This window comes from Geotrypetes seraphini, chromosome 15 (assembly GCF_902459505.1).
Source record: "Geotrypetes seraphini chromosome 15, aGeoSer1.1, whole genome shotgun sequence".
Taxonomy (NCBI): domain Eukaryota; kingdom Metazoa; phylum Chordata; class Amphibia; order Gymnophiona; family Dermophiidae; genus Geotrypetes; species Geotrypetes seraphini.
Window position 1 is genome coordinate 10,065,246 of NC_047098.1, and position 261,225 is coordinate 10,326,470.

General features: G+C 44.0%; 5 protein-coding genes across 19 annotated transcripts; 2 read left to right on the forward strand and 3 right to left on the reverse strand.

Moving 5' to 3' along the window:
* Nucleotides 1-3,603: 3,603 nt before the first annotated feature.
* TNFRSF9 (TNF receptor superfamily member 9) lies at nt 3,604-28,623 on the forward strand. 2 transcript variants are annotated; one of them, XM_033921267.1, is made up of 8 exons: nt 3,604-4,479; nt 11,091-11,350; nt 13,301-13,411; nt 16,156-16,293; nt 20,396-20,462; nt 22,442-22,545; nt 24,647-24,781; nt 26,435-28,623. In XM_033921267.1, the coding sequence occupies exons 2-8, from the start codon at nt 11,233-11,235 to the stop codon at nt 26,551-26,553; spliced, it is 792 nt and encodes a 263-aa protein (XP_033777158.1). In that variant the 5' UTR covers nt 3,604-4,479; nt 11,091-11,232; the 3' UTR covers nt 26,554-28,623. The 2 variants fall into 2 exon arrangements, with proteins under 2 accessions (XP_033777158.1, XP_033777159.1); XM_033921268.1 differs by lacking the exon at nt 3,604-4,479 and adding an exon at nt 4,679-4,813.
* A 13,147-nt stretch (nt 28,624-41,770) lies between these two features.
* Nucleotides 41,771-129,906, reverse strand: LOC117349364 (coiled-coil domain-containing protein 50-like). Of its 12 annotated transcripts, none has more exons than XM_033922745.1 (14): nt 129,774-129,906; nt 127,160-127,256; nt 122,153-122,275; nt 101,703-101,765; nt 91,684-91,813; nt 88,767-88,857; nt 71,879-71,957; nt 64,507-65,115; nt 62,511-62,647; nt 61,266-61,328; nt 60,196-60,321; nt 55,691-55,812; nt 50,380-50,477; nt 41,771-42,263 (listed from the first exon to the last, which is right to left on the reverse strand). In XM_033922745.1, exons 3-14 carry the CDS (start codon nt 122,199-122,201, stop codon nt 42,100-42,102), a joined length of 1,731 nt encoding a protein of 576 aa, XP_033778636.1. In that variant the 5' UTR covers nt 122,202-122,275; nt 127,160-127,256; nt 129,774-129,906; the 3' UTR covers nt 41,771-42,099. The 12 variants fall into 12 exon arrangements, with proteins under 12 accessions (XP_033778636.1, XP_033778634.1, XP_033778637.1 ...); XM_033922743.1 differs by having other exon boundaries at nt 127,160-127,259; nt 129,774-129,897; XM_033922739.1 differs by having other exon boundaries at nt 41,772-42,263; nt 127,164-127,256.
* Nucleotides 129,907-131,623: 1,717 nt separating this feature from the next.
* On the forward strand, nt 131,624-160,893 carry UTS2 (urotensin 2). Of its 3 annotated transcripts, none has more exons than XM_033922897.1 (5): nt 131,624-131,659; nt 146,805-146,869; nt 152,773-152,895; nt 154,515-154,558; nt 160,647-160,893. In XM_033922897.1, exons 1-5 carry the CDS (start codon nt 131,640-131,642, stop codon nt 160,764-160,766), a joined length of 372 nt encoding a protein of 123 aa, XP_033778788.1. In that variant the 5' UTR covers nt 131,624-131,639; the 3' UTR covers nt 160,767-160,893. The 3 variants fall into 3 exon arrangements, with proteins under 3 accessions (XP_033778788.1, XP_033778789.1, XP_033778787.1); XM_033922898.1 differs by having other exon boundaries at nt 131,626-131,659; nt 146,847-146,869; XM_033922896.1 differs by lacking the exon at nt 131,624-131,659 and having other exon boundaries at nt 146,689-146,869.
* Nucleotides 160,894-168,443: 7,550 nt separating this feature from the next.
* Nucleotides 168,444-222,044, reverse strand: PER3 (period circadian regulator 3). The gene is made up of 22 exons (XM_033922531.1): nt 221,828-222,044; nt 210,993-211,539; nt 208,618-208,769; nt 207,978-208,093; nt 203,743-203,944; nt 203,417-203,462; nt 202,490-202,632; nt 202,328-202,406; nt 202,101-202,207; nt 201,289-201,445; nt 198,236-198,341; nt 196,071-196,199; nt 194,264-194,390; nt 193,311-193,452; nt 191,510-191,631; nt 189,425-189,613; nt 186,488-186,736; nt 184,389-185,137; nt 183,018-183,210; nt 173,257-173,437; nt 170,301-170,451; nt 168,444-169,130 (listed from the first exon to the last, which is right to left on the reverse strand). The coding sequence occupies exons 2-22, from the start codon at nt 211,259-211,261 to the stop codon at nt 169,002-169,004; spliced, it is 3,738 nt and encodes a 1,245-aa protein (XP_033778422.1). The 5' UTR covers nt 211,262-211,539; nt 221,828-222,044; the 3' UTR covers nt 168,444-169,001.
* A 4,802-nt stretch (nt 222,045-226,846) lies between these two features.
* On the reverse strand, nt 226,847-249,256 carry VAMP3 (vesicle associated membrane protein 3). The gene is made up of 5 exons (XM_033922086.1): nt 249,102-249,256; nt 233,177-233,258; nt 231,817-231,975; nt 230,525-230,576; nt 226,847-228,893 (listed from the first exon to the last, which is right to left on the reverse strand). Coding segments are annotated over exons 1-5 (312 nt in total). The 5' UTR covers nt 249,104-249,256; the 3' UTR covers nt 226,847-228,876.
* Nucleotides 249,257-261,225: the final 11,969 nt, after the last annotated feature.

Genomic DNA, 261,225 nt, shown 5'->3' on the forward strand with positions numbered 1-261,225 from the left:
TAGCAGGCGTGGTATATATATATTTTTTCTTATTCCATATAAACCTGTAAAGAAAACTTATTTCACATCTTTATCAGATTTATTCAAAAGATAATGATACTATCTTTTCCGTTCCTAAAAGGAACAAAATACAAGCGACCACATTGCAACTCATTCAACTATCAAACCACAAACATGGAACTCACTTCCCATTGAGATCCGTACCATCACCACTTAAGCCCTGTTTCATAAATGCCTGCAAACAGGGCTCTTAAAAAAAAAAAAATCATGTTCAGGAGCCTCGCCCAATCCCCAAATATTAATCTACACCTCAAGACTCACAATATACATACACTACCCACGAATTATATTGAAAACCCACTAGAAACAAAACCAGACTATTTTCCACAATGTTTAATAATGCTTGGACCAATTCCATTGTAATGTATAAATGGTTTCTTGATGCAACTCGCCTCAAATTCCATCTTAGAGGATTTGGCAGGTTATAAGACCACAGAGGGTTCAGAGGAGAGCGACACGTCTGATAAAAGGGATGGAAAAACTTTCATACGCTGAGAGATTGGAGAAACTGGGTCTCTTTTCCCTGGAGAAGAGGAGACTTAGAGGGGATATGATAAAGACTTACAAGATCATGAAGGGCATAGAGAGAGTGGAGAGGGACAGAAAGAGAGAGAGAAAGGGAGACAGAGAGAAATAGAGAGAGAGAGAGAGAAAGAGAAAGGGAGAGAAACAGAAATAGAGAGAGAAAGGGAGAGAGAGAGAGATAGAGAAAGATTGGAGAAACTGGGACTCTTTTCCCTGGAGAAGAGGAGATTTAGAGGGTATATGATAGAGACTTACAAGATCATGAAGGGCATAGAGAGAGTGGAGAGGGACAGATTCTTCAAACTTTCAAAAAATAAGAGAACAAGAGGGCATTCAGAAAAGTTGAAAGGGGACAGATTCAAAACGAATGCTAGGAAGTTCTTCTTTACCCAACGTGTGGTGGACACCTGGAATGCGCTTCCAGAGGACGTAATAGGGCAGAGTACGGTACTGGGGTTTAAGAAAGGATTGGACAATTTCCTGCTGGAAAGGGAGATAGAGGGGTATAAATAGAGAATCACTGCACAGGTCCTGGACCTGTTGGGGCCGCCGCGTGAGCGGACTGCCGGGCACGATGGACCTCAGGTCTGACCCAGCAGAGTGAGATAGAACCAGTTAGCATAGTTGGGTTTTAAAAAGATTTACATGCATTCCTGTAGGTAAAGTCCCTAAATTGTTATTAAAATAGATCCAGAAAAATCCACTACACTACTTATCCCAGGGGCTGGTAGCATGGGATTCTGCTGGATACTTGTGGCCTGGGTTGATCACCATTGTGATCCTAAAACATCTTGACAACCGATCCACTTATCTCTTTCCTCTCAATAGCGACCTACTGTCCTTTTGATCACTTTTCTCCTCAACAATGAATTTCCTGTCTAATTACTTCTCTTTCTTCTTCCCCTCTTGAAGTCAGTCAATTTGTACCTTTGCTTAATCTTTTTGTAAACCGCATAGAACTTCACGGTATTGCGGTATATAAGCTGTTATTATTATTATTATTATTGTAAGCAGGATTCTGGGCTAAATATGAGGGAGGGGGGTAGGTTGGGGTTTGGGTTAGGAAGGGTGGGATGGGTAGATAATGGTAAGTTTCTATTAAGAATTTTCTTCTGTATGTTTAATCGCGGACGTCATTAGCTATCTCTGCCGTGAAGCACGAAGCAACGACTAGTGACACACATGCACGTGACAATCTAGCTGGGGGAGGGATAGCTGGCCATTAAAAGTTATATTTGATTTAGGATTTTTTTTTGTTATTTGGCATTGATATTTGAAGAGAGCACGGGGGTTAATCTGTGATTTTCTCGCCATGCATATTAAAAAGCCGAGATTCACTCCCACGCTTGCTATGCGCATTCCCAAAAAAATTAAAAAAAACTATTTCTAACGCTTATGTACATGAAAGTTTACATATATTTAAAAGTTTAGATATATTTTGGATTTTTGGAGGGGTAGATATATATTTTTAATGGCGTTCTTAACACGCACGCGTCAGTTGCTAGGCAGAAATAGCTGGCGAGGATGTAAAGCGACTGGTCTCGGCAGTCGTAACTTTTTGGACGGGAAAGGCCAGTCGGTTTGGACGAAATGGTTTTCATGAATCGACGCATTAAGAAATGTGCACGCCTTTTTACTCATTTGCATGCGCAGATCGGATGGGGTGCGGACGGGGTCTGGAGGAAGGTTAGTGAATCGAGCCCAAAGTCTGGAATTGGCAGTGGAGGAGAAGGGTAAAGCTAAGAGCGGCTGATCTGAGGAACCGAGTTCTCTGGGAGGTGTATGAGGAGAAATATTGAGGGGCAGCAGAATGAACCCACTTGTAGGTCAGCAATCGGAGCTTGAACTGTATGCGAAGGGGGAGTCAGTGAAGTGATTTAAGGAGAGGGGTGACATGAGTCGAGAGGTTGGTAGAAGATGAGTCGTGCAGGGGGGGAGAGGCTGCACTGCGGGAGACCAGTTAGAAGTAGATTATAGTAGAGATAGCTGGAACTGGCCATGGTTTTTATTTCGGGGGAGGGGGGAGAACGAGGGCTGCTAAAAGCCATGTTTTATAAGAGGAAGGGGATGTTCTGGTGGGACCTTCCCCCCCCCCAGACAAAATTGCTACCAAAATTGTTTTACTTGTTGTTACAGTGTCTGTTGGTGATGGGACAAAAGCGCGCCGGACAGAGCCGCGCCCACATTTCGGCCCAGACAATTGCGCGCAAGACTCCAGCGCACCGCTGTAAGAGTTAATTTTAAAGAGCTCCGATGGGGGTGTGGAGGGGAACCCCCCACTTTACTTAAAACTGTTCGCGCTGCTATTGGCTGCCATTGGGGGGGTGCAACCCTCTATAATGGGGGTTCCAACCCCCCCCATGGCAGCGTGAACACTATTAAGTAAACTGGGGGGGGGGTTCCCCGTCAGACCCCCATCAGAGCTCTTTAAAATTAACTTTTCCAGTGCCGTGCTGGAGTCTTGCGCCCAATTGTCTGGGCTCAAATGTCTGCACGGCTTTGTCCTGTGCGCGAAGGACTGTGAACCTCTTTCTCTCTCTCTCTGTATTGTTACCAGCATCAGTGGAAGAGAACAAAAAGTTAATAAAATGATGTCAGGGAAGGGGTAAAACGCGGACCTCACGGATCTAAAACCGCACGGCCTTAAAAATCTGAGGTCCATGTCCGTGCCACTCGTAGTTTCTGTCTCTGACAGACCTCGATGAGATTTTAGCGCTGACGGGTCCGTCTCAGCATAGGGAGGGAAAAGTATTAGGACCCGTCAGCGCTAAAATCTCATCGAGGTCTGTCAGAGACAGAAACTACGAGTGGCACGGACACGGACCTCAGATTTTTAAGGCCGTGCGGGTTTAGATCTGCGAGGTCCATCCGGTCCGCGTTTTACCCCTTCCCCTTTTCCCTCCCTATGCTGAGACTCGCTAAGGGCTTCTTTTATGAAGGTGCGCTAGCGTTTTTAGCGCATGCACCGGATTAGCACATGCTATAGCGCGCGCTAACCGAAAAACTACCACCTACTCGAGAGGCACGCGGCATTTTAGCGTGCACTATTCCGTGCGTTAAGCCCTAACGCACCTTCGTAAAAGGAGTTCTAAAAGTGGCCCGGACCTCAGATTTTGAAGGACGTGCAGTTCAGATCCATGAGGTCAGATGCACCGCAGACCTTTGCACATTTTTTAACCCCCCCCCCCAACCCAGCCACCCAGTGTCATATCGTGGGAGCTCTCGGAATCAGCGCGGAGGGAGAGATCTGGGGGAAGGGACGATCGGGCTAATTAGCAAAAAGCCACAGTGGCCTCCTCCCTCCTTAACCAGAGCTGGGGGGGGGGGGCCTGAGCTGAGAGTGCAGGGAACGCGGTGGAATAAGCTGAAAGGCGGACTTGGTTTAGAGCCGCGCTTTACTAGACTGAGCTTGGAGGACCAGAGCCAAATATTTTTTTTTGGTACTTTCATTTCATAATCCGGGGAGCGGAGCTGAGGAGTCGATCCGATGCCCCCCCCCCTGCCTTTGACGCTTTGACACCGCCCCCTCCCCCTCCCCCGCTCACCGGTATTAAACTAATATGACCTTTGCCTGGGGAAGTCCCTTCTCCTCCTACCCAAGGGCTCAGCCCGGGCCAGCTCAATAGAGAGACAGCAGAGCATCGGACATGTGTCCCCAGCAGGACTGAGACCTCAGTATTGAGCAAATTCCATGCGTGTCTCCAATCGGGGGTTCAGTGCCCTCCAGTCACCTTGAAAAAAACACCCCCCCCCCCCAAAAGTTGGCTCCTATGACCTCCCTCAATCCCTACCAAAAGCTGCTTTCGGTGCAGGAGGAGTTGCGAGACTGGAGACACCCCCAGAGCCGGATTCGGGGCTGATTTGCTCCCCTCCTCCCCCAACTTGACAGCTGCTGTGAGTATGATCTCTTCCTGGTCGCATCTTGGGGGCTTCTCACTTGCTCAGCTGAGTTAGCCTATAATTGTCAGCCTGTTATTATCTCGGCCACACTAAACTGCGCTTAAAGTCAGGGTTAACTTTTCAAGGCTCGGGACGGGTGGGGGGATGGGTGCTGGAGCCCGGTCCCGGGGCAAGAAATGACCGGGGGAGGGGACAAGCGCAGGAGATGTTGGGGCGTTTGTTGGGGATCTTACGAAGAGGAACTCCCAGGGCTCAGGGGCTCTTCTTTCGCCTAAACACAGCAGCTAAATCCCATGGCTAATCTCTGCACATTAAGCCAGTCCAGAAGGTACGTTATCATTTCAGTTTGTTGCATGTGTATAATATAGTTACTAGCAAAAAGGGTGGTGGTGGTAAGGTCCCCCTTTCCATTATCCAGGTTCTGGCTCTCGGGTTGAAGGACCTGAGGGAGGTGACCGTCCTTACTGTGAGCCAGACCTTAAGAAAAGAGGCAGATTACATTACCCTCTTTAAAGAAACACAGCTCAAGGAGATGGCTTCATAAAGGGTAGTTACTTACCTGTAATGTGTGGCTGACTATCCTGCTGTCCACGGAGAACCTACGTTACAGGTAAGTAACTACACTATGTGGAGAAACCATGCAGAGATGTTGTGTCACTAACAGTTCTCCTCATCAGCTCCTGCTTTCTTCCACTCTTCGAGGACTTTAAAACAAGGCAGAGGAGTAAAAAGACTAAGAGCTCCTTTTACGAAGGTGCGCTAGGACTTTAACGCACGGAATAGTGCTTTAAATTGCCTTGCGCGCTACCGCCTCCTTAAGAGCAGGCGGTAGATTTTCAGCTAGCGCACCTTCGTAAAAAGAGCCCTAAAAATACTGCATACACTTCTCCCTCCGTATTCGCTGCGATAAGGGATTAGCAGAACCGCACATATAGAAAAGCCACAAATAACTTTTTCATATGTTATTTGCCGTTTTCTATTAAAAACCATCATGGCTATGGCGAAACCGCGGATAACACGGTGGGAGACCTGAAGGAGAGGCAAAACGCGGTGAAGAAAGTGCCGGGAATTGACGATTTTCTCCGTAAACGCTTGGAGTTAGCGATGTCTCTATGCAAGCTGATGTCATTTGGGGGGGGGGGGGGGATCCAGCAAGCTAAAAACTGCGAATAATCAAAACCGTGAATCCTGAAACCACAAATACGGAGGGAGAAGTGTATATATTGCACAGAGCCCGAGGAAATCCCAGGCAGGTCAGGAAAAGGAGCGGATTTTGCATTCATTACCTGGGTCTCAGCTGCTTTTATTTGGTTTCATATCCCGTCCTCCCAGGAGAGCTCAGAACGGGTTACAAGTGTACAAAGAGTATTTATACACGGTGATGGCAAATGTGGCATGACAGGCCATCGTCTGACAGGGATGGCAAAACCTTTTGATCATGTGGCTTGCTTCTTCATTTGCCTGCTGTAAATTGAATTCTGTGCATGGATTTGGGTCTAGGGGAGGAATTCCAAAGGGATCTGGCCTTGCACAGAAGCGTGGTCGTAGCATTGAAAAGAATTCAGCTAATTCCCCCCTCCCTTGTTCTTTCCCCAAGACATCACAGACAGTGTGAATGGTACTTTATCTAGTTATAAATTTAACCTGAACTGAATTGATAAGCGCCTGGTGCATTTGTCGTGAACAGCTCAGAAGGAGGCTTACGAGAGGCCGCTGAAAAGTTCTCAGTCTAACCAAGAAGAGAATGATGTGGAGCCAGGACACTTGCAAGTTATTCCATACTTTTCTTGATATGATATGAAATGAAACGAAAAGTGTGGAATAACTTGTAAGTGTCATGGCTCCACATCGTTCGCTTCTTGGTTGGGCTGAGAACTTATCAGCGGCCCCTCCTATTGTGATGTCATAATGCCTCATTCCACCAGTGCCTAAGAGCCAGCCTCATCGGTGATGTCACAAAGGCTTGGTTTCCCGATACTTGTGCCCATTTGCTAGATGCATTTGCCTTATTGTAAGGAAAAGTGTGGAATAAACTCGTGAGTTTCGTGGCTCCACGCCATTCTCTTCTTGGTTGGGCTGAGAACTTTTCAGCGGCCCCTCCTATTGTGATGTCATAATGCCTCATTCCACCAATGCCTAAGAGGCAACCTCATCGGTGATGTCACAATGGCTTGGTTTCTCTAGATCTGTGCCCATTTACTAGACGCATTTGCCTCAAGAAAAGGGTGGACTAACCTGTACATTTCATGGCTCCGCATCATTCTGTTCTTGGCTGGGCTGAAAATTTTTCAGTGGGCCTTCGTAGAACATCCCAAGTGGTGTGTGGTGAGCTGCTCTGCCAGCGTAGACTTCACGCTGGTGGGTTGGTTTTAAAAGGTCATTATCATTGTGGTCTCCCTGTGGGTGGCTACAGGGGGCCTGATATGTAGTCATTTGTATAAGGATTGCATCAGACTGTTTTTACTGAAAATGTTACGTTAGTCATAGCATGCAGATGCGTATTAACACACCATGTTCTATGCTGTTTATCATGTAACGAGAGTGTACCTAACATCTATTTTCACTTCTGGGCAGAGGATTCTCCGGGGACTTAAAAGATTAAGGCCACTGGTCCTGCTTCCCCTCCCCCACACGTTTTGATCATGATTACCGCCCAACCTTCCAAGCACAATCCTGTAAAAATACATTAGACATCATACTTTAAACCCCCTCCCCACCACCACCAAAGTAATAACAGTCTTTCAGAAGCCCCACAGTGTTGGCCGGGCTTGGGAGGGGGAGGGGAGGCTCTAACATAACACCCTCTTCCTCTTACAAAATCAACACTTCCCCTGCAACCCCCCCCCCAAAAAAAAAAAACAAAAAACCCCCCCCGAGGTCCTCAGTGTAACATCTCCTGACCCTTACTTTGTCATTCTGCGGTAAGTAACTTTGACTCCCCACCTCTGCCCACTGCCCTCCACCCAGCAGCAGCATCTCCCCAATCCTCATTCTCCCCCTCTCTGCCAAGCAGTTCTCCCCCTCTCTGTCCCTCAACAACAGCCCTTTTCTCCTCCCTTCCTACTGCTGCCCCTTTGTCCCGTCGCTGCCTCGACTCTCTGCCCTGCCATAAAGTACCAGAGTAACCCCAATAATCCTCTTTTCTCTCCCTGTAGCTTTCCCATGCACCACTCGCTTCTTCCCCCCCACTACTCATTACAGTTTGTGGCCCACGCTCTTGCCCTTTCCATCCTAGCCCTCATTCCCTCTACCCAGCGCCTGTACTCACCACTTTTCTTGGCTGCCATATACAGGCTGCAAATGTCAGGTTTGCTCTGCAACCGGCCACCCCCTCCTCCCCCACCATTCTTCCTTCACTAAGCCGCTGACTGCAAGACGGAGGGGTTTTGGTTTTTTTTTTGTGTTGTGTTATGTTAAGTTAACCAGCCCCCTCCTTTGCAAAGCCTGCGCTAGCGTTTTTAGCGCTGGCCGTGGTGGAAACGGCTCCGACGCTCGTAGAATTCCTAGGAGTGTCCGAGCGGTTACCGTCGCTGCCGTCACTGCAATGGCTAGCGCAGCTTTGCAAAGGAGGAGGGGGCAGGTTTTCTATTCCGCCTTTACCTATTCAGTTCAAGGTCGGATTACGAGAGGTTGGGTCAGTTACCCAGGAAATGACCTACAATGGACAGTGTGACAGAGACATTCAGTAGAGTTGCTAGGTAGATCAATACAATTAGGTCATAGTTACAAATACATCGTTGACTCCTTGTTATGTCCCTTAGACCGGTGTCTCTCAAACTTTCTAGAGCCGGGGTACACTTAAGGTTGGGGCCACAGCTTGAGGCACCCAGAAGTGCGCGGACGTCGCTGTGATGACATCATGCATATATATGACATCATCACGTCTATGTCCGCGCAGGTGCAGAGGCCCTCCAGATGGGCCCTGGGACGCCAGTAGAGGGTGCCAGCAGGGAAGAGGGCCGGAGAGAAGGAGAGGCACTGGCGCCAGCGGATTGCCTACAGCAGTGTTTCTCAACTACTTCAAGCTAAGTACCCCCTAAATATCAACTGAGTACCCCAACAGACCTCCCTAGGCCCAGATCCCATCCCCTTTACTAATTGTAAGGCAATTTTTACCATTCGTTTTTCATATACACACAATACACTTTTCCCTCCGTATTTGTTGTGATAGGGGATTAACAGATTCGCGAATAACTTTTTCATATGTTATTCACTGTTTTCTATTAAAAACCACTGTGAATATGGTAAAACCGTGAATAACATGGTGGGAGACCTGGCCTGTTCCTGAAGGAAAGGCAAAACAGTGAATAAAGTGCCGGGAATCGGCGATTTTCTCTGTAAACGCTTGGAATCAGCGATTTCTCTATGCAAGCTGATGTCATTTGGGGGGAGGAGCCAGCAAGCCAAAAACCATGAATCATCGAAACCGCGAATGCTGAAACCGCAAATACGGAGGGTGAAGTGTATACGCAGCTGATATAAATTCTCAAAACTGACACATTTCAATCACTATATTGAAAATAAAATCATTTTACCAACCGGCGATCCTCTGCAGGCTGCTGTAATTAGCTTTAAAGGTGAGACTGAGAGGCCAGGGGGGAAGCCGGAGGACACTAGAGAGAAGGGGGAAACATGCAGGCCTTCTGCGAATCGGGCAGCGCTGGCGCTGTACCATCGTAGGGAAGTCAGCTGGCAGGCGCCTCTCTTCCTCCTCAGTGTGCCACGGCACGCTTGCAATCTCAGGAGGCACACAGTTTGAGATACACTGCCTTAGACCAGTGATTCCCAACCCTGTCCTGGAGGAACACCAGGCCAATCGGGTTTTCAGGCTAGCCCTAATGAATATGCATGAGAGAGATTTGCATATGAAGGAAGTGATAGGCATGCAAATTTGCTTCATGCATATTCATTAGGGCTAGCCTGAAAACCCAATTGGCCTGGTGTTCCTCCAGGACAGGGTTGGGAACCACTGCCTTAGACAGTTCAGAAATGGGCTTTTACAATTCCCATTTCAGTTACTTCCGGGTGGGCTCCCTGTCTTGGTACAGAAATGCTTTAAAAAGTTTTCTGAAGCTGAGATAGTCGTCGCAAGATTGTAGCGTCAGAGCAGAAGCTTCCGCCCACACACACGCGACTGCAGGCCCAGGCAGACAGTATCCACCGGCTTCAGTAAGTTTCTTTACTAACGCGCCGCAAAGGTAAGGGGGAGGGAGGGAGATTCTCGGGCTGCTGAAGGGCAGTGAGGTGGCGAGAGGGAAGGATAGATGCTGCGGGGACGGGGCGGTAAAGGGGAGGGCGAGGACAGGGACGGGGCGGTGAAGGGGATGGGGCGGTGAAGGGGACGGTGGTCCGGACAGATTTTTTTTCCCCGTGTCATTCTCTACTTCTAATATTGCCAGTGGCTAAAACTTAGATTTCGAAAATATCCTTATAGAGAAAATGTTTCAGGTAGCCTTTAAATCTGTCCAGTACTGTTTCCTCCCTAAGATGGATAGGTAAGGAGATCCAGAGTTGGGGGGCTGTAACTGAAAATATATTGGTACGCCGTGTATCGATCACCTTCAAAGATGGGATAGCGATAGATAGAAGGTGTTGGTTCTAGCATTTTGCTAATTGATATTGGATGGATGAGGTAATTTGCATAGTAGATTTTATATTGTTGCATGCTTATATAAAACACACTTCTTACATAAGAATAGCCAAATCGGGTCAGACCAATAGTCTATCCAGCTCAGTATTCCACCTCCACATTGACCAATCCAGGTCACAAGCACCTGGCAGAATCCCAAATAGTAGCAACATTCCATGCTATCAATCCAGGGCAAGCAATGGCAGCAAAGATTCAGGCCATTGGTAAGAAAACTCAGACATGATGGACCTGGTGTGCTCAGTCCCAACAATTCCTCAGAAAAATAATCTAGTTTTGCTATCTTTTATTGTAATACTAGTCTTTAAGCCCGTTACATTAACGGGTGCTAGAATAGATGTGTGTGTCTGTCTTTCTTTCTCTCTCTCTCCTTGGCCGCTTTCTGTCTGTCTGTATTTCTTTCTTTCTGTCTCTCTTTCCTCGGCTGTCCACCACCATATGCTCTCCCTGTCCAGCAGTAGTCCTTCTCCCTTCCTTTTACCTCCCCCTGTCCAGCAGCACCTCTTAACTGATCCCCCCTGTCCAGCAGTAGCCCTTCTCCCTTCCTTTTACCTCCCCCTGTCCAGCAGCACCTCTTAACTGATCCCCCCTGTCCAGCAGTAGGCCTTCTCCTTTCCCTGCTCCCCTTGTCCAGTATCCGCTAGCCAGGGCAGCCTCAGGGCCTAGCAAATGGCCTGCGGCTTCTGCGTTTGCTGGTCCGGGGGTGAGAAGAGGCGTCCCAGCAACGGCAGCACAGAAGTCATATCGCCACCACCGCTCAAATCGCTGTATCCGCCGCAAGCCACCCCACGCGCCTGAAATTGAATTTGGCACGCTGTCAGGGAACACGGTATTGTAAGTGCGCATGCGCGCTTAGGGTTTTATTAAAGAGGATTCTATGTGCTCAAAATGCGTTTTAAACTTTGCTTCTTGTTGCCCTTTTTTGAAAATAACTTTGTATTTGATCATTTGTTTGCAGGCCAAAATGATAGCAGACCAGCCCCCGAAAACAGCACAAGTCACCATCCGCAGCTGAAAATCTGTGTCTTTGGGGTGGGATCCAGAGCTGAAGCTCCAGGGCATAGGCTGTCTGCTAGTGAAGGATCTCTCAGCAGCTCATCATGGAACAACACACGTCCCTGGGCCTCCTGTTTGTCACCCTGCTAATCCTGAACCTCACAAATATCTACAGTGCTAGGATCCCCTGTGAAGGGGCAAAACCTCAGGTCTGCTTTCCAGGTGAGACTTTTCAGAGGTCTACAAGCACCTTCTGCTGTCTTTGAAAGTAAAACCAGCGAACATCCTTTCCATCCATGGTTCTCCTTTGCCGACTACGGATGCTAATTACGTTTTTATACTGTTGCTAAAGTAGAATCGTCTCAAATCTCTCTACGGGAGAGTCTTTTTAATTTCTTATTGCTGCATGATTTAACATTAGCTGCAAGCGCACCAGCATGTATAAAATACTGGTGGGTGAGAGGGGGGTTCCTATGAGCGTCAGGAGTGGCACAGAGCCAGTCTGCGCTAAAAACCGCTATTGCAGTTTTGTAAAAGGGGGGATTAATTAAGGCAAAAATGTACTATATATATATATTTATAGATTAATGTGGTATGGAATCTGTTGCCAGTGACAGACTCAAGAAAACTTATGTAGATATACAGACAAACCTTGGTTTGCGAGCATAATTCGTTCCAGAAGCATTCTTGTAATCCAAAGCACTTGAATATCAAAGCGAATGTCCCCATAGGAAATAATGGAAACTCAGACGATTTGTTCCACAACCCAAAAACTTTCACACAAAATACTATATGTACTCGTATTGCAAGACCTCACTCGTATAGAACAGTTACTACACTCCCGCAGCGTCAGAGAGAGAAGACCCATCGGCTCAGTTGCGATGTGTGTATACTGGTCGCCGTACATGAACAAGGACACGGTAGTACTCGAAAGGGACCAGAGAAGAGCAACTAAAATGGTTAAGGGGTCTGGAGGAGTTGCCGTACAGTGAAAGATTAGAGGAACTGGGCCTCTTCTCCCTCGAACAGAGGAGATTGAGAGGGGACATGATCGAAACATTCATGGTAGATAAGGACAGGTTGTTCACCCTCTCCAAGGCAGAGAGAACGAGAGGGCACTCTCTAAAGTTAAAAGGGGATAGATTCCGTACGAACGTAAGGAAGTTCTTCTTCACCCAGAGAGTGGTAGAGAACTGGAACACTCTTTCGGAGTCTGTCGTAGGGGAAAACACCCTCCAGAGATTTAAGACAAAGTTAGACAAGTTCCTGCTGAACCAGAACGTATGCAAGTAAGGCTAGACTAAAATAGGGTCGCCGTACATGAGGAAGGACACAGTACTACTCGAAAGGGACCAGAGAAAAGCAACTAAAATGGTTAAGGGGTCTGGAAGAGTTGCCGTACAGCGAAAGATTAGAGGAACTGGGCCTCTTCTACCTCGAACAGAGGAGTTTGAGAGGGGACATGATCGAAACATTCATGGTACTGAAGGGGATAGACTTAGTAGATAAGGACAGGTTGTTCACCTTCTCCAAGGTAGGGAGAATGAGAGGTCACTTTCTAAAGTTGAAAGGGGACAGATTCCGTACGAACGTAAGGAAGTTCTTCTTCACCCAGAGAGTGGTAGAAAACTGGAACGCTCTTCCGGAGGCTGTTATAGGGGAAAACACCCTCCAGGGACTCAAGACAAAGTTAGACAAGTTCCTGCTGAACCAGAACGAACGCAGGTAAGGCTGGTCTCAGTTAGGGCGCTGGTCTTTGAGCGGACTGCTGGGCACGATGGACCACTGGCCTGACCCAGCAGCGGCAATTCTGATGTTCTTATGACCTTGCTTGAATATCAAGTTAAATAAAATTTAATCAAATGTTTTGCATGTCTTGCAAAACACTCACAAACCAAGTTACTTGCAATCCAAGGTTTTACTGTATATTATTTGCCTGTAATGAAGAGGAATCAAAAATAAAAACAAAAGTAAAAAAGATAAAACACTTCAGTGAGCAAGACATAAAAAGGGAAACCGATAACAGGTACTGACCCGTAGAGTGGTGTCATAGTGCATCATCCAAACACTGGATCACTGCCTTTCCCCTGAGAGCAAAGCCGTCAAATGACTTGCGAGTAAAAACAAAAATGGAGGGAGTAACGGAAAATACGTCTTTCTGCTTTGTTTCAGGCACTTTCTACGACTCCACAAACTGCGTTGGCTGCACCAGATGCCCCGCTGGCAGTTATTCCGATCAATGGAGCACGCACAGCTATTGCAAGAAATGCAGGATTTGTCAAGGTAGCCTGGACGCCGAAACGAGCCCTTTAAAAACGATAGTTAGACACATGGAGGGGCGTTTTCAGAAAGGACTTCCGCGTCAGAATTGGGATGGCCTGATCATATAAACGGCACCTAGGTTAGGCTCCGCTAGGCACATAGATCGATGGCGCCTAGCCGATTGATGCACGGAACACAGAATGTTCTAATTGGCATGATAATTGAAAACGGCAATAAAAGCCAATTAAAATTTTTTTTTTAACGATTTAAATTCTGCATGGAAATCGGCAAGGTGCCTACCAGTGCCTACAGAAAAAGTAGGTGTGTTTAAGGGCGGAGTTTGGGCACCAGTATTTTAGGCCCTGCAGCTCCTGGCGAGCAAAACAATGAAGAGAAAGGGTGGAGGAACCAAGGGCTCCTTTTACAAAGGTGCGCTAGCGTTTTTAACGCATGCACCGGATTAGCGCACGCTAATTGAAAATCTACCGCCTGCTCAAAAGGAAGCGGTAGCGGCTAGCGTGCGCTTTGTAAAAGGAGCCCCGAGTTTTTCTGGTTCTAGGTCCTCGACCTCAACATCAGCTGCTCGGGTTTCCAAAACGTGGAACTGGCGCCTAAGTTGTAGGCGCCTACTGGCGCTTAACTCGATTTAAGCGCTAGCAGGTGCAGTTCTACAGAGACAACGGAATTTGAACGACGTGTGGCAGGCACCGTTTCCCCAGGTGCCGTCTGATTTAGTCGTCATCTATAGAATCGGGCCCAAAATGTCCCCCCAAAAACCCCATCCATCTTGCAGCTATTTTTGAACAGGAAATACTTCAGGGTTTCCTGTTCAAAAACACATGAGAACGACCAAACTGAACAGTTATTTTATAAACTGAAATGTCCAAATTATGAAATGAATGCCAAAAATCCAGGGATAAGGATGTCAAACTGTCAGCATTTTTTTTTTTTTTTTACAAAAAATGGCCACAAAGACATCATTTCGGAGCAGAGGGACAGTCTAGTGGTCAATGTGGTCAATACAGCACCCAGGTTCATATTTCCCTGCAACTCTTATTTTAAATGCTGAGCTATCCATTGACAGGGAAATACCTACTCTACCTGAAAGTACACTACCTTAAAAGCCTTCAGACTTCCAGGTGTCATAAATACTCGTATATATCTGTTTCTGGAGAGCTAACAATTTAGAGCAGTGGTCTCAAACTCGCGGCCCGGGGGCCACATGCAGCCTGCCAGGTACTCTTTTGAGGCCCTTGGTATGTTTATCATAATCACAAAAGTAAAATAAAAGTTTCTTGATCATATGTCTCTTTAGCTATAAATTACAATATTATTATTAATACTTCGCCAAAAGGAAAGATTGATAAGCTATAAAGCGTTTTACCTCATGCAAAATTGTCATTTCTTTAATAAGACATTAACTATTTTTTCTGAGGCCCTCCAAGTACCTACAAATCCCAAAATGTGGCCCTGCTAAGGGTTTGAGTTTGAGACCACTGATTTAGAGGAAAAGAAAAAAAAGCACTGAAGTGGAAATTGAACCTAGGTTCCTTAATTTATTGTCCACTAGGCTACTCCTCAGAGCCTGGTATTCTTTCCTGGTTTCTGTTTCGGGGGAGAGGAAGAGGGACCGCATATTTTTCTCGGGGAAATCCCAGATGCCTGGCCCTGCCCTATTCTGCCCCTCCTCCCCCCCTGAAAGCCTCATCTCATTATTCCTGACCTCCGGGCCGTGTTTGGGGACCTCCGAGCATGTGCGACGTCATCCACACATGCTTAGAGGCTCTCCACACCCGGCCAGAGCTTTCCGAATCCCAGACAACTACTGGATTTTGAAAAGTCCACCCGGGCACCTGAACAGTCCTCTGAAAAGGGGACATGTCCGGTTTTTCCCAGACATCTGGTAACCCTATTCATAAGAGGTCATGCTTTAATCCCGCCAGTGATCAGCTGCTCAATCAGAGCACTTTAAGTTCCTTTAGTGTGACTGGAACAGGCCTACATAAAAACGTCCTTCTTTTTAGACTTAGCTATTTCTTCCCATTCGATTAGATGTTGAATGTCCTAATTCTGAGCCCCATAAATGCCCCCTTTCTATTTGGATAACGGTATTTAAATATTTACCTGTGTGTTTCTTTTTTTTTTTTTTTAGTTCAATATTTTTTATTGATTTTTTGAAAAAATATAAGAAACAGTTCAAGTACATGGTATCAAAATATAAAACAAAACATTTAGTATAACAAATATTCAGTTACATTATGCAATGTAGAATTGAATCGTTTTAAAAGATCTAAAGTACTAGGACTGTTCATGAAAAAATAGTAAAAGAAAAGATAAGAGGAAAGAGAAATTGAAGGAAGAAAAAAAAAGGGACAAAAGATGAGGGTAAAGAAAAAGAAGAGGAAGAAGAAGAAGAGAGGAGTGTCTATGAAATAGATTGAACATATGAGTCCAGGAATTTCCAGGGTGATTTACATTGTATCAAATTTTTGGAAAGTCGAATTATATTTTTCTTTTCATAAGCATATGATTCAAATTTATGATACATGCTCAAAGAATTCCTGTGTGTTTCTAAATGAAAAGATTATTCCAATGATATTCATCCACAACATAGACAGGGGTTTGGGGTTAAGTTTCGTTAAAGGGGGAGGGGAGTGCTAGGTGGCTGAAAGTGGAATTGAGGAGGGGAGGGAGTTCAAGGCTGAAGTTCACCTAGGACGCTTAACCAGCCCCGCCCTTCACATCTGCTCTTTCTCATTATGAAGGTGTATTCACCTATCAAACAAACTGTTCCTCCATCCGGAATGCAGTATGTCAATGCGCAGCTGGTTTCAGGTGTCGAGGAGAAAACTGTGTCAGCTGTGTACGAAACTGTGATGCGGGGCAAGAACCAGCGGAAGACGGTAAGCTATACATTTATTTTTCTTGTACATCCAAAGTATGGTCCGGAGTGGAGTGGAGGAGTGGATTAGTGGTTAGCGCAGGGCAGTGTCTCTCAAACCTTTATAGCTCTGGCACACTAAACGGGACAAATATTTTTTTTCGCGGCACATTATAATTGAAATGATAAAAATTGCAAAACTTAACGAAAAAATTAAATTTGAAAGTTTTTTTATTTAAAGTTCTTTAAACGATGTAAGGGCATCAACGGTGAAACCAAAGTAGATAGAATAGAATTGCTAATCAATGCTTGTTTTTGAGTGCAAATGAAAACAAAACGTAGCTCGATAGTCGACAAGCAAACACGCATTTCATCATCCACCATCTGCAGTCGTTCTCGTATTTTCGATTGAATTTCTGTCAGAGCTGAAAATTCAGGTTCACAAAGATAAGAAGATCCAAACGGTAGCAAATCCTTGTTTGCTTTGTTGCTCAAGTTAAGAGAACCACTGCATAAAAACAATCACGTCAAAGAATACTTATCTGGTCAGTTGTATCCTTCTACACACAGATGGTCATAACATTGACAGACTCTTGCATATGTGACATACATGTCATCTATTCTAGTGTATACTTATAAAGTAAAATTCTGGAATCTCTCGTGGCACACCCGGAATCTCTTCGGGGTACACCACTGTGCCGTGGCACACAGTTTGAGAGACATTGATGTAGGGTCCTACATCCCCCCCCCAGCACCGCAAAGACAACTCTTACCCGATTGGGCACCGGCACCAGCACCAATGCACAGGATGTGCCAGTGCCAGTGCCCGAAGATCCTCCCTCGTTGGGCTGGGCTGGGCTGGGATGGGCTGGGCAGTGCGAGAGAGATCCTCCTTCCTGTGCCGGGCTGGACTGGGCTTTGAGCATTTGCGCATGCTCAAAGCCTTTTGGTCTCGAGAGCGAATGCTCAAAGGCTAGTCCAGCCCGGCACAGGAAGAAGGAGGATCTCTCTCGCACCGCCCAGCCCAGTCCAGCCCAGCCCAACCCAATGAGGGAGGATCTTCGGGCACTGGCACTGGCACTGGCACATCCTGTGCATTGATGCTGGTGCCTGTGCCGGTGCCCAATCGGGTAAGAGTTGTCTTTGCGGTGCTGGGGGGGGATGTAGGATCGCGGGGGAGGGGGAGTGACGCGAGCGGGGGGAGAGGATGCCGGTTTGCAGGGGGAATGCCGGATCAGAATGAAAAAATAAATTTGTACAATGTGCTCACACGTATAACACACATGGTTATGCACGGTTTGTAAAATCGTGTATAATGCGCGCGTTATATGCGTGAAAATACGGTACTAGCTTAGCGCACATCATCGGGCGACCTTTACTGAATCACCTCCATGAGGTGCACATGACCAATATTGGATACAAATGGCGAAATATTTTGAACAGGTTCAGTTATAAAATTAGCCCCCCACCTAAATAGACAAGTGTGGGGGGGGGGCTCTGAAGGATCTGCCGCAGTTCAGGGAGTTGCAGCATTCTGCTGAGGTGGAAAGCAGCATTTTCAGAGCCTTAAGTGTTGGGGGGGGTCCAGCTCAGGCATTTTTTAAAAAGTTGAGTGGGGGGAGGGGCGGATAGCAGGTGGAAGGGCGGAGGGAGCGAACACTTGGGAGAAATTTTGCAAATGGTTTCTAAAAAGATAGGCACTTATCCCACATAGGCGCCTATTGCAGGATTGCGCCCACCTGAAATTTAGGCGCCTGTAATGCCGGCCAGGGATTTAAAGGCCGGCATTATAGGCGCCTAAGTCCTCCTCCTCCCCTAAACACGCCTGCTTTGGAGGTAGATGCCCATCTTATGCAGAATCGCGCCTAAGAAGATAGGTGCCTGTAGCTAAATTAATTTTTTTTGTTTGTTTGTTTATGGGCTCGTTAAAGCTCATAATTGAAGCTCACAATTTATTATTAAGATAGGCACCTAATCTAATCTAATCCTTAGGTTTGTATACCGCATCATCTCCACGTTCGTAGAGCTCGACGCGGTTTACAGTAGGAGAAATAGGAAGGAACTACAACAGAGGGTTAGAGGTAGAAGTGTGAAGAAAATTTAGAGGACTTGGGATGCCAAGATATAAGAGTTTCCTTGATTCCTAAGTTGGAGGGAGACTTACATTTTTTGAGAAAAGCCAGGTTTTCAGATGTTTGCGGAAAACTTGGAGAGAGCTCAAGTTCTGAAGAGGGGAGGTAAGGTTGTTCCAGAACTCAGTGATTTTGAAGTGGAGGGAGGTCCCTAGCTTTCCTGTGTGGGAAATGCCTTTTAGCGAGGGGAAGGATAGTTTTAATTTGTGGGAGGATCTGGTGGTATTAGGGTTTGAGGAATTCCAAGAAAGAGGGATAAAGGGAGGGAGGACACCATATAGGATTTTGAAAGCTCCTTTTATGGACTTTGCCCCTTGCTGTCCACCCACCACTTGCCTAGGCCCACCCAAAATCTTCTGTCTGGCTACACCCCTGGTTGGATTACAGCAGGGATCTCAAAGTCCCTCCTTGAGGGCCGCAATCCAGTCGGGTTTTCAGGATTTCCCCAATGAATATGCATTGAAAGCAGTGCAGGCACATAGATCTCATGCATATTCATTGGGGAAACCCTGAAAACCCGACTGGATTGCGGCCCTCAAGGAGGGACTTTGAGACCCCTGGATTACAGGGTAGTAATCCCCAGGAAATGTCCTGTTTTCATTTGATTTCACTTCCAAAAATGTATTCACAATGGCCAATTCTAATTTAAAAATATCTGCCTATATCGATCATGAAAAACTCCCTATTAAAACCCAGACACTAATTGGTTTATAAGAGCAATAATCCCCTAAAATAAGGCGTGGACTGCCAGTAAACACATCGTCCAGCAGGAATTAGTCATGAAATTTCCACTGGTCCTCTTTCATTGTAAAGCTGAAAGTTGAAGTTTCCAAGTTTATTTATAATTTGATATACCGGCCATCAACTTGTATCTGGTCGGTTTTACAAAGCTGAAAAAATATAAAATTTAAAAATAGAAGAGGGAGGTGAGGCAGGGTTATGGCGAAGACATTGACATAAACAGGTACGAGAAGAGCTTGGGTGGGGAAGAATAATAATTACATTGTAAAATAAAGGGATGTACACGGGGAAGGGAAAATACATCCCTAGCCTGATTTTTAAAGATGCTCCTAATATAAGCCCTACCCCGAAATTAGCCCTAGTTAAGAAGACACCCTCCCCAAATGTCCCCGACACTCCCCGACTCCATCCTTGACACTAGTGCTGCCCGATTTGCCAAAAAAATCAGCCTCATCAATTCAGCGACCCCCCCCCCAGTGAGACCTTACATACCTCTTCTCCGCGGCAGCACTCTGAACAGGCAGCTTCGCGGCCTTCTCCGCCAGGGCCTTCCCTCTGCCACGTCACTAATGACATCATCAGTGATGCGGCAGAGGGAATGCCCCGGCGGGGAAGGCCGCAAAGCGACCCGTTCAGAGCGCTGCCACCGCCGCTGTTTTTGGAGGCCTCGGAGATATGTCAGTCTCACGGTGGGAGGGTCGGTAGGAGGGATGGAAAGATGCTGCTCGGGGGGGAGGGGGAGAAAGGAAAGAGGAGGAATTGGGGTGAAGGAGAAAAAGGGAGAGATAATTGTTGTACATGGAAAAAATAAGACATCCCCCGAAAATAAGTCTAATGCGTTTTTTGGACCCCCAAATTAATATAAGACACTATCTTATTTTCGTGGAAACACGGTAGTAGCAGAAACTTTTTGAAGATCCCTCATATGTAGGCCATTGTTAGGATACATGGATTTGTGTAAATAACATGCACATACCCCTGTTTTAATATTTGGGTACTGCATTTAAGGATCGTTTATTGGAGTCAGAACAGTGTGAGAATTCCAGCATGCGTAGGACAGAAAAATGAAGTTTCTTTCTAAAATGTACTGAAATTTCATTATCATGGATGTATTGAAGTGATTGTAAATTTGAAATATTAGAAAAATAAAATTAAAAAAGAAGAAGAAATGACATTTCCAGAAGAGAACCTGAGACTGATAGGGTGAGACTTGTTACAGGCTCTGCTTTTTTTTTGCTTCTCCCCCTGTAGGCTGCAGAAGCTGCCCGCCTGGAACATTTTCCAATCTGACAGAACTTCACTGCATACCCTGGTTAAAGTAAGTAAGCGGATACAATGAAAGTTGAAAATTCTAGGGGTCTGGCTGGACTCAACGTTTAGCATGAAAGGCCAGATTTTGTCTGTACACTTCTCCCTCTGTATTCGCTGTGATAGGGGATTAACAGAACCGTGAATAACTTTTTCATATGTTATTCGCTGTTTTCTATTAAAAACCATCGTGAATATGGTGAAACTGCGAATGACACGGTGGGAGACGTGGCCTGTTCCTGAAGGAGAGGCAAAACGCGGTGAAGAAAGTGCCGGGAATTGGCGATTTTCTCCGTAAACGCGTGGAATCAGCGATTTCTCTATGCAAGCTGATGTAATTTGGGGGGGGGAGCCAGCAAGCTAAAAACCGCAAATAATCGAACTGCGATTGTGAAAACACGAATACGGAGGGAGAAGGGTAGTTAAATTTACCTTTTTCCAGTTACGACTGTTACTTCGCTTAAAATCGATGATGTCGATACATGATTTCCAGATTGTTGTTCAGACGATAGTCTTATCAAAGTTGGACTATTGTAACGCCCTTTATTTTAGGGGTTCCAACAATACAGTGTAAAGCATTACAAATGATCCAAGATGCGGCTGCAAGGTTAATTTGTGTGGTCAAGAAATTCGACCACTTAACACCCACCGTGATTAAAGAAATTGCACTGGTTACATTACATTACATTACATTACATTAGTGATTTATATTCCGCTTGTGCCTTGCGGTTCTAAGCGGATTACAATTTATGAGACTGGACATTTCCAGTAGCGGTGCAGTACATAGATTCAAGAATGTGTCAAGATACAATTGTTAATCTGGGTTTTTCGGAAGATCTTGAAAGCTAATAGTAGATTGTGATAAGTAGTTGTGATGAGTAGATATAATAAAGTCAGGATTCTGGTAGGTTTTTCCATATTCGCGGGCCGGCTCTGTCCCTAACCCCCGCGAATACAGAGGGGGAAGTGTATTGCATTTGTAATTCAAGATAGCTGTATAAAACCTGTTTGTTTAATTTTATGCATGTTACTTTTGTAATGCCGCTTAGGAATAAGCGGTCGATAATTTTTTTTTAAATAAATAAATAAAATTTACCAGCATTCAACATAGTAGCGGAAAAAGACAACAGATAACGAGTATGGGCCAGATTTTTGCGAGTTATGCTCATGTATTGAAATATAGAGAACTATATATAAGTCTAGCCAAGTTGCCAAACAAGTTGACTGATGCGATGATCAGGGGATATTTGCTAAATTTGCAAAAATTTGAATAGTTGAGAAAATACTCGTACTCTTGAAAAGAAAATTCGAAAACACGTAAAAAGAAACAGAGGGGTTTTTTTTTTGACCAATGATGATACCCTGGAACCCAAAAATAAGGTTTCTAGTCTGGGGTGTTTTGTAATTAAAAAAAAATAATATTGAATTTATTTAGGGCTCCTTTCACTAAGCTACGCTAGCGTTTTTAGCGTGCACTCACCCCGCGCTACACAAAAAATACTAACGCAAGCTCTATGGAGGCGTTAGCGTGTAGCGCGCGCGGCAGCCGCTAGCGCAGCTTAGTAAAAGGAGCCCTTAGGGGTCCTTTTATCGAGCCACGCTAGCAGGGTTAGCGCGTCGGACATTTCATCACGCGATAACCTCCGCTCAATGCAGGCGTTAGCGGCTAGCGAGGCAGGCAGTTTAATGCGCGGTATTACGCGCATTAAACCCCTACCACAGCTTGATAAAAGGACCCCTTAGAGTGTTTGTATATTCTGGCACCTTTTGGTGTTTTTGAATACATATATTGGGTCTCATATTATTTAGATTAGCATCGCTTAATAAACCAGCCTTAGTAAAACAGGTAAACTGTTCAGTCCAAGTTTAAGTTTATCCAAGTTTTATTTAAAATTTGATTGAACGCCTATCCGAAATTCTAGGCCATTGTTATGCTCTGATTATAATTACAAGGCCTAACATTGTTGTTTCGACGTTTTCCTATTCAAGTTGCACAGCTCAAGGACGTGTTGTCCTGAAGAATGGAACCAATAAGATGGATGTGGTTTGTGGCCCTTCTCCAACTGCAGATGTCCCTGTGGAAGAGACACCATGTAAGTTACTGCTCGTTCTCAATCTAGAATCAAGCCGGCAGCTCTGTCTTCCTGGAATGATTCAAGTGCAGGAATCGCCTGCGGAACCCAGTGGGAAAGCATCGAACCCTCGCCCATCTGACAGGATGCTCTGACATCACCTGCACTAGTATTGCTACCTGTGTGGAATATTAAGGTGGTGTTTTCTAGATTCCTGGATGCAGAGGACCCTGGATGCTGAAGCCACGGGGTAACTTCTCTGTTTGCAATCCATTGGATAGCCAGTCAGCAGTATTTTAGGCATTAGTCACTTTGCTTTGCGTCCGCCATTTTGGAGATGCTGCTTGCAAGGCACTTTTTTTTATAGGGTAGGTAAGAGAACGGAGGCCGAAACAGTCTGGTGGGAAATTAGGTAGGTTCTGCCCCAGTTCCTTGATGAAAGAGGGTACAGTGCGCTTGCTTAAGATTGGCATAACCTCTATCGTTTGTGACCATGCATTAGTTTTGCCCCTGCCTGACACCCTAGGCCCTCATTTGAACATTTGCAACTGAGTATCATCCTTAAGTGAAGCCCACAAATCTTTCTCCCTTCTCCCTCCTTCCCTGTTGCCTCCCCACCAGTGGAAACTGTGAATGCTGTCTCTGCAGCACCTTCTAGTTGACTTGGGAGTAAATCCATACACTCTTTGCATGGCTATGAATAGTATCGCCCCTGAGTAACCAGGCCAAGGCTGAGCTAAAGATTTTGCTGTTCTTTCTGAGCTCAGAGCCGGCCCAACCACTAGGCAGATTAGATATCCACCTAGGGCAGTACAATTTGGGAAGTAGCACCAGCAGCTGGCATAGGGCTTTGAGCATTGGGGCATGCTCAAGGCCTCATGCCAGCTGACATGCCTTCTAGAGGAATAGTAACAGTCACTGGTGCTTCCCCGACATGAACAAGGAAGGGAAGGAAGGCGAGATACTAAACACTGGGGCAGGGGGAAATAGGGAACGAGAAAGATACTGGGAGGATGGGGGGGCAGAGGGCCTTGAGTGTTTCACCCAGGGCTGGGATTCTCAAGCCAGTCATTAGGGCGTACCCAATCAGTCAGGTTTACAGAATATCCACTATGAATAAGCATGAAAGAAATTTGCATGCGCCGCTTTCATTGCATACACATCTGTCCAGTGGCGTAGTAAGGGGGGATGGGGGGGACAGTCCACCCCGGGCGCTGTCCTCTTCGCCTCCCCCCCCACTCCTTCCCCTCCTGCCCACTGCCACGTGTGCGTGCCGCTTCCCTTCCTCCCCCCGTACCTTTGTAACGTTCCTGTCACGAGCAGCAACCCCCAATCTGCTGTCGTGCCAGCATCGGCTCTTCCTCTGACGTCACTTCCTGGACCTGCACCTAGGAAGTGACATTGGAGGCGGAGCCAACGCTGGCGTGACAGCAGGTTGGGGGTTTCTGTTTTCACCAGGAACATTAAAGATATGGGGGTAAAAGGAAGCAGCACGTGCATGGCGGGAGGGGCGCGATCATCCCCGGCGTCTCTTACCCTCACTACGCCATTGCATCAATCCCATGCATATTCATTGTGGGTATCCTGAAAACCTAACTGGCTTAGGGGTGTCCTGAGGACTAAAACCACTGGCCTAGGGTGTCAGATATCCTTAAGTCATTGTTTATCCCTGTACCTCTTGTTGCTCTCAAAACATGTAAGAGAGAATAGCGTAGCTGGTTTTAAGAAAGGTTTGGACATGTTCCTGGAGGAAAAGTCCATAATCTGTTCTTGAGAAAGACATGGGGGAAGCCACTGCTTGCCCTGAGATCGGTAGCATGGAATGTTGCTACTCTTTGGGGGTTCCGGAATTTTTTGTTATTCTTTGAGATTCCGGAATCTTGCTATTCTTTAGGATTCTGAATGGAATGTTACTACTCTTTGGGTTTTGGCCAGGTACGAGGGACCTGGATTGGCCACCTTGAGAACGGGCTACTGGGCCTAATGGACCATTAGTCTGACCCAGTGAGGCTATTTTTATGTTCTTATGTAATGGAATTCTACCTTGTCACACCATCTACATATTCCCTCTCTCTTTTGTTCTCTCCCTCCTAAATGCTCTGAAATTCTTCTGCTTTCTTAGATAATCCTGAGGGAAACACCATGGTACACGTTGTCCTCATCGTTATTTCAGTCCTCTTTGTGATGTCTGTAGTGGTATTTACACTGCATCTAATGGTTTGGAGCAAGAAGAAAGTGAAAAACATATTCAAACCAGGTATGATTTCCATCACCTCTGCTCCATGAGCTCTGCCACATTCTGTCTTGTTTGTTTTGTGACATATTTCACCCTATGTATGTGCTACTATTGCTTCTATTAATTATTTCTAGAGCGCTGCCAGACGTACGCAGCGCTATACAGAGTCACAAAAGAAACAGTCCCTGCTCGAAAGAACTTACAATCTAAACAGAGAAAAGGGACGCCTGGATGGGGGATACAGTTAGGGGGGGTTGGTTAATCTGCTGGCTAGGGTGGTGAGCTGTGGGCAGAAAGGAGTAGGGTTATGGGTTGAAGGCAAGGTGGGTTTTCAGTCTGCTTTTAAAGGAGGGAAGGGGCGTGACGGACGAACTCAGGTAATTTATTCCAGGCATAGGGGGAACCCAGATGAAAGGAACAAAGTCTGGAATTGGCATTCTCAGGGAGGCGTACCCTTCCCCCTCCGTAGTCCCCTTCCTTTTCCCTCGCGTGAGCAGCATTACAAGCTTGCTGCCCGCGGTCGGTGTCGCCTCCCTCTGATGTCACTTCCGGGCCCCGCGCCTATGAAGTGACGTCGGAGGGAGAGCCGACACGACGCGGGCAGCAAGTATGTGAGTTTGCTCGCTCCTAAAAATGAAGGGGGGGGGCGCACGCACGGCAGGGGGGGTTCGGAAAGGAGTGGGATGGGGGGCAGAGAAGAGGGCAGGGGAGGGGCACCATTCACCCTTACGACGCCATTGACAGAGGCTACGGGACTTCACTTCTTTTGTATTTGCGAAATCGCTGACTAAATCTGACGTTTTGATGGAAGTTGGCCATTGTTGGGGAACTGGTTAATGTATCCTGTCCTTATTGTACTTTAGCTGATCCAATGTGTGAAGAGAGCTCAATGATTTTGAAAGCTCATCTTCCCTACCCCTTTTGGAGAGTCTTATGGGCTAAGCTCTGATTTTGCCAATTTGTGGCTTTTTGGATCTAGTGTGTCAATGAATGAATTTTGCATATTTTTGTATATGATTGACCAGGCAATCCCCACCCAATGGCCACTTGGGCCAACCACCTCGGGTGTAAAAAAATGGGTTAGCCCCATGTCCATAAGACAGTGTTTTGTTCAATGTAAGGTATCCACACTTGCAAAGAATCCTCATAGAACAGGGGTCTCAAAGTCCCTCCTCGAGGGCCGCAATCCAGTTGGGTTTTCAGGATTTCCCCAATGAATATGCATGAGATCTATGTGCATGCGCTGCTTTCAATGCATATTCATTGGGGAAATCCTGAAAACCCGACTGGATTGTGGCCCTCAAGGAGGGACTTTGAGACCCCTGATCTAGCCCAGAGATGGGCAACTCCGGTCCTCAAGGGCCGCAATCCAGTCGGGTTTTCAGGATTTCCCCAATGACTATGCATGAGATCTAGGTGCATGCACTGCTTTCAATGCATATTCATTGGGGAAATCCTGAAAACCCGACTGGATTGCGGCCCTCAAGGAGGGACTTTGAGATCCCTGTCATAGAACAAGGTGTGGTAATTTAATGGTAGAGATGGAAGTTTGTCCAGCTCCCCCCACAAAGCTCCACCTCAACAAGTATGTTCTGGTTTATTGCAAGTAGCATTCGCAGCGGACTGAAAAAGGTGAAAATAAAATAAGGTCAATATTGTTCTGTTTCTGTCCAGTTCCACATTTTCAGCTCATACAGACAGCCCAGCAAGAGGATGCCTGCAGCTGCCGTTTCCCGGAGGAAGAAGAAGGTGAGGCGGCAACAGCCACCTTTCAAACTGCGCTGTCGGCTTGATTATGCTTTCGATAAGCATGCGATGCCAATAAAATCATCACTTCTAGGACAAAGCCTGTGACCTAATTTGCCTCAAGGGAGGAGGGGGAGGAAAGGGGAAAGGATTCAAGTAGAAGCTGCCCCAGGAGAGAGAGGATTTTCAGTTTAGAGGTTGACGTCAATGATTAACCTCATCCTCTGGGAACAATCAGAAGGAACTTTCCCAGGGCCTGCACATGCAGTAGAGTTCGAAGGTCAACGCATTTGTGTTACCCTACCATTGCTTTTATGTTTTGTGCTTATTTGTGCTGTTTCCCCCCCGAAAGCAAACATTTTGGCAAGATGAGAATGCGTGCGACTAAACCTAGCTATCGACAGCAAGAGCATCTAGAAATCGGGCCAGCAATGTTTTTTCTCTTAGGATTCTTGTTGCCAGCTGCTAACCTTATTGAACAGAACGCAACTTTCTTTTGGTCTGGTTTTCATACCAGGCGCATTAAATGCAACAGTGATATTTGGGCGTAACAGTCTGAGGACAACGTGTCTACGACATGTCATTTCATCCTGGAGCTACTGCTGCAGCTCGCTCAGTTGCGATCGGCTTACAGAATGGACTCGGGACTTGAAAGAAGCCCTTCTCAATAGGCTGCATTCTCCTTGTGTGCCATATAGAATGGACTGTTGTTGTCTTGGCATTGTTTTAATTTATTAGCTTTCAAGGTGTTGGAATGTATAAGGTACAGTATAGGTCTTTAAGAATAGATGGGATATCCACGTGGGATCCCTACGAGGGTCGAGCTAAGGAACTAAGTCATCAGCACTCAGACTTAATGGGGTGGGTCAGTAGAGTGGGCAGACTTGATGGGCTGTGGCCCTTTTCTGCCGTCACCTTTCTATGTTTCTATGTTTCTATGTTTAGGTCAGTGCTTATCAAACTTTCTGTAGCTCCCAAACCCCATTATTACAGTCAAAGAAAGCACGTGACCCCCCCAGAAGCACAGGCTGATCATGGTATATGGACAGCCTGCTCATTTGGGGACACGAACCACAGTTTGGGAAGTCCTGGCCTAGGCTATGCATGTCACCTTAGAAGCATTTATATGTGAAGACAGTAAGTTTGCATGATGCAGTGATTTTAAATGGGTGTGTTTTGGGTATACTTTGGGCAGGATGAAAAGAATGGGGGTCTCGTCTTATATTCAGACTTGTTGCAGGTCTCCACCGGCCTGCCATATGACCTGGTGGGCCGGGACAGGAGAATCCTCCCATCTCCAATCCCAGCCGACTCTGACAATTTATTTTAACCTCCCTCCTGCCTCCCCCCGTGTACCGGGCAGGAGAGATCTTTCCGTGCTCCTGCCTAATGCTGAGCCCCTCTGAATGGCTGCTGCGAGTTCTTGTGGTCCAGTGACGTTGAGCCACTCGCTGAATGGTTGCCACCAGTTCTCGTGGGACTCGTCAGAACTGGCGGCAGCCATTCAGGGAGCGGCTCAGGGCCGGGCAGGAGAGCAAAAAAGCTCACGCATGCCCGGTGCACCGCTGGACCATGAGAACTCACAGCAGCCATTCAGGAAAGTTTGCTCCTGCCTGGTACACCGCTGGACCACCAGGATTCAAAAAGGTACGCGAGGAGAGGTGAGAGGGAGGTAAAAAAATTGTCAGAGTCAGCCGGGACAGTAGACGGGAGAGATACCTCCTTTCCCGGCCTACCACTGGACCACCAGGTCATAAGGCAGGCTCGATGGAGGCCTGCAGGATATTATTTAGTCATTTCAATTATACATGCCAAGTATAGATATACAAGAAAAGAATAACATTCGTGGAACATAATTTACAAGAAATAGTACAAAAAAAAAAGAAACTATTTCTAAAGTCCACTTCAAGGAGAGATTTGCAAGGATAAACTAAAAGTAAATATGTTTTGACAGTGCCTTTTATTAACTTGGTGCAAGTGGGAATATAGTCGACTATATTTTACTGTAAACTTTCATATTTGTTTTATTGTATCTTGATGTATTTTTATTTTGTTATTTCTATTGACTGTATTTTTTTGCTTTGTTTTCTAAATTTTGATAAAGGTGTTACAACATACTAAAACTAGTGAGAAAGCATTTTCTACCTACAGCAGCTATTTGAATCATAAGAACATAAGAATTGCCGCTGCTGGGTCAGACCAGTGGTCCATCGTGCCCGGCAGCCCTTAGGTCAAAGACCAGCGCCCTATTTGAGTCTAGCCTTACTTGCGTACGTTCTGGTTCAGTAGGAACTTGTCTAACTTTGTCTTGAATCCCTGGAGGGCGTTTTCCCCTATAACAGCCTCTGGAAGAGCGTTCCAGTTTTTTAGCATTCTGGAACGCTCTTGCAGGCTGACTGAACCTGGACAGACTCCCCCATTTAAAAAAAAGCCAAAAACATCCAAACACCAGGATAGTCATCCAGGTTTTCCCAGACATACGGTAACCCCAGTTTCAAGTTTTTATTAAAAATTTGATACAGTTGCTTATCCAACTTCTAAGCGAGATACAAATATGAGGGGGGAACAAAATTAATAAAAATAAAAATGCCAACAACAACACCATTAAAAAGCAATAAACAACTAAATCAAGATGGCGTGACTATTGTTGGACAAATAGACTAGGCCAACACAAGACAAAACGAAGGTGGGGGAAGAAATACAATTCGTATAGGATAGAAAATAAAAGGATGGGGGATCGCTGTAATTTTGCTTCTTTTGAAGGATTGACTGAAGAAAGTTTAGAGGAGACTTTTAAAGGTTAAAGGCCTCTTTCAATACATGAGTCTTGAGTAGGCCTTTGAAGTGGTTTAAGTTGGTTTCCTCTCTTATTTGAGCTGGGAGAGCATTCCAAAGTTGTAGGGCAACTACTGAGACTATGTCATGTTGTTCTCCTTCTCCTCCACATTTGGATCTGGCCTCTGCTCCCTTCTTGTAGCCTAGTAACACCTTCTCTTTCACGCTCTCTCAAACTGCCCCCTTCCCTACTGTACCTCAGAACCAACACTGAGGGCAGCGGGAATTCATTTCTGCTGCCTGCACTAGTCTCACCAGTTTCCCTCGGCCATATCCTGCCCTCACTGATATCACTTCCTGTTTCCTCACTGTTCTCATATAGTCACTTGCAGATCCTGTTGGGCAGTGAGAGGACACTCACCATAGTACCAGCCCTTGCCATATCTGTGGATGGATTTTCAATGTCTTCAGCCTGGTCTCTCCTTCATGCTGTGCTCTCATGGGGACTTTCCTCAAGGAAGGGGGTCCCGATGGATTTTTGCACCAGTTCTGCCCTCTTCCCTCTGCGCATTCCTCTTTCACTGACATCACTTCCTGTTTCCACGGGTGGGATGCAGCAGAGGGAAGCTGACAGAGCCATTGCAGACAGCAGATACAAATTACTGCTACCACCAGTAATGGTTCTGAGGTAGAGCGGAGAAGGGAGAGGTGTTCAGAGAAAGGGGGAGTTGCCGGACTGTGGGCAGGAGGCAGATACCGAATCTAGGGCTGAAGGAGAGGGAGACAGCTTCAGGCCCATCTAAGTTAACTCTGGGCCCACCCAAAATGGCAGGTCTGATTATACCACTAACTACAGTTCAGAAATAAGGCACACAAAGCTGTGGAAAGTAAGAAGAAAAAAAAAACAACAACCCACCACTGGGACAAGTTGTAGGGAGCTCAGAGAGAGGAAAGGGGGCAGTAGAGTCCAGCGGTTGATGCGGAGTGGCAAGCTGGACAGAAATAGGGTCAATCTCTGCCATCAATTTCCATGTGTGGGGAGAAAGGGTGTCTAAACGTAGTAACATAGTAGATGACGGCAGATAAAGACCCGAATGGTCCATCCAGTCTGCCCAACCTGATTCAATTTAAATTTTTAAATTTTTTCTTCTTAGCTATTTCTGGGCAAGAATCCAAAGCTTTACCCGGTACTGTGCTTGGGTTCCAACTGCCGAAATCTCTGTTAAGACTTACTCCAGCCCATCTACACCCTCCCAGCCATTGAAGCCCTCTCCAGCCCATCCTCCACCAAACGGCCATATACAGACACAGACCGTGCAAGTCTGCCCAGTACTGGCCTTAGTTCAATATTTAATCTTATTTTCTGATTCTAAATCTTCTGTGTTCATCTCACACTTCTTTGAACTCAGTCACCGTTTTCCTCTCCACCACCTCTCTCGGGAGCGCATTCCAGACATCCACCACCCTCTCCGTAAAGTAGAATTTCCTAACATTGCCCCTGAATCTACCACCCCTTAACCTCAAATTATGTCCTCTGGTTTTACCATTTTCCTTTCTCTGGAAAAGATTTTGTTCTACGTTAATACCCTTCAAGTATTTGAACGTCTGAATCATATCTCCCCTGTCTCTCCTTTCCTCTAGGGTCGACATATTCAGGGCTTTTTCCATCATTGAAAGAATGCCTGTATTTATTGCGTATGATAATTACACAGACATTTTTTCTCAGAATTTATAGGTCACACCTGCTTTTCTACTCTGTAATAGTTTCAGAGCCTTTCTTCTCCCACCCTTCCCCCTCAAAAAAATGAATGTACAGTAGAAATATTCTTCACTCCTCCTCCCCCAATCTAAGAATCTAATCTTGTAATATTTGACCCTGGTTTTAAAAATGTGCATCGCTTCGAAGTATTATAAGCGATATCAAATTTTAAATAAACCTGAAACCTAAGAACCATTGACAAAAGCACCGAGGATGTTAAATTTCGCTCAAGCCTGGTGCTTTCCTTTCTGTGACATGAACATTATATTTGAGTCACCAGCACAGCACCCAAAGCTGTACTTTTTGAGTTACGTAAAACCCTGTGGTTGTGGTTGGAAATAAAGTCACTCAGTCGACTCTTGTCTTGTTTCTTCCATCCTTTTCTTAAACTCTTACAGCGTGACGTGGGTGTCGCTGGCAATTCACAAGTTTGCAAGAATTGATAGTTATTCACTGCAAATGAACCATTGATTTTAATAACCCTGGGAGGGAGGGAATGTACAGTCCCTCCCCCAGAGTCCAGATCTGAGACCACACGGCACCATCTCACATGCAGTTCCCGTCAGCGATGTGGTGGGGTTTAAGAGCTGGTGACAGTTTAATCTTTTCAGACTAGAGTTTGAATTACCTTTGGCAATTTCGGAGGTGACGCGTCAAAAGCGCACCTGCCAAAGGTGCGCCGCCAATCCCACGGTGACATCTGCACCGCCGTTTTCTTGTCTTTCAGGGCTTACCGTTTGCGCTGTGAAGGGGGTGGGGGTGGAACACCCCCACTTAACTTAGAAGTACTCGTGCTCCCGATGGGAGAGTGGGGGAAACCCTCCCTCACTACAATGAAAACTCTCAAAGAGCAAAAAAATAAGAATTTTTAGTGTACCCAACCCCCCCAATGGGAGCGCGAGTACTTGTAAGTTTCCTGGGGGGGGGGGGGGGTTCCCCAAGCGCAAACAGGAAGCCCAGGAAGCCAAGAAAATGGCGGTGCACATTTATCCTGTGTGCAGATGTCGCCGCGGAATTGTCGGCACGCCATTGTCCGGTGCGCTTTTGACAGTGTACCATTTCAGACGCCTGAGGCAGGCCTATTGGCTGAAGCAGGATTCATGTTGCAGTTGCTCATCTGAAATACCTTCTGTGCCTATCGACCTTCTGTCTACACCTTTGTTGCTCTTTCTGGCTCTATCCATTGGGAAGACCAGCTGTTGCTTTTTTCCAGCAGATAGCTTTTTGGGGTTCTTATATGGAACTCCTCGAGGTAAATTCTTGGAGAACAGCTCAGCAAGTGTCAAGGAACTCTATACATAAAATGCAGTTTAATCTTTATATATACAGTGATGATACCTTGGAATCCGAAATTAATCCGTTCCAGAACCCTGTTCGAGTGCCAAAGCGTTCAAGTTCCAAGACAACTTGATTAATCCGTTCCTGGGTCCCACAAACTCAAAATTTAACAATAAATACACTGGATTTTAAGGTAAAATATTAAGTAATATTCCAAAGCAGCATTCAGAGTCTGGGGCAGAAACACACACATACAATGTGCAGGGCGTTCGGATTCTGGGGCAAAATTTACTACAAAAAAAAAAAGTTTGGATTCCAAAGCGTTCGAGTTCTGGGGCGTTCGGATTCCGAGGAACCACTGTACTATACAAATATCACACTTAACTAGCTGTTTTCCCCAACTCCAGCATTGAATTTCCGGTTATGTCATTGGTGGCAGTCAGCAAAACATGGGGTTACCAGATTTTACTATTGTAAAATCCGAACTCATGGCCCCGCTCCCAGGCCCACCCTACTCACGCCCCATTCGGCCCCAGCCTCGCCTCACCTTTCCTGACCTGGGCCCAAGCTGGAAGCTTTTCAAAACCCGGATAACCTGCCAGGTTTTGAAAAGCTGTCCGGACGCACGGACAAGTCCTCTAAAAAAAAAAAAATGACTTATCCTGGTAAATCCGGATGTCTGGGAACCCTAGCAAAACACTAATTGCTGCAGGCTGAATATTGAGCCCATAGAGCAGGGGTAGGGAACTCTGGTCCTCGAAAGCCATATTCCAGTCGGATTTTCAGGATTTCCCCAATGAATATGCATTGAAAGCAGTGCATGCAAATAGATCTCATGCATATTCATAGGGGAAATCCTGAAACCCCGACTGGAATATGTCTCTCGAGGACCGGAGTTCCCTACCCCTGCCATAGAGTAATTCCTCTCAACGGAAAGCATAAATGATCTTCAGAATTTTATTGAGGAGAGTGTGGTGTAGTGCAGTGATTCCCAACCCTGTCCTGGAGGAACACCAGGCCAATCGGGTTTTCAGGCTAGCCCTAATGAATATGCATGAGAGAGATTTGCATATGATGGAAGTGATAGGCATGCAAATTTGCTTCATGCATATTCATTAGGGCTAGCCTGAAAACCCAATTGGCCTAGTGTTCCTCCAGGACAGGGTTGGGAACCACTGGTGTAGTGGTTAGAGCTACAGCCTCAGCAACCCTGGCTGTGTGTTCAAATTCTGTGCTGCTCCCTGTGACCTTGGGCATGTCGCTTAACCCTCCACTACCCCAGATATATTAGCTAGATTGTGAGCCCACCAGGACAGAGAGGGAAAATGCTTGAAGTACCTTTATGTAAACCATTTTTAGTGTGGTATACAGGTCCTAATCCCTTATGCCCTTTTTTTTAAATAGGCGCAAGGGGAAAGGTAACCACAGAGTGGCAGCTACAAGAAGTTTCAAGTTTAATTGAGATTTGAAAAAATCACTTTTTTCATAGATTACAAAGTGATGAATATAAAAAAAAAAAAAATTAAATGGGGGAGACAAACAATTTTGGGGGAATCACAGATGCACTTTTGACGAGAGAGACATGGAGGAACTACAACTTGGTATAGGGATGAGGACAGAGAAGGGATAAAGCAGAGGGGCATTTATTTGATCAATGTTTGCAGGCTTCAAGTGGGAATGTTGAAAGGGCTCCAAAGGCAAATTAATTAAAGGTGTCCCTATAAAGGTAGCTTTTTAATTTTGATTTAAACTTTTCAAGGGTTCTTTCTTCCCTTACCAGGGCTGGTAGTAGGTTCCAGGTTTGGGGGGCAGTGACGGAGAAAAGTGTGTTTCGCCTAGTATTTACAATTCGTAAGGATGGAATAGTGAGCAGGTTTTTCTGTACAAGTTCATTTGACATAATATTGAAATCAATAAAAATACTTAAATATAAGAATAGTTGCGAAACCCATTTTATTTTAACTTATAAAACGAGGAATTTCCACACACAAAATACAGGTGTAGCTTATATAGTTTTTTTTTTTATTATTAATACATGGAATGATAAACAACTCTGAATATATAAAAGTGCAAAAAGTAGAAAAGGTACCGTGCATAAAATGCCTTAGGTTTTGTTTTTTTTTTCTATCACACGATTCATGCTCTCGGTCAAAAGCAAATAAACAGGGACCGAGAGACAGCTCAGCAAGTGCCAGGGTGAAGCTGCTGCAATGTGACCGGTGTAGAAATTTTCCCCATGCAGTAAAGCATCACAGGTGGGCGGACAAATAGCAGCTTCCTTGCTAGTCACCAGGACGTAGTCTTGGAATTAACACTGCTTCAATAAAAAATTTTAAAAAATACAAATTCCTAAGAGAAGCCTTTACGTTATCTTCTTTAGGGATGTTTGAACACCACAACAGAAAGGTTTTTCTTTCAAAATTCATTGAGGAAAAAATATATATAATGCAGTAGATGACGGCAGAAAAAGATGACCTGATCCATCCAGTCTGCCCAAAGTATGTGCAAGCATGGATGCGAGGTTCCCAGGATATGGGTCTCCCATAGGATGTTATCCTTTACAAGTGAAAAAAAACAACAAGCAAGACAAGGGGGAGGTCTTAAACAACCGAGATAAGTCTTTATTCAAAAACAATGGGATTCCCCCTCGTCTTTCCTCGTCATTTTTTGACAATATACCAAGAAAAGGGGCTCTTCTGTTTGGCTTGCTTATTCTTTACAAGTGTTCAGGTCAGATTTTGTTTCAACTCTCACTAGTTATCTACCGCCCTGCAGTGGAGTAGCTAGACAGCTAATTTAGAGTAGGCCTGAGCCCAAAGTGGGAGACATGAAATTTTCTGTCCACATCCGCCCTCCCATCACACTCCCCCTAGTGCTCCTCCAAAATTAAAATGAGCTGGCAGGGGATCCTCAAACCCTGTCAGCTGACAACTTCCTCCTCTGGCTGCCAGATTTTTTTTCCCCCCAAGTTTGGCAGCCAGTAGCGGGGTCCCAAACCCCTTACCCCCCATTCATGCAAGCGTGCTGGCTGCTGAGCTTGGAGAGCATTCTAGTCACCAAAAGGGGAGATCTTCAGCTGGTGAGGCTTGGGGATCCCCACTAGCAAAAGCAAAGGTATTGTAATTTTGGGTGGGCCTCTGCCTACCTGAACCCACCCTCAACTACAGCACTACCACCCTGGATAGACAACTAAGATCCCCATAACTTAAGCCACTAAAATGGGGTATTATTGAAATACCTAACCTCTTATTGTCCCAAGACCCTGCAAATGGTATAAGAACCGTCACTGACCTAACAGTATCAAGCTGGTTGGTTCCAAGGCAGTTGGAACTTTCTGATACTAATCGGACTATTCCATGCCATGTAGAATTCTTTCTTGTCATCTTTTTGCATCTGTGACATGGAGTGAAAGGTGGGTTTTCTGCAGCCTCTTCATTTTGATGGTAACTAATATCCAAGTCTACCCACTTTCTCTCCTGGTACAGGAAGTGAAACAAAGCAACACACTGTCCCAAACCATCTGTGGTTCAGTTCTGTGGCACGTGTGCTACCAGGAACTTGTAGGATTATAAGAAGCAGTTCAAAGTCCGAAACAACCTCATTTCTAAGCCTACTCAGAGTCTGGCTAGCACATGTATTTGGAAAATTAGAAAGCATGTGTATGTTTTCTCGTGGGAATGAATGTGCCATATGACTGTCAGTTATCATGATGCGGGAACGTTCCTTGGATCAAGGAGGGTAACTTTATATAATAATGTCACATCTAAAATACTATTTCGGGAATATAAAGGTCTCCTAGAAAGTTAAGTGACACTTGTAAAAACGCGAGGTCCAAGCATTTACAGTATACATTCACAACTGGTGTGCTCAGGGGAGGAGTTAAGACAGGGTGTGGGCGGAGTCATGATTTAAATGCACATTTTATCAGATACGTGTGTATATTTCCACCTGTTCTTGAACAGGCGAAATGTCGGCTCCTTCAGTCTATTTGCCAGGATTTACACTAGGTTTCAGTTGGCGTTAGGCCCTGGCACCCAAAACAGGGCATGAGAATCCCAGCTGGGCCCTGATCTCTACGGAGCAATCGTTTTGTTTTGTTTTTTTATTGATTTGATTTTTTAGCCCATCCTTCCTAAAGAGCTCACGTGCCTTCACTCCCCCCCCACCCCCTCACTGTACCTCTAGCTTTTTGCCGGTGCGAGCAGCAGCTCCAACCTGCGCCAGGTCCCATGACTAGGAAGTGATGTCAGAGGGAGAACTTGGGCAGAAATTTGGAGATGCTGCTTGTGCTGGGGAAGCTAAACAGGGAGAAGGAAGGGGAGGGATGGGGAAGGAGTGTTACCCTTCTCCGCTGCCAATGCCAGACTTTGTTCCCTTCATCTAGCTGCCCCCATGCCTGGAATAAATTACCCAAGTTTGTCCATCAAGCCCTTTCCCTTCCTTAAAAGCAGACTGAAAACCCACCTTTTTAATATAGCCTTCAATGCTTAGCCCTATTCTTCTGATGTCATAATGCCTCATTCCACCAATAAGAGCCAACCTCAGTGATGTCACAATGGCTCGATTGTCCTGTACTCCCCTCTGCCCTCCAACCCAGCCAGCTGATTAACCCTTCCCCTTAACTGTATCCATGACATCCTGTTTGTCTGTCTTGGCTGTTTAGATTGTAAGCTCCTTGGAGCAGGGACTGTTTCCTTACTATTTGTGACTTGTGAAGGCAGTGAAGGATTAAGTGACTTGTCCAGGATCACAAGGAACTTGAACCCACAACCTCAGGGTGCCGAGGCTATAGCTCTAACCACTGCGCCAAACTTTCCTCCAATCATCCCAGAGCATCCTTTATAGAATAATGCCGAGTGCTGATTTTTCTGGCGCTTTTTTTTTTTTTTTTTGTCAGTGCGATTTATTGAATCTAGCCCCAAACGTCCATGAACACAGAAATAAAAATGATATTCCCACATTATATCAGAATATTACGAGCTAATCTGTAAATGCTAAAATCTCCCTATAGAATAATCTGTAATGACTGTGTTCCAGTCTGACCTTTTCGGGTGATTCCCATGAATGGCAATCAAATGCACCCAGGCAAACAGAAGCGCACCTCGCCTTAAAGTATAAACAGTCAAGCAAAAAGGGCAAGGGAGGAGTCTTCTTTCCAACCAGAAATGAAGACTGTTCCTAATAAAGGCCTAGATTCGCTAAGCTTACCGATCGTGTCCCGACCCGATTCACTAACCTTCCTGCCGATCCGCACATGCAAATGAGGGGAAATAGCATGCAAACTAGGAAGGCAGCGATTCGCTAAAGAGAAGAAGGAACACTGACTGGGCTGGCCGAGCCAAAAAGAAGCGTCTGCTGAGGACCAGTCGCTCACGTCCTTTCCGACTATCCTGCTCTCTGCCGCCCCGAAATAAAACATCTCCCTTGTGGAAAAAAGTGCCCTGCTCTCTGCCGCCCTTCAAGCCCGTGGTTCTAACCCACAGGTTAAAAGCGTGTTCTAATCTGGCTGCAGCGTGAATATAGTTTATTGTATTGTATTGTATATTTGATTAATCGCTTACTCAAATTTCTAAGCGATGAACATATCATTAAGATTACATAAAATTACGGGGACAACAAACCAGCAAAAACTAAACTTACGTAACATGTTAAAGACTAACATTACAAACATGTAAAAATGAGGAAAGGATGGGATTGGCAGCGGAGAAGGGTAACACTCCTTAACCATCCCTCCCCTTCCTTCTCCCTGTTTAGCTTCCCCAGCACAAGCAGCATCTCCTAATTCCTGCCCAAGCTGGCATCAGTTCTCCCTCTGACATCACTTCCTAGTCATGGGACCTGGAGCTGCTGCTCGCACCGGCAAAAAGCTAGAGGTACAGTGAGTGGAGGGGGGAGTGAAGGCACGTGAGCTCTTTAGGAAGGATGAGCTAAAAAATCAAATCAATTAAAAAAAACAAAAAAACATTTTGCCGTCCTCGTCCAATTCATCATCCTCTCCAAACTTGACTACTGCAATGCCATTTACTTATGCCTAACAAAAAAAAGTCTTCAAAGACTCCAGCTTATCCAGAATACTGCAGCCAAGTTGATCTTTGCAAAACGCAAATCTGACCATGTCTCCCCACTCCTGTCCAATCTTCACTGGCTCCCAGTGATTTCCAGAATCCATTTCAAATGCTCCTGCCTGGCTTTTAAGATCATTCACGGCATCCTTCCTCCCCTAATCCCACTATCCTTTAACTCCTCGAGTCCTGACTCCACCAGACCCGCTCAAAGATATAACTATCCTTCCCCTCTCTACGCGGTATTCTCTATGCAGGTAAACTGGGAAAATCTCTTCTCTTCAAAATCACAGGTCTCTGGAATGACCTTACCATCCTGCTGCGGAACCTGGGCTCTCACCAACTATTCCGCAAGCAACTGAAAACTTGGCTCTTCTCTAACATGTAATTCTATTTTCACCCTTACTCTTCCTTTCTATATATAAGCTCATGTAAACCTTTTCCTTTCTCTTCTTATATTTTAAGTTCTTGTAAACCGTGCCGAGCTCCACTTCCGTGGAGAGGATGCGGTACATAAACTTAAGGTTTAGTTTAGTTTAGAGAAATACAAATTGCTGATAGAAAAGAAGACAATTATGGTAAAAATAATAGGGAGGGGATAAACAATGAACCTTAAAGAGGTTATGGAGATGAAATGAAACTCCTAGTCAAGCTTTTTAAGTATCAAAAGCATCCTTGAAAAGAAAGCTTTTTAGTTTTCTCCTCTTAAGTAAATGGGGAGGGAGTTCCCTGTTTGAGGAGCTGTAACAGAAAAAATAAAGTGTCGCCGTGTATTAATAATTTTAAGTGAGGGAATAACTAATAAATGTTGGATCATTAGACCTCAGTGATCTGGTTGGGATACAGGGAATCAATGATTTGTAAATGAAAGGCGGAGTTTTATATAACAGAGATTTGAAGGTAAGCAGACTTAATTTATACCGTAGACAAAACTATTCATGGATTTCATGAGGCATCTTCTTTCCCACAGTTATGTTATGTTTTTTTGTTTCATGTAGTCATCGACTGCTTGAAATCTTTTTAAAAACTCATCTTATTGAATGTAAAGGTTTGGCAAATAGCAATCCAAATACAACTGAATTGTTGCCTTTTCTTAGCTGCCAATCCATCCCCCCCCCCCTTTCTTTGTTTTGACCTCGCTTGTGCGGTCTGTTCATGCCTCAGGATCGCTCTGCAAGCGATCTGTAGGGTCACTGTGGGGTGTGCCTCCGAACGCCTTGATTTGCATGACGACGCGTTGTGAATCGGTCGCCCGGGAAGACTCGGCCACGGACCGCCCAACAAGGTGAGGTTCGGCGAATCTAGCCCAAAGTCTTCCATTCCTGGTTGGAAAGACTCCTCCCTTGCCTTTTCGCTCGACTGTTTATACTTTTAAGGCGAGGTGCTCTTCTGTTTGCCTGTCTGCCAATTCAATGCACCCGTTTCCAACACAAAACAGGGACAATGTATCCTATAAAAGGAGACAGTAAAGTGGTTTGGCTGCAATCGAAAACTGCTGGTGAGAATTTCTTATGAGAGCGGGCCAACTTGCGTCGTTTCAGCTGGATGTAAACACAGTCAGGACATCTTAGTCTGACGGGTGCATTGAATTCACTGCAGCTGCAATCGAAAAACTGACAAAAAAACTACAACTTCAGAGAGTAAGACCCACTTTTTAATTATTTCGCTCAGAGAAATGAAAATCTGAAGAGGGGGAGGTAACCCCCTCTTGAGGTAAGAGTTTACCGTCCAGTCATTGCGCTATAAATCTTAAAGACAAGTCACTCTCTGAGGTATAAGACCTTATAGCTTTGTGTACATTATAATTGAGTTGATGACATTTCTTTTTTTTTTTTTTCCAATTCTTTATTCATTTTCATATCTCATAACAAGTATACAATAATCATTCAATATTCATACAATTCACTTGTATAATTCATATAATATTAAATCTTATATTATCCCCCCTCCCCCCTTCCCTTCCACACGTATCAACATTTTATTTGAATCTCACACATTATACCCTCCCAATCCCATATCATATTATTCTTCTATTAAAAAAAAAGTGTCTAATCATTCGAATATTCAATCAATGGCCCCCAAATTTTTTTAAACTTGTTATAATTTCCTTTTTGCATAACAAGAATTCGTTCCATTTTATAAATATAACATATAGAATTCCACCAAAAAGTATAGTTAAGTCTTGTATAATCTTTCCAATTTCTAGTTATATTCTGAATGTAGTTGATGACATTTCAAAAAGTAAAAAATTTTTGCATTGAGGTTGTCACCAATATTCCCAGTGACAACCTGAATGCAAAAATTTTTTACTTTTTGAAGTGTCATCAACTCAATTATAATGTACACAAAGCTATAAGGTCTTATACCTCAGAGAGTGACTTGTCTTTAAGATTTATAGCGCAATGACTGGATGGTAAACTCTTACCTCAAGAGGGGGCTACCTCCCCCTCTTCAGATTTTCATTTCTCTGAGCGAAATAATTAAAAAGTGGGTCTTACTCTCTGAAGTTGTAGTTTTTTTGTCAGTTTTTCGATTGCAGCTGCAGTGAATTCAATGCACCCGTCAGACTAAGATGTTCTGACTGTGTTTACACCCAGCTGAAACGATGCAAGTTGGCCCGCTCTCATAAGAAATTCTCACCAGCAGCTTGGAAGCCACCTGTAGATTCCCTGCGGTTACTCTCATGCGTCAAGGTTCAGCAAGAGGTTGGGGGATGCAAAAACATTCACAGGCTCCAGTACACGGCAATCAGATAGGCGGAAACTCAAGGAGGAAGAGCATGCGCAAATTCAGAATCAGACTCAATGCATAATTTAAAGGAGCCTTACTGCAAGTTCCCTGGGGACTTTTCTAAGGGGAAACGGGGCGTTTTCAATCTTCTGAAGAGACAGCAGCCACTTTAACTGCTGTTGTCTGAAATTAGACTGGTTCTAACTTTGGTGTCAGGTCAAAAGCGCGCCTGGACAAAGGCGCGCGCAGACAAATGAGCGCAACGCGGAGGTGCGCACCAAAGAAAATGACTGCTTTAAAGGGCTCCGACGGGGTGTGTGGAGGGGGAACCCCCCACTTTACTTAATACAGATCGCGCCGCGTTGTGGGGGCGTTGGGGGGTTGTAACCCCCCATTTTACTGAAAACTTCACTTTTTCCCTAAAAAACAAGGAAACAGTTAAGTTTCCAGTATAATGAGGGCGGTTACAACCCTCCAAACCCCCCACAACGCCGCCGCGATCTGTATTAAGTAAAGGGGGGGGTTCCCCAGCAAAACCCCCCGTCGGAGCCCCTAAAAACACTCTTTTTCTTTGGCACGCGCTTCCATCTTGTGCTCAGTTGTCGGCGCGCGCCTTTGTCTTCGGCGGTTTTGTCTATGAACCCTAACTTCAACTTAAATATTATTTAAAAAAAAAAAAAAAATCCAGAGCGAGCGAGCCACTTACCTAGAGAAATGCCAGCTTACCTCTAAAGCACATTATAATAACCAAATAAATACTATCACAGAGCTGGCATCCTGACTCAGTGCAGTTCATGTTTCCCAGGGCAAGCTCCCTTGCCTTTTTTTTTTTTTACTGTTTATACAATGGCCGTAGTGACTGACCATGCTGATGCCTTCTATGGCCAGAAATATCTAGATGAAGCCCCTGTGTGATCCCCATGACTGAAGAGCCTGTTGGCAGAAAGCAGAGAAACAGGAGGTCTAGGGGAAGGCGACACAGTCACAATTCACTGCTGTTTGCAACTCTCCTTCTTGTCTCGAGACTTCTGCTGTCCTATTTTGTCCGGCTGGCGTTTGGTGGGTGAAACAAAAACCGGTTCGTTGCCGTCATCCAGAAAGTCATAGAAGCCTTCAACCGGGACCGCATATGGCTGGGATGAAACGGGGCAATCTAAATGGAGGGGAAAGATCTCATTAGACCATTGTATAAATTGTCTCATTACATTTAACACTAGCAGAAGGCAGTTTGGAAAGGAAAATTTTGCAGGAAAGTTTGATTTTAAGTTTGAGTGTTGGAACTACAGTCTCAGCACCCTGAGGTTGTGGGTTCAAATCCCATGCTGCTCCTTCTGACCCTGAGCAAGTCACTTAATCCCCCACTGCCCCGGGTACATTAGATAGAGTGTGAGCCCGCCGGGACAGACAGGGAAAAATGCTTGAGTACCTGAATAAAATCATGTAAACTGTTCTAAGTTCCCCTGGGAGAACGGTATAGAAAATTGAATGAATAAACAGTGTGAAAAGTTTCAGCCTCTGATAACCAGAGCTGGGATTGTGACATCATAATGCCTCATTCCACCAATAAGAGCCAACTTCCTCAGTGATGTCACAATGGCTTCATTGTCCTATACTCAGCTCACTGTAACTACATTTTGATTTCTAGAGTGGTGCAGTGGCTAAAGCTACAGCCTCAGCACCCTGAGGATGTGGGTTCAAATCCCATGCTGCTCCTTCTGACCCTAGGCAAGTCACTTAATTCTCCATTGCCCCGGGTACATTAGATAGAGTGTGAGCCCACCGGGACAGACAGGGAAAAATGCTTGAGTACCTGAATAAATTAATGTAAACCATTCTGAGTTCCTCTAGGAGAATGGAATCGAAAATTAAATAAATAAATACAAATAAGAAGTGCCATACTGGGACATACAAAGGTCCATCAAGCCCAGCATCCTGTTTCCAACAGTGGTCAGCCCAGGTCCCAAGTACCTGACAGAAGCCCAACTAGTAGCAACATTCCAGAGCTGAGATTGTGATGTCACCAATGCCTAAGAACCAAAGTGATGTCACAATGGCTTGATTGTCCTATATTTGGAGAGTGTGGCACAGTGGCTAGAGTTACAGCTTCAGCACCCTGAGGTTGTGGGTTCAAATTCCATGCTGCTCCTTGTGACCTAGGCAAGCTACTTAATCTCCCCTAGGAAGAGTGTGAGCCCACCGGGACAGATAGGGAAATATGCGGTGATCACGTTGTTCGTAGTGACTATTCAGAAATTTAGTTTTCAATTACCACTAATTTGGCTAGTTGTGGTTTTTTTGTTTTTTACCAATTTCACTAGTTTTTTCACCTCATTGTCTTCTATCAGCGAAAGTTTTTTTTTTTTGCACGGGTGGCAGAGCGTGGGTTCACCTTTCCAGTTATCTGAGACTTTTCTTTCGCTTAAAAGATGTTTTTGGTGCAAGGCTGGTTTGGTGTAATTTCAATGGAGAGTTTTTTTTATCATTGTATGGTCATTTTCCCTCCGTTCCCCATTTTTCAAATTGAGTAACATAAGACTATAGACTATAAGTGGTATATAAATACTGAAATAAATAAATAAAAGTACCACATTAAAAAAATTTTTGGCTTTGACGGCAATGATTAAACCTGCCAAGACGGTAAGTCTTTGATTCATTTTATTAAGACGGCGTCTTGTGATACACGATCAGAAGGTTTTTAAAATAGGGCTAGATTCACTAAGCTTACCGATCGTGTCCCAGCCAGTTTGCGATCTCGACCCGATTCACTAACCTTCTGCCCGATCCGATCCGCACATGCAAATGAGGGGAAATGGTAAGCAAAGTAGGAAGGCAGCGATTCACTAAACACACCGATTGGACTGGCCAATGCAAAAAGAAACGACTGCTGAGGACCACGTCCTTGCCGACTGTCCTGCTCTCTGCCGCCCTGAAATCCCATCTCCCTTGTGCAAAAAGCCCAAGAAGGCAAGCTCTTTGGGAAAAGAGGAGAGGATCATAGGGCTGCTGCAGAAGAGGCCGAGGGTTGTGTACGTGTGCATGTGTTTAAAAAAGGCTTGGGGGGAAAGCAAAACGCACATGGATTTGTAAAAAACGGATTGCATAAGGCAGTGGTTCCCAACCCTGTCCTGGAGGAACACCAGGCCAATCGGGTTTTCAGGCTAGCCCTAATGAATATGCATGAAGCAAATTTGCATGCCTATCACTTCCATCATATGCAAATCTCTCTCATGCATATTCATTAGGGCTAGCCTGAAAACCCGATTGGCCTGGTGTTCCTCCAGGACAGGGTTGGGAATCACTGGCATAAGGAATCGCGAGCAGTGGCAGTCCAATGATTCTTAACCAAACCAACGCAGAGACTCTCTTGCTCTCTGCCGCCCTGTCCCTGCCGACTCTCCTGCCCTTCCCTGCAGTGTGAGCCCATGGTTTTAACCCGCGGGTTCTGTTCCTGGCTGTAGCGTGTTCTGTTCCCCCCCCTTGTTTTGACCTCATTTGTGCGGAGAAGATGGTCTGAACATGCGTCATGATCGCTCTGCGGCGATCCGTGGGATCGCTGCGGGGCGTGCCTCCGATTGAATTCATTTGCATGATGACTCGTAGCGAATCGGTCGCCCGGGGAAAACTCGGCCACGGATCGCCCATGGATCGGATCGGTGAGTTTAGTGAATCTAAGCCATAGAGGGGTTACTGTGCAGCTAATGCTTTATTTCGCTTCAGTATATATGAACGGTTCATAGACAAAATCACGCGAGACAACAGCACGCAGACAACTGAGCGCAAGGTTGACGGCGCGCCGAACAAAAGCACTATTTTAAAGGGTTCCGACGGGGGGTGTTGGTGGGGAACCCCCCTACTTTACTTAACAGACTTCGCGCTGGCGTTGTGGGGGGTTTGGGGGGTTGTAACCCCCCTCATTATACTTGAAACCAAACTTTTTGCCTGTTTTTTAGGGAACAAGTTCAGTTTTAAGTATAATGTGGGGGGTTACAACCCCCCAAATCCCCCACAACGGCAGCGCGATGTCTGTTAAGTAAAGTGGGGGGTTCCCCCCCACAACCCCCATCGGAGCCCTTTAAAATAGTGCTTTTCTTCGGCGTGCCGTCAACCTTGCGCTCAGTTGTCGGCGTGCCGTTGTCTCGCGCAATTTAGTCCCGTCACCTATATGAACACACTTTTATTTATGTTGAGAAACTTTCCTTATCTATTTAAGATGAAGCGAGAAGGAATTCCCACAAAAGACAAGCTGGTTATCCCCTCAACACACTTCTTTTGCTGATGGCTCATGGACTTTAATAAATACCGATTCGTTTTGCATATGTTATCGTAAAACCTTTACAGAGCTGCTTGTAAAGTAAAAAATACAATTTTGCCAAATCCCCAGGTGACTCAGTCTCACACACATCGAACTGGCATTTCCTCTTCATTTGCAAGTGCTCTGAAACAGAACATCCCTTATCAGCACCAGCCTTTCCTCTGGTCCTATGTCTGAACCCCATTTGTGGGTGGCTTGCAGACCCATCACTAGAAATAAGGATGGGGGGGAGGGGAAGAACGGGGCCGGCCGGGGACTGTGTTCTAAGAACCCCATCAGCTAGACCCATTATGGCATGTAGCGGAGTTGAAGAATTCCCAACTGCACAGACGAGACTCGAGTCTGGAGGACACCCTGCTCCATGAGTCACACGAGTCGAGTTCCCTGGGGAGTTTTCTGAAGGGAAATGAGGTGTTTTCACGATACCGGCTGTTGTATGACTTAACCTTGGTGACCTTCATCTGTGGCTAAATGGCAGACTGGGAAGGGCATCTGACCTTTATCTGCCGCAGTGGCGTCATCTTTACAAGGGGTGCCGGTGCCTCTCCTCCTCCCAGCGTACCTCTTTAAATGCTCCCCGATGCAAATATTATCTTCCACGCTGCTCGCGCCAGCGCTGGCTCCCTAACGTCCCTTCGCCTCACTTTTCCAAAATCAAAGTTTTCTCTCTCAGAGAGGCCACGAGGCAGCAACTATTCTCACAAGTCGCACACGGCTGCCACGAAGCTTCTCCTCTGATGCAACAGAGAAGCCCTGTTTATTCGAATTTGTGTCTTAATACAATACACAATTTTATATCCTACTCCTGGGTCCAAGATCTGGTTTCACTTTGTGTGCTTTGTGGGATTTTGGTCCTTTGCCTTTGGAATACGGGCCCGCCGCCATTGCTGGGTGCCTTTCCAGGGGATTTGAGGATTGGAATTGATCCCACAACCTCAGGGTTCTACCACTACGCCACTCATCACCTAACTAAAAAAAAAAAAAAAGTTGTTGGGGGTTTTTTTTTTGGTAAATCTTTATTGACATTTCAAACTTTTAAAATGTATACAATTGAAGAATCAGAAAAACTGCATGAAAATAAATTGTTATCATCATAATTATTACATTAAACAATTCTTTTATCCCCTTCTTATCCTAATTATAAACAATAATATTATATATTACGATATCAATATAATAAAGAATTAATTTTACTCTTCCAATTAAATATTCCACCCCCCACCCTCCCTGAATGTGTAAGGAATCTAACGAAAAAAGGAGAAACATAATTTTAATTATAATGTAATAAAATTAGTCAATGGTTTTTAAATAGTTTAAAAAAACCAAAAAAAATCCTGAGCAATCCACCACACACCTACGTTTACTATAACCCAGAAAAAAGAAAACCTGCTTTCTGGATGAGATGTATGTTCCAAATTGGGACAACAGACTAATCTGAACAAATTGCGAAACTACAACCCTTAGCCACTGTCAGAGAAGCAAGCAAGGAGCGTGCTCGCTGTGGTTATAGCAAGAGGAAGAATTTGTACAGTGAGATTTCCTGCATGCCTCTGTATATGACTGGGTGTTGCATCGGAAGCGCTGGAAGCTTACATACTGCCTTATAAACATATGAAGGGCATTTGCATTTACAAGCCAATTATGCGCTCCTTTTATCAAGCCGAGCAGGCGGTGGTTTTTAGGCCAGCGCGGGAGTTAACGTGTGATGAAACGTTGCGCACATTAACCTCGCTAGCAAGGCTTGATAAAAGGAACCCTATGTGTCTATGAAGGAAATTCATCAACGCGCGCTAATAGCATTAGTGCACGCCTAATGCTAAAGACACCCATTATATAACAGCGCGCGCCCGTTGATGAATACCCTCTCCAAATGTACAGAATACTGGCCTTTAGACATCTAGGTGTTCACGTACCCGTGAAAATGTCATTTTAGCACCTAATAGGCAGTCAAAACGCCCAAATTTAAGCAAGAGAAAGATCTGCGCTAAACTTATTTATTCTGTAAAGAGTGCTCTGCGCCAAGCACCTTTTATGGGGCAGCGTTAACATGATTCCGCCTACGCCTGCTGAAACCTGGTGTAAATTCTGGCATTCAACTTGGGTGCGCAAGCCAGGAATTCTTAGGGCTGCCAGAGGTCCGGATTTCCTCGGACGTGTCCTTCTTTTGAGGGCACGTCCAGGGATCCAGACGGCTTTTCAAAACTCGGCACTTTGTTCAGGTTTTTGAAAAGCTTGGAGCAAATCACTGTCGGGCAGGAGTGCCTCCGCGCATGACATCATCGCACTGCATACAAGAGCGGGCAGAGGGGGCGGGGCTGGAGGCATAAAAGGGCGATCCTGGTGGGGGGGCAGGTCTAGGAGTCCAGATTTTCTAAATGGAAAATCTGTTAACCCTAGGAATTCTATTACATGGCAGCTAAAGTTTGGGAATGCCTCTGACCCTTCCATGGGCACGCCCCCCTTCGGGTTATGCGCAGGACACTGTGCAGTGTTTTAGAACAGCATGTAGACCAGGGGTGTCAAAGTCCCTCCTCGAGGGCCACAATCCAGTCGGGTTTTCAGGATTTCCCCATGAATATGCATGAGATCTATTTGCATGCACTGCTTTCATTGTATGCTAATAGATCTCATGCATATTCATGGGGGAAATCCTGAAAACCCGACTGGATTGCAGCCCTCAAGGAGGGACTTTGAGACCCCTGGATTAGAGAGTCTATGTCAGGGATGAGCAACTCCGGTCCTCAAGGGCCGGAATCCAGTTGGGTTTTCAGGATTTCCCCCATGAATATGCATGAGATCTATTAGAATACAATGAAAGCAGTGCATGCAAATAGATCTCATGCATATTCATGGGGGAAATCCTGAAAACTCGACTGGATTGCGGCCCTCAAGGAGGGACTTTGAGACCCCTGGATTAGAGAGTCTATGTCAGGGATGGGCAACTTCAGTCCTCGAGGGCCGCAATCCAGTCGGGTTTTCAGGATTTCCCCAATGAATATGCATGAGATCTATTAGCATACAATGAAAGCAGTGCATGCAAATAGATCTCATGCATATTCACTGGGGAAATCCTGAAAACCCGACTGGATTGCGGCCCTTAAGGAGGGACTTTGAGACCCCTGGATTAGAGTGTCTGTCAGGGATGGGCAACTCCGGTCCTCGAGGGCCGCAATCCAGTTGGGTTTTCAGGATTTGCCCAATGAATATGCATTGAAAGCAGTGCATGCAAATAGATCTCATGCATATTCATTGGGGAAATCCTGAAAACCCGACTGGATTGCGGCCCTTGAGGAGTGACTTTGACACCCCTGATGTAGACGGATGTGCACATATCCAAATGAGTGCCAATTCACCCCAATCACTGATTGTGAACCGCACATTAACAAAGCAATTTGCACGGGCACCTATGTAGTGCACACAAATTTGGGCGACCTTTATAGAAATCAGAGGAAAGTGCATATTTGTTACGGGAAGCAGATGTTTAGGTAAACTACTTACAGCAGGGGTGTCTAATGTCGGTCCTCGAGGGCCGCAATCCAGTCGGGTTTTCAGGATTTCCCCAATGAATATGCATGAGATCTATGTGCATGCACTGCTTTCAATGCATATTCATTGGGGAAATCCTGAAAACCCGACTGGATTGCGGCCCTCGAGGACCGACATTGGACACCCCTGACTTACAGAATACCTACTTACAGAATACCTTACGAGTTGCCTGTGTGGCTGCTCCATTTAAATACCCCCCTATTTACAGTCCACGGAGGGTGTCAACACGAGAACCCAAATGTACGCATAGATTAGGTTTTCATCCTGCGTTAAATACTGGGACTCCTAAATGAAGGAGCTCTGTCGTGGAATTATTCCCAGAATGCCTTAAATCCTGACACCAGAATGCCGAATCCTGGGACACCTTTCCTTAGACTTCAGCATCAGTGGCACAGTATAGTGAGGTGGTCAAGTGCCCTGGGCATTATCTTGGCAGGAGTGACACTCAGCAGCGGCCCAGCATCTCTCCTCCCTACCAACCCAGTGATGAGGGGGGGTTTCCTTTAACAGCACTCCCTCCCCACCTCCCATGTACCTCTTAAACCCTAATATTTTTCCAGCAGTGAGCGTGCGCTGGCCATGAGCCCTCCCTCTGACGTAACTTCATGTTCGCGGGACCAGGAAGTTACATCAGAAGGCATGCGTGAGCTGGCACAAACAGCAGGTAAGACAAACTCTGCTTGCTGCCAGTGAAGAACAGAAGCATTTAAGAGGTACTTGGCCCTGAGCCCTCCCTCTGATGTAACTTCCTGTTCGCGGGACCAGGAAGTTACATCAGAAGGCATGCGTGAGCTGGCACAAACAGCAGGTAAGACAAACTCTGCTTGCTGCCAGTGAAGAACAGAAGCATTTAAGAGGTACTTGGCCCTGAGCCCTCCCTATGATGTAACTTCCTGTTCGCGGGACCAGGAAGTTACATCAGAAGGCATGCGTGAGCTGGCACAAACAGCAGGTAAGACAAACTCTGCTTGCTGCCAGTGAAGAACAGAAGCATTTAAGAGGTACTTGGCCCTGAGCCCTCCCTCTGATGTAACTTCCTGTTCGCGGGACCAGGAAGTTACATCAGAAGGCATGCGTGAGCTGGCACAAACAGCAGGTAAGACAAACTCTGCTTGCTGCCAGTGAAGAACAGAAGCATTTAAGAGGTACTTGGCCCTGAGCCCTCCCTCTGATGTAACTTCCTGTTCACGGGACCAGGAAGTTACATCAGAAGGCATGAGTTAGCTGGCACAAACAGCAGGTAAGACAAACTCTGCTTGCTGCCAGTGAAGAACAGAAGCATTTAAGAGGTACTGGGGCTGGGGGGAAGAGTGTATTTAAGAGACCCCCTGCTACACTGCTGCTCAGCATCCCAGTGGCATGCAGGATTTGCTTGAGGATCTTTAGCAAAATAGGTTGCTGAAGAATTTACCTTGCGAGCGAACTCCCACCACGCTGGCAGACGGCTCCTTTTGGCTGGATTGAAAGGTTGGATCCAGAGCTTCAGCAATGTTTCTGGGTAACGGTTGCCTGAAACGGTTTTTACAAGACATTAACATTCATGCTGCTGCCGTGTTAATTCTACATTTTTAAAACTGGCATTGCCGTGAACTCAGAGCAGAAGGTATGGAAGAACAGGAGAAGGGAACAGTTGACGCTTTCGTTCATTGACGTGAAGCTTCTCTGCGGGGGAAGGGAGAAAGAGATGCCAGGAGTCTTCAGCCGGCTTTTCCAACCACATCATTTATTTTATTTATTAAAAACATTTATATCTCGAATATTAAAAATTCTACGCGGATTACAGAAGCAAAATACATAAATCAAATTATACAAACACATATATACGTATCTTATATAATCAATAAAGTATAAATTTAAAAATTAAAATAACAAATACCCATCACAGATCATAAAAAGCCTTTCTAAAAAACAAAACAAACTAGGGACCTGTTTTGCAAAGCCATGCTAGCGGCTGCTGCGCGGTAACGGCCCCGAAGCCCATAGAGATTTGGGCTTTGGGGCTGTTGTTGCTTTAGAAATTCAAAAATAAGGTCATCTTTTTATTGGACTAATTTTAATACATTTTTTAAAATAACTTTCGGAGACCAAAATCCCCTTCCATAGGTCAGGATAGGACACCAAAACAGCAGGATACTGTACAGTCCTGAGGAAGGAGGTTTTGGCCTCTGAAAATGAATTGATCTTTTCTTATTTTCTATCTTTTGTTTTAATTCTATTTGTTACTTTGTAAAGTGGTGATTGTTATTTGTTGGGGTGTTTTGTTTTTTTGTTTTTTCAAATTTACATCTGCTATCTTTATATTTTGCACAGCATTAGGGGACATGCGTCACTGTTTCTGATTCTGCGGTGTTGCACTGTATGCAGTCTGGCTTCTTGGCGGTTCGGTTTAACTTTTGTCTACATAGTGTGTATCTGTGTTTTGTGGGTATGAAAAAGACACGGTTTCCTGTTAGCACTGACTGTGCAGGATCGATCTGTACTAATCTGGCTGGTTTAGTTTTACAATGGCTATATTGAGGCTCTCCTGCTCACTGCAGGGTTTAAAATGCTGCCTTTTCCTAGTGGCACCCTTCTTGTGTGACTTGTGGGTAAAATGATCGGCCCCCAGGTGCCAAGTACGCTAAGTGCCCCCAATGCCCCACAACACTGCCCTTGAAGAACAAGATTCAGGGCTCCTTTTACTAAGCTGCGATATCGGTTTTAGCGCGCGTTCAGCTGGCGTTAGTTCTAGCCGCGTAGCGCGGGTTTAGCGTGTCCTCAAATCCTGCACGCGCTAAAAACGCTACCACAGCTTAGTAAAAGGAGCCCTCAGAGTTTTACAGGAAATGGCTACAAATATCGGACCAAACCCGACAGCGCCCAACAATTTCAACAGAGCTAATAGAGGAAAAAGACATCTCGGTTGTCAATTGTAGAGACAGATGTTGAAGAAAAAGCTATTCATAGGGTCGATTGGCGGCTTCGATCCAGGTACGGCTTTTCATATGTGGGCGAATTTAATTTATATTCCTTTTGCCTCTCAGACATGACTAACCACAAAACACATTTACTTATGTTAAGAAACTAGATCAACTTAATTTAATGTAATAAGGAGAATTACATCATATAAGATCGTAACTAACAAAGTTATCAAAGCACATATGACCTCATGGCAGCCGATTTTTTTTACGATAGGCAGGAGGGGTGCTTAGAAGTTGGGAAGTTAGGCCAGTACAGAGCAAATCCAGTCACTCTTGTGACCGCAAAAGAGCAAAAGTCACATCAGGATCAAGTCTATACGTAATTTATTCCACCTTGTTGGAAGCGACGACATAATCAACATCCCTTATGCATATTTCCCCTCTTTCTTTCTCTCGTCTTACTCGTCATTTCTCTAATGAAGTGTCTCTCAAACTTGGGACACTAAACGGAGCAAATAAAAATTGCAAAACCAACAAAAATTTTAATTTGAGAGTTATTTATTTAAAGGTCTTTAAGCTATTTAAGGGTAACAACGGCGAAACTAAAGTAGATAGACTAGAATTGCTAATCAATGCGAGCAGATAGCGTAGCTGGTTTTAAGAAAGGTTTGAACAAGTTCCTGGAGGAAAAGTCCATAGTCTGTTATTGAGAAAGACATGGGGGAAGCCACTGCTTGCCCTGGATCGGTAGCATGGACTGTTGCTACTCTTAGGAATTCTGGAATCTTTAGTTACTCTTTGGGATTCCGGAATCTTGCTATTCTTTAGGATTCTGAATGGAATGTTGCTACTCCTTGAGTTTTGGCCAGGTACTAGTGACCTGGATTGGCCACTGTGAGAACGGGTTCCTAGGAGCTTCGGGAGCAGCGCGGAGCATTCAGCGTGGCTCCCTGCACTAATAACCGCTATCGCGGTTTAGTAAAGGGGGGGGAGGGGGTTCGTGAGAAATCCAGGCCCTGAAATCCTTAACAAACCATCACGAATTGTCACCAAACTACTTCTAAAAGGCTATAAACCAAACGGGGACTAGAAATCTTAAGAATTGCAGAACAAGGGCAACATTAGTTCCTGTTTCAGTGTCAATGTTTCCACTTTCCTTCAATGTGAAATAACGCAGTAGGTGTCCCCTCTATGTGGGTTTCTAGGTCACAGGTCTATTTTTAGAACATGAATAACCAGATACTACCAAGGCGCTTGCTGACTTAGTTTTTTGCTGCTGCTGAGCCATTCAGAAATAAGAAGGGGGGGGAAAAAATCCACTGCACACATTGATTACTACAATTAGAACTAGGGGTTATGGCACATCCATTTGGGTACTCTTTAAGTTTTTCAATTTTTATGCGGGGTCTCAAATGTCCTGGGTCTATGACCTTAAGACATGACTTAGGTCCTCTTCTCTTCTCTCGCTACACCTCTTCCCTCGGTGCCCTGATCTCCTCCCACGGCTTCCAGTAACCCCTATATGCTGATGACTCCCAGATCTATCTCTCTTGCATCTGATGTTTCACCTAAAGTCCAAGAAAAAGTCTCTGCTTGTTTGGCCGACATTGCTGTCTGGATGTCCTGCCGTCATCTGAAACGAAATATGTCCAAGACTGAGCTGTTCCTCTTTCCTCCTAAACTCTCTGCTCCTCCTCCTTTCTTCATCTCTGTAAATCAGGGGTGTCAAAGTCGGTCCTCGAGGGCCGTAATCCAGTCGGGTTTTCAGGATTTCCCCAATGAATATGCATTGAAAGCAGTGCATGCACATAGATCTCATGCATATTCATTGAGGAAATCCTGAAAACCCGACTGGATTCCGGCCCTCGAGGACCGACTTTGACACCTGTGCTGTAAATAATACTGGCATTGTTCCAGTCTCCTCTGCTCACAACCTTGGAGTGGTCTTCGATTCCGACCTCTCATTGTCTACGCTTATCCAACAAGCTGCTAAGATCTGTTGCTTCTATCTCTTCTATATCACCAGAATTTGCCCCTTCCTCTCTGAGCACACTACCCGGACCCTTGCCCAAGCTCTCTTAATCTCACACTTAGATTACTGCAATTTACTCCTAACTGGTCTCCCGCAGTGTCGCCTCTCCCTCTTGCAATCTGTGCAAAACTCTGCCGCGCGGCTCACCTTCTACCAACCTCGTTACGCTCATGTCACCCCTCTCCTTAAGTCACTTCACTGGCTCCCTATCGTCTACTAGGTTAAGTGGGCCTCGGCTATTACACTTTCCACAATTCAGAGAAATCTAATTTAAATGTCAATTTAATTCCTCTTTTGTAAATGCTGCAATTGCTATTTGGAATATTTTACCAGTACAAGTAAGAATTGACATTAGTTATTTGAGGGTTCTTAAGATGTTAAGAACCTTTTTTATATGACACTGTTTAAATTTTTATTTTGGATGTAGAGATTGGATTCTGGATTTTCCCATAGAGTGTGTATGGCTTCTTGTGATGTAAATTGCCTCCAACTATTTGGTATTAGTGCACTGTGGTAGAGTGAAGTTCTTCTCCCAGGCCAGTGGAGGGAGCCTTAGCAGTTGAAAAAAAGAGCAAATCTGCATAACATCCTGCAAGGGCTGCTGGGAGCTATCTACTCATCCTGAGGGAACAGTGGTGCTGAAAAGGACGGATCTAAAGCAGAGAAAAATAGAAGCTCCTTCAAGAGCCAGGCAACCCTTGGGAGGAAGAATGCTGGCTTCAGCCTATCACCCAGTAAGCCTAGTACTGGCTGGTGCTGACAGGGGGACCAGTGCAGTAAAGATACCATCCAGTGCTGACATAGGGCACAGTGCGAGAGAGACAAACAGACAGAGCACCATCTACCTGGTAGAACTTGGAGGGACTGGAGAGCCCACAAGCTTGAGAACCAGGAGAGTCTAAAAAGAGTGCCTGAGAGACCTGGAGAGTCCTCAGAGAGAAGGGCACTGAAAGGCCAGCAACCAGAGAGACCAGTAGTAGCCCAGAGTGAAAGCCTGGAGGGACTGGGGAGCCCTCAAGCTTGACAACCAGGGGAGGACCAGTGAGAGGGCATCTGAGTGACCTGGAAAGAGTGTCTGAGGGACCAGGGAGAGTCCTCAGGGAGTGACCACTGACCAAAGGGCCTATGTTGACACCAGTGTACTGGGGAATTCAGGCTGACAGTGGCTGGTGGAGAGACCAGTGGTGACCAGTAGAAGAATCTGAGGGACTGACTGGAGCCAAGAGGCCAGCAACCAGAGGGACTGGTGATATCCAGGACCAGTGGAGACCCAAGAGGCTGGCAAACAGAGTGACCAGTAGGGCCCATAGTGAGTGACAAGTGGTGACCAGAGGGACTGGCTATCAGAAGGTCTGTAGATGATCAGCGTGAGTGACTGATGGCAACCAGAGGGATCAGCAAAAGCAGGAACAGTCTTTGGTGGCCAAAGCGACCAGGAAAGTCTTGTGAAAAAACAGATGTGGAAGACCAGAAGCACCTGAGATTGGAGTGGTAAAGGGCAATGACCACTCAGCCCATTCTCATGAGCTCCATAAATCTTGCATTAGATTAGATATATAGGTTTGACAATGCCAATTACATGCGTTGATTCCAGTCATGCTCTAAGCCTGCCTACATTTTGCCATTGATCCCTGCACATACTTTTCTCTTGGAGGAAGAATAGGCAATTTATGGTCAGCAAATTACTCAGGTAAATAGGTTTCGGAACCCACAGCCTTGTACATCGCCTTAAACACACGATAGGTTACTCTGTTAATCTGGTGTTGATGGCTGTGGGCCGTTGCTCTTACTTTGTCCTCTCTGCACCTGCTCCCTCTGTGGCAAAGTCTGGCCCTTCAGGGATGTGGTCTTCTGTAGGAGACACCAGGCCCTCAGAGTTCAGCCTTTCTGAATGCAAAGTAGCTAGTTCAGCCTAGAGCAAACAAAGAAGAAAATACGAAATTAGCGGTAGAGAATTAGACAGGGACAAAGTTTGTCAGTAAGGACGCCTCTCAGTACCGAGCAGCAGTGCCAAATCACGCTCCTGCTCGTGTTGCTCAACAGCCGAAGGAACTCGCGACAGCCAGTTAGCGCCAGGGCAGGAACTTGGGAAGTTCGCTCCTGCCCGCTGCACTCCCACTGCGGATCGCCAAGATGAGGTACCGTATGAGGCTAGGGAAGGGAGGGAGGCGGGGGCAGAGCCTAGTGGCAGCGGCCTTAAAAAAAAATTCTGGGAGGGGGTATTGACCCGAATATAAACCGGGACCCCAATTTTTGGGCCCAAGAATCCCAGTTTATATTCGGGTATATACGTTATACTAATTTCATTTTGCGACCCTCACCACCACTCTGTTCTTTATTGCTTGAGCAAAGATTGTGACATAAGAACATAAGAATAGAATTACTGGGTCAGACCAATGGTCCATAAAGCCCAGTAGCCCGTTCTCATGGTGGCCAATCCAGGTCCCTAATCAAAACCCAAGGTTTAGCAATATTCCATGCTACCAATCCAGGGCAAGCAGTGGCTTCCCCCATGTCTTTCTCAATAACAGATCATGGACTTTTCCTCCAGGAACTTGTCCTTAAAACCATCTATGCTATCCAGATCCTCTACAACCTCCCTCCTAGAACCAGGTTTACTGAGAGTTAGGCACTAGGCCAGCATTTCTCCCCTCAAGGGTCACCTGTGGAATCTGATCTCTTAAGAAAGTTCAGTTCCCAGTGATTTTTCACTTTTTTCATTCCATATTTTTCCAAGTAGAAAATCACTGCCCCAGCTTTGTTGGTATGGTCTGAGAGCTTTTCAGTGGCCCCCCTCGTAATAGGAGTGGTTATATAGCAGGATGCTGTAAACTGTTTTTTCAAATTTTTTTTTTCTCTCGAAATCTGAGATAGCTCAACTCAGTCCTAACACAGTGCTCCCCTGCAAATTTGCGGTGGGCGGTTCGCGGTCCTGGTCATTCGCGGTATTTTCCAACCGCAATCTGCTGATTAGGAGAGGACCCCTGGAGAGGCAGGAGAGGGCGGCCGGAGCGCCGGCGAGTGAAGGAAATCATTCGCTGTATGCTCCGACCGCCTCTTCCTGTAGTAAAGTTGGGCCTCACCCATCAGGAGCTGCTTTGAGACGCAGGAAGAGGCGGTCGGAGCATACAGCAAGTGATTTCCTTCACTGGCCAGGGCTCCGGCTGCTCTCTCCTGCCTCTCCCGTCTGTCCCACGAAAAACCGTATTCGCGGTTTTTCAAGATTCGCAGGGGCTCCTGGAACGGAACCCCCGCGAATATCGGGGGAGTATTGTAGTTACAGGAAGGCTATTCCAAGTTCTAATGGCTACATAGGCAAACAGAGAGTTAAATATTAAGGAATAGGAGCTCAATTAGGCAAATGAGAGATGTACCAGAGAGCCAGCACTGAATGTTCTCCACAAAAGCAAACAGCATCGTACCTAATGTTCTTTAATAACAATTTGGGGACAGCCACTGCAATTTATTTTCCAAGGCTCTTCCGTAAGTGTTAATCAAGGCACTTGTCAAGTTCTTTCACTTTGCTGATCTCAAGACAAATCTGTCGGCAACCAGATGCTGGGAAGCTACAGTCAAACCGCGGTTTGCGAGTGTTTTGCAAGACGAGCAAAACATTCTCGCAAATCGTGACTCGCAAACCGAGCATTGACCCGATTTGTGAGATCCCGTCTCCCCCCCCCCCGGGTGAACCTGAATCCCCCGGCCGCCCAAACTGAATGCTTACCCCCCAGTGTGGCACCAGCACACAGCACCAACCACAAGAGGTGCCGATGCCCGAAGATCGTGCTTCTCCCCGACTGGGCCTTGAGCATCTGCGCATGCTCAAGGCCTTCTTGCTCTCGTTCTCTCCAAGAATCTCGGAGAGAAATGGGAGCCAGAAGGCCTTGAGCACGTGCAGGCAACAGGAAGGATCTTTGTTCACCGGCACCGGCACGTCCTGGGGCTGCGTGCCGGTGCCAGATGAGGTAAGTCTTTTGTTTGGGCTGGCGGGGGATGCCGGTTCACGTGGGGGGGGGAGGCGTTCATGACCGGGGAGGAGCAATGCTGGTTCTTGGGGGGGGGGGGGTGAAGCAGCACCACTGGCCTTGGGGGGGTGGGGAGGGGTTGGAACGAATCAAGCAAGTTTCCCTTACTTCCTATGGGGAACTTGCTTTGATATACGAGTAAATTGGTTTACGAGCATGCTTCTGGAACGAATTATGCTCGTAAACCAAGATTCCACTGTACTAATTTTGTTTTCAAGCAGGTCGGTCACTCTTCCCCTCATTTATTTTAATTTTCATTAATATAATTACAAACTTTCCTTCCCCGCCCCAAAACCTGCGAACGTCATTGTATTCGTCTATTCAATGCCCAACCTTTTCTTTTTACTCCCTATTCTTAAATTTATTTTTAATGCTTTTAGCTTTGTAAACCGGCCAGATACACGATGATGGTCGGCATACTAAAATGTAAATAAACTTGGAAAGAAGGTTAAATCACTGATAATCTGATCACTTTTCTACTGATAACGCGGAGGTCAAATTTAATTTCCCATTTGTATTCCACTTTTAACAAATGCATTTTGGTTCAGAGTGAATTACGACCGTGACAGAAATAGAGAAACACAGAAAATAGCGGCAGATAAAGTCCACATGGCCTATCAAGTCTGTCTATATAGTATCAATAACTCAGAAACAGTGAAATCACCACTAATAGTCTATAATAAACACAGTCACAAAGGTCGTGTGGAAGGTGTAGAGAGCTAAAACATGAGGAGGAAAAGCCTCAGACTAAGCCCCTCCACCCCCCCCAACCACCACAGCTGTGGCTAAGGTGTTCAGGCGGAGAAACTCACCGGCATAAAAACCTCACGGGAAGCCTAAAATGGCTCTATGTTGTGCAAATATATAGCAAAAAAAAAATGTATCCTGGTACCACTAAGAACTGCCTTCAAAGACTACAATTGATTCAGAATACCGCCGCGAAGTTGATCTCTGGAAAGAGCAAATTCGACCATGTGACTCCTTTGCTTTTCTCTCTCCATTGGCTCCCGGTTTATTTTAGAATTCAGTGTAAGTGTTTATGTATTGTTTTTAAGATTGTACATGGTATCTTTGCTCCTCTTGTTCTTCTGCTATGGAATGTTTATAGATTTTCCTATGCGAGAGGCATTCATCGATTTAAACTTTCTCTTCCATCTAGGAAAGGAATTCAAGGAGTTAAGAATTTTAGCAGCTCTCTGGCGTTTAAATTTCCCCAATTATGGAATGAACTTCCCCTTATTTTGAGGTGTCCCAGTTCCTTCCAACTCTTCCGTAAACTTCTAAAAACTTTTTTATTCGCTAAACATTTTGAAAATAACTCTCTTGTATTTCATTCAGTTCATTTTATTTTTTAATTTTATTGTCAACCGCGTCGAGCTTCCTTTGGTTGAAGACCCGGTATATAAGGTTAAGGCTAAGTTTTGGTTTAGTTTAGGTGGGGGTGGGTAAAAAGGGAAACAGAGCAGAAGATAACTGGGCTTGGTAATTGAATGGGAGAGTGGGAGTAGAGCATGGAATTATTGATGGAGTGGGAATTTTGAAGGGATAGTGAATACTTGGGCAGTTTCAGGTATGAGTGGGGGGGGGTATATTAATGGGTTGGGAGACAGGGAAGGAGAAAGGGGATGAGACTTGATGCACCATCTTTCTATGGTTCCAATTATAGGCACCAAGGGAGTAAGAGGAATGGACGTATAGTGCACGTATTTCTTATTTTGCTAGTCAATGGAAAAACATAAAGATACAGGGGGTTTAAAATCATCACTGCTGTTTGCAATCCCAAGTATTAGGACTGCTGGATGTGTGGCAGTTTGGGTTTGAATTGTCTGCACTGGGAAACGATAGGTTGTCAAGGAAACGGGTTAGTGTGTGCAGACAGGCTGGCTCCTGTGAAACTGCCAGGCTCCCTGTTCAAGCCCAGTCGGGAGTTTCTGGAAGATCAACACCGTACATAAGAGACCAAGGCAGCTCTTGGACTCCCTGGAGGGTAGTCTTAGGAAACATAACATTGTGCTTATTGACCGCGTAACCCGAAGTTCAACGCGGTTTACAAAAAGTTATAAAAGTAAACATATTACAGGAAAAATGACCTCGAACCAGAGGAGATTTAGGACCTATACTTGAGCAGCAAGTTTGTCTTTTGGTCCATCAGTCACCAACCGACCAGAGTAAAAATAGGATGTACCTAAAGCCAGCCCTTGTTCATAGTAGATTCTTGCTCTACCCACTGGTGCGTCCAATTAGAGAAATGCGCTTTGGCAGCGCCTTACCTTTCTGTCTGCGTGCCCCCTTCTTTCCGAGATGCCGATACCCCCAGAGTTCTTCCTCCTGAATTCCACCTCTTGGGATTTCCGATGGGCCTTCAGCTCCTGATGCTGAATGTACTTTGCTATCTCCTGAAACATTAGGAAGAGGACAAATACTTCAGCTCAGTACTGAAGGAAGCATAATACACTTCCCCCTCCGTATTCGCAAATTCCGTATCTACGGATTCGCTTATTCGCGGTTTTAAATAAAAAAAATACATTTTAATTTTTCAGGCTATTTTAAGCCCTGTAAGCCCCCCCTTAAGCCTTAAGTGGTGGTCTAGCGGGTTTTCGAGGCAGGAGCGATCTTTTCACGCTCCTGCCCCGTGCAGATCGCTCACAGGAAATGGCTCGAGAGACTATTGGGCAGGGTCTGTCTCTTACGTGTTTAACGTGCAATGCTGCATGTGTCTGGTAGTGCTATAGAAATAATAAATTGTAGCTGTTGTTCTCAGTCTCACACTCTTTGAGCCCTATTTCCCACTCAGCAGAGCTTCAGGACCAGTACACTGATCTTCATCACTGCTTTCATGAGAGGGAAGCCTTAGAGAAGTAAACCAAGTGGCCAACCAGTAAGAAGACATCTGAGCATACCTTCCTTCCTACTGGACAAGGTCCTGGAGGAAAAGTCCATAGTCTGTTATTGAGAAAGACACGGGGGAAGCCACTGCTTGCCCTGGATCGGTAGCATGGAATGTTACTACTCTTTGGGATTCTAGAATCTTGCTATTCTTTGAGATCTTGTATGGAATGTTGCTACTCTTTGGGGTTCTGGAATCTTTTGTTACTCTTTGGGATTCCAGAATCTTGCTATTCTTTAGGATTCTGAATGGAATGTTGCTACTCTTTGGGGTTCCGGAATCTTTTGTTACTCTTTGGGATTCCGGAACCTTGCTATTCTTTAGTTATTCTGAATGGAATGTTGCTACTCCTTGAGTTTTGGCCAAGTACTAGTGACCTGGATTGGCCACCGTGAAAACGGGCTACTGGGCTTGATGGTTATGTTATTATTATTATGTTATGTTCTAACCTACCTCGTCCTGTGCCACCTGAGCAGCCCGGAAGTCCTCATTTTGCCTCTGATGTTTTAATGTTGCCTAGAAGAAATAAAAAGCATTAGGAACTCATTTTTAAAATGATTCAAATTATATCATTTCAGGCACCTCTCTGGTTTTACCATGTTTCATTTAATATTGTTTATGTCAATTTCTTTATTTTATGCTTGGATCATTTAAACTGATTACTCTGGTACATTGTTAGAACTTAGCACCTATTATGTCTTATTTCCTTTTCCTGAACTAATGTCTTCTCAACTTCTATTTTCTTTCTGATGCATTCAATCATTTATGACTATTATTCCACTGTGGATGCACTTCACATTTGTTAATGACATTGTTATAATGTGCTCCTTGTTGGAGCACACATATTGTTGGCTTTGTATTTCATCTTTTATAAAATCAATAAAACTTTTTGAACTAAAAAAAAAAAGATTCATATATTAAGCAATTTTTAATATATTATAGCATTTAGTATATTAAGCATTTTACGCGTTTTTAATGAACCGCATACTTTGACTCCAACCCTTCTCAAATATTCAGCCACCAGAGTTAAACCCGAATATTCAATGCTGGGCCACATCTGGGGGGTTTTTTTGGGATTTTTTTAAGCCAGTTAACTTGATATTCAGAGCTAACCAGCCATGCACGATAGGACGGTTATTTATGCAGTCTTATTTTATGGGCTAAAACTGGCTGCTTCGTTCTGAAAATCAGGAACTAAATGGGGTTGTGGGTTCAAATCCCACACTGTTTTTTGTGGCTCTGGGCAAGTCACTTAATCCCCCAGACAGAGTGTGAGCCCGCCGGGACAGTTAGGGAAAAATGCTTGAATACCTGAATAATTTGTAATTTGCATAGAAATTGTAGGCTATGTGGAATATAAATCAATCAGTCAAACACAGGTGACTTGCCCTTCTGCGCTAATTGGTCATTTTCAGTAAAAATAACCAGTTAAGTGCTGCTAAAAATGTCCGAGTAGCTGCCAACAAATGAGTCAATTGGGTGGTGGCTATTCTAATTGCGATGACTGTGATTTTAGTTGTAGGCAGATAAGAAATGAAGGAATACATAAAATAATTATTACTGAGCAAAATTAATTATTAAAGATAGGCATGTGCTCAATATTCAATTTATTCCGATATATATTAATGTAATACGCCTGTGGATAATACTTCAACTTGGTTGACTCGCCAACTGGAAGAGTTGACAGAAGGCACCTACTAGCTCTTTCTCGTCTTCCTCTTGCAGTCTCCGTGCCAGTTCTTCATCTCGTAAGAGCTGGTTACTGTTCTGAAGCTGTAACCCAGAAAGGTGCCTCTCCAGTGGGTCTCTCTCGTGGCAGTGCCGCCTGCTCCCATCTATAACAGAACACAGGTCCATAAATCTCTAAATCAAATGAAAGAAAGATTGCGCTTGTGGTTGCAGAGAAGATAGGTGAATGCCAGCTGCAACAGGGAAGGACATGCAACAGTGGTGTAGATACGGGTGGGCCTGGGTGAGCACATGCCCACCCGGAATGGCCTACCGAAACGTTCAGTAGCAGCCACATTACTCTCTTTGCTCCTACATTGGATTCAGATTCTCCTGCCTTCTGATCTACCTCGGCATTTTGAACGGTGCAGCAGCGACACACCTCCCACCGCCTGCATCAGCCCTGCAGGCTTCCCTCAGCTACATCCCGCCTTCACTTCACTTTCTGTTTGCTAGACGTGACAGAGGAAAGCCTGCAGGGCTCGCACAGACAACACAGGTGCATTGTGCCGCTATAGGGAAGATGCTGAGGTAGGCTGGTGGGGAGGCTTATGCTAGATTCAGGGTCAGCAGAGAGGGACAATGGAAAGGGGGTGGAGTTTTGGAAGGCCCACCCACAGAAACATGATGGCAGATAAAGGCCAAATGGCCCATCTAGTCTGCCCATCCACAGTAACCATTATCTCTTTCTCTCTTTGAGAGATCCCACGTGCCCTCTTGAATTCAGACACAGTCTCTGTCTCCACCACCTCTACCAGGAGACTATTCCACGCATCTACCACCCTTTCCGTAAAAAAGTATTTCCTCAGATTACTCCGGAGCCTATCACACCTCTTAACTTCGTCCTATGCCCTCTCATTGCCGAGTTTCCTTTCAAATGAAAGAGGCTCGACTCATGCGCATTTATATTACGTGGCCCTACCCAAGATAATAAGTTTGGCTACACCCCTTGCCATGTGAGTTGTTAGGTGTCAATCGACTCGTGTTCAAGTCCTAGTGACTTGATGAATTTCGTCAGGTTTTTGTGGCAAAATACAGAAGTAGGTTGCTGGGCCTTTCTTCTGCGCCATTGTCGCATCAAATGCGATCCTCTGCATCCGACACTGCTCATCTGCTGTTGCCCAGATAGGTGGTACATCGTTAAGTCTGACATTTCCGCTGAAGCCTTGGGAGGCCTTGCTGGCCGTGAAACGACTAACAGCAGAGCTTTCAGCTTCTCAGATGCGCACTAGCCAAAGTGGCATGACAAGCCCATGTACCATGCAAATACTGGGATACAATTTCACCTTAGCTGACAGGGGTGGTGGCAAGGTTAAAATGCTTCACGGATCATCTGTTATTTTTTTGTCCGCCGATATTTAGATTTTGGGAATCAATTTGGGGACAAATAAATTTAGTTTTAGATTCAGATATCTCATTAACATATGAAGCAATAATTTGCGGTACTATTTTACATATTAAACCTCCCTTTGACAAATATAAAAGCCGTCTTTTCTTGATTTTAACTGGTATTGGGGTTCAAATGATCACAAAAAATTGGAAAAATCATGACAGGTTAAATTACACATTTTGGTGGACCCGGTACTTTGGGCTTTGAAAAGCGTTGAGATCGGGGCCGCGTGTCTGGAGGGTATCCGCACATGCGCAGATGCACTCCAGACGTGGTCCCGAAGAGACAAGGTTTGTGTGAGGCCGGAGATGGGGGGGGGGGGGGCAAAGCGAGGCAGGGCTGGGGGCGGAATGGAACAGGGCCGGGTGTGGAACAGGGCAGGGCCACGCATCCTCTTTTTTTCAACCAAAAACCTGGCAACACTAGAGGCCTGTAACAGGGGCTCCACTGAAGAAGGCTCTGATCACTTCATCTCGCCAGATTTCTCCAGCTTGCTTGTTTTTACCTTGATATTAGTTTACATATTAAGTCTGGAAATATCTACAGCAAAACATGATATTCTTTTGTGACCAATACCTGAATGCGAAACTGGGCTGCGTCTCCTAGAAGGACAAGTTCTTGGTTTGTGATGTGTCCTCTGCTCCCTGCTTTGACTCCTTTGTGGGCATCGGCTTCTCCTGTCCCTCACTTCCTGTTCAGGGCGGACCTCACTGCCTGAGCTGGAGTGTCCGTACCCTTCGTTTTGATGTTTATGGAACCCTTCTCTAGACTCCTTTTGCCCTCTTTTGCTCGTATTGATTTCCCTCCTATGACCGTGCCCATCTTCCCAGTCTTGAGCTGGTCCAAAATCTTCTGGAAACCACCTGTGCCCCTCGCATGAGGCCTCCTTGAAACTTCGAGGCCCACCCCTGCAAGACTCACTGGAGAAATTTTTCTGAAAAAGCGGGCGACGCTTGCTGTCCCCGAGAGCATCTTGGCTAGAATTGTTACCGCGAAAGAACCCAGAGTTGGTGAACTGCTCGTGTGGGCTTTTACAGCCACAGCCTTCCTTAAGTTTCCACAGGTTTCTCCTGCCAGCTGCTGTGTTTAGACTGCAACCGTTCTGTGTACGGTCGATGTAATAGTCTTCCTCCTCACTGTGCGTTTCTCTCGGGTAAGGTTGGCGGGTCAGAAGTCTGCCATGCTCTTTATGCAAACACAAAGCTGAGGTTAGTATGAGGTTAACACAGCAAACACCAAAAAGACATTCTATTTGGTTAATACAGGTTTTAAACAGTAAAAGCTAACCAGTAGAGTCTGGCGGTTCTGTTGGGCTTTCAGACCCTACTGACGATAAAGAGCAACAGAAATGTGTCAACGAGCAGATGGATCTGTGCAGATGAGTAACACATAATGGAATTTACAAAGCCAACACGGTCCTACACAATGGCATAGAAAGGGTAGGAGGCGCTCTACCCCTCGCCACCTCCTCTCTACCTCCCCTGGTCCTTCCCTTCCCCCCTCCCTCGCCGGTACCTCAAAATCAGTGGTCTCAAACTCAAACCCTTTGCAGGGCCACATTTTGGGATTTCTAGGTACTTGGAGGGCCGCAGAAAAAAATAGTTAATATCTTATTAAAGAAATGACAATTTTGCATGAGGAAAAACTCTTTATAGTTTATAAATCTTTCCTTATGGCTAAGTCTTAATAATATTGTAATTTATAGCTAAAGAGACATTTGATCAAGAAACTGTTTAATTTTAATTTTTGCGATTATGATAAACATACCGAGGGCCTCAAAATAGTACCTGGCGGGCCACATGTGGCCCCCGGGCTGCGAGTTGAGACCACTGCTCTAAACCTTTGCCAACATGAGTGGATTTTCTCCAGCATGCTCCTCATGCCAACGTTGTATTTCCTTCTAATGTCACTTCCTAACCCCGTGACCTGGAAGTGATTCAGAGGGGAGCCAGGCGGTGCGAGCAACAGGCAGGAGAAGTTGCTCGCGCCAGCTAAGATCTAAAGAGGTACAGAGTGGGGGGGGGAGGGATGGCGTAAACGGGGTGTGGTGTGGCAGGGTGGAGAGGTGCCAGCGCCCCCACGGATACAGTGCCTGGGATGGTCCGACTCCCCCCTCCCCCCGCACTATGCCACTGGTCCTACATCTGTGTTCTGACAGAGATGGGCATTCATAAAATGTTTGCTTTGTGTCATTTCCAGGACTAGGGTCATTTATATGTATAACACTCCCCCTCCATATTCGCGGGTTTAGGATTTGCAAATTCGGTTATTCACGAGTCTCCTAAATCACCCCACCTCCCAGACTTCTCCACACTTTACTTTAAAGCCTGGTGGTCTAGCAGTGAAGCGGGACAGGAGCGATCTTCCTATACTCCTGCCCCCCATGCAAAGCTGCAAACAAAAATGGCTACCGTGACTTCCAGTGCTTTCTGCACAGGGCAGGATCATAGGAAGATCGCTCCTGCCCCACTTTACCGCTAGACCACCAGGCTTTAAAAGTAAGGTGTTGAGAGGTCCGGGAGGCAGGAATGGTTCAGAGTAGAGGTCTGCACGGGAACAGGGATCGCGGGAATCCCGCGGGTCCTGCGGGAATCCCCCCTAACCCACAGGACTCCCACGGGGACCCCTCTCTAGCCAACGGGGATGGAAAGCTTTGGAAGCAGGTTTCGTCCATATAATATAATGGACACGTCAGCCTTAGTAAAAAAAAGGGGGTTTATAAGTTAATTACCTGAACAGAAAACAAAAAAAGGGTTCCACCAAAGAGATTCCACAAGGAAAACAGCAACGCAAACACAAAAGAAACTGTGGAATTGATGATCCTGTCAGAAGGAATTGCTGCTTTTTATGGGGATGGGCGGGGATGGAGGTAATTCCTTGCGGGGATGGGTGGGGACGGAGAGGATCCTGGCGGGGGACGGAGAGGATCCTGGCGGGGACGGAGAGGATTCTGGCAGGGACGGAGAGGATTCTGGCGGGGATGGAGAGGATCCTGGTGGGGACGGGTGGGATTTCTGTCCCCATGCAACTCTCTAGTTCAGAGTCGACCTGAAAGTTATTTGCAAATTTTTTCTTATTCACGAGGGGGCTATGTCCCTAAGCCTTGCAAATAGGGAGAGGGGAGTGTACTGCCTTTCTGTGATACAACCAAAGTGGTTTGCATTTTATTATATACAAGTGGGCTCACAATCTACCTGGAGCAAAAGACTTGCCTGAGGTCACAAGAGCTGCAGTGGGAATCAAACCCAGTTCCCCAGGGTCTCAGCCCACTGCACTAAATATTAATCTATTGCCCTGTTTTATCCATTTTCCTTTGACACGGAAGCTAAGTTGTTGCGTGCACACTCTTTTGATAGAGGGGACGCCATTTTTGAAAGACTGCGCACGGTGCACGACCTGCAAACCGTGCACGCTCTCAAACAGCAAAAAGCAAAATTGTCTTCGATACCAGCATGCAATGACACGGGCTTTCTCGCCGACATTTCCCACCCCCTTGCAAATTAATGCCCATCCCTACTTTCTGAATTCTAAGATTAATTTGGGACCAGAGGTCACAGGACTTTTGGAGAATGAAATGAAGCGCCCGGCACTGCAAGCGGCTTTTGCATTACAGACCACAGAGCGAGCAAACAGCAGCCCAAATGCAGAAAAAAAGAACGACGGGGTGTGCCAAGGAATGGGCTAGAAGCATGATGCTATGCGCCCGTCCCAGCATTTTCTCTCTCCGCTGGCTCTGCAGCTTTGGTCTGCTCAGGCTGACGTGGGAAAATCTTTCCTGCCAGAACCCAGGCACCCCGTTGACGAGGGAAGTGGTTAGAGCAGGGTTCAAAGCCTCTTGAGTGTCCAGCCGGGGCTGGAGAGCACTTGGCCTGCCCTCCCACTCATGTCCACCCATGAATGTCGCAATTACTGTAATGGTGGAAGAACCCAAACCAGGATCACTGCAGTTGAGTTATAGACTGGATTTTCAGGGTGAGGTGACTCCCCCCAACCCCACACACAACCTTGCTAGTGAGAGATGAGGGAAAAGGGTCAGAGAACATAACATAACATAAAACATTATCTCAACAACAGTTTGATTGATTTGAGAGAAAGAAGTATGTACAGATATTAAAACAATTATGTCGTCTGCATAGCTAAATAATTTAATTTTGAACTGGGATAAAAAGAGGCCAAATAAATGTTAAAAAGCAATGGAGACAAAAGAGACCCCTGGGGTACTCCAAAAGGGTTATTCCAGCTTTTTGAAAACTCATTATTGAGCTTTACTTGGTAAGTTCTAGATTTAAGAAAGCCTTCAAACCGTTTCAAAACTTGGCCATGTATGTCTATAGCATTCAGACATTCCAATAGTTTATTATGATCCAAGTGGGACAGCTGGGATACCAGCTTCTGTCGTTAGACACCCTGGTACAGAGTAGAGAATGATGTGGGGGGAAAATTTGTCCCCGTCCCACCCCTGCGAACTCTGTCCCTTTCCCGGCCCCGTGAACTCTGTCCCCCGTGAACGCCCCTGTTCCTGCCCCATCCTCGTGAACTCTGCCTCATCTCCGCAAACTCTGTCCCCGTGCCCGACCCAGCCCCACAAACTCTGCCTGATCCCGTCTGAAACGAGCCAGTCCTCTCCCTCCCCCACTCCCCCATTACACCAGGGTCGTACTTTGGCCGGGATCAACAGGGTGGGACGGGGCGTCATGGCTGCCTATCTTAATAGCAAGAGAGCCAAAGAGTTCCGAGCAAAAGAAGTAGGAGGAAAGGTACCCCGTGAACAAAACAAAAGGCCGTGCTGAGTCTGACAAGTATCCACCAATCTGACAGTCATAAAGCTCGACGAGGCTTCTTCACGTCTTATGAACCTACTTTGATGGAACAATGCCAGAGTGACAAAGTTACAGGAAACGTGAAAGAGAATACAAAGTTAACACAGCCTAAGGGTCTCCTAAGTGACAGTTCCTCTTGTAACCATAAAACTTAACTTGCAATAATATTGATAGTGAAAAAGCAAGGCCACACACATTTGCTATAGGGTGACCCATCAAATGCGTGCAGGACAACTGCGCCCCGACAAATGCACGCATGCGCACTGAATGGTGACCTGATGTGGATACTATTTTGTCTTTTTGAGGGTTACAAAGTAACCCACTTTTTTTGAGGGGGAGTAGGGGGAACCACCCCCCTGAAAATATTCACTTGGTATCTAGTGTTAGGGATAGATGATGATTTCGGGAATCCTATCTGGAAGGTCCTGATTTGCTCAGACTCCTCAGGCCCCGCCCTTGGGAGGAACCTGAGGCGCCTCAGCCAATCAGGGCCTTAGGTCTGTCATGTCGTCGTCCAGACCAGATTCGTATGTATACTGTATTTATTTATGGGGGAATAAATCTCTTCTTTCAAAATGTTCTGGGGCGCAAATTGTCCTGCGTGCATTTTTCGGTGTACCTTGCTATAGACGCTTTGCATGGGTGTGACCAACAGTGCAGAGAGATCCAATAGCTATGACATAGCCTAGTGCAGTGTTTGTCAACCTTCTCTCGGAGGAACACCTAGTCAATCAGGTTTTCAGAATTATGACAATGAATATACATGATATACAGTACTAGAGTTACCAGATTTCTGTCCCAAGAAACCCGGGCACATGGCCCACCCTGTTCTGCCCTTATCCACGCCCCGTTCTGCCTCTAGCCCTGACCCCGCAAAGCCTCATCTTTGTTTTCAACCTCAGGGCCGTGTCTGGAGGGTCTCTGAGCGTGTGACGTCATCCGCGCATGGTCAGAGGCCCTCCAGACGCGGCCGGGAGGTCGGGGCTTTCCAAAGCCCAGACAAAATTACTGGGTTTTGGAAAGTCGGACGGACTTTCCAAAACCCAGACGGACGGGGCACCCAGACAGTCCTCTAAAAAGAAGCACAACTGAATGCAAATCTCTCATGCTCAGTCATGCTCTAGAGCAGAGGTGTCCAACCTGCGGTCCCGTGAAGTATTTTGTGCGACCCTGGTTGAGGGCGATGCAGTGTTTTCCTCTGCTGCCCCCGGGTGTTTACCGTCTTGCCGGCTCCCTCCTCTGTCTTGCTGCAGTGTTTGCACGTTTGTGCAGCCCCAGAAACATTTTTTTCGGCCAATGTGGCCCAGGGAAGCCAAAAGGTTGGACACCCCTGCTCTAAAGAAAACCAGAGTTTTGAAGGCCATGAGACGTTTCATTGGACCAAGACACATACAGCAGTTCATGAGATTTTGAGACAACATGGGGCCCTTCATCTAGGTCACATGGAGGGGAGCCTGTGCAGTCTCGAACGCTAATGTACTGCACCAACATTTTTAAGATGTCCCTTAAAAAGGCAGTACAAGTCACTAAGACCTCCTGTATGGCAGTCACAAATACAAAATGGAATATATTTATTAAAATGCATCAATTTCAATAATCTGTAATTAGGTTTTACACAAAGGAAGGACTCTGGTGTAGGTCTGAATCAGCAAATAGCTACCACTACCCTGGTGACTGGTGCAGGGTTACCAGATGTCTGGGAAAACCCGGACATGTCCTCTTTTTAGAGGCCTGTCCGGGTCCCTGGAGGGATTTCCAAAACCCGGCAGTTTGTCTGGGTTTTGGAAGTCACTGATCTCAGGGCCGCATCTGGAGGGCATCTGCATAGACATCGATACAATGATGTTATATGCATGCTTATGACATCATTACATCGACGTTCACGCAAGAGTAGTCCCAAGCTCTGGGAGGTTTGTGTAGAGGCAAGGCAGGGCTGGAGGCAGAAAGGGAAGAGTTGGAGATGGAACAGGGCAGGACTGAATGGGGCAGGACCAGGTGTCCTCATTTTTCATACACGAAACCTGGCAACCCTAAAAAGACCAGCCTGGTGCTTCACTGGCAGAGCAGATACAGGAGACTGGCACTGGGTCAGGATCCTACTCCTCAGGCCAATCCAGGCTATGGTACTGCAGAAGCAGAGAGAAAATCCCACACACTGTTTAACGGTGACACCTAGGGACTGGGCTGAGGATGCTGCAGAACCAGAGAGAAATCCATGTAAACTATGTAACAGTGACATCTAGGGACTGGGTTGGTGTGATGCAGAAGTAGGGATAAATCCCACACACTTTGTAACAGTGACATCTAGGGACTGGACTGGGGATGCTGCAGAACCAGAGAGAAATCCCTGTAAACTATGTAATAGTGACATCTAGGGACTGGGTTGGGGCGATGCAGATGTAGAGAGAAATCCCACACATTTTGTAAAAGTGACACCTAGGGACTGGGCAGCGGAAGCAGAGAGAAAACCCCACATACTATATAACAGTGACCCCTAGGGATTGAGTTGGGGTGCTGAAGAACCAGAGAGAAGTCCCCATATGTAAAAGTGACACCTAGAGTCTGGTTTCATGGACCATGACCGCTGGGTAAAGGAAGAAGCTTGGGTGCAACACCCTCGGAGAGGACCTGTCATTACAAGTACTGGGCTAGGTGAGTTGGGACAAAATGCGACTCAAAAATCTGCCCGGGATAAGCACAGAGGAACTTCAAAGGAGAGGAAGGGATTATAGACCCAAATTGTTGATGTGATATGATGTTCCACATCTCTACAAAGCTCCCAGGCTGGTTCTGACTAACCTGGAAGCCCTAAGGAGGAGGAAAAGGAAACAGCTGTCCCCTCCCAAAATAAAAAAAAAATCTAGTTTTTATTCAGAATTACAAGTTTAGTCATACAAAGGCAGCCATATTAGTAAACAGTCTGTCCATGAATTACCCTAAAACCACCATACGGGCAGCTGCGTGCCAACTGTGATTCCAAATGTTTAAAAGAATGAGATCAGATATGCAATTCTAAAGGGAGCAATGGCATCATTTCCCATCATGGTGAATAAAATCGGCATTGGCCACACCTATCTGAGGTCCGCCAAAGCAGTCTTTGCCCTTGCTGTGAAACTGTACGGACCTACCTCTATGCCTGCTGTGGCTGCCAAGACGCCGACCTTGGAGCTCTGCCTCTTCCAGCTCTTGCAGTTTCCTAGCTACTTCCTGTATGGGGGAGGGGGGAGATAGAGAGGAGTACCACTAGTTAATGTAAGGCTCACGGGTCAAATACAACTTTGATTTCTGCCCAACATACAGATATAGCCTTGTATTGGCTTATGCGTTGTAACAGTCTTATTTACTTGCTGAGATAAACTATATTTCTTAGAATAGTGGTTTCCAAATTTGTATCGAGCAGGGTTACCATATGTCCGGGAAAATGTCCTCTTTTTCGAGGACTGTCCGGACGCCCGGAGGGATTTCCAAAACCCAGCAGTTTGTCCAAGTTTTGGGAAGCCCCTAGCTCAGCGCTGCATCTGGAGGCCCTCTGCGTATGGGCGGACATCGAGGTGATGATGTAATATGTGCGTGCATGCACGAATCATCGTGTCGACGTTTGCACATTTAAAGAGGGAGGTTTGTCTGGGGGCGGAGCTGGAAGCAGAACAGGGCGGGGCCAGATGTCCTCTTTTTTGTTGGGGGGGCATTGTGGGTAGCCACACAATTATCGGTAAAGTCTGAGATATCGGTCCTTGGGGTATGGTTAGATTCTCAGCTCTCAATGAAACAACACAGAGCTAAAGTGGTGACAAGGAGGATAAGCACAACGTCACGTTTTATTTAGATTACAACCGATGCTCCTGCCTGTGGATTTTCGCTCCGTCGTTCAAGCCCTACTGCTACCTCGAATTGATTACGGCAATCTTTTGTATCTCGGATTGTCAAAGAAAATAGGCAAGCCTGTCCAGCTTCTAATGAATTCAGCGGCTGGATTGATAATGGTCATTCCTAGGGTTGCCCATATTGCTCCAATCTTAAAAGCTCTCCACTGGTTACCTGTTCAACAGAGAATTTGCTATATACACCACCACAGAGCTCTTTTAGACTATTGGTCCAGGCATTGGTTCTATCTATATTGGATTATTGCAATATCGTTTATTTGGGTATACCTAAAAAAACAATGAGAAAATTGAGAATAGTACAGAATACGGCTGTCCGTTTAATATTGGGACTGAAAAAAAGCGATCATGTTAGTCCCTACTAAAGATTGCTGCACTGGTAACCGGTGCAGGCACGAGTAATATTTAAATTCTCTTGCATTTGTTTTAAGTTAATTTGGGGACTGGCCCCCACCTATCTTTTGTCTCATTTTGTGCTATACAACCCCACGAGGAGAACCAGAAAATGTAATTTATTTGCCTATCCAAAGATTACTGGTTGTAGATACAGGTCATTTTTGGATAGGACTTTTGTGTTTCAAGCAAGTCAACAGAAGTCATGGTTTGGTAATTACATTAGTGGAGCCAGGTTGACCTACGGTGCTTTTCGGAACGAAATTAAAACTGTACTATTTGATAGGTTTATTTCCTAAATAGAAATTACAAAATGTAATAATTCTTTAATAATTGCAATAATTCTACTCTGATTATCCTTAAGAAATATGTTGTACTTTTGCTATTTGTATTTTGTACTTCGCTGATTGTCCAGCTCTCTTCGATATAAACCGCCGAGAAGTCGTTATTATTAGTAGTAGTTCAGAGCCCAGGCATTGCAACACCTCACAACTCCTTATGGTAACATTTCTACAGAAGCTAATGTATGATATCACCTTTACAGAAGCTCATGTAGACCACTCTGAATTGACTCCCCAGTCATTAGTAGCAGTATAGAAACTCTCAATAATCATAAAGCTCTGTCTGTCGTTCGTCAAATATTATACTCCTCTTCTCCTACTTGCTTTCAAAGCTTGTGGGAAATCTACCAACCCGCAAGATGTTTGAGATCTGAGGGAGGGATGTCGCTCATCAGTTTAAAAGAAAATGGGACTCGTTATGTTAAATCTAGAATATCGATTTTCTCACTTGTCGGTAAGAATCTTTGGAATTCAATTCCAGCTATGATGAGGTTATGAAAAGATCGTGCGTCTTTCAAGAAATTATTTTTTAAAAAAAACCACAAGAGGGAGGAATCTAAGGCCTTGATTGGCTTGACTGGGTCTATTTGGTCACTGAATTTAGCCATAGGAGGGGTCATAGGCATCTGAGCCAATCAGGGCCTTAGATTCCTCCCTCTGTATCCTGGGATACAAGGGGGAGGAGTCTAAGGTCCTGATTGGCTTGACTAGGTCTATCTGGTCACTGAATTTAGCTGGTGAGCCAATGGATACTAGCCGTGACCAGCTATGTAACTGGCTAAGCCACCAAATGGGATATTCAGCAGGAGATAGCCAGCCATCGCTTGCTAAATATTGGTGGAGAGCCAGTTATGTGCTATTTGGCCAGCCAGGAGCCATTTCTGGCCAGCCAAATAGTGCTGAATATCGGGTGTACTGTACACTGTTTTACTCTCCTGACCTAAATATACCAGAAGTTGAGCCTCTACTTAAGCTTCTGTATTTTTCTCAGCGGATAAATTTACGCTATTTTGTCTCTCATGATGCTTTTTAACCTACTTTCTGAAAATAAAGTAGACGGGAGGTGGGAGAGGAGGCTGTCCCAGTAACTTGTGTCCCATTCATATCAAATTCACAGGACATGTCAGTGATAGAGTTACCATATTTGTGAAAAAAGGCCACCCCACCTGCCCTTGCCTCACCCCCAGTCAAGCCCCACCCCTGCCTTCCATCAACATTGGCCCCGCCCCCACCTTTCACCCCCTAGTCCTCCTTCCCATCCTCTATATCCTTTTAGTGCTTTTCTTTCTCCCTGCAACCTCCCTCCCACAGGTGCTTCTCTCTGCCTCCCCCCCCAAACTCCCCTCCCCCAGTAGGTCCGATGGTGATGGCTCTTTCTCTCTCCATCCGTGGTCCACCCTGGAATCGAGTGGCTTTCCCCTGCCTCTCCCCCCCCCCCCTCTGCTGAAATTAAATCATTGGGCCATCTGGCAGCGTCAACAAGGTGAGTCTGCTGCCATCAATCTGCCCGGAAGCCTTCATTTTGCAGTAACTTCCTGTTCCAGCATAGGTGGGACAGCTGCAGAATGATTACTTCCAGGGCATCTCATTGACGCTGGTGGCTGGTCTGAGGATTTAATTTCAGCAGAGGAGGTAGTTGGGGGACAGGGGAGAAGAAAACCCAGACACCCTCCTTAAATTTCAGAAAGATATCCAGACACCCAGGGGGAACTGAACTATAAAAGATGATCAAAGGCATCTCATTTCTGATTTACTGTACAGTATGTACCTCCCGTAGGCATTAGGCTGAGAAAACCCCCGGTCCTTTGAAGCAGTGCTGTTATTACTCAACTGCAGTCTAAGCCTGTCTGTAAATAAATCACACTCTTTGCTGAGAGTACCTGGACATTCCCTTCTGCCTTCTTGACAGCTGTCTCTTACTGAAATAAAAGTGCCTGCTGTGAAATCTCTTTTTACTCACCAATTCTGAAGCAGCTACCAATCAAGAACAGATTTTCCCTTTTCCTGTACAGAAAGTCCAGTTGTGCAGAAAAATAAAATTTAAACTGTCGTTCTCCACCCCCACCCCCCATGATGATATTCAGCCAGTGGCAGTTAGCATATTTTTTAAGTGATAATTGCTGCTGGCTAAAATTCGACCTGGATAGTCCATGCCAGGTGCTAGGCGCATAAAGCATTATGAAGGTCCTGGTTCAGTCTTGGTTAGGACCCGCAAAAGGGGGGATCAGTCAGGTCTGCCATCCCCTTACCTATTGTGATTCCCCCCATATCGAACAACAAAAAGAAATCCAACAAAGATGGTTAAGGGGCTGGAGGAGTTGCCGTACAGCAAAAGATTAGAGAAACTGGGCCTCTTCTCCCTTGAAAAGAGGAGACTGAGAGGGGACATGATCGAAACATTCAAGATAATGAAGGGAATAGACTTAGTATATAAAGACAGGTTGTTCACCCTTTCCAAGATAGAGAAAACGAGAGGGCACTCTCTAAAGTTAAAAGGGGATAGATTCTGTACAAACATAAGGAAGTTCTTCTTCACCCAGAGAGTGGTGGAAAACTGGAACGCTCTTCCGGAGTCTGTAATAGGGGAAAACACCCTCCAGGCATTCAAGACAAAGTTAGACAAGTTCCTACTGAACCAGAACGTACGCAGGTAGGCCTGGTCTCAGTTAGGGCGCTGGTCTTTGACCTAAGGGCCGCCACGTGAGCGGACTGCTGGGCACGATGGACCCTGGGTCTGACCCAGCAGCAGCAATTCTTATGTTCTTATGTTAATCATCCCTTTTTAATAATTCCCAGCATCCTGTTTGCTTATTTGGTTGCCGCCACACATTGGGCGGAAGGTTTCATCGTATTGTCTACAATGATACAGAAATCCTTTTAACACCCCTTTAAAATTTATCTAAACTTGCTTCCTGAAACCAACTACCCTTGGAAGTGATTGATTCCTTCTCCTCTCAGATTGTGGACTTTACTCATAGTTACTATGTGGCATTATTTTATAATTAATATTTGTTTTTCTTATTGGATTGTTATATTTCCTTCAAGTACTGATTAACATGTTAAATTGTAAAAGTATAAATAATAAACTTGCTTCCTCCCTAATATAAGGGGGCAAAGAGTTCCAGATGAAGAGGAGCAGTAACTACGAAGGAAGTCGTACGGCGAGCGTCAAATGTCTTAAGAATGGGCACAAAGAGTAGCGAGGCTGAGAACCTGAGGAACTGGGTTCAGTTCCCACTGTGGCTCCTTATAACTCTGGGCAAATCACGTCCTAAAAACAAAAGGAATTGACCCCAAAATATCCACAAAGAAGAAAATGCAAGCAGTGTCTCACTTCCGGTTCACCACACAATTGTTTCCCACGTACTCACCTTTATAGGACCCCCAGGGACCCCTGAAGAAGACTTTTTGTCGAAACGCGGACCGTGTTGGGTCCTGTATCCCTAGCAGACTAGGTCCTTTAAGGCTCTTATGTGGATGGAATTATTTTATGTGGATGATTTTGGTGTACCTTTGGAACTTTGACACTTTCAAATAAAGTCCATTTAGGAACATCATCACTCCACAGAGTTTTTTTGGTTTTCTCAAATCACGTCCTAACCCATTGTTGCCCCAGGTACAAAAACTTAGGGCTCCTTATACAAAGGAGCCAGCGGTTTTAAAGCACGCTAAAACGCCACGTGCACTAGCCGCTACCACCTCCTTTTAAGCAGGCGGTAATTTTTCAGCTAGCGCACTTTAGTAAAAAGAGCCCTTAGATTGCGAGTCCACTAGGGACAGAGAAAATACCTGTGGTACCTCGGAATCCGAACACCCCAGAACTCGAACAACTTGGAATCCGAACGAGTTTTTAGAGCAAATTTTGCCCCGGAATCCGAACGTACGCCCCGGAGGAAAAAAAAGACTGGGAAATTTAACATGCTAAGCACCGGTCCTCCGTTCCCTCCCCTGTGATCCCAGCCATCTCTTCCGCCCTCCCCAGCCCGGCGTTATCTTCCCCCCACTTCCGCGATACAGTACCACTCACTCAAACTCCTTCTTCCGTCCTATTTTCATGCTCTTGTCTGAAGTGAGCCGCCACCGGCGCCCCCGCCCCCTCCGACACGACTTCTTTCTCAGTCGCGTTCACGTCTGCTGGAAACAGGAAATGTGTCAGATGCGATAATACGCAGGAGGCGAGTTTACGAGTGAAAGATGCTGGATAGTGGCTGGAGCTTTGGACTCATTCGTTATCAAGGTTCGCTTTACCTTTTTTTTACTGTACTGTATTTGAGAGTGTTCTGAATTACAAAAAAAAATCCAGTGTATTTAGTGTTAAAATTATTTGAAAATCTGAGTTTGTGGTATCAAGGAACGGATTAATCCCATTTCTATTATTTTCAATGGGAAAAGCTGTCTTGGAATTTGAACATTTTGGAACTCGAACAGGGTTCTGGAACGGATTAAGTTCGGATTCCAAGGTATCACTGTATAATGTAAAAAAAAAAAATGTAAACCACTTTGGTTATAATCCATTATCCTTGAAATATATAAGAACAAGCTTCACTGACTTATGCAACAGTTACAAAATTTGCATTGATTATATGCACTATATTGTGGGTAGGGCATGGATAAATGAGTCATGTAATCAATGGGTCTCTGGTCGCATGGGTCATGGGTCAGCTTGCTTTATCGCTGCTTGCATTGCTAGGTCCAAACGAGATGGGTTTCATGTGCAGTCACATTGATGCTTGGTAACAGATTTTTTGCTTCTCAGAACACCACTTCCATTAGCCCACAATAGACTAATTTAATATCTCACAGTTAACCACAATGAATGAGGCCAACGCAGAGGAAGAGGGTATGGTATTGTGGTACAACTGGAATAATCTTCTCAGCAAGGTTAACTCTGCTCTTTCACCAGAAGAGGGCAGCAAATACTGTCACGTTAACACAACCAGCGCAATAAATAGATGTAAACTAGTTCCATACCTACCCTAGGTTAAAAATATTTCTACAAAGCTGATGGGAGTCATAAACGAGACCTTGGTGTAAGAAACAGAGTGCAAACTGACGTTTTTTAAATAGGTCTAGCTCAGAATGTCTACATTCCATCCGGGACATCTTGGGAAATGTTCAATTATCGCCACAAGACATCCAAGTGCTAAGCCTGCTTAAAGCCCACCCAGAACATGCCTCCAACAAGCCCCCCCTTTAGTTTTGGCTGCAGAGCAACTGCCTTCACTCAGCTCCTGATTGGTAAGGCCCGACTTAGTACAGGAAGAGGCGGTCGGAGCATATAGCGAGTGATTTCTTGCACTCGCCGGCGCTCCGGCTGCTTTCTCCTGCCTCTCCCGCTGCCCTCTCCAGTCTCCCCCATGAAAAACCATATTCGTGGGGGTTCCTGGAAAGGAACCTCCGCAAATATTGGGGGAGTACTGTATATCCAGTGGCATAGCAAGGGTGCGAGGCGCCCCCCCCATCCACTCCTTCCCCTGCCCCTTCCTGCTAGGCGCCCCTGCCCCTTTCCTTCCCATGACCTCTTTAATGTTCCTAGCGCGAACAGCAACCCCAACCTGCCGCTTACGCTAGTGTCAGCTCTTTCTCCGACGTCACTTCCTATGCAAGGGTCCAGGAAGTGAAGTCAGAGGAAGAGCCGATGCTGGCGTGAGCAGAAAGGTTGGGGTTGGACCAGCAACCCCAACCCACTGCTCGCACTGGGAACGTTAAGGAGGTAGATAGGAAGGGAAGAGGGGGGCATGCACGTGGTGGTGGGGGCAGGAAAGGAAGCAGGGGTGGTAGAGAGGAGGACATGTGCCAGCTCCCCCATCAAGATGGCAGCCGGGTGAACCCCCCTCCCTTGTTAATTCACCGAGCATATCACATCCTTAAGTATCAAATTTGTAAGAATTAATGTTGAGGATGACAAGACCTGATATAGTCTACCAGCAAAGATAGGGGGTGCAATCCCTGTAAAAAAAACAAAAACTGGGGTGTAATGGGGTTCAGAGGAAAGGGTTAGCTATTGCTGGGTTGTACATGAGAACTTAATATGAATCCACCCAGTACACAGATCTCTACCAACAAGACTGGTAGGTCCATTTTGGTCTTTCTCGGCCAACATTCACTAGGCTTTAATTTTCACATACTCAGCTGGAAAAGCTGCCAGTGCTTTGTGCTTCCCACCTGGCAGGACAAAACTTCACATCTCATGTTCCTCTTGGCACCTAGACCTGGGAACAGGGCTTCAGTTTATTTATTTGCTGATTGAAGGGGGAAAAAAAAATCCAAAATTGATTCAGGGCTCTCACAGAGTTCTTGGAGAAAACACAGTTCACTTGGTTGGGGGGGTGGAATCTTCTGTGGTTTCTTAAATTATCCTATTGAGATGAAAGAAATTCCATTTAACACGATTCTATGATATCTATGGAGAACGCCTAAGAAAAGTCATTCTGACAGTCTTAGACCAACCCCAGCACCCCTGCCAAAGTTAAAATTCTTAAACCCTATTTCAACTATCACTTTCTCCCAATCATCTTTAGATTATGGGAGCACGCAGCACCTGAAATAACAGGAAAACATCTTGTCTCCAGTAAGTTTCATCCAAATAACTTTAAAATAATTATCTTAAAAACAATCCACGAAAGATATAAAGAATCACAAGTGACCCACAGGATAGAAAATAAATAAGGTATAAAATACAAATGACCCAACACTGGCCGTGTTTCGACAAAATAAAAATGTCTTCCTCAGGGGTCTTATAGGATCCTTGGCCGTCTTAAATATAAAAAAAACCTCCATAAAAGTCACAAAAAAAATCCATGTGGTTAAGAGGCTACAAACAAGCAGAGCAGCTCACAAGACTCCAGTGTAGGCTGGTGTCATGTTTCTATCCCGTGGGACACTTGTGACTGTTCACACAATCTGTGGATTGTTTTTAAGTCATGTGGACTCTTATTAAACTACAAACTGGTCCATCCGATCTTCCGTTCCACCATCTTTTTTGTTGTTTTGCTGCTTCGTTTCCTTTGGATTTTGGTTTGTCTTCTGGGCTTTGGGTGGAAACAGTCTCCTCGTGCCCTTTACACTGCTTCTATCCCTCAGATGGGTTCTCCACTTTGTACAGTAGCTGAAAAAACATGTCTAACGTATTTTAAGGCTGACACAGAGAGTGGGCCCATGAAATACACAATACGGTGTCAGTAGAATCCAGAAAACTTGTCAAAAAATATTTTGAAAAATGTTAACAATCGCTCCCTGGAATATAGCACATCGAAAGGGCAAAGAAAGCGTTGCTAATTTCCAGATTTGTAATTATTCACAGACAAAGCCAAGCTGCCATGTCTCACAATTTGTATTTGAACATTATGTCAAACCAAAGGTGTCTTAATAAGAGGCTTTTAAGACGCTGAGGGTTTTGCACTAAAACATGCAAAGTCATAGAGTTAATATACACAGCCCATAAATCAGAGCTGCCTCTTGGTCTAATACGAGCATTAAAGTGTTGGACTTGGCTAGACAGAACGGCCACCAATAACCTTTGCAAGAACACCCAAAACGCAGGTAAGCTCCATCCTTCTTCTGTGAACTGGGCTTAATACATCCATTTCAAAAACATAAACTGAGCCTTTTCACTTTCTTGCTCGGCAAAGAAACACGGTATACAGGTACAACACACCCGTAGATGCGAGCTTGAGATACACCGTCACAGACTATTACAGCAGTGGTTCCCAAACCTGGTCCTGGAGGCAGCCCAGCTCAGTGGTGTAGTGAGGGGGACACGACCCATTGCTTTGACTGCAGCCAATGGCGGAGTGGGGGGGGGAGGGGAGAACTGCCCCGGGCGCCATCTTGATGGGGGCCCCGGCACCTCTCCAACCCCCATGCCACACTCACGCCCTCCCTTACCCTCCTCTCTTTAAACCTTTGCATGCGCGAGCAACTTCTCCAGTCTGCTGCTTGCGCCGGCCTGGCTCCCCTCTGAAATCACTTCCAGGTCACAGGGCCAGGAAGTGATGTCAGAGGGAAAGCCAACGCCGGCGTGAGCAGCAGGCCAGAGAAGCTGCTCGCGCTGGCAAAAATGTAAAGAAGAACAGAGGGAAGGGAGGGTGCGAATGTGGCATGGGAGGCAGTGAAGGAGCGGATGGTGGAGAGGAAGGGGCCCGGCCACCTCCTACCCTTGCTACTCCACTGACTGCAACTGCTTTTTGCTGCCCTAGTCAATCACCTAGGGCCTGTTTTTACAAAGCCGTGTTAGCAGCTGCCGCACGGCAGCAGCCCCAAAGCCCTTTAAATCTCTAGTTCCCCAGACATGTCTTCCTCCTCTGTTGAGAAAGCTTCACTGGCTCCCAGTCCGCTTTAGGATCCAGTTTAAATGTGCATGCATAATTTTCAAGCTTCTCTATGGAATATTTGATCCTTTAGTCCCCGATACAAAAGATACCTGGACAGAACTCTTGCTTTCCAAGCAGGTCAACAGAACGATTGGCTGGGTAACATCATAAAGCACTCCTCATCCTATCTTAGCTTTAGAAAACTAGTTAAAACAAACTTGTTGAACCGATTTGTAACCTAAGAACTCTTACAGCCTTATCTCTGTATTCTACTTACATGTACTCGATGACCCTACATTGTGACTATTTCTCTGACTTTCTCCGAGTACCTCTATAACCTACCTAAATGTATTCAACAACGTTCATTGTAATTATTTCACCGATTGTCCAGCTCTTCTTATTGTAAACCGCCTCGAACTACTATGGCTTTGGCGGTATATAAGAATAAAATTATTATTATTATTATTTTAAAGGCATGACGGTGGGTCTGGATGGCTTTTCAATACCCGGCACTTCGTTGGGGTTTTGAAAAGCCTCCTCAAATCGCATTGGGCAGGGAGAAGTCCACGCATGATTAGTCATACCAGAAACGTTCATTCTCTCGTAATAAAATGCTCCTAGAAATAAATGTGTTTTCAACGACTTTTTTAAATGATTCCACATCGATACATAACCTCAAAAACCTGGAAGAGCGTTCCATAACTGAAGGCCAGCTGCAGAAATAGTTGTAGGCCAGCGGTCTGAAACTCCAACCCTTTACAGGGCCACATTTTGGATTTGTAGGTACTTGAGAGGGCCTCAGAAAAAAATAGTTAATGTCTTATTAAGAAACGACCATTTTGCATGAGGTAAAACTCTTTATAAATCTTTCCTTTTGGCCAAGTCTTAATAATAATATTGTCATTTATAGCTAAAGACACATGTGATCAAGAAACTATCCTAATCACAAAAGTAAAATAAAGCAAACATACCGAGGGCCTCAAAATAGAACCCAGCGGGCCGCAGGTGGCCCCCGGGCTGCGAGTTTGACACCACTGTTGTAGACCATGTTTTCATGTGACAGATATTATTTACTGATTCAACAATCAGTCTCGTAGATCAAGCTGGCATATATTTCTTTAAAATTTGAGTCAGAGACCAGGGCACCTGGAATAACATTGAGTTTATTGTAAATCCCCTTGTGCATTACTGGAAAGGTGGATAATAAATCTGAAGAAAAATCAAAACAGGCCGACCGGCATGACACACCTATGGAAGCAGTGCTACAGCGCTTTCTAAATTCAACCTGTAGATAATCCAAGTGGCATTTAAAAACAAAGGCAATACAATTCGGCTCTGCCTTGTTTCAATTCTACTTTGTCTCGCATTCTTGACATATTATTGTTTAAAGTCTGAAAAGGCCTCTTCGGTTTGTCCCCACCCATCATATGTCTAAAGCAAGGACATACCTCGCCAGTCAGGTTTTCAAGATATCCACAATTACTATGCATGAAACAGATTTGTATACAATGGAAGTAGAAATTTATTCCATTCATATTTTGTGGAGAATGACCCTGAACAGTGGCCTAGCGAGGGTAGGTGGTATCTGAGTTGGTAGTCCCCACTCCTCATTCTTTCCCCCACCCCCCACTCACACTCTCCCTTCCCCCCTTACCTGTTTTATCTTCACCAGAATGACCAGCTTCTCCAGTCCGCAACTCGCACTGGTGCGGGCTTTCCCTCTGATGTCACTTACATGACCAGGAAGTAATTTCTGAGGGGAGTGAGCAGCAGGCCGAGATGTTGCTCATGCTTCTGAAGATTTAAGGAGAACGGGGTGGGCAGAGAGGTGCCGGCGCCCTCGCCAAGTGCCTGGGGCGGTCCGCTCTCTCTGCCCCCTCCTTACACCACTGATCTTGAAACCCCATCGGCTCTGCAGTTTCCCCTTTTGGGCGTCATCTGCTCGACACTCGCTGCAGATTTATTCGATTTCTTTGCTTAGTTCTTATATGGCGGCAATGAAAGGGCCGCGCTGAACTGGCGGGTCTTAAACGATCGCGATGAATCATCCCACCCAGGCCCACATTGTGCCTGAAACGTGCCCCCCCCCTCGAAAATAACTTCTCCTCACCCCCAAATTCTGTACATGGCGCCTTACCTGGGGCGTGCAAATTGGTGCATGCAGCCAGTTTGCACACACAACTTGTTCAACAAGCCTAATCGGTGTTGATGATTGGCAATTAACATCCCATAACGGACGCGGAGTGGCACTAATTAGAAGTTACATGCAAAACTTAAAAAATGCAATTCTGTAAAAGCTACGTGCCAGTTCCAGTGCGGGAATCTGAAAAAGGGGGCATGGCCGGCGGAGGTATTTAGGCCTGGTTTTCCCTGGCCTAAACGTGACGCAATACACAATTATATAAGGTCCAGGTACCGGTTTTAGAATCGCGCTAAGCACCATTGTTGGTGCCCTATATAGCATTTGGGGATTAGTGTGCAAAATCAGGGAAATTACCCTAAAAACGCATTTACACCCCTAAATGTATTGGGAAAAGAAGACCTGAGAAAATTGAAAGGCGTCATAAAACACAATAGGCCAGATTCACAAAGCAAACCGATCGGTTTGCGACCCCGGCCCGATTCACTCACCTGTCTTGCGACCATCCTCCGATCCGCGCATGCAAATGAGGGCAAGGCCATGCAAATGTAGGCAGGGATGCGATTCACTAAACTGTTTTCCTTCCCGACTTTGCTCGCAAAAAAGCCACTGCTCAGGACCAGTCGCTGAAGCCCTTTGCGACTGCCCTGCCTTCCGCAGCCCTGCTCTCTGCCCTGTCAGCCCCGAGCTCTTGCCGCCCCGAATGCCTCCTGCAGACCCGAACGTGCCTGCCTGCCTGCACCAACTCTCCCACCCTTCCCCGCATTGCAAGCCCGTGGTTTTAACTCGTGGGCTTAAGCCACGGGCTCCCAAAAGTTCCTCGATCGGCAAAAAAAAAAAAAAAAAATTCTATTGCCGGCCCTGAGGTCCAGCAATAGCATTTTTGTAGGCTTTCTTGCGGCCCTGGCTGCGCTAAGAAGAAAAAGAAACAAAAAACAAAAAACAGCTTCAACGGCACGATCTGTGCCTGCAGATGGGGCCGTTCCTCCAACCGCCCTCATCTGCATGTTAAAGTTTACTGAATTAGTTGGACCTGCCCGGATGGCAGGTTAGTGAATCCTGCCCAATATCTTTGCTTGAAAAGGCTTGGACAGAATTTTCCTGTATCCAAAACAAAAAAACCCTGAAATAATCAGAAATAACAGACAGCAATAAAAAAACTGTTTACATGATAACAAATACATCAGGTAATGCTGACGTGTTCTAGTTGGTGAGATCTTCAAGAGGATAAAGGGGTTAGTTTTCAAAGAGTCATTCACTGGATAAGAAAATCCAGCTAATTTTTATCTGGTTTATCTTTAGGAAAGTTTAACCAGTGAGTTTCAGCAAAGTGTAGTAGGCAGTTAGCAAAACAGCGCCAGAATTGGCTGGTGCCTGAAAAAAAAAAAAAAACCCGACACTGGTCACACGTCACTCAAACTATGGCACCGTTTTGAGGGTATTACAGGCCTACATTTCCGGCGCCTATCTTCAACGTCGAATCACGCTTAGCGGCGCCGAACATTAACCCCCACCTCTTTTGATGTTTGGCGCCAGTAAGTGATTCGGGCGCCTTTTTTTGTAGGCACCTCATGACACTTTTTTTTTTCTTAATTAGTTTTAAATTGGTTTTTAACGGCACGGCCAATTACCACACCGTTAATGGCCAATTATAACACTTAAACTTAGGAGCCGTTCAGGTGCCCACTGGCACCTTCCGAACGGTGCCATTTTGAGAATCTGGGCCATTAGGTTCAAACTTACCCCGTATTCTTATTTTTTTATTTTTTTTTTTCTGTATTGCTATTGTTTATAAAATCAATAAAATTACTGGAACTTAAAAAAAAAAAAAGTCAATAATAAATTTAAAAAAAAAAAAAATTTCCAGCTAGATACAGAACCATTGATTTGCACAGCTGGTGCTGCCCACCTAAGCTCAGTGGGATAGTGTTGAAAATCAGTGGCCAGTGGGAAGATCAGAACCTCACACCAGGAATGTGTAGGAAGCAGGCCCATTGCTAACTGTCTACCTCTGACTGCCTGTGAATTAGGGTTGCATTTAGCCGGCCAGCGGGGGGAAGTTTTTTAACCAATGCTGGCTTTAACAAACCTACGAGTGTTGGAGCATTTACCTCGCCAGCCCTTGGGGAATGGCCCCCAACTACCTCCTACCCCACTTCGAATTCTACTCCTCCACTAGGTCTACCAGAAACCGCAACCTTTTTGCATACCCAAAAATCGCAGGCTGCAGATCTCGAACCTTCCTGGACAGAACCTTCAAATTTCAAGCTGCCAGACAGCAATCTTGGCTAGGTTATTTCATGGATGTAACTAGGCTGACCTACAACGTCTTCCGGAAAGAATTAAAGACCACTTTGTTTAAAAAATTCATGTCCTAGCCAGAATTTCTCCCCGCGAACAAAGCTATCACACCTTACCCTGAATCTCTTCTTCATATTAGATATCTTATATTCTTTGTTTGATAAAAATATCATATAAGGTATCCTTTTTTCTCTGTTTGCTAAAAATTTCCTCTCCACAATTGTCATCCAGCTACTTGCTGATGTCCGATGTAATATGTATAATGTAATATGTATAGTCCGACCATTTTCAATGTAATATGTACAATAGTTAACTCTTATACTGCAACCTATGTTTAGTTTTCTTCTAACCACCTTGCACCTGTAATCACTGACTGCTAAGTAACCTTTTACCTATTTATTTACTGTAATTCACTGATTGTACAGCTATTCTTCATTGTGAACCGCCTAGAAGTCGCAAGATTATGGCGGTATAGAAAAATAAAGTTGTTATTATTATTATTGATAGACACCTCTACCACGGCTTTGTAAAAGGCGCCCTAACTCTTGAAGACAGCCAATTTAACTTCTGAAAATATACCTCCCTCGACCCCCAAATAACTCAAATTAAAAGGACAATTGACAATAGCACCATTTCTACAAAATATTACATAATTAGATTAGTAGAATTATTGGGGGGATTGGAGGGGAGGGACTGGGTCAAAGTTTCTCCTGATTATCTAAATAGTACCGCCACCCACCCTAATTCCCAACCCTACACATACTGGTGCGTGTCTTATGCCAAGCTAGGTCTGGTTTTAAGTAGGGATGTAAAATTTTAAACTATTAAATGGTTACTAAGTAAAGCCTCACTGCTTAATCTCAGCTTCCAGGGACAGACCTTGAGTTTTGGAGCTTCCTCTCTGCCGAGTAGCTTCCAAGGCCACCTCCCACAGGGCAGGCTGAGCCACAAGCCCCTGGCACACGGTGAGGACAAAGCTGGGCTCTGCATTCTTTGTAATTAAACATATAATGGTTTAAATTTCAGTAGTTTAAACAGTACGCTTTTTAAAATATTTACATTCTTTGGTTAACAGAACTACAAAGGAACCCCCCTCCCCTACTCGCCACATCTGCCAATGTCCGAATATGTCCTTAACGAGCAGTCAGGGGAGTCTGGAATTAGAATTCAGGGAACAGAGGCATTTCTGGCTGTTTTATTAAGGTGGCAGTTAAGAAAAAAAAATATATATATATATACGTTCATAAGCTCTCTATTCAATCATTTAGATGTGTTCTGTCGGAGTTCCAGCTAAGTGAGCATAAAAAGCAATTAGATATAAAATGTTTTAGCATCTAATGGGGTGGTACCATATATTACCAGAACACACGCTATGTGACTCGCTGACTTCTGTAGGTCAGATTAAAATCCTTTGCACACAGACATCAATAAGACACTGGTATTAAAATAACCTTCTCTCAATATGCACGTTTTAATTACTAAACGAGGCTCTACATTCTAAGGCGGGGAGGGAGGGGGGCGGACGCTGGTTTAGGTTTAGCCCCGGAAAACTACGTTGTCATGATTGAAAACAAGAATAACCTTGTTGCCAAGAAGGGAGCCCTTGAAACTCCAAAAAGAATTAATATAATTCTTCATTCAGCATCAGAAGTCTACACAACTTTGTACAACATAATTTACCTGGTTGAGGAGTGACCACCGGCACAATTCTGCAGTTTCAGTTTAAGCACCGGGAGGCTAAAAGACTTAGTTCAAGGTCAGACCAGATCTATCTTGATCCGGGTGCCAAGCGAGGGGCGCTTTTCATCACATCTGGCGAGACTGCCCGGTGATTCAGAGCCACTAGAGCACAGGATTAGAGGTAAGAGGGTGGCGAGGTGGCTAAAGCTTCAGTCTCAGCACCCTGAGGTTGTGGGTTCAAACCCGTGCTGATCCTTGTGACCCTGGCCAAGTCACTTAATCCCCCCATTGCCCCAGGTGCATCAGATAGATTGTGATCCCGCCAGGACAGACAGGGAAAAATGCTCGAGTACCTGAATAAATTCATGTAAACTGTTCTAAGTTCCCCTGGGAGAACGGTATAGAAAATTGAATGAATAAATAGTGTGAAAAGTTTCAGCCTCTGAAAAACAGAGCTGGGATTGTGACATCATAATGCCTCATTCCACCAATAAGAGCCAACCTCCTCAGTGATGTCGCAATGGCTTCATTGTCCTATACTCAGCTCACTGTAACTACATTTTGATTTCTAGAGTGGCGCAGTGGTTAAAGCTACAGCCTCAGCACCCCGAGGTTGTGGGTTCAAACCCACGCTGCTCCTTGTGACCCTGGGCAAGTCACTTAATCCCCCCATTGCCCCAGGTACATTAAGCAGACAGGGAAAAATGCTTGAGTACCTGAAAAAATTCATGTAAACTGTTCTAAGTTCCCCTGGGAGAACGGTATAGAAAATTGACTATATAAATATACCAAGCTGCAGCTAGGGCAAGAACCACAAACCCCTTGAGTATGCAGCTGCTTGTACTAACTGATAAACACTACTGCCATCTCCCGCGTCAAACAAGGTAACATGGGATGTGGTAACATTCTTCTGGTACAATTCTATTTTCAGCCTGAGAAAGGCCTACAGACAAAAGATCTCTCTGTACCTGGTCTTCCTCTTCTCTCTGTTGCCGCTGTTCTGCTTTCTTCTGCAGTTCCTCCTGAATCACACGAGCGTATGCCAGATCCCTCTCTTCACTTGCAACAGAAACAAAGAGAAAGCGGACTTTGATTACCTAAAGCAAAAACTGGTCTCCAATTCTCAACCCAACCTGCACAGTTGCAAGGTAAGAAATGGCTGCCATGAGCTCCCGTTGTTTCTCGAGACTACGACGGGAGCTCACAGCAGCCATTTCCTACGAGTGATCTGCACGGGGCAAGTGCGTAAAAAGATCGCTCCTGCCCCGAAAACCCGCTAGACCACCGGGTAAAGCTTAAGGGATTCCGGGGGAAATCAGGAGGGAGGGGGGGGGGAAGGTCCAGAATACTGCTTTAATTTAAAAAAATATATATAAAAATTGCAAATAACCGAATCCGCAGATGCTGAAACCGAGGATTCAGAGGGAGACGTGTAGTCTTCATAGCCCACAATTCTATGCAGATTACAAAATAAAAATAAAAGCATCCTATTACACATTAAAATCAAACTCAATCAAGAAACCATGCCTGTGAGAAAAAGGTCCACTTTCAGCAGCATTAATTAAACATAAGAATAGCCATACTGGGACAGTCCAATGGTCCATCAAGCCCAGTAGCCCATTCTCACTGGGGCCAATCCAGGTACCTAGTAGCTGGCCAAAAACCAAAGAGTAGCAACATTCCATACAGAAATCCCAAAGAGTAGCAACATTCCATGCTACTGATCCAGGGCAAGCAGTGGCTTCCCCCGTGTCTTTCTCAATAACAGACTATGGACTTTTCCTCCAGGAACTTGTCCAAACCTTTCTTAAAACCAGCCACGCTATCCGCTCTTACCACAACCTTTGACTGTACAGTTTTCAGCGCTTTTCTAAACTGTAATACAGTGGGAGCTAGCCTAAGCTCTAATGCAGGGGTGTCCAACCTTTTGGCTTCCCTGGGCCGCATTGGCTGAAAAAAATGTTTCTGGGGCCGCGCAAAGGCTGCAGCAAGACAGAGGAGGGAGCTGGCAAGACGGTAAACACCCGGGGGCAGCAGAGGAAAACACTGCATCGCCCTCGACCGGGGCCGCACAAAATACTTCACGGGGGCCGCAGGTTGGACATCCCTGCTCTAATGTTAGCCAATTCCAACAGGTAGGGGCCCTGCACAGATAATATTGTCTCACAATAACCCGACCTTCTCACTGCACTCAGAGGGGGCGCTTCTAAATAGAATTTGACCTTTGAATATTAGGCACCGAATCTTAAATGTGATGTGCGCATTGACGGGCAACCAATGTAAATCCTTCAAGATTGGCGTAATGTACTCAAGCCGTGACACATGCGCAATAATGCGCGCAGTAGCGTTTTGGGCGATCTTCAAGGCTTTAAGAACACATTGTGGCAAGGTCAAGGGCAGGTGGACATAGGCGTTCCCATGTGCGACACACTTCAATCAAATAGAACCCACGCCAGCAGGTGTGTTGTTCCCTACAGCGCAGGAGAATACCGTGGGAACAGCGCAGAAAAATAACTTCCCAATGTTCAACACCAAGGGCCAGATTCTATAAATGGGGCCTAAAAATATGGCGCCGGCCGTGTGTCAATCATGCTTCGGTGCCGTTTAAAGAATCGCGGCTAACGGCACCTAAGGTAATTTCTGCCCCTAACCATGATTATTTTGACCATAGGCACCCTTAAGCGGCTTTCTGCAGATGAAGTTACAGGGAAATACTTTTAAAACCTAACAGGAGTAAATATATTTTCACTCAAAAGAATAGTTAAGCTCTGGAACACATTGCCAGAGGATGTGGTAAGAGTGGTTAATGTAGCTAGTTTGAAAAAAATGTTTGGACAAGTTCCTGGAGGAAAAGTTCATAGTCTGCTATTGAGACAGACATAGGGGAATTCACTGCTTGTCCTGGGATCAGTAGCATGGAATCTTGCTACTCTTTGTGATTCCGGAATCGTGCTTACTCTTTGAGATTCTGGAATGTTGCTACTCTTTGGGATTCCGGAATCGTGCTTACTCTTTGAGATTCTGGAATGTTGCTACTCTTTGGGATTCCGGAATCGTGCTTACTCTTTGAGATTCTGGAATGTTGCTACTCTTTGGGATTCCGGAATCGTGCTTACTCTTTGAGATTCTGGAATGTTGCTACTCTTTGGGATTCCGGAATCGTGCTTACTCTTTGAGATTCTGGAATGTTGCTACTCTTTGTGATTCCGGAATCGTGCTTACTCTTTGAGATTCTGGAATGTTGCTACTCTTTGGGATTCCGGAATCGTGCTTACTCTTTGAGATTCTGGAATGTTGCTACTCTTTGGGATTCCGGAATCGTGCTTACTCTGAGATTCTGGAATGTTGCTACTCTTTGGGATTCCGGAATCGTGCTTACTCTTTGAGATTCTGGAATGTTGCTACTCTTTGGGATTCCGGAATCGTGCTTACTCTTTGAGATTCTGGAATGTTGCTACTCTTTGGGATTCCGGAATCGTGCTTACTCTTTGAGATTCTGGAATGTTGCTACTCTTTGGGATTCCGGAATCGTGCTTACTCTTCGAGATTCTGGAATGTTGGTACTGTTTGGGTTTTTGCCAGGTACTTGTGACCTGGATTGGTCACTGTGGAAACAGAATACTAGACTAGATTGACAAATGGTCTGACCCAGTAAGGCTATTTTTGTGTTCTTATGTTTTCTGAACATAATATTCAAGCATTCTAATTAAAACCAAAACATAATAGCTGGGACATAATAAAGTCTAATGTGCTATGCTCTGCTTATCTAAAACTCCTTCACAAAAAAAAAAAAACATTGGAATAAAATTGCGAGATCAGTACGAAACAAAACCAGAAATTGGATCTTAAAACCCAGTCAAATGCATATAAACTGATATGACCTACATCTGTTGTCGTTTCTGCAAACACTGAAGCTTGCTCTGCTGGTCCTCTTCATCTTGGAGTTTCTTGGCAATTCGAATATCCTTCTGGACCAGTTTGTTCTTCTGAATATTTGAAGCATAATGTTGCTCAACTAGGATGGAAAAGGGGAGAAACAGATTCAGTCAGACAAGTATCAAAAACGCAAAATCTCGCTCCACACATTTACCGGGATTCACTAGAAAACAAAATGTTTGACTAGATCGCAAAAAGTTTCTAACACGCTTAAGGAGGACATAAGGGGGGGGCCATAATATTCGAACTGCGGGAGTTAATGCAATTGATTACAAGTAATTGGAAGAATCATGATAGAATAAATTATACTTTCTGGTGGGTGAATGTGTGTACTATATACAAATATGAACGAATTAATGCGGAGTGTAGGGGACTTAGTGGAATATTCAACAAAATTTGGTGCCCATTGACTACATTTGTACAAATATAATACTGTATTTTGTCTTACTTTTTTCTTGGTTTATTTATCTTTACACATCCAGGGAGGGTGGGGGGTTGGGTGGTTGGGAGGAATTATTGATAATGATATTTTAGGTAACTTGGTTTCATTTTATATTATTTACTTGGTTCTTATGTTATTACTATATGCAAAATAATGTAATTATTGAATGATAGTTCTGTTATCTATATAGATATTAGTGTTATGACTGAATGCAATAATATACTGTTCTTTTATTTATATAACACTGTCCTTGTTTAAAAATCAATAAAGAATTATAAACGACATCCAAGATGGCCGATGGTCCCGGACGCTGAGTAGCACGCCGGAGAAGTCTGATTTGAAAATTTTCTTTTTGGAGCGATTACTTACTTGAGATGCCGAAGAGGAGAGGCCGCAGCGCCGCTGGAGCCTCGCGGCGTTCAGCGGTCCCCTCTTTCGGCAATATTGAAGAGCTCCTGCGTCGGATGCAGGATATCCCGGCAGCGTCGGCATCCCCCCCGCTGGAGACGCCTCAGAGAGGCGGAAATGAGGTGATCTCCTTGGGGCTAGAGACTACGCTCAGCCCCGACGCTAGGGCACCTCCCCCACCTCCTCAGGTTACCAGCTCCCCACGAGTGGAGGAGCTCCCGGAAGGAAGTAAGCACCTACCCTCGGAGGCCAGGAAAAACAGAGAGGGGAGCGTGGAGATGGACTCCCTGAGTTTCCAGGTGAGTCCAAGAAGTACAGAGGATTTGGAAACATCAGGGATCATTTCAGCCCAGCAGAAGGATTGCCAGAATCAACTGATAACCGGTGAGACTATTCAAATTCCCAATCTTTCATATGTTATTGAAAAACCCAGAGAAGTAACACTGGACTCAATCTGGGATTTAGTTGCTGACCTAGCCAAGTCTGTTAAGCCCCAGCTTTTGCAGCTGGAAAATAAAATTACTCTTCAAGAAAATGATATAAAAAATATAAAAGTTGAAGTTGATGAATCCAAGAACTCAATTCTGAATATACAACAGGAGTTAAAAGCATCAAAACAGCTTAATGAAGCAATGGTAAAAGATAACACAAGTTTGCGCAGAAAATTGGAAAATTTGGAGAACTTTTCTCGTAATAATAATCTCCGCTTGATTAATTTTCCTAAGATAGCCTCTGTGACACCTAGAGATATGATGAAACGTTATATGGTAGAGATTTTGGGTATTCCAGAGGATACATTACCACCACTTACTCAAGTATATTACTTACCAATGAAAACTACTAAATTACCACTTAAACAACAGGAGGATAATCAACCACTTAATGTTTCAGCAATCTTGGAACTTTCGGACAGAGAGCTAGCATCTCCGGCAACATTGCTTCTTACGGTGGCTCTTGCACCAGATAAAAACTGGTTGCTTAGAATGTACTTTAGGAATAAAATGAAAGAATTTCTTGGACATAAAATATTAATGTTCCCAGATTTGGCACGGGAAACCCAGAGAAGAAGGCGAGAGTTTCTTTTGATGAAGCCAGGTGTTATATCTCTTGGAGGGACCTTTTTCCTACGACACCCTTGCAAATGTGTAATACAGTACCATATGAAGAAATATGTATTCTTTGAGCCATTCCAGTTGACAGCTTTTCTGGCAGGAACTCGACTGGATGAAGGGAAATCAAGCGAGGTGCAATTGAATAAATGATATCCTTCCTCAGCTAAGGGACTTTGTTTTCCTAATACTTGATTTGATATTTGTCAGCATCTGTTAATATGTCCGCCTCATCCATCTTGGATCTAATTTAGAGGACTTGAGCTGAATTTAAGCTAAACATTTATTTTTATTTAGTTGATTATTATGTATTTTACCTATGAGTATTATTTTTCTGCTTTTCTTCAACTTTCTGTACAAGTGGATACTTGATTTATAAAATGTAAAATTTGATAAATATAAAATAAAAATAAAAAAAGAATTATAAACGAACTGCGAGAGTTAGCCAGGGTGTCTCCCGCAGTCAGCGCTAAGCCTGGATATTCAATTCTGGACCATTTTCAGTGACCGGCACTAACATCCGATCTATTTTGGGCTGCTATAAACAGCGATATATAAAAGCGATATTAAGCGCAGACTGGCTAAGTTTATAGCTGCCAAAGATAGACTAGCTATTTAAGCGGTCTAATTTATTTATTTAAAAAAATTTATGTCCAAAGCAGTTTCCATAAAATAAACAGGCATAATTGTGAACATAAAACAGAAATTTACAATTCCATCCATTCCTAGCTAAAATAACAAAACACAACTCCCTCCCAACAAACAATCAAGACCCAGCCTAGAATTTGGCCGTTAAGCCTAGCTGGCCAGCTCTTTAAATTTTGCAGATAGTCGCTAAGCGCTACAATTCGACAGCCATCTTGCGCTTCCAGAAGACGTAATAGGACAGAGTACAGTACTGGAGTTCAAGAAAGGATTGGACAATTTCCTGCTGGAAAAAGGGATAGAGGGGTATAGATAGAGGGCTACTGCACAGGTCCTGGACCTGTTGGGCCGCCGCGTGAGCGGACTGCTGGGCACGATGGACCTCGGGTCTGACCCAGTAGAGGCACTGCTTATGTTCTTATGAATATTGGCACTTAACCAGCTTAGCACTATGAGGGCGATTTGAAAAATTTTGGTGAAAAAAGGAAGTTAAAAAGCATGGTCTCCATTGAGGGCTATACACTTAGGCCCAGATTCTCTAAACGGCGCTGATTTTTTTTGGGCGCCAGTAAGCGCCCAAGCTCAGCTAAAAAATGCTGTTTAAATGGCGTTTTTAACCGAGTTTCACGGCGCCTGTCAGTGCCTAAAAAATTGGTGCCAGAATCACATGTCCCTGGGTGCTTTAGGCTGCCTAATGCCACTGTGGGCGTGGAAAATTCCAGAAGTGGCTTTAGGCAGCCTAAAGTGTCCACTTAGGCGCAATTTACAACAAAGGTAGGCTCCAGAAATGTAGGCCTGGAAAACCCTGCGCCACATGTCCAGCATCTATCTTTCCTGGATGTACGATTCCCTATACGGTCCCGTCACATGACTGGCACACAATCAGTGGACGCTTTTTAAGTGGCTGCCAATATCGGCACCATATAGAGAATCCGGCGAGTCACTACGAGGGCGGTTTGAAAAGTTTGGTAAAAAAAGACAGTTATTTTACTTTATGGAGACTTCGAACAATTAGACCCTATTTTGAATTTGGTCCAGTCATTACTGATGAGTCTCCTTGACTTTTGCAATATTGCTTATTTATCAATTACTAAGAAGGAATTATTGAGATTATCATTGATACAGAACACAGCAGTTAGATTGATTTACGGATTGAAGAAATACGATCAGGTTACGTTATTTTATTGCGAATGGAAGTTCGGGTATTGTTCAAGTTGGCTGTTTTTGTTACAAGGTTTAATATGGTGCAGCCCCTACTGATCTGGCTAATAGTTTTTCCATAGCTACGCACAAATGCAGTAGAAAAACTCATGCACTGTTCAATTTCCCTTCTGTAAAAGGTTGTAAAAGCAAGAAATTCCTAAATCACTCTTTAGCATCTCAGGCAGCTTCTCATGAAAAAGAATTTCGATCATTGTTGCTCACAGCTGTTTCTTATGACACGGGGACAAATTTTTCCCCTGTCCCCGCGGGAACTCATTTTCCCATTCCGTCCCCGCGAATTCTTTTCCTGTCCCTGCCCCATTCCTGCAAGCTCCGTCCTCATCTGCACAAGCCTCAAACACTTTAAAATCCTAAGTAGCAACAATCTAGAGCTCAGATTGTGATGTCATAATATGGCCTCATCCCACCAATGCCTAAGCTCCGTCCTCATCCGCACAAGCCTCAAACACTTTAAAATCCTAAGTAGCAACATTCTAGAGCTCAGATTGTGATGTCATAATGCCTCATCCCACCAATGCCTAAGCTCCGTCCTCATCTGCACAAGCCTCAAACACTTTAAAATCCTAAGTAACAACATTCTAGAGCTCAGATTGTGATGTCATAATGCCTCATCCCACCAATGCCTAAGCTCCGTCCTCATCCGCACAAGCCTCAAACACTTTAAAATCCTAAGTAGCAACATTCTAGAGCTCAGATTGTGATGTCATAATGCCTCAGTCCACCAATGCCTAAGCTCCGTCCTCATCCGCACAAGCCTCCAACACTTTAAAATCCTAAGTAGCAACATTCTAGAGCTCAGATTGTGATGTCATAATGCCTCAGTCCACCAATGCCTGAGCTCCGTCCTCATCCGCACAAGCCTCCAACACTTTAAAATCCTAAGTAGCAACATTCTAGAGCTCAGATTGTGATGTCATAATGCCTCATTCCACCAATGCCTGAGCTCCGTCCTCATCTGAACAAGCCTCAAACTCTTTAAAATCCTAAGTAGCAACATTCTAGAGCTCAGATTGTGATGTCATAATGCCTCATTCCACCAATGCCTGAGCTCCGTCCTCATCTGAACAAGCCTCAAACTCTTTAAAATCCTAAGTAGCAACATTCTAGAGCTCAGATTGTGATGTCATAATGCCTCATTCCACCAATGCCTGAGCTCCGTCCTCATCTGAACAAGCCTCAAACTCTTTAAAATCCTAAGTAGCAACATTCTAGAGCTCAGATTGTGATGTCATAATGCCTCATTCCACCAACGCCTAAGCTCCGTCCTCATCTGCACAAGGCTCAAACACTTTAAAATCCTAAGTAGCAACATTCTAGAGCTCGGAATGTGATGTCATAATGCCTCATTCCACCAATGCCTAAGCTCCGTCCTCATCTGCACAAGCCTCAAACACTTTAAAATCCTAAGTAGCAACATTCTAGAGCTCAGATTGTGATGTCATAATGCCTCATTCCACCAATGCCTGAGCTCCGTCCTCATCTGAACAAGCCTCAAACTCTTTAAAATCCTAAGTAGCAACATTCTAGAGCTCAGATTGTGATGTCATAATGCCTCATCCCACCAATGCCTGCAGAAACCTCAAAACACTTTAAAATCATAAGTGTTCGAGGCTTGTGCTGTTAAGGCAGATCTTACGGGAATGGGGCAGTGACAGGGACAGCAGCAAAACTCGCGGGGCACGGGGAAACTGAGTTCCTGTGGGGATGGGGACAAATTTGTCCCCGTGTCAGACTCTCCCTCTTGGCAACTCATAAACACGTTAGCAAAGGAAACATCTCTGAATATTTACGACAGCAAAGACTTTTTAAAAGTTAGGAAGTCACAACTTCCCAACAGAACTGTAGTATAGTCTGGCATTATACTCCAGTGACCAATGGCCACCTGCCCCCAACTTGACATTTCCCATGCTGAAATACTATCTACACTTTGCACCAACAGTAATTATTCTCTGTACAGGCCACACGTCAAAGTATACAGAAAGTAATTTTTCAGGTGTCGCAGGCCTACCCTCTGCCTAGTTTCATATTCACTAAAAGCTGTGATGGTTGGCATTAAAAACACACTCACCAGCACACATCCCCTGGGACCTGCGACGTCCGTCTCCTAGCTTAATTGCTCTGTGTCTGCCCTAGAATCTGAGTCACTCAGGCGCCTTTTAATTAAAACACAAATAAAATATCCCATGAAGAGGATGATGAAGCAGGAGTTTGTACTGGGGACAGTAGGCTGCCGAATTTCAAATAAGATTTCTGTAGCCGTGGTCGGTGGTTGAGAAGGGCGGACGCATTCCAGTCGCCAGTAGGCGAAAGTGCTAATTAGCTGCTGGCTCATATCCAGAGATTAAGCCAGGGGGGGGGGACCTGTTCTACATTTCTCCTCTAAAAGAAATGACAAGCGCTAGCTAATTTTTTTATTCTTTGAATTGGCATAGAGGCCTAAAAGGGACCAGACGTTACAAGTGGGGAACTGAAGTTAGTTATCTCGTGATGTAAAAATAGGGTCACCAGACGTTTGGATTTCCCCCGGACACGTCCTTCTTTTTGAGGACACGTCCAGGGGGCACTTTATCCGGGTTTTGAAAAGCTTCCTACAAAAATCAGGTCAGGAGAGAGGCATTTGCACATGTGTGGACGCAACGCGGTGATGTCATCACGTCGCGTCCATGTGACATCATCACATCGCATCCTCGTGCATGCGACGTTATGGCGTCGCGTACGCACATGCGCAGATGCCGTTTGGGGGCGGGACAGGGTGTGATGCAATTGGAATGAGGCGGGCCTGTGGGTGTGGCCATGGGTCCAGATTTTCCTTCGGGAAAATCTGGTAACCCTATGTAAAAACCATGAGTCACAAACATAAGAACACAAGAAAACAAGAATAGCCTTACTGGATCAGACCAATGGTACTTGGAGAAACCTCTCAGGAAAGAGACTTGGGAGTTGTGATGGACAAGTTGATGAAGCCGTCCGCACAATGTGCTGCGGCGGCAAAAAGGGCGAACAGAATGCTAGGAATGATAAAGAAGGGGATCACGAACAGATCGGAGAAGGTTATCATGCCGCTGTACCGGGACATGGTGCAACCTCACCTGGAGTGCTGCATTCAGCACTGGTGGCTGTACAAGAAGAAGGACACGGTACTACTCGAAAGGGTCCAGAGAAGAGCGACTAAAATGGTTAAGGGACTGGAGGATTTGCCGTACAGTGAAAGATTGGAGAAACCGGGCCTCTTCTCCCTTGAAAAGAGGAGAATGCAAGGGGACATGATCGAAACATTCAAAATACTGAAGGGAAAAGACTTAGTAGATAAAGACAGACTGTTCACCCTCTCCAAGGTAGAGAGAACGAGAGGGCACTCTCTAAAGTTGAAAGGGGATAGATTCCGTACAAACGTAAGGAAGTTCTTCTTCATCCAGAGAGTGGTGGAAAGCTGGAACGCTGTTCCGAAGTGTGTTGTAGGGGAAAACACCCTCCAGGGTTTCAAGATTAAGCTGGACAAGTTCCTGCTAAACTGGAACGTACATAGGTGAGGCTGGACTCATTTAGAACACTGGTTTTTGACCTGGGGGGCCACCGCATGAGCAGACTGCTGGGCACGATGGACCACTGGTCTGATCCAACAGCGGCAATCCCTATGTTCTTATCTAGCCCAGTAACTCGTCCACCTGGTGGCCAATCCAGGTCACTAGTACCTGGCAAAACCCCCAAAAGTAGGAGTATTCCATGCTACCGATCCAGGGCAAGCAGTGGCTTCCCCCCGTGTCTGTCTCAATAGTAGACTATGGACTTTTCCTCCAGGAAATTGTCCAAACCTTTCTTAACACCAAAGTTTCTCAGAAGTGAACTTTGTTTGATATGAACAGATCACACCACACTTTCCTTGCTACAGTGAATCCTACATACTCTGTCTAGCGATACTTCAGCTCATTACAACGGAAGCTTCCTACACAAAGGGACGACTGACGCAAGCAAACCAAAGATACGTGAAATGCAATTTTTTCTGTAAGGTCGTTAATGTTGAAATGTTTTCTCTATAACACTCATCATCTCATCCCGTCAAGAAAGACGGATTGTAATGAAACTGCCTGGTCGACAACAGGGACATTGATCTTTACGCCTGATACCTGCCATGATTACACAGCAGAGAAGTTGTGCAAACCTGAAAAATGATTCATCAACAAGATGGATGATCTTTTTATTGGAATGAGAATTGGGGCTTCAATAGATGCAACACTTCTAATACAGAATCTAGATTAGACAAGTGCCAGTGTGTGATTTTCTGCACGGCTCTTGTGCCTCCAAACTAAAAGAACGGATCCCATATTCATACCTGGATCTTTGACAGCACTTATGCCCACATTCTCTAAAGTCACCATGCCACTTGGGGGAGGGCTCTTAGGTGCCTGGGCCAATCAAGCCCTTAGGCCCCTCCCAGGATGCACTGGGCAGGGGAAAGCCTGCCATTTTGAAGAGGCAGGCCTGCCAGCAGGAGGGAGTGAGCATCCCTCCTGCTGGTCTTCTAAAAAAAAGTATGGGCAGGTTGGAGGAGGGGGGGTTGGAGTGGGGGAGAGCTCACCAGACCACCAGGATTTCATCTTGGGGGCTTGGTGTGATGGGGGGTTGGCAGTGGAGAGCTTGTGGTCAGGGGGTCCCCCAGCATGGGGGGATCCCCAACCTTGCAGCAGTAGGGAGTGGGCATCCCTCCTGACAATCTTCCCCCCCCCAAAAAAAAAAAAGTGCCCCGATGTCGGGGGCGTGGGGGGACTCCAGCATTGGAGGGGGGGGCTTGTACGTGGTGCACGTGTTGTTGGAGTGGCGCCAGCTTGACGGGGGAGTTCAGAGGTCCTGCGGATGCGTCTGGAGGATGGCTGGCTTGAATCGGAAGCCGGGAGGCGCTGGTGGACGGCAGAGGCATTGGCCGAAGAGGGAGGAGAGCCGCACGGGGACCCCGGGGAAAGGAAACCACCAAGCAGCCCCTGCTCTCCTCAGTTGCCGGTTCAGGCAGGGAGAGCAGGGGCTGCTTTATTTTGGAAAGGCAGGCAGGAAGGAGAAGCTGCGTTAGCGATTGCTCTTCTGAGCAAACGCCAGGCACAGCCCCTCCCCCTCTTCACCGACAAATTCTCTGCGAATGTCGGGAGCAGCGCGGGCCATTCACCGCGGCTCTCTGCGCTAAAAACTGCTAGCGCAGTTTAATAGAAGAGGGGGTAAGTTATCTGAATTGAGGTGGAAATGGAATTGAGGGACAATTTTGAACCAGTAGAGGGGAGTTTGTAGGTCTACAGGCATGAGAATCAACTTTTTAAAACAATTCGGGGTGTGAACCTCAACACAAATTACATCTCCTTGGTACAGTGAAAGTATTTGCTCAGTATTGGGGTACTCGAGCATCCACAGAGCTAGCACCTATGCCTATAAGTGTTTTGTACAGAACAGTCATAGGATGCAAAGCCATTTTTTTAAAGGAATTCTCCCTATGGAGTTCCGTTTTTAGAAAAAAAAAAAAAAAAATCCACTGAAAACTAGTGCCACAGAAATCCGATTCCCCACGCACTTTGCAGGTGGAAAGAGCACATGCGAGGATTTGGAAGAGGAATCTCAGAACGCATTCCAGCCGGGCTACCTAACCATAATTCCCTACAGAAGAGCGAGCAGAGGGTTAGGCAGTTTATAAACCCGGGGTTTTACTCCAGGGAAATCCTTTTAACCCTTTCAGGACCATAAGGATCGTAGGCCAATTTTTGTGGTTTTGACGACATTTTTATGGTAAAAAGGGCTTGCAGATGCCAAAAAATTGATTTTTTTTGTGAAATATCATTATTTTTTTTAAAAAAAATCACACTTCTGGCTTATGGACAGTGTGGCAAGTGAATCTTCTCGTCAATCTGGCAACGACGCTAATGAATGAATGTCGGAACCAGTTTGTTTACATAAAGGCAGTATCATATGGAATCCGTACATATCAAATTTAGAACTGTAGACTATCCCAATCAAAATTTATAGGATTTTAAAGTTATGGGACAAATATGTCCCTTGGTCCTGAAAGGGTTAAAAATAGCCCCCAAACACAGACCTATTTCTTGGTTACAAGCGCTCGATAGCAAAAGCTGCCGAATGAAATAGCGCGCAGTCTCGCGTCTTACTTTCTTGTTTTTGCAGGGAGTGAGCCAGGGCTCCATCTTCAAACACAGCGAAATCTCGGCAGACTGGAAAACAAACAGAGAAAACAAAAATTGGGTGAGGAGGACTAATAAAACGTGAGAGTGAATTCATACTTACATGTCTTTATTTATTTAATTCGATTTCTATCTCGTCCTTCCGGGAGCTCAGAACGGGTTACTAGCTGATATTTTATTATTTTTGAATATCATGTTTGTCATTTTGGGGGGTCCTTTACTAAAGATTAGTAGGGTTCTTCTATCCCCTAATACAGGGGTAGGCAATTCCGGTCCTCGAGAGCCGGAGCCAGGGCAGGTTTTCAGGATATCCACAATGAATATGTATGAGATGGATTTGCATGCACTGCCTCCTTGAGATGCAAATCTATCTCATGCCTATTTATTGTGGATATCCTGAAAACCTGACCTGGCTCCGTCTCTTGAGGACCGGAATTGCCTAACCCTGCCCTAGTAGTGCACATACCCCCTTCTTTTACGAACGCATAGCGTGGGTTTTAGCGCCAGCAGCGGCGGCAACTGCTCCGACGCTCATAGGAATTCTACGAGCGTCAGAACAGTTACCGCTGCCCGCGCTATGCATTCGTAAAAGAGGGGGATATGGTTTTAATCTAATTTACACCCGAGTGGACTTTTAAAATAAGCACTTACATCCATCTGCCCCTGTACCAACCAATTACATCCCTGGGAATACCCATAAATATGTCGTATACAAATGCACTTATTTTTATCATTTATAAGAGATATTTTCTGCGTCTACAATGTGCTTCACACCCAAAACTGCTTTTAAAATTAGCCCTACAGTAAAACTATAAGAAAAGCCGTGATAAGTTACGACCAAGGTCCAATCAGGCCATCTTCGAAGGTGGCCGATCCAGATTGGAAGTACCCGAGAGCCTGAGGCGGTGCCATTCCCCTGCCCCCTTCCCTGCCCCCAACTGCCATGCCCGGGCCCCCTTCCCTTTCCCTGTACCCTTTTAACTTCTCTGGCTTGAGCTCCATGCCCACATCCTAGACGCAGATCCTGGAAGTGATGTCAGCGAAAGCGCCAATGTTGACGCGGGCAGCAACCTCACGCTGGGGAAGTAAAAAAAGGTATGGGGGAAGGCAAGGGGCATGAGGCAAGGAGAGGAGCAGGAAGGCAGAGAGCAGGAGGGGTGCTGGGCCCTGGGCCCTTAGGAAGACCGTGCCCGGGATGGACACCCTCCCCCCCACCCGTACTATGACACTGGTCATTTCCAGGGACAAACAATGGCTCTCCAAGTCTACCTGGCAAATAAATTTTTAGTGACTTTTTATCCAGGAAGTTGGCCAATCCTCTTTTGAATCTCATTACATTGATTATAGCGGCATAGCAAGGGAAGCTGATATGCAGCAAACCACCCTCCCCCCTGGGATAAAGGGGCTCCTAAATACACTCCCCCCCCCCTTCTCATCCCTCTTAAATGCTTCTATTCTACACTGGCAGCGAGCAGGGTCTCTTACCCACTGTTCTGATCAGCTCGGGCCTTCCCTCTGGCTTCACTTCCTAGTCCCACAAAACAGGAAGTTGCATCAGAATAGGGTTGCCAGACATTTAGGAAAACCCGGACATGTCCTCTTTTTAGTGCAATGGGAGTGGAATGGGGCAGGGTCATGAGCAGCCAGCAAAGAATAGAAGCATTTAAGAGGTACTGGGTAAGAGACCCTCCATCGTTGGTGGTGGTAAGGTAGAAAAGAGATGCTGGGCTGCTGCTGGGTGTCTCCCCTTATAAGATGGCACCTGAGGGATGCCCCTCCTCAAACTACAGCACTGATTGGTCCTCTTATTTCTGTGCTGTTTGACAGATTAAGTTTCAAGTTTTATTAAAATTTGATAAAATGCTAACCATACATCCTAAGCGTTTGACAATTAAAAAATTAAAAGAGGGAACAATGAAACTTATCAGCGACTCCTAATTTGATCATTTCAGTGGTGTTGTAAGGGGGGTGCGGGGGCGGTCCGCCCTGGGCGCAGTCTTTCTCGGGGCGCCGGTACCCCTCCTGCTCTCCACCTCCTCTTCCCACTCCTCCCCCTGCTGCACGTGCACCTCTTCCCTCCCCGGTACCTTTTTATCTTCAGCGCGCACAGCCACAAATTTGCTGCTGCACCGGCTGCGGCGCTCTCTCCATCACTTCCAGGATATTTAAATCACAAACCCAGATAAAATTAGAACTGCTGCTAACTTTATCCAGATAGTTAATTACCTAGTTAGTGGTCTGAATATAATTGCTAACCAAATAACCCCTGGCTCCACCCAAGCCCTGCCAGATCATGCCAAGGTGGTCACTGGAAATTTAGTGGTGCTATCTAATCGGCGCTGCTGAATATCCCATTGGCCGACGCTTATCTGACTAGTGAACAAGTGTCTTTGAATATTAACCTTAAGGTGATAATTACACATTGGCACAAGTGGGGATTATTTCAACGCAATCAATTTCAAGCTTGTCTCGCTGCCAAGGGGTTATTAAAAAAACCCTCAAATTACAGCATCATGCCCTTTGGACTTCTACTTTATGATGGAAGAAGCATTCGTTGAAATACACAAGCAGTGGATCGGAGTTCTGGAAACCACACCGAGAGCGAGCAAGTCTGTGCCACGATCCAAAGTTGCCAAAATCAACCCCGATCTTTTTGGCACCACGCCTGGCGTGCCTTCCATTCGGAAATGTTATTGTTTTGTAGCTGGCGTCTGCGTGGCTTCTCTCCACAGCATACTGCATTCATCCAGAGACGCACACACACGCGCATTTGAACAGCTCACGATCTGTTTATGTGCGAGCTCTTATAATGTCATGCAGTTACACCCTCTTTAAGAATGCAGTCTGCAAGCACCGACCATCCTGGGTGGGTTCGGTGCAGGAATTGAGCAACATTTGACAGGGAGGAACTTGCCAAAGTTATCCTAGGGTGACTCTGTGGGCAGAACAGAACCCCTACCCCCACCCCAAACCATTAAAATGCCTCTTAAGACACTCATGTCATGGCACAGGATTAAATTGAACTAAATGGAGGCAGTGGTAACACTAAGGAAGAAAATCATGTAGGCAAAGAGAGGGAAGTGAACTAGTAAATACAGCAAGCAGAAGAGGGACTGAAAACCAGAGGATTACAAAATGAATATCTAATCTAATCTTCTATTTGTGCATCGCTCATACCTATACAGGCTCAAGGCGACTGTAAAGAGAGGTAAGAGGGGAGAGAAAGAGGAGGGAAGAGAGAGGAGGTGAATAAGTAGGATGGAGAGGAAGGGGAGAGAAAAAGAGGGGTGAGAGGAGGAAGGAAGGGGGGGAAGGGAGAGAGGAGAGGGTAAAGGAGAGAGAAAGAGGAGGGAGAGAGAGAAGGTGGATAGGTAGGAGGGAGAGGAAGGGGAGAGGAAAAGAGGGGAGGAGGGGGAAAGGGAGAGAGGAGAGGGTAAATAATAATAATAATAATAATAACTTTATTTTTCTATACCGCCTTAATCGTGCGACTTCTAGGCGGATCACATTGAAGAGAGCTGGACAATCAGCGAGTTACAATATGCAGACAGTTTGTTAAGAATTTCAGAGGGGACATATTAGAAATAATAGAATTGGATTTAGTGTTTGGTGTAGTTACTGTTTAGGTGATACAGTATATCATGGGACCCTCGACCACCAGAGGGCATCCGCTGAAAATCAGGGGAGGGAAGTTTCATGGCGACTCCAGGAAGTACTTCTTCACCGAAAGAGTAGTGGATCATTGGAACAGACTCCCACTCCAGGTGATAAAGGCCAGCAGCGTGACTGATTTTAAGAGAAAATGGGATACTCACGTGGGATCTTTAAGGGAGTAAATTCAGGGGAGGGGATACTTGGAATGAGCAGACTTGGTGGGCTATAGCCCTTTTCTGCCGCTTTTTTCTATGTTTCTATGTTTCTAATAAGGCAGTTTTTATGGCTTTTCTAAAGGCGTCATAGGTCAGTCCAGCTCCATTAATGTAGTTGTCTAACCAGTGTTGTTTGTTTCCTTGCTTGGTACATAAAAGTTCTATCCAGAAAGGTTTTGTATTTGCAGCCGGTAATGCTTGGGTATGCAAATAGATTGCAGTTTCTGGTTTGTCTTGTAGGGCTGTATAGTACGAAGTGAGGTAGCAGGTAGGTAGGAGCCAGTCCCCAGACCAGCTTGAAACAGATGCAGGAGAACTTGAATATTATTCGTGTCTCCATTGGCAGCCAATGAAGCAGTTTGTAGTAGGGGCTAACATGGTCGCTTTTCTTCAATCCAAATATCAAGCGGACCGCTGTGTTTTGAACAATTCTAAGAGAGAGGAGGTGGATAGGTAGGAGGGAGACGAAGGGGAGAGAAAAAGAGGGGAGAGAGGAGGAAGGGAAAGGGAGAGAAGAGAGGGTAATATCTTTATGAGTCTCAAAAGAGTGTAAAAAATATAAGAACTGGTTAGCGTTCAAGTAGCGCTTACACACGTAACAGTTACATGTGTTTTATAACTTAACTCCCAAATTCTGTTTAAGGGCCCAAATTCCCTAAAGATAGCGACTCAATCGCTGTTGGCCGATATTTAAACAGCGACTGATTCACTATCACGATTTGCATGCAAACTCCCCGACTCAAATCGCTCATTGAGCGACTGAGTCGGTGCAGAGCCCCGACAGCAGTGACAGGAGAAGCAGCCTCCGGTCACTGCTGTCAGGGCTTGTCGGGAGGCTTTCTTTTTCCTTTTTCTTTTTAATGGCATAGATATTTTGCGTGTACAGTACTCCCCCCGATATTCGCGGGGGTTCCGTTCCAGGAAACCCCCCCCCCCCCCCGCGAATCTTGAAAAACTGAGAATACAGTTTTCAGCGGGGGAGACAGGAGAGGGCAGCCGGTGAGGCAGGAGAGAGCAGCCGGAGCGCCGGCGAGTGAAGGAAATCACTCGCGGCATGCTCCGACCGCCTCTTCCTGCATTAAGTCGGGCCTCACCAATCAGGAGTTGCTTTGACACGTAGCTCCCGATTGGTGAGGCCCGACTTTAATGCAGGAAGAGGGGGTCGGAGCATACCGCGAGTGATTTCCTTCACTCACCGGCGCTCCGGCTGCTCTCTCCTGCCTCTCTGGCTGCCCTCTCCTGCCTGGTCATTCGCGGTCAGAAAATACCGCGAATGACTGGGACCGCGAATGACCGGGGGAGCACTGTATTACACATGCAAAATATCTGCCCAATTTTTTTAAAAAAACTCTCCCGACAGAGCCCCCTCCCTCCCCTCAACCCCCAAAAATGACAGGAGGGATGCCCACTCCCTCCTGCCACCAGTCGACCCCCGCTGCTCTTAAATATGGCAGGAGGGTTACAAGATGACTTCAGGGTCGAGTTTGAATCCCTCACCACAAGCACCCAACAGGTTTCCAACGCTGACCTCAAGCTCTTTTCAGGGGCTTTAGCATGTTACTGCATAGATAATGCCGCACGGAGCTCAGGAACAGTTGCAGAATTGCCAAGAACACCGTTTTGATAGAATTGATCCCCATATTAGTGATGTTTGTGGCTTGGGGGTGGGGTGGGCAGAGAAGGCCTGCCAACAAACAAATGGCTTTTCATTCAAATAACATGGTGGCGGTGGCTGCTTAGTAAGCATACAGCAAAACGTTCCAGCTCACAAGGTTATTGAAGACATCAGCCTACAGCACGGCAATTACGTTTAATAATGAGACTGAAGCACGTTCCAAGGATTCATAATGAAGTTGACGATGCTTTATCTCGTTTGCCTGCACTCGTGACGTTAGCAGGAGTAACATCAAACAGTAACGCTACCAGGCCTATGGGCCCTTGACGACAGCAAACTGAATGTCCGGATTTCCCCAGACATGTGCTCCTTTTGAGGACATGTCCGGAGGTCCGGACGGCTATTCAAAACCCGGCACATTGTCTGGATTTTGAAAAGCCTCCTCTAAATCGCATCAGGCAGGAGGAAATCCGCGCATGCAGGCAGCGGGGCGGGGGGGGCGGGGCGGGACTGGGACATAATGGGGCAGGGATGGGTGGAACTGGGCAGGCCTGGGGGCGGGTCTAGGGGGGGCTCCAGATTTACTAGTTTGTCCGGGTTCTGGAAAGCTCCAGCCGCATCCGGAGGACCTCCGAGCCTGCGCAGATGATGTGGCATGCATCTGTGCAAGCTCGGAGGCCCTCGGATGCGGCCTGGAGGTCAGGAATGAAAAGATGAGGCTTTCTGGGGGAGGGACTCAGGCAGAATTGGGTGTGGCCACACATCCGGGATTTTACAACGCAAAATATGGTAAACCTACTGCTGAGCCAGTCCTTAGCCCATGAAGTTGCGGGTTCCCAGGAAACCGTTACAGCTACTGACCAGGAAGTTTCTAATTTAATTCCCTTCCAGAAGGCTTTGCTATATGGTATGATTTGATATCAACATGTTGCCCAGGACTTTAAAGTTGAAAGGGGATAGATTCCGTACAAACGTAAGGAAGTTCTTCTTCACCCAGAGAGAGATAGAAAACTGGAACGCTCTTCCGGAGTCTGTCATAGGGGGAAACACCCTCCGGGGATTCAAGACGAAGTTGGACAAGTTCCTGCTAAACTGGAACGTACGCAGGTGAGGCTGGACTTAGACCTAAGGGCCGCCACGTGAGCAGACTGCTGAGCATGATGGACCACTGGTCTGACAGAGCAGCGGTAATTCTTATGTTCTTATGTTTACAGACTGGAAGGGGATTCAAGTATTTTATTTATTCACCCACTGCGACTGGCAGTATATATCAAGCCTGTGCAAATAAATAAAAAATAAATACTGCTCATCCAAGAACCAGCTTCTCCCTGCGATTTAGAAAAAAAGATACCAAAATAAAATTAGAGCCAAGCCAGACACTAAAGAAATGAATCATGCCACCATAAATATCCTTACTGCCCCCCCTTTCCATCCCTCCTAACAAATCCAATCAGCAGCTAGCCACTATCTAATCTTGACAAAGGTCCAAAAGCTAATTAGAAAAACCACATTTTCAGCTTTCTTTGAAACTGTGACTCGGGCATGTTATTCCATATCCATGGACCCATTATGGACAATAGAGAATGACACGGGGAACAATTCTGTCCCCGGACCACCATCCTCTGCACCGCCCCGACCCCGCCGTCCCCTTCACCACCCCGTCCCCGTCTCTGCCGTCCCGCTGTCTCTTTCACCGCCCCGTCCCCAGCGTCTTCTCCTCTCCATCCCCCCCCACCCCCAGCACCCTTCACGTGGTCCAGCAGCTCCCTCCCGATGCAACTGGAAACAGGAAGTTGCGTTGGAGGAGACTTTTCCCGCAGGCAACGCGAAGTGACTTCAAGGCTCCGGCTGTAATACAGCTCATACATAGCCTTATAGAAATCGCCAGTTTCAACAAAAAAAAGGTAAGGGAAAAGGAGGGAGGGAGGGAGATGCATGGTCGGCCGGCGGGAGAGAGTGGGCTGCCGGATCGAACGCTCGTTCACCGCGCGTTCATACTTGTTCACTGCCCCGTCTAATCATTCACCGCTCTCGCGGTGACCTTTTTTTTTTTGGTCACCGTGACGGGGTGGTGAAGGGGACAGCAGAGACGGGGACGGGGTGGTGAAGGGGACGGCGGGGCGAGGGTGGGCTTGGGGGCGCAAATGCCCTCCTGACGCGGGACCGAGCTGGAAGCTTTTCAATACCCGGAGAAAAAAAAAAAAAAAAAAGGACATGTCCGGGAAAATCTGTACATTTCGCAACTCTACCTTGGTCTAAACCAGTGTTTTTCAACCTTTTTACACCTATGGACTGGCAGAAATAAAATAATTATTCTGTGTGCATCAGTCCGTGGACCGGTGGTTGAAGAACACTGGGCTAAGTCATGGGCCAGACCCCGCCCATCTCTACCCAATCTCTACCCCAGATCCCGCCCCATAATAGTACTAATTGCACCTTGTACGTCCTGTGCCTCATCTGGAAGCCTTCCCTCTGATGTTGCAACGACAGAGAGAAGGCTTCCGGTTCAGGCGCAGGATGCCCGTAGGAGCCGCTGCCCGTGGCTTTGTGCACTGAATCAGTTAGGAAGACGGAGCTGGCTCGAAGATAACGCCGCATCGATCGCACCGTGGACCGGCGGTTGAAGAACACTGTTTTGGGCCTAATGCGCGTGCTGGCCCTGTGGACCGGCAGGAAATGTCTGTGGACCAGCACTGGTCCATAGACCGGTGGTTGAAGAACACTGGTCTAAACTGCTGTGTTTCTCCATATCATTGAAGTTGTGTGCAAAACAAACCCTTAGTGCAGTTGACAGAGATGATCTTCCAGAGCGACTGCATAGAAACTGGTTTTTAAACATAAATACGGAACTTCTTGGTCTCATCATTAATTTTGATCATCTCCACTCCTCCTACAGCCATCTGCATGGCAGTCAATAGAAGGCAGCTGCTCTGTATCCTCCCCTCCACCCACCCACCCCCACCCCACCCTGCCAACAGCAGCTGGCAAGGAAATCTGGGATGAGGTCCTTGACTGCTTAGCCAAAAATGTCTGAAGGGAAGGCAACCAAGGAGACGGAAAAACAGAAAACACTGACCATTTGCTGTATGAAAATTAAACACTGCATCTTTTGTCCAAAGATGGCTAGTTTCCACAGTTTTGAAGGCAAAATGGGAAATGTAACTCCACAGAACTACAACAGGTATAAATATTTATTTTAAAAAAATCAGCAAAACCCAGCACAGAACTGATCCATATGAAAGTTTGCAAACCGGGCAATGGTTCTGAAGTTCTTTCGTCCAAACAATTTTTATTTGCGTGGTTCCCCCGGGAGATTTTATTTCTTTACTTTGCTTTCCAAATATTAAGGCAATTCGAGTCTCGGGTAGAAAAGATTTAATACCACGTGACTCCACTTGAGGTGATGTACATCTGTCCGACACTTACACTGAACCCCACACGCCCACTCTCACTGTAGCTTTTAAAGCGATTTACCCGGGCAAGAGCTTTGTTAAGTGGCTGTCTGGGACCTGCCCTCCCTCAATGGGGCTAACAGTTGGTTCCGTTGTTGTACGATTTACTTATTTATCTCAGGTATTTATATACCACCTATCAAAGTTATCTAAGTCAGTGGTTCCCAACCCTGTCCTGGAGGACCACCAGGCCAATCGGATTTTCAGGATCGCCCTAATGAATATGCATGAGAGAGATCAGCATATAATGGAGGTGCCAGGCATGCAAATCTGCTCCATGTATATTCATTAGGGCTACCCTGAAAACCCGACTGGCCTGGTGAGCTCACAATCTAACATACCTCGACATTCACTCGACAAACTCAAGACTAAACTAAAAATGTTCTTATTCCAAGACACATACCATAGAGCAGGGGTGCCCACACTTTTTTGACTCGCGAGCTACTTTTAAAATGACCAAGTCAAAATGATCTACCAACAATAAAATTTTTAAAAAACACAACGCACACTGTACGCATAGAATTGTTAATTATCATTCCTATTCCAGGGTTTTTTCAAAGAGGTCAAAGCAGATGACTCTATGCACTGTCACCTCAGTAACAACCATACAAAAATAGACAAATACCCACCCTCTCCCTTTTTACTAAACCACAATAGCAGTTTTTAGCGCAGGGAGTCCGGTTTACTGTCTGCACAGCATAAAAAAAGGCTCCAACATCACCGTTACCAGATTTTCCGGAAGGAAAATCCGGATCCTTGGCCACGCCTCCAGACCCGCCCCATTCCACACATGTCACACCATGTTCCGCCCCCCCCCTATTGGCATCCGCGGCATATGCGGGTGATGTCACTGCATTGCGTCCACCCACACGCGGATGCCCCTTCCCTATGTGATTTTGACAGGAAGCGTTTCAAAGCCTGGACAAAGTGCCGGGTTCTGAAAAGGCGTCCGGACCCCCGGACATGTCCTCGAAAAGGAAGACATAGAAACATAGAAACTGATGGCAGAAAAGGGCCACGGCCCATCCAGTCTGCCCACACTAATGACCCACTCCTACCTACCTCTATGAAGAGATCCCACGTGCCAACCCCATTTTGTCTTAAAGTCTGGCACGCTACTGGCCCCAATTACCTGTAGTGGAAGGTTATTCCAGCGATCAACCACCCTTTCGATGAAGAAGTACTTTCTGGTGTCACTATGAAATTTCCCACCCTTGAGTTTCAGTGGATGCCCTCTCGTTGCCGCGGGACCTTTGAGAAAGAAGATATCTTCTTCCACCTCGATACGGCCTGTGACATATTTGAACATCTCGATCATGTCGCCCCTCTCTCTGCGTTCCTCGAGTGAGTATAGCTGCAATTTATCCAGCCGTTCCTCATACGGTAGATCCCTGAGACCCGAGACCATGGCCATTCGTTGAACCGACTCAACTCTCAGCACATCTTTGTGGTAATGTGGCCTCCAGAATTGTACACAGTATTCCAGATGGGGTCTCACTATGGATCTGTACAATGGCATTATGACCTCGGGCTTACAGCTGACGAAACTTCTTCGGCTACAACCGATGATTTATCTAGCCTTGGACATGTCCGAGGAAATCCAGATGTCTAGTATCCCTATGTCGTGCTGAATACCAAAAGCCAAAACCAGCAAAATAAAAGTCAAATCAAAACAAACACAACAAAAAACGTGCATACCACTTGGCCTGGTCTTCAAACAAGAAATGAAAAATGGATATTTGTGGTTCCGGGTCTAGACTGCAGTAGCAGGTTATCAGACTTTATTACAAGTTATTATTCTTATATACAGAATATATATCGATGTGGTGCGCGTGTGGGACGGCACTCGGCTACGTGGGCTTGGGGGTTCTCCAACCTGGTGCAGAAGGCTGGCGGACGCCAGAGGCATCTCCCTGAAGCAGCGCTGCCTGCAGCTGAACGCGCTCGGTTTACGAGTCAAAGATTGCTGGATTGATTTGCTCGTCTTACAAAACACTCGCAAACCGTGTTACTACTGTGCGCCATTGTGAGATAAAGATCTGATCTAAGGAGCTACATAGTTTGCTGGAGATTTATTTTAAAACCCCAAACAGCCCCTCCTCCTAACACCCCCCCCCCCAATAAAAAAATGTCTTCCCTGTACAAAATTATAAGAATATAACTCCAATATCCCACCTCTTTTCTGAAAAAGAGGCCAGGGAAAGAGTAAATCACATTTGGCTCAAGTTCTCTAGAGGTCAGGATGTGTTTATTCATGGAGAGACATTTTGCCTTTACTACAATGCCAGGGAGTTCAGAGTTTTCTATAGCACGTTACTTACTCTCAGTACTTTCAGTATTGAGTTTGGTTGGGGAGGGGGGGGATATGTAAAATACACTAGTTTTCTTGAAACACAGCAGCCTTGCAGCGGTAAACCTTTTTTCCTGTGAAATAATAGGCTGAAAATCTGGAGGAAGGGGGGGCCTGGCTGGGCCAAAATTCCTTCCATTAAGACAACAAATACCATGGAAGGCCTCTGGTACACTGCCTGGCTGGTGAGCGATACGTGGACCCTCCCTCCACCAGAGAGAGTAACAGGTCTGATAAACAACTGGTATCCAGAGAATCACTCTCTCTCTCTTTCTTTCTCGATCTCGTTTTCTCTTTCGCTTTCTCTCTCTCTCTCTTTCGCTTTCTCTCTTTTTTTCTCTCTCTCTCTTTCTCTCTTTCCCTCTCTCTCTCTTTCTCTCTTTTTTCTCTCTCGCTTTCTCTTTCTCTCTTTAATTCTCTTTTTCTCTCTTTTTTCTCTCTTTCTTTCTTTTTTCTCTCACTTTCGCTTTCTCTCTCACTTTCGCTTTCTCTCTCACTTTCGCTTTCTCTCTCACTTTTTCTCTCTTTCGCTTTCTTTTTTTTTCTCTCTCTCTCCTTCTCTCTCTCTCTCCTTCTCTTGCTTTCTTTCTTTCTCTCTTTCTCTTTTTTCTCTCGCTTTCTCTCTCTTTTTCTCTCTCTCTTTTCTCTTTCTGTTTTCTCTCTCTCTCACTTTCGCTTTCTCTCTCTTGCTTTCTTTCTCTCTCGCTTTCTCTCTCTCTCTTTCTTTTTCTCTCTCTTTTCTCTCTCTTTCTTTTCTCTCTCTCTTTCGCTTTCTCTCTTGCTTCCTTTCTCTCTTTTGCTTTCTCTCTTTTACTCTTTCCCTTTCTCTTTCTCTCTCCTTCTCTTGCTTTCTTTCTCTCTCTTTTTCTCTTTTTTCTCTCGCTTTCTCTTTCTCTTTTTCTCTCTCTCTCTTTCTCTTTCTTTCTTTTTTCTCTCTCTCTCACTTTCACTTTCTCTCTCTTGCTTTCTTTCTCTTTTTCTCTTTCTCTCTTTTTTCTCTCTTTCTCTCTCTCGCTTTCTCTTTCGCTTTCTCTCTCTCTCTTGCTCTCTTTCTCTCTCTCTCTCTCCCTCAGCGATTTGTGCCGTTTCATTCTCTTCTTGGGTCAGTTATCATTTGTTCAATGCCTGCCACATATACTTTTTCTCCCTGCAGGGAGAATTACAGGACACATACAAAGTACTTGCTTGCTCAATTACCCTCTTCTTCCCTTCCTACAGTCTGAAAATTCACTATAAGGTCTTTATTTTGGTGGTTCATATGCAGTGGCATAGTAAGGGGGTGTTCACCCTGGGCGTCGTCTTGCTAAGGATGCAGTACCCCTCCTCCTCTCTGCCGACCCCCTCCCCCGCTCCTTGCTGCACACACCCCTTGCCTTCCCCCATACCTTTTACACTTCCCCGGCATGAGGTTACTGCCCGCGTCGGCATTAGCGCTCTCTCTGACATCACTTCCGGGACCTGCACCTAGGAAGTGATGTCAAAGGGCGAGCCAACACTGACGTGGGCACGCTACTCATGCCAGAGAAGGTTAAAAAGGTACGGGAAAGGAGGAAAGGGGGCACACACATGGCAGTGGGGGAGGGGCAAGGAAGGGGCACCACTCACTGTTCACAAATAGTACTGGACAGGGCTGTGGAGTCGGAGTTGGAGACATTTTGGGTACCTGGAGTCAAGAGTAGTGGGCACCAGACTCTTACTATGGCGGGGTCGAGGGCAATATCTTGCAATGTACACCTGGTAGCTTGGGAGGAGATTGTTGATGCTGTTATCTAATATAATAAAACCCTAGGCCGCGCATGTGCACTCCCACCTGCGTGCTCCCATTTTCCATGCACTGTAGGGCACTGCAGGTAGGAGTGTGCATGCGCTCAAATTTCTCTCTCTTTCTCTCTTCCCCCGAGGCGGATGTCGGCCGCGGCGGCTGTCGGCGGCTGCAGGCCGAGGCGGGCGAGCACGGAGCACGGAGACACCAGCAGCGGGTGGCGGTCAGCCCGAGAAACCCCTGACCTACAGACCGGGCCGAAGTTTCTTTTTAACTTAAAAGATGCCTATGGGGAGTTTTAATGGATAGCCAGTCAGTAAAAGTAGGAAGGAGATAGAAAAAAAGACACAGGGACAGGGGCAGGGAGAGAGACAGAAAGAAAGACAGCGGGAGGAAGAGAGACAGAAAGAAAAAGACAGGGGTAGGGAGAGAAACAGAAAGAAAGACAGACATATATTCTAGCACCAGAGGGAGGAAGGGAGACAGAAAGAAAATAAGAAAGACATAGGGACAGGGAGAGACACAGAAAGACAGACAAAGGGGGCCACGGAGAGAGACAGACAGAAAGAAAGACAGCGGGACAGAGAGAGAGACAGAAATAAGACAGACATATATTCTAGCACCCGTTAATGTAATGGGCTAAAATACTAGTTTGTGAATAATTTAATTGATGTTAAGTAATTGGTTATTTTTGTTCAATAAATAGAGCTGCGGCCATTTTTCCATAATGGAGTGTGTGTTGAATTATTAGTAAGTGGTTAATGAGTGAAAGGTGGGCTACTTGAGGGCGGCAATAGGAACTATCCAGATCCCGCTGTTACATCCGTTTCACAGAACAGCAACCTGGAGAAAAATGAATATCAGAAGGGTTTTATGCAATTCTAACTACGAAAAGAAAAAAAAAAAAGATGTTATGCCTGCACAGAGCTTTTTCTTCCCAAATTTATGATTCCTAAATAAATATGACAGCTGTTCCGAAACGATGATTCCTTGCAGTGTATTAGTACATTGGATTTATAGGGCTAAAAGTATCTTTAAGTAAATTAACATCGAATGGTAGAAGTCCAATTGATATCTCATTTTGTATATCTCCTTCTGAAAATAAATTTATAGGTACGATGGGGTAATCTTGTTAGAACAAACTGTTCTGCTACAAGGATATTTTATGCTTGCCAAGCTTGAAACCAAAACTTACAAACCACATCTGCAAACAAGGGTGATATTTCCATTTGGAGGTCCCGGCCGTCGAGCCTTTGTCGTACTGTCAGACTTTTGACCGAAATGGCCAAAGTTAGATGAATGGAACATTTTCCTTTAAGAAAGGTTTGGACAAGTTCCTGGAGGAAAAGTCCATAGTCTGTTATTGAGAAAGACATGGGGGAACCCACTGCTTGCCCTGGATCGGTAGCATGGAATGTTGCTACTGTTTGGGGTTCCGGAATCTTGCTATTCTTTAGGATCCTGAATGGAATGTTGCAACTCCTTGGGTTTTGGCCAAAGCTTGTATAGGTTTGTTCGACTCGCAAATGGAAGATTAGATTAGATTAGACCTGGATTGGCCACCGTGAGAATGGGCTACTGGGCTTAATGGACTTTTGGTCTGACCCAGTAAGGCCATTGTAGGTACCATCTTACTTCTCAGTGTCAACTGACAACAAGAAGACTTGATGTCAGATCAAAAAATCGCTCTCAACCAAGATCTGATCATAAAAGCCGATTACTGTGGAGGAAAAAATACCTCAGAGACCCACGGTGGGAAGTTTGATAAATGTTACACTCAACTCTCACTAGAAAGGGTCCAATTTATCTTTCATTGGCTACCGATTGAGGCGAGGATTAAGTTTAAGTTTGGATGTTTCCGTTTCAAGGCATTGGCAAGCTTAATCCCAGAATACCTCTCGGAATCATTTACAATCAATAGCTCTGAGCATTCCAGGAAACATAGCAACATTGTAGATGACGGCAGATAAAGACCCGAATGGTCCATCCAGTCTGCCCAACCTGATTCAATTTAAATTTTTTCTTCTTAGCTATTTCTGGACAAGAATCCAAAGCTCTACCCGGTAACGTGCTTGGGTTCCAACTGCCGAAATCTCCGTCAAAACCTACTCCAGCCCATCTACACCCTCCCAGCCATTGAAGCCCTCCCCAGCCCATCCCCCCACCAAACGGCCATACACAGACCGTACAAGTCTGCCCAGTACTGGCCTTAGTTCAATATTTAATATTATTTTCCGATTACTTTTCCATCTGTTAAGGGCTGTAAATTTAAAAGATTTCAACAACGTCTACTGTCCTTTCAAGCGGCATTATGGGATAAGGATTTGAATTTCTTAATTATGTCGGCTGACTCTTATCCACAATGTTGACGTGCTTTAAAAACGTATCTTTTCATAGAATCCTTCGGAAATTAGGCATGTTTTGCCTCTCCGAACTTCATCTTTTGTATTCATAATCTTTTGTGAACCGCATAGAACTAAGCGGTAATTGTGGTATAGAAGGGAGTTTTTCATGTTATGTTTCATCGGTCTAAAATACCTCCGATGAAAGAGAACTTGAACTCTTTTTAGTGCGAGTGGAATGCAAGGTTTATTAGACTCCCCACTGTGGGTCTCCGAGGTCTTTTCCTCCACAATAATTAATGTTTTGGATTTTTCAGCTTTTATGATCAGATCGTGGTTGAGTTGAAAGCCAACGTAGGTCAGAAAGCAATGAAAACAAAAGCAGTGTCAAGCCAAGATAAAGTTTTCTTTAGGAAACACAAATGTCAAAAGAAAAAAAACAAAAACCCAGCCTAATGATAAAGAGCCTCTGGTCTGTGGGTGATGGGAGACTGTGCCCATCCTCAAAGCAAGCCGCCCCTGCTTTTTTTTTTTTTTTAGAGAGACATTAAACAGGGAGACACTAGACAGTGAACTAAACACCTTTTGTGTTTTTTTTCCACCGCTCCCTTTTTCAATTCCCAGGAGCAAGTCTGTGCACACACACAATCGCACATCTGAATCGGATTCCTTCCGATTAAATTGACAAAAATTATATCCACAGAAGCGGGATGCAGTACAGAAGACTCCTACTATTTGGCTTTTCTTTGTTTTGCCAGGAGGTTCTTCTTCACACAGAGGGTTGTGGACACATGGAAGGCGCTCCCGGAGGAAGTGGTCGGGCAGAGTACGCAGAGGATTCAAAGAGGGATTGGATGGATTCCTGAAGGATAGGGGGATTGAGGGATACAGATAAGGGTAGATAAGAGTATGGAAAGAGTAAAGATAAAAACAAGGGGGCTATAGGGCTAAATCAAGTAAACATGACAGGTCATGGACCTGATGGACCGCCGCGGGTGCGGACTGCTAGGCGTGATGGACCTCTGGTCTGACCCAGCGGAGGCAAATTCTTATGTTCTTAAAGAAGTCACTCCACTCAGTTTCCCTCTGGACTTCTCTTATGGGAGATCAGTGATGTTTTAGCTAACAGCCATAGACAGAATTAAGCCCAGCATGAACACCCGTGGTCAGGCGGCAACCCAGAAGATAAGCAGGTACCAGCTGATATCCAATGCCACTACCCACACAGCTAAGTGGGCAAAACTGGGACTGCCTTTTGTGAGATCCAATCTGCCTGCTTAGCTCTATGGGCTCCGGCAAACAGTGGCGTGCAGTCAAGGCCTTTGGGGTGGAGGGGATTCGCTCCACCCCCTAAAGGCCCTGAGGGCACTGCTCTGAATTTGATTGGCTGAGCAGGCAAGAGGCAGATTTGAGATAAAAATTAAAAGAATAGATTTAGGGTTTTTTTTGCCGATGAAGTGTGCAGGAGCAATTGAGTTTCTCACAAGTAAAACCCAGTGTTGGGTAAAAATAACTCTATATTCCGAGGCTTTTTTTTTTTTAACCCCAAAATCAATTCATTAAGCAGTATTTAAGAATAATATAGCAAAGCACATAAATAATTCACTGCTAGGTGCTTTCAATGTGGATAAAAAATTGTGAAAGTGTTTTAAAGTAAGATTAACATTTAAGCAGAGTAGAAGGAAATAGAGAAGTAGTGACCACCGAACCTTGGGATTTAAATACCGTGGGGATTATGTGATTTATACTGTGTTGGAGAAACAGGAATCAAAGTCACACATCCGAAAAAAAAAACTCCAACAAATTTTTAGATTGAATCAGGTTGGGTAGACTAGATGGACCATTCGGCTCTTTATCTGCCGTCATCTACTATGTTACTATGGTATGTTACTAGGCCCATGATCTAACTAATAAATCAACCCCCCTCCCAACTCCCCAAAATATGCAGCTGTGTCAACGTAAACGCATACCAGCTCCAAGCTCGCTGGAGAACAACCAAGCTCTGAGAAGGCAAAATGCCAGAGCATCAAGACCCTGCCATGCAATCGGAGCAATTTAGTAAGCCGAAACCCTGGCTTTAGACCAGGGGTGTCCAACCTTTTGGCTTCGCTGGGCCGCATTGGCCGGAAAAAAATGTTTCTGGGGCCGTACAAACACGCAAACACTGCAGCAAGACAGAGGAAGGAGCCAGCAAGACGGTAAACACCCGAGGGCAGCAAAGGAAAACACTGCATCGCCCTCGACCGGGGCCGCACAAAATACTTCACTGGGCTGCATGCGGCCCTCGGGCCACAGGTTGGACACCCCTGCTTTAGACCCTTCTCAACTTCACTTCTTTTTGGTTTACAAATATTTGCTAGATTTTATTCTGCAAATATTTTTTTTAAATTCCAGGGTAGGTGAAGTGACACACATACTTTTCCACACATGGCCCTACATGGCTCCCAATCTGAGAGAACGCACGGATCTCGCGGGATGCGTCAGTCGCCTTTTCACTCTCCACCAACAGTTTACAGCGTTTCTGTACATAATTCACCTGAGAGGAGAAACGGCACCGATGCAACTGGCACACAGAGATGAGCAGACTGCTTGAAAAAGCTCTTTAGCGTGGATGTTTTTATGTGCACCAAACTCCACAGTTCACATTTCAAACCGTAGACCTTGGGTTTTATTCGGTTGCCCCCCACAACAGAATGAACGCCAAGAAAATGACACTTTTTCTGATGTCATTAACTGCTACTTTGACCAGAGGGAAAGAAAACGCGAGTTACTCCAGCCTGGTCCCAGTGTTTGAGGCAGAAATGCACAAATGTTTGAGCACATCCCAGGGTTTCCACAGGCAAACAGGCTCCCCTACGGTGTGGGAAAAAATGCCCGGCATCTCCCATCCCCCTCCTCTCTGCACAAATGGGTCAAGTGCACGACAAAATGGCAGCCTTTCCCAGAGTCTCACAAGCTGCCAGAGGCATTGGCCAAGGCAAGATTACTCTCTCCTCTATCATAATCAAAGCACAGTAATTACTAGCAGCACATATCACCCTCCCAGAACAAGTCAACGAGTGAGATGCAAAGTTATCAGGTTTGGAGGAATAGAAAACTCACTTTAAAAAGTTGAAGGGAAAATAAGTCTTCCTTTTCACCTCAATAAAAGCAAGAAAAAGAAAAGTCTAGAGCGAAATCAGACAAGTTCAAAGGTTTTAAACTCTGCTCATGTCTCAAAAAATAGTTAAATCATCTATACAAATAACATTTTTTAAAAGTTTATGTGAATTCTGCTGTAAAGGGTAAAAAGCAATCAGAGTCTACAGACACACCCCAGTCCCCAAGAGCTAGACCAGGGATGTCCAACCTGCGGCCCCCTGAAGTATTTTGTGCAGCCTCGGTCAAGGGTGATGCAGTGTTTTCCTCTGCTGCCTCCTGGTGTTTACCGTCTTGCCGGCTCCTCTGTCTTGCTGCAGCGTCTGTGCAGCCCCAGAAACATTTTTTTCGGCCAATGGGGCCCAGGGAAGCCAAAAGGTTGGACACCCCTGAGCTAGATAGATCTTACAGGGTTCACAACAAATATCCTATATAATAAAACCCTAGCCTGCGTGTTCTGTTTTCCCTGATCCGTGAGGTGTTTTGTCTATGGCGGCAGGAGTGCACATGCGCGAGTCCCCAGCCTTCCAGCACCTAACTACACTTGGGCAGGACTGGCCGCCAGCGCTGGACTCCCTGCTCTCTCGCGGCAAAAATCAGTAAGTTTTTCGCGGTCTCCCATCCCTTCCCGACGTCTGACCGGCCCTCCCCTTCCCTTCCCGCGGTCCAGACTCCAAACCTGTCTGCAGCACTCTACACACGCTGCTTCGGGGCCTTCTACTGCCCTGATTTGCTCTGCCGCGTCTCTGATGATATCATCAGGGACGTGCCACCAGTAGAAGGCCACGAAGTAGCGTGTGTAGAGTGCTGCAGACACTGCTAGAGTCGGAAGGTTTGTCAGGACCGCGGGAAAGGAAGGAGGGGGGAGGGCAAGGGACTAAGGGAGCCGGCCAGATTTCTAGCACCCGTTAATGTAATGGGCTAAAATACTAGTTTATTAAATATTTCTACTGCATAGGAACCTAATGCTGGGTTTTACTAAACAGCGCTAGAGGTTTTTAGCCTGGTCCAGCCCCAGCGCCGGTGAAGTAAATGCTCCGACGCTCTTATGAGCATCAAAGCATTTAACTTGCCAGTCCACGCTAAAGACCTCTAGTGCTGTTCAGCAATAAGCACCCTGTATTTCCAAATTCTGGGTATCTTAAAAACACCAGAACACAATTAGTGGCTCTCCAGAGCTGCCTACTTCTGATTAAGAATATGGATGTAAGGAATAGAATTATTTTTTTAACTGAGACAACACACTCATAGGTGTGAGATGCTCATAAATCAAGAAGAGAATGACGTGGATCTGGTTCAAGCAATGATCTGAAACAACGTCAAAACATAGGATTTCATTTTTGCACATCGGCACTTAACAAAATAAGATAACACAGTGGCAAAATAACGCTCAGAACTTAGGAAGTTGGTTGGCTGGGCTGAGAACTTTTCTGCACCCCCTCGAACGTAATAAAAGTGAGCCAAGAACAGGACAATCAAGCCATTGTGACATCACTGATGAGGTTGGCTCTTATTGGTGGAACGAGGCATTATGACATCACAGTCTCAGCTCTGGTTACTAGAGGCTGAAAGTCTTTACACTACGAGGGGGTGCTGAAAGGTTCTCAGCCCAGCCAAGAAGAGAATGACGTGGATGTGGTTCAATCAATGATCTGAAGAAACAATGTCAAAATACAGAATTTCATTTCTGCAAATTGGCACTTAACAAAATAAGATAACGCTCAGAATTCAAGAAGTTGGTCGGGCTGAGAACTCGTCAGCAACCCCTCGTAAAGACCACAAAGTATTTAAATCTCACTCTTGAATATTTGGGGGGGGGGGCATCCTTAAACCCAGACAGGTTTGTGCACTCAGAGGACCAAATTCACATACCATAAAGCAGGCCTTACCTTTCTGGACACCATGGAGGCTCGATTCATCGATCTCGGTCTCAGTCATCGTCTGCCTGACTGTCCTTCAATGACAAGTTTACTGAGCGTATTTAGACACAATGAGCTCCCAAGGTCAACCCACTGTAAAGACAAAACATATGTCAATGGAAATGTCCCGTGTCTCTTTTTACTTAAACGGTTGCTTTAAACACAAACATACAACCACATAATAACAGGTTTTATTATGCCCAGGACACAAATTGGCATTGTAAGCTGTGAAAGTGAGAATATTGGTCAAAGCTTTCTAGGAACTTGAGCGCGAAAAATGCCCTAGCTCAGGGGTAGGGTACTCCGGTCCTCGAGAGCCGTATTCCAGTCGGGTTTTCGGGATTTCCCCAATGAATAGGCATGAGATCTATTTGCATGCACTGCTTTCAATGCCTATTCATTGGGGAAATCCTGAAAACCCGACTGGAATACGGCTCTCGAGGACCGGAGTTCCCTACCCCTGCCCTAGCTGGATCCCGGCAGTGCCTTTGTGCTGTCCATCCCTAGACAAGTGGAGAAGTTACCTGTCAAAGGAAGTCAGTTCCAGAACAGTTTCACAGAACCTGGGACAGGAAGGAACAGCTTTTGAGGACGGAACGGAGGCATGCAGAGTCAATGTGAACTGGATGTGTGAGACACTTGCTCGATGAGGAGACAAAGTTAGTGTATCCATCCGACTATGCTAAAAACAGCAGGACATCCAAATCCTTCTTCTCTGCCATTCTGTACCATTAGCTACCTCAGACTGACCTAAGGCTAATCGACTAACAATGAGCCACTGCTCTGACACTTCCCATTCGCTCTTTTCATACACCTCTTGGGCTTTTTCCGCGCTGTCTCCAATCCAGCGCCCCTCGTTCATGCCACAGATTCAGAAAGAAATCGGGACCTGCCCAGACTTCTGTCCTGTGGGTGGAAGGGCTTGAGCAATTCCCAAAGCAGGCAAAGATCCAACCCCGTCACCAGTAAACGGAGAAGAGACTCTTTCTTCTCAGACTCACAGGAAGACCGGAATGGGAAAGGATTACATACATTTCCTTTCGAAACTGCCGAGAAGGGTTTTCGGCTAAACATTTCCTGCACTGCCATCGTGCCAGTGAAATATCACAGCTGGCCCCTAAAAGCACAACCTTAAAATCATTTAGGATTTCTTGAACACATGAGAAGAGAATTGAAAACATGGTATTGCCATTGTTGGCTTGTTTGAAATCTATAACCCTCTGTTCCACTACAATACTTAACTAGGGTAAAAGAATAAAAAAAAAAATAATAATAATACCGTAACATTGCATATTGCGCTGTCTACATATCGTGTGATCGTGGCACCGAGGTACCCCCCTCTTCAAACCCAGCATACACCCAAAAAGAGGGAGAAAAAGCCTCAGACTAATGTAGCAGTAGAGAACCAAAAGGTACAAATCAAAACTGCTTTTGATACTTTCACTGGCAAAAAAACTCCCTCACAGAACAGCTCAGGTTTAGAAATGAGCAAAGTCACCCGGAGGCACGTTCAAGGACTTAGTTGGCAAAAGACGACTTGAGCTCCAACGCTGTCACATCTTCTCCAATCTTTCCAACAAGCGACCTTGTTTCACCAATGTTTTGGCTCATCAGGGGAACAAACAATGCAGCCTTGGAAAGTGCAGCCACGCCGAGACCTGCGTTGGAGCTCAAGTCGTCTTTTGTCTGCTAAATCCTTGAACGCGCCTCTGGGTGACTTTGCCCTTTTCTAAACCTGAGTTGTTCTGTGAGGGAATATTTGGCCAGTGAAAGTTTGTTCCGCCCCATAAGTCCTTCTCCTTATAACATACATAACATAACTTTATTCTTCTATACCGCCACGATCAAACGATTTCTAGGCGGTTTACACAGAAGAGAGCTGGACAATGGCGTTAGAGGTGACAGGCATGCTAATCTGCTCCATGCATATTCATTAGGGCTATCCTGAGAACCTGATTGGCTGGTGGTCCTCTAGGACAGGGTTGGGGACCAATATACTAGATGAATCTATAGTCATGCATCCAACCGCCTCCCCCCAACCCAACCCAGGGTTGGTTCAAGGTCCTCCTCTCCCCTCCTTATAGGCCAGCATCTCCCTTCCTTTGCCTACCCCTCCCTCCTTGTCCAGCAGCTCTTCTTCCCCTTCCTAACCCTTAGCCCTCTCTCAGCGCCTGCATTTCAGCTCCCTTTGCCTACCCCTCCCTCCTTGTCCAACAGTTCTTCTTCCCCTTCCTAACCCTTAGCCCTCTTCAGCGCCTGCATTTCAGCTCCCTTTTCCTACCCCTCCCATGTCTTGCATGTCACCCCTTCTCCTTCACTCTGCTGGGTGTACCACTACCACCACCCCCGATTCTGCTGCCCTATATGACAACCTAACCTGCCTCTTGGCCCTGATTGCAGGTTAGAAATTTTCCAAACTAAATAAATCTCAAGGGAAAGGACTCTGACATGACAATGACAATAAATCCTTCCCTCAGAAATTAAGGTGTCAGCTAAAATGAGAACTCCTGACTATGGGAGAAAAGTAATGCTTTCACAGCTTTTTTGGGAGAAGGGGGCAGGAAGGTTTAGGTGGCAGAGCTGCTTATCTAACATGGAAAAATCTGTTCTCACTGAAATAACAGGCTTGAACAGGAAAATTACAACGTGAACATCAAGCAAGCCAAGGCCCAGTAGACAGTGTTTGCTGGGTGGGTAGAGCAGAAGTTTCAGTTCCCAAAGCAGGTGATATCATCCTTAGTTGGGAGAGACGGTAGCAGGCCAACTGTTCATTTCAGCTATCTGCAACGTTGCTATGTATAGCAATGTTGGGACTTCAACAAAGTCATCACCGTGCTTAAACATTCACAGTACATTCATTGGGACAGAGGTAGCATTAGTCACATATAAATAGGACCATATGGGTCCTCAAGGGTCTCTCATACGAGGAAAGACTGGGCAAATTGCAGCTCTACTCTCTAGAGCAGTGATTCCCAACCCTGTCCTGGAGGAACACTAGGCCAATCGGGTTTTCAGGCTAGCCCTAATGAATATGCATGAGAGAGATTTGCATATGATGGAAGTGATAGGCATGCAAATTTGCTTCATGCATATTCATTAGGGCTAGCCTGAAAACCCAATTGGCCTGGTGTTCCTCCAGGACAGGGTTGGGAATCACTGCTCTAGAGGAGCGCAGGGAAAGGGGTGACATGATTGAGACTTTTAAGTACGTCACAGGTCGTGTCGAGGCGGAAAGCGATATATTCTTTCCCAGGGGACCCTCAGTCACAAGGGGGCACCCGCTCAAACTCAGAGGAGGGAAATTTAGTGGTGACACCAGGAAGTATTTCTTCACAGAAAGAGTGGTAGATCACTGGAAAAAACTTCCGGCGCAGGTAATCAAGGCCACAAGCGTGCTCGACTTTATGGGACATCCACGTGGGATCCCTACGGGGGTCGAGCAGCACTCAGACTTAATGGGGTGGGTCAGTAGAGTGGGCAGACTTGATGGGCTGTAGCCCTTTTCTGCCGTCACCTTTCTATGTTTCTATTACAGTACGCAAAAACACAGCGAAGATGACATCCAATGAAATTGAATAGGAAGTCTTTATTCAGTACCACAATTAGACTCGACATGCGTGGTGTTTCGGCACAAGTCCTGCATCAGGAGTCTAAAGCTTGCCATTGTTCCAAAATCTTCCACACGCCCAATTTAAGCATGCAGCATAATTGAATAACAAACCAAATAGCACTGATAACTAGCAATTATTACTCTTAATTGGGTTTTAATTTATGCACAGTGCCAAAAAGGGGGTATGGAAATGGGAGGGTCACAGGTGGATCGGGAGCGTTCTTAAAATTTGTGCATGTAATTAGAGAATAAGGGCCATCCGCACCGGCGCAAGGATTCGCACTACACAGTTAATGCAAATGGACAAGCGCAGGTCTCGGGCATAAGTGCTGTGCTATAGAATACCATTTAATGTTTTGGTTTGGTTTTTTTCAGCTACTAAGTAGAGAATGACACAGGGACAAATTTGTCCCCCGTCCTCAATTTTCCCATCCCATCCCCATGAGTGTTGTCACTGTCCCCACCCCATTCCTGTAAGCTTCGCCTTAACCGCACAAGCTTTGAACACTTATGATTTTAAAGTGTTTGAGGCTTGTGCAGATGAGGACGGAGCTTAGGCGTTGGTGGAATGAGGCATTATGACATCACAATCTGAGCTCTAGAATGTTGCTGCTTAGGATTTTAAAGCGTTTGAGGCTTTTGCAGATGAGGACGGAGCTTAAGCATTGGTGGAATGAGGCATTATGACATCACAGTCTGAACTCTAGAATGTTGCTACTTAGGATTTTAAAGTGTCTGAGGCTTGTGCAGATGAGGACGGAGCTTAGGCATTGGTGGAATGAGGCATTATGACATCACAATCTGAGCTCTAAAATGTTGCTGCTTATGATATTAAAGTGTTTGAGGCTTGTGCAGATGAGGACGGAGCTTAGGCATTGGTGGAATGAGGCATTATGACATCACAATCTGAGCTCTAGAATGTTGCTACTTATGATTTTAAAGTGTTTGAGGCTTGTGCAGATGAGGACGGAGCTTAGGCATTGGTGGAATGAGGCATTATGACATCACAATTTGAGCTCTAGAACGTCGCTACTTGTGATTTTAAAGTGTTTGAGGCTTGTGCAGATGAGAACAGAGCTTGCAGGAATCGGGCAGTGATAGGAAAAAAAAAACTCATGGGGACGGGAAAATGAGTTCCCGCAGGGATGGGGAAAAATTTGTCCCCATGTGATTCTCTAGTACTAAGCATAGAATTTATCCCTATATGTGTAAGTGGGAGATGTGTCTATGGCCTTTCCATTCTCCACCCACATGAATGTAACCCCCCCCCTACCTTTGCAGTTAGGTGCAATGTGACTGTTTTGTTAGATAACTCTAGAAAACATGTGAAAAATACATTTTTTATGGAACTAATTGTAATGTATCACCTACAGCTTGATTGCCGGCCTTTATTTCCACACTTCCAACTCAACAATTCAGGTCTTTCTCATCATCATTCGGTCCTTTTGCTTACAGTTTTCTCAACTGCTGAAATGAAGAAAAACTTTTGAGAATTCTCTGCATAAGAAAAAAAAAAAGTCTGAAAAAGCACACAGAAAACCCATACGAAGATAATAGAAATACCAAAAGGTGAACTTTGTTTAAAATAAACATATAAGAGGAAAAGCAAATATATAAACTGATCTAGTTCCCTAAGATCTGATTTTTTTTTTTAGTCTTTCCTGCTTCAACTCTTATTTGGGGGAAGAAAGGAAGAGAGGGGTAAAAGAGTAGATACAAGGTTCTCTCCCCCCATTAAAATATTTTAACCCAATCCGATGTCAGAGGTAAGGCTTCCGGGTCAGCCGCGGGCCGCTTGCAGGAGCAGCTGCTTGCGGCTTTGTGAAGAGAAGTACGGCTGGGAGGAGAAAGCCAGCCAGAGAAAGTGAACACCCGCGGGAGGGAGGCACAAATTTGGGCCACAGAACAGAGGGAGGGATGGACGACGAGGGGCGTGTTGGGACACAGAAGGGAGGAGGGTCGCTTTGGGGCAGGAAGGGAGTAAGAGGGGTGCGTTGCCACAGGAAGGGAGAGGCAGGACCCCGGTTCGTAAGTACGAGTCTGACCTAAGTCAGACGTTCTTAACCCGGGGACTGCTTGCAGTAGGCAAGCAATTGATGGACCAGGAGGCCTCAAACAATAATAAATGCTAATTAGCTACATTAAAAAATTACTTCTAATGCTGTAACCTGTATTAAAATCGCCTTATTTTTATCAACTTTGATGGAAAGTGAGGGAGCCCTCAAGACCGGATCCCCTAGTATGCAGGGCATCCCCAACAAAGGGAGACCCTTGACCAGAGAGCCATCAAATCTTCTACACCCCTGATGGGCAAAATACTTATGTGTTTTTTGAGGTCCCCCCTCTCTTCTCGCAGCCACCATCTTGGAAATCAGCAGCAACTTGGCTGGTGTTAATGATGGAGCTTAATCTCAGCAAGCATTTGCTTCAGCCGGAGGCCGTCACTTTGTAACATAGCCGCAGTGAGATGAGAGGTTTGGAGGACCTGTGCTCAAAGGCTCCCTCCGTGTGCTGAGCCCTGTGTCAGACAGGCAGGGATACAAGGCCCCAGGAACAGATATCCTCCCTCCACCCCTATATTTAAAACAGTGGTACAGTCTGAAGTTAGCTATTTCCATTTTAACACTGATATTAAAGCGACAGTTGACTTTGAAGTTTACTTTTAATGTTTTCCTTCCACTTTAGTGCCAAATTTCCTTTTAGGTTTTCTTTGCTGCGTTTCTCTCAGCGAGTGGTGGACGCTTGGAATGCTCTCCCGGAGGAGGTTGTGTCGGAGACCACCATTCCAGGATTCAAGGGCGAGTTGGATGCATATCTTCTTGCAAAACATATTGAAGGGTACGGGTAAACAGGGTCTTTAGCAGGGGAACACCGGGATTGGCCTCCGTGTGTGCGGGTCACCGGACAGGATGGACCTAGGGTCTGATCCGGTGAATGGCATTTCTTATGTTCTTATTAGATTACTGTGTCTGAAATAGAGTAAAAATTTAGCGTGGAATTTAAATTTAAAAAAAAAAAAAAACTGCATTAAAAATCTAATGGTGATTTTTTTTTTTAACCATTGTTTTTCATTTGAGGCCCTCGGTCAGTGGTCTCAAAGTCAAACCCTTTGCAGGGCCACATTTTTGGATTTTTAGGTACTTGGAGAGCCTCAGAAAAGAACAGTTAATATCTTATTAAAGAAACTACAATTTTGCATAAGGTAAAACTCTTTATAGTTTATAAATCTTTCCTTTTGGCTAAGTCTTAATAATCATTTTGTCATTTATAGCTAAAGAGACATATGATCAAGAAACTTTTATTTTACTTTTGTGATTATGATAAACATACCGAGGGCCTCAAAATAGGACCTGGTGGACCGCATGTGGCCCCCGGGGCCACAAGTTTGAGACCACTCCCCTAGGTGCACATATCTATATAGAAATTGAAAGGGTAGAGCTACAGCTAAAGGTCGCACTCTCTCCCTTTGCTTCTTCTCCCTGCAGTCTCTTCCCTCCCTCTTTTCCTTTTGTCTCTCTTCCCTGCACGGTTCAGCTTTCTCTCCCACCTCCCTCTCCTACACATTCGGCTCTCTTTCTCTCTCCTCTGTAATCCCCCCTTTGTCTCTTTTGGCTTTCCTTCCTGCTCTCCCTCTCTCTGTTTTCCCTTTCTTTGTTTCTCCTTGTCTCTTTCCTGCAGTCCCTGCCCTCTCTTTGTCACTGGGAAACTGCACTCTCTTCTCACCCTTCCCTCTCCGGGCAGAAGTTGCAGTAGCTGTCTCTTCTTTCAACCTCCCGTACAATGTCTTGCTCTTTCGCCTCAGGCTCCTGCCGAAACTGCCCTCCCTCCGCGCTGACCCTTTTCTCAAGCCGAAGCTGCCCTCCCCTTTCCCTGCAGTCCCTTCCCCCTCCGAAGCGGCTCTCCTCACTTTCTCTCCCCCAGCCGCCCAAATCACTGCCAGTCGCGCTCCCTCCCTTCGCCTTGTCCCCCCCCCCTCATTACCTGCTCGGGAGCCGCCCCGGACACTCGCCGCTGCCGCTGGGAAACGGAGGCCGGACCGGAGCGAACTTAACTGGGCTCCGCCCGGGAGAGGGAGGGGAGGGGAGGGGAGGGCAGAGCCTCCCTCTTCACCGGATAAGAGAGGCAGACACACCGGGCTTCTTAAGCCCGAATAGGCTCTTTTTTTTTTTTTGGGGGGGGGGAGTTAACTTGCTTCTTTTAACAGAAGATCAAAGCATTACTCCCTCCCTCCCTCCCTCCCCCCCCAAAAAAAAAATAAAAAAATTAACAGAAAAATAGGGACTGTATCTGTTTTATTTAAATGTGGCAACCTCTGCTGACTCTGGCCATGTTTGCAATGAGTCGATTGGGGGGGTGGGGGGGGTTGTTACTGTTCTTATCTCCTGTATGTAATTGCTATTCTGTTGAATATGATGCATCAATATTTATATTATGAATCTTGTATGTTTCATTGTTATGATTGTTTTCTTGTTGCCTTTCCCAAAAAAACACAAGGATTAAAATTAAGGGCCCATTTACTAAGGGGTGTTTAACCTTAATCTGTGCTTAGTGCATTGGCGTAATTTGCAATGTCTCATGCCCTTTCCCCACCCCCCTTTTATGAAGCCACGTTAAGGCTTTTTTCTCGCCGGCTACAGCGCTAAAAGCTCCAACGCTCATAGAATTCCTATGAGCATTGGAGCTAATACTGCTGCAGCCAGCAATTAAAAAAAAAAAGTCTAACACAGCTTCATAAAAAATAATAATAATAATTTATTTCTTATATACCGCCAAAACCGTAGTAGTTTGAGGCGGTTTACAACAAAGAAGGAACATAAGAACATAAGAAAATAAGTATTGCCCCTGTCGGGTCAGACCAGAGGTCCATCGCACCCGGCAGTCCGCTCACGCGCCGGCCCCTCAGGTCCATGACCTGATAGTGCTCATACCCTAAAACTCTCATATGCTTTTCGCTTAATGTCCTGTAGAGTAACCCTCTATCTGTACCCTATAATCCCCTTTGCTTCCAGGAAGTCATCCAGTCCCTTTTTGAAACCCCAGTATTGTACTCTGTCCTATTACCTCATTTGAAAGCGCGAATCAGCAAATATAGGTACAAACAGTGAATAAAGATACAATTTATGTAGGAAGCAGGATACAGGTACAGTGCAGGGCCACCATCAGGGCAGTACTACCAGTCCTGCATTCAGGGGAATGCAGGAATGAGCTCACTATTTTCAGTGGCGTCGCTCATACGCTTTCCTCTGTCACTCACTCGAGGGCGGGAGGAGGTGAGAGGAAGCGGCGGCCTGTATTTTAAAGTTAAAAGATGCAGCGGCGGCTCCTCTCAAGATCCCCGACTGTATCAGACTTCCGACGCAGGTGGGGATTCGTGAGAGGAGCCGCTGCCACGTCTTCAGTGTCCTACCAAGGGGGGGGAGGGGCGGTCCGCCCCCTGCTGTGAACCCGCCCTAAGGCTACAGTCGGAGAGGAAGTTCGGGCCAGCCAATCGCTGCTTAGCTGGGCGGAACTTCCTCTCCGACGACAGAATTGACGTCGGGGGAATGCTGGTCGGCCCGGTGGGAAGCAGAGAGAGCTTGGGGCAGCCGCGGTGGTGGCTTTGGGGCCTGTTTCCCCCGATGGTGGCAGCAGTGGCTTTGTGGAGGGTAGGGAGAAAGAAAGGGGGCAGGCAGGGAGACAGAAGGGAAACAGAAAAAAAGAAAGGGGGCATCAAGAGAGAAAAAAGAAAGAAAGGGCAGGGAGAGAGGAAGAAAAAGTTGGGGGAGGGAATGAGGTCTGAAGGAGAGGAAGCATACAGGCTGAAAGATTGGATGCACAGTCAGAAGATGAAAGTGCAACCAGAAACTCATGAAGGTACACCAGACAAGGTAGGAAAAATGATTTTATTTTAAATTTAGTGATCAAAATGTGTCTGAATTTATATATGCTGTCTATATTTTGCACTATGGCCCCCTTTTACTAAATCGCAATAGTGTTTTTTAGCACAGGGAGCCTATGAGTGTCAAGAGCAGCGCTGGGCATTTAGCGCAGTTCCCTGCGCTAAAAACTGCTATTGTTTAATAAAAAGGATGGGGGGTATATTTGTCTATTTTTGTATGGTTGTTACTGAGGTGACAATGCATAGAGTCATCTGCCTTGACCTCTTTCAAAAAAAACCCAGAATAGGAATGATAATTAACATTTTCTCAGCGTATAGTGTGCTTTGTGTTTTTTAATTTTATTGTTGGTAGATCATTTTGACTTGGTCATTTTAAAGTAGCTCACAAGCTCAAAAAGTTTGGGCACCCCTGAGCTAGAGCGTTGAAGCTGTGTATTTCTATTTTATCCCCCTTTTTACAAAACTGTGGAGCGTTTTTTAGTGCCAGCCATGGTGGTAGCAGCGCTGATGCTCAGAATTCTATGAGCGTCAGGGCTGTTACCACTGTGGTTAAAATCCACAGTACAGTTTTGTAAAAGGGTGAGGGGTTAGTTTGTGATGACATATTCCATACTAGGCAAAGGTGTTTTCTGTGTGTTCGAAAGACATGGTTTTCTGTTAGGATTGACGGTGTAGGATTGATCTGTGCTGGTCTGGCTTGTTTAGTTTTACAATGGGTGTATTGATGTACTGCTCACTGCAATATGTAAGATGCTGCCTTTTCCTAGGTACTCATGTGTGACGTGTGGTTTGTTACTAAAAATCATGTTTTTCTTACAGATGGGGGGGGGGTGCCAAAAAATGATGGGCCCCGGGTGTTACATATGCTACGTACGCCACTGTATGTAAAGATACCAGAAATCTGGCATAGCAAAAACTTTAAGTAAATTGTTATTCTTCTATGCTTTGAGTATTTAACCCTCCCACAATCTCACGGGCACTCGTTTCAAGTTTCAAGTTTATTGAGATTTTGATTTAAACGCAATATCAAATATTTTCAATGCGTATAACAAAAATAAATTTGGGGAAATAAATAAAACCATTTGAACAATAAACATACAAACATATCCATAGATGATTAAAATTACATAAGGAGTACAAGGATAAACTACATTTGTTTAAAAATGCGTCCTCCGCGCCTGCTCATAAATTTGTGGAGTATGTAACTTGTCGCTCATGCATATTTTTTTTTGCACACACCTCATCAATCCTTAGAGGGAACATTGGTCTGGAGCATGCTCGAATGTGTGTGAGGTCATCCGCACATGCTCGGAGGCCCTCTAGATGCGTCCGGAGCTCGTTGGGGCTTTCCAAAACCCAGATAAATGCCAGGTTTTGGAAAGTCCATCCAGGAGCCTGGACAGTCCGGGTTTTCCCAGATGTCTGGTAATCCTACTGATATAGCACAAGCCTGGGTGTGCCCAACATATGTCCAGTGTGCTCTTCCGTGTTAACACTCATTTCTTGTGCTGGGCCTATTTGCGTGCTATTTTATACCGTACTAGGGGGGCAAAATTTTGGCGTACTCTTGTATTAAGAAGTCATGTGCTAAGTGTTTGCGCACAGCTCTATGTTCAAACATTTTTATTGAAGGAATAAAGTAAAAATACATTTATAGTATACATAAAGAAATGCTTTGCGCACAGCTCTAATGCAAGGTTTCTGCATCAGCCCCCCAGCAAGAAGACTTTGGTACACATGCTAATTTTCACAATAAACCTTTGGAACAGCTCAGATGATCTACACCAGGGGTGTCCAACCTTTTGGCTTCCCTGGGCCGCACCGGCCGAAAAAAATGTTTCTGGGGGGCCGCACAAATGCGCAAACGCTGCAACAAGACAGAGGAGGGAGCCGGCAAGACGGTAAACTCCCGGGGGCAGCAGAGGAAAACACTGCATCGCCCTCAACCGGGGCCACGCAAAATCCTTCATGGGGCCGCATGCGGACCTCGTGCCGCAGGCTGGACACCCCTGATCTACACCATGGAAATTATAAAAGTGACCTAGTTAGGGTAAATGTTATGTAAATTCATTTTCACCAGCATAAAGGCAACCCTGAGAGCAGAGGAGAAGATGAATGTAGAAATAAAAAAAGAAAATGGATTTAGACTTTTGGACACAGCAGATGCAGTCATCAAATCCATATGTGTGACATATGGAATTCAGAAGACCTAATAAGATAATTGGACTTTTAGCAAGAGAGGGGAGCATCACAGGAAACGCATATTTGTTCCAAAATGTTTTTCATTAGGAGTCAGAAAGACAGCATCAATACCAAATCTTCCTGTTCATTTTGGTCCATTTTACGAAAACATTTATTTATTTTAAAACCCGCCGGCTCTTGAAACCAAATTTGGGGTCATAGACAGTAGAGCGCAAGACGTCAGCGCGCTGACAATCCAGTGCCGACAATTTGGCGCAAAACAGAAGCGCGCGGGGGAAAAAGTAATTTTTAAAGAGCTCCGACGGGGGGGTTGGGGTGGCAACCCCCCCACTTTTTTTTTTAAGTTCAATGTTTTTTATTGGTTTTATGAATAAAACAGTAGTACAAATATTTGACAGATTCTACAAAAAGTGTAATGAGTCAGAACCATAAAGAAATATAAAGAACAAGCATAAACAGTAGATGACAATCAGTATCTAAGAATTCAAGACATATTGTGACCAATAAAGTGTGCATCACCAGTGTATCAATGCAAGTGAAAATACATCAGTCATGAGTACGCAGAGCTTCACAGTAAACTGACAGAGGGTGCCATATAATATCATGTTTATTGACCCCTCCATGTTTGATAACAAAACTCCGTTCATATCGCATAATTAAACAAACATTATGCCACCTTAAAGTATGAGACAGATTATCAGGATTTTTCCAGTTGGAAAATATTAGTTTCAATGCAATCAGAATTAAACATTTCAACAGTTTTGCATTGGGGGTTTCACTATAATGGAGATTTCCAACCCCCCGAACTCCCCTCCAACAGCAGTGCGAACACTAACCAATAAAGTGGGGGGGGTTGCCACCCCAAACCCCCAGTCGGAGCTCTTTAAAAATTATTTTTTCCACCACGCGCTTCTGTCTTGCGCCAAATTGTCTGCGCTGGATTGTCGGCGCGCTGCATCTGGCGCGCGATTATCCCGTCACCCAAATTTGAGTTCACTTGTGCAGTGCCATCTGCTGGTTTGTGTTTTTTTTTGCTCAAGTGCAATGTTAAGGGGGGGGGGGGTGTTACGTGCCTACGGAGATGCATAGAGACATTAACGGACACCCAAGGCATGGGCGTGGTCCAAGTTTTATTAAAATTTGGTATCCAATTTATCAAATTCTAAATGGTTTACAGTAATAAAATTATTTTAAAAATGGGGGATATACAAACAGACATAAACAAGACATCATAAATGTACATATGGACGTTATGGACTAACAACGATTACAAGAGGTAAAAGGAATAAAATACAATTTTAAATAGGATAGGAAGACATAGGACTCCTTTTACAAAGGCGCGATAGCATTTTTAGCGCACGCACCGGGTTTTACCTGAAAAACTACCTGCTCAAGAGGAGGCGGTAGCGGCTATTCCACACGTTAAGGCCCTAACGCACCTTTGTAAAAGGAGCCCATAGAAGATTAACACATGTAGGAAGGGTGAATTACGTTTGTGGTAGAAGATAAGATCTGGCTGTCAAGAGTTATAAGTCAAATGCATCTTTGAACAAGAAGGTCTTTAGGGTTGATTTGAACCTTTCCAGGTTGACTTCTTCCCGGAGGTGTTTAGGCGTCGAATTCCATAATTGAGGGGCTGTAATGGAGAATATCGATGAGCGTGTGGTATCGCGCATCGTCTGTTGCGGTGATGGTATAACTAGTAGATGTTGATTTTGAGATTGGAGTGTTCTGATAGGGCTGTAGGGAATAAGTAATCTATTTATGAATTCCGGTTGCTTGGAGATTTGGGATTTAAATGTCAGTAACAGGAAGTAGCCTTGGGCATCTGTAAGCGTTCCTACGCATCTCCGTAGGCGTGAGACAGATGCCTTAAATCAGTGGTCTCAAAGTCAAACCCTTTGCAGGGCCACCTTTTGGATTTGGAGGTACTTGGAGGGTCTCAGAAAAAATAGTTAATGTCTTATTAAAGAAATGACAATTTTGCATGAAGTAAACACTCTTTATAGTTTATAAATCTTTCTTTTTGGCTAAGTCTTAATAATAATATTGTCACTTATAGCTAAAGAGACATATGATCAAGAAACTGTTTTATTTTACTTTTGTGATTATGATAAACATACCGAGGGCCTCAAAATAGGACCTGGCGGGCCACATGTGGCCCCTGGGCCGCATATTTGAGACCACTGCCTTAAATGCAGGCCTGTAAAGTGTTGGCCTACATTTAAAGCATCTGTTAGTAAAAGTAGATGGGATTCTTCCGATGCGTGATTGGCATACGATCGGCAGCCGCTTCTTAGGCGGCCGCCGAGGTCAGGGTCCTTTAGAGAATCAGGCTCTTAGTGCATGGGCATTGACATTGACATGTGCTAACTGAATAACGCAGGTTTAGTGCGTAAGTTCTTATCGCCTATAAAATAAAGAATATATAATGCTTAAAGCGGCGTGAGTGGCGTGCCTTTTTTTAAGGTCTGTCATTACTAAACTCTTTTGCTTTTTTGAGCTTTTTGACCTTGTTGGCTTGCCGTTTCTTTTTTTAAAGTGATTTTGCTTTTTTGGCCTCAAGTGCTTGCCGTCCTCCTTGCCAATTAACTTTATGTCAGCACACATGGATATAAAGCTCTGGACTAATGCCGGGGTGTCATTTACCCGAGGAAGATTTTTTGAAGCAGTTGCTCTCTTTCTAAAGGTAACCTGAACTTTTCAAGCTTTAAGCATTATATATTCTTTATTATTGATTAATTTGTTGTCTTTTCAGATATTCCCCTGATGCAGCCACTTGGCGAAACAGGGCCTGTTGGGAATACTGAGTTCATTCTTTGAAAAGTGTGTCTGGTTCTGTATTGGAGCAACGGATATTTATTTCCACTGCTTGTGGGAGATGAATGGAAGATAAGTGCAAGTTTTTACAGTTTTTTGCTGGTTTTTTGCAGTTTAACTTGTGTATTTTAAACTGTATCTTTATGAATCTTTTCCATGGAGTTTTTTGACCTGGGATGTGTTTTGTATGGCAGTTTATAACTGAACATATAGTTTCTTGGTTGTTTACTTGAAACACTGAGGTCTTTTTATCCATGTTAGTTACTTGCCTTTCAGCCTGTTTCCTTCCACTATTAGCAGCTTTATTCTGAATATTTGTTGGTTATTTTTTTGATTTTTTTGGATATTCAGCTTGTATACTTTTTGATACAATGTTTCTATAACCATAAAGTTCTATGACATCACAATGCAGGTGGAAAGAGCCTTAACCAATAGGGAGAGGAGCAGATAGTGGATGGGCAGAGTGGATGGGCCATTTGGCCTTTATCTGCCATCATGTTTCTATAAGAGCCATAGAAACACATGTTGCTTCTGAGCAACAATGCCAAATAAAGGGTTAATTTACTATACACTTATATTCTGCTTAACCAAAAGTAGTTCAAGGCACTTAGAAACACAATCAAGTTTACAAACATTTTCAAAATTCAGACAAGCAAACCTCCCTCTAACAACAACAACAAAATCCATATGCGTTCAATCAGTAAATCTCTAACACTAAATATATTTTAGAAGTTTTCACAGAACACATAAAACTTTCAAGATCTGAAATAACTGGTGGAGTTCAAAGCCTTTCCAAGATTTATTTGGGTTCGATTGATATACCCTCCATCAGTGATGCCATCTGGGCTATTTTCCCTATCTGTCCCAGCAGGCTCACAACGTAGCTATGTACCTGGGGCATTGGGGTGGGGGATTAAGTGTCTTGTCCAGGGTCACAAGGAGTGGCAGTGGTCTTGAACCACAACCTCAGGCAGCCACTCTAACCACCAGGCCACTCCTCCACTGTACAGTTGCATTAAAAGTTGGAATTGTAAATTTGACATCTTGGACTGACCTAAGGGCTCGTTTTGGTTGGTAAACATTTGCCAAGTCTTGAAGATAACCTTAAACTCAACTCAAGAGGTTGCCATGCAACTTATTTTGAGGAACTGGAAAAACTGGGATCGGTTAAATTATACTTTCTGGTGGGAATCTCTATGCCACACTTTTAACCCTTTCAGGACCATAAGGATCGTAGGCCAATTTTTGTGGTTTTGACGACATTTTTATGGTAAAAAGGGCTTGCAGATGCCAAAAAATTGATTTTTTTTTGTGAAATATCATTATTTTTTTTTTTTTTAAATCAAACTTCTGGCTTATGGACAGTGTGGCAAGTGAATCTTCTCGTCAATCTGGCAACGACGCTAATGAATGAATGTCGGAACCAGTTTGTTTACATAAAGGCAGTATCATATGGAATCCGTACATATCAAATTTAGAACTGTAGACTATCCCAATCAAAATTTATAGGATTTTAAAGTTATGGGACAAATATGTCCCTTGGTCCTGAAAGGGTTAAAATGGAACATATGATGGCCATACAACAGGGAGATTGTAGGAAATTTATGGATGTTTGGGAGCCATTAACAAAATTCTGTAAAGAGTGATTGTTGATTTTGCCCTTTGATCATACACGTCCAGGGGGGGTGGGGGAGATTCTTTTTTTTTTTTTTTTTAATATTCTTTATTCATTTTTGAAACTTTAATTGTGCATAACAAATGATGCATTTACATAATTATTATCATTACAGCACAATATACTTAATAAAAGAAACATAAGACTTATTTTCTCCCATCTCCTTCCAATTTAGAAAAATCTCATAAAAATACTTATAATCAACCCTTCTTTACTTCTTAACAAATGCCAAAACCCCACCTCGGATGTGCACATTTTCCACAATTATACAATTAGATTAATGTTTACACTATTTAGTTAATGGTTCCCACACTTCCATAAATTTTTTATAATATCCCTTCTGAATGGCCATAAACGTTTCCATTTTAAAGATATAACATAGGGATTCCCACCAGAATGAATAATTTAATCTGTCCCAATTTTTCCAATTTTTTAAGATAAGCTGCATGGCAATTCCTGTCATTATAAACAAAAGTTTATTATTTTTTGCCGAAATATGACTTTTTGCCCTCATAGATGTTCCAAATAAAACGGTATCATATGATATTGCCACTGGATTTTCTAATAAATTCTTAACCTGATCCCAAATCGATCTCCAGAATTTTAGTATCAAAGGACAATAGTATAGTAAATGATCCAACGTCCCAACTTCCAGATGACAATGCCAACATCTATTAGATTTAGAACTATCTACTCTATGCAAACGAACTGGGGTCCAAAACACTCTATGTAATAAAAAAGATTCTTTTAGTTTGAGTGCATTTGTTGGATATTTAGAAAGGGGGGGGGATGATATATGAATTTGTCATAAAATATAATTTGATAGAATTTAAGTGCTGTTAAAGTGTAAAACGTCTGTATAATATGTTGCACTTATTTTTGGCTTTAAAATGAATAAAGATTAAAAAAAACAAAAAAAAACCCCACCTCAACTCAAACTTTAAAGCAGGGGTGTCCAACCTTTTGGCTTCCCTGGGTCGCATTGGCCGAAAAAAATGTTTCTGGGGCTGTACAAACGCGCAAATGCTGCAGCAAGACAGAGGAGGGAGCCGGCAAGATGGTAAACACCTGGGGGAAGCAGAGGAAAACACTGCATCGCCCTGGACCAGGGCCGCACAAAATACTTCACTGGGCCATATGCGGCCCTCGGGCCGCAAGTTGGACACCCCTGCTTTAAAGTCAACTTTAAACTCAATTCTGGCCTTATATGGGAGCCAGTGAAGTCTCACCAAGTAAGGTGTAGCATCCAAATCGATCCCCCTAGCCGCCGCAATATTTTCAGAAGTTTATCTGGAAGTCCTAAATAACACAATATTACAATTATCAGTAGTTGATAATACCATAGACTGCCTGAGCCCCTTCAATACAAGCTCTCTCTTGAATTCTGAATGCCTCAATATCCTAAAAAAAAGGTAAAACATTTTTTTTATGTTTTTACACTCATTAAAGAGGTTTCACTTTGTCCACTTCAGCTTTTGAGCCTAAAACCATAAATCCCCACATTGTTTCATAGGCTTTGACGTCAGTGACCGATCTATAAATTCATCTCAGACTTTATTGATTTGGAAGGTTGCAGCCCCAAAAGGGCACGATGTCTGTCAGGCACCCAACCAATATCGCGCTCTACCCCGTTTAGCAAATTTATTGTCCAAATCGTAAACTATCACATATCAGCTGAGAAGGGGATGTCAGAGTAACCGTGTTTATGGCAAACGAAGAATAAATTTAAAGGGCAAAGGAAGCATCGCAGCCTGGACTCCTGCCTGAATGATTTCATTAATCTGACAGCAGAGAGGAAGTAGGACAGGAAAGTAATTCATGGCAAGGGAGGCTTGATGTGGAGCTTACAGACTACTTCATCTAAAGTGCAAGCACTGGCTTTCTGGTTTTCTGTGTGCAGATGAAGAAGTTTGGAAAACAGATAGCCCTATGCCAATAGGGACAGGTTTTGTTTTTTTTTCTATCGTATTGAAGCATGATTGCACTAAGTTTTAATGTGGGCAGTGGAGAAACCCAGGACAAGAGAATGACATGGGGACAAATTTTCCCTGTCCCCGCAGTAACTCAATTTCCCCATGCCTGCCCCATTCCTGTAAACTCTGCCTTAACCACACAAGCCTCAGACACTTATGATTTAAGTGTTTGAGGCTTGTGCAGATGAGGACGGAGCTTAGGCATTGGTGGAATGAGGCATTATGACATCACAGTCTGAGCTCTAGAATGTTGCTACTTGTGATTTTAAAGTGTTTGAGGGACAGAGCTTAGGCATTGGTGGAATGAGGCATTATGACATCACAATCTGAGCTCTAGAATGTTGCTACTTATGATTTTAAAGCATTTGAGGCTTATGCAGATGAGGGCGGAGCTTAGGCATTGGTGGAATGAGGCATTATGACATCACAAACTCAGCTCTAGAATGTTGCTACTTTTGATTTTAAAGTGTTTGAGGGACAGAGCTTAGGCATTGGTGGAATGAGGCATTATGACATCACAATCTGAGCTCTAGAATGTTGCTACTTATGATTTTAAAGCATTTGAGGCTTATGCAGATGAGGGCGGAGCTTAGGCATTGGTGGAATGAGACATTATGACATCACAGTCTGAGCTCTAGAATGTTGCTACTTATGATTTGAAAGGGTTTGAGGCTTGGGTAGATGAGGATGGAGCTTGCAGAAATGGGGCAGGGACAGGAAAATAACTCAACGGGATGGGACAGGAAAATGAGTTCCCGCGGGGACGGGGAAAAATTTGTCCCCTGTCATTCTCTACCCAGGAGTTGCTTAGTCTGTCTCTACAAATGAATGCATTTGAGATCAAACTTTTCCCCAAACACCAGGCAACCTCCACTCGATCAAACTACAAGCTATAAAAATCAGGAGCCCAAAAAGTGTCATTTAAAGTTGATGTACAAAAGGGTCTTTATTTACCATAGCAGCCCCTTCGATTCGTGAGCCTGAACAAAATGAAAACGTGTAACGAAAATAAAGCATTATTTTGTCAATGGAATGACATTCAAGCACTCAAACTCAGACAAGGAGGATTTGCAGAGAGATCGGAGATGAAAATTCCTGACTTTCACTTGTATGTTAAAATATGGCGGGCGGAGGGGGAAGAGAGATTATATAGGCCCTTATTTACAAGCTTTATTCATGTTTGATATATTTAAAGGAGCACCACGCAGGTGGTAAACCCAAGTGGGTGTAAATGAGAAGGGGACATGTTTAGGTGGGACAAGGGCTTGGCAAGTTCATTGACACTTATTCCCCATTTCACTAGTCTACGTCCTAAAAGATCCATGTTGGAAGTTGCACCTGTTTCCAAGCACATATAGGAGTTAGTAAACAGATGCTACTGAGCACTTCCCTAGAGGAATTGTGTGTGTGAGTGGGGGAGGGGATGGGGGGTGGGGTTGATCCCTTAAGCCCTTTATGTGGCTCAAAAATCTCAATTTATATTCGAGTATATTTGGTATTACAACAGTGCCATAACCAGTTTATAGAGCTATGAATAATCTTTCAATGTTGCTCTGTTTCTCAAGGGCGTCCTACAGAATTGGAAACTTGAAATGCACAAGGCAATATCCAGTAAATGATATGGATTTATTAATTAAGATCTTAGTCATTATCGCCATCATTAGAAAAGAAAGGTATTAAGAGGACAAAGTCAAGGTTGAAAAGAGGCCGCTTGCGTCATCTAGAGCAGTTTACAGTCTCGGGGCTTAATCTACTAATTGATAGCTGACTCCCTACTCACTATGTAAACAAATGATGTACGGGGAGAGGGATATTGCGCGGTGGATCATTTGATAACATTTTCTGTCCATGATAAATGAGGTGGTAAGTTATAATAAGTGGCTGCTTACCGAGGCCTGCTTTGAAAAATAATTGCAGATATACAGGACAGGTTACAGGATGGGGTAGCCATTTTGATACCCCCATTCTGTAACTTAGGGCTCCTTTTACTAAGGTGTGTCAGCGGTTTTAACGCACGCTACAATGCCGCACGTGCTAAACACTAACGCCTCCACAGAGAACATAAGAAGTTGCCTCCACTGGGTCAGACCAGAGGTCCATCGCGCCCAGCGGTCCGCTCCCGCGGCGGCCCATCAGGCCTATGACCTGTGAAGTGGTTCCTGACTATTTCTATAACCTACCTCTACTTCTATCTGTACCCCTCAATCCCCTTATCCTTTAGGAACCTATCCAGACCCTCCTTGAACCCCTGTAGTGTGCTCTGGCCTATCACAATCTCCGGAAGCGCGTTCCATGTGTCCACCACTCTCTGGGTAAAAAAACTTCCTAGCGTTTGTTCTAAACCTGTCCCCTTTCAATTTCTCCGAGTGCCCCCTTGTACTTGTGGTTCCCCACAGTCTGAAGAATCTGTCCCTGTTTACCTTCTCTATGCCCTTCAGGATTTTGAAGGTTTCTATCATGTCCCCTCTAAGTCTCCGCATTATTATTTTTCGTTTAGCGCATGGTCAGCGCACGCTAAAAATGCTAGCGCACCTTAGTAACAGAGTAAATGACAGTCCATCCGGTCTGCCCAATAGTCACACTCATCGTGCATCCATGTTTAAATTGCCTTCTCTAATATTTTTGGACAATAGGCCATAGAAGTCCACCCAGGTTCCCTCTGCTGGAATTGCCTTGGACGCCCCACTCTAGCCTATCCTAACCATTCTGTCACTGGAGCTTCCATCAAAGCCCTCCCCGGCTCATCCCAAACCAAATCACCATATACGGGACACAGACCGTGCAGGATTGCCCAGTTTGTTTTATACCATTCATTTTCTAATTAGAGATCCTCTGTGTTCATCCCACGCTTTTTTAAAAATTCTGTCACTGTTTTCATCTCCACCTCCTACCTTGGGACGGCATTCCAGGCATCTACCACTCTCTCCATGAGAAATAAATTGCTAACATTACGCCTAAGTCTGCCACCCCGCCACCTTAATTCACGCCGTCTAGTTTTACCGTTTTCCTTTCTCTGGAAAAGGTTAAATACCTTTCAAGTATTTAAACGTCTGTATCGTATCTCCCCTGACCCTCCTCTGCTCTTGAGTGCACATATTCAGGTCTACCAGTCTCTTCTTGTGTGTCTTCTGGCGCATGCCCCGTACAATTTTCATCACTTTTCTCTGGACCGCTTCAAGTGTTTTTACATCCTTAGCCAAAGGCAGCCTCCAAAACTGAACACAGTAGTCCAGGTGGGGGCCTCACTAACGACCTGCACAGAGGCATCGGCACCTCCTTTCTTCTGCTGGTTATGTCTCTCTCTATACCAGGGATGTGTGCAAATCAATGTCATACATATCCTAAAAACCTGACCAGCAAGGGGTTCTCCAGGACCAACTTGGGAAACATAAGAAGTGCCATCTCCGGAACAGACCCTGGGTCCATCAAGTCCGGCGATCCGCACACGCGGAGGCCCCGCCAGGTGAACCCTGGCATAGTATTAGTCCCCCATACTCTAAGCTTCTCATAAGAGATGCGCATCTAGTTTAACCTTACCTATGTTCTATGTTACCTTAAGCCACTCATAAGGAGATGTACATCTAACTTACCTTTAAACCCTGAAATGGTGGATTCCGCAATTATCTCTTCCGGGAGAGCATTCCAGGTGTCCACCACTCGTTGCGTGAAGCAGAACTTCCTGATATCTGTCCTGAACCTGTCCCCCCCTTAGCTTCAGTCCATGTCCTCTTGTCCGTGTCACATTAGACATTGTAAATAATTTTTTATTGTGCTCTATTTGGTCTAGTCTACCCAATAAGGTGGTTAGACTTGTACCTGCATTCCATGCAAGTTGCACCCCTCTGTGCCATTGTTTTGAGTGGTTCCCTTTGCTCCTTACAGGTTACGTCCCTCTAGACCTTGTTTAAAAGTGTGGTCATTGAAGTTTTGCTTTGATTATCCTATATAGAAGGGATACACCTAGCCAAAATCAAGGCGATTCCTGCATAGAAGAAACAGGCATCCCAGCAAGATCCAAACCAAGCTTCGTTAAAGAGGCTGAGCAAGGACTTGGTTTATATAGAGAGGAACAAGACGACCTCTGACAGGTGTAGAGCAGGCTAGGGCAGCCGATCACCGAATGGAGCCTACTGACACCTACTGCTTGGAGGTCAGAAGTTCACCCTAACAAGGTTATTCCAAGAACTGTGACACCTTATAGTCTGGCAGAGGAACCTCACATGACCTAATGTCTTGCACATTTCAACTAAGCACTTATTCTCTGGCACTGTTTGAAACAGGATAGTGTGAGATGGCTTTGGTATGATTTGCTTCTGGCAGCTCTATTCTTGAGTAGCTGGCAGCCCAAACGGGCAGGAGAGGGTTGCCAGGGAAATGAGACTAAAACCAATTTTTAAAAAATAGCAGAAAGATACCCGATCGTAAATGGCTAAACAAAAGAACATCCAGCAGAGCAACAGGTCGCATTTGTGCGTGACGGAGACTCACTTGCTGATACTAGTACATAGGACCTGCCCATGAACTGGGGGTTTCTTTATTGCACTTTGGACAAAGTATTATCCCAGATATTTCCAACTCTCGGTCATGCCAGGCTGGCTGTCTTTCATGCTGAACTGTAAGCGATATACAGAGCAGATTTTGAGCCTGCATTTGGCGGGGTAACGGGATGGGATGGGGCCTGCCAGTTCTCTGGCTTCAGTAGGTGAGCGCAAGATCGGGACGCTGTGTGCTGCTCTGGCTGGGGTAAATTCAAAGGTCAGGGCACCCATTCAACACAAAATAATGTCTTTGGCAATCACAGCTTGGTTGAAAATCAACACTCAGAAACGGATGCCAGTTTTCTGCAAACAAAATGAATGGTGCAGAGTGCCGGTGTTTCACCGTATTTAAGTTATCCAGCAGCTATGAAAACCTTGTTTTAATTCTCGAGACAAAGATAATTCTTGAAAAGAGACATCATTTCATCTATGCAGGCAGGGAATCTTTGTTTTGGTTATCGTGTAATTGTTAAGTCATTGAGGAAAAATTGAAGGTAGATTATATTATAGTCATTCCCAGAAGGTTCAAAAGAAATAGCATTTGGGAAGTAATGAATTGTCCTCCTTTGTGTAGAGAATCCTTTGCCTGTACTGGATGATGCCAAGGGATCAGCTGTGAAAGGAGAGCCCTATTTTAACATAAAGAACATAAAAGAACCTAAAAACAGCCTTACTGGGTCAGACCAATGATCCATCAAGCCTGGTAGCCTATTCCTATGGTGGCCAATCCAGGCCACTAGTACCTGGCCAAAACCCAGGTGCTAAGAGATATGGAAATTTAGGTTTCAAGGCCCTACTTGTGGTGGACACTTTACACTGGTCTCGCTTCTCACCTAAAATGAAATCAAGTCTGGGCCAAGTGTTGACACCACACAACGATTGGAAAAATAAGGGAACCCCCTAGCTAAAGTAAATCTGGGTAATATAGACCCCCGAAATGTCAAGGCAAAAATCCCAGTGCTGCTCCTTATGTCCCTGGGCAAGCCACTTAATCCTCCCAAGCCACAAAAAGGTGGTCTACAAGTCCCCATTGCCATTCCCTACTTATCATTTCTATAGAACTGCCAGACATACACAGCGCTGTGCATTAAACATGGAAGAGACCATCCCTTCGCCTCTTCTAAGAAGACAACTTCGCAATGAGCCATCTAGTGTTGCTTGTGAAAGGAAGCAAGTGGACAATCTGTCATAGCCCTTTGAAAATTGTTAATGTAAAATAACTTGTTTTACTGTTTTATACTATTATTCTTTTTATTATGTAATTCGCTTAGATTTAATAGGCGAACCATCAAATTTTATTAAACTTGAAACTTGACAAAAACTTTTATTCACACTCTGCCTCATGCTCTCAGCGTCCTGGCCTGGCAGACTCAGATGGGACATGACAACTCATTTATTTACCTCACTAAAATCCCACATTTCATGTCTGCTCTTCTGCGTCAACCTTGCCAAGGCCCATAAATCAGCCCTCGCATTGACCTGGTCATTTCAAGCCGTGTTTTGACCCTTTCCTTAACTCATGATTAATTTCTGCCAGTTACACTCTCTTCATGCCAGATTTATAAACTTTGCCATGCCACAGCTGATCTAATATCCACTTTGTAGACCGGGCTGCGAGACAATAAATTTATGGTCTTATGAACTGTTACTTTGAAAAATGACATCAAGGCAGAGTGGTTTGCATTTACAATCTACAGGCAGTGAATTCATTGGATTTTCACTCGCTCGCTCTTCTTTTGAGGTCATGAACAGATATATATATATGTACATACATACAGATCTATCTATCTATCGATGTGGGGTGAGATTTTTATGGGAAGACATCAGTGAGTTAGGAGCTTGGTCTATTCAACACCAGTCAAGGAAGAATTCTATCCATTCAGCGATCATGCATAAGCTTCTACTTTTTTCTTTGATTTTCACCAGCTTCTCCTCTCCTGTCTTGTCTCTCCCCCTCCTTGATTCCAGTGAAGTGTCTTATCAGTTTCCAGGTAAGTTGAATTTTAAGATTTGCTTATGACAATTCTTGGTAGAGGTCTAGCAGATGACACTACTTTTGGTTCATATAATTTTTTTGGGGGGTGTGTTAAGTAGTAATTCTAACAGTATATATATATAACCTTTGTATAGAAGGCACATTTAGCTGTATTTCTTTCTTTGACCTGGAGGCTTGCTCATGCTGTTCTGTACTTTCAGTTCCAAGGAGCCAGGATTGGGATACTAGCACTAAGAGTCTTTTGAATCTAATGCTGTATCCCTTATTATTATTATTTTTTTTTTTATCCCATCAAAATTTTTTTAATACTTGCATTACAACTAAGGACTGAGGACCATTCACCAGAACTGCTTCTGCAACAGACCCTAAATCTGACCACTAGGGGTTGCTATCGCACAAAGACTGTGGCTCATTTTCCGCTCAGGAGCTGTTGAGCTCTGCTTCTACAGTATCCCCCCCCCCCCAGCCAAGGAGCCGAAGAGGGTCCACATGGCAGTGATCAGCAGTGCCACCGGGTCAAGCATTGCTGCATTTAATTAGTGCTCATAATTAGTCTCACAGCCTATTTGATTTTAAAGGTCTAATGCAGTGGTTCCCAAACCCTGTCCTGGGGGACCCCCAGCCAGTCGGGTTTTCAAGATATCCCTAATGAATATGCATGAGAGAGATTTGCATATAACAGAAGTGACAGGTATGCAAATCTCTCTCATGCATATTCATTAGGGATATCTTGAAAACCCAACTGGCTGGGGGTCCCCCAGGACAGGTTTGGGAACCACTGGTCTAATGTAACCCTTAGTCATATAGACAGAAAGGTACCCCATTATTCATCCCACAGTGCTAGCTGCCAGTCTCCAACTACCAGCCAGGGCTGCCAGTGCTTTTCTGGGTGCAGAGATATTCAGGACAATACTTGGCTAGTTAACCAGATATAATTAGGACGGAATACCCGGAGAGGGAGTAATTCAATAACTTTGTAAATATACAAGTCCTTCCATCAATTTAACAAATAATGGAATAGATGCAATGGGTCCATAGTTAGAGACTTGAGTAGAGTAGGTTCTTTCAAATTTGTAATAATTGGAGTTATTATTATAGGCCCTTTGCTTTTTTGGAAATTCTCCCTCTACTAACATAAAAGACAACCAATCGACTAATTTTTTCTGAAATATCACAGGGGAGACCGGCATTACAGCAGGAGGACAGGAAGGTCATACTCTCACTTCTTACAAAACAACTGGAATTAACTTCCTCTTAACATCAAATCCCTTGATGGACTTTTGAGCTTTTGAAAAGCAACAAAAACCTACCTCTTCACCTGACTCCTCAGGACAAACTAGCATTCAGACTGTTACTCCCAAACCACTGTATTCTTAATAGATATGCAATGAGCAGACAGCGTAGCTGGTTTTGAGAAAGGTTTGGACAATTTCTGGGAGGAAAAGTCCATAGTCTGTTATTGAGACAGACATGGGGCAAGCCACTGCTTGCCCTGGATTGGTAGCATGGAATGTTGCTACTCCTTGGGTTTTGGCCACTGTGAAAACGGGCTACTGGGCTTGATGGACCATTGGCCTGACCCAGTAAGGCTATTCTTATGTTCTTAGATTGGTGAGGCAAAATTACCCTTGACTAAAAATGTGTTGGCTTTCTCTCATTAATCCATGCTTGCGTATATGTTCTGTTATACTTTATAATGGTCTCACTCTCTACCAATTTGCCCGGCACTGACGTCGGACTATAATTTCCCGGATACCCCGGCATCACATTGGCCACCCTCCAGTCTTCTGGTACTATGCTGGTTTCTAAAGAAAAGTTACACATCACTAATAATAGCTCTGCAAGTTCATTTTTCAATTCTGTTAGCACTCTGGGATGTATACCGTCTGGCCCAGGTGATTTGCTACGGTTCAATTTGTCAAATTGACCCATTACATTATCCGGTTACTACCGCTAAATATTCCTCTTCCTGGAACTTGTAGCAGATAAGCAGCACCTGAATATCTATCCCATTGGTAATATGATTATCGATAAGGTGCACATTTGGAAAAATAATCCCAAATCATAGTGATGTCAGCTACATATCCTTGATGAGTCACAATGCACTTATTCTGCCTATTCAGGTTTTCCCTTTAAGCATTCACTATGGCTTAATTGAGAGATAACTGAACAATAGATCCATTTGTTTCTTTCTTCCAAACAGAACAACCTTTGCAAAAATGTACTCTGTAGGGTTACTTTCTCTAGAAATAACTTCAAACAGGTATTTATTTAATTTCCTATACCGTTCTCCCAGGGGAGCTCAGAATGCTTTACTTGGGTTTATTCAGGTACTGAAGCATTTTTCCCTGTCTGTCCCGATGGGCTCACAATCCATCTAATGTGCCTGGGGCAATTAAGGGACTTGCTCAGGGTCACAAGGAGTAGCTTGGGTTTGAACCCAGAAGCTGAGGTTGTAGCACTAGTTTCTATTCATATGAGTAGAGATTGCCGTTCTTTTTTAGAGACTAAGGTATACTTTAAACCAGGGTTAAGCACTAGAGATCTTCCTCAGCTGCGGTCTGTTCTCTAAACTAATGTTAACTTACTTGTCTAAAATGCAACCTAAAATACTAATCTAGACTAAAACATTTTTTATATAAAACCCTAACAGAGACTTTAAAGGCACCTGTCCTCCCCTTCCCTTGTACCTCTTTAATTTTTCCTGCGTGAGCAGCATTATGAACTTCCTGCCTGCGTCTGTGTCGCCTCTCTCCGACATCACTTCCGGGCCCCGCACCCAGGAAGTGACATCAGAGGGACAGCCGACACGACGTGGGCAGCAAGTTTGGGAGGTTGCTCAAGCCTGGACAATTAAAAAGGTGCAGGGGGAGGGGGTGGTGCACGTGCACGGCAGGGTGGTCGAGAAGGAAAGGGAGGGGGTGGAGAAGAGGGTGGGGGAGAGGTGCCACTTACCCTCACTCCGCCACTGGGCATGGCATGGGTGGGCTCCCACTTATACATGTAACTTACAGAACATTGTAAGCTACTCACCTCCTTGCTGCATTTACATGGCTGTAGTTACATCAGGTCGACAGGGAAATCTAAAGACTTACCTTTTCCATGATGCATTTGACCCTTAAATAGATTTCAGTCTTCGCCAGAACTGCTCGATGATTGTCACTCCCCCCTATTGTGGTCTACCTTTTATGTATTCTTTACTTTTAAATTGTAGTTCTTTCAACTTTCCTAATATTTATTTGTCTATTATGTCTCCCTTTTTTAAATATAATTTGTAAAACGCTTAGAAACCATGATTTGCGTTTAATCAAAATTTTAATAAACTTGAAACTTGGTGTAACTGCAGCTGGATACATGTTCTAGGTTATAGTGGTATTCTGAGATGGAATCTGGGCATGGAGATGCGTTTATAGAATCAGATCCCACCGTGAATTGTCCCCTAAGTGGGATGGAATGCCCGCGTGCCACGTCTTCTTAACTTTGGGGAAAGGCATAAGAGACAGCCTATATGCAGATGCTGGTACATTCAGAATTTTAAACATAAGGCATTATAGATTACAAACAATCCTTAATTTTGCAGGCAGCCAATGTAATTTGTATAATAATGGAGAAGCTCAATCAAATTTATGGCCCGTGAGTATGAGTTTTGCAGCTGTATTTTGTAACGGCTGTTATCGTGATCTCAGCTTTCCTGATATTCCCAGAGGAAGAACATCCACACTTGTGCCATTAGTTTAAAAGTCTCTTTGTGAAAACAAGATCTAATTTGACTTTCGCACTGCTAAAATTTGAATGCCATAAATGTTTAATACTTAGTCACAATTAGAATACGTGAAGTGTTAACAGAAATATATTTCCCAGTCTGGTCTGCAAAATACAAGGACTTAGATACCCAGGAACCCCCTAACATGTCACGCCCAGCCTGTAATGTCTCTTAACAGATATTGGAATGTAAATACAGCGTGGAGTTAAGAGAGATATAAATACTGTATATACTTGAATATAAACCTAGATTTTTGGGCCAAAAAATGACCCAAAAATGGGGTTCTCGGTTTATATTCATGTCTTCACCCTCTCAGATCTATCACAGGCCTCTGCCCTGACGGTCTAGTGGCGAGCCAGGGCAAGGACGATCTTCCTATGCTCCTGCCCCGTGCAGTCTCACTATTCAAAATGGCTGACGCGAGTTCCCACAGCGGTTGCTATGTTAACTTACTGTCTTTTCATTGAAGAGATTCATCTAAAGTGGTTACAATCCATGGAATAGTAATCAGGTACTCTTAAGTATCTAACCTCCTTGTCCCTGCAGACTCACAATCTAACTTTGGTACCTGGGACAATGGAAGGATTAAGTGACTTGCCCAGAGTCACAAGGAGCAGGCTGCTGAGGTAGCATTTCCAACCACTAAGCCACTCACTACAGTAACCTTGCAAGACTGGTGCGAGTTTGGTTTATATTTTAGTCAACCTTTCCCCCCCCCCCCTTTTTTTGGGGAGAAAAGAGGTTACCTCGGTTTATATTCAGATAGGTTTATATTCGAGTATATATGGTAACCTTATTTACTGCTTTTTCATGAAGAGATTCACCATAGGTGGTTTACAGTACATTGAGTAGTAATCAGTTACTCTTGAGTATTTTCCCTATCTGTCCTGGCAGGCTTGCAGTCTAGCTGTGGTGCCTGGGGCAATGGAGGGTTGGGTGACTTGCCCAAGGTCATAGAGAACAGGCTGGGATTGAACTCAGGGTGAGGCAGCAACCTGACTAGCCACAATAAACACATACAATACACACATACAATAAACACATACAAAATCATAATAAAAGGTGCAGACAAATACAGAACACCCTAGTGTGCTAAACCCCTCCCTCTTAATTAATCTAAATATTTCCCGAATAAAACAGCGGGGAGAAATACAATAATGTATAGGAGAGTGAGACGAAAAGGATAAGCACAAGGGGAGAGGGAATCCCAGTTGTGCCGGTCAAAGTTGCGGAGGGGTGAGATTATAAGTCGTATGCGACTCTACATAAGAAAGTTTTCAGGTTCGATTTTAAATGGATTTAACTGAGCAGGAGCTTCTCCTCTGCTTTTAGATTCTTTTTTTCTGTTTCCTTCATTTCAATAGAATTTTAAAATTTTGTGCTAAGCCTTTTAACTCACACAAATCAACTTAAACCCACGTTAATTTGTAGGCTGCCTTGCACGCTAACGTTTTAAAGGCACTCTAACCCTCTGGCGCATTTGCAATAGGAACAAAAGAAGAGCAGACATGTTCTCTGTCATGGGCCCACAATGGTGGAATTCTCTTCCACAAGTTATTGCAATCGAAAGAGATTTACATTCTTTTTAAAAAAATCTTTTGAAAACACACCTTTTTAAAGACGCTTTTAACTCTTAATTTTTTAATTTTTTTTTCTTAGCATTTTAATTTTTAATCCAACCCTTTCCCTCATGTTTTTTTCCCTATTTGTTTTCCTAAGACAAGTGTAATCTTTTCCCTTTCTTTACCTCCTCCTCCAAGTTTGTCCTGTCTTAAACTAATGTTATTGAGTTTTAATATTGTATATCTATATTTTATGTTTTATATTGTACATCGCTTTGTAAACAGATTCAGCGATAAATCAAATGTTAATAAACCTTGAACCTTTGAGAGGTCTTATGACGGAAAGGTAGCTCTTGAGGTCTCTTAAATGTCCATTAAATTAATTGAATAAAAAGGTCACACACAACTTGATTACTGAGCTTTATTTCAAGGTAATCAAATTAATTTCTTCAGTGGGCATTAGCCCTCTGAAAAAGAGTAGACAAACTAAAACCTCCTGCAACCAGGATGCAGGTCCGCAAATCTTTGAATGGTCTCAGAAGTTGTTTTTCCATTTGCATTTTTCTCTCCAAGGCTCTAGGGCAAAACTGGAAGAGTTGAGCAGCTTGGAGAGGACATATCTGCTGCAAAATATGCCCGCTTTCCTGGACAAGCAGAGCCTGGGAGGGGAGGCTGATGAGTTTCTCAGCAAAGAAGGTAAAATTCAAAAAGAAAAAAAAAAAAAAAGTCACAAATGTGACACACGGGCCTTGGCTGCAGGTCCTGGAGAAATAGTTTCACTGCCTAGAACCTCCTCAGCCGTTCTTAGGGACCCTTTTACGACAGCTCAGCGGGCAAACGGAATTAGCACACGCTGAATGCTATACATCTTATGTTACACCTATGGACCATGTGACAGCACATGCTAATGTCCATTAGTGCATGCTATGTTTTAGTAAAAGGGCCCCAAAATGAATCGGTGCACTTTAAGCCTTTAGACTTGTATCACTAATTCATAAAAGCAACCTATGGTGTCCAGGGAATATATGCCAGCTTTTGGAACTGTAGAGATCCCTTCCTCTTGCAATTTCTGCTTCTTATGTAGTGTAACAAAAAATGTCAACAAATTATATACAGGTCATATGTTCTTAAGTGACTGAAGGAAACAAGTTTAGATCAGCTTTGGATACCTAGGGGGCAGGATGTCCTCGGGTGTCCTGCGGTATCTGCCAAATTAGCACATGCTAAAAATATTCCTAATTTCTTTTTTGAGGTGGTATATCAGGGGTGGAAAGTGGATATTCCCGAGCAGCTGCATTACCGCATGCTAATGTAGGAATACCGCTTGTGCACTTACCGCCTCAAAAATGGATGGTGGTATATGCCTATGTGATAACATTTTTTAATGGCCATGCGCTAATGGCAACATTTCTATGAATGTCGGAACAGCGTCGGAGCATCTTGCGCTCCAGGCCGTGGTTAAAAAAAAAAACCCTCTACTGCAGCTTAGTAAAAGGGGGGATAAAGAGCTCATAAGTGTGCATACGTGTGTAAAGAATAGTGTAATTCTATAGCAGGTCACCTAGACTGATAAGATGCATAGGCACGTATATTTTCTTGTTAATATTTTCTATGTAGTTTGTAGGCAGTGTATAAATTTTTAAATAAATGCAATAATACAGACTATTTCATGTATCAATTGCATAGTTAATAGTGCGTTTCATGCAGTATTCACGATTAATCAATTGTATTGCACTATCAAAGTTTGAAAATTAATAAATAAATAAATGCAAAATACTAGCAGAAATGCTGGAAAAATTGTCTTACGTTGACAGTACAGCGTTTACAAAAGCTCAGGAACAGGCATAAATATTATTTATTTAAAAAAATGTATACTTCATATATACCTACGCAGATTACATTATACACATAATTTAATAATACAATACATAAAATCTCAACGATAAAAATTCCTACAGTATAAAACCACTGAACATTCGATAATATAATCGCCCACGCCAATGTTCCCTCTAAGCTACGCAGCTGCATGGCCGCGTACCTCCTGATAAGAGGCTGCGCAGCTGTTCTGGGTCACTGAGCCGCCTAACCACCAGAGACACTGCTCTTCTGCTTTCTTACTGCTGCCGTTCTCCTTGACTATAAGCTCTTCATCCCCCCCCCCCCCGGCAGTCTGGCACCTCTTCATCTCTTTTCCCACCAGAATGCAAATGCGCATAGCAAGTCGTCAGCATAGGCAACACCAAATACAGGCTGTTTCCAGGCCAGCCCAGCTCACGGGAAGTGAAGCTGATACATTCTTCTTTCTCCCTCCCCAGGTCTTGGTCTGAGCAGTTACAATCCCAGGGAGAGTGTGAAAGAGGTGAGTAAAGGGATTTCATACTGTCCGGTCCAAAAAGATGACTGAGTTGAGGCAACAGGTGAAACAGGAAGCAAGAGCCGCTGAAGCCACAGAAGGGGAATCTCAGTGGACAGAGAAGATTGCTTCTTAAATAGTTAGCATAGGGCGCCACAAATCTCTAGTGCCAGGTTGCCACGGTGCCTAGAAATTGTATCATGGCAACCCGGGATGTAGTGCGCCCAAAGTTATTGTTCTTCTGCCAAAGTAACAGACATGTGCCTGCAATCTGTCCTGCACGGGTCCAGCCCTTCGTAAATTTGAACCACGCACTACAGCAGTGGTCTCAAAGTCAACCCCTTTGCAGGGCCACATTTTGGGATTTCTAGGTACTTGGAGGGCCTCAGAAAAAAAATAGTTAATGTCTTATTAAAGAAATGACAATTTTGCATGAGGTAAAACTCTTTATAGTTTATAAATCTTTCTTGTTGGCTAAGTCTTGATAATAATATTGTCATTTATAGCTAAAGAGACATTGTGATTATGATAAACATACCGAGGGCCTCAAAATAGTACTTGGCGGGCCGCAAGTTTGAGACCACTGCACTACAGGAACCTCGTGCTGGTCCCGTAGACTCGTGAGACCAGGTTAAGTTAGAGCAAAATACAGTTCAGCTTACCAAGAGCTGAACCCTATGTGGAGACTGTGTAGGAGCCTGTTGTTTCTTCTGAGATGATGGGAGCAGAAGCAGATACAGCAGGCGCTTAGGTGACAAGGGAAGGCTGGCTACCTGGAATGTGGATGTGGTGGGATTTAGAGAGAGAGCACTGGCATAGTAAGAGGGGAGGTCTGCCCCAGGCACCATCTTCCTTGGGGCGCCGGCAACCCTCCTCCTCCCCTTCCCAATTCTTCCCCTGCCGCGTGCAAGCGCCCCCTTCCCACATACCTTTTTAACTTCGGCGTGAGCAGCCGCCAACGTACAGTCTGTGCCAGCTTTGCGCTCTCTCTGACGTCACTTCTGGGACCAGTGCCTAGAAAATGACATCGGAGAGAGCGCCAAAGCCGACGCAGGTAGTATGTTGGTGGCTGCTGGGGCTGAAGTTAAAAAAAAAAGTACGGGGATGGGGGCGCAGATGTGCAGCAGGGGTGGCAGGGAAAAGGGTGGGGGAGGGGTGCCGCCACCCCAGGCACCGCTTGCCATCGATACGCCACTGAGAGAGACGGGATGAAGACTGAGGTGGGAGGCTATGAGGTGCAGGGTATCAGTGGTGAACTAAGGGGGGGGTGTCGGTCTTCCCCAGGCCTCAGCTTGGTGAGGGCGCCAGCACCCCTCCTCCGCTCGACCCCCACTCCTCCCCCCACCACAAGCGGTAACTCCAAGCTGCTGCTCGTGCCAGCGTCGGCGCTCCCTCTGATGTCACTTCCAGGGAAGTTAAAAGAGTTATGGAGTAGGGAAGGGATGGGCGCATGTTGCAGGGGGGTGGGGAAGGAGTGGGAGGGGGCAAAGAAGAGGGCAGGGGAGGGGCACCACCGTCCTAGGCGCCTTTCCCCCTCGCTACGCCACTGCAGGGTAACGACAAGAAAGGACGAGAGGCCGGAGTATGAGATCGAGAGTCCGGTAGAGAAGCAGCTCATGGTGACAGGTGAAGCCAAGAAACAATTGTCTTTTGGCTTCACCTGTTAAGGGAGTGCAATCGCTCTATTGGCTCTGGCTTCTCCTAGTGACGGGGGTCACCGATTTCTTAAACTTCAGTCAATCAGTTTCTAAACCAGCTGCTGCAGGCCTCCGAAGGGGTCCTTCCTAGGGTTACCAGATTTTGCATATGGAAAAAAAAAAAGGTGTGGCCCTACCCCATTCTGCCCCCAAGCCCCGCCCTGTTCCATCCCCCCAACCCCTGCCCCACGCAAACTTCATCTCTTCGGGCTAAGTCTGGAGTGCATCTGCGCGTGTGCGACCTGATGACATCGCACGCCTGCATGTGGCATCGCCGTTATCGCATCCGCGCGCGCAGATGCACTCCAGACTCGGCCCTGATCTCAAGGGTTTTTCAAAATCCGGACAGTGCCGGGTTTTGAAAAGCCATCCAGATGCACCGACAGTCCTCTAATCCTTCACCTCTCTCTCCCTACCCTGACTCTTAAACTTAAGTGGAGGTAACTTGGGCTGAGGCAGCAAGGAAGGCCTCAGCTGTTGCATCATAAGCTTCAGGTCTGCCAAGTTATCTAGTAGTTAAAGAACGGAATTTTAAGGCCAGTCCCAGATTTCTGACAACCCTCATCCTAATGCATTACAAAATCTTCAACATTGATTTCAGCAAGAAGAGTTGGGATAGGGTTCATGAATAAAACGAGAGCATATGGCCTCGCCCCATTCTGCCCCCACACAAACCTCATCTCTTCCCTCCCCCCCCCCCCATCCCTGAGTCTGGGCCGCATCTGGAGTGCCTCTGAGCATGTGCAGAGGCAACACGATGATGTCACAGGCATATGCGCTGCATCCACGCATGTTCAGAAGCCCTCCAGATGCAGCCCTGAACTCGGGGCCTTCCAAAACCCGGACAAACTGCGTGGTTTTGAAAATCCGTCTGGGTTTTTCTGGTAACCTTAAGTTGGGGACTACAAATGCCCCACTGTGCTGTGGGATATAAGTTCAAACCAGGAGTGGCCAAAATGCTTCTTTCCTGAAACTGGGTAACTTGGAAACTTTGTAATCTTTTGAACTGGTTCCAAGATCCAAAGATAATTTGTCGAAGCCTGGCTTAACAGATACAACTGTGAGGACATTTAGGTATATAGGGCTCTAACAATCAAAGCAGTAGGAGTTTCTTATGTTTGAGCTACAGTCAGTGGCGTACCAAGGGGGGGGCGGGGGGGGCGGTCCGCCCCGGGTACCAAGCCCTGAGGGGGTGCTCCCGGTCCGGTCCAGTTACCTCCCCCTGCGCCGGGTGTCGCGTCTGGAAACAGCCTGCAGCAAGATCGCGATGCCAGAGATCTTTGCCTGCTTCGACTGTTTCCTCCGCCACGGTCCTGCCCCTCCTCTGATGTCAGAGGAGGGGCGGGACCGCGGCGGAGGAAACAGCCGAAGCAGGCAAAAATCTCTGGCATCGCGCGATCTTGTTGCAGGCTGTTTCCCCAGGGCAGTAGCGTACCAAGGGGGGCGAGGGGGAGGTCCATCCCGGGTGCCGCCTTAGGGGGGGGTGCACAGCTGGCCCGGTCCCTATCGCGCTCCTACCCTCCCAGCGAAAGCAGCATCGGCGCCATTATCGAAAAAGGTAATGGCGCCAGGCCTTGGAGCACCAAGGCAGACCGCTTCTCCCCCCTCCCAGCCGAAACCCCGCTGACCATCCTATCTCTCTCCCCCCCCCCCCAAGTGAACCTTTCTGACCCTCCCAGCGAAAGCAGCAAACCTCCCTCCAGTAGCGTCGGCTTTCTCCTCCCTCTGCCGCATCACTGATGACGTCATCAGTAACGCGGCAGAGGGAGGAGAAAGCCGCGAAGGAGGTTTGCTGCTCTCGCTGGGAAGGTCGGAAAGGTTCACGGGGGGGGGGGAGATAGGAGGGTCAGCGGGGGTTCGGCTGGGAGGGGGGAGAAGCGGACTGCCTCGGTGCTCCATTACCTTCTTCGGGCAGCAGCAGCGTTCACAATTCGCTGCTGTTGCCGGCTTCAGGCCTTGTTCTCTGCCGGGTCCTGCCTACTTCCAGTTTTCATGAAGACAGGACCCGACAGAGAGGAAGGCCTGAAGCGGGCAGTGAATTGTGAATGCTGCTGCTGCCCGATGAAGTTCAGGACATCGGGGAAGGAGCAGGGAGAAATCGGCTGCTGGCTTGGGGGCGAGGGTAGGGAAAGAATCGTGGAAGTGGAGAAATCGGCACGATGGCTTTGTGCAGGCTAGGGGGAGAGAGAAAGAAAGGAAAAAATAAAGAGGGGGGGCCAGGGGGAGAGAGAAAGAAAGGCAGAAAGAAAGAGGGGGACCAAGGGGAGAGAAAGAAAGGCAGAAATAAAGAGGGGGACCAAGGGGAGAGAAAGAAAGGCAGAAATAAAGAGGGGGTCAAGGGGGAGAGAAAGAAAGGCAGAAAGAAAGAGGAGGGCCAGGGGGAGAGAGAAAGAAAGGCAGAAAGAAAGAGGGGGACCAAGGGGAGAGAAAGAAAGGCAGAAATAAAGAGGGGGGTCAAGGGGGAGAGAAAGAAAGGCAGAAAGAAAGAGGGGGGCCAGGAGGAGAGAGAAAGAAAGGCAGAAATAAAGAGGGGAGCCAGGGGGAGAGAGAAAGAAGAAGGATCAGAAGAAGGACCAGAGACTCATGAAATCACCAGACAAAAAAGTAGGAAAAATGATTTTATTTTCAACTTAGTGATCAAAATGTGTCCGTTTTGAAAATTTATATCTGCTGTCTATATTTTGCACTATGGCCCCCTTTTACTAAACCGCAATAGAGTTTTTTAGCGCAGGGAGCCTATGAGCGTCGAGAGCAGCGTGGGGCATTCAGCGCAGCTCCCTACGCTAAAAACCGCTATCGCAGTTTAGTAAAAAGGGAGGGGCAATATTTGTCTATTTTTGTATAGTTGTTACTGAGGTGACATTGCATAAAGTCATCTGCCTTGACCTCTTTGAAAACCCGCGGAATATAAATGATAATTAACATTTTCTCTGCGTACAGCGTGCTTTGTGTTTTTAAAATTTTATTGTTGGTAGATCATTTTGACTTGGCCACAAAGGTAAGGGGGAGGGAGGGAGGGGAACTGCTGAAAGACATCTAATAATCCTTGCAGGCTTGACTGCAGGGAATTATTTTTGTAAAATCATGTTTTGTTATGTGACTGGCATTATCTAGACTTTAATTTCTATGAATGAATAGAATGAAAATGATATAAAATTACTTGCTTGTTTTTATGTGCGTGCGCTGAAGGAAAGTGGAGAGAGAGTGGGCTGAGGATGCTGAAGGGAAATGGGGAAGAGAGTGGGGAGAAGACGCTGATTTATAAATTGACAATTGTACAGAATATTGTTTCTTTTTATACTTTAATATAAACAATTCAAGGCTTGTGTGGATGGAATCAGGTGGTTTGCGGGGATGGGGACCGAGCTTACGGGGATTAGTCCAATAAAATTGTATTTTTTTATATCTCATTATTTGTTTTATTTTTATTTGTTAATTTATAAAGTGGTGATTGTTATGTATCAGTTTTTTCAAATTTACATCTACTGTCTTTATATTTTGCACTGTATTAGAGGACATGTGTTACTGTTTTTTGTGGTGTTGCATTGTATCCAGGGTCTGGTTTCTTGGAGGATCAGTTTAACTTTTGTCTACATATTTCTATTTTTAGTTTGTGATTATTCCATTTTGGGCGAGGGTGTATCTCTGTTCTGTGTGTATGAAAAAGACATAGTTTTCAGTTGGCATTGACTACAGGACCAATTGACTGTGCGGGATCTGGCTTGTTTAGTTTTACAATGTATGTGTTGGTGTTCTAGTGCTCACTGCAGTGTTTAAGATGCAGCCTTTTCCTAGGTACACTCTTGTGGTGCGATATGTAGATTGGTACTAAAAATCATATTTTTCATATAGATGGGGGGGGTGTCAAAAAATGATGGGCCCTGGGTGCCACATACCCTAAGTACGCCACTGCCTGCAACTACTCCATATGTACTTCTAATGTCATGACAATTTAGACATAATTTATGTTTTGTTATGTTTGGAATAATGGTTACATATATGAGGTTCAATAAAAGAAAATTTTCACTGCCTGTTTCTATTCTGACCATTTATTCCATTTCATGGTTATTGCAAAAAAAAAAAAAAAAAATTTTTACATGGGGGGGGGGGGTGTCAAAAAATGATGGGCCCCGGGTGCCACATACCCTAGGTACGCCACTGGCTACAGTGCTACATCTATTCTTATTACTAATAATATATTTGCAATACTGTGCTTTATTAAGTCAATATTAATTATTGTGGCAATCTTGGAGAGCCCTCTGCTGGTGCTTTGACAGCACTGCAGGCTCATTTCCATTCCCGTCCTTACAAATGGCATTTCACTAAAACATTTCTCCCATACTGTTTATCTATGGAGAAAACAAAATTCAGTAATGTTTTTGCTCATTATTATTCAGGCCCTCTATGGAAAACACCCAAGGTCTTCTGCTCTGAGCTTTCTCCTAGCAAAGGACCGAAAACAGTACAGGAAGCGAGGCGAAAAAGCCTCGGACTGCTTTTGGAAGTACTGTGTCTGAAGCCTGAAGCCGAGTGGAAGGACCTCACGCTTTCTTCTTATTTTTATACCTATATGTTAATCACCCCCAGCACTATGTACTGTAAATAGTAACTTGGTTTATGTAACCGGAACAATAAATGTGAAGCAGGACAGCATTATTTTCTGTTTGGAAATTAATAAATCGTTTATGTTTTGCAAATGTGATGTGATTATTTTAAGCTGTGCTTTTTTTCCTTTTGCAGAGCATTTCTGAAGGTTTATTAAATCTGTTTTCACACAAGGTCTGCTACAACCGCCACCACAGGGGTTCAAGAGAAATTGCCAAGGTCTCACCACTAGCTCACCAGTATGCATGCAAGTGAGGTCAGTAGGGACTCGGAAAGATGCCTTTTTCAGCCACTTCTTGGAGAACTATCGGTTTCCTTTTCCTCTTGCTTGTGCTAACTTTTTTCACATAAATATCTTGTCCCTTACTATAACTCCTTTTAGTTTTGCCTAGTTTTTCCCCAACTTTGCCCATTTCCTCCTGTCTTCCCCACTTTTGCCAGAGTTCGCATTTTTGAAATCCAGGACTGAGCTTTTTACATCAGATGATACTGTCTACTAATGACCACTGCTGTTTAGGTGGGCAAGCACCCACCCCCCGGACTAGATACACCATCTCCATTTGTATCAGACCCAACATTTCCTGGTGGGTTTGACCACCATTTGTCTATGAAGAGACCTTTGTAAGGCATACACAATCTTTCTTACTTGTTTTCAGTTCTGCAGTGTGAATACTCCACTCAACATTTGGCTGTTTAAAGCTTCCCAATTCCAGGGTTTCCAATTGACACACAGATTCATCTGACCTCATTCCAGGCACCCCTCTTTGACACATCCAGGCAGGGCCTTCATTATCATATTCATGCAACGCTGCCAGCCTGTATGCCACAGCAAGAGCCGGACCCTTCCTCCCAAAAAATCCAAATGTGGCCTGAACTGTAGCAGTGACACCATGGGGATTAAGACCACCCTCCCCATCTCAAAATCCCTCACTCATTCTACTCATCCTTCCTCCGAGCCCTCACACGCTACAGCTCCATATTCCCTCAAGTAAATCTCAGAGCCCTCGTCTCTCCCTACCTGTCACCTCCAATCCCCATTCACACCCCCACAGCAACTCCTCCCACTCCAATTGCCACTCACACCAACCTTAATTTATTCTCTTCTCAAATGCCCTCTCTACTCACCATTCCATACTTCCTCTTCTCCCTCCAACTTCCCACATCACTTTGGATCACATCGCTGTCTTGCATCCCCTCTCCTACTGCTTCATTCACAACTTGCCCCGCTCTTTTTCAGGTACTTCTCCCCACATTCCCCTCCCAAACTTACCCTCATTCACTTTCTGCCTTTACACTTCCCCAACCTCACTCAATCTGCCCATGATTTTCTTACACTCTGCTCCCTCTTTGATTCTCCCCTGGTCACTTTCATTTCTCACCCTGCTTCTGCTCCACCAATGCCAAACTGCATGCTCCAGGCCCCCAAGTTGGTTTCTTATGTCTGTATTTTGCATAGGACAAGAAATGCCTTCCTAGTTGTCTGATGGTTCACAGGTTGACTGAACGACAAGCAGAGCAGAGTCTGGCTGCTCAAGGTCATCGTTTCAGTTTTTGGCTGTACATTTTCTAATTTATGGTCCTTACTTTTACAGGTGGTGAATGCCACTGGCTCTATGTATTTTGGAATTTCAGGGAATAGGATTCTGCTAGTGTGTAGTTTTGTGTATGCCTGTGTTTGTTGAGCATCCATATTTCATGTCGGATCGAAGAATAACAACACAAAGAAAGCAGAATAATCATTTTGTGGGCTTCTTTCATTTGGAAAGCAAAACAATATAAATATCTTTCCAAATGTATACACTGGATGCACAACAAGAAAACCTCCATTCCCACTAATTGTTCTGGTAAGTTTCACTCTTTGGGATAGGCCGTTCTTGTTGTCTCTGCAATTCTGTAAACCTGTAGACACAGAAACATACCAATATTCAACCAGTGGTATAAAGGCATTTGTCATCCTCCCCCCTCTCCCAACTCTGATCACCTTTCCAATCCCCCCTACACACATGACACAATCCCCCTTCCTAACCCCCAACAAGATCCAATCTTTCTGACTCACCAACATGTGAAGCCTGCAAACACTATCTAACTCCCTTCCTGAGAAGAGAAGCCCCCCCCCAAAAAAAATAAAAATCTGACTCCTCCAAATAAAAGGCCTTTTCCCCAAGATCTGATACAGTTTTGTGATCCCTCCAACAAAAAAAGCACACAAACCCCTGCTGACCCCCAAGACAAGCCCCCTTCATATTTCAGAAGGTTCCCTGGGCCTACCTTAACATCTTTGGTCTAGTAGGTAGTCTGAGCAGGAGCAAACCCTGATCCCGCCTGCCTTTGGCAGTTCCAACTGGAAAATGAGATCACCAATTTTCAGATTGTTAACTTTTATTGTACAAAGTTTCTTTTCTGGTCTCTTCTTCCTCTTTGTTATTGCTAAGTGTATTGAGATAGTTTTTCCCATTATTTTCCAATTGCCATTATGAACATAACAATAGTCATACTGGGTCAGAACAATGGTCCATTGAGCCTGGTATTTTGTGTCCAATAGTGGCTAATCCAAGTCACACAAGTACTTGGCAGAAACTTAAAACAGTAGCTAGATTCCAGGTTACCGATCCCAGGGCAAGCAGTGGCTTCTTCCATGTCTGTCTCAAGAGCAGACTATGAAGTTTTCCCCAGGAACTTGTCCAAACCTATTTTAAGTCCAGGTATGCTAACAGCTGTTATCATATCTCTAGCAACACATTCCAGAGCATAACTATTCATTACGTGTCCTGCTTTGGGGGGTTTGGGAACTGCCACAATGTGTCTATAGGCTAAAAGGAAGTTCTCTGTGGAATGATGCAAGTACTATAGTGAACATAGCAGTACATGTGAGAAACTGAGACCCGGACGTACTAAATCCATAGTGCATCTAACAATCATCACTAAACCAGGTCCTATTCCACATACCCCACCTTATGGAGTGAAGTTATTTTACTGTCAAGGTATGTGCAAAAATAACCTATGGGGAGATGTTATTCCAAGAAGAATGATTTTGGGGGTGCACTGAGACCCATATGAACAAGTGGAATTGGTTGTCTTTGAATTTTATGGCACTGTATTTTAGAACTTGGACTGAAAGGTAGAAAATCAACTTTGACAAAGAACACTTCTAGAAGTCCAAAACCATCACATCCAGTCAAGGATGGTATAAATATATACTTATATAGCGCTGAAAGATGTACACATTTTGACATTTATAGACAGTCCCTGTTTGGAAGAGCTTGCAATCTAACTTGGACAGAAAAGACATGACATAGAGGGTAGGGGATGCAGAACCCAAGGTGAGAGAAGATAGGAGTTGAAAGCACTCTAAAAGAGGTGGAGCCCACCATAGGGATTCGGGCAGCTTGTTCCAAGCATACGGTACATCAAGGCAGAAGGATGAAGTCTGGAGTTGGCAGTTGAAGAGAACATCTAGCAAGGAGTTCCCTTCTGCAACTGTCCCCACCACCACCCCATACACTTTTCACAGCTTCAGGTTTGATATGTCAGGAGCAACCATGATTCTCACTAAGATACATCCCAAATGCATGGAAAAATAATAGATACATGCTGCCTGGAATAAACTCATTCACATAGACCTTCATTATGAGCAATGAAATGCTCAAAAAACCCTTTAAAGTTACTGCAAAACCCAAGGATAAATCTAACAATGGACTTTGTGTCTGAGAATTGCCCAAATAACTTTTGATCAACTTTTATGGTCAATATGCTTTATTCTGCTTGAAGTGACAAAAGCTGATTTCATCACTCTTGTGGCTCTTGGGGACAATTTCTCCAAGTGGGTTTGTTTTGTGCATATCATGACAGGAATGAACCTCGCATCTAAGCCGGGGTATGTGGCATATGATCTCAGTCTCTCAAATCTACTGCTAACACCCATTGTAGTGCCTGTATTGTGCAAAGAGATTTTCTTTCTGGAGGTCATAAGTTGTACCATCTATAGTATATCTAAGTACCTATTTTACTTATAATTTTAATGCACCCTATTGTCTATTTTTCTGTAAACCACTTAGAATCCCAACGGAGTTTAGCGGTATATAAGAAATAAATTACATTACATCTATAGGCAATTTATTCAGGTGCACTTGGAAGTTCTTTTTGAGCAAGCCTGTGCAACCCAAAATGATTGGGACATATTTCTCTCTCTCTCTCTGCCACATTTTCTTAGTCTCATACCACATTTCTTGGTACTTGAGGATCTTCCTTCTTTCCCCGCGATTGACCAGGTAATTGCTTGTGAAAAACACCGCTAGTCACTACCGTTCTGGTATTGAATGTAGAGGCTTGTGTCCATTGCCATTATGTCTGGTTTTCTAGTATCTAATCTTTTATCAGTCAGGATGGTGACATCCCAGATGGTCATAACCTGTGTTTTCCAGAATTCTCTTAAGGTCTTTATCCCCAGTGCTTTTCTGGTAAACTGACATTGTATTGCTTAGTGTCTCCGATGAATGAGAAGTGTTACCTTGTGCATTTCTGTATAAAAATTTTCTGCCATTAGCCACAAGAAACCCGTTTCTAGCCCTTTCATACAGAATCTACACACAACTGTTGCACCTGTTTTTCAATACTTACTGCAAACCATCTTGTTCATAATCTGCTTCCAGGGCTGCAGAACAATTGCTGGTCCTTTCAGTTCACCTCTCTTTAACCATTCATGTATCCAGTGTTAATCTATGAATAGTTCCTGGAGTAACACCAATGTGCCCCTCTTCTTCCTCACTTGCCTCTCTCTCACAGGACAGAGACTGTCTACATTCAAGAAGCTGTGGGATCTCTTAAAGAAAGGAAGAGATAATGGTTACTGCGGATGAGCCATTTGGCCTTTATCTACCATCATGTTTCTATAGGAGCCTAAGGCCCAGAAGGGAAGAATGTGGCTCAGGATAGTATGCCCCACAGAATCAGAAATCCCTATTTCATATTAGCTCAGTCCAATGATGTCTGCAGCTAGAACTGTTACAACTGCAACCTGTTTTACTTTGGTGAAGTTTCCTTGGACAGTTCCAGTTATATTCGTTAGAGGGGGGAAAGAAACAGGGACTTGTATACTGCCCAGGCTCACAAGGAGCAGCATCAGGATTTGATCTCACAACCTCTGGGTGCAGAGGCAGCAGCTCTACCAGTGAGCCACAACTTCCCACGTCTAGCAAAAGGTAACTAGTAATTCTCACTTGTGGAGAAATCAAACCATGATTTAGAGAAGTTCCTCAGTACTAAGGTAAGCCCTGGCATCAAGTGGTGCCCCCTCCATGTTAGAGAGTACGTAACCAGAGGGGCAGGGGGTGTTTGCATCTAACCATGATACTTACTTTTTCAACTACTTTAATTACACTGGTTGGAAAGAAACCCAAACAATAGCCAGTTTGGCAACCGCTTCTTTGGAAGTGCAGTTACTATAATTTATCCCTGATTACTTCACCACTGTAAAATAAACTTTTGTTTTAAAGTTCCAGTAACAGAAAAAAAAAAAAAAAAGTAAAATGATGGCTTGTATTTCAAACTGTATCTCAAAAATGTGGGAGATATTGTCAAAATAGCTGGATAGAATAATCAATAAATATCTAAAATCTCAGCTTTATTCATTTTCTTTAAAATATTTTTCTTTTTCTTTCATACATTCATAAAGTGCTTCATCAATGTGATCATTTGTGCGTGAATGACAATCTACAGTGGTTATTCAAAGGACTTCATACTCTTCTTTATCATATTATCAATCTTTCATTTGTAGTCTCTCTTTGATTTGGATTTTGTTAATAACCACTGAGTAAAAGTGTAGTCCTCTCCATGAGAAAGAGCCAATTAACAGTACCCCTCCTGACGAAGATATTCTTGAAACTCGAGTTGGGGGGTAAATGTAACCCGAAGGAGTTTAAAATACAGCACTTTTTGCACTAGTTCACTTTTACTCAGTGGTTATTAACAAAATCCAAATCAAAGAGAGACTACAAATGAACGTTTTAGCCTACTGATAGAAGATTGATAATATGATAAAGAAGAGTATGAAGTCCTTTGAATAACCACTGTAGATTGTCATTCATGCACAAATGATCACATTGATGAAGCACTTTATGAATGTATGAAAGAAAAAGAAAAATATTTTAAAGAAAATGAATAAAGCTGAGATTTTAGATATTTATTGTATTTCAAACTGTACATCCCAGGACAGAGCCAGTAGGAAATGGAAGTAATAGTACATTTTAGAGAAAAAAAAAGATACATGAGACTATTCAATATATTTATCTAGAACAACATGCTAATAATGGCCATTACCTAAGAATTCAGTCATCAAGCAACATGGTGTCTACTGCTGGAAGGCATTATAAATTGCCACTGTGCTCAGAAGAATAAGCTTGAGTAATTACAGTGATATCCGGCAGCAAACTAGACCTTTTCTTCTCAGTGGTGTTTTCCTGCTTTGGACATCTATGACATCAACAAAATTCTCTTTCTAGAGAGATTTAATTGAGCTCATGGGAACACAAAGACTGAATGACTAAAACCACGAAAGGTGAGTTTCTTTTTATAGATGCAACTACAATCAGTCCAAAACAATGTTGCACGGGTGGGATCATGGATACACTCAGAGCAACTGTGGCTGAATTTCTATCTTTAGCATCCCAAGCCAGGAGCAGAGCAATTTCTGCTCTCTGCTTGAGAATACAAAAGATAGAGAAGGGCAGTATGCATTCTTTGTCTAGAGGTGGTGTGTTGGGAAAAACAGCAACACTATAATGCTGCTTAAACTAAAAAGAGTACATAAGAATAGCCTTACTGGGTCAGATCAATGGTTCATCAGGTCACTAGTGCCTGGCCAAAACCCAAAGAGTAGCAACATTCCATGCTACTGATCCAGGGCAAGCAGAGCCTTCCCAGACTATGGATTTTTCCAAATCTTTCTTAACATAAGAACATAAGAAGTGCCATCTCCGGAACAGACCCTAGGTCCATCAAGTCTGGCCATCCGCATGTGCGGAGGCCCCTGGCATAGTATTAGTCCCCATATCACTCTAAGCTTCTCATAAGAAATGCACATCTAGCTTACCCATACCTATGTCACCTTAAGCCACTCATAAGGAGGTGTACATCTAACTTACCCTTAAATCCTAGAACGGTGGATTCCGCAATTACCTGTTCTGGGAGAGCATTCTAGGTTTCCACCACTCGTTGCATGAAGCTACGCTATCCACTCTTACCACAACCTTGAGGATTGTAGGGAAGGGGAGGGGTTAATGAAGGGAGATAAATGTCATGAATTGCCTAGAACTTGGTGACACAGGTATAGAAATTGTTAAATAAATATCCTGATCATTAGCCAAGTCTATTGTGATTCTTGTGTGAGCATGTTAAAGCTATCAACAATTGTTTAAAAGTAAGACATTAGTTCCACAATCTGGTTCTATTTTCCCTAAGTGCTGTTTAGTCTGTATAGAATGTGAAAATGTAATGACTGGAAACTTCATTCATAGGAGATAAAGTCTCCCATCTTTGCCTCTCACATTGCATTCACGAGGTCTAAAATTTCATGAGCTGCAAGACAATATACAGCTTTTTAAATCAACATTTTTATAGAAAAAACGATAAATCATTTGAGGCAGGTGAGAAAATACAATCTTAAAAGATATGAAAATTGTAAATACACTGAATGTGACTCCATTTCATCCTGTTTATATAATTCTTTGTTTCCTTTGTTGCTGTCATCATGAACACAAAGAAACATATATTGAGAAAATTCATCTAAATTTATATTTACAGATCAAAAATGAAGTGCACAGAGTTTTTTAACTTTACATCCGCCATAACAAACAGTTGTGAAAACGCTCATTTTCATAAAATCTTCTTGGGAACTTATCCAGCAATCTCCATTTTTTTAAAAAAATGCCCAAGTTAACACAAATTCTGTGCTAAACCTCAAGCACTACAAGCCACCGAGATGGCCCAGTAAAGCGTTGGCACAAAATCTTTTAGAAAACAACTCTTTGGCATTGGAAAAAGTCAAACTTCTTGGTTAATGCAGCAAGAAAAATAATTCCAAGCAGCACTGAAAAGAATCGGACTGTCCGCTGCAAACGAACAACATTCAAGTGTCCAAGATCGTCACATGTTCACACTGAGTGAGCACCGAGGCACTGTTCGGGTTCCAAAATGTCTTGTCCATTTGCTGCTCGATTCCCATGACTTATCACTGAAGAAGGGTCACAGTTTTCTGCTCTGCTGTCACATGCAACGCAGCCCTGTAGAAAGGATAAGATTACAATGTATTTCTTTGGAAGTGTGTCATTTGTCTAGTTCTTTTTTATTTTAAATACAGTGGAACCTTGGTTTACGAGCATAATTTGTTCCAGAAGCATGCTCGTAAACCAAATTGCTCGTATATCAAAGCAAGTTTCCCCATAGGAAGTAAGGGAAACTGCTTTGATTGGTTCCACCTCCTCCCCCCCCCCCACCCCGAGGCTACTAGCGCTGCTCCATTCTCCCCCCCCCTTGAGGAATCCAACGTTGTTCCAAACCCCTCCCTGCGATCCAGCTTCCCCCCCCTGCGAACCGGCATCCCCCCCCGGCACGCGTTGCCCCCCCCTCCACCGCGATCCTACTTTCCCCCCTCCCGAGCAGTCAATGACACCCTTTACCCGACTTGGCACCGTGCCAGTGCCCGAAGATCCTCCCTCTTCTGGCGCGGCTGGGCGGTGCGTCGGAGATCCTCCTTCTTCTGATCTGGGCTGGACTGGCTTTGAGCATTTGCACATGCTCAAAGCCTTCTGGTATCGCTCTCTACGAGATTGAGAGCGAGACCAGAAGGCTTTGAGCATGCGCAAATGCTCAAAGCCAGTCCAGCCCAGCCCAGCCCAGAAGAAGGAGGATCTCTGACGCACCGCCCAGCCCAGGCCGCGCCAGAAGAAGGAGGATCTTCGGGCACCGGCACCAAGTCGGGTAAAGGGTGTCATTGACTGCTCGGAAGGGGGGAAAGTAGGATCGCGGTGGAGGGGAGCAACGTGAGCGGGGGGGGATGCCGGATCGCTGGGGGGGATGCCGGATCACGGGGGGGGGGGGGGCACTCGTACTGCGAGGCAAGCTCAGTTTACGAGGCACCAAGTTTGCGAATGTTTTGCTCGTCTTGCAAAACACTCGCAAACTGGTGCACTCATAAACCAAGGTACCACTGTATTTTTATTGAATAAACAATTGGTAAGAACAAGACATCAAGGCACAGTGATCAATGTGGTCATTTGTCTAGTTTTAATTCACTATGCTTGGCCAAGTTGTTGGTTTTTTTTAATTGCAAACAATTTGCTGAAGCTTCATACAAATTCCAAGCTGCTGATTGTGGTACATATTCTATTTCCATCTATCACTGAAGCTGCTTAACTGTTCTCCATTGTACCTTACCGCCTACAGATCCTTACTTGGGTGTTTATTTCTTCAGGGATACTGCAATCCCGAATCCATGGATGCACCTCCGCTAGCTCCTCTTTCTGCTCATCACTGAAGCGGGGCTGCATAGATCGCATCGCGCTCAGCTTCTTCAGATCCTCTTTCAGCAACGTCTCCTGGTCTCTATAAGCAAAACACTATATTTGAAACTGGAAATTATGTATCCCTTCCCTCCTCACAATATGTCGAAACCCAGCATCAGACTTGCAAAAAAATAAAAAAAAGATTCTTAAGACAGAATTTTCTTTGGAAGCGATTGAAACAGGATTTGTTTACCATGTGGAGCGGCATTTCAGAAAGAATGTCCAAAATAAAATATCACAAATGGACATCCATCTCGCAACTGCTATATAATATACGAGATGGATGCCCATGTGCTGGAAACGACCAAAACAGGAAAACAAAGGACATGGATGCTTCCATGCTGCCATACAGACATCCATCTAATAAAATGGCCACCCAATGGTTACAGCAGTGGGTTGGGAATCAGGGAGCTCAGCTTCAAATTCCACTTCATCTGTTTATGTATTTCTTTTTAAATTGAGAACCTTTCAGGAACAGAAAAATATCTACTGTACCTGAATGTACGCCACTTCAATAACCTTCAGGCTTGCAGGTATTTTTCTGTCCTTTGAGGACTCACGGTTAAATATGCAATAATTAAAAAAAAGAAAAAGCTGAAGTGGAAACTGAACCTGGGTTGGGTCCTTTGGTTCACAGTCTCTTGCATGAACAATTAAGCTGTTCCTCAGGAGGACTATTGCAAATGTCTATACACCTGAAGTGTCCTGGCATTAGTACTGTGTTGAATTGTACATGTTCTAGGCAGTAATTGCTTACCAAACTAGCTAAAAATCACTTCACTTACATACTTAATTCTTGAAAAGCGAAAATGGCTTAAGTATCTTGAAGAATGTTTGCTTTGTCAAAAAGATCAAAATACTACTCAGTGGATAAACAAAAGTAGAGCAGTTCTGATGTAGCATATACGGGATATCAGATTGACCTTTTGAGTAATCTAACTCATCGGGTCTGTCAATTCCTCATTTATCCCTTGTTGTCTTATTTCATTACATACTTAATATTAATTACTTTAAATGTTTTAAATAACTTCGCTTTTAAATAGTGTTTCATAATTCAGGTGTATTTCTCCAGCATTTCAATAATGCTCCCCTTTGCCAACGCGTTTCGCTACTCTTTGTCAAGGCTGGGGGTTCTTAATGAAATTCCATCACTGACTACTATGCCGGCTGCATCCAAAAAGATGGCCTGAATTATGAAACAACACTATTTAAAAGCTAAGTTATTTAAAGCATTTAAAGCATTGTCAACGTTTCACGGCAGATTAGCCATTTCTTCAGGGCTCAAAGGACTTCACCAGGCATCTCGTGATGTTTGTGGAAAATCCGATGGAGGTACAAAAGGCTTAGTTGCTGAAAATTCTCTGGATAGTCAGCTTCCCACCTTCAAAACACTCTGAAATGGATCCCTTACAAGAAATAGCCTGAAGCTTTGAAACCTACCTTGTGAACATGATTGCTACCAGAAATACCGTCTTCATGGTCAGATCTTTAAGTGTAGCTCCACGAAGAGGCTCAAATGGAGCCTTCTGAAGCTTCCGAAGGACCAAATTATGACTGCATTCTGGGCAAAGCCGCTGTAGCGGCGAATGCAAACACCTTAAGGAATCTCACCACATCCAGGTGTGCCACAAGGGACCCGTTTTGTAGATGACCCCAGAAACACGTAACTGTTACTACCTGCACCTTTAGTGAACTCAGGCATAGTCTCTTAGCACAGCCATCTTGAGAATCACCAAAATCTGTGGTAACAATGCTGACAAAAGGGAGAGCACTTGCTGAGCACACCAAGCTTCAAAGATTCTCCAAACCCTAGCATAAGACATTGACCATTTCCAGGCCTGCAACAGCATCAAAATCTGAATAGCCTCAACTGCTCAAAAGCAGGAGGGATTGTCCATCAGCACAGGATTCTGATGCAGGATGTCCAGTGTCTCCAGAAGCTGTTAATGGCACATTCACCACCAGGTGAACAAGGTCTGCAAATTACAGATGGCACATCCAGTTCAGTGCTACCACACCACTATCCCTTAATGTTACTCAATCCTGTGAATACCCTGGCCGATCACTGGCCATGGAGGGAAGACAAAGCAACCCCTCCACTGGCCACGGCTGGAGGTGTGCATCCAGACCCTCCAAACAATATTGCCTGGTCTGGCTGAAGTAGCGTGGAACCTTCGCATTGATGCCATGAAGTCCAATACCAGGATTCCTCACTTATGTATGATACACTGAAATGCTTCCCGAGACAATGCCCACTCTGTTGGGTCTAGCTCCTTTTAGCTGAGGAAGTCTTCCTTGACAGTTACGAGTCTACCTTGACAGTTACGACTCCCGCAATGTGAGTTGCTGACAACTGAAGATGCTGCTCTACCCAGTGGAACAGTAATCAGGCCATCTAAGAACTGCGAGAACGCCCCCCCACCCCCCCGGCTGTTGTAAGCCACCACCGTTGGATGGAATCCTACCTGGGCATCCCTTGATCAGGCTCTGAAAGGCCAACAGGGCTCAGAATAATTCTCTAAGCTCCAGACCCCTACAGAAATCATATTTTGATGTGAGCTAAGACAAGTAGAGAAAAGTGTGACCGATTTGCTCTATGGAAAAAAATGGCAACTTGTTAGGTCTTGCACAACAGCAGAGAGCAGGAAGTGTGATGCAACAGTTAAAAAAATTGTAAACAAGCTGGAGAACATTTCTGCATGGGCTCCATGACACATGTAAGGATAGTATAGCCTGCTTGTTATTTGGAGAAAATTACTAATATTTTTCATAAGTTGATAAGATGTAGCATCAAATAACTAACCATCCATTCAAACAGTTGAGTTTTCAAGCTCTTGTTTCTTACCTCTTAGGTATTTGATAACTCATCATGACAGGCGATGGTGTGCGTTCGATCATAGTCCAGATAGAGTCTACCATGGCTTTGTGGAAAGCAGCTGTTTCTTCCATCTCCTGTTGCTTCCTCCCCTTCTGTGAAGTCTCGGAGGAATCATTACTAGCAAAATACTTGCTGCTGTTGCTCTTTCCTTTACAGCACGAAAACAAAAAGAGAGATGAGAAAATGCAAAAACAACCACTTTCAAGGAAGTCTTACAGTGTTAGACTTGGGGAAGAGATTGAGCCCTAGCAGCCTTGGGACAGCGAGGCTAAGCCAGAAGGATGGCTTCTTAAATGCGAGGGGAGAGAATGTTTGTTTTTTTGTCAAACAACTAAAACTAAATTGTATGTGTTTAGATGCAAGATGGGGTACAGAGTATAAATAAATCAGAAGTAGAAGAGTACCGATTAACCCAACATAAATTATATGACATACAATAAACAATTGGGTAGCAATATTTTATACGGTTGAGAAATACTTAACGATACAAATTTCTGCATCATCATCAAAATTCAGTTGGCCTCTACTATACATGCACATTTTATAAAAATACATGCACAAAGGGCATGTACACACATTTATACCTGCCTTGGAGCACATATAAGTTTGGGTGCACACATTGGGTGTGTGCATTCTGGCTGATTTATAAAAAAATCATGTGGATACCTATGTTGCCCTTATAAATCATACAATAGGTGCCTTTTTTCTAATTCCCCTTATATTCTGAATTTTAATAAAAATTTCTCACAGACACTAAGGGCTCCTTTTACGAAGGTGTGCTAGAGCCTTAATGCGTGGAATAGCGTGAGCTAGCCGCTACCGCCTCCTTCTGAGCAGGTGGTAGATTTTCAGATAGCACGCACTATAGTTAAGTTCATTCAATTTGTACCATCTTTTAATCTTTGTAAACCGCATAGAACTTCACGGTCCTGCGGTATATAAACTGTTATTATTATTATTATAATCCGGTGCATGCAATAAAAACGCTAGTGCACCTTCGTAAAAGGAGCCCTAAATAAAGGTATAATTTTCAGACTAAAAAAGCAAAGCTGCATATTTTCAGGGAAAAATTCTCAGAAACAGTTTCTAATGGGGATCTTTGAGAAATGTGTCTCAGTCCAAGCAGAGTTCTCTTTCAGTTTATTGATATAATTTGTTACACTTGATGATGTATTTAAAATGAATAAAGAATTAAAAAAAAAAAAAAAAAAAGTTTTGCTGGAATAACATGAGGGGATTTTAATGTCACTTTTTCAGAAATCCAATTCATTCTCTACATAAGCAAAACAAGCAACTGCTCCTTGCTGAGATATACTCTTTCCTTCATAAAGACAGACATGTTCTTTTGAAATTTTTATCAGAAAATAATACAAAAAAATAAAAGGTATCAACAAATAAAACACACACTGATTCAGATCTATTTACTTATATTGCTTATCTTTAGCATGATACCACATTAAAAAAATAAAATAAAAATGAACAGCGAGCAAAGCAAAGCAAAGCAGAACATAAGAGTTGCCATACTAGAACAGACAAAGTCCATTAAGCCCCGTATCCTGTTTCCAACAGTGGCCAATCCAGATCCCAAATCCCAGAACAGGCAGTGGATTTCTCAATAATGGCTTATGGACTTTTGTTTTGGGAAATTATCCAAACCTTTTTAAAACCCTAAGCTAACTAATATCACCAAATTCTAGAGGTTAATTATACATTGAGTGAAGAAATATTTTCTCTGGTTTGTTTTAAATCTACTAATTAGTAGCTTCGTCGCATGCTCCCTAATCCTAGTATTTTTGGAAAGAGTAAACAAGCAATTCACATTTGCCCTTTACACTCCACTCAGTATAGACCAGTGGTCTCAAAGTCAACCCCTTTGTAGGGCCACATTTTGGATTTGTAGGTACTTGGGGGGGCCGCAGAAGGAGAAATTAGGTTCTTACCTGCTAATTTACTTTCTTTTAGCTTCTCCAGACCAGTAGAGGTTAACTTTACGAATGGGTATATATCTAATCATGACCAGCAGGTGGAGACTGAAAACAAAACTTTGGGACAGTATATACTATCCTCCCTTCTCTATTTCCCTCAGTCTGCCGAATAGCCAAGCAGAACCAAGAACTGGAAAACAGGAAGAAAACAATACTCCGAACAGGAGTAACAAATAACATACCCAAATGCTGTTGGAAAATGCAGAGGAGAAATACCCGAAGGAAAATGTCCCCACAGCTCGCCAGCTAAGCCAGCCGAGCCACAGCCGCTGTTCTTTAATTCTCCCCGGCCCTAGAAAAATACTAGAACCCGCAGCAAAAAACAAAAACTGCCCGCGAAAACAGCCCCAACAACAACAACAACAACAGACAGGGTGGGGACCTCTACTGGTCTGGAGAAGCTAAAAGAAAGTAAATTAGCAGGTAAGAACCTAATTTCTCCTTCTTTAGCACTCTCCAGACCAGTAGAGGTTAACTTTACGAATGGGACGTACCAAAGCAGTCCCTCTCACGGGCGGGACCCCCGAAGGGCCGATACCAGAACACGCTCACCGAACACCGCGTCCCGACGCGCCTGAACATCTACCCGATAATGTCTAACAAAAGAATACAAGGAGGACCAAACCGCAGCCTTACAAATATCCACCGGAGGCACGAGCGACGACTCAGCCCAAGAAGCCGCCTGACCCCGAGTGGAATGAGCCTTGAGAAACTCCGGAACAGGCTGCTGTTTCAGAAGATAAGCGGAAGCAATCGTCTCCTTGATCCAGCGCGCAATAGTAGCCTTAGAAGCGCCAGCTCCCCGACGAGGACCAGCCAGGAGGACAAAGAGATGATCGGACTTCCGGAATTCCTGGGTCCGCTGCACATCAGAGCGAAGGACCCGACCGACATCCAACTTGCGCAGCTGCCGTTGCTCAGAAGAGCCCTCCCGACCACCCAAGACCGGGAGAACCACCGATTGATTGACATGAAAAGGAGAAACAACCTTCGGCAGAAAGGAAGGAACAGGCCGCAAGACGACCCGCTCCCTAGACAACTCCAAGAAGGGAGCCCTACAAGAGAAAGCCTGCAGCTCAGAAATACTCCTAGCAGAAGTAATGGCCACCAAAAAGACCGCCTTCAAAGTAAGGTCCTTCAAAGAACAGTCGTCCAAGGGCTCGAAAGGCGGGCGCACCAAAACAGAGAGAACCAGATTAAGATCCCAAGAGGGAACCGAGGGCCGTAGGGGAGGCCTAAGCAACTTGGCCGCCCGCAGAAACCGAATCACATCAGGAAGAGCCGATAAACGCTGACCTGACACCAACCCTCGAAAGGTCGACAGGGCCGCAAGATGAACCCGGAGAGAAGACCAAGCCAGGCCTCTATCCAGGCCATCCTGCAAGAACTCTAGAATGTTAGGCAGAGAAGCGCGAAAAGAGGTCACTCCCCGCGCCCGACACCATTCTTCAAAGAGACGCCAAACCCGCACATAAGCCCGAGAGGTAGAAAGCCTCCGGGACCCCAACAGTGTAGCGATCACCTTGTCTGAATATCCCTTCTTGCTAAGGCGACCCCTTTCAAGAGCCACGCCGTAAGACAGAAGAGAGACGGGTCGAACAAGGGAATGGGACCCTGCATCAGAAGGTCGTCCGAGAGAGGCAGAGGAAGAGGAACCGCCACCAGGTGTCTCACCAGATCCGCATACCACGGACGTCGAGGCCAATCCGGAGCCACCAGCACCACCAAACCCGGATGGTGAACAATGCGAAGAAGCACTCTGCCCACCAGCGGCTAAGGAGGGAACACATACAACAGCCCCTCCGTTGGCCACGGCTGGACCAGAGCATCCAGACCCTCGGCCAGCCCTTCCCTGCGACGACTGAAGAAGCGGGGCACTTTGGCGTTGCCACTCGTGGCCATCAGGTCCATCAGGGGCTGCCCCCAATCTTGCACTATCAACCGAAACGCTCCGGCGCCGAGAAACCACTCTCCTGGATCCAGGAAGTGACGACTGAGGAAGTCTGCCTGAACATTTTCTACCCCGGCTATATGAGAAGCCGAGAGGTCCAGAAGATGGGACTCCGCCCAAACCATGAGCCGAGCCGCCTCCTGCGCCACAGGAGTGCTCTTGGTGCCCCCCTGACGATTGACATAAGCCACCGCCGTGGCATTGTCCGACAGGACTCTGACCGACTTGCCCAGCAAAAGGGAGTGGAAAGCTAACAGCGCCAGCCTGACCGCTCTGGTCTCCAACTCGTTGATCGACCAGGAGGCCTCCTCCGCGGACCAGGTGCCCCGAGCTGAGTGGCCCATAAACTGAGCCCCCCAACCGAGGAGACTCGCATCCGTAAGGAGCACCGTCCACTGCGGGAGATCCAGACCCACCCCCTGAACCAGGTGAGGGGTCCGGAGCCACCAGCGCAGACTGCAGCGCGCCAAGCCTCGCAGGGGAACCGGAACATCCAAATCTTGCCTCCGGGGAGACCACCTCCGGAGCAGAGCATACTGAAGAGGACGCATGTGGGCCCGCGCCCACCTCACCACGTCCAGGGACGCCGCCATTGACCCCAGGACTTGGAGGAAATCTCGCGCCCGAGGACCCCGGGACGCCAAAAGCAGGCGAATCTGAGATTGCAATTTGCTCACCCGGGCCTCTGGAAGGAAGACCTTCCCCAAGGAGATGTCGAACATAACCCCAAGGCACTCCAGACGCTGAGCCGGGACCAACCGACTCTTGGAAAGGTTGACCACCCAGCCCAGCGACCGGAGAAACTCCACCACCCGAGCCGTAACCCGGGAGCTCTCCTGCAACGACTTTGCCCGAATCAACCAGTCGTCCAGGTAGGGGAGAACCAGGATGCCCACCGACCGCAAGGCTGCCGCGACGACCACCATTACCGTGGTGAACGTCCGAGGAGCCGTGGCCAGACCAAAGGGAAGCGCACAGAACTGAAAGTGCCGCCCCAAGATCGCAAAGCGAAGGAAGTGCTGATGAGAGGCCCGAATTGGAACCTGCAAGTAGGCCTCCGTCAGATCGAGAGACATCCAGGATGGGCCGAAAGGTCCCCTCCTTTATGGCCACCACAAAGTAAATGGAGTACCTGCCGGTGCCCCACTCCGTAGGGGACACCGGCACCACTGCCTCGAGATCTAGCAAACGCTGAAGGGTCTGACGAAAAGCCTGCGTCTTCCATGGAGTCTGACATGGAGAAGCGAGGAAAAGGTCCGGCAGAGAGCGGGTAAACTCCAGAGCGTAACCGTCCCGCACCACCTCAAGGACCCACTGATCGGACGCGATCTCGGCCCATTTGGGGAAAAATTTGCGCAGCCGGGCCCCCACCGGAACCAAAGGGGGCGCCGGCAAGGAGTCATTGCGCAGGACGGGAAGCGGGGGAACCGGCGGAGGGATTCCCTGCCCCCCGACGGGCCCCCCGAAAGGGCTGCATGCGCTGGAAGAACCGACCCCGGGAAAAACCCTGAGCCGGGAAAGAAGCAGCCCCACGCCCCGGGCGATACTTGCGAAATTCCCGCAAACGCCCCCGGGCAGCCCCACACCTAGACGCAGGGCGGGCACGGTCCTCAGGCAGACGGGGCACCTTCGAGTCCGTCAGAGTCTGAATCAACTCATCTAATTCCTCTCCAAACAAAAAGACCCCCTAAAGGGAACTTTAGTAAACTTAGCTTTGGACGCAGAATCCGCCGCCCAAGCGCGCAGCCACAAAATACGCCGCGCGGCCATGCCATAGACTTAGCCGAAATCCGCACCAAGTCATAAAGAGCATCTGAGAGGAACGAGGCAGCCATCGCAATCTTCGCTACCTCCTGATCCACTAGAGACCAGTCATCAGACTCCCGATCCAGGACACGCTCAGCCCACCGAAACACGGCGCGAGCGACTAGCTCCCCACAAACAGCCGCCTGGACCCCAAAGGCAGAGACATCAAAATCATACTTAAGAAGAGTCTCCAACGCACGCGCCTCCGAGACCCTAAGAGCAGAACCGTCCATAACAGGCACGGTATGCCGCTTAGGAAGTGCCGAGACCACCGCGTTCCCCATTGGCGAAATTAAGGTAGCCCTACCTCCCTCCGGGACGGGATACCCAAGAGCCAAGGCGCACACCAAACGAAACTGCGCCCATAGGCCACTGCGCCAACACAAAATCCCGCAAATCCTGTGCACAGGAAAAGAGCGGGAACCAGGACAGACCCCCTGAAGCAGAGGGGCCCCCATACGCGGGGTCTCCGGCGGCGCCACTGCAAAAATGCAGCACCAAGGAGACCTGCTACACAGGTCTAAAAGCTCATCCCTCTGAATAAAAAAGCGCACCACGGACGCATCTGCTCTGGAAGACGGGAAACCCGCCGCCCCGCTGCCAACAGGCGTCCCCTCTAGAGGATCCTGGAAGCCCGCCAAAGCAGCCAGGTCCTCAACCAGGCCAACACGCTCCTCCGCCCACCAATTCGCAATCCAAGCCCCCCCGCGGGCGCTTGGATGAGGGAGGAGGAAGAGGGGACGCCAAACGAAAAGAGGGAGGCAAAGCCATAGGGGGCGCGGAGGGAAACCCCTCCCGAAACCCCCCAGGCGCACGTGGGACCCCCAAAAGTCCGCACAAAGAAAGAAAATAAATTGGGGGCAAAAAACCCCTGGGGGTCCCCAGGGACTCCCTGCCCCAGCAGGGGTCCATGCTGAAACCTGCCCCTGTGTTCGCCATACAGGGGGAAGGTCACCTGAGGTTGCAGACAAAATGGAGGGGCCAGACAAAGAAAATGGCGAAGTTCCCGCCAAAAATGCTCCCTCCATGGCCTGTAGCGGCTGAGAAGACTGAACAGTCCCAGCCGCTAAGACAGGCAAGTCGGCATCAGCTGTCAAAAAATCAGCTGAGAGGGAATCCTTCGGGGAATCCCTCCGTGGGCGGTTGTGGAAGACCGGGCTTCCCCACTGCTCCAAGCCGACTCGCGAGGCACCATCGGCGGGGAGCTCTGGGCGCCTGCAGCCGCTGCCGACGGAGCTCCACCACCTCACCGACCCAAACCGCCGAGTTCAGGCCGGCCGCGAGTGCCTCGCGGCTGGACTAAAATTGTGGCCTACTCCCCCGGAGAAGGGCACAATTGCTCCAGACGCGACCTAGCTATAAAAAAGTGCTGGTTACATGAAAAAAAACAGAACAGACTCCACAGGCTCTCGAAGCAATATGCCTTGCTTGACTTAGGGGGCAAGGCTTACTGCTGAGGCTCCTCTAAAAAAATGTGGGGAGGTGGAGGAAGTGGGGGGAGGGACCCCGCTCGTGACCCGCCGGGTTTGACACCCCCGAGGTCGGACGGACCCCCAAACAGGGCCCGACCAAGCTCCGTCCGGCCAAAAACAGGGACAATAAACCCCTAAACAAATTCCAACAGCCCTACCAAGAGAGATGGGTACAGATCACTCAACACCTGCTGGAGACTGAAAGAAGACTGAGGGAAATAGAGAAGGGAGGATAGTATATACTGTCCCAAAGTTTTGTTTTCAGTCTCCACCTGCTGGTCATGATTAGATATATACCCATTCGTAAAGTTAACCTCTACTGGTCTGGAGAGTGCTAAAGAAAAAACAGTTAATGTCTTATTAAAGAAATGACAACTTTCCGTGAGGTAAGTACTTATAAATCCAAAATGTGGATTATCTGACATAATCAGAAGCAATTAAGAAAAGATTTATAAACTATATTGCTTCTGATAATTTCAGCTATACAGAGCTGAAAGCAGTGCAACATGCAGAAAGTGAAAAACTATCAAACTATCAACTGCAAGAGATGAAGATTCCGGACCAACTATTTTGAGGCCCTCTTTATTATAAAGAATGATTCTTTATGGAAAACCTATGCCTTAAATGTCCGGTGATCGCGTCCGCAACCTCCTCCAGCACCAGACACACGAACAAGCTGCAGTGCCTCCAATGGTTACCTTATGTTCTGGAACGTTGCTCGCCTCACTGCTGTAACCTCACGCAAGCGCTTTTCTGCGTCTGTACGTGATTGTGAGGTGGAGTGGAGAGGGCAATCGCGTGCAGATGCAGGAAAGTGCTTGCGTGAGGTTACAGCAGTGAGGTGAGCAATGTTCTAGAACTCGATTACCGGACACTTAAGGCACAAGTTTTCCATAAAGAATCATTCTTTATAATACCGAGGGCCTCAAGTCAATAGAATTAGATAATCCATACAGATGAAGAACTTCTGTTGATCTTTCACATTCTAAAGCTATTTATGCTGCAACTGTTGTTCAGCTGGAGTGGAGGTAGGGGGGAAAGTTTTTACTGTTCTCATTACTCACTGCAAATTTTGCACATTACATTCAAATTCCCTTCAATCTGGGCCTAAATTCTTCTCAATTTATTTCTAAACCAAGTTATCTAAATAATGGGGAAAAAAATTGTAGATTAAAAAAAAAACAAAAAAACACCAGAGGCAATTTCAGCAATAAAATTGTTTGACTGATATGTACCTGGGCCCATTAATTCTGTTCTTGAGCAAACTTGTGCAGAACAGCTGTTCAATTCTTCTTTAAAACATGTTTTTTAAAAAAAAATCCAACCTTTTTTTCAAAAAAACCAATAAAAGTCTTTACGAACTTATGTTTCTATCATTAATTGTATGGGAGCTGTAATAAATGTTATTATACTGCTGGTATCAATTACCATACGAGCTACACATATTACATATTGTTATGTTTGTTGGTTGAATTGTAATACAGTGGTGCCTCACACAACGAACGCCTCGCACAGCGAACGCTGCACACAACGAACTTCATGTCATGATTCATACAACGAACTTCGTTTCACACAACGAAGTCGCCCGAGCTTCCACGATCGCTGCCGATGTATTGCATCCTTCCGCGCAGGCACTGCAGGCAGTCGTTAGTCACTGCGCTTAACTTAAGCACATATCGCGGCAATCGTTCTTCATTACGAATTAAATCACGCACGCACGTATCACGGCAGTCGTCCTTTTAAGATAAACTCAATATTTTTTATAGATCATGGCTTCTAAAAAAAGCAGGAAGGTGATTTCTGTTGAAATGAAACGGGAAATAATTAGAAGGAGTGAATGTGGGGTAAAACAGTGTGACCTCGTCAAAGAGTTTGGCCTCAGCAAGACCACCATTTTCACCATTTTGACAAATTTATCTTTTTTTATGTCATCTTAGCATATTTTATGCTGCAGAACGAATTATTTTTTTTAACATGTATTGTTATGGGAAAACGCGTTTCACATAACGAACTTTTCGCATAACAAACTTGCTCCTGGAATGAATTAAGTTCGTTGTGTGAGGCACCACTGTATGTTTATTGTACTATGTTGTTTTGTTGTTTTATTGAAATGTGTGTAGTATGTGAAGGTTGTAATTTGTTATTTCTCATTTGGATGTCTTATTGTACTCCGCATAGAATTGCAGGATATGCGGAATCTAAATTTATAAAATAAATAAATACTTGCTGTAAGATCTCATTATGTCAGCCATGATACGCCTAATAAAAAGGGAAGGGAAGGGAGAGGACCACCAGTAGCATCGTGCATTGGCTTCATAAAATTCTAGAGTTTATGATAGAAGTTAACCACCTTCTTACCTGAGATTGCCTTTCAGGTAAAGGTAACCAATGTTGGAATCAGGATATTGGACTAGTTGGACCCCTAGTCTGACTCAGCAGAACAACTCTATGCTCTTGTGCTAAGTCAACAGGAGCGTGGCCTTTTGGGAGATTTTAAGATCAGGCTTTCCCTACCTATGCCACTTCCAGAGGTCCCATTGGAACGGGACCCTTTGGACCCAGAGCCTAAGGAACTGGATTCAGCTGAGCCACTGCCAGACGCCGCAGAACCGGTACCAGATTGCAAGTCCTCTTGCAGGAGATCATCAAAAAATTCACTGGAAGCTGAATGGCCATCGTTATTTCCACTACCTTCAGCAACACCAACCTGATAAAGAGTAATAAATTAAAGTGAACTCCTACCCATACAACTATTTTTAATGCCAGATAGTGGTTTCTTATTAATTACTCTTGGTGGAATTCTGCACCCATTTAAGCCGGAACAGGAGAAGGAAGAGACCTGCTGGGCAGCGGTTCACTTTCTCCTCTACTGCCCGTGTCTGCACAGCATATTCAGAATTCTATGCGACCTGAGGGAGGAAAAATTCTACACAAACTCTGCACTCGCAGAATTCTGCTAGGAGTAATTACCCAGGTTAATGCACAACTTGTAAAGTGATATCTGAAAATTCTCATGATTTCTTTTCCTCTGTCATCCTATGTCTTCATTTATCTGTCCTTCCTGTTCTTCTGTTTTGCACTCTTCACCAACTCATGCTACTCAAATCCAGAGCCTTTTATGGCTGTTCACTATGGTTCCTCCATGCTTATAGAGGAAGAATGGATATATAAAGTCTATTCTTGTGTCTGTTCCAGTAACATTAAATAAAATGTATGTTTTTCCAACTAAAATGCACTAAGGGTCCTCTCTTTCTATACATTCTGATTTTTCCCCTTTTGCTTGGTATCAAACCAACTTCCCAATCTCTGGAGTTGTTGTCAAAGCCCACTCCAGCCCTTTCTATACTGCCCTGAAGTCTGCCATATTTGGGACGCTGACCACAGAAGTCCACAGTACTGGCCTTAATTCCCTACTACTGAATTGCTATCTAAGCACAGACAAGTTTTGTTTTGATTCCATCCATTTTCCTAATGAATACAAAGTATGCATTTGGCAAAACAGAAGGCACATACCTCAGCTTAAAAGACTAGCTTCTGAAGCTGTTTGTAAACTTGTGTACACACACAGTTTTAAATCATTCCCATAATAAATCAAACCCTCTAGTCTCATTTGCCTCAAGTGAATACATTATAAACTCTCAAAAGCACAATCGTCTCTTACATGCAGAAGAAAAAAAATTTAGCAACAACAAAAAAAGAGAGATTATCTATGAATGAATGATATCAAAAATTACAGAGGCCAGGAAATGGAAAGCTGATATTTAAGACTTCTGCTTTAAGAGGCTCTTTGATCTTGGTAAGTAATATAGGCAACCAGCTCATGTACTACAGTTTTGTGTATGAGACTTTGACATGCACAGCACTATTCAATTATCAGTTACTCACACATTTGACTTCCACAAGTCCTTCCGTCTCAACCCCATCTACGGATTCCACAGATTTTGGTAACTCCTCTTCAAGTAGGTTTAGTTGCAGTGGGGAACTACTACGTGAGTTACTGAACAAGTGAGGTTCCTCATTTGGGTCTTCCAGTTGTCTCTTAGCAGATATATGGGAGGATGCCCGAGAAGATGGATCCATGAGGTCTGGGGCAACTTGGGATGGCATGCTTGAAGGGGGACCAGGCATCGCAGAGAAATTGTATGAGGAATTGGAGCAGGGATACCGAGGTGGAAAGAAAGGCTGAGGTATCTGCTGGTTCATTTGGGCATATATAGGGTAGTTGGGGAAGACGACTGCCATGACTGGACCCATATATGGAGCTGAAAATGCTGGCAAGGACTGCATATTATAGGATAGAGTTGACTGAGGTACAGAAGCTGGTATAGCTGATGAAGTTGCACAATCCCTTGCCATAGAGGTCACAGAAGGGATAGAAAATCCAGGCATGGGGTATGCTGGTTGGATTGGGATCATCATGGGAGGAGAAAGGGCCATGCTTGATGGACTAGGATGGTATCTCTCTGAAGGTGACCAAGACTTCTGGACAGGACCTGTTTTTCTGATGCGAGGTAGACATTTCCGGTAGGACCCGTTGCTGTCTGATGACTCCAGGGGTTTCTGTCGTTTATGTTTGCCAGACTTTGCCCCTTTTCTACGCCCAGCTGCGCTAGACTGCTTGGAAGACTGATCTCCTAAACCAGAACACACAAAACAGCCACTTACTTAGAAATACAATAAGACTGTGCAACAAATTTTCTCCTTATAAATCTTAAACAAAAGTAAGGTTATCTTCTTCAGAAATGCTCTCAGTCCTTGAATAAGAACATTGCAAGCTAGCGAATCGCAGCAACTATTTATATCTAATATAATAAAATGGTAAGCCGCACATGCGCACTTCCTATGCGTGCGTCCGTTTTCCGTGAGCTGTAGCACACATGGGAAATGCGCATGCGCGGTTTACGGTTCTTTCAAAGACGCAGCGGTGGCTACTCTCACGATCCCCGCCTGCATCGGACTTCCGACGCAGGTGGGGATCATGAGAGGAGCCACCGCCGCGTCTTTCAACTAAAAAAAAAAAAATACTCGCTTTTAAAATCTTCAGGTGCGAGCGACGGCTTGCCGCACGCGCCCCAACTTCCCAACGCCAAGCACCCTTTTAAAATCTTCAGGCGCGAGCGGCGGCTTGCCGCACACGCCATGACCTCCAAACCCCCCTGCCGGCATCTATTTTTCCTCCTCCTCCCTCTGACATGCTCACAGCATTTAAATGAAAAGCGCTGCGCTGTGCTGCCACTGGCCTCACCATCTCCTCTCCACTGCGGCCCGCCCTCGGTTGGCCGCACTGTAGAGAAGACACCGAGGCCAGCACAGGGGGAGCAGGAAATGAATGCTGCTGGACGGGGGAGGGAAAAGGAAGGGAACAGGGGGCAAGGGGTGGGTGCACAGGGAAGAGGGGGAATGCTGCTGCTACACAGGGAAGTGGGGGAGGGGGGGGAAGGGAAAGGGGGCCAGGGAGCAATCTTGGTTTGCTTTGGGGGGAGACAAAAGGGGGCAGACAGAAAGATAGGAGCGAGACAGAAAGATAGGCAGGCAGCGCACGAGAATGAAAAACAGACACACAGAAAGACAACAGGCAGGGAGAGAAACAGAAAGAAAGAAACACAGACAGACAAAGGGGGCCAGGAAGAGAAACAAACAGAAAGAAAGACAGACAGTGGGAGGGAGAGAGACAAAGAAAGGAAGAAAGAGACAGGGGCAGGGAGAGACACAGAAAGAAAGAAAGACAGATAGACATATTCTAGCACCCGTTAATGTAACGGGCTTAATGACTAGTGTTTTCAATCTACTGATTGTCCTTGAGGGTGAGGTGCGGTGTCCCTTCCCCACTCTTTTTGTCTTGCGTTGCCAAACGTGAGTTGCGCTTTCTTTTTTGTTGTGTTATACACAGTACATACATTCTGGACACTGAACAAGTCAAAAGAAACAATTTGGTTCTAATTTTTTTCACCTCGCACATACGGTATACCGGAAAATGAACCTACCTTGCACATGGGAACATTCTTTACATCTGCTACTGTGTTGAAGGTAGGTGCGGTACGGGGACAGGAGAATTCGCTGGCGGAATCTGTGCACATAGTTCTGTTCCTCTAGCTGGGTGTGAGCAGACAAAACTTCCTTTGTGAGTCCCACCTTTTTAAATTCCTCAGGGGCTAAGCTGGAACCTGCTGTATTGAGGGACCGCATCTCAATCTGCTCACTTCCCACTGCTGCATCTTCTAAGGCAGTGACTTCTAGAAAGGGTGGGGGACAGAAGCAATAGCTCTAAAAGCATTTTCATCTCCCCCTTTACACAAGCGCACACACGCTTTTAGTCCAAGTAGCATGAATATTTCTACACAGTTCTCCACTTTGAGCTACGTTAATGGCTAAGTGGGTTATAAATGTGCTAAATTAAACTAAAATTCTAATTTTCTCTGCTCTGTAATTTTGTTTCCTTGTCATCAGCAGATGGAGACAGAGTACAGAATTGGGCTGTGCTTTATAGTAACATGTGCAGCTCCAACTATTTGGTATTCTCTCTCTATAAGGTAGTAGATGCATAGCGGAGCAGCTCCTGGGCCGAAGGGACGCCTTTATCCAAGTTTCCAAGTTTATTAATATATTTGATAAATCGCTTATTAGAATTACTAAGCGATGTACAAAGTCGAAATATAATATAGTAAAAAGAAACAAACAATTTAACAATACATTTTCATATAAAACAAACATGAGTTGGGAGGGAAAGAGTAAAAGTTACAATTTTCAATTTATGGTAGAAAAATGGAAAAAACAAAAGGGTAGGGGTAGTTAAACCTCAGCATGATTTAAAATCTCACTGGAAATTAAATGTTAAAAGCATCTTTAAATAGGTAAGATTTTAAAAGTTTTTTAAAAATTATGACGTCTTTTTCGTTTCTAATATAGTGTGGTAGGGCATTCCACCATTGTGGTCCCATCACGGAGAATATGTCAGATCTTCTTGTTTATCAAATTCTGTACCAGTGATTTATGCCACAGTAGTTAAGGAAGACTACTTTTATTTTAAGGAAGATTTAGTCTTTGGGGTGTGTATCTAGTGGCACAAGGTACCTCCCTCTCCAATCTCATCCTTTTGCTGGATTTTATGTGAACTTGTTTTGCCGACAGAACTACAATGGTAAGACTAATTCCCTTCACATCGATAGGGAGGAACTGTTGCAGGTTTAATTCTATGGCTGTTTATTCTGGTGCAAAACTTGTTTCAAGAATGGAAGCATTAGCTGAAGCAGTCATGTGGTGCTCCATGTTGGATCAATATTCAACCTGCAGTCAAAATAGCTGAACTCAGATGGCCCAGTTGAGAGTCCTTCTGGTTTTTTTTTTGTACCAAGAAAATAACTAAGAAAATTCTCTTAGAAGGAAGGATTTGCAGGGCCGTGAAGCAGAAGCAGCAATTAAACATTTGAGGTGTATGTCCTCAGGCCTCTAAATTCTTCCTAAGTGATAAGGGCCTGTCTTCTTTGGGTGCTTGTATGCTGAATGTTCATTCTTCAAGAGGTGAAGAATAAAAATTCTTCAGCAGAGCATAATTCATTTTCACTTCTAGATATGTGTAAAGCAATGACACAGTCCTCTCTACATACTTTTCCTTTTCCTAAACATTATCACTTGAATGTGGCAGCTAGAGAAGCAGCTAACTTTAGAGCATCAGTGATCAGGGTAGGGAAACCTAGTTCCCTTCCATCTTGAGGGCTTCTTGGTAACATCCCACAAGTACTGGATTAGTTTGGCGCTAAGGATAATGAAGAAGTTCAATCTTATCTGCTACAGTAGAATCTCAGTTAACTGGCACTCACCCAACTAGTATAAAAAAAAACCCAACCCACTGGTGAAAAAAAAAATTGTCCCCCAAAGTACAGTGATCCTGAGTCGCAGATCCCCTCCCCCTTCAATCCCTTAAAAACTAGAAGAGGCAGCAGTCCTGAACCATGAACCCCCACCTCCCTCCCAATCCAAAGCACCAGCATCCTGAGCCTCAAATTCTCCCTCCCTCAAGCCCCAAAGCAACTGAGATACAAAGCCCCCTCCGAAACACCCCCGCTCTGAAACACCAGTATGGCAGCGATCCAGAGCCCCTATGCCCTCCTCCCTCAAGCCCTGAAGTGGCAGAAGCAGGCAGCAGTTCTGAGCCGTGAATCCCCTCCCTCCCTCCAAACAGGCTGTTCATAGCCAGCCCTGGCAGGGCCTTTCTTCCGACATATTGATGCATCAAAGGAAAGGCCCTGCCAGGGCTGGCTGCGAGCAGCTTGTTTTGAGGCTATCTCCTTCACTTCAGGTAAGGAAAGGAAGGAGGGGGTTGCAGCTGAGGACCACCGCCTGCTTCTGCCACTTCAGGGCTGGAGGGAGGGAGGAGGGATTTGTGGCTCAGGACTGCTGCCGCGCTGGTGCTTTGGGTGGGAGGGAGGGGGATTGAGATCTGTGTTCTAACAGCACTCTCAATCAACTGGGAAACAGTTATCTGGCATCCACCAAGCCCGTTGGTGCCGGATAACTGAGATTCTACTGTAAAGTTTCTTTCCTTTATGGAGAAAGCCAGTCCTATTTGACTTGTTTTCAACATGATCTTTTGTACTCTATGTTCCTAATTCATGTTAGTCTTGTGCAGAAGAAATATGAAATTGAATTTATTTTTGTTCTATTCACTTGTTCATGTTTCCAATGCTTTGATATTCAATACTGAATTGTTAGATCTACACACATTACTGTAAAGCACAGCACAATTCTGTATTTCCCTTCATCATTTACAAAGATCAGAACAGACAGATCTCCGCAACTTATTCAGATATAATACAATTGAATTAAAATATAAAAATATATCAAGAAAGGAAATAAAAGTACTTTACTAAGGGCTTTCCCTCCACACACACATTCAGTGTCCCAGCTGTAGAAATGCTGTATACCTGATTCTGGTTGTGGTACATGTACAATGGTACTGCTGTAACTACACTGGCTGATGATAGACGCCATTCTCATAGTCTTGATGGAAAATGTCAGGTCTGTTAACGGAGCTCCCACCACTGCTGCTGCTGTCTGAGATTCTGTGGTAACCACCATCTTAGCTGACTCCTGGCTCTGGGAAGCAGGTATGTCTTGTGACAAGGTACATAAAAAATTATTTTAAGTATTAGCAGGACTGTATCTTCTCCCTTGCCAAAAAACACTGAACATTAATTATATTTGCTTTAAAACCTGTTTTCCTACTAACCTTGCCAATTATACAGTGACAATTTGATAAAATAAAACTTTAAACACATGCATGAACATTGGTATTCTATTTTATGGTAGGTGTTGTACAATAAAAGATAAGATCTGTGGAAACGATGATCTTGATACAAATGCTTATCTGAAAGTGATGCAGGTCAACAGATAGATCCAAAAATCTTCATAATTAAAAAGTGATGCTGGTCAAAAGATAGATCCAAAAATCTTCATAATTAAAAAGTGATGCAGGTCAACAGAGAGATCCAAAAATCTTCATAATTAAAAAGTGATGCTGGTCAAAAGATAGATCCAAAAATCTTCATAATTAAAAAGTGATGCAGGTCAACAGAGAGATCCAAAAATCTTCATAATTAAAAAGTGATGCTGGTCAAAAGATAGATCCAAAAATCTGCATAATTAAAAAGTGATGCAGGTCAACAGATAGATCCAAAAATCTTCATAATTAAAAAGTGATGCTGGTCAACAGATAGATCCAAAAATCTTCATAATTAAAAAGTGATGCAGGTCAACAGATAGATCCAAAAATCTTCATAATTAAAAAATGATGCTGGTCAAAAGATAGATCCAAAAATCTTCATAATTAAAAAGTGATGCTGGTCAAACAAATCCATATAATTGTGGAATGGACCCGACACAATCTTTGTTTTGGCCATAAAGACCTTCTTCTGGAGTCCTATGAAAGTATTTGAACATGTAAATATACGAATGAGAAATGAAATAAAATGCGATATGTGTGAACAACCAATTGCAAAATCTCAACACGAATGTGAAGTGAACATACTAGGTTGTATCAAGATAATCCTTTCCACAGTTCTCGTCTTTTGTTTTGGTCTGTCCTGTTTTCCTGTAGAACATTTGATGAATTCCCTCGACTTGCCTCAGTGCTGTACAATCATCAGGCTCCCTGTAGAATACTGAACGCTCTAAACTGATGACTGGCAAAGGTCATTACTTAAGTCACATAGGCTTGCTCTCATGTGCAATATTTCTTTCCCCCTTGAATATTAACCCAGTAGTCAAACACACAACCCTTTCACTAGGCATTTATTAGTTTTTTTATATAGCTCTATACCAGGGGTGTCCAACCTGTGGCCCCGTGAAGTATTTTGCGCGGCCCCGGTCGAGTGCGATGCAGTGTTTTCCTCTGCTGCCCCTGAATGTTTACCGTCTTGCTGCAGCGTTTGCGCAGCCCCAGAAACATTTTTTTCAGCCAATGCAGCCCAGGGAAGCCAAAAGGTTGGACACCCCTGCTCTATACAATAGAAAGACTTCCCTACCCTCTCTCTTATTGTAGACAACAAAACAATTTAATTTGCTTTTATCTGCTAAAAATGTGTAGGTCACTGCTGCAGCCAGTCACTATTCAGCAAGTATATTCAACAAGCAACTAACAAATCAGCCCTTCTTAATACTTTCAGTGACTCAGACTGAAGATAAATCTGGATCAGTTTCCATTCTTTGTTACTGAAAGCAAAATCTTACTGCCATGATCGTCATCTTTCAGAATCTCTACAGGCTTTTGGATGTTACAAGTAACAAGAAATCAGTGATCTATACCTGTACCAGCTTAAGAACTTCCCAATTATTACTAAGTTTCAAGTTCACAATTTCTAAATTGCCCAAACTAGCTTTCACGTTTACTTGTGTTCATTTATGAACACCATTATCAAGAGGGGACAATAGACTGCTACCCAATACATATCTAAATTGTAGCTGTGCAATCGACATGTTATCCACTTTCTACTCAAGTAGTTATTTCTTACTTTCCAAAGTCTGGTAGCCATGTACACCTTCTTGGACCTGCTTGTCATCTTCTGAAGAGGCTGTATTTGTGGAGGCTTCACATTTCCTTTTCAATGCAGGAATGCTGCAACTTTGGAGATATCTATAAAAGCAAATTTGTTCCTTTACAGCAGTCTCTCTCAAACTGTGTGCCCCAAACAGATTCCAGGTGTGCCACGAGAGATTCCAGAATTTTATTTTATTTTTAAAATTCCCTTCATAAGTATACACTAGAATAGATGACATGTTCGTCGCATATGCAAGAGTCTGTCAAAGTTATGAGCGTCTGTCTGTGTGTAAGGATACAACCGCCCAAACAAGCATCATTCTTTGATGTGATTGGTCTTTGAAAACTAACAGTAAGTCATTTTATTTTTATGCAGTGGTTATCCTAACTTGAGCAACAAAGCAATCAAGGCTTTGTTACCGTTTGGGTCTTCTCATCATTGTGAACTTGGATTTTCAGCTGACTGAAATTTAAAAAAAAAAAAAAAAGAGAGAGAATGACTGCAGATGGTGGATGATGTAATGCGTGTTTGTTTGCTGACTATCGAGCAGCATTTTGAGTTAATTTGCATTCAAAAACAAGTACATCCATCGCATTGGTTAGCAATTGTATTCTACTTTAGTTTCACTGTTGTTACAATTACTCTTACATAGCTTAAAGAACTTAACTTTCAAATTTAATTTTTTGTTGGTTTTGCTATTTTATAATTAAAATTATGTGTCATGAAAAACATTTGCTCCGTTTAGTGTGCTGGAGCTAAAAATGTTTTTGGATAGATTGGATGAATTCCTGAAGAAAAAAGGGATAGAAAGGTATAGATAGAGATCACTATACAGGTCCTGGACCTGATGGGCCACCGCGTGAGCGGACTGCTGGGCAGGATGGACCCCTGGTCTGACCCAGCAGAGGCACTGCTTATGTTCTTATGAAAGACACTGCTTTATCGGATGATTCAATAAGTTTTCATAATCTATTTTATTCTTCATGGGAGATTAAAAGCATGAAATTTTAGTAGCATACCCTTAAGCATCATTAGGAAATGTATTTTAAAAGCATTGTGTACAGCTTCTGTTATCATTATAACCACATTATCTTCCACTTAAGACTGCTAAGGTTGCTCCCAAATTCTCTCTCCACTCTAACCAAAATTCAGTTGTGCAACCGATCTTTCCCCAGGGTTGCTCTACCCATACAACCCCTCTTCTGAAGCCACTATACTGATTATTTCTGAACAGAGTTCAAACGTCTCCTATTCCTATAAATCCTCTTTCATTACACCCTTCCTTGTGAATTCCACTCAAGTCATTCTTATCTCTGCCCCTTTTCTCCACCAATGACTGTTTTCCATCTTGCTGCACTATATGTTTGGAATACACTTCCTGAATCAGTGTGTCATGCTCTCAAGTGTATTCGAATCAAAGCTAAAAACTCACTGAGGTTACTTTCATTCTTAACCCTTGATTTTCTGTTGCTTTAACTATTTTTTTTAATAACATGAATTTCCAAGATGTCTCATGTCCTGTATGTTTGGTCTTGACTAGACAATAAGCTCCATGAAGCAGAGACTGCCCTCTATGTGCAACTGTAAAGCTCTGCATACTTCAAAGTATACAACAAAAGCGGTAAGTAGTAGCTGTATTAATGGTTTAGGTAATTTGCAAACCCAAGAGCTCTGAATAGAGAAAGGCTGTTTTTAAGTGTGCGCGCAACCAATGGGCTTTTTATACAGCAAAGCAAGTGAGGCAACCAATGTAAATTCAATCATCACAACACACCTGATAATACTGTCCACACAGTTGATCTGCTGATATGATGGAATATGCCGTTGACTTTTCCCTGAATTGTCACAAGACGAAGTGGTCTGGCCCTCACCTCCTGCACTTTTTGATACTGGCTGAAAATAATCGGTGGCGTTCTCTATCATGAAAAAAGAAATTCATTCTTACAAAAACATCTAATGCATTGTAACATACTTATTTGCCACATAACTTCTTCCACAAAACATTTTATTACTGCTGAAGTACCCAATAAACAAAAAAGGGGCACAGGATCCTGGGGATATGGGAGTGCACTTGGTGTTCCATTGAAATGAATTTTTGTCTTTGAACAAAACTTTACCCTTTAAGTTATTGTATGAGAACAACGCTAATGAAACTCTAGATTTGTTCTTCTTAGTCAACCATTGGCATACTAACTCAAGGGTATAAAAAACATACACTGATGTTTACAAAGTAAGTTTCTCAATAAAACCACCTTCATCCTGCTCTACTGAGCTATTAGGGGAAGAGAGAAACATAAGAACAACTACGCTGAATCAGACCAAGGTCCACTGAGCTCAGCATGCTGTCTGACATGAGGCCACGCCAGGTCACAAATACCTAGCAGATCCTAAAAACTACACCTATTTCCCATAGGGCCCAATTCACTAAAGTCAACCGTCGTCGCTAAACCTGTTTTCACAGGTTTAGCGACGATCACTGCTAGCCGAGCTTCTTTCTTCCACTACTTCAAGAACTTAACCCCTTTTACAAAGGTGTAGTACATTTTTAGAGCTGGCCAGGGTGGTAACAACTCAGATGCTCACAGAATTCCTATGAGCATAGGAGCCATTACTGCTGCAGCTAGCACTAAAAATCATCCTAGGCTTTTGTAAAAAGGGTAAATGTCTTGGGCAAACAATGCAAGTTATCACCGATCACAAAGAAAAAGTACTGAAGTGCAGACTCACCTTTCTGCAGCTCTTTAAATGGACTCTCAGTTTTTCTGCCTTCTGGTCTGCTTCTTGATTTAATGTACATCTGTTGCCCTAGAGTTTTTATTCTATTCACATCTGCACACACCTGTTCTAAAGTCATCTGTCATACAAGCAGTGCAAGGATAGAAAAAATAAAAAGCAAAAGAGAAAATGCATTTTAAACTTACGGCAAAGGCCAAGAACATACATGTACACAACTTACAAATAAAATCATCTTTGCATAGATTAGCAAGAATAATGATAGCTTTTTTTAAATACTTATTAGAGGTTAGTCCAACAATCAAAGCTAGACCAGTTTGCCCTTATGTTTCCAGAACTCTAAGAGGATGGTTTTTAATCATAAAATGAACAATGAATGGACTATGCAAATATATACAATATATTCCTGGTGGAATTTTGCACAAAACAAATGAAAATTCTGCAGCATTTGTAGTGTTTTGTGTAGGACTTTTCCCATCATAAGGCCTGAAATCCCTTCCTGCCTTTTCCTCTCAGGTCCATCCTCTTTGGTACCCTCTCTAACTCCAACTGCAGTGCTGTATCCCTCTAAATCCCAACATGACCCCATAATTCTATCTGCCCCTGAAATCTTCTCCCATATGCAAAACCCCAACCTCTCATTCTTTCTCCTCACCTCCCCAGCTATCACTTTATCTTTCCTCCCATACCCATGCAAAAGCCTTCAGCCTGCTGTTCCCACTCCCATGGAATTATAGAAACACTAGTGTTTAAGCCCGTTACATTAACAGGTCAGCATAATGGCAGGGGAGCGATTTATGCTGACCGCTAGAGAAAGCAGTGCAATATAATTAATAGACAAAGAAAAGAAAAAAAATGAAAAAAAGCTAAGTTATTATCTTTTCTACATAACTTATTATCAATGAGTGAAAAAATTATCTAATTGACTATTTATAAAGCCATAGGGGATGAATGAAGATCTTAAGAATCTTTGAGGTATTGTTTACTTCAAGAGGTCTTTCTGACACCCCATTAAAAAGTATATCTCACATCACTGGAAATTTGGTATTTTCTCAATAAAAGACATGGGGGAAGCCACTGCTCTGCTCCTGCTCTGTTGGTTAGTTGGGATTAAAATGGTACTTCTGACGTCCTCACAGTAACCTTGTGAAGCTACCACTAGGGAACAGAGGTGTCCTTATGAATCCAACCACCTGACCACAGACTGCTAGATTAGTGGGGAGAGAACCCCAGTAAGAGCCAAGGTGAAGAGAGGAAGAGGGAAATGGGATGTGGTTGATGGGAGTTACATCAGGGAAACGAAGAGCTGAAATGTGTGTTTTGGGGTGGGGGGGGGACAGGAGTAATCTTGTGCTGTAGGGGTAGGAATAGGTGATGTTTCTACTGAATGGTACAAGTGCCAGCATCTAGAGTAGATTGTAAAATTGGCATCTGCAAGTACAATGGCCTGAGCTTACTTTTGGAAAGCCCTGCTTGACCATGCTCTTTTTATGCATTTGTTCATAAAGTTGAGGTTGACCCTGGACATGCCAAAAAATACATGCAAAGTCACTGTTCAACAAAGCATTTTGTAAAATACTGGAGGGGATCTGGACAGCTCAATTCCCTTCTCCATAACCTTATCTAATATGGATTGTTGTGTGTTTTAAATGTATTCTTGTTAGCTTATAAATATTTCCTCTTTTTAAATATATCTTTTGTTCTCATAAAATTGGCACCAACATCCTTAACAAATTTGAAAACTTATCAGCGAACGGCTAAAATGGCAAGACTGTAGAAAAAATATGTTTTATCAACTTACTGGTTCTTTTTGCACTTCTTCCACACAGTTCCCATTTGAATCACTAGAGGAAGCCATACTAATGTAATGTTCATAAGATCCATTGCTACCCAAGCTTCCATAGCCACTAGAGCCATTGTTATGAACTGGCTGGAACAGAGGAAAAATAATTCATTATTACCACCACTGGAGCACATTATTTACTAAATTAAAAAATAATAATAATAATCCTGTAGTTTCCAACATTCTTACTAAAGGTGCATAGGAGACCACCAATAACTTTCTCCTTTCTAGGTGCATTCTAATTATTTGCCTGGATAAAATAAATAGACCCTGTACTCTGCAGAACTGTTAGTTCACTAAAACAAACTCACTTGTGGTTAAAGTCCAGGGGCCAGTAATGTTTTACCTTGGCAAACTGATTGGCAACTCTCAACAAAATATTTCCTGCAAAATCTCTGCATAATATTGTTATGCTGAACAGTCTAAGCTTCTGATTCTTCAGTTTACAGTTAAAATAAAACAGCACAAAATATAGGGAAAAGGAATTGAAAGGAAAGGGAGGCCTAAGTTAGAGTCACTTATGTAAAATCTAATTATAAAATCAATTTAAAGGAAGTTACACATAATATTTATACTAAAGTATAGTTAAGATACATAAGGAAGGGAGGTAGTGGAAACCCCCTCCCCCCCCCACACACACAGAATTGCAAAACATGATTATAGCGAGGAAGGGTTGCTGCAAATGAGTAGATAAATGGGGGAACAAATCAACAGTGAAAGATTAAATCAGTGTGGGAAATACCCCAAAAAGCCTGCTCAAATAAGTTTAAATGCGACTTAAAAAGTTTTTACGATAAGATTTCATGTTATCTCGAGCAGTGTTCTTCAACCACCGGTCCGTGGACTTGTGCCGATCCACAGAAATTTCCTGCCGGCTCCACAGAGCCAGTACGTGCATCAGGCCCAAAACAGTGTTCTTTTTTTTTTTTTTTTTAAATCTTTATTCCTTTTTATTTCTTTCAACAAGTGTACAGTATTATTACAATTAATTTACATAACACACTTGGCATTCTTCATCTTGGCCGCTCTTCTTTGAGCCTTTTCTAGCATCAATATATCTTTCTTGAGATAAGGAGACCTGAATTGAACGCAATACTCCAGATGAGGTCACAACATGGAGCGATACATCAAATGTATGGTACCCAAATGAGAACATAAAAGTACTACACTTTTGAAAATATCTACTGTAGTACTTTTATGCTCTCACCATATGTGATTTTGTAGTTTAATTTATTTATGAGTTCTCATTTGGGTATTTATGTTTATTCATGTTTCACATTTTATCATCTATTGTGTGTCATTTATGGTTTAGATTTAATGATTATTAATTATATTTATCATTACTTAATTGTTTTACCAGTACATGCGATGCCTTTGCAGCAGCCCTGGTGGGCAAAACACAGCTATGTCGGGATCTTTTTATGATTCTGTATTAAAGATTTTTAATATTTTCATTATTTCTGCTTCAACATCTAGAATCCTTTTAGGTCTAGCGAACACTTGCCTATCTATTCTCTGGACCTGTATTTATAACTTCTTCAGGGCAGCTGTAAAACTATGAACTATTAAGGGTCACTTTGTTAGTCTATTTTTATAAAAGGTATACAGAATAGATGTCCATGCTGCCTTTGTAAAACAGAAGTCTTTTTGATATTTCACATAGATGCCCAATTATGAAATTGTCCTTGTAAAGTTTTTAAATTTTGAATGCATACCATCCAGTGACTCGGTAGTCATATGGAAGGATCTGGGTTTGAATCCCTGTTTAGATCTGTTCCCAAACTGGCCAGTTTCTCAACACATCTACTGAATTTTCTATTCTTGTATACATCATCTGATATATGAGACTCCTCCCTCTCACACCTGTGCAGTGGACTGATCCATAAAGGAGCACATGATATGATGTGTGATTCTTAGTACAAGTTTTTATATATGTTTGGTGTGCCTTATTAAGATCTACTTAGATATAACATTTCCTGTTACTTATATTAGTTACTTAAACCTAAAGCAAAGTAATATTCTTTTCATGTACCAAAATACTATCAAGATGCTCTCATTCATGCACTTCCACTTGATTTCAAAACACTTTGTGTTACATTTCACCCCTCCTCTTAAAAACTCACCTGCAAAAGTAGCTTGTAGATTTGTCCTTGTAATTCTTTTATGTCTTTGTTAATATTGCTGATTTCTTTAATTCTTGTTGCAAAAACATCTTCATTCAAAGGCCCCCTGTAACAGATCAGTAGAAAGTCTTAACCTTTAAGTATTTTAAAGGGAGAATATGTTTCTTACTTGATGATAAATTTCCATTCCTTTTCCTTTACTCATGCCAGACCACTCCAGAACTAATGGGTTATGTCTGTCTACCAGTGGAGGGAGAAAGAGAAAAAAATAGTCCCAAGAGCTTTGCCCTTACAGGGTATTGCGCAGTCTGGAATGTTCAGTATTTTGAATAGCCTAGAATTGGTGGTCATAAGTATAGCTGACAATTGGAAGAGACTAAAGCCAACATGCCACTGAAGCTATACTGTTAACATTATAGAATGAGGCTCATATTTAACTGACATACAGGTATTCCACTGAGTCAGGAGATGCGAAGGAAATGAAAAGCAGAAGCTATTATCGGTAAGAAGAACACACTTAAGGAAAAAAAGGGAGGACTTCTGGACCTGTCTGGCGTAAACGTAATGGTAGAATATATTCCAGCTGAACTCATCAATGTGTCCCAAAACCAATGGGAATGAAACACTGAAAAATAACCTACTTGTAAGTAAACATAATTGCTTTAACATAGCTGCAAGACAGATTTAATAGACATTTTTTTTTCTTTTTAAGGCTTAAAGTTAAGATGGGCTTTTGCCATGTTTGAAGTTATTAAAATAAAAATCATTTCTTTTCAAAATGCATCAAATAGAGTTCAAAGAAGTCATACCACTTCATATCAGGTTGGAAAAAAATCTAGATAAGTTTGAGGGATATTTAAAGTGCTATCTCTTCCGTGATGCATATAACCGTTGAAAAGACTTGGAATCGGTCTAGGTCATTTAATGATCTGCACTCCCTTGCTTTGCTATTGTGGTTTACCCTTCTTGTTCTCTTTACTTTTAAATTGTAGTTCTCCCCACTTTCCTATTGTTTCACGTGTGTGATGTATTGTTTAGTCGGTACTTATTTGTTCATTGTTTTCCCTTTTTTATACAAATTGTAAAACGCTTAGAAAACTTGACTTGCTTTTTATCAAAATTTTAATAAACTTGAAGAGCAACTATTCATTTTCTATCTCAGCACCTTCATTTGAGTGCATAGGTAGGGTTTCTGAATTTAGGTTTTAACCAAACACAGAGAGAAAACATTTGGATGGAAAACCAGGAGTGACGTTACCAGGTGATATGTAGAACCTTTAATTCTCAGCTTGGAGAATGTGACAGTGAAGCCAAGAAAACATGTCAAATCAGTAACAACCACCTTTTCCAAAGAAGGTGCAGCAGAAGCAACACATACTCAGGAATTCTGATGATATTTTGAACTGTTTATACTATAGAAGATCATTGTTCTCTTATTTTTATGAATCGATGATGTTGAAAAGTTAAAGGGGATAAACGTTAAACAGTAGCGGACAATGGATGGATGGTGCTATGCCAGTCTTTCTGTGGTTACCAGTTAATGAACTTGAAAGTGATAGATGGACAGACTCACTTTAGCCATTTATAGAGTTTGGGACAAACTTATGAATGGGCTCCCATTTACTAAGATCAGGGCACAATTTGGGTACCAAAATAACATAAAAGTGTGCCAACACTGTTCTGTATAAGAATGCAAAGCACTGTTTATATTATACAGTGGTGTGAAAAAGTCTGGTACCACTTGTGAATTTTGTATTCTTTCAACTTTCTGACCTTTTATTTTTTGTTGATAGATTTTGTCTGTGTACCACCTTACACTACTACTATTAATTATGTCTATAGTGCGGCTAGACATACACAGCGCATTATACAGTCACAAAGAAGACAGTCCCTGCTCAAAGAGCTTATAATCTAAACACCCAAGACAGACAAACAGGATGTCATGGATACAGTTAAGAAGAAACATAGAAACTGACAGCAGAAAAGGGCCACGGCCCATCTAGTCTGCCCACACTAATGACCCACCCCTACCTTCCTCTATGAAGAGAACCCACGTGCCAATCCCATTTTGTCTTAAAATCTGGCACGCTGCTGGTCTCAATTACCCGTGGCAGAAGATTGTTCCAGCGATCAACCACCCTTTCGGTGAAGAAATATTTTCTGGTATCTCCATGAAATTTCCCACCCCTGACTTTCAATGGATGCCCTCTTGTTGCCGTGGGACCCTTGAGAAAGAAGATATCTTCCTCCACTTCGATACGGCCCGTGACATATTTGAATGTCTCTATCATGTCTCCCCTCTCTCTGCGTTCCTTATACGGGAGATCCATGGTTAATCTGCTGACTTGGTTGGTGGACAGTAAGGTTATGGATTGAAGGCTATATCAAAAAAGTGGGTTTTCAGTCTGCTTTTAAAAAAGGTAATGGAAGGGGCTTGGCGGACAAACTCAGGTAATTTATTCCAGGCATAGGGGGCAGCTAGATGAGAGGAGAAGGGTACAGCTAAGAGCGGCTTATCTTAGGCTGTAGCTCAATCCACTGCGTCCTACACTCCCCTCGAATTCTGTAACACTACATGCAAATTCTAGCAATGCCCCTGATCTGACCATGCCCTCCTCCCATGGCCATGCCTCCTTTTCAGATCTGCATAGAAAAATTTACACACACATCTTTATAGAATAGCAACTATAAAGATGTGCATGTAAACTCCAGTTATTACCCATTAGCCATGATGATGGCTCACCTGTCATCTACTTCTAGAAATACACAACCAGGTGTTTGAGTAGTTGTGAAGACCTTTTATCCAAGGGGATTCTGGGAGCTACAGGAAAAAGTTAAAATCAAGTCTACTTCTACTGTACAGAACCAAAAAATTAATGAAAAGAAGGGACAAATTCTGATAATCTCCTGCAATTACCTATTCACAATTCTCTCTCCGATTCTGAAATTCTCTTCATAGACAAAAGCTATTTTTGTGAACATTAATATTTTCCTGCATTTTTGGGAGAAATTTTTCTTGATAATCATGCTGAAGACAAAATGATCTGACTTACGTTTGGACTTTGTGTCTACCGATAATAAACGAGACCTTTCTGCTCCAAGGATTCACAAAGCTAGACCAACTGGTGTCCAAAATAATGTAATCACCATTCTGAGTGCAAAATCTGATTGGAGAATGTTCAAAGGGGGGCTGTCCTGCATATTTCAAGACTTCAATGCAAAATAAGTAGAGACAAAAATGATCAACAAACATGTATAAAGAGGAGTCTAACCCAATTTTTTGTGTTTTTTTATTATCTCAAACACTCAAAATACACCATAATCTTTGGGTAATTCTCACAACAAAGTCTCACAGCCTAGATTATTAAGTCAGTCACACCAGGTCTTGCTTATTATCCACCCCTATCTTAGCTGATATATTCATGCACCTTTCTTACTTCATGTGCGACTTATAAAAAAAAAAATTAGTCCCCTTTATTTTCTAACTCCTGTTACTCTCTCTTATCTAACTATATGTTCCATCTTTACTTACATCATTTGCAATCTAGAAAAAAATGTTTTATTGCATACTCTGTTGACCTTATAGCATAACATATTATGCCACACCTTGTATTTGAATATTTTACTGCTGCAATTATCTATTGCCCATGCTTGACTTATTCCTGCTGTACAACGCCTTGAGTGAATTCCTTCAAAAAGGTGGTAAAGAGATTCTAATAAATATAATCCATTATTTGACACGCTTTGTTTTTGCAGTAAGGTGCATTTCATTAGTCATCAATATTTCACTACAAACACTTAAAGCTCTGCAACTACACTATAAAATGGTTTTAAATCTTCAGATTACTGAAAAGTTTTAACTTACTCTTTCTGTGCATAGCAAGCATTAGGAGGCGATCTTCTGGATGTAAGTACATCAGGATAGAGGTTCCTATCAAATCTTGAGGCAGGTAACCCAACAAAGGCACAGCTCTATCATGCAAAGAAGTACAGCATAAAATGTTACAACTGAATAAGACAACAGAAGGCATGCTCTTTAGTTCTCAATCACAGTAACCCAACACTTTTCCCCAAAACCTCTGAAGTGCTCACCTGTCATCTACTTCTAGAAATACACAACCAGGCGAGTGAGTAGTTGTGAAGATCCTCTTATCCAAGGGGATTCTGGGAGCTGCAGGAAAAAGTTAAAATCAACCCAAACCAAAATTTGGAACAAAAATTCTTTTATTTTTTATATCACTTTCTGGGACTTGCCTTCATAACCAGAGATAATTCTTTCTACGAGAGCCAAACAGCACGTCTCGGCTTGTATCAGGGCAGAACTGCGCACCTTGACAGAGTAAGGGGTGATTCGGAAAGGATTGTACCGTAGCACATGATCCCACTCTTTACCTCTCCTGTAAAAATGGATAAAAAAGAAAAGGTTTCCAGTACATTATAGACCAGACGTATCTTTTCAACAAATTAGCTTGATCAAATTTTATTTTGGTTTTTTTTGTTGTTGTTGTAACCAGTTTGCAATTCAATTACAATGACAGACATCAGTTAACAGCAAGCTTCACTGCAAATCTAACAATCTGACCTGAATCCACTGAGCGGGCATTTACTTAATCCACAGAGTTGGCATATCACTAGCAACAGCGTAAAAAAAAAAAATCCATTCACAAAACTAATACCATAATACAATATATACAAGTTTATATCATGCTGCCTTGGCTATTTTTGGCATGGCTTCTGGTCTTGCTTCACATTCTCTGACATCCACTGTGGAGGATTAGTCCATCCACAGCATACGCATCAACTGTTTATCTCAGACTAAACTAGGAACTTTTCAAAATCTGAGCTATTCGAAGTCTACCCAAACTGACAAGAGTGGTTGTATGTAAAAAAAGAAGCTAAGAGCTCCGTGAAGGTCTGCAACCTGACCTGGGCCCACGGTATTCCGCATTCAGCCAACACCTTCAGTATTCTTGGACAAGTACATAAATATACCCACCCCTAAGTGAATCTTTTTATTCAGTCACTCAAAATATGTGGATTGTCTTAAATATGTGAACTTCTGTAATAATGGGAAAGAAATGAGCCAAGAGGGTCTGCAGCAAGATTCCTTATGAGGCTGCAAAAGGTTTAACAGCAATAAAGTCACTTGAAACCACTGACAAGAAAATCATTATGACTTGCCTGATCCTGCAGAAGAAGGATTTCACTTGAGTGTATTCATAAGACACTGATAAGAAATAAAAATGGTATAAGAATAAAAATTGTGTTTTATCACGCACACAAAAACAGAATCACTACCATAAGACTAACCATATTCACAAATTCTGCAAATGGGGAATTTCAGCAGCCCTAAACAACCTATGATAAAATTTATTAACCACAGAGGGAAGCAGGAGTTATGTTTAGAAAATGATTCTGTTTTTAAAATTAAGACATATTATGCAACTATATATCATCAAGCAGGACAAATAGTAGAAGAAAAGGGTTTACAGCGCTGGAGAAATTACCTGTGCCTATCCCCATGTTCCATGGAAGGAGATGGGATTGAGCGGTATGTTTATAAAATACGCTCACATCCTGAGGTGCCAGCAGCTCTACAAATCTAGAGGAATCCAAGACTTTCTTCTTACAGCTCAGGATGGAAGTTGCCTGCTCAGAGATATACACCATCTTCCCAGAGGTTAAAGAGAACACGACCACAAAGGTGTCCTACGAACAAAAATATGTATTCCTGATCTATTAGTGATCTGCAACCTGTCACTAAAATCATCTGCAATACCTGAAGATTGGAGGGTGGACAATGTTACGCCAATTTTTAAAAAGGGTTCCAGGGAGATCCAGGAAATTACAGACCAGTAAGCCTGATGTCAGTGCCAGGTAAAATAGTGGAAACAATTCTAAAAAAATAAAATTGTGGAACATGATTTAATGGGGCAGAGTCGGTATAGGTTCAACCAAGGAAGGGTCTTGCCTCACCAATTGCTTGACTACTCTGAAGATGTGAACACACATATGGATAAAGGTAAGCCAGTTGATGCAGTGTACCTAGATTTTCAGAAAACTTTAGACAAAGTTCCCCGTGAAAGGCTCCTAAGAAAATTAAAGCATCATGGGATAGGATGCAATGTTCAGCTATGGATTAGGAATTGATTATCAGACCAGAAAATAGAAAGTAGGGTTAGATGGTCCTTTTTCTCAATGGAGGAGAGTAAATAGTGGAGTGCTGCACAAATTTAACTTATTTATAAACAATCTGGAAATTGGAATGACAAGTGACACAAAACAGTTAAAAGTTGGGCGTGGACAGAAATCAAACCCGTCCCCGCCCATCCCCGGTAAAATCAAACCCGTCCTCACTAGGAGTCAAACCCATCCCCGCTGGAATCAAATCCGTCCCTATAAACTTCAAAAGTAGTTACTTCAGAAGTAGTTATTTAATTAAATTATGCTACTGAATTTAAAGCTCTGGTAGAAACCCATTTACAAATAAGCAAAGATACTTTATTAATTTGGAAATATTAATTGGGAAGAATACCTACTTTGTATGTATTGTATTTTTCGCTCCATAAGACACACCTGACCATAAGACGCACCCACTTCTATAGAAGGAAAACCCAAGAAAAAAAATTCTGAACCAAATGGTGTGCCCTGTCCCCCCTCTGGTGGTAGACCAGGACAGGGAATAGGGCACATTGAATGGTGGGCACATCTAATGGTAGGCAGCCCCAAGCCAGCCAGCCCCAGGCCACCCAGTCAGGCCCAAACCAGCCTCAGGCCACCCAGCCAGCCAGCCCTCCCATACCTTTTTTAATCCTGCTCCCTGCTCATGGGTCTGTCAGCTCCAGCCCACCTTCTTCATGGGCCCAGCAGCTCCAGCCGGCTTCCCTGCCGCGGCACCTACTGGTACCTTGCAGATGGTGCTCGAGGGCTTCTCCTTATTTCCCGGCCTGCGGCGCAGAGATCAGCAGCATGGACGTCAGGAGCAAGCTTTACGTTCTCTTGCTCGGTCCTGCACTGCTTTCCGAATGGCTGCCGTAAGTTCTCACGAGTCCTGCGAGAACCTATGGCAGCCATTCGGAAAGCAGCGCAGGGCTGAACAGGAGAGCATAAAGCTTGCTCCTGACGTCCATGCTGCTGATCTCTGTGCCGCAGGCTGGGAAAAAAAGCGAAAGATTCATGCTGGACCACCAGGTTAAAAAGGGGGGGACAACGACAATGGACGGGAGGTGTTTAAAAAAAAAAAAATGGTGCGGCAGCAGCGGGGTGTTTTAAAAAGAAGTTGGTGTTGTGGCAGCGGCAGCAGCAGTGTTTTTTAAAATAAAGGTGGTGCGGAAAAAGTGGTGCGGCGGGGTAACAAAATTTGGACCTTCGCTTCATAAGACGCACTGAGATTTCCACCCACTTATGGGTGGAAAAGAAGTGCGTCTTATGGAGTGAAAAATACGGTACACGGGTTTCTACCAGAGCCTCTAATGTAAATATAAAATATAAATACTCAGCTGACGAGAACCCCCAAGCTGTCAGCTGAGTTCTTCCTTTGCAGTTGGCTGGGGGTCCCTTTTGCCAAGCTTGGCAGGCAGCAGTAGCGTCCCTGAGTCACAGATGCTGGCACCTCAGTGGCTCATGGATGCTGCCAGTGACTGCTGTGCTTAGTGGAGGGGAGTTCTGGCTGTCTCTAGAGGAGGTCCTCTGCTGGCAGTGCTTGGGGACCCCCACTAGCCACAGCAAGGTTCAGAAACTACTTCAACACTGTAGAAATAAAACCAGAAACGCATTTCAATTTCTTTTGAACACAATACAAAGACATCTGCTATATACATTTCCCAAAGCTAACATATTTTGGTCAATAAATTCTGTTTTTTACCTTTGTTGTCTGGAGACTTATTTTTCCATCAAGTTGGTCCCAGTTTCTTTTTTCCGCTCTCCCATCTTCTGTAAATTCTTCTGTTGCTGTTCATTGGTTTCTCCTACCATGGCCTAGCATTTATCCCTCTCTCATCCCCCGGATCATGTGCAGCATCTTTCGCCCCGATCCACCAGCCCCATGCCCAACATTTCTCCTTCTATCACCCCTCTCCAGCACCATGCCACATCTCTCCCTCCATTCCCTTCACCACTATGTCTAACATTGCTCCCTCTTACATCCCTTTCAATCTGTTCTACTGTTCCCTTTCCACCAGAACATTTCTCCCTCTCATCTTTCTCTTCCCTATCATCTGTACCTCACTCCCTTCCTATGACCAAAAATTCTCCTCTTTCTTCCATTTCTCATGTACATAACCATCTCTTTCCCTCCCTTCCTCCATCCTCTCTCCCAAATTCACACCTTCTGTGTCCAAAAACACACTTAACCCCCACCCCCCCTCACCTTCTGTGTCCTGCGTTTGCCTCCCAAGTTCGAGTCTAGATTCCGGTAACAGCAGGGATTGGAGGCTGCTCGAGCCAAGAGGCTCTTCTTCTTTTCCTGCCTACAGCACGCCACACGACCCGGAAATCTTCCCCCGATGTCAGAGCTGACGTCGGAGGGAAGGCCTCACATCAGTCACGTGCAGGGCCCGCTGCCCTGCGAAGAAATGATTCACTTCATAGTGAGGGAATGAAGTACAGATGATAGGTAAGAGAAAGATGGGCCCTGCATGCAACTGACGCAAAGCCTTCCCTCCGACGTCAGCTCTGACATCAGGGGAAGACTTCCGGGTTGGCTACGTGTGGTGTGCTGCAGGCAGGAAAAGAAAGCGAGCCTCTTGGCTTGAGCTGCCTCCACCCCGTGGGATCCCCGTTGTCCCCATTCAGCTCTAGTTAAAACACATGCAGATTATTATTTTTTTTTTTTTTTAATTATTTTTCTTTTCCCTAGATTCCTTACATTTCAGCTGCTTTAATATTTTTGACATAGGAGTGCCAAAAAGGAAGAAGAGTAACTCTCTATTGCTCCTGAATAGCTTATATCCTTGTATGGTGATATCCCATTCCTAAGACTCATTGAACCACGTCTCCTTAACAGCCACAATGTTCAAGTCCATTATCACCATTAAGGCTTCCAGAACAGGAATTTTATTACCAAGACTGAGCAATTGTGCACAATATCCTTCATGCATTTATCTAAAGATATTGTTAAGATTTTGAAACACAGGCACATCATCCAGAGTCTGGATCATTTTTCTGGAGAGAGACAGAATGGCTTACAAAGAGAAAAACACCTGAATATATTGGCTACATCATCTGTTCCCAGACCTCCAGGAAATTACCGCTAGGACAATTTAAATGCGGCAACTGCACAGTATGTATTGTCAATTTGAAGACTTAAGCTTTTATACACTCAGCGAGGAGAGAAAGAAATGAACAAGACATTTCTCTAAGCGGCGATATCATCAATGTAGCACTAAGTCCATGCAAAATAAGAGATGTTCCAAACATAGCAGTGCTTTGAAAAGATTTGTTACCCTTCTCTACCTTTCCTAATGACACTATATCCAGAGATGTAGTGACCAGAACTGTACACAATATTCAAGGTACAACTGCACCTTGGAGCAATTCAGACATTCTCTGTTTTATTTTTGATTCCATTCCTACCATCTACCAATAAATGCTCTCTAAGCAGAACATTTCAACTATCAACGACGACATCTAGATTCTATTCCTAAGCAGGTGACCAAATATTTTTTACTATGGGCCCAGGCTGGCTACCATCCACAACCCCCCCTCATCCCCAAGTAACCATTATAGGCTCATAGGCTCTCACCGTATTCTTTTGAGGGTGTTCTGATGTAAAGGCTTCCAGTTCCTCAATGGTGAGTGCTGGCATATCCAACTGAGACATTTTGTGATCATTCAGAAGCTTGAAGAACTCGCTGTTTGCTGATAACAAAAAACAACAACAAAAAATAAATCTTATGTTTACCTTGACTTCACCTATACTCAATAGAAAAATCATTCTCCATCAGATTGGTGATTTGAGGTATCTCATGAATTTCTCCAAGAACAAGAAAGTGATATATAAATACCATCAATAAAAATCCTAGTTATCTACTAATAACTGTCTTCACTGTCTAGAAAAGTTACAATGAATTGCCTCAGATTTCAAGAATTCTCCACACCTTGTTTGACCTTTTCCTGCACCCCTTGGACATACAGACACCACTGGTTAAGAACCCCTGATCTAGACAGATAACGGTTGACATGTTCAGATCAAAGGAAAATTGCCAACACAAGCTAACCACTAGGAATCAATTGGAAATACCCTAACCACAAGCATTCTTAGATTTTTAGTCTTGCCTGGCAATAGAATTACAAAATGCCAAGATGCTTTCAGATGAAACCAGTTACAAATCAGGCATCAAAAACCATTTACAGTTTAGGACTGGGCCGAGAACCACTCTTACCTTGCACTTGCCTAACACAATGCAGGGCATAGCTGAGAGCATCTATAGTACTAGCTTTGCTGCGATTCTGCCTCTCCAGTGGGAGGCGTTGCTTGATTTCCTGGACCATGCTCAGCAGTTCTTTATGAGACAGGTTCTGATCTAATCGTTCACTACAAGACAAAATTATCAATTTTAGAACAGCAAATCTCAATTCTTCAATCTAATTTTATAAAGTATACTTATTCATTTAAGTATTTGTCCTCCACATTTTCATCTACTGGATATTATTAAGTTTTTCAAACTTAGGGGATAAACCTGAATTTAGCTGAGAGGGTCAATACACTGTGTGCTCAAAAGAAAAAGGATCTGAAATTAGCGCTTAAAGATTATCTAACACTTACAACTTCATACACAAAGCTTTTCTTTTAAACAGCTTTGACCGACAAGAGGGATATCTGCCAATAAGGGAAACTGCTTTAGCCAAATACATGTTAAATAACAATATCGTGCATTATTTGTGCTGCCAGAGCATGAAATACAAAGCATCTCGGTATTGAAATTGCATGCTGGTATTTAACCACATAAACTGAATTATTTGTGGGAATACAAGCTCTTGAGTTGGCATTATCATTCCTCCTCAGGAGCACAGTGCCCCTAACAAGTATCCCAAGGCCTCCTTAAAGGAGATGTTTAAAAAAATAATAATAAACCCTGCTCCCTCATCCATATGCAGGCATCCACCCTTGATCTCTTCCCTTGCACCTATAAAGGTTTTCCATGGTGTCTAGTAGGCCAGCATAAGCAACCCCCAGTTGCTCCTGGCCCCATCAAGCAACTGGGTTCAAAATGGTACAGACTGACCTCTAGTGGTAGTCTTGCAAAATTACCTCTAGAAGTCAAGCTGCCAAATAAGGGCAAGCAATACAAGTTTACATTTACTGTGGGAGCCACTAACCTATTTCAGACAGAACAATGCTGTGATAAAATGCATTGTTTACCTCAGGTTAGTTATTACTTCTCATAAAAAAGTAAACAAAATTATGTTTGAATCTGTTTATTAAATCAGCAGAGTGCAAAAGCTACAAATAAACCAAAATTCCTGGAATGTTTCATTGTACAACTATAACTTTTACAAAGCTTCAACAAAAATACAATTTTGCTATGTTTAATACCCCCAACACACCTTCCCAACCCCTACCAAGCATTTCCCAATAAAATGAAACCAAGGTGTCCGCGTTCTTATGGCACCTCAGTAAATAAGCAATATTAATCCCCCTGTAATCTTCACATCCCCCAACCCTCTCCCATGAAGAATGACCATAAAAAAAATTAAGCTCAAATTATATACCCCAACTTATCTTTTTTTCCGACCATCCTATTTTTACTAAGCAACTTTTTTATTATTAGGCCTTGTTTTGACCTACTGGGAAAGGTGGTATATTAAATACAAAGATTTTAGGTTTTTATAGATTTTTTTATTTTAATTAGGGGCGTTCTATCAGTGTTTAAGATTGATATTTATTGGATAAAACCCAGAAATAATACAACTTCCTTTACTATACACTCTCTTCCCCCCTCCTCGGCTTATCTTGTATCCTCCACCCAGATTTTATGTCTTTTCTGCATAGATGTCATCTAAGTAAAACAAATGTATATATTTGATTCCACTGGAAAGGTATTCAGTAATAGTATCCAAGTGTGAAAGACCAATAAAATCTTTTTGAACCCTCAAAGAACCCTTATTAGCTGGAAAATGTACACTTAGATTTAGAGTTTATAAATACTTAAGAATAGAAGACCTAGTTATGATTTCAATTTGCTAGGCTTGTAGTTTCATGGAGCCAGAAATCCAACACACATTTCCCATATAGTATGATAGAAAAGCCTCCTCTAATTAGAGTATGCTTGTTGAACAGAAGAGTACATGCCTTGAGGATCACATTTTTATCAGCATTTATTAATTTCTGACCTTAAAATCCACTGAATTTCCCAATAACTTTGCATTAGAAACTAAGGGGACCTATTAATAAAAATTAGCGCGTGTTTTCTGTCACAGGATCCATTTTATTCCTATGGGACCTGCTGCAGTACACATGTCAACTAGTCCAATTTCAAGGAGGGTCCCCACTCAACAACTTCTGCAGATACAAAAATGTGGCCCAAATAAAGAGGCCGTTAACTCTGGACTTAGTTGAGACCATGTGCCAAAACTCTGGACACCTTCATTAGAGGTCCCAATCAATTTCTGAGATGGTCGAGTGGGGAGCTCTGGACCACCTGATATGGAATGACCCATATGCTAATCTTTAGTAAAGACCCCTTCTAAGTAAACTGATCTGCTCATGAGCATTACTGGAAGAAATACATAGTAACACAGTAGATGACGAAGTTACCTGTTGCAACGTCCTGTGCATTTGCTGGACCTTCGTAAACTGGAATTCGATCTTTTCTTCGACCCATTGCCACCAGAATTCACGCCACTGGAGTCATTTCCACTTGAGTCATTCAGATGTATTTCCATATCTTCATGGTTTTGATAGCTCTGTTCCCCCAAACCTTCACAGTTAAAGATCTTTCCCTTGGGATTCTCAACCTCAGAACTGGTTCCCGTAGCCCAGTTTTTATTTTGCTCCAAGTGGTAGCTCTTGGGTTCAGCTGTCATAGCTGGCTGATGGTGTGTTATAACAGAATTGTTTTAAACATGTCACATTCCATATTTGTTTTTTAAGTCACAGAATTACTTCGCTCCCAATAAGATGGGTTCAAGTTTTTTTTCTCCAAAAAACAGTCCCCCAAATTAAGAAAATAACAGCAATATACAAAAGCTTCCAAAGTAGGAAGACATGTTGATTCACAGTGGCCCTTTGTCAAGTTGCTAGATTCTCCTATAAAAACAAATGCTGGACATTTTTCTCATTCAGAGTAGGTAACGGTGTTAACCTAAGAAAGACACAAATATCAGAAATAGTAAATACTTTGACTTATCAGTTAAGGTTTTTACATTCTGATGTTAACTCTAAGCCATGCTAGGCTTTAAATCCTCTGCCTAAAAAAATCCAGTCTATATAAAGATATACAGATCAGAAAGCAGTTTTTCAGATTTAAAAACCATGAAATATTGAGCCAGATGTAGACACAGTGATTTATCAGTCAGTGCCATCCATATTAAAAGCTTTTCAATGCTTAGGCCTCAACTTGTCTAACTTAGTTTTCATGATGACTATATTAAGATACGGCACAGTGAATTCACAGGTGGACAAGGCCGAAGCAGCCTGTTTAGCATGCTGCAGGCCCGACGCTGCTTAGGGAGGTATGTAGGGCTCGCTCACGGTCGGTGGGGTTTGGATGGGAGGGAGAGAAGGATGGGGGTTTGGATGCGCGGCGGAGGCTCGGGAGGCGATGCTCACTCAAGGATTTTGCTTCACAAGGGATGGGAGGGAGGGAAGGGGAACTGCCGGCGAATCCCAGGACTAGGGCTTATTTTCGGGGAAACACAGTAATACTGCAGTGGCCAGTGATAAAGCCTAGAGCAGCTTCATAAAAGGGAACCTTAGTGACTGCAAACATTCAGAGTTAGAGTACTAAATCAGCAGACATTTCCCAACAGATTATTGTTCATTAAGCAACCAGTGGACCTTCAAATTTTCAACACAGTAAGAGCTTTCAGGTTGGTTTTATAATCAACAATCTAAAAGAACAAATTTTCATACAATATTAAAATGAAAACATTGGGAGGGAAGGAAAAAAACCCAAAAAACAACCACAAAAAGGAGTCCCTGAGTTTTTTTTGCTAAGTCATGTAAGATGGGCCACCATGCCAGTCTTAGGCCAGGGTTGTCCATCAATGATGATTCTGGAGGGAAGAATAAATAGTCCTGCAATCAGGGACTAGCTATCTTCTTTCATTCCTGGTTATGGAAGTAGCATAAGTTGTAGGAGCACAATAAGGGGCAAGCATTTTTATCTCAGCTCTCATGAGGCAGGAGCGTAGGAAGATTGCTCCTACCCTACTTCACCACCAGACCACCAGGGCTTTAAAGGTAAGGTCTGCAGAAGTAAGGGTGGTTTAGAGTCAGCTGGATCAAGATACAGTAATGATTACTCCTGTCCCACCAGGGCTTCAGGCTGTAGTGGGGTAGAGGGTGGTGCAGTGGTTAAAGCTACATCCTCAGCGCCCCGAGGGTTGTGGGTTCAAACCCATACTGCTCCTTCTGACCCTGGGCAAGTCACTTAATCACCCCAATGCCACAGGTACATTAGATAGATTGTGAGCCTGCCAAGACAGACAGGGAAAAATGCATGAGTACCTGAATAAATTCAAGTACTGAGCTTCCCTGGAAGAAAGGTATAGAAAATCCTCTATAATAAAACCCTAAGCACGCATACGTGTTCCTTGACAGTGTGATGTGTCCCTCCATGCCAAATTCCATTTTCGAACACGGAGGCAAGGAACACACCGGCGACTCCCCCCTCCAGCCCTCACTCACCCAGACAAACCACTGCTGCTCCTCTTCAAAGCAGCCTGCTGAGGATCGCCGACCGGCTGTAGCAAACCTCGCAGGCCACTCTCCACTTCGGTAGCACGTTTCCTCTGACACGATCCTGTCTTCTTCAGGGGAGAATCTAATATGTGGTGAGCTGTGAGAAAGACGATGCTCACCATATATTAGATTCTCCACTTATTCACCATTATAGGACCCTCAGGGACCCCTGAAGAAGACTTTTTGTCGAATCGTGAACCATGTTGGGTCCTGCACCCCTAGCAGACTAGGTTCTTTAAGGGTTTTATGTGGATGATTTTATTTTATGTGGATGATTTTAGTGTACTTTTGGAACTTTGACATTTACAAATAAAGTCCATTTAAGGAACATCGTCACTCCACAGAGTTTCTTTTGCTTTCCACCATAATCTTTCATTCACAACTACCTTGGTTTCTTCCCATTTTTTAATCCTGTCCTTCTAGACTGGTCAATGGCACACATATCACTGATCTTTCCAGAACCTAGTGAGCATGCGCCCAATGAGTGTGGTCACTAGAAATGACCTATGTTCAACCATCAATATTTTCCTGCCCCTCATCCATATAAGGCATTATCTTGCAAACTTTCTGGCCGGTGTCACACTAAATCCATGCGCAGAGGCCCATCTGGTCGTGACCGCTGCAGTGGAGGGATCTAGGAGGTGCGGGAAGAGGAGGAGAGATGTCGGCCAGGAGGAGAGTCATCTGCACTGGCTGACTTCCTACAGGACGTGCCTCTAAGCGCTCATGCGCACTTACAACTTTGTGATCCCTGCCTCCATGATCTGTAGCTCCATGGCAGTGTTTGATGCGTTCAGCTGGAGCCTACAGCGGTTTGTGTGCAGCGGACCCTTTTCCCTTTGCTTTAGTTGCGGCGGGTGCCAGCGGACCCAGGGGTGTGTGTGTTTAAAGCAGTGGTAGGCCAGATGATAGGTAGCAGCAGTGGGGGCCGGTACGGGAAGGGGGGGGGGGCAGGCTTCGGCGCTGGAGGGAGGCAGGCAGGCTGGCTTTAGCGCGGCAGATAGTGAGGGAGGTAAGCTGGCTAGCTTCGGGGGTGGGACAAAGGCTGGAAGGCAGTGAAGGGGACATAGGAAAGAGCACTGGGGGCACTAAGGACATAGGAAGGAAGGAGGGAGGGAGTAGAAAGGGACAATTGTTGGGCCTGAGTGTAGAAAGCAGCCAAGGAGCAAGAAAGACAGAAAGATATACAGTGGAAAAGGAGAGACAGAGAAAGAAAGACAGACAGACCTACTCTAGCACCAGTTAATGTAACGGGCTTAAACACTTGTCAAGTATAGATTAGCAAGTTGGCAAACTGAATAAGGCCTTTTTTGCCCTGTTTTGATGAGCTAGACATAAAAGTCTAACTTCTGCCCTCTTGGTTCAGATTCTTTTAAATGTATATAAATAGAACAATGATTTTGAAAGCATCAGAACACAAAGTATACAAAAATTACCACACTTTGTTCATCGACTAAGAACTCAGTCAACTATAAGGCAGTACAGGACACAAATAGTTTAGACATTAACTCATCACCTTAAATTATCTTTCACTTTTAAAAGGTTTCTTCCCTGGCTGGCACTTACTCATCCTGTTGCAAGATGCCAGGAAAGAGGAGAAAATTCCTTTGTTTGCATGTATTGTACATACTCAGCATGTTTACCCATCTCTCAGTCACACCCATAAACTGAACACACTGTACAACCATAGAAGATTCAAAAGTCTGCCAACATGTACTCAGCGGTTTCTACAGACGCTTCTTGTACAGTATCAGAACAAGGCGTACTTTCCAGGACCTTAAATGAACACAGGACGTTCTAACTGCAGCTCAGTGCATGCCATGGCTTTAACATGGGGAGATAAATGTCCCAATATAAACAAAGTAATTTTGAAATTACACTTGCCAGAAAGTGCATAGCAGTATAAAATTAAAGGTTATCTTTTTCTAGAAAAAACCCCGATATCCCCTCTAAGTATATAACACTTACCAATTTAAGCGTGACCTGAAACTCAGCTAAATTTTGCACTCCAACATTAAATGCTTGACTCTTAGTAGCTTACTCTTTCCTATTAATATTTTTATTTCCCAGTGGTGGTTCTGACTGTGGTTCCTTTCTGAATTTTCAAATTGGATTTTTGGAATTTGTTTGTAAATTGCTCAGTTCTGCCCATCAATGTTAGCGGTATAGTAAGCACGATAAATAAGGCTACAAGCAAAGAATTAGAGAACCAGGTGAATGGCCAATAGGCAATCCAGTCTAAACCAGGCCTTAGGAACTTTCTGAAACACTTGAGCACATTATACTGAGGTTTGCATAGAAAAAATAAATGTGCACTTTTTTTTTTTCTGTTCATTTTCAGATTTTTGGCTTTTTCACTTTTCTTTTTCAGTTCATTTCAGAAATTAAAACTTGTAAAATGTGATTAAGACTTAACATGTGTAAATTCATTTTACACATCATATTAGTGCGCTTTTCACAAACATTAAAAAAATTTCCAAAACAAAGGGAGCACACGGAGGGCCTGATTGTAGTAACGGCGCCTACATTACCCCGCGCCACCAAAAATGGCGCTGGCCACATGTCAATCATACAAAGGCGCCGTTAAGAGAATCACCGTTTATGTCTAACATAGGCACGGGTTAATATAGGCCAGGGTTTTGCAGGCCTATATTACCGGCACCTACGTTTGATGAGAACTGCAGTTACAAAAGCACCTAAGGTTATTTCCTGTGTAAACCACGTCTACTTTGACCTTAGGTTCCGTACGGCATCTTCTTTTGTAGGTGCCTGCATTTTCTAAATGACTTTTTAATTGATTTAACCAATGTGGTCAACTAACATGCCAATTAACTCCAATTAATCAATTAAGTTGGACAGCAATAAGGCACCTACCGCCCCCTAACTTACGGTACCGTTACTAGAATCAGGTCCTAAAGGCACATATTTAGAACTAGACCATTTTGAGGCAGGACTGAAAAAGGAGAGATAGGGTTTTAAGGGGAAAAAGTGCAGGAAGAAGCAGTCAGGACTGGAGAGTCATGAGAAGAAAGGGAGTACCGTCTTCTAACTTGTTGAAATTTACATGTCCTATGACAATAGTTTAGAAATTAACAGTGTGTTCAGACTTAAAAGCAAATGTGAATGCTTGTGTACTAATCAGGGACTTCAAGGGTTACATGTACTTTATGCAGTACCTAATTTGTAATCTGAATATTATAACATCTGCTCTCTAAGGATTATCAAAACATTTGGTTTGTAGGACCTGCTTATTCTCGCTCATTCTCGCACACCAATGACCATCCCTACAATACCCAGGTCATCAGCGAGTGCGAGCATCAGCTCCCATACAAAGCCAGTGAGTGGATGATTCAGTCATCCTCACTGGCTGATTTGGTTATTTCCTGTACATGAAGCAACCATTGTCACAGTCTGAGTAGACACAGACTTTTGGAAAATCATCACAGTGGGGACAATGCTCATAGGGGAAAGCAAAGAAAGAAAGCACAAGTGGAATTGATTTTTATCCTCAAAAAGTATTGTTTCCTGCTGATAGTTATTAATACTTTTCAGTTACTGGAGGAATTATGAGCATACATATGCACCAATATTTGTCAAAACTATGAACTACCCAACCCTATCAGCGCTAAAGTGATAAATACTTCCCCTATCTATTTTTAGCCTGTTTTTTTTTTTTTTAATTTTAGGATAGCAACAATAGGGATGAATTTTCATTTGTGCACTCTGAGTTCATTATAAAATTACTTCTGTCTGTTTTGTCTCTATACTATACAAATGCATGCCAGAAGTTAGCTTTTCTTGAAAAGTAAACACATTAATGGTGACTTAAAGATCACCAAAGTATTTTTAATATGAAGCAAATCTTATATGAAGTGCAACTGTTTTGAATGCAAGCAGTGTCTCACTCACGGCTCACCACATACTAGCTTCTCCACGTATTCACCATTATAGACCCTCAGGGCCCCTGAAGAAGACTTTTAGTCAAAACGCGGGCCCTGCGTCCCTAGCGGACTAGGTCCTTTAAGGTTTTCATGTGGATTACTTTACTTTTATGTGGATGATTTTAGTGTACATTTGGAACTTTGACATTTTCAAATAAAGTCCATTTAAGGAACATCGTCACTCCACAGACTTTCTTTTGGTTTCTTCTGGATTTTCTTCTCTGTGGATACTTTGGGGTCATTCTCTTTGGTTTTCACTGTTTTGATAGTTATAGAAATAATTTCGCAGAATACATTTTTTTATCCAGTCTTGGACTAGATCCATAAATTTTTCAGGAATGTGTTATTACAGTTTCTGGCTTGTATAAACATCTTGTACTTGTACATATTCCTTGAAAATGTGATTGCTGGAGATTGAATGGTTCAGTAGACCACGGGTATATGAAATGAATAAATAAATGGTTTTCTTTTTAAAAGCACCAAACAGATGTTTTTGGGTTAGCACAGAGAAATAAATGAGGGAGGGGGGGGGGTGAAGGAATCGCTATTGAAAGCCCTAACAGAAAATTACAAAGCAATCCGTTTTAAAAAGGAACGTGCATTTTAACTTCCTGCCCTCACCCTGCACAGACAAGACAATCTGTTCACTGTTTTAAACACCTAGGTGAGAAGGACAGAACAGGTGACTAATTCTGTCTAACCTGGTAACACTGCCAAGAGTACAACAGAGAAAGTAGCACAGTCAACAGTTCAGGAATAGGAAGTGTGTTAGCAAAGGCAGGACAACAGCGAGACAAATAAGGAAAGAGGCGGGTGTGTCTAATTAAGGCGTCCTACTATCCTTCAGGAACTTACTGTATGTACCATGAGAACAACCACGTGGTTGTGTACAAAGCTGACTTTATTAAGACTTAACTTCTAAAAGAACATAACTGGGAGGACTTCACATCAGGTACTTATGAATGAATGTGTATTTCCCTACACCTTGGGAAATACCGAGAAGTTATGGCTTGACTAAAAGACACCAAAATATCAGTTTATTATAAGTAACGTTACTCAATCACTAGCTGACCCTATTAAAACCTTGATCATTTCAGCGCAAACAGAAGATGGGAAATAAAATGAATTAGGAGCTATTAAATCACTGTCAATCTTTATTTTGCTAGAGTTAAAATGGTCCCCTTGCTGTAAAAGCGGGGACTCAGGACCAAAGATTGCTGCACATGCTGGAAAAGCATGGTCTCGGCTCAAAAACATGGTTTCCTTGCAAAACGCAAAGCAGGAAAACAGGAAGAGAACCTGCGCACTTCTTAACGGCAACACGATGACATCACCGAGGGAGTCCATCGAATTAGCAAAGCTTGGATAATCAAGATTACTGTACACTTCTATTGCTAATGTTATCCACAAGACACTGATGTTAACCCCATGTATGGACACAGATCTCACCTTCTGGCTTAGGACAAAATCCATTCCCAACACTATTAAAACTATCCTCATGTTAACTGAAGTTGAAGTGTGGGGTTGAGAGATCATCATGATTCTACTACATATTCTAAGATGCTATGATCCAAAAACAGGACATGCATACATGCTCTGTTGGTTAGGTGCTGCAGTATCCCTAGACTAGAGAATGAATGACATGATGGCAAATTTGTCCCATAGGAACTCAATTTCCCCATCTTCGGGAGTTTTGTCGCCTTTGTTGTCCCCGCCTTACTCCTGCAAGCTCTGCCTTAACTACACAAGCCTCGAACACTTATGTTTGAGGCTTGTGCAGATGAGGACAGACAATCACAACTTCAAGCTAGGGTCCAACCTTTAAACCATTAATAAGCAATCCCATGTTACATGGGGTCTAAATTTGCCTCACACAAACTAAAGAGAACAACTCAAAACAATATCAGAAAAGTCTTGCTCAAAAAAAATTATTTTGTAAGTGTGGTGCAGTGGTTAGAGCCACAGCCTCGCACCCTGAAGTTGTGGGTTCAAATACCACACTGCTTCCTGTGACCTTTGGCAAGTCACTTAATCCCCTCATTGCCCCAGGTACATTAGATAGAGTGTGAGCCCACCATGACAGACAGGGAAAAATACTTGAGTACCTGAATGTAAACCACTTAGACTAGGGGTGCCCACACTTTTTGAGCTTGCAAGCTACTTTTAAAATGACCAAGTCAAAATGATCTACCAACAATAAAATTTAAAAAAACACAAAGCAGAGAAAATGATAATTATTTATATTCCGGGTTTTTTCCAAAGAGGTCAAGGCAGATGACTTTATGCAATGTCACCTCAGTAACAACTAGACAAAAATAGACAAATTATACCCCCTGCCTTTTTACTAAACCGCAATAGCGGTTTTTAGCACAGGGAGCTGCGCTCTCGCTGCTCATAGGCTCTCTGCACTAAAAACCGCTATTGCGGTTTAGTAAAAGGGGGCCTTAGTGCAAAATATAGACAGCAGATATAAATTCTCAAAACGGACACATTTTGATCACTAAATTGAAAATAAAATCATTTTTCCTACCTTTGGTGTCTGGTAATTTCATGAGTCTCTGGTTGCACTTTCTTCTTCTGACTGTGCATCCAATATTTCTTCCCTTCTTTCAGCCTCCTGTATGCTTCCTCTCCTCCAGACCTCATTCCCTCCCCCAACTTTTTCTTCCTCTCTCCCTACCCCCCTCCCCTTCTTTCTTTCTGTCCCCCCTTTCTTTGTGTCTCCCTGCCCCTCCTTTCTTTGTGTCTCTCTGCCTGCCCCCTTTCTTTCTTTGTTTTTCTTTCTCCCTGCCCTCCCCTAAGCCACCACCGCCGCCATCAGGGAACAGGCCCCCAAGCCACCGCCACCAAGTTCTGCTCTTCCTGCTTCCCGACGCCGTAAAGAGGACGCAGGAGTGACGGGCTGAGCAGCCTTCCCCACCTGACGTCAATTCTATTGTCGGAGAGGAAGTTTCGGGCCAGCCAGGCAGAGATTGGCTGGCCCGGAACTTCCTCTCTGACATCAGAATTGACGTCGGGTAGGGAAGGTTGCTCGACGCGGCGCTTCTATGTCCTCTATACGGCGTCGGAAAGCAAGTAGAACGCGAAGCCAACGTCAGTCTATCATGGAGCCCGGGATGGGCTCCGCGATCGACTCATGTTGCCTTTGCGATCTACTGGTCGATCACGATGAACCTTTTGGGCACCCCTTGACTTAGACCATAAGTGGTATATAAATACTTAAATAAATAAAAATAAAGAAGGCCCGTTCATTAGTGGCTATGAGAATTAGCTCTTCAGTGAAAAAAATGCCTCAAAAGTTATACGGCAGCAGTTTACACACAGTAAAGCTTCCCGTTCACATCATAGGCAAAAAACTCCACTTTTAATTTCACCAATAGTCCACTAGATGTAACAGGTGCCAACCATATGCACATGCAGATAACTCATCAGAAGGTTGCTAGGAAGAAGCTCCTCAAGACTCCATCATCCCTTGGCACCAACTGATGCCATCTCCCAGATGATTCCCAAATCTCTCGACAAGGGACCTTGTTTTACCTTTTGATACATCAATAAAAGATCCTCTCAGGCTCACCAGATCAGAAGTCAAAGTTTAAAACAAGGTCCTCAAGGGGGGGATGGGACCCCTGTAGAAGTACGTCACTGCAACTTTACAGATAATGGACTATAGCGAAATACAACAAAACAAAGAAATAAGGTGAATCTTTTTTTACAGTAACATATTTAGTAAATGAAGGCAAATAAAAGATCTGAACGGTCCATCCAGTCTGTCCATTAGTTATTCTCATTAGAAATGCATGATTAAGTTAACTTGTCTCTTCTTTGACATTTCTGGGCCATAGACTAAAGTCCATCTGGTAATGTCCTAAGTTACTAAACCAACAATGCTTTTTTTTTTTTGGCTGAGAAACTAAAATCCACTCCAGGAATGTGGACGTGTAACTGTGGTGTTCAGGAACATGCAGAGACTAACAAGTAGCAACGCAACGCCAGGAAAAGTTAAGTTATAACTACAGAAAAAGGACAGTGAAGCTCTTTTTCATTAAGAGAGGGGCCAAACTAAGCAATATCTAATGACAGGCCCAAACTCTGGTTGCTGATGCTGTGATGATAGTGTGGGTCAGGCCCCTGTGGCCCACTCCATTCCACTGCCTCGGTCAGGGGTAGGCAATTCTGGTCCTCCAGAACCGGAGCCAGGTTTTCAGGATAGCCACAATAAATATGCATGAGCTAGATTTGCATCTCAAGGAGGCAGTGCATGCAAATCCATCTCATACATAGTCATGGTGGAGATCCTGAAAACTTGACCTGGCTCTGGCTCTCAAAGATCGGAATTGCCTACCCCTGGTCTAGACGAGACAGACAAAGGGGGCCAAGAAGGGTGCCCAGGACATCCTGTTTAGATCATAAGCTCTTTGGTGCAGGGACTGCCTTCTTTGCAATAATAGTAGCAGTAGAACAGGGGGTCTCAAAGTCCCTCCTTGAGAGCCACAATCCAGTCGGGTTTTCAGGATTTCCCCAAAGAATATGCAGGAGCTAGATTTGCATCTCAAGGAGGCAGTGCATGCAAATCCATCTCATACATATTCATGGTGGAGATCCTGAAAACCTGACCTGGCTCCGGCTCTCGAGGACCGGAATTGCCTACCCCTGGCCTAGGTCAGGACCTCAACTCTAAAGCCTGCGTTGGTTTACTTGGCTGATTTCCCCGGCACGTTCCTCCCTCCCGCTGCCCTCATCACTTACCCAGTGGCCCGCAAGGAGAGGAGTCCCCTTTCCCGCGCGGCGAAACCCCCCAAGAGCCGCCGCCTGAAGTCACCGCACGCCGAGAGGAAGCCGACAACGAAGCGCTCGCGCCACTATCCTTCCCCGACCGCCACCTCCTTCTTCTGCCGGGCTCGCCACACACACGCACGCGACATAGTCTTCGGCCACAACGTGACCGCCGCTCCGCCCCCCTCCCAGGCGATTGGCGGGCGACGCCCTTCGCCCGCCCCCTCCCAGGACGAGGGCGTTCTCGCTCTCCTGGAAGTTCGTTTTTTCTGTTTTTTTTTGGCTAGGTGAAGTGAGCGCGAGGTGGCTCAAACGGGGGAGGGTGAAGGGTCCGCCTCCTCATGGGCGCGCGTGGCTGGTTCCATTGCGTGTGCTTGAGCACCCTGAACGTCGGACAATCTCCTTAACTGGGTCTGTGGAGGGGTAACTTCTGTTGGGTTTAGCACCCCAAAAAAACAAACAAAAAACACCCCACAACCAAAAAAACCTAATTTGGAGAAATACATGACCATTATTGCAAAGTAACAATGCAGTCACTGGGCTCCACACTTTATTAAATGAATTACTAAGTGAGGGGGGGGGGGGTTGTTGCAGTTCTGATCTCCTGTATGCACTTGATATCCTGTTACATATGATGCGTCAATATTTGTATTCTGAATCTTTTTTTTTTGTTATAACATTTTATTGAAAGAATCAAATAAATATACAATAAAATGATACAAAGAGATATTCATTACAATTAAATTCATAATAAAACATTTGCATACATATTTTATCATTCCTCCAAAATATATTTCTATATACCTAATCTATTTTTTCCTATATCCCCCCTTAACCCCTTCTCTTCCCCCTTCATTCTGTTTATTTCATTTATACTTTAGATTGTTTTTTAATATTATTATATTATAATAAATGAATTAAACAGAAATGCATTTCAAGTAATTTAACATATATTAAAATCATCATTCCCATTTCCCTCCCCTACCCTATAATGAAAGGTAAATAAAAATACTAAAAACATTTACTTAAATTTAATATAAAGTATTAAGAATCATACTTCTTGCTTTCGAGGATAATTTTTGTATATAAGGGTCCCAGATTTTTTTAAATAAACATGTTCTTTTAGGAAATTTACAAACCTCCAAAACCTCAAATAAAATTAAAGGATGGAATTGATTCCTCCAATGCCAATAACTTGGAGGATCTTTTTGTAACCAATATTGCAATATGCACTTATGACCAATCATACATCATTCTGAATCTTTTGTGTTTCCGTGTATTGTTCGCATTATTGCATGCATCAATAAAAATTGTTTGAACCTAAATAAATTACTAAACCCCAAACCTTCCTCATTCATTCTCTCCTATTTATAGGTGGGACACACATTTGCCCATCAAAATGTGTAATTCAGTCTGTCGTGGCTCTTCCAGTCACTTGTGACCATTTGGATAGCTATTCCCGTCATGATCAAAGTAGGCTTCTCTTTTTCTTAGATTTCCTTACACATCCAAGAGGGTGGGGGAGGGAAATGTATTTTGAAGATTAAAATTACTTAATTATAATATTGTAATCACATATGTCTTATTGTATTAATAATTGGGAGGAGGGTGGGAGAAAATGATTGTTTTATGTATTAGTTGTGTAATTAATAGTGCGTTTTATGCAGTGTTTTATGTTCAATTAATTGTATTGCACTGTCAAAGTTTGATAATCAATAAAGATATTTTTTTAAAAAACAAAACCTAATTTGGAAAAGTTGGTACCTATGTGTCAGTCCTAAATGGATGATGATCAGGTGATGCAAGTCCAAAGGTCTCACAGTCTCCCCTGTGTTCAGTAAAAAAATGCACTCTCGGTTGTAAAACTAATGGGGACTCTCAAGATCACTAGGAATATTTTTCTGCGTTTTAGTCTAGTTGATCGGTTCTGCTATATATTTTATTTGTTGAGATTGAGCTCGCACTTTTCTCCGTAGTAGCTAAAGGGGATTACATGCCTGGTACACCAGATATGTTTTGGTCTCAAGCAGTGGTTCCCAACCCTGTCCTGGAGGACCACTAGGCCAATCGGGGTTTCAGGCTAGTCCTAATGAATATGCATGAGAGAGATTTGCATATAATGGAAGTGACAGGCAAGCAAATCTGCTCCATGCATATTCATTAGGGCTATCCTGAAAACACGATTGGCCTAGTGGTCCTCCAGGACAGGGTTGGGAACCACTGCTCTAGAGCAGGGGTCTCAAAGTCCCTCCTTGAGGGCCATAATCCAGTCGGGTTTTCAGGATTTCCCCAATGAATATGCATGAGATCTATGTTCATGCACTGCTTTCAATGCATATTCATTGGAGAAATCCTGAAAACCCGACTGGATTGCAGCCCTCAAGGAGGGACTTTGAGATCCCTGCTCTAGAGGAGTCACAATCTTTCTAAGGCAGGGATAGGCAATTCTGGTCCTCGAGAGCCGGAGCCAGGTCAGGTTTTCAGGATATCCACCATGAATATGTATGAGATGGATTTGCATGCTCTACCTCCTTGAGATGCAAATCTATCTCATGCATATTTATTGTGGATAACCTGACCTGGCTCCGGCTCTCGAGGACCAGAATTGCCTACCCCTGTTCTAAGGCAATGGAACTTGCCAAGGTGACAAGTAACAGCAGGGGTGATTGCACTGGCCTTTTTTGCTTAGCAGCAGCTGTGCTAACCACTGACTAGGCTGCTTCTCCACTTCTCAAATCATGATGTTTGTCTTTCTTTGTTAATAATATATTGACTTAGTAAAGGGTCCATGCAGCAATTAGTATGCAGTTAATGAGTAATTCACCTATACTTTACCAGCTTGCAACACCGATAAGGGTTCAGTGCCACTGTCAATGTTAACTGTCATGATGGACGTACAGCATATTAAAATGCATTTTGAACAGCAGACTATTCGTTAAACCGCAGCAACACTTCTAATGGAGCACAGTGCAACAAATTGACTACCACATCTAATCAGTGTGCATCTAGGCAAGCTCAAGGCCTGGTGGGTCCACCCCGTCAGCAACAAGGCGTTGAGAGGGAGCAGGCCCATCAGGCCTTGAGCATGTACAAGTGTTCAAGGCAAAGCTGACCGACGTGAATCTTGTATTACTGTGTCACCACTCCAGAGACAATAAGGTAAACCGCAGAACACAGCACATGGGGGATGAAGACAGGAAGGAAAGAAAAAAGGTAAACCAGAGAGGGAAGGAAAGACTGATCACTAATGGAGAATGGTAGGGAAGGGGAAATGCTAGGACATCTTCAGACATCTGGGTTCTACTTCCATCAAAAGCAGTGGTTCCCAAACCACATCTAGCCTGACTAGTGAGCACCAAAAGATGGTCAGAAAGCTTGAACTTATTCATGAGATTATCCAGCCCCTTTCCAAAAACATTTATCCCTTGAAAGGAAGTCTGCTGAGGGTAGCCTTAGAGACAGAATCTCCTTCACATTGCCTGAGCCAGAGAATTCTGCGGGCTGCGACTAAGCCAAAACTTTGCAGTAGGCGAGCAATCCTACAAGGGAAACGGACTCCGAGCTCCAAAAAGTTTCTGCAGGCTGGCCAACACGTACCGCAGAGGGATTGGCCCATCAGAAAAACTGAAGAGGGCAACACAGCCCTCTAGTGCAGTGGTTCCCAACCCTGTCCTGGAGGACCACCAGGCCAATCGGGTTTTCAGGCTAGCCCTAATGAATATGCATGAGAGAGATTTGCATTTAATGGAAGTGACAGGTATGCAAATCTGCTCCATGCAAAATCCAAGATGGCTATCATCAGAAAAATCGTGCCAAAAACGGCTCCTCCCTGATGGACAAAAAACACAGGGAAAAGGGTTTTAGAGGAGGGGGGGGTCTTGTATCTGGTTGCAGAAACCTTCAAAATCAAATTTTGAAGACACCTCTCTTCCCCTCCCCCCCTCCGATTTTCCTCATAGCCTTTCTCACTATGCCATGTGGTGCATGCCTGCTTCAGAATAGGAATTCAGCTGGAACAAATGAAGAGATCTGCCTCACAGATTCACTGGACAAACCTGGTCTTCGAGCTGCCAGTCAGACTGAGGTTGAATGGAGTCTCAACCCCTGGAGAACCTCTTTGTGAAGATGGGGAGAACCACACAAGCTGACCCACTATTAATCTAGGCCAAGCCGAGGAATCCAAACAGCCTGCGCTCAAGCTCTTGACTAAATTAGGGATGCGAGCAGTTATGCAGGGGACATCACCTGTGTTATAAAAAATACCAGCAGGCTTCCATCTTCTCTCAGGCAGGGATACAAATGGAAACTTCTAGGCACCAAGCCTCCAAATACTGAGAAAAAATACACCCCCCCCAAAAAAAAAAAAAGAGTAGATCAGAAACACATCTGAACTTGCTTGCAAAAAAACAAACTGGGGGGGCAGGAGCAGCTGCCTGGGAAGGAGGTAGAGTTGAAAACATGATTGACAGTTTTCTGCAAGCAACTTGCTGGTTTAGATACAAGACCCTAAAGTTCAGGACTACGAGACATACTGCACTAGAAATGTATTTATATACGTCTGCAGGTTTTATAGAATATGTAAGTCAGGAGGCACTCGGTCATGAACACATACCACTCCACTAAGGAGATAGTTGACATCTCTGTGCATAGCGCTGCACCAGAAGAAAAACAGATATATGCAAGTACAGTTCATAGAACTAATGGAATAATGTGGCATGGAATCGGACTTTCCAACCTCTCAGTCTATGGCCCACAAACCATGAAACTTTGGGAGAGGCTTTTTATGTATGCATGAGTGCAGACTGGTTTACTAGAGTATCTGCACAGAGACTTCTCCATTGGAAAAGTAGGGACATAGACTGGTTGGTTATACAGTATATCCAAATAGACCCCTCTCAAATAAGGAAAGTACATGCAAAGAGATCATTCTTCTGAGAAACGGGGTAAGCACACAAATGCATGTGCAAAAAGTTGATAAATGAACCAAGAAAATGCTCTTTATTAATATTTTTATTTAAGATCCAACATCAAGATATTTAAATACTGAACAAATTGAAAGAGCTAAATTGTTTACGAAGACAAAGACCTGTAGCATAATAACAGGTTTTTCTACTTGTGAATAGGAGGTGTACTTAGATCCTAAAAAAACACCAAGCGAGAAGAGAGGAACTGTGATGAAAAGGTGTAAAAGTGTGGCAATTAGCACAGTGAGAGATTCATAAAAGTTCATTAACACTGGAAAAATACACCATGCAAAAATAAACTGTACTGGCAAATATTAAAGAACAGTTTTCAATTCACACATCTTATCAAAATTGTTTTCTAGTAGAAACATACAAAAGCCTGCAGCATGTTAACCGTAACAGCTGGAAAGTGCTGTGGTATTAAGTGTTAAATCTTTGGATGAAAACACAGTATCGCAATGCATTCTCCAGTTCACATTCCCCTCAACTATGTCTTTCATCGAAGGCACAATCTACTAAAGGTAAAAAGCTGTTAAACAGTGGTAGTACACGTCTCTTGGGAAGGCACGTTTTCAAATCAATTCATTGAACCAGAGATGTCTCCACCCCACCCCCACCCAGCATTTAAATGTAAGCGTATTCATTATTTGCGTTTAAGCCGTCATCTTTCAGGTCTCTGAGGAATATCCAGTGTAGTTAGCCTGAAAACCAGGCTTGTTTCTTGGGTCTCTTGGAGGACTGATGCTAGCTATCCCGAACTGGACAAAAATTAGTTACAGACATTAAAATGGGAAAGACATCAGCAGGTCTTTTCATAAATTAAAATCACTGCAGATGCTCGGGGAAGCATTTCAAGAACTGCTGGCATCTGACAGTAAAAGCCCTAAGTCAGCCGACACAAACCAACTTTTAAAGATCTGATATATGACGACGAAAAAATATCCCTAAATTTTGTGAATGGGATATCTCTATGGGCAGTATACAAATCACTATTCTATACCTAATTAGAATGACCTGTTTCACTCTTATAGTGAAATACTGTGTTATATATGGCAAGGCAGCTCGACAGTAGCGTCAGAGACCAGAAACTCCTTCTTTCTAAAAGTGTGAGCTGGAAGACAAACACTGTCCAAACTTAATGGTCTCATTCTACTCTCCTACAGGGGTCAGCAGGCAGCACCACTAGTTCATACCAGTAGACCGCAATTTCCTGCTTCACATCGGCGAGGGATCTGTTTTTTCAGGTTATTCACAATGAAAACTCATGATCTAGCTGGCCTGTGAACCAAATTTGCAGATCTTTGCTGTGCTAAAAGCTGGACTCTTGTTAGTGTACAAAAGTGAGTTTGAGACCCTCTCGACCGCCAATCCCGCCTCAAATCACCTGGACACTATTCAGATATTTCCTTTAAATTCTAGAATAATCAATGGATTCTTCTAGTAGATCCCAAATGGCACCGCACAAATAATCTGGTAATTTCACAAATCAAGCCATTTGCTCTTTAGAATCATAAGTGCAACAATATTTTCTTCCAATAAACTTTCAACAATGGTCATCGCTATGTGCAATATTCTTAACAAACCAAAATGAATCCAGATGAGGCTCAACATACAGAGCAATCCCAAATTTCACATGTAATATACAAGTTACTTTTGAATTTATACAAGGCACATTTCTAGTAAGGCTTTGTGAAACTTGTTACTTAGGATCCAAAAATATCTTAACATACCACCATTACTGCTAGCCCAGGGACCCCCCCTCAAAATAAAAAGACCCTGGAACCTAAGAAATCCTCCTTGTTACCCTAAACCCAAGGTAACCTAAGACACTGTGCAAAAGAAAAAAAAACATTAATTGTGCTTGCAAGTATTAAAAGTGAGTGGATTTTTTTCTTCTTTAAAAAATTAAATTTCCAATAAAGCAGACATATGAAACTAGTAATGATCTTCTAGATCAAGGCAAGCTCTCAAATACAGCAGGAGTGAAGTAGTGAGATTGAACTGAAGCTTCTAGCTGTCCATGCGCTCCAGCAAGACTCAGGGCTGTTCCTGGGGTGTTCATGAGACACTCCACACTAGAAAAGAAAAAAATGTGTCACTGCTTGAAAAACATTCATTGGCTTTTGAAAATATTCACAAATAAAAGGTTGAAAATAAGTAGCCTTATTTTCTCCATACCAAGTGCCGGATGGAAACTAGGCTGATATTTATTTATCTATTTCATTTTTACAGCCCATCCTCCCCAGGAGCCCTGAACGGGTTACAACAGTAGTCATTAGGTGCTTAAAACTTCCCTATCTGTCCAAAAGGCTCACAATCTAACTAAAGCACCACATTAAACATCCATCAACATATAACATTTCAACATGACAAAACAAATCAATCAAAAGAAAAAAATAATAATAGTATTAGTCCAGTCCTCAGGAAAGCATCGTCATCAGATCTCCGAAGACAGAAGCCGGTGGAAAAAAGGGCCCAACGGTCAGCTGTTCCCAACGGATCTATGGTCATGCGCTGATTTGGCCGAGGGCCTCCATCACCCCACTTTCAAGTCCCATCCGGCTATTTCTCTCCCCTCTCTGCCGTCAGACAAGCTTCTTCTGCCACAGTCCAGCCCTCTGCTCAGCTGGTCCCACCCTGCGCTCCCTGTTATGTATTGTGGTGTAGAGTTTTGTACCTTACTCTTAGTGAACGTAGGTTTGGTTGTGGGGCAAGCAGTTTAAGGAAGTCAAACCCCATTTGGTTGTGGGGCAAGCAGTTCTAGGAAGTCAAATTCCTAATGAGCTGTGACTTTACCTCTTTTTCTCAGGCTGGGCAGTTGCAGCCCAATGACCTTTCCTTTTTCCTTGGCAGAATACTGCAGAGGTTGGACATTGCTTTCTGCCAAAAGGAAAAACTGCAATTGCCCAGCCTGAAAAAAGGATAGATAAAATCACATCTCTTTAGGGGTTTGATTTCCCTGAACTGAGTAAGGGTAAGGTACAACTCCACACCTGAATACATATCAGCCTAGTTTCCATCAGGCACATGGTATGGAGAAAATAAGGCAAAACAGGCATACCTCGTATGATTATATTTTGGAAATTCTCATTCTTCCAGTCCTGACACTACCTCTTTAAGAAAAGGCAGTTGAACAGATACAAGTGTTCCATATTAGGGAGAAATCAACAGGTTTTGCAAAAGATACTATCAACCCCCTTCTATGCCCATGAAGCAAAGCCAAATAAAATTTAATAATAAATTAAATACCATATCTTTATCATATGCAGAAATAAGTGAGACAAAAGCTGGAGCCCTACTATTACTCTTTTGCTGAAGATTTCTGCAGATCAGTTAAGCTGAACGTGTTTGATGCAGGTGATCTGATTCTACTCCAGACCCTGCAGCGAAAGGATATCCTTTGAGGCCTTCTCTTTATTGTGGATTTGCAGGACCTGGTAAATGCCATTTTTGTTCTAGCATCATCTTTTATATGGTGATGCTTTATTCAGCTCCATTTCAGATGTAGATTTTTTGAAAATAAATTTTAAAAAACCCCAAACACATAGCAAAACAGGTGGACTCCATCATGTCTTCTTCTCCCCCTTCTTCGCAAAGGCAAAGTGGAGATTGCTCCCAGGACCACGGTGATATTGCTTTAACTTTCAGAAACAAGTACACTTACACCTCCCCACCCATTGTAACTGAAAGGTAGCAAAATACTCACCGATAATGATGATTATTATGACAACCACTACAGCTATCAATATAGCCCACATCTGTCAAAAGAGAAAAGTGTGACATTCAGACACTTTAAAAAGGAAAGAAAAGTCATACGTCTATGGGCTTGCAGAAAAACTTCTGCCATTCATAACTTATGAGATCTCAAAACATTGCTTTTCAGAATGTTTGTGTGATGCAATAAATTAACCTCAGATTAAGAGGGGAAAGGGATTGAGACTTGTGTACTGCCTTCTTGTAGTTTTTACAGCCACACTCAAAGCGGTTTATATGTAGGTACTTCAAGCATTTTCCCCATCTGTCCCAGTGGGCTCACAATCTATTTACCTGGAGCAGTGGAGATTAAGTGACTTGCCCAGGGTCACAAGGAGCAGTGCGGGATTTGAACCCCAAACCTCAGGGTGCTGAGGCTGTAGCTCTAACCACCACATCACAGTCTCCTCTACACTGGGGGTTTCACATCTTTATACTTTATGCAAATAATGAGTCAGGTTACTGAAATGTAAAACTGAAAATAAAAGCCCTACAACCCTAAGCAAATTTCTGTCCATAACACTGTTTCATAACAATTTTTTGCTTTCATTTTTAACTCCACTGGAGTTGGTCCAGAGGACAGCTACTAAAATGGTCAGTGGTCTTTGTCAAACGTTTGGGAACAATCTCAATATGTATACTTTGGTGGAAAGGCGGGAGGGGAAACATGATAGAGACATTTAAATACTTACGTTGCATAAATGCATGAGGTAAGTCTTTTTCAATTGAAAGGAAACTCTGCAATGAGGGGGCACAGGATGAAGGTGAAAGGGGACAGACTAAGAAATAACCTCAGAAAATACTTTTCATAGAAAGGGTAGTGAATATGTGGAACGGCCTCCCAGCGGAGGTGGTGGTGGTCAGAAATGTATTTGAATTCATAAAAAGCCATACACTGAATTTCTAAGGGAGAAAAAGGGATAGTAGAGGTTTTGATTGGCAGACTAGATAAGGTCATATGGTCTTTATCTGCCTACATTATTCTGTTACCCTCCCGTTTTTTCTGTTAGCTCATTCTCAGAATCTGTGTTTGTTCTTCTGTTACCCACCCTAAGTTTTCTGGGAGAGTGGGAAATAAATCAAAATAAATACTAAAAATACATCTGTAGAACAGGCATTGTGCATTACAAGAAATTCAAAACAGAGAAAAGCTTTTTATTCTTTTCTTCCATAGAGTCAAGTTATCACTTATCCAAATACAATTCTCTATTCTCTCATGTTATGAAAAGGAGGGAACAGTCATACCTTACAGTTCTTCCACCAATATTTTCTCTTAAGCTTTGCAGCACTCGTTTCAAATTGGGAAGCCCCAGCTTGAAGCGCATCCGCGCGGTCGTCCAGGTCTGAGAGCTTCTGATCTCTTTCTAGGACCTTGTCCACATTTACTCTCATAATATCCACCACCTATGTGGGTGGGAAGAAAAATAAGTTTAACATAACAAAAAGATTTAAACCTGCCAGCATCTGTAACTAGAGAATGATACGGGGAAATAATTTGTCCCCCATCCCGTGTCATTCTTTAGTGTCTATCTCATCCTCAATCCTTCTATACCAGCATTCTTCAATGCAAGGCTTGAGTGTCAGTGGCTGGGCCCATTCATACTCTGATTCTTCCCTCTCTCCTTAAAGAATGACACAGGAACAAATTCTGTCCCCGTGCCATTCTCTAATCTGTACTGACAAATGCGACGCATTTAGCAATATCCGACATGGAAAAAAAAAATCAGGTTAAGGGGCAAAACAAAGCAAGTTATACTTCAGTTATCATTAAAATACTGTCAGAGTAATTCAGTGCTTCACTTGGAACTGAGCTGCCCAAATCCTTCCTATATACACAAGCAGGGTTCTGTTGCCTAATCATTTTTACTTAAGTCTCTCATTCAAAACAGAGAAGACAAGTCACTCATGCTGCAGGAATTCGCTGTGGAAGCCTTCGTGTATCAAAAGTGTAGATCCTGAGGAAATGTTTTATTGCTGACATAATAAATATTCCGCATGAATATAGAGCAGTGGTTCTTAAACTTGTCCTGGAGGAACCCCAGCCAGTCAGGTTTTCAAGATATCCCTAATTAATATGTATCATAATATTCGTTAAATTATTTTACTAAATACTAACATATAAATCACATCAACTGTAGTTAGTATTTAGTAAAATAATATAATGAATATTGTAATAAATGATAAACTATTTGAATTGAGGATATAATTAGCTTTTTTGAGTAATGTTTAAGTTATGTGTAAAGCTATTGAAAGGTTTCTGATAAATCCTGGTGAAGTTTATTTATTAATGAACATGTATGAGAGAAATCTGCATGCCGACTACCTACTTTATAGGCAAATCTTGCTCATGCATATTCATTAGGGATATCTTGAAAACCCGACTGGCTAGGGGTGTCCCAGGACAGTGATACAGAGAAAATAATCTCCAGGAGCTTGATATCATCGTCCACCCTTACCAAAGGATATTTAGAACCTCTCCCTCTGATAGCATACAGCTTTGTACCCATAAAAAAGAGGATGTAAAAGAAAAGCTTGAGGACCAGTGGAAAAATCAGTTTCTTGGTAGTGAATGAGAAATCAGTTCTGCAGCCTGGAACATTTTTACCTCATCTACTTGTGCTTGCGTTTGTTGTAGGCGCCGACCGCCACCAGGGGCAGCAGGGGAGCTGCCAGGACCAGGCGCTGACCTGTAAAGTGAAAAACAACTGATATTTCACAACTTAAAAAGTTTCCACAGATGCCAGCAGTGGCATAGCCAGACAACTAATTTGGGGTAGGCATGAGCCCAAAGTGGGTGGGCATGAAATTTCACAGCCCACCCTCAGCAGTCCTATAAACTAAAAAAATAGAAATATCTGCACTGGTAGGGATCCCTCAGCCAACCAGCTGAAGATCTCCTCCTAGCCAAAATTCTGACAACCTGGGCAGCCAGCAGCAGGGTCTCCAAGCTGCTGCCACCACCAACCCCTTGCACATGCTCAGTTTCATGCGTGCGTGGGGAAGGGCCAGACACAGCTTGGGGATAGCTGCCGGCTGCCCAAACTGCAAGAGTTCTGGACGGGAGGAGGACTTTGGTTGGTAAGGCTTGGGATCCCTGCCAGCCAGAACGAGTAAGCATCAATTTTGGGTGGCCTCTCTACCGCTGCCTATGCCACTGGATGCCAGTAAAACCATTCTAGCTATATATTCAAACACTGTTGCTACTATTAACTGCTATCATTTGTATATTGCTACTAGAGGTAAACAAACAGCCCCTTTAATATGACACTTATGAGCTAATCAATAGACAAATGAGAGGTTTTTGGTTCTATTTTACCTACAATTCTTTTTTTCCCCCTTCCTTTCTACCTTTATTGTAAAATTTCCCCCATCGTTCTTCCCTCTTGTTTCTGGTGGTATTTGTTACTGTCGATCTGTTTGTTTTCTTTTTTGCCCCTCCCATTTTTATTCTATTGTAAACCACTTAGATTTTAACTTTGGTTTTATATTGGTGGTACAGTACTCCCCCGAAATTCACGGGGGTTCCGTTCCAGGAACCCCCATGAATTTCAAGAGAGAGCAGCTGCAGCACCAGCGGGTGAAGAAAATCACTCGTGGTCTGCTCCAACCGCCTCTTCCTGTAATAAAGTCGGGCTACACCAATCAGGAGCTGCTTTGACATGCAGCTCCTGATTGGTGTAGCCCAGAGGTCTCAAAGTCCCTCCTTGAGGGCCGCATTCCAGTCGGGTTTTCAGGATTTCCCCAATGAATATGCATTGAAAGCAGTGCATGCACATAGATCTCATGCATATTCATTGGGGAAATCCTGAAAACCCAACTGGATTGCGGCCCTCAAGGAGGGACTTTGAGATCCCTGGTGTAGCCCAACTTTACTACAGAAAGAGGCGGTCGGAGCAGACCGTGAATGAGTGAACATAAGAACATAACATAAGAAATGCCTTCACCGGATCAGACCATACGTCCATCTAGTCCGGTGACCCGCACACGCGGAGGCTAAGCTAGGTGTTTCCTGATGAAGACCTTGTTTACCCGTATCCCTCAATGTAATTTGCAAGAAGGTGTGCATCCAACTTGCCCTTGAATCCTAAAATGGTAGTCTCCATCACAACCTCTTCCGGGAGAGTGAGTCCGCGATTCGCAAATTCATGAGGGAATACTGTATATCAAATAAATTGAACTGTCTGTCTTGGCTTCTGGTCTCTGCTGAAAGGTACAGATTTCAAGTTTCTCGGCCCACATTCAGTGCAGAGCATGCCTGTACCTGAAGCAACTTCTCGATAACTCTGCTTTGAGTGGGCTCAGTCATTGAAATTGTTACACTGATGAGTTGAGAGACCCTAATTTGAAATTCCCAGTTATAATAGCAATTATTGTGCTTCTTTGCGAGAGGTGAGAGTGGACAGAAGAACCTCCAGTCTTGCTGCTGGGGGTTGCAAGGAATCGACATTGGCCACGTAATAACTATCACTATACTTACTAGGGCTCCTTTCTGAGTGTCGCCTGTACTTCCCCCCCTAGAGAACAGGTTCTTAACCCAGACAAATTTTCAGAATATCTACAATGAACGAGCATGAGACAGATTTACATACAGTGGAGGCAGTGCATGCAAAATTTATCTCATGCATATCTGAGATCCTTTTACCAAAGGGCATTAAGCCCTAATATGTGCTTAATGGACAAGAGAACACTTACTGCAAAATGCATTAATGCAAAAGGCTTTAAATTCCCCTTTTCCGTGTGCTAACTATGTTTTATATAGTTATATTTATTTATTTATTTTTTGGAGAGGTCTTATCAAGAGTAGAGAATGGGCATGGAAGTGTTACCCAGCCAGTGTGTTCTGATTAGCGAACAGTAACCGGCTACACAGACCTCGCTTTATTTGAAGTTACCATATGCTAATGACAATGCACAACCTATAAATCAATTTTTAAAAGTCTGATTTTTCTGCCAAGTTAAACATGGGCTCAGCGTGTGAGAAAGTCCTGCTAAGCCCATTTAATGCATCTTAGTAAAAGGGCATCGTTGCTCCTTAAATAAAGTAATAATTTAAAAATCTACTGTTTATACCTACTGTAATGCGACTGTACTACTCTTTCCTATTACATCTTGTTTGTATTATCTCAACCATTCTGTGTATTTACTCTTGTAACCTGGTCTGAGCTCTTTTGGAAGGACTTTCCTTGGGTTTTCTTTGTTTAAATACTATTACATTTTGTTTGAGAAGAGAAACCTTTAAGCATGACATATATGCAATAAGAGAGAAAATCAAGAGGGGGGGGCGGACCTCGCATCACTGTACACATTTTCATGAGAGGCAAAGAGGTAGTGATTTGAGGACAATCACTATTTCCATGAAGGGTACATCTTCTAGAACTGTTTGTTTTTTATTTCACTTCCTGGGCTTGGAATGCAAATGTACAGACACTTCCCTGGCACGCCTCGGCTATGTACTCTTTCCCCACATAAATGTTTCTATAACTCTACAGAGGCTCACTTTTTTTCTTCTCTTTATACCTAGTGTGTCACAAGAGAGGCTGGTGGCTGCAAGTTCCCTGGTTACCTGCTAGGAGGGAAGGAAAAAAAAAAAAAAAGGTGTTCTGATCTTACTGTACTGTACACATGCAGATTGCACAATGCTCATGTACAGTACATTACCTGGCAAAGCTGGCAGTCTCAATCATGCTGCTTACAACCCTAATTAAAAAGGGCTTCAGGGCAATATTTAGAGATCAGTCACACAGAAAGCAGTAGGGAAAAACAAAGCAAAATGTTCTACAAGAATTGACATTAGGTTCAGGCAGGTCAGAAGACATTCTTCCTAATTACACACATCCAGTTTGCTTTCCAGGTTTTGGGGGTCAGCAGAACAAAAAGGTTAAGGAAAAATAAATGGAAAATCCAACCAGTCGCCCTTCTTTACTCCCTTATAAGAACATAAAGAGCTGCCATCTCTGGATCAGACCTTAGGTCATAGAAACATAGAAAGATGACGGCAGATAAGGGCTACAGCCCATCAAGTCTGCCCATACCATTGACCCACCCTTTTAAGTCTACTGGCCCCCTTAACTCTATTGACCTGCTCTATTAAGTCTATGTCCTAGCGACCCTATTCATTGGTATGACCCTCGCAGTGATCCCACATAGGTATCCCATTTATTCTTGAAGTCTGAGATACTGCGGGCCTCGATCACCTGTACTGGAAGCTTGTTCCAATGCTCTATCACTCGTTCCGTGAAGAAGTACTTCCTGACGTCTCCAAGAAACTTCCCTCCCCTGAGTTTGAGCGGATGTCCTCTTGTGTTCGAGGGTCCTTTGAGAAGAAAGATATCATCTTCCACCTCGACCCGTCCTGTGATGTACTTAAATGTCTCCATCATGTCTCCCCTCTCCCTATGCTTCTCGAGAGTATAGAGCTGCAAGTCCGGCGATCCGCACACGCGGAGGCCCCGCCAGGTATATCCTGGCATAATTTTAGTCACCCGTATCACTCTATGCCTCTCATAAGGAGATGAGCATCTAGTTTACCCTTAAATCCTAGAACAGTGGATTCTGCAATTACTTCCTCTGGGAGAGCATTCTAAGTGTCCACCACTTGCTGCGTGAAACAGAACTTCCTGATATTTGTCCTGGACTTGTCCCCTCAGCTTCAGTCCATGCCCTCTTGTCCGTGTCACATTGGACATTGTAAATAACTGCTTTTCCTGCTCTAATTTGTCGATTCCTTTCAGAATTTTGAAAGTCTCGATCAGATCCCCTCGCAGTCTCCTCTTCCCAAGGGAGAACAACCCCAGTCTCTTAAGTCGTTCCTCCTAATCCAGTTTCTCCATACCTTTCGCTAGCTTCGTTGCTCGTCTCTGCACCCTCTCCAGCAGTTTTATATCTTTCTTGAGGTATGGAGACCAATGTTGGACATACGCTTGCTATAATGTTGTGCTCGTAAACACTACAGCCCCATTACGTAACTAATAACATTTAGCATAGCAAGCAACAAAAATGGTATTGTACACCCTAGGGCAGTGGTCTCAAACTCAAACCCTTTGCAGGGCCACATTTTGGATTTGGAGGTACTTGGAAGGCCTCAGAAAAAAATAGGTAATGTCTTATTAAAGAAATGACAATTTTGCATGAGGTAAAACTCTTTATAGTTTATAAATCTTTCCTTTTGGCTGAGTCTTACTAATAATATTGTCATTTATAGCTAAAGAGACATATGATCAAGAAACTGTTTTATTTTACTTTTGTGATTATGATAAACATACCAAGGGCCTCAAAATAGTACCTGGTGGGCCGCATGTGGCCCCAGGGCCGCATGTTTGAGACCACTGCCCTAGGGACAATGTGATACAAGAAAACAATCTGGGTGAGTGTGCTGTAGTTCATGTACATTTGGTCTGGGACTTTTATAATCATAATACTCAAGCTGATTTTGCTACCGATGCTCAGAATTCCCATGTTATAGGGAACAGCACCCAACCCTTACCATGGGACCAGCGCCAAAATGTAACTCCCAATGCTCAATGCTAATGGTATGCACGCTGCAAGAGTGAAAGGGGGGTAATGTGCCTTCCCAGGCAAACCCACAAGAACTACTAATTTCTACAGCGCTGTTAAATGTACGCAGCACTGTACATTAACATGTAAGAGACGACAATCCCTGCGGCACCATTCCTCTGTGCGTTTAAATAAAAAGCTTTTCAAAAACTTTTTTCATCTGAAAAGCCTATATTTAAGTGCAGAAAACAAGAGTCAATGTGTGCTTTCACTTTTACTCTGCCTCGCACACATTTGTCTCTCGCTACCAGCGCTTAGAGGCTGGCACAGGCTTCCTTCTGTTACCAAATTAAACAAAAAATATATATCGTGGGGAATCCTTTCTTCAAATATTCCAATGCCAGCTCCAAGCTTGCATTCGATTTTTATCGGTAAGGGTGGTTTGGTTTTGTGAGCTGTTGTCTAAGCATTGAGAGGAAAAAGGAAATGACCTCATTAATATCCATTTCACTACATTTAAATACTATTTGTGATAATCCTTGGCACGCACGTTGTTTTCCCACATTAGAGCTCCTGAAAATTCTGCGCAGATTAACGCTGGCACTGGTCCGGCACTAATCGTGTCTAGCGCCGGCCCATCGGCTCGGGGATTTGAGAGCTTCCTCTCTGGATCTTTCCAGAGGCTCTGACATTTTGGAACCCCTACCTGTCTTGACCCAACTGTAGCCGTGTCCTCATGCGCAATGTTTGTGGGGTGGCAGCTCGTGCTGGACATACAAGCAGTGTTTGTACGTGGATCAATCTTCCTCTTCTTTTTGAGATATCCATGTAAATGTGTAGTCAGATATTTATCTTTGAAGTATATTTTTACAGAGCCGTCTCATCTGATTAGTTTTCTCTCAGCGAAACGTCTTGAGAAAGGAATAACAGCGCCCATGGAAGGATAGCTCCCTGCACTGTAGTAAGACATGGACTTCCTCTTAACCTATTTGATTTATATTTGTTCTACTCTTTAAATCTTGGATCCAATACATGGAGGACTAGTGTGTGATCAATTAGATCATTTATTACTTCATTTATGTATCTTTATTTTCAAATTGAATTATGTATTATTAATTTTGGAAACTTAGTTTATTATGTTATTTGATCTCACTTTACTGTACAAGATGTATATGCTTGGTAATATTATAAAATTCTATAAATAAATAATAAAAAAAACCCCAAAAAACTGCCAGCCGAAAAAGCTCCGATGTTCATCGAATTCCTATGAGCGTCGGAGCTTTTACCGCAGCGGCTGCCGATAAAAAATTCCCTAATGCGGCTTGATAAAAGGGGGCCTAAATAAAGCACCCCCTACCCTCTGCAACATACATTTCTAAAACAACATGTGATGCTTAAAAAGAAAGCACAACTCAACCATAAAAGAACATATGCACTACTTTTCACAGAATTTAGCGATTCATCATTGCCACCCAACGAGTAAAATACCCTCCATTACTAACCTAGTATCTTCTCCCACCTCTTAAGTAATGAACATATGGGCCTGGACTCTTATGACATCGAGCTATCCCATTCAACCTGCTGAATTAAACATTTTCTTTGTTTTGTTCTTATTATACATTCCATTCACTAAAGTTTTTTGCTTGTGTGGTATGAAAGCCCACAAAGGTTCAAGGAAGTGTACAACAGTCGCTACCTTCTCTGCTCCACCCGCACCTTTGAAGTAAATAAGATGAAGTTTTTTTCTCATTACTGACACTGTACCCTGAATCCTTTAAAAAAGAGGCACCCAAGTAATACAACAAAGTTCGGACAAGTTCCTGGAGGAAAAGTCCATAAACTGTTGTTGAGGCAGACACGGGACTGCTTGCCCTGGATCAGAGGCATGGAATGCTGCTACTATTTGGGTTTTTGCCAGGTACTTGTTACTTGGATTGGCCTCTGGGAAGATCAGATACTGAGCTAGATGGACCATTGGTCTGATTCAGTAAGGCCATTCTTATGTTCTTCACAAATGGTGCACATTGCTACCTGGGAAAAACAAAGCATCGTGATGGTGGGAAAATGAATAAGCATGCTAAAGACATTTTTATTATGCACAAGGAACAATCTGTTCCTCCGGCACACTATCACTGCCACTGGAAAAGAAACCGGATTATGTAACCAGTAAACAGCTGATGTATCCAATTTTGTCCTTCTTTCACACCCAACGGAACAGGTTGGAACAATTTTTTTGTGCTGCAAGTGACATCTAGTGGTCAAATAGAATACTATCATGCTGAATATGTAACATATGTAGGTGTTGCAAACAGTTTTTAAATTGCAATGTCATCCCAGCTATGCAGAGCACAGAACAATGCACTTTTGCTTTTCCATGTACTGTTACATTTGGACTTTGGTTTCAATACATTTCCTACTGAATAAATTTATATTCAGCGTTGGAACTTCAGGCTTTTTCATGCAGAGATCTATTCTTCAGAATTTTGGATTCAGGGGTAGTCTTACGCACAGTCCCATCTTTCTTACAGAAAGTGATTTCCAGCTTTCACATCAATCAAGAAGTCTACTTACCTGCCTTCACTCCTTTGGGATCGAGAAAGAGTAATCAGGTGTTGAAATTGTTAGATGTTCATAGACTTTTACTGAAGTATCTAGAGCAGTGTCCCGCAAACATAGTAGTGGCTCGAGGCATCTGGAAGTGTGTGGATGTTGCCATGATGACATCACATGCATGCGTGACATCATCACATTGATGTCCACGCACACATGAAGGCCCTCTAGACGGGCCCTGAGCCACCTGTGTGGGATGCCAGCAGAGAAGAAGTGCGGAGAGAAGGAGAAGCACTGGCGCCAGCTGACTGTCTAAAGGATGTTCCTCTCGCCACAAATGAATTTTGATTTTCAGATCATCTGTTCGTATTGGCAGTGGCTGCCCATAAAGGTCAACCAGCCTCGAAAACTACCATTTCAAGATGGTCCCATATAGCCATTTCTTCAGCCTATCTCAGAAATGGAAAACATCCATTTATATCCATGAAGGCGCACTTAACTAGAAGCGTAGCTTCCTCATGGGCAGAATCTTCGGCAGTGTCCCCAGAAGAAATCTGTATAGCTGACATTTTGTCTTCTTTCCATATGTTCACAAAGTTTTACAGGGTGGATGTGGCAGCCAAGAGGGCATGACTGCTGTACTGAAAAAGCTAGGGGGTATCTATAAAATCTCACACACTCTTGGTGCAGGTTGCACTCAAGTTGGTGACTTGTTTGGTTTTCACCTTGTTATCTATTGCAAATGGTTATGTTTTTTTGTTTATCTGTTATATTTTTAGTGATATGAGCAGGATAGACATGTTTCTCGAGAAATGTCCCCATAGCCCTCCCTATTCTGTTTCCTCTCCAGGGCTGACCATCTGCTTTGGTACAAACTGAGGAGTTGGAGGACAGCCCAGAAGTTTGGAAGGCGGAGCAAAAGAATGCTAATGAAGCTCCCTGCAAGAATTCTCAAAAGAAGGGATTGATTAACCACAGGTTCAGGAATGAAAGTGTCTGTCTACTAGAAAAAAAGATTATCGAGGTAAGAACCTAATTTTTCTAGCCATCTTGCTCCTAAACAACAGGCTTTACTGGGACTGCTGCAACAATAAAACATTAATGGAATCTTACTTGAAATGACATATTTGCTCAAAGATTGCAAGGTACTTTCACCTTACATAAGGCATTGTATAAAATACTGGGACTAAAGCATTATGTTCATGTGATGGGAAGATAATTTCAATTGGGTGATTGGTGCCCCCACTTCCTTTCCCCAAAACTAACACAAATGTAGAACACGATTTGTCGGCACAGCAGTTAGACAAAATGACTAGAAAGGATAATGCTATTCAGGTTTCTTTCTATTTTACTCCTCATGGATTTACTCCTCGGTGATTCAAAGAGGGGTCGCAAAGGCAAAAACACTTCATTGAGTGCCACAGCTGGTGCCTTGACCAAAGATGGGAGAGGGGGGTGGCAGGGAATTCCTCCAAGGATGACAATCAACTTGGTCCCAAAAAACAACTCATGTAACTAAAATGCCTGCTCACCTACATTCTCCTTCCCTAACCTTATTCAATCCGCCTGCCACCTCTACTAATCTACCTCTAGTGTTTTGCAAACATCCCTAACCCTCTTCAAACTGAAGATGCTCTCACTTTAATTCCTTCCTTTCTCTATAAGCTATCTCTAGAGCAATTGTTTGTTTGTTTTAATTTAAGCATCTCCCGGACCTTCCAATGAAGAACAGAGCAGCATTAGAACTGTAGCGCAGGGATTTCTGAACGTTTCCTGGCAACTTCACAGCTATTCGAGTTTCAGGATATCTACAATAAATTTGCATATGAGAGATTTCTATATACCGGTGGCTCATATATACACCTTTTTCACGTACTCCTGTTTGTCTATTTCATTTGACTCACGATTTTTACCTTTGGTACTATGCGCATGGCTGGAAACCAGATGAACACCTTTTGCTATGCACTAGCCTTTCATGCTGAATTGTCACTCAAAACGTTTAGAGTAGAACTCAAAATTGCATTTCTTTATGCAAGTATTTAATATGTTATATGGGGTGGATGTCAAGCCAAGGTGGGAGGAAAGAGACAGGCATAATTGGGGTGTTTTGTTCTATTTTTAACCCGTTATGGGATCTGACCTAATCTGGAATTCAGGTCTCGTCTATTTGATCACATTTTGGGTCCTCTGCGTCTCCTCTTCTACCAGATTTATGGAGTTCTGCTTTTTTTTCCACTGTGGTTTTTAGATAGTAAACTGCTTTGACATGCTCACCAAGAAAGGCAGCACAGTAAACCTGAGAAAACATAACCATATGTGGGAAACCTGATTGGCTGTGGAGTCCCCAGGATGGGTTTGGGAAGCTCTGCTCTAGGGTGTTAAAATGTGAACCTACTAAAACAGAAAACTCAACTCTGTTTGAGTTTCAAAAAATAACATGGGCCCAGATTCTCAAAAGTTTAACGCCGTTGCTAAATTGTTTTCCAACGTTTTAGCCCACACGCATTTTAGCGGTGGATCAAAACAGATTATCTCTGTTTTTAGCGAGGTTTCTAGCAGTCTCTGACACTGACATGCAAATTGGCTCTTCAACATTAAAATGAGCACTCCACTGGATTCTTTAAAATCACCGAGCCATTCTCCAAGAGTGGCGTTGGCTTCTGGCGACAAAAATCAGCGACTGGTCCAGGGGTGCTGGTACAGTGACAGCACTGTTTAAAACCCCGGCATAGCAGTGTCAGAGACTGCTAGAAAAGCGACTCCCCCCCCTTCCTCCCCAGCAGCGGGAGAGATGCCCATTCTCTCCCGCTACCAAGAACACCCCCCTCCCCCCGACGAAGCAGAGGGAGAGACCATTCTCTCCCACTGCCACACACCCCCTGCAGTGGGAGAGATGGTTCTCTGAATGCAAATCCCAATTCATAAACAATTTTGGGTAGCTGCCATTTGCATGATCATTTCTTGGTTTGTCACTACCTTCCCTAGTCATCTTTATTCCCACCTCCACCCCCCCCCTAATGCCAAGAGGAAAGTTACTGAGGGAAGTGGATGGATGGCTGAGTTGTCGGCTATCTGAGAGGAATTCCAGTGTGAGAGATTGCACCGCGAGACCTCTGTTAACACAGAGTGTATCAGTATTTCTCAGTTTTGGGTTTTTTTGTAGGGGGGTGTTAACAAGAGACTTTTAGTGCTCCTGGTTCTAATTACTTGTGCAGTCAGGTAGCTGAGAAAGCTAGCCTCAGCTCATGGTTTGGACTATTATTTGACCACCTTCAAATGAACAATCTGCTTTATTCAAGGATAGTCTGTGAAAGCAGAAATCAGTATACTATAAATTCATTTTGCAACAGTGATTGTTCAGATGCAGGGGATTTTGGAGACACGTGAAGATGGTTCTTTAAATTGTAATGCTTTAGATAGGATTTTAGGAAGATAAAATTCATTTCAAAATAGAATTCTTCAGTTAAATCGCATGAGCAGAGTAATCAATTTGCAGGAAACTGATGTGTGTTTTGTTATCATTAAAGTTTCACATGGGTTTGTCACATCTTCTCACGTGAGTAATGTTGAAAGCTGGATTCCAACACACTTTGAGAGCAGAGCATATCTTTAGCATTTGACAAGACGGAAACAGGCAACAGAAAAAGCCCAGTCAGCTGGAGTGCCTTTCCCCTGTGTCTGGAAGATGTATGCAGGCAATCGCAGAAAATATCTAAAAAACCTGGGCACCAGCCAAAATTTTTTAAGAATCAGAATTTGTTTGTTAACAGCAAAACAAAAGAATTTCCTGCCTGCTCTTATTTTGCATTTTTACTACTTCTGACCTACTCTTTGCCCTCTCCTCTTTCCATTGTGTTTTTGTTTGTTTGAACTTCAGCTTTATCCATACTTCTGTCTGGCATGGATCCTGTGTGTGTGTGTGTGTGGGGGGGGGGGTTAGAATCAAATCTGGTTATTTACCTTCAGTAAAAACCATATATCATTAATTTGCCTTGTGAATAGGTAAAAAGTTTAATGTTTTCTTTATTTTTGATATATCGTTTATCAGACCCCTTTCTCCTACCCCCCTTTTAAAGGAACTAAGCGCAAAAAGATGTACGACAACTTATTAGCAACACATGCAGCCATGCAGCTAAGTTGGACCCTCCATCACCAACTTACTGACAGCTTCAACTGAACTCAAAGCTTTCCGAAAAGAAATCAAAACCATACTATTTAAGAAATTCATCCTAATTTCCCCATTCTTTTCTCCTCTCTCCCCCTCGTAGTATCCTCCCTTCAAAATGGTTTTAGACCTAACGCCTTTAATTGTATTCCTCTTCCTGGAAATGTCCAGTTATCTTTTTGATGTAATCCGCTTAGCACTGCAAGGTACAGGCGGAATAGAAGTCATTAATGTAATGTAATGTAATTTAAACGGTTTACAATAAAATTAAATTTAAAAGTATATTTCTTTTAATTTGACATTTTATTATCAAAAGCTTAAAAAAAAAATACTGGGGCATACTCACACTGACTTACATGAAACGAGAGGGAAGTGGGGGAAAGTAAGTTTGTAAATACATCGAGATTAAAAAAAGGGAGGTAAGTGGAGAAGGGCTTGCTTTGAAGAGAAGCGTTTTGATTTTCCAAGGTACTTCAGAAAGTATAAGTGAAATGTAAAAGAAAGCAGGGATTAAAGAGTACAGGCGTCTTTGAAAAGAAAAGTCTCGAGTTTAGTTTTAAATTTTTCTAGAGAGTCTTCTAGTCGGAGATCCCATGGAAGGACGTTCCACGGAGAGGGAGGGTCCAGTGACTGAAAAAATAGCTTTGCGAGTGGTGTCATAGAAAAGTTCACGTATTGAAGGCATAGTAAGTAGGTTTTGGTTGTTAAGAGCGGAGAGCCCTGGAGCGCTGTCCTGGCAAACAAGTGCAGCTGGCGCTTGAAGGTAAGGAGCAGCCAAGCCGGAAGGAAGATGGACATGCGCTTGCAGGGGACACTGAACCGACTTCAGCAGAGGCCCTGAACAAGTAAGAGAGAAAAGAGTGGGGGAGGAGCGCGTTGGGCAAAGGTTGGAAGGCAGGGAGAGGGGGGGACACGAACTCGGGACACAGACGGAAGGGAGGAGGCATGAATTTGGGACACAAGGGAGGGGATAGAAAGGGAGAATTGTTGGGGATGAGTGTGTAAGTGAGAGGGAAAGATGGTGCCCATGGGGAAAGGAAGAAAGAGAAAAATTGTTGGGCACAGAGAGAGAGAGAGAGGAGTGAGAAAGAGATACATGGGGAAGAGAAGGATGAAAGGGAGACATGTTGGATATGGTGGTGAAGAGGGACAGATTGAAGGGGATGCAAGAGGGAGGAACGTTGGATATAGTGATGGAGGAAGAGGTGTGGCATGGTGCTGGAGAGGGGTGACAGAAGGAGAAATGTTGGTGTGCTAGTAGGCAATAGTGAAAAATGCTGCACATGATCCAGGGGATGAGAGCGGGAAAAATGTTGGACATGGCAGTAGAGGGAGTGGGAGAGATGCACCATGGATCTCTCTCTCTCTTTCCCCACAGGATGGGTCAGGGAACGAGCTGCGGGGATGGTGCAGAGACAGGGTTTTTATTTCAGTCTTAGTAGTTTGCCGGTCCACAAAATAATTATTTTATTTCCACCAGTCCATAGATGTAAAAAGGTTGAAGAACATTGTTCTAGAGAATTGCCACAAATTCTTTCCATCTTTTCTGCGTTTTGGCCTTGGGAGCTACATCTCTTTTGAAGTTTTCCTCTACATGTTTTGCGACATTGGAACATTGCTCTCTTCTTTGAGGCTAAAAGTTACTAGATTTCATCTCCCCTCTCCTGCCTTTCTTCTAAAGTACAACAAAGGAGTCGTAAGGATGAGATGTCAATAATTCAACGTGTAACGTTAAAAGTTCACTTTATTAATAGTCCTTGCAGTGCTATCAATAAAGTGAACTTTACACTCGTGCCTGAATTATTGACATCTCATCCTCACAACTCCTTTGTTGTACCTTGATTATCTTGTCGTTGATACCTCCTTGGGCTCCCTTTTTGGTTTCTTCTAAAGTATACATATTGAGATCTTTAGATCCGTCCCCATATACATTAACATTAGAATTTGCTATGCTTATTTTATAGGTAGAAGCTTGCATTTTTTTTTAAAGTCTATGAGAGTCTTTTATTAAACATTAGCACTAGTTATCTGCAGCAGAGCTCACAGGAATAAAGGCAGATATTAGTAAAAAGACTCCCTAAATGTTTAGACGGGGCTATATGGATTGTTCCAGAGCTTAACTATTCCCCTGAGTGAAAAAAATATTTCCTCTTATTGGTTTTAAAAATATTTCCCTGTAACTTCATTGAGTGACCCCTAGTCTTTGTCATTTCTGACAGAGTGAAAAATCAGTCCCACTTGTACCCGTTCTACTCCTCAGGATTTTGTAGACTTCAATCATATCTCCCCTCAGCTGTCTCTTTTCCAAGCTGAAGAGCCCTAACCTTTTAAGTCTTTCCTCATACGAGAGGAGTTCCATCCCTTTTATCATCTTGGTCGCTAGGAAAAGGTATGGAGATGAGGTAAGAAAATAAGAATTGCCATAGTGGGACAGACTGAAGGTCTATCAAGTCCAGTATCCTGTTTCCAGCAATGGCCAACCCAGCTCCCAAGTAACACAGAGACCACCAATGAAGAGATGTGGGTAAAACTACAATTTATATAGGGTAGTGGGAGAGAGTAGTGCAAAAAGGAAACCATTTAATGACCCAGACACTTGCCTTGACCAGGAGACGTGAGGGATCTGGTGGGAGATAAGATTCAAGAATACTCGTATAAGTATCCTTGTATAAGAAAGTTTTTAATTCAGGATGAATAAACATGTGGCTAAAGATGAGCCAGTGTATATTGTGTACCTGGATTTTCAAAAGACATTTAACAAAGTACCTCATGAACAACTCCTGAAGAGATTAGAAAGTCATGGGATAGGAGGTAGTGCCCTATTGTGGTTTAAGAACTGGGTAAAAGATAGAAAATAGAGTAGGGTTAAATGATCAATATTCTCAGTAGAGAAAGGTAGATAGTAGTGCTGTCCAGTTCACCTTGGTGAATCGATTAAAATCAATTCACTTTCTAAATAATCAGACCCCTGGCATACCTCCGGGCCTCCTAAAGTAACATAGTAGATGACGGCAGATAAAGACCCGAATAGTCTATCCAGTCTGCCCAACCTGATTCGATTTAAATTATTTCTTCTTAGCTATTTCTGGGCAAGAATCCAAAGCTCTACCCGGTACTGTGCTTGGTTCCAACTGCCGAAATCTCCGTCAAAACCTACTCCAGCCCACTTACACCCTCCCAGCCACTGAAGCCGTCTGCAGCAACGGTGGCAGTGACCAGCTTGGTAGCAGAGGGAAGCCCTGGCAGGCAGCCCGCGAGAAGCCTGTTTACCGCGCTGCCTCTGCCAAGCCGGTCACTGTCATTGGTGCTGCTACTTTAGGAGGTCTGAAAGGGTGGGGGGGTGGTCAGGAGATGCTGCATAGGAGGATCGAACTGGGATAATTCACTGCTTATTTCTAGAATTACATTACATTAGTGATTTCTATTCCGCTTGTACCTTGCAGTTCTAAGCGGATTACAGTAGAAGATAGCTGGAAAGTTCCAGGAAGTTACAATTTAGAGGACGATTACATAGTAGATGCAAAGGGGAATTCAGTTTAGGGGACATTAAATAGTAGAGGCAGAGGGAAGAGATAGAGGAAGGGAGGTGGAGGATTAATAGTAGGAAAGAAGTGGTTCCAGGTAGGTTACTTGACATGTCATTGGGGAGATATTAGTAGAGGGATAGGAGGACAACTGGAAATTTGCATGGAAGGGGAAGGGTGCGAGGGAGGGAAATAAGAATTAGGAGCATAAAATTTGTTTTACTATTTTTGGCTCTTGCCAGGTACTTGTGAATTGGATTGGCCTCAGAGGGATACAAAGGAGAGGGTTTGATGAATCCTCAGTCTATCCCAGTGTAGCAACTCTTAGATTCTTATACTAGTAATATGACCCCCATTTTATCTCCAATTGCCTCAGATGCCCCTTAGACCGTGAGCTCTTTTGGCACCACAAAATAAGTATTATTAGATCTAATACTAACAATAACCAATGTAAAAAACCCCATAAAACCTCTGACTAGAGGGAGCCAAAAGCAACTGCTCGCGACTTCCTCTCACTCAGGAAGGGCAACGTCACTCAGAACCTCCGCGCGAGCCCCACGTGACCGAAGCTGCACCACGGCGGAGCCCGATAGGTCAGTTTTCCTGCAGCCGGCACGCGACTCCCCCGCCGCGCTGAGGCCCCGCCTGGGACGCTCTCGCGAGCCGACACGGCCCAGGCCAAGGGGCACAGCTCCGAGACAGGGCCCCCGCGAGAGCCCGGGCCACGCCCCAAAGAGCGTGGAGGGAGGGGGGGGGAAGAGCGCAAGTGCCGGGACCGACCGCGGCTCTCAACTTACATGTTCGGGATGGCGACAGGAGAGTCCGGGACAGCGGCTGCAATATCAACCCGTTCCTGTCGCTGGCGGGACGATGGGGCGGTGCCTGCACCCTGACGTCACCACGGAGGGCACGGCTTCCCCGGCGCCGTGACGCCACACGGGGCGGAGCTGACTGAGGGGACGTAGAGCGGGTGGGCGTGTCGCTGGGCGGTGCTAGGGGGGATGAGATTGATTTGTATGCGTTGCTTCCATTGTATGCTAATAGATCTCATGCATATTCATTGGGGAAATCCTGAAAACCCGTAGTTGGAAAAAATCAGAACTTAAATTTAGCAGTTAAGCCTTATTTAATTGAGTTGTGCTGGAGGAGAAAGATATGCTGTGTACAATATTATGAGGTTATCCTGAAATGTCTCTCACCCTTAACCTTAGGGCAGGGGTGTCAAAGTCCCTCCTCCAGGGCCCCAATCCAGTCGGGTTTTCAGGATTTCCCAAATTAATATGCATGAGATCTATTTGCATGTACTGCTTTCATTGTATGCTAATAGATCTCATGCATATTCATTGGGGAAATCCTGAAAACCCATAGTTGGGAAAAATCAGAACTTAAATTTAGCAGTTAAGCCTTATTTAATTGAGTTGTGCTGGAGGAGAAAGATATGCTGTGTACAATATTATGAGGTTATCCTGAAATGTCTCTCACTCTTAACCAGTGCTCCCTCTAAGCGGGCGGGTGGTGTGAGCAAAATTTTTTCCCCGTGCGCTAAAAATATCGGGCGCCAGCGCCAACTCGCCCGATTCTCCTCTCGCCGCGGCCTGCCATCTCCGTACGCCGTGCGCTGTGACGTGACATTGTGCGCTGCGAGGCAATATTTTGTGCGCCAGCGCACGCCAGCGCAGCTTAGAGGGAACACTGCTCTTAACCCTAGGACAGGGGTGTCAAAGTCCCTCCTTGAGGGCCATAATCCAGTCGGGTTTTCAGGATTTCCCCAATTAATATGCATGAGATCTATTTGCATGTACTGCTTTCATTGTATGCTAATAGATCTCATGCATATTCATTGGGGAAATCCTGAAAACCCATAGTTGGGAAAAATCAGAACTTAAATTTAGCAGTTAAGCCTTATTTAATTGAGTTGTGCTGGAGGAGAAAGATATGCTGTGTACAATATTATGAGGTTATCCTGAAATGTCTCTCACCCTTAACCTTAGGGCAGGGGTGTCAAAGTCCCTCCTCCAGGGCCCCAATCCAGTCGGGTTTTCAGGATTTCCCAAATTAATATGCATGAGATCTATTTGCATGCACTGCTTTCATTGTATGCTAATAGATCTCATGCATATTCATTGGGGAAATCCTGAAAACCCATAGTTGGGAAAAATCAGAACTTAAATTTAGCAGTTAAGCCTTATTTAATTGAGTTGTGTTGGAGGAGAAAGATATGCTGTGTACAATATAATGAGGTTATCCTGAAACGTCTCTCACCCTTAACCTTAGGGCAGGGGTGTCAAAGTCCCTCCTCCAGGGCCCCAATCTAGTCGGGGTTTCAGGATTTCCCCAATGAATATGCATGCCATTTATTTGCATGCGCTGCTTTCATTGTATGGTAATAGATCTCATGCATATTCATTGGGGAAATCCTGTAAACCCCACTGGATTGCAGCCCTGGAGGAGGGACTTTGACACCCCTGCCTTAGGGGAAGCATGACTGGCAACTAAGATGTCTTTGTTTATTACAATTTCCTGAATTGCTTTTTATTTTAAACCCATCAAATCAATGTACAAAATTACTTTTAAAAAGGGAATGCCAGTAACTCATAGAAAAGCTCACTAAAGAACATTCATACTCTTGTACACTGAAAACTATTGATTTTTCTAGTTTCTGGGTTTGATTTTTGCCACTATTTATTCAATGTTCCATACCATTCCCCCAGGGGAGCTCAGAATGGTTTACTTGAATTTATTCAGGTACTCAACCATTTTTCCCTGTCTGTCCCAGCGGGCTCACAATCTATCTTATGTACCTGGGGCAATGGGGGGATTAAGTGACTTGCCCAGGGTCACAAGGAGCATGGTGGGTTTGAACCCACAACCTCAGGGGGCTGAGGCTGTAGCTTTGACCACTGCGTCACACAAGATTCATTTGTCCATGATTTGGTGTTTTGAATTGTGCAGGCTGTGAACTAAGATGTTACAGTTGATGTTGGAAGTTTTACTTGTATTTTGTCTAAAGCTTTAATTTTGCTGGACATGCAAACTATCAGAATCTTAAAAGATTGCAAACTCACAAGTGGTGGCTGTTAACTTCAATTTTCCAAACATTATCTGTAAAAAGTTTTAAAATGTTGCACTGAAATGTGCCTTTTTATAACCCAAGGAACATTTTTGTCTTTGTTGGAAACAGGATACTGGGCTTGATGGACCTTTGGTTTGTCCCAGTATTGGACACCATCCGGTATCATTCTTTAGTGTCTATCTCAGCCTCAGTCCTTCTACACCAGCATTCCTCAATGCAAGGCTTGAGAGTCAGTGTCTGGGCCCATTCACACTCTGATTCTTATGTGAGCCAAGTATAGGATAATGAAGCCATTGTGACATCACTGATAAGCTTGGCTCTTATTGGTGGAATGAGACATTATGACATCACAATATCTGCTCTGGATACCAGAGACTGTCTTTCTTTAGTCCTTCTACACCCGCATTCTTCGATGCAAGGCTTGAGGGTCTGTGGTTGGGCCCATTCATACTCTGATTCTTCCCTCTCTCTTTAAAGAATGACATGGAGATGGTTTCCCGCGGTTATCCGTGGGAACGGTGATGAATTTTGTCACTTTGTCATTCTGTACCACACACTGATTATGTTTGTGTGAGTCACTCTGCTGATTGGTTGCACAGAAACAAGTGGCCTGTACTGCAGTATCGCAGTGACAGCATTTTACTTAGCAGGGCAAAAGGCATAGCCATACTGCAAAAAATTCTGGATTACTGTAAGACTGTGTTGGGCACATATAAGTACAACAGCCTGACTTGCTTTAGCTAGGTTTGCTTTTGATACCCCAAAAGATGCAGCTAGAATTTTTCGTTGATGCCACTTAACTCCCCTCCTGTGTCCCCTCTAAGCTGAGCACATGGGCAATTGCTCACACATTCTAGGAGCATCGCTCACATAAATATTTGCAAATCTGTTGATTTTTAGATCTTGTTGCTCACATGAAATATTTTTTTTAGAACATGTAATTCACATGGGAAAATATTTGCGCACACCCAGCCAATCCTTAGAGGGAGTATTGCTCCTCTCCCTGTATCTTTTTGGATCTATTTATTAATTTCACAGATCACAATCCTATTGTCCCAAAAACTGTGCTTTGGACTGGTCTATAGCAGCTCCTTTGTGACAGGGGAACAGTACACGAACATTTAAACTAAACTAAACCTTAGGCTTATATTCCGCATCTTCTCTGTAACAGTAGAGCTCGGCAACGTTTACAAAAAATTAGAAAAGAGAACAAATATAATATGGATTTGGAATAGTGTGGAGAGGAGCAGAATTTACAACGTTGAAAATAGCCAGGTTTTCAGATGTTTTCAACATAGTTGAAAAGAGTCCAGATTGCCTTCTAATCTTCCCTTCAAAGTAAGGGCCCATAAGTTTTTTCAGGTGATTTTTCTGACATTCTGACAGAACATAGGCTCTTGTCAAACTCACCTAGACAAACTTGTCTATGGAGACACATGGATAGTCCTTGCACCCCTCTAAGGAGATTATTTTCCCACAAAATCTAACCCTAACCTACTCCTGTTTATTGCTTTTTTAGCCAATGTTCAGAGGTTTTGGGTCTTCATACCAATACTGGTGCCAGTTTACCCCCCTCCTAGTTCCTTGGGGTCTTTCTGACAATGTTGGTATAGCTTTACTTTTAAATCAGTGATGTGAGGTCTTAATAATTTTGGTACAACTATCTTCATTTCACAGTGATTTGAAGTCTTCCTTAGAGAATGGCACGGGGATTGGTACCCACGGTTAACCGCTGGGTGGGGATAGGGACAGAGCCCACTTGGATGAGGTGGGGACAGAGACAGAGACAGAGCCCATGGGAACAGGGACAAACTTTGTCCCCATGCCATTCTCTAATTAAACTTTAGTATCATGTAAAACTGAATTGAATGATTTAAAAAAAAAAAAAAAAAAAAACCCAAACCAAAACTGCAGAAGCTGCTTTTGGATTTAAATGAGCTACTGTTAAATGACATCATATGTGTCTTGTCTTCCTTTGATGTGGCAACAAGAGTCTTGTCTGCTGATCAGACTCCTACCATCATGTGCCCAGCTGCGCAAGCATCTTTCTGTTACTGCAACAGATTCATCCATCGTTGCTGGCATCAAGGGACATTTCCAACATTTAATAGACACTTAAAAGGCACTTATTTCTTTGTTTATCCTCTACACAGCTGAGGTTCTCTTCTACACCCATGTCTGAAAGACAATCCAATTACCTTCCCCGACTTTGGATGTTTCCCGCAAGATGTTCAGATAGGGCGGGGAAACAGCCATTTTTTAAACTGCTAGACGTCCAAATATTTTTTTTTTTTTTGAAAATGACCTATTTGGACATCTTGGCCTTTCGGACATCTAACTTTTTTGGTAATTTTTGAATACAAAAACATCCATGTTCAAAACATCCTGATCCAGACCATTTGGACGTGGAAGGGGCCAGCATAGTAATGGATTGGCTGCTTAGACATCTCAACTGAGCAGTAGGGCACTTTAGAGGGCACTGCTGTGAACTTCACTGAAAGAGTGTCAGATGTATATCTTACCATAACCTCCTTATAATTTAAGTTGAGCCTCCCCACCCAATAGCCTTTATGGCTGCAGGGGGCACATACTGTATATGGCAGTATAATGGGGTTTGGGTGGGCTTTGATCGGCTCATACTTAATATCATAGATGTTGTGGCTAGAGTGTCTTATGGGCCATGGGTCCTCCTCTCTATGGTTCACCCACCACTAACCCACACACCTGTGTGATATTCTACTAGGCTTTCCCATACCAGATGCTGTTCTAAAGCCAGATATGTACCTTTTTGTTCTCATTTTTGAGTGGTGGAAGGGGGGTCAGTGAACACTGGGGGAGTGTGGGGGTGTCTTATCTTGATGCATGCAGTGGTCATATGGTCTGTTTGGGCACCATTGTGGTACTTAGACACTTCTAAAACAGGTCTAGCTCCAAATGTCTAAATCCCATCCAGGACGTCTTGCAAAACATTTAGGGCTCCTTTTACGAAGCTGCATTAGCGGTCTAACATGCGTAATAGCGCACGCTAAACTGCCGGACGCGCTAGCCGCCACCGCCTCCTCTTGAGCAGGTGGTAGTTTTTTGGCTGGCGCGTGATTAGAAGTCACTAACGCGGCTTCATAAAAGGAGCCCTTAATTATATCGTTGCAAGACATCCAAGTCTAACCCACCTTTATGCACACTGAAAGCCCACCTATAACTCGCCTCCACCATGCCCATCTCAAGCTCTGGATGCACAGAGGCTGAGGACACCTCGCTAGCCGTCCAGAAAGGCAGTTTCAATTATTGACACTTGGATGTCCTAGCGATTAGGATGCATTTTGTACATTTATATTTTTTGACTATGAGCCCCACAGGCAACTAAATCTTTGAGAAGGTTATAGCAAAACCAGATCGAAATGGATGGCTCTATTTGTGATTTATAAACAGTTGTACAGATTATTGTCCCTTTTTATATTTCCTCAGATATTAGAATTTTTGGTGTCTTATTTACGGTTCCTCAAAGAAATGGTGAAATCAAGTTGAGAAGAAAGAAGCTGAGAAAGACACACCTCGGAGGAATATTTATGGAAAAGCATTCCATATCCTATTGAGTGAAGTGGGCGATTGGTTTTAAAAATAAAAACATAGTATGGGGAAATTTTCTTCATTTTTAATTTACAGCAGAAAGAATATAAAGCATTCAGAAAACATTTTCCATATTTTAAGGGCAATTCAAAACATTTTGCATGGTTTCAGCAGCTGAGTTTGTCGACAGATCCATTGATCCAGGGATGCTTTACATGCACAATTACAAAAATAAAACCTACAAAAAAGAGACATCTATACTAGTTTTACATGCAAACCTCGGGAACCCCCATTGGGCGCCAACTGCTGTGTGGTACTGCCGCAAGCGTGCAACCACGTAGGGGTTTCACGTTACATTATTTTCTTTCACACAGTACAACAAATGTCGAATGAGTTACATTTGAACCAATAAAACTAATAAGACAGGATAAAAAGATAACTCTTACATTTTGTTATGAAAACAAGTTCCTGGCACTTGGGAAATTAAATTTGTACGAGCGTCTTACATTCAAAATGAAGATCTTTAGACGAGGGATGATCTCTCTGGGAAGCTCAACATATGTGTTTAAAGATCCACTATCAGTGGTGTTGAATTCAGAGATTTTGTTCTGTGGGGAGGGACAGCAAATGAAATAAGGGGAGATATAAAAGTTATTGCACATAGCAGTACTAACGGAATAAACCACCATGGGGGAGTCGGGGGGTATTTAATAAAGCGTGGTAAAAGTCAGGCTTTTACTATACTTTAATTACCCAAGGGAGTAACTAACTTGTGGTCTATGAATAACCCAGCTTATGATCAAGTTCATAGTGCCTGGAACAATCAAACACTGAACTGCAAGCACGATGTTCCCAGGCTGCTTCTTAAAGGAGCTGGCACTCAAAATCAGGAGCTGTTCCCAACAAATCGGTGTCAGGTCAAAAGCGCGCCGGGACAAAGGCGCGCCCAGACAATTGAGCGCAGCGCAGAGGTGCGCGCCGCTCAAAATTACAGTTTTTAGGGGCTCCAATGGGAGGTTTTGTTGGGGAACCCCCCACTTTACTTAATAGACATCGCGCCGGCGTTATGGGGGGTTTGGGGGGTTGTAACCCTCCACATTTTACTGTAAACTTAACTTTTTCCCTAAAAACAGGGAAAAAGTGAAGTTTTCAGTAAAATGTGGGGGGTTACAACCCCCCAAACCCCCCACAACACGGCGCGATGTCTATTAAGTAAAGTGGGGGGTTCCCCTCCCACACACCCCCGTCGGAGCCCTAAAAACAGTAATTTTGAGCGGTGCGCGCCTCCGCGCTGCGCTCAATTGTCTGGGCACGCCTTTGTCCCGGCGCGCTTTTGACCTGACACCCTGGTAACCCTATGCTAGTCTCATGGTACTTGCATTATATTGGTCTCAAGGTACTGCCATCTAAAGGCCCTCATATAGCATCTTGATCCCTAGCAGCCGACCACAAAAGTGCCACTGGGGGGTCATAAGAACTGCCATACTGGGACAGACCGAAGGTCCATCAAGCCCAGTATCCCGTTTCCAACAATGGCCAACCCAGGTCACAAGAACCTATCTAGATTCCAAGTACCATTTTAAATTTGATGCCGGGATGGACAGCAACGACTGAGAATCACTTATGCCCTAATCCCGCCAGACCTCATGGACTCCAAAGTAGGTTCAGAGTTGGCAGAGAGGAAGCGGCTCCTGATTTTGAACATCAGCCCCTTTAAGAAGTGACTTGGAGACATTGGGCCACTAACATCCCCATATTCTTGGCCAGAAAAAAATAACACCAATTTTTTGCTGGCATTATTTTTCTAGGAATAATGCAGCTTGGCCTGTTCACCACCACAAGCTGTGTTATTCAGTTTACATAGTAAAGAGGTGTTTTATATGCATTAATGAAAACAAAAACTGTGGATACAGATGTTCTGCATTTTTTTTGCTACTTCAGCTTGTCTGCGGTGTTCTTTGCTCACAGGTTTAAAGACAATAGACTGTTTTCAGTCCAATTCTTTATATCTGAGTTTGCAAACCATTGGACCCCTGAGGAAGGCGTGTTCGCCGAAACACGGACCGTGTAGGGTCCGGGTGGATTTTTATCACTGTATTTTTTTATCATTGTATTTTTTTAATTGAATTTTCATGGTTTCATATGTCAGTGTTTAATAAATTATCTCCAGAACATCTGTATCCACAGTTTTTGTTTTCATCGGTGGATTGTTTTCACTGTGGATCGTTGGATCTCCCCATTTTTCTTTGTTGTGTTTTATATGCATTTGCATATCTTGCATCTCATTACTCTATATCTCGCTGTACCTTACATTAATGTGTGCTATGTCAATATAAATGCATGTTATTGCCCTATAACACATTTTAAGGGGCAAATTAAAGTCATAGCTGTAACACACTTTAAAAACTACCCCCGTATATCCAATTTTGAGGTAACTTAATTTTCCCCGAGTAAGATATGCCTGAATTCAACACTGACTGGCAGAGTCTACAAGTGGATACTAAGCGGTTCTCTTACCGCACTCGGAGCACTGTCCACTGCGCTGGTGCAGTAGCCTGAAATTGATCTGTGTTTAATTGAATTCAACAGACTAACATGGGGCCCCACGCTGCGATATTCAGAAGGGGAAGGCGTGCAAAAAAAATGATAAACAGGGGCAAACTTCAACGGGGCAAAGTCAAACATCCCCTGAGCTGGCCTGAATATCTCTGTGTTACAGCATGAGAAAAAAAGAAGTCATGGATTGGGCCTGGGAATGCAACAGACCAGAGACCATAAATACAGAATGTAAACCTTTTTAGTACATTGTGTCACAAATTACACCTTCAAAAATAGAGGAACTGGAGTTAATCATCAACACAACCTCCAGTTCTATGCCGAGTGTCTTGCCAAAAATTCACCCTCAGAGAATTCTGAAAACAAAAAGATAAGGGAAAAGGCCTCAGAAGCCACGAGGTGCTCATTCTGCACCGGGGCTATGAGAGAGAGAGCTGGATAGAGTTATTGGCTCTCCCTCATGCTTCGACCATCAGCCAGAAATGCATTGTGGTCAGGGCAGGATTAATTCATCGAGGGCCCGTAGGCACACAAGTACACTGGGCCCCCTGCCCCGCCCCACCCCACCATGCGCCCAGGCGGAAACAGGAAGCTGCGTCTGAGGGAAGCTTTGGGCAAGCAGCACCGCTTGCACAATTACAGTTCCCGTTGCCTTTCTTACCCGCGTTGCTTGCTTGTCTTACTTTCCGTCGATTGGGGGGGGGGGGGCCTTCGTTGCCAATAGATGCTGGAGGGGCCCACCGCCGTTTGGAAAAAACAATGTTGATGCCTTCCTTCATCGGGCCCTAGGCACGTGCCTACTTGGCCTCTTGGCTAATCCTGCTCTGATTGTGGTCGCTTGTGTTTTATGCAGGTTTGTGTGGAGAAGAGCCCTGAAGAAATGATTGTAACATCATGAAACGTTGGCCATCGTCGGCAATATACAGCAGTATAATTTCAGCATTTAAAACAACAAGACAGAAGTAGCGGACGAGACCAGTAGCATTAAAGCTTTTGAGAGATAAGTCCAGCTTGCTTTCCTTTTTTGACAGGCTGTTGAATTATTTATTTAGATTAAAACCACATTAGGCTATATTTGCAATAAGGGTTTTTCTGGCTGATGGGGGGGGGAGGCGAAAACTCTATCCAGCTCTCTCTCATAGTCCCTGTGCGCAGAACGAGCACCTCGTGGCTTCTGAGGCCTTTTCCCTTATCTTTTGTTTTCAGAATTTTCAGCAAGATACTCGCCATATAACTGGAGATTGTGTTGATAACCTTTTTAATACAGTGAGCACAATACAAAGGAATTCAGTACGCTTCATTAAGAGTGGTAAAATTAGAGGTACAGAAAAGAAGATGAAATATGTTTCAAGCACAATGGCATGTCCAAAGAATTCCTGCTGATAATACAGAGCACTACCGCTCTCTCCCGCAGGAGTCTGATATGTGTCTATTCTCTGTGAATAAATATTAAAATACATTCCTTTATTTCAAAACACTCAATGGACCTTATTTGTAATAGGCTTGACCTTGTTCTGTGCCTGCGGAAAACACAGTTATTGAGTACAATCCAACATTCCCTCTATAAGAGCAGTATATATAATCAGTTTTGAAATGTGTGGACTGCTAATCACAGTTTGCCCTGGGCAAGGTCTGATAATGATTGACAACCATTAAGACAGATTTCATTGACTGCGTTTGTGCAGCATAACTGTAACGAAAGGGGAAAATATCAGTCTTTCAGTCGGAAAAGTAGATGGAGAGCGCTGACCTCTAACCTTGATTGTAGCCCTTCCCTTGAGAATATAGAATGAAACACTTTCACACTGTGGGGATATGTCATATGCTTCTTATCTTCCTTTCCGTATAAACCAGGGAGGAATCACTTTTGGTTCTTCCACCGGTTGAGGAGAAAACCAGGCAAATCAACTAAACTTCAAACCTGTCATGTCCTTTAGTAATACTCAGCCTTCAGACTCCTTTGTACAACTCTCAGCTAGAGTTGACAAAACCACCTCTCGTCCAATGTTTTTACCAGTCACTTCTAACATTCTTTTAATAAAACAAAACACTCCCCCCCACCCGAAACCCCCCCCCAAAACAAAATTCAGATTTCTGTTTCTTTGGCTTATTTGCATGTGGAAATATTAACATAGCATGATACCCCTACCAACGATTTTACATTTTCTACAGTTTTAATTATTATTATTTTTTTTTAACTTTGTGTGTGTGCATTTTTTAAATTTCATTTTCGGATTTCCAGCCAGGAGATATGAAAATGTGACATACGATTTATTTAGGTTTTTTTTACTATATATTTTTTTAGTTTATGCTCATTCTAAGTGTTTTTATTGGAGAGTGTATGGCATTAAGCTATATACTTTCTTATTTAAATGATTATCTGCTTTGCAAATGTAACTTAATTTGATTAAGCAATACAGCATTCACATTACATGGCACCATTGGCTAAAAAAAGATTAAATTAAAAATTAAATTAAAATAAACATCTGGTTGCCAAAAAAAAAATCAAATGTAAACATCCTTTTTAAAATAATTTCACTCTGCCTTTTTTTTTTTTCTAAGTCTAATAGCTCTTGATTTTTTGCAGTTTTATCATGCTTTAGCAAAATGTTCTTCTAAAGAACATTTAAAATAAAGTTTTCTTATAGTGAAATAAAATTTGTTTCATTTTACAGACCATAACCACTAATGCTTTCCTTTTATCATTTTGTTCTTGAATTCATGCATTTCTTTTCGTTTTAATATCTACAATATGTACAAAGAATGCATCCACACTTCTCTGGCTCATTCAAACAAAACTATACAAATATTAATTTTATCTCACCATGTTATTGACCTTTTTTTTTTTTAAATCTGTGAATAAAATATTTAGGTATTAATCAATATATTCCTTTTTCAAATAGTATTTCTCATTTTCCCCAATTTCTACCTTCTATATACATACAGGAGCTTAAGTTTCAATGAGATAGCCGGGCCCCCTTCCCCCCATTGGTCTTGAGGTGGTCTTGAGGCATTGTATGCACCCCCTTTCGAACAAGACTCATTCCGAAGGTCTTCAAAAGAAAACCACATATTGAATAAAATACCTCAAAATACATTCAAGTAGTAGAAGTTATTGAAGACAAAAATTAAATAAAAAGTCCGAGATGAAATTAGATAATGACAATACTTGCAGGTTGAGGGTTATAAAAAACCAAAAAAAAAAGCGGGTGACCACAGAGCTGCATGTCACTAGGGCTGGGCTGATCTTAGGAGCCCCTTCGCTAAAGTGCTCCCATGTTTACTATGCATTGGTCAATTAACATGTAACAGGTGTAACACACTAGCTGGCTAATGCTTTTGTGTCCACGCCGCACCCCTGACAGAAAAGTTCAGAAAAACTCAGTAACGTGCAATCTAACACGGTCACGTGGCAGCCTATTTCCATGCGTCAACTGTGCTTTAAAGTTCTTAAAGCACTTCAGTAAAAAGGCCTCTAAGTTTTTCTACCATTGCATTTATGGTTTTGTTCTGAAACCCGGACTGGCGCAGCCTCTCTCTATGACATAGAGCTGTATGGTGAATACATAGGGGGTAATTCATCAGGGAGCGCTAATTGCTAAGATGCCCATAGGAATATAATGAGCGTTTTCGCATTTAGTGCATGCTAATCAGGCACGCGCACCGCATTGGTTCTCACCCCTCAATGAATTCCCCTTTAATATAATAAATAGTTCAGGGAAGTT

What these genes read in the sequence shown, in the direction of transcription:
- VAMP3 (XM_033922086.1), bottom strand. An exon ending in CGCAAGCACAAGTAGATGAG is followed by an intron (nt 231,976 to 233,176) that starts GTAAAAATGTTC and finishes CCACCCACATAG; the next exon opens with GTGGTGGATATTATGAGAGT. An exon ending in ATTGGTGGAAGAACTGTAAG is followed by an intron (nt 230,577 to 231,816) that starts GTATGACTGTTC and finishes CTCTTTTGACAG; the next exon opens with ATGTGGGCTATATTGATAGC.
- LOC117349364 (XM_033922745.1), bottom strand. Translation starts at nt 122,201, where the DNA reads ATGACTGAGACCGAGATCGATGAATCGAGCCTCCATGGTGTCCAGAAA. An exon ending in CCTCCATGGTGTCCAGAAAG is followed by an intron (nt 101,766 to 122,152) that starts GTAAGGCCTGCT and finishes TTTGTTTTCCAG; the next exon opens with TCTGCCGAGATTTCGCTGTG. An exon ending in TTGCAGAAACGACAACAGAT is followed by an intron (nt 88,858 to 91,683) that starts GTAGGTCATATC and finishes TTCTGTTGCAAG; the next exon opens with TGAAGAGAGGGATCTGGCAT.
- UTS2 (XM_033922896.1), top strand. Translation starts at nt 146,767, where the DNA reads ATGCATAAGCTTCTACTTTTTTCTTTGATTTTCACCAGCTTCTCCTCT. An exon ending in AGTGTCTTATCAGTTTCCAG is followed by an intron (nt 146,870 to 152,772) that starts GTAAGTTGAATT and finishes TTTCTCTCCAAG; the next exon opens with GCTCTAGGGCAAAACTGGAA. An exon ending in CCAGGGAGAGTGTGAAAGAG is followed by an intron (nt 154,559 to 160,646) that starts GTGAGTAAAGGG and finishes ATTATTATTCAG; the next exon opens with GCCCTCTATGGAAAACACCC.
- PER3 (XM_033922531.1), bottom strand. Translation starts at nt 211,261, where the DNA reads ATGACAGCTGAACCCAAGAGCTACCACTTGGAGCAAAATAAAAACTGG. An exon ending in TCTACAAGCTACTTTTGCAG is followed by an intron (nt 196,200 to 198,235) that starts GTGAGTTTTTAA and finishes CCTCTGTTCCAG; the next exon opens with CCAGTTCATAACAATGGCTC. An exon ending in AGTTATCAAATACCTAAGAG is followed by an intron (nt 170,452 to 173,256) that starts GTAAGAAACAAG and finishes TTTTGCTTATAG; the next exon opens with AGACCAGGAGACGTTGCTGA.
- TNFRSF9 (XM_033921267.1), top strand. Translation starts at nt 11,233, where the DNA reads ATGGAACAACACACGTCCCTGGGCCTCCTGTTTGTCACCCTGCTAATC. An exon ending in ACCTCAGGTCTGCTTTCCAG is followed by an intron (nt 11,351 to 13,300) that starts GTGAGACTTTTC and finishes GCTTTGTTTCAG; the next exon opens with GCACTTTCTACGACTCCACA. An exon ending in CACTGCATACCCTGGTTAAA is followed by an intron (nt 20,463 to 22,441) that starts GTAAGTAAGCGG and finishes TTCCTATTCAAG; the next exon opens with TTGCACAGCTCAAGGACGTG.